We start from the raw sequence: 288358 nt of genomic DNA on the forward strand, positions 1-288358 counted from the left end.
TTTTTTTTTAATATTTATTTATTTTTGACAGAGAAAGAGACAGCGCGAGCTGGGTGGGATGGCAGAGCAGAGAGAGAGCAAGACAGAGGATCCCATCCGAAGCAGGCTCTCAGTGCAGAGCTCTGCGCTGAGAGCAGAGATGCAGACATAGGCCTGGAGCTCAGGGTGAGATGGTGACCTGAGCTGAAGTCAGACACTTAACTGACTGAGCCATTCAGGCGCCAGGAAGTCACTCTTTTGGAGAAATTTTGTTTTGAGGCTTTTTTGGTACCTGAATGTCCCTGATCTTTTACATAACAAAATTAATTAGCAAATTTAAATTCTATTTGATTGAAACCACTATTACCTACTATCAGATTTTCTGGAACATTGCTGATTGTTCCACCCTTCAGTGAGAGCCACTGGGGAAATTTATATCTCAGGACAAGAAAATTATGTAATTTTGATTCTGTTATTGATTAGAAAACTGAGCAATAAGAGAATTAGGAGAACACAGAACTGTCTACGGGGAATCGTAAGTCACTTGGTTTGTCTGAATTAACTGTTAACTTCAGACAAGCACGTTGTTTTGCTTCAGCCTGAGTTTACTTACTAAATTCAGTAGTTTCAAGCATTATTACTGCATATACAACATAGACAGCTAATTAGCCTCTGTTGAATATTTTAATATGTTCCTCTGTAATACAATTTTTAATGGTAGAGAATAAATTAAACTTGTGTTGCAGGAAGAAGGAGAATCCACAAACTGGTGCTTCTTAATTGTTACCAAAGGAAAAGTAACAACAACGCATGAATTCAGAGGGAGTATTAATAATTCAATCAACAGATGGTTAAGTGTACCTCTGAAAAACACAGACAAATTAATTCTCACTTGCTCTCATCTATTGGGAGATAGAAGCAGAATTATGACTTTCTATCTTAAAATATTTACATTACTCTATGCCAAAATATTTTAGTGAAATAATCTGATATAAGCAATAAGAGAGTATAAAATATTTTCTACAATTTCTGCAACAATTAATATCTTTATTGCCATTTGCTTCCAAGAACATTTGACACTATTAAACTTGAAGTTCAAGGTTACTCAAGTCTTTGTTTCATGAGCTTCTCTGTATTAGGTTTCAACAGACTGCTACGGTAACAAATCACCCCGTATTTCAACGGCTTACAACAATAAAGGTTTATTTTTCACTCACATTAGTTAATGTGTGTTGCAGCACTGCTGCACATGCTCACCGTTCCAATACCCACGTGGAAGCGGCAGCCTCTATCTCCTATGAGCTGCTTTTTTTTTAAATATGAAATGTATTGTCAAATTGGTTTCCATACAACAACCAGTGATCATCCCAACAGGTGCCCTCTCCTATGAGCCACTTTTAAAACTTTTGCTCAGAGGGGTTCCTGGTGGCTCAGTCAGTTGAGCGTCTGACTTCAGCTCAGGTCATGATCTCATGGTCTGTGGGTTCCAGTCCCGCTCTGAGCTGTCAGCACAGAGCATGGAGCCTGTTTCGAAATCTGTCTCCCTCTCTCTCTGCGCCTCCCCTGCTCACACTCTGTCTCTCTGTCTCTCAAAAATAAATAAACATAAAAAAAATTAAAAAAGCAAAAAACACTTGCTCAGAGGGATCACGTATTATCCATTCACCTTTAATCGGCAAAAGGAATTTACATGGCAAAGCCTGATGCCAGTGAGATTAAAAAATAAAATCTTCCTACCGGGGTAGTCCCTGCAAGAAGACGCAGCAAGAATTTTGTTGCTAATTCTATCAATCCCATAATTATTTTTCTAAAATCAACTTATAAAACTGATTTATAAATTTATAAAACAGTCCCAAAACCAAGTTCTTAAGACTTGCTGAAAGACTGTGAGTCCACATGACAGGAAAATGAGAAACTCTTACAACTAATTATAAAATATGCTGCAACATATTTGCATATTTTTTAATCTGGCTAAAAGTCAGAACATCCTGACATTATCACTCAAATATCTTCATGAAAGGATACGTATTTTTATTAGACTATTCTTCTGCTTATAGGTCTGATCTAAGACTCACATGCTGTATCAAAAGATTATAAAGGGAATCAGTTCACATTCTATTCTGAAATAATAATCAGTAACATGGATAAATGCATTGATAAATACATAAATAAATTTATGTATCATGTATCAATGGGATGGAAAGCTTGGAAGTAAGGTCAATAATATGGCTGGCCATTATTGTGCAAAAAGAGATAGTGATAAGAAATCTTTACATTAAACCCATATTTTAACCCTGAGAGTGGGCTCCTTTAGAATTACTGGCAATAGTTTCGGAACAGCTCACAGTTTACTAAATACCAAAGCAATGTTAGAGCCTAAAGATAGCGCTCCAACTATGAAGTCATCCATAGTGCTTACCTATTCATCACCCAAAGCAATCAAGCCAAAGAGCTGGGGTTGGACTGATTGTTTCTTAAGTCAGAATATGACCCCAGAAGCTAACTCCCAATGCCTGAGAGAAATGTTTTCTGACTCTGTAAACTCACAAGAAGAAGAATAAAATTTATTAGTGTTTTAACTGATATCACATCATATACAGCAAAATCATTTTAACATCCCAGTAAGTCTTGTTTGCCATATTATATCCTATCTCCATCTACTTTGTTTGTTGTCTCAGGATCCTAGACCTCAATCATCTCTATTCTCTAATCAAAAGCAGAAAGGAAGGAAAATACAGTAACTACACCTCAGAATATCTTCTCCTTTCAGGACCACATGTTATGCAAACTGAAAGGTAGAATTTACTAAGAATTGTATGGTACATTTTTGTATTAGTCTCTATTCTTTAAAAAAAAATCAAAACAAAAAGTGCCATTCATTACTTTAAAACATATTCCAATTAGATTTCTTACATTATTCTCTCTTCCATTAAGAAATTATTTGTCTAGTCTTCAGAGAGATTTAGAAGAAAGAATGCACACATGCAAGGGTGGAGTGCTAGAAAAAAAGTACCACTGAGGCAGTCCTGAACATATTTGCATTTTGCTTTATACTCTACATATGTAGTTTCCTAGATTGCATTTAATGAAACTTTTCAATCACTGGTGGGGGGGGATTGAAGACACTGTCACTCAGAAAACTTGAACAATAGTGGAAATGTAATTTTTTTAAGTTTATTTTTTTGGGAGAGAGGGTGGGGGAGGAGAGAGAGAGGGAAAGAGAGAGAATCGCAAGCAAGCTCCGCACATGAGCATGGAGTCTGGTACAGGGCTCGAACTCATGGAACCGTGAGGTCATGACTTGAGCCAAAACCACGAGTCAGATGCTTAACCGACTGAGCCACCCAGGCACCCCTGGAAATGTAATTTTTAAAAGAAGATGTGACATGAGAGCCAAGTTCAAGTTGAAGGTTTGCCCCCAAACCCCATTGCTTAAGAAGCTGTGTTGGGTACAGTAGGGATTCAGTAGGTGGGGTCCAAAGAGCACACCTCCAGCCTCCCTACACCTCCTGTACTGTTAGGCTCACCCAAGACAGAGCTTCAGCAGGAGGAGCTCTGGCATTTTTTGTTAATGTGTTTTGAATGTTGTGCTTCAAATATCACTTGAATCAAGTGTTTTCCTTCTTCTCCATTGGTGGGCTTCTTAGGTGTCGTTGGAACTGACAGTGAAACACCAATGGACTAAACTGTATGCAGGAGGAAATGAGAACAAAATAAATCAACACAAGTTTACACATAATCAAATAAGGGAGAGAGGAATGAGAACTCTGGCACAACATTTTAATAGCATTATAGAAATTATAGAAGATAAATGCTGCTTTGTATTTAGAACCCAACTTCTACTGATGTTAGTCTACGGTGACTTTTTAAATTAGCAGACATTGAGCATAAGGGCACCCAGGATTTCAGAGCAACCCAGTTCCTTAAATAAGTATGCTCTATAATAAATAAAGTTTTGTTTGTTTGTTTCTAGGCCTCAGTATTTTCACTGGAATATCCTTTGTTCTTTGAGAGGAAGGAGACTATATAATGTAATTCATGTAACCCCCAGAAACAGGAAGAAAATTTTATAAACAATAGTAGGGAGCTAATGCTATTTTAGTATTTGATCTCAGCAACCTTGTATAATGTGTCTAATGAAGAAGAGTTACTAATGTGGGCTTCATTCTGTAATTTAACATTACTTAAGTGGGAACTAAGTCAAAATAAGTAATTTTAAACAAAGTATGAAAAATGTTTAACTCTTATTAATTTTCTTTTTGTGACTTGCCTGAAAATGCTCCTTATCTTTCTTCAGCACATTTCTATTCCTTAGAACTTATTTGTTAAATCTGGAATGTTGTAAGAGGAAAATCATGTTAGAAAATGAAAATTAACTTTTCTAAGGCATTGTTATTTACCAAATTATTGTAAAGAACTTCAGGAAGACATTTCTGTCTTTCAGCAAGCCACTACCTTGTTTTTATATTGTATTCTTATGGCAACATTTATGCAAAATCAGCATTCTGAAGTTTTAAAGGTAAAATTAAAAGCTAAATTTTAAAGTGATGAGCATGTTCACATAAAATACCTCAAGAGAAAGATGAAGCACTATAAATTTATGAGTGATTCATTATTTTATATTTTTTACTGTTTAGAAAAAGCCTTATAAACCATTTGGGACTTCGCATGTCAGAGAAGATTCATTTGTAGGTTTTTGTTTGTTGTACATAGGTATTATATTATTTCTTTTCCACCCCAATTTTTATCAGATATAATGGACATATAAAATTGTATGAGTTTCAGTTGTACAACGTAATGGTTTGATACATGTATATATTGTGAAATGATTACCACAATAAGTTTAGTTAACATCCATCAATTCACATATTTACAAATTTGTTTCCTTGAGTTGAGAACTTTTAAGATCTACTTTCTTAGCAACTTTCAAATATACACAGTATCTATAACCATAGTCTCCATACTGTAAATTATATCCCCAGGACCTATTTACCTTATAACTGGAAGTTTGTGAATTTTGACCCCCTTTGCTCATTTCTCCCACCCCCTGGCCCCAGCCTCTGGCAAATACCACTCTTCTCTGTGTCTATGAGTTTATTTTTTTTTTCAATCCCACATGTAAATGAGATCATGCAATATTTGTCTTTCTTTTTCTGAGTTATTTCACTTGATGCTTTAAAAGTATGCTATTATTTCACAATAGTAATTGATGAGCAATAATCTTATATATGCACAGTTCCCTTTCACGAGAGCAATGATTCACCCAGAGATCGTATGATGATTTATAACTCCGATATTTGAGAAAGATACTAAATTGGCTGCTCTAGAAATCATTACGTTAACTGAACTGGCGTCTCATTGATGCCTCGACTGCAACTTTCCTGGCTGCAAACTGCAAGGAAAAACCAACTCATTTCATTGTAAAAGAAATTTGTGATTTAGAAAGGTAAAACAATGTACCCACAATGGTTTTCTGATGAGAATATACTTTTGACAAGAAATATTTAAAACTTTGAACTAGGGGCACCTAGATGGCTCAGTCTGTTGAGGTCAGGCTCTTGATTTTGGCTCAGGTCATGATCTCAGAGTCGTGGGATCCACCCCCACTTCGGGCTCCATGCTGAGCATGGAGCTTGCTTAAGATTCTCTCTCTCTCCCTCCCTCTACCCCTGTCCCCCGCTAGCACGCTCTCTCTCTCACTCTAAAAATAAATAAATAAATAAATAAATAAATAAATAAATAAATAAATAAATTTGAATTCATCACCTCAAGTCTAATGAAGAGTACTGACAGTGATATACCATAGTTGCCAATTTTGTATTCTAGATTACAAACCCCTAAGGTTGTCTACAGAGGATCCTGTCCTTGGAGGCTCATAATGATATTAGAAAGGTGTTTCAAATTTGTTTGCCCCTTCTGTGGAGTAAAGACCTTATACTTTCATACCAAGAATATTAAACGATTAGTTTGGTATTTTTTCTATTCACTTGACTAGAGGCCAGATCATATTCTACTAGTATGACAACGAAAACACCAGCCTCAGGATTAAAATAATTATGGCTGCTTACTCAAAGTTTGAAGAAAAATGATCTGCTTCATCCCCTTTATTGATGGACTTCTGATTATGTGTAGACATTTAATGTTCTAAGCACTTTGTGTAAATGAATCCATTTGCTCTTCACACCATAGTAGAAATTACTATCATCCTCATATACATAGAGGAATAACAAAGAAGAAGTAATAGCAGAAGCACATCGTTTCAGATTCAGCATCACAAGCAAAAAGACACGAGGGAAAAGATACAGATGTATAAGCCATGTTGTAGGAAAACATGGCAAGGGCACACCATGTTAAGAACCGTAGGCAAAAGTTAAGGTTTACTAACTAGGAGCGAGCTTTGACTAATATGCAATTTATTGGCATATTTAGTAGTAAAGTTGACTTGTAACTCAGAGGAGCCTGGGCTTAAATTCCAGTTTTACTCTCCATCAGTTATATGACTTTGTACAACACCTAGCCCTCAATTTCTGCATGTACAAGCAGGTAATAAAATTATGGTCGTTGTGAGACAAATGAAATCAACTAATTAAATGAAATAATGTACATTAAGTTGCTTAGCACATTTTAATGAACTTCTATATACATTACTCTTTATTTTTAGCTTGTTGATGTCATATTTTCTTTATTGCTTTTTTTTTTTCAACGTTTATTTATTTTTGGGACAGAGAGAGACAGACCATGAACGGGGAGGGGCAGAGAGAGAGGGAGACACAGAATCCGAAACAGGCTCCAAGCTCTGAGCCATCAGCCCAGAGCCTGACGCGGGGCTCAAACTCACGGACCGCGAGATCGTGACCTGGCTGAAGTCGGACGCTTAACCGACTGTGCCACCCAGGCGCCCCTCTTTATTGCTTTTTTAATATTGGTTCCTAATTTCCAGTAACATTAACTACTGCCAGATGCAAATTTCATCATTATTTTTAACATGACAATTTCTGGCTCAATGTTTCTCAGATGACTATAGTTTAATGCCAAAGATGATACTCTGGCATTTCACCCTTTCTGCATCATAATAAACTGGAAGAAAACATTCCAAATGGGGCTAATAAGTCTATTTAGAAAGAAACACTAACTCAACCAGTTATTAACTGTGACTTTGTCTCTTTGTCTCCATTTTCCTCTCAATAAAATGCAACAATCATTCTTAGTCAACCCCACAGGTGTGATATAACATTCAAATTAGCTAACTCATTTGAAGACTCTTTGAAAGCTGGAAAGGCTTATATACATATTAGGGAGTAGGAGGAGTAGAGTGAGCTTTCAAATCCAGTTCAAGTTCAGTTCAAGTCCTAGGACCTTATCTACCTGTGGCAATTAGGGCTCATTTACCCTATTTGATCCTCAGTATTTTTAACTAAATTTGGGAAGAATAATAGCTAATTTCAAAGGACTAAATCTTACTGCCAAATATTTTTTTTTTGACAGAAGTGTATCTTATCTATAAATCAAATTGTCCCTAGGACTAGGACACTGTTTTGTGACTTCCTCATATGCTCCAGGCTCTGCTATGACCAGCACAAGCCAACACATAGTAAACAAAAAACAGAAACAAACAAAACAAAATAAACATAGGTAGAATTGTGATCACTATTCTCCAACCTTTTTGTCAATATCTACCTTGAGTCTAATAAGTTCCTAATGTTGAAGGAAGGAAGTTCATTGGAGTCTGAAAATCAGAATGAAAAGAAGATTCTTTTGTAGTCCATGACAATTTAATTATGTAGCACAATTATGAAAAATGAAAATGTGTTTACCATGGCACAATTTCACTGCATTAAAGTTGTGTAGAGAATGGATGACAGCAAGGCCTAGACAGCTGTCATGAGCCCTGATGAAACGGGTGGACTGCCAGCACGGAGGGCAAGCATCAAATGCCGGCTTGGCCATGGGCTTCCGAGAAATAAAAAGAGCTGACAAGCCAGCCTGGTTTGAAGCAGGAAGACATTAGTTCACCACTTTAAACCAAAGGATTCAAAATGATGCTGAATATAAAAGGCAAGGTCACAAATGATGGTAGTAATGACTGTAATATGACAGATTGAAGAGTAATGCCTTACAATTGCATAGTAGAGAAACATCGAAGGATAAATTGCGTGAGAGTGTTACTTATATAACTATCACATTGGTGCATCTATTGCAATTATCTGGGAAGAGATTCATCTCAACTGTTAAACAAACTAAGTTACAAAGCAAATTGATATTAAATACAATTTCTTAGGTATGCTTTAATTTCATGCCTGTTAGAAATTTTGCAATGGGAATCGAGCGTTGGATAGTAAGTTTTCATTAAGGCTGTGAGGTTTGATAGCGCTGTCACTTATGTGAATAAAGCACTCAATGAATATTCAGTGAGTGTGTGGAAGAAACATGCTTTCATTGAGGGTTCCCAGTGCTCATTCCTCAAAAAAGATATATGTCAATAGCTGATTCATGAATTGCCTGCTTGTTACGTTTCTTGTAAGCCTAATACCATAAATCTGTGTTATCAAAACCTCCCCTGTATCTTCCAATGTTAAAAAAAAAATGTTACTTTGAGCAACTGAAGTTAAAGCTGGGATTAAATGGTCTGTTTTGCCCACATTTAACATAGCTTAGAGAGGGGGTACCTGGGTGGCTCAGTCGGTTAAGTGTCAGACTTCGGCTCAGGTCTCACAGTTTCTGAGTTTGAAGGCTGCATTGGGCTCTGTGCTGACAGCTGGGAGCCTGGAGCCTGCTTTGGATTCTGTGTCTCCCTCTATTTCTGCCCCTCCCCCGCTCATTCTCTGTCTCTGTCTCTGTCTCTGTCTGTCTCTATCTCTCTCTCTCTCTCTGTCTCTTTCTCTCCCTGTCTGAAAAATAAGTAATAAAAACATTAAAAATTATAAAATAGCTTAGAGAGGAGACCCATGAGCATCACCACAAGCCTTTGTGGTATTGAATGTGGCTTCTCTTCTTTCCTTCTTTGGAGCCCCTCTTGGTCCCTTGCCACAATGCACAGACCCTGGCCCTTTTCAGCTCCCAGACATGGGACTTGGCTGATGGCGAGGGCTTTGTTCCTATGCCTGCCTCTGTGAGAGGTAAGTCACTGCTTCAGTCGTCACTCTAGAGAGGCCTTCTTCAACCAACCCATCAGTAACTTCCTAGTCACATCACAGCCTTTTGGAACTAAAAGGACATTCAGCATGCTAACTGCAAAGTCATTCTCTTTAAATCTGTATTTATTAGAATATTTCCTCAAGTCTCAGTGATATCAAATTGTCAAAAATACTCAAAAAGACTCAATTTTGAAAAAGGTCACAATTTGCTTCATTTAAGTATGTATAAATTTGTGTCTGCATGTGCTATCAAAGAGTTGTAGTCATAAGATATCATATTTAGATTGTTAGGTTTACTACTTTTACTTCCTTTTTAAACTAATCTTTTTCATAATCTTGATTTTTGTAACAATTTTTATATTAGGGGAATTATTAAAGTGGTAATCTTAGGTTAATGAACACTGAAGTTAGTATTTTTGTAATTGTCTTTGAATTTGCCTCAAAATTCTCAATTCTCCCAAAAGTTACTAGGAAACATTGTAAGAGACAACATTTTAAACACTTTGACTTTTCTTTTTCAATGTTTGATAAGAGGCAAAATGTTTCTTACTTCAGGTTGCTCTGGGACACCCCATTCATTATTCTGTGTGTTGCCTTTGTTACAGAGTATTATTAATAAGACTATTATTAGTAATTTTATTAATTGGTTATTAATCTTGTTAATTATTAATAAGACTATTATTAAGAATAATAAGACTTTGTTATTGGCCTTTGTTCCTCATTAACAAAATATAGCTAAGATTTCTAGGGCCATAAAACGAAACCAAATTCTCTAATGAATACTTTCAAACTGTAGCAATCAGTTATTACTCTAAAATGTATTTGTGGTAGAATTCAATATTTAAGATTTATTTCATTTGTTTTGTAACATTAATGATAATTGCAACATTTATGCTCTGACAAAATTAAATGCTATTTTTTTGATTATCTCATATGATAATTGAGTCTACAAAAGATTTTTGCTAGTTATTAAATGCAGCACCTTTTAGGGGATATGAAATTTGCTTCAATGAAAACCTTGAACTATATCATATGAAATAATGAACGCTCTAGAGAAAATTTACAGAAAAAGCAGGGCACATAGAGTTATTTTATGCAGTTTTTCAGATTACTTAGAAAAAATAATATGGTTTAAAAAACAAAAATGTCAAGACAAACATGAATCATTTGATCACTCTTTTTCCTCACAGTTTTGACTGCCTTTTTTCTACAAACATAGCCATAAATGAATCCTATGACAATTTGAAAGGGGCCAGAAAAATTAAAATGGAAGATTGAAAGGATCAGAATTGGAAAGCAAAGGAACTTTGAGATAGCTTGACAACTTGTCAGAGGTAATTTATTCAGTAATTTTACCCAAATTATACTTCAGTCCTATTTCCCACAAACAGAAAAACATGCTGCATGTGGATAGCCTCTCATACTTTTTACTGGGGATGACACCAAAGTTTGTGAAAAAGTACAGTTCTAAAAACAAATGAACTAGCTTAAAAATACATAGATGAAAGAACAAAGTTGACATTAGTTCAGGGCAATAGCTTTCAAATACCAAGTATATCAACTAAGTCTAACCTAATTAGGCAATGTAGGAATTGCTGAAAAATATTGGCAACTTGCCTAAAATTTTCTTTAAAAGTCACCAACCGTATTATTTTGTTACTTTTGAAGATGCAATAGATTGTCAAAGTTCAAGAAGTTATTGATTATACTGGATATCCAGGAGACTGCATGTGGAACATACATGAGTACAAATAGAAATTTCTTTGAAAATACTGACATTATTCTCTGAAAGCAGAGCTATGCAGATTTTTAAGTATTTTGGAAAAGGGACAGTCTAGTCACCAGATGCAAGTTTCTTGAAGACAAAAATCACCTTGTTTGCTTAGTTCTTCCCAGTGCTGGATGCACAGAGCTGAGCAAATTAAAAACTGCATGCATCACCAAGACTCACAGGCTAATTTCCAGGGAGTAGTTATGCTTTCAATTTGATGTTCCATAAATATCTATTTATAAGTGCATTAAATGTAGAATGGCCAGGGATTGGGCCTTAATTTGTACAGAAAGCTGCCTATAAATTATAGATAATTGATTTTGCCACTTTAAAATCTGTTGAGCATTTCTTGGGCTCATTCTGTTCTTGATCTGAGGCTGTATAAATTAAGAAGATTTCAAATGCAAATGTACTTTTTTTTCTATGCTATAATACTGACAGCCCGAACCACCCTCTATCAGAGGGCATTATTACGTACTCACTGTCTAAAAACTTAAAAGAATAAAAACTTCTGGTTTTGATTCACCTCCAGATCCAGGTATCCCTGTATGCAGCATCTGCTATCGTAAGCTTTTTGCATGGGTTAGAAGAAATATTTTTAAGACATTAATGGTTTCCTGTTATATAGCACATGACTGACAGCCAAAGTTTCTTGATGGCAGTTTTCCAAAGCAAAAGAGGGCAGGTGAGTTTTTGTTTTGTTTTGTTGTTTTGTTTTGTTTTGTTGTTGTTGTTTTGTTTTCTTTTGTTTTTGTTTTTGTTTTCCATTTTCTATTTATCCAAATTTATTTCCCAAATGTATCAGGTTCCCATGAAGAGTCCATTTCATCATGTGACTTTCCGACTAGAATTACCCCAGTTTCAGTACATGATAGCTTTGTTTCCTTTTTACTTACAGCTGTAGAAGAATTAACCCATTTCTGGAGTAGGTTATGCTGCACTCATTGCCTTATTCATATTGCATTTCTAAAGAGATATTTCCCTAGATGTATCACTTTAGACTTCAAAGTCAGGTATATCGATAAAACTCTTTTTGGCGGCGCTCTGACCCAAGACCGTGTGAATAATGGAAGAGAAGGGTGACCCGAGTGAACAGATCGCTTGAGCAAAATGGAATCTTATTTTGAGCAACGTCTGCACCATACACAATGTGGTTTCAATTTGAAATCTGGAACTCAGCGACATTGCCAGAGAACTTAGTGCATTGTTGGTTATTTTATTTGGGCTAAAATGGCATACAGATTAAGATCCTAACTTTCTGCCAGAATACCAGGATGACTGTACTTTATACTTTGCAACCTGATTTGAGGGTTTGGTACATTGATTCATAAACTAATAAAACCAGAAGTATCCAAAATGGGCCACCTGGAAATTATCTGCCTTTATGCGTGCATTTTTTTTTAACTGTGCTTTTAAATATTCTGGGGGTCTTTTTGTTTTAATTACAGTTCTTCAGATATGGAGATTCTCTCACAAATGATTTCAGTGTATCTATCTTGAACATATCACACACTGCATGAGGGTATGAAGAGTCTGTCATTACTCAGCATATTCCATTATTATGGGCAAAGAGTCCTTAGCTTACCTATATGATGTGAGTTACACATTGGTCAGAATGCCTACATGAATCCTAATGTAATTATGAGTCTGCATATGCACCCTGCACAGTACATGAAAAGACTTCATCCAAGAGTTTTTATGGTAAATGGCAAAAGTATGACTTTAAGTCTTAATCCTAGTGCATCACACTTCACTTGAATTTGAAAAAAGTTGTATTAGTGTTGCAAAGATGAAGGCTAACTTCACTTACAACAAAGACTCAGTACGAGACATTTGGACAAGCCTTAGTTAACTTGAATTCAGACAGATTTATCATTGTGTCTTAGAGATATTTTATTTGCCATCACACTCCCCACCAATATAAGTCTTGTTTTATTTGAAAAATTTTTCTTGCAAATGAGCCACTTCACAAAAATAGAAGTCAGTTTTTAAAATTAAATTTTCTGGGATTCTAATCAGTAGATATCTCATACTTTGGATATGTTAAAGTCTCAGCAATAAGGAAGCAGACTGCCTTATTTTCAGACATCTTAACACACTTCCTGTGGATATGTCTACACATTTGGCTTCATCCCTGAGAATAGCATGAATCAATCAATGTTAGCATAGACATTTATCTCAGTTATACATGTCTCTCCTTTTGTCTTCTGGATCTTAGGCACCAGTGCATAATGAGGTCATACACACTTTCTCAGGATCTACTTTGCATTTAGAGAGGCTCTTATTTTGCCAGATAATGCACATATACAAAGATTTGGTTCAATGGTAACCTCTCTGGGTAAACTTTCTGGGACTGTTCTGAATTATTATTCTTATTTTTGATCGTTCATCCCTAAGATTTTTGTGGTGCAGCCTTTGCTGATGTGTAGACAAACATCTGGCCCTTGACTCTCTGGCTGCTCCTCTAACATGGAATGTTCTCCTATTCTGGGCTTCCCCATGCCATTGCCCCTACCTGCAGCAGCAATATCCATGAGAACCCATGACTTGCTCTTCTGCCTCATTCAGCTTTCTGCTCAAACGTCATCTTTCCAGAAAGGTTTTCCTTGATCAACCCGACTAAAATAGCCTACACATTCCCAAGTCAGTATCTAGCCCTTTGCCTGCTTCAGTTGACCTTCTAGCACTTGTTTTCACTAGATCCCACACTATAATTATTGCTGTATTTATGTATTGTCTCTCTCCTTTACTAGAATGTAAGTTCCATAGACGAAGATGCTTTGTCTGTTGTCTTCACTATTTTATCCCATGATTTAGAGGAGTGCCTGGCATGCAAAGGGCACTAATTACTACTTGTGATTAAATAGATTTTCCCAAGACCCTGACCTTTTATATCTCAATTAATTTCTCTGTTGAGGGAGAAATTCTGGTCTTTAGGCCAGAATATATTTATTTGCAATGATTATCATAGATACATAGATTATGTTAGGAGAGAATTACTGGTATTTATTCGTACACACCAAAATTTATTGGAACCTAATGCCTTTTCCCTCATTAACAATGAATGAAAATTTTAGGGGTGCTCACTCTGTTAAGCGTCTGCCTCTTTTTTTTTTAAATTTCTTTTTTAATGTGTAGTTATTTTTTAGAGACAGAATGCCAGAGGGGGAGGGTCAGAGAGAGAGGAAGATATAGAATCTGAAGCAGGCTCCAGTTTCTGAGCTCAGCACAGAGCCCGATACAGGGCTCGAACCCGCAGACAATGAAATCATGACCTGAGCTGAAGTCGGACACTTAACTGATTGAGCTGTCCGGGAGCCCCAAAGGTGTCTGACTCTTGATTTGGGCTCGGGTCATAAGCTCATGGTTTGTGAGTTTGAGCCCTGCATCAGTCTCTTCATTGACAGCTGCAGAGGCTGCTTAGGAGTCTCTGTCTCTCTCTCTGCCCCTCCGTACTCTCTCTCTCTCTTTCTCAAAATAAATAAATAAACTTAAAAATTTTTAATTAAAAAATAAATGAAAATATTGAACTCATGTATAACACTGGTGTATACCTTTTGGACTGATAAACTGTTAAAACTACTGGCTTGGCTCAGTAGTAGTTACCATATATATTAATGATGTGACATTTCACACAAAGTATCTTTAAGGAGTATTTACTAAATTAATTTAGACTTTTTATTTCACATTGAAAGCTCTAATAAATACATGCTAAAATATATTTTATCTCTAGTCTTGTTTTTCCTAGGGGAACGTAAATTCAGTCATCTTGAAATGTTAGTCCTTTTAAAATTAAATCTATAACAGGGGCACCTGGGTGGCTCAGTCGGTTAAGCATCTGACTTTGGCTCAGGTCATGATCTCACGGTTCGTGGGTTCCTGCCCCGCGTCGGGCTCTGTGCTGACAGCTCAGAGCCTGGAGCCTGCTTCAGATTCTGTATCTCCCTCTCTCTCTCTGCCCCTTCCCCACACAGGTTCTATCTCTCTCCGTCTCTCAAAACTAAATAAACATTAAAAAACTTTTTTTTTAATTAAATCTATAACATAAAATAGGGAAAAAGTGGATTGCTGCATTGCCGATTCAAAATTCTGAAGTCATTTTCACTTATTGTAGATTAATTTTACTATAATGTTGAATTCAAAAAAATAATAAAAGCATTTTAGTGAAAATAGTGCTTTATTCTTAGATGGAATGTTAAAATCACATGATGATATATTTTATTTTCCATTATAAATAAAATATTTAAAAGGGGCATAACTTTCAGTGGTTTAGGCCAGTTATATTTCTCATCAGCCTTGATGTTGGTAAACATTGTGACAATGACATGTAAGACAGAAGTTGTGCTCCAGGCCCTTTTGATCTTTCATTTCCTTAAAATGATTTTAATTGATCTGATAAACTATTGATGATATTAGCCAATTTAAAAATTTCCAGAAACAGCCTTGAAAACAACAGCAACAGCAAGAGCTAAGTGATCAGAGACCTGGGCCGTGTTGCCACTCTAAACCCATGGGTCTTGCGTGGTCACGTGCTTTTCCTGACATGGTGCTCATGGAGGCATTTTCAGTGTGCATTTCAGCACTGAAAGAAAGTGCTGTTCTCCACAACACAGTTGCAGGAAGAGACCCAAAAACAAAGACTGTATTCCAGGCCATTCAATAAACTATTGCAGGGGCTGAATAAAATTCTGAGGTCATGATTTTTACACGTGAACGTGCAGCTCACTACTCACCGTTAATTTTGGAGGGTGTTTACCTTGTCAGTTTGCCTATAATCCCTCCCCACATTCACCACAGTGCATGTTCTGTCACTTCTGTAGTTCAGTAAGGTATTAAACTCTATTTCAAGTGAGACTTTCATTCCATTCATTTCTGATTTGTTTTGCTCCAAGTATTGTTCTTGCTTCAGTGGAAAAGATTTTTAAGCGGAACCAAAGACTAGAAGTTTTCTTATAAAAATCCTATCTTATTCCAAAATTGGGATTGATTAATCAAAGGAATAATAATTCTCTATCTCACAAAGAACTCTTAGAGAATTAGAATACAGGATCTTGGCATCATGTTCGGAGGCCTTAACCCTTAGCTATAATGATGGTTATCATTTTTGCTTTTAGCTCTGTTCTCAATTATAGCATTTATATCCTTGAGGACATCTTAAGCTGCTTCAGAGTTTCTTGAGAAAAGAAAAGTATTCTGTTTTGAGTTACTCAAAACAATCAGCATATTCCCATATTTGGCACATAGTTGGTTCATAATACTAAAATTCATAAAAAAATACTAAAACATGTTGGCTCATCACAGGTGACAAAAAAAAAGAAAGAAAATTAGATTAGTGTCTTACGCTCAGTCTCTAAACTACACTGTAGGAATGTTATAATTTCGATTAAACCCACATTTTATTTCTTATTCTGAAACAAAAAAATAATCTCATCATTATTAAATGACAAAATAATTCTGGCATGTATCTCAATCTGTTGGTATTAATTTAAAAATACTGTACTTACTAAATCGTTTACGTATTTCATGCACTAAAAACTTTTACATATTGTTAAAATTTTCAATACAGCACAGCCAACGTTAGAGGATAATATTCTGAACAAATATTCGCTATGGTGCAGATATTTAATAGCAAAAAGTTCTGAGATTGTGAGGCAATTTGCAGAAATCCAATTATTTCAGATGCAACTCTTTGTACACAAATGAATCTTGTTCTGGACTAGTCCCTTCTGAATTGTTTCACTCTTGGTGACTATTTAAAAGTAGAGGTTTGTCTTGGCCAGGATAACATGTAAAAATGTGTTTAGAATTTATGCAACAGAGTGATCAATAAATTAAACACAGGTATGTGTAGCAGAGATATCAGTGTCATTTTTCCGACCCACCATCCGACCTAGAAAATTTGGGGCTGGGTCCTTGGAGAAAATGAGAGCCAGACATTTTTCCATAATTAGCTTTAATTCATTGCTGTTCCTAAACCTCTAAGCCTGGTCTAAAGCTAGCCTTGAGTGAGCATACTCTGCTGGGGATGTCCAAACATTTATTGCCTGAAGGCTTAAACCAGGTTCATAACAAACTTAATCCCCAAAGACCCAACCTCGTCTAGACTCATTAGGCTCTAGGGAATTTCAAGAACTCTGACAGGTAGGAATGTACTAACATGACCTTAAAATATCTGCTCTGGCAATTATCCATACTCAGGTTTTTTAAAAGAAAATGATGCTTCTCGTTTGTAGTTCAACTTGCAATACCCCTGTTGACAAGTAGAGATTATTCAAGTTGGGCGTAAAAGAGTAAAGAAAGATGAAAATACACTGTGAATGCAAAGTATTTTAAATAAATATTTTAATTCTATTGTTGGCATTTACAAGTAGAAAGCATACAGTATGTTACAAATATCAAAATGTGAAAAATACGAACGTTACATAAGTAACAAATGTAAAAAAAGTATTTTCTTACCTTCCCTGAAAGTAAGAAAACTTTTCAGCATAGGAAAATATCAGTATCAAAAACACAGCTTAGGTGTAAAAAAAAGTTTTTACACTGTATTAAAAAATGATCTACAAAATGACAGAAAGAAAGAAGAGGTGAAATTTGACTTTATATAAATTATAAAAACTGGGTACTTGGGGTAAACTTCAAATGGCTGAAAAGTCCAATCATAGGCTTTCTTTAGGTCGATTCTTTAAAATTTTAAAAGCATAGAACATTTTTCAATAAATAACTTCTAAAAGTGTCTCTGAGAAGAGCTGCTGAGAACATCATTCCACGGTAGGAAGGGAGCAGTGTTCTAAGGATAATAAGCAGTCATTTTGTTCCTATTGGAAGCCTGATGAAAGTCAGATGACCATAATTGTTCACAAAAAGAGAGAGAGAGAGAGAGAGAGAGAGAGCAAGAGAGAGAGAGAGAGATTCGGAAGTTTTAACACAATTTTGTAAGAAACTTCTAAAGTGCTGAACAAAATGACTTCGTTTTAGTACCCACTGTCATGTAAAACCTACTCAAATATCAGACATTTCTGAGCAACATCAAATATGGAATCTACAGCTCTGGAAAGTGTTAATACTTAGTCTTTCATTCAAGAAGAGGAAGGTCCTTTCTACACTTTACAAGGATTGGTTAAACCCCAAGGATCTTGCAATGCAAAACATAAGGATGATAACACAATGGAAACAATACACATACCCCACTGTGAAAGCACAAATTCATTTCTGCCATGGCAACGGTATTCATTTCAAAAATCACAAATCAAACATTGGTAAATAAGAAAAAAACTTTCCGAACGCTGCATGCCACATGACTAGTTACAAAATACGATGCATGCAGGAAAAGAAATTCAACCAAGCATATTTAAATTAAAGACTTGTTTGGAGTCTGTTTCAGCAGCATTGTGGTTATTATTTTTTAAAGTTTCCCTCCAACACCAGTCCATACTGGCCTCTTTCGCAAATGGAATACCCCTTCGTCGGCAACCTTATAACGGTTTGAGTGTTCCTTGTTTTTCTGTTTTTCCAATGCCAGTACATAAAGTTCACACATACTGCTCTGCTTCCCCATCTTTGGGGACGGGCTTAGCTGTCCCATTCTTGCCTTCTTCGTTTGCTGCTGCTTTTTCTGGGAGAGATGCCAAATCTTTAAAAACATCTACATAATGGCCAAAGCCAGGGCCCCAGTTCAAAAGGTTGTCCCAGTTGAAATTCCCTGCTTGCTGCCCAAGTTTCAAGGGCAGTGGGTTGTCAGCAACCCCTGGTGCTGCTGCCTGTGTGCCCCCAGGTCCTCCTTCAGCCCTTCGGCCATGGTATCTTCTAGGCTTCAGTCTGGCTCCATAATTATCTTCGTCATCTGCATCAGATTCATTGACTTGAGATAATTTGGGCATCCTGGAAGTATATACCATTGGCTTTTCCCTGTCATACTCCATCTCTGAGCAAGTGAAAGACTCATGTGAGTCACTATCAGAAGAAGATTCTGGAGCTGGAATGCCATCTGCTGGGTTCCTTGTTCTGGACAATGGCCTTCTGCAATCCTCTTCTGAAGAAGACCTTCCGTGATCTGCACTGCAGATACTTGGGTTTCTAGGGCGAGGGGTGTTTAGCCTCTCCACCTCTTCAATTGAGAGTCCTACTGGAGGGGAAGATTCCAAAGGAATCTGCCCAATTGGCTGCTTTAAGCGACTCCCTGGTCTAGAACCGTGAGAGGTCATGGCCTGAGGACTCTTACTTCTCCTTCCCAGCCTTGTGGCATAGTTGAAAATGCCAGGTTGGCAGGTATCAGCATGCATTTCCAAAGTATTTCCATCTCTTATAGGAAGATGCAATTCCCTGGCGGGACTGTTCCTATAGAAAGTAGAGGACTTTGAGAAAGGGGCTGGGCTGTGTCGAGACAGGGGGTTGGGGGTTGGGCAAGCTGAATGGCTCAGGGAGCTGGTTCTCAAACCCTGACCGTATGAAGGTTGGTAAGTCAAACTGCTTGCTCCTAAGGGCATGGGGGATTGCCTCGCAAAGCCTAGGGGACTATGCCTCTGGATAGAAAATTTAGGTGTGTGGCTGCGGAACTGCTTGTAGTGTTGGATGATGTCCGCGTCTGAAGGGGCGATGCTGCTGGCGTTGTCAATGTCGTAATGCTCTATCTCTTGCTCCGGCGAAGCCAAAGGGGCGCTGGGGATGGTTTCTGAGCTGTGGGGAATATCAGTCTCATCGTAGATGAGGTAGGGGTTTTCCCGCTCAATGATATCTGGCTTAGGGTTCCCCTCGGGCTGCTTCCTCACAGTCATATCGTCCCCGTAGGGGGGTATATTGTCTGGGTCATCAAAAGCAACGTTCTCGCTTCCCTTCTTCTTCTTCTCCTTCGGTTTCTTCTCCTCTTTAGGGTCTTTTGTCTTCTTCCCCCTGCACTGGTTACACAGAATCAGGCTCAGGACCAGGAGGGCCAGGACTGTCGCACAGCTGCCCACGATGGCAGGCACAGCCCACAGAGGCAGGGAGATCTCTTCGGGACCCTGACTCAGAACACAGACATGCCCTCCAGGGCTTCCAGCTTTGCACACTCTCCCCTGAGGACAGAGGACCCCAAGACAAGCCACCACCGTCTCACAGGTCCTCCCTGTGTGGGACTCTGGGCAACTACATGTGAAGCCAGAGTGCAGGCCTGGCTCGCAGCTGCCCCCATTCTGGCATGGGTGGGAGGCACAGTCTCCAGGGGGAACGCACTTGTAGGCATACCACTGATTAATGCACAGTAAGTCGCCCCAGCAGGGGTTGCTGGCACAGATGTTCGGGCCACGACAGCCAATCTTCACTGAGGGGTCCGTCTTAGAGATGGAGGCCAAGCTATGCTTCCCACTGAAAGGAAGACTTTCTCCACCATACAGCATAGAGGCAATGCAGCCATCAAAACCTGTAGGGGTGAGAAGGAGCAGTAAGGCATTTTAGAGAAAATGCTGCATTTAAAACACTGCACCATTGAACTATGGTAAAAAGAAGCCTCCCAATCACATCACAAGAGCTAAGAAACCACAGTCTCAGAGCCATCAGCCAGTCCAAAGTCAATAACTCTGTGTGTCTTACGACATAACTTAGTAAGATATATAAGATTTCCATGACAAAAGTATGAAGAGAATTGCTCAGATACTGCTCTTTCTGAAAATTTATAAATGACTCAGACAGGCTAGATTTTCTTTTACTCCCTCTTTTATTAATTTGATTATCTATTTGTCTTATTTTTATAGTATATATATATATCAAGAATTGCATACATAGAAATAAAATGTATTTAAAAAACTTATAAAGAACAAAAAAATAAGTTAATAGCTTTTTTCTCAATTTTTTAAAATTAAAAAATATTTTTAAAGGGAAAGAAAGACAGTGCAAGCAGAGGAGGGGCAGAGGCAGAGAGAGAGAGAGAATCCCAAATAGGCTCCATGCCCAATGCAGAGCCTGACATGGAGCTCGATCCCATGACCCTGAGATCATGACCTGAGCCAAAATCAAGAGTCAGTTGTTTAACCCACTGAGCTGCCCAGGTGCCCCTAGGCTAATAGTTGTAATCATTAGATCATGCATTCTCAATGGAGGTGATACTGCTCCCAAGGAGTTGAACATAAGTTCTTGAAGAGCAAAGGGAAAATCTTAGGTATTACAATGGTTTGCAGTCATCTAGAGGGCGGCTATAGAGTATAACTGTGGCATGAACGCTTCATGAGGTGGGACAAGCAGAGTTAGGAAAACATATCTTAAATGGCTCTTTAGAGGGTAGTAATTATTATTATTTCTTAAGGTTGAGAAACTCTTTGTTGAACTTGAGTGTGTTAATATTGCTAATGCCCCTGTCCCAGAGCCCAAGAATTGATTTTGACACTAACAAAAGAGTATGATCTACTTCGGCTTATTTCTTAAAACATCCAAATGAATTATCGTCCATATTCTAAAATAAGCTAAGTATATAAGAACAACTTGTGACCTGAACTTATACTTTTGTGCCTTAAGTCCATCACCCTCCCCTGCATTTTCCAATTTTCTTCGTATTTGATATATCCTTCCACCTTAGTGACATTTCCATCCCTGATACACTTTTTCCATAAGGTTCTGTAACATCTGCTTTTGTTCCTACTCTACAGATTGTTTTTCTATGACTTAGTCTCTTTCATGTTTCATTTTCCTCTCATCAACCACTGACTCCTAAAGTTGCTCAAGCTAAGGCTCCAGGCTTTCTTTTTAATCTACCCCTTCATGTTAGGTTATCACATCCATGACCAGTACATCAGTTACTTGCTTGACTCTGCTAACTCTTAGTATGTATTTCCAGCTGGTGTCCATTCCTGATTTTAGCCCATCTATCCAAAAGTCTTTCTCAAAGGTGGTGCAAATGCCAGGTGTCCCAAACCACCATTTTGATATTTCCCATAGACAGGCTTCTCTCTCCACTGCTCTGCAGTTTCCTCTTTCAATGGTGCTGCCCTTTTTCTAGTTGACAGGTCAGAAACCATCTTGAATTTCACCACGATCATCAACAGTTTGATTTACTCTAATTCCTAAAAAAATTTCTTCCCCATTTACTTCCCTCTAAACTCCTCTGCCACCACACTAGTCAGAACTCACATAATACCTTGCCTAGATCACTGCAGTATCATCCCAGCTAATTTATGCAAGCCCACTCTTGTCTCCACCAATGCATTCTCAATGTTGTAACCTGGAAGATCTTTAATATCGCTACCTGTCTAGTCTTGACACTCCTAACATAAATTTTTTATTGACTTCCCACTGTCCTGAGAGTAAACCCAAAAATGCAACATGGTCTAGGAGGCCCTGTTTCATTCTTCAACTTCCTTCATTACCTGATGACATCAGTCTCCAATGTGCTAATAGGTCAGGTTCTATGATTTTTATCTACTTTTTGTTAAGTTCCTATCAATGTAAATTAATCTTTCATACTCTCCCATCTTCATCTTCACAGTTCATTTTAAGTACCAATAGTCAATTTCCCATGGAAATTTCCCTTTCTCATTTTTTGGAAATCTCTTAGAATTCTATATTCCTTCTTCACATCCTTTTTCATATTTTAAAATAATACATCTAGTTGTATAATCGTTTGATCAATGTTGCCTTCCTTACTTGGCCATGTTTTGTATGAGGAGAGTAGCTTTATTTAGCCCACCATTGTACTCCCAATGCCAAGTACAGGGCTCAGTAATATCTGCCATGTGAATGGACACATGAATGAATGGATAAATAAATGTTTGATGGACAAGGGAAGAACCATGGGATGAATTATGAACTTGGTAGAACAAATGTAAATGACTAAAATAAAGTAAGTGATGACCAATAGTTTATTATAGACTTTTTTTCGTTTGTTTTATTTATTTTTGAGAGAAAGAGAGAGCGAAGGAGAGAGTGAGCATGGGAGGGACAGAGAGAGAGGGAGACACAGAATCTGAATACAGACTCCAGGCTGTGAGCTGTCAGCATAGAGCCTGACATGGGGCTTGAACCCACAAACTGCGAGATCATGACCTGAGCCGAAGTCGGACACTTAACCGACTGAGCCACCCAGGTGCCCCTATTATAGACTTCTTAAAGATAGTTATGAGAGACTTAGAATAGTCATAATGGATATTATCAGAAGTCCAACTACTTTTATAGGAATAATTTTACCTTTCCTTTGCTCAACGCAAGCATTTTTTACCTGTGTGGGAATCTCGATGGGCTTGATTGGGTGGAATTCCTCCAAGAGATATAGTGAGTACATCGAGGCCACCAAAATCTTGTGTAGGGTGGATGATATCTCTGTTATATATTCTGTCGATGGACAGTACTGTGGCTGTTCCATTTTTTCCGATTAGAAAAGTATGCCAGTGGCCATCTGCAACATAAACTTCAGGAATATTTCTCTCCACTTTCCCAGCAATTCCTGCATCTGATGTAAAATGTACTTTGCCATTTTTAATCTGTAAAATGTATTAAAATAATGCACAATTAAGCTATGATGTGCTTGAGTAAAAATAGAATAGAAATGAAATGAAACTTACAATATTGATCAACTGAAAGCTAACAGGCTAGCTGAAAAGTCTGGCTATATCAGAGCATACTTACCCATACTTCCTCTACAAATTTAGGTAACATATACCTTCATATTTAATAGTTTTAATAGTTTTCAAGTTGTTATTATATTTATACCTAATTTTTTAAGATGCCTAAAATTATTTTCTGGAACACAGCTGAGATAATAATGGAGTGAAAACCCATTTCAAGATAAGTAAAATATACCCTTTTGTAATTACTTATAATTTAATCACAACGACAAGTATAGAGAATCAATCAGTTTAGTAAATGGTCCACAGTGATTGAAAAATGTTAAAACTACTTGCAAAAAAAGAAGCATCAATGCTTAGGCAAAAATGAAACATAGTTGGAAAAACAGACAAAAAGAAATTCTTTTATATGTTATCTATTATGCACTGGAATTTTAGAAGAAAACATGCCTATTGTTTATATCATTTATTCAGATGAAAATTATGAGTGAATTCTTAATAATGAGGTGTCTGGGAAAGTCTTCACTTTGACTGCCTTTTACAATTTATCTAAGGGATATTTGGTTTCTCTGACTTTGCCCAGTAGAACATTGGGTAACAGGATGCTCCTACTCCAGTTTCCAGCTACCAAGTTTCCAGTATTCTGAGGAGACACTTTAGAAAATGAAATAATTTATGAGGCAACATGAACATTTGGTTCAGAGAGCATAATCCCATCATGCTGCCAGACAGAGCTGGTGCCTGGGCTGGGGGATGAAGTGGCACTGTGTATCAAATGACAGGAATGAATGGATGGATCAGTGATTTTGTCACTCGGATCAGATGCTATTTCTACATGCAACAAACACATCTGGTAGAACTAAAAGTCAGTTCATTTTTACTCTGTGGAAAATATGCCTAACACATTTACATACGTTACTCATACTGTAAGATTTTATTTAAAGAGTCTCTCTAGATGGTAATATAATTCAGTACCAAATTCAGATGGGAAAAGAAAAGAGAGTTGTGGTTAAATGACAATAACATTTCATCAAGTGAGCAATGTCTCATGAAACACACGTTGAAAATAGCAGCCCGTCATTGGTGATACCTAGAGTCCTTTTGGAAAGAAGCCGTGAGAAGAGCCCTCTCCCGGCACTGTGTTTCCCTCCTACCTGATCAAACCCTGGCATCCTTCTATTTGACCAAATCTGATGAGAGTCTTTAGAATACACCATAGAGTAGGGTGAACAAGAACCTAAGTGCCCATTGTAACATTCCTGATGTTCTGCTTCTCCCCACTAATACTCTACTCTTGCATCCTTCCTAACTTCAAAACATCATGCTCACTTTTTATGTTCATTTTTGCTTGGTTTTATTTATCCACATATTTATTTATTTATTTATTTATTTATTTATTTATTTATTTTTGATCTAGACCTCCGAATCCCTCATCCCAAGTCTGTACAATACATCTAGCCCCACTTAAAAATAAACACAAACAAACAACAACAACAACAACAAAAAACCCTACACATCAAGAAAACAGGATTGATTTGGAACAGAAATAGAGTCCGTAATCTTACATTATTACAGAACTCTAAATATGGAGATACACAAAATGCCATAAAAGAAGGGAGGTTGGCAGAACACTTTAAATATACCATCAGCACAGTTAGACATGAGTATGCTTCCTTCTGTTTTTCAATCTAATATTCTCTCTACCTAATGCCTTTTTTATCTGAACAGATTCTATCTATTCTACATATTCTCCTCTCTCTTCACATTGCTATTGCTACTCACTCTTGACACTCCCCCTCATTTACCCAACTCTCTTTTCTATGTTCAAAATGATCATCTTGATTCCTTTGTGTGTGTGTGAGAGAGAGAAGAAAGATGGATTGATGCAGAGAATGAAGAACAAAAGAAAGAAAGGAAGAAATAAAGGAAGGAAGGAAGGAAGGAAGGAAGGAAGGAAGGAAGGAAGGAAGAAACTGTCAGAAAGAAACTGTCAGAAAGTGAGCCAAAAGAAAGAAGGAAAAAAACCAGGGGCCTTACTCACCGATAAACTAAATGAAAAGTAACAGTTCTTTCTGACTAGCTTCCTAGCCTGTGCAAGTAGATCGTATTCCTGTCATCCAAATAATTTGCCTGCTTACTTACAATAGCCATTCTCTTTCCGTCTATTTTGTTCTCTTTATTCACTGGTTTTTTAATCTACTTACTTTACCTGCCAAGCTCCTTAATCTCTGAAAAGCTGCTTTTCAAAATATTCATAGAAAAGAAATGTGCATTTTGGTCTGCATTAGTCATTATTTTTATTCATTAGCATTTACTTTTCCTTCAGGAAAAAAATCTCTTTCAAAGTGCTTGCTACCAATGTAAGAATATCTGGAGAAGTTGAATGCTGCCGTCCTGTTGGAAATGCAAGATTTTATGGTGACAAAAATGGATCCTGACATTCAGCTTCTTCCTTAAGGAAAAAAAAAATATTCTTTCTCTGATTTCTTCAACCACATTGTATTTTGTATCTCTTGGCTTAAAGAGATAATGTACAGAAATATTTCATATGTCATTTAAATGGCACGAGGACTTGGAAGCAGCTTAACAGATAATGCACAGACCTCAATGTCAAAGCCTCTCAACGCATACAAAAAGTGTTTCTTGTAGACTGTGAAGCTTTACTTCTTTCTGTACTTCCACTTTCTTTGGTTCTGATACACTTTCCAATACAAATTATAAACACCAAATAAAATCATAATATAATGACATAGATGCTTTGTTTTGCAGTAGCTTTATTAATTTTGAACTGGGCTCCTTGGTTGAATATGGAGGTAAACTTATAACGGGAAGATGTTCTTTTGTACTAGATTAGAGCGGAGTTGTTCAACTTCGGCACTATTGACATTTTGGACTAGATTCCTTCTTTGTTTTGGGGTGCTGCGTTGTGCAATGTAGGATATTTAGTGACATATCTGATCTCTACTTACTAGATGCTGGTAGCACCCCCTCCCCATTGTGACAATAAAAAATGCCTCCAGACATTGTCAAATGTCTCCTGGGGGGAAGAGAGGGTAAAATCATCCACAGTTGGGAATGACTGGACTGTGAGGACTAAGATTTTTAAAAATATTTTTTGTACTACTTCCTAAAGATATGTGCATGCAGCATAACAACCAGAGTTGACTTGGATGGAGAGAAATTTTAAGAATAAAAAGGCTGAAGTTCAGAGGTGAATGCCTGTTTTATTTTTAAATATTATATGTGAGTTAAATGGAGTAATTCTCTATGCATATTGCTTTTTTTCTTCATGAACTAAGCTTTTAGTAATGTTCAAAATATTAATTTATAAGTGAAGAGAATACAGGATGTCTGAGTTTATTTTCTTCAGAATTTACCAAAATTCATGTAAAAATTATGAGTGGAATTATAATATCAAAATGATATTAATCAAAATCAGTCAAAAGAAACTGATGATTTAAAAGGTGAAGTCTTATTTGTGGGAAAGAAAGCAGACTAATATAATAGTCTTAGAATTAAGAAGCTAAAAGTTGAAGGAAAATGCATATCCTGGGAAATTATTCACTGGGTTAGCATATCATTTATAGTTTAAAATATTATGTAAAAGCCTAATGATAAATCAATACATTGTTCTCATAAAACAGAATGTTTAAAAACAATGTATTTAGAAATTATTTGGGGAAGTCAGGGGGAATTTAACTTACAATAATTCCAAAGATACTTAATTTCACAGGGTTTACCTAGATAGTTAATTGACTATATGCTCCAGAATAAAGCCAGATAACTTAAAAATGTTTTTTTCTTATTCTTGTCCCACCAATTAATGTAAACATATCAGTGTTTGGAATAATTTCTGGAACTTTTTTTTTCCACTTCAAAAGCACATTATCTTTTTGTTTTACTTTGTTTAAAAGTAGAGAAAGAAAAGCAATATAAATTTTTATTTGACAAAATAGATTGCAACAAATTCTTTCTATGCTGGCCTACCTAGCAGTGGTCTTTACTCTAAACCAAGACAAAAGTGTTTAGAAAGCAAACCATTCAGATCTTTGTTACTCTGGCCAATGCCTGGGGAATAGTTAAGATAGATGATATTGGAATAGTGCCCAGTATTAGTCGGAACTCTAATGGGTTGTAAAGAAAAGGACAGAAATTATGGGCGAAGTGATTTAAATCATGACACAGCAGGCGGTCTAATCAAATGAAGTCACCATTAGCTTTTATCTTACCTTCACAGTAGTGTAATTGCTGCTTTCTTGGATATGGATTAAAATGCCATTCTCGCTTCTTGTTCTGAATTTTATTTCCAGACTGTTCACACCAAAAGGCTCCAACATGGCACCTCGTATGCTCTGTCTTAACAAATATTCCCGCTTCTCATTCTGACTCATGTGGTAATCCAAGCGCCCTTTGCCTTCTAATGATAACGCAGTGTCAGGAGTAATAGCTGAAAGGCAACGAAGAAAGGGAAAAATGAATGCATCCATTTGGTTTCTGAAGAAGTTTTTATAAGTGACAAAAATTATAAAAAAGGACAATAAAATATCAGGTTTTGGGAATCCATATTCCCCAATCCTCCTCTTGGGGAAAAAAAAAATTCCATTTGTGAATTACTGTATAAAGTAATTTCAAATGCTTAAATCAAAATCAGAATCAATCATTTGGGTAATATTCAATAAAATATTTGGTATAGCAGGGGCGCCTGAGTGGCTCAGTTGGTTAAGGGTCCGACTTTGGCTCAGGTCATGATCTCAATAGTTCGTGAGTATGAGCCCCGCGACTGGCTCTGGGCTGACAGCTCAGAGCCTGGAGCACACTTCAGATTCTGTGTCTCCCTCTGTCTGCCCTTCTGCTGCTTTCACTCTCTCTCTCATTGTCTCAAAAATAAATAAACATTAAAAAAATTAAAAAAAATATTTGGTATAGCATATAAATCATGAATACTTATAGAGATACCACCTGTTAAAAACATGGAGTTGCAAATGTGTTTATAATAAGTGTTACTTTATTTCCAAAATTTATAAATGTGTTCAGAGTTGGATGATTTGTAATCATAAGTCTCTAGCATGTTAGAAATTTGGACAAAGAAGTGAACAAATATTTAATTTGTATTAATTTTATTATTAGCAATCATCATATAATCATGTTGAATTTAATTTATCATTATGTGTAACTGTACTGTATAATTATAATTTATCATAATTTGGTAAAATGTTCACACTACTGAACTTTAGAAGTTTGTTATCATAACAGTTAATATAGTTAAAGAAAAGACATAAAGCAAATGAGCTCAAAAGGGTTTCAGCACTGAATAGTATACTTTATAGAACTAAATTTTATAGTATGTGCATTATATCTCAATTTAAAAAAAAGAACCTCAGACATCTCTCAAGCCAATGACTCATTTCATGTTCCAGGCATAACTGGATTCCTACTTATAAATACTCATTACTTAATGAAAAAACTATCTGACAACATACTTTTTTGTTGTTTTGATGTTATCCTAACTAATTCAATATGATTATATCTTCTGCTAGTAAGACCTTTTTGACTACAGTATATCCTTAATGTGATCATGAATTTATATTCATTCTTATAATATAATTAGGACTCCTTGGGAAGTGGCCAAATAACTGCAATGATCTGAGTATTAACCATATACTTGAAAATAAGGCAAATTTTCTAGAAGAAACTCCATTAGGGTTAGTTAGTGGGATGTACAGCTTGAAATTAGAGAATGCCATGTTCTAATGATGGCTTGAGCGCCTCTAACGTCTTATTAAAAAATAGTAGTAGGGTTTAAAAAACAAATAGTTATACAAAGATTTAAAAAGTAAGACTCAAAACCAATTCTAATAATTGTAAATTAAAATGCAAATATCACCCTTAATTGTAATAGATTATACTGCCATTGTATGATGGTTTGAACTCAGTGTTTGGTCATTTATTATTTACATTTTTCTACCACATACAAAATATTTACTGGAGAAATATTCCTTAAAGGCAGATAATATTAGACCCAAACCTGAATATAGTCCTTGGCCTTGTATTTGTATAGCATTCCTATAAATTAGCTTTGCTAAATTCATAAATTCATAAAATGGAAATTAACAACTTAGTAAATAATTCTGAAAGAATATCACTCTTCCTCAGGTTAAAAAAATAAATGTAAAATGTCACTATAGTTTCTAATTGTTACCCATTTATTATTTTCAACATTTAGAATGAAAAAATTTCTTTGAATATAATTACATATTTAAGTGCATATATTTATATTTTTCATGATTACTATAATTTCCAGTGGAAGAGAAAACAGCTTGCATACATTTTTCACAGTATTTCCCAGTTAGTCCTTCTTTGCAATGACACTGCTGCCATGACCAGTAATCCGTACATGTGCCACCATGTTGGCAGGGGCTGTGAGTACAAGCACCTTCTAGTCTGGGACATCTAAAATGAAATAATAATAAAGACTCATAAGGCACAAAATAAAGTGTGGGGGATTTGTTAAAACTAGATGTAAGCTTTTATTAACTTGCTTAGTTTCATGCACTCACTTCTTGGAAACTCAAGTTACAACTATATTTGGGGCATCTAGTCAAACTAAGAGCTGTAACACAGGGCCTGCCTCATTCAAAAAGGAGAAAGTTAAACCAAATAACATCTTACACAATACAGAAAAAGAGGTGATAATTTCTTTTTTAAATTAATTCTTATTTGAGTAGGACATCTTTGGTTAATGTAATCTAAGGCCCCCACATTTATTTGCTTATACAACTCCACCAGACAACTCATCAACTGATGTCTATTAAATGTCTACCATATGCCAATTACAAGCATACTATTCTAAGCATGGGGGCAAAGTGTTGAAAAATCCACATGTCGTGGAGTATTTATTTTTCCTTGTGTAGGAGGGAGTCAAAAAAACCAAACCAAAACAAAAATTAGGTAAATATGTAATATGTTAGAACAAAGAAAGTTCTTTGGAAAATTAAGATAGACAAAGGCTATCGAGAGATTTTTTTTTAGGATGGAGGGTAGATTCATCAGTGAAGGAAGGACATATTTTTGTAAAGACCTAAACAAATTGAGAGAATGAAGAATATTTGGTAGAAGATCACTCCAGACAGAGGAAACAGCAAGTAAGAAAGTTAAATTGTACCTAATATGTTTGAGGAACACCGAGGGGCCCAGTATGGTTGGAGCAGAGTGAACAAGAAAAAGAAGCATATGTAAATACAGTGAGAAAATGGAGAAAGAGGCTAGATCATGAAGGCCTTGTAAGTCAGGGTTAGGATGAACATCTGTTTTTAAATGTCATTCTGGTTGTTGGTAGATTGGATGTGAAGTATGTCAGAAAGAGAAGAATCAAAGGTAAGTCTAAAAGTTTTGGCTGAACAGTTTTGGCTGATTGACTTATCATTATTTAAGACAGAGAGAACTGTGGAGGAAATAGATTTAGAAGGAATTGGGAAAGAAGGCCACAAATTCATTTTTAAACTTAAGTGTGAAATATTTGTTAGAAAGACACATAAGATATCGGGTAGTCCGTTGGCTAGAAGGGTCTAAAGTGCGTAAGAAAGGCCAAGTTGAAGATAACCATTTAAGAGTCACCAGTTTTAAAGTTAGTACTTAAAACCAAGGGCTATAAAACATGATTTAAAGAATGAATATATATACAAAAGAGAAGGGGTCAACCAGATGAGAAAAAGAATCAGAGTAGAAAACCAGGATTGTACCATATGCTGATAGAGGTATTTTTAGGGAAAGGAAGTAATGAACATTGGAATTCAAAGAAGATGAGAACTGACCATTGATTTTAGCAACACAAAAGTTATTGATCACTTTGACAAAGAACAATTTTTCAAAAAGAGAGAGGATGGTAATTAGAGAGTAAAATGGGATTAATAAAGTTTTTACAAAAATAAAATGGGAGAAATAGCAGCATGGATTTAAATGAGGAAAGACATGCCAAGGAGACAGCTGGACTATTGTTTTTAGAACATTGCAGGGGACTGAGCCTTTTACATAAAAAGGGGTTGGTCTTTATGGGAATAGGAGCAGTTCGTTCATAGTAATAGGATGCAATGTAGACCATGGGATGCACACGTGCATGGGCAAATGTGGAGGAATGAGCTTTTGGAAGTTTTCTTTTGATTGCTTCCATTTTCTGAGCAAGGTAGGAAGCAAATTCATTAGCTGGGAAAGATGGTACAGGAGTGATATTTGGGGTCTGTGAAAAGGGGAGGCTGGAAAGTAATTGAGAAAAGTGAGCAAATGATTAAACTGGGGAATAGAATATGTTGCCACGCAAAATCATGGCCGCATTAGAGATTAGTAATCACGAATTTGAAGACAATGAACTCCTCCAGAGCAAGAATCTGCCTTGTTCATTTATTTGTAACTAACCTCAGTCCAAGTGCCTAATTCAAGACTTAGCTTTGCTACTCACCAGCTTGTTGACTTTGAGAAAGTTTTTAAAACACTGAGTAGCTCAGAAATTAATATTATCTATCTCATAAAATGGTTGTAAAAGTTAAAATAGACTAAAAATATTAAGAATAGTATTAACCACAGGGCTTTTAATATATTAATAAAATTAGAAACAAGTGAAGTGTATAATAATAGTTAAAATAGGGCACATTCATATGATGGAACAGCAGGCAGTCATGAACCTCACAATGAGGTTAAGAGTGTTTGTCTCTGGGTGGTGCATAGGATACTTTATATTTTTCTGAATTTTCCAATTTTCATTATGAATAAGATTAACTTTTAAAATAAAGTGTGTTATTTTCACAATTCCAAAATCTTTCCTTAACCAATAAGCACATAGGAAAATAAAATGTTTTACAATTAATCAAATTATTGCTTGTTAAAGGTGTACTAAGGTATATTTTGAAAATATATGTTTGTATGTAAAGCTATTTAATATCAAATACAAAAATAATATTTTTTGTATACATTATTACTAACATTTATACATCATTATGTGGCAGATACTTTTCTATGTGATTCATCTACTTGTCATTATAATCTTCACAACTGTTTTGAAGCGTATATAGGCGTAAAAGCATACGTATATTTTTCTTACACTCCAGAAAATAAGAGTTAATTTTCTAAGTAAATATCACATTTTATACCAAACAGTAAATATTTAAATTTAATTTTAATAAGTTAATTAATTCAAATAATTTCTGTGTTAACTGTAAAAGTTAGCTGGTGGTAATTAAATTAAATAAGTAATTAAATGAAATGAATATTTAAAATTCAAAACAATGTAAAACATTTGATACTTTTAGAACTGTGGTCACAATAATTTCAGCTTTGGATGCTCACTTATCATGCATTTTGTTCATTTTTATTTAAAATAATAAAATTGTCATACTGATCTAGGATGCCTTGTGCTGCCAGAGCTTGGCTGGGTTCCAGAGGCCTTCCATTGACTGCAAACTCCATTATGCACCCAACAAAATCATGGCTTTCCACGTGTCCTCTCCTCTGAAGGATCGGATCTAGGGATCTGATACCTCCAACTGTGACTCGATTTGGCTGAACGTCAAGAGTCCTACATGAGAAAGCAAAGATAAGTATATTAGCGCCAACATGATAGATTTCAGTAGAATGTTTAGCTTTAAAAAGAGTGAATATAACTTTCTGGCATGTGTTATAGTGTGGTAAATTTGAATGGAAAATATTATCTATTGATGCATATTCCCTTACAGATTTCTACAGGATTATTAGGTTTTCAAGGCATGAAAAATAATAAAACTTATGGAAGTGACATTTTCAGCTAGCCAAATGGGATGTATAAAACAATGCTGAATTAGCAAGAAGCAGCATAACATCAGAGAGAAGATAAAGTGCAGCAGAAATAGTGATTATATTAATGTTAGATTAATGTTAGATAATATTAATGTTAGATTATACATTTTTCTTCCCCACAAGATGATAATAATGTCAATATGTTAATTAATATCATAGATGATATGTCAATATTTATTTTTCTCTGTTGTTATTTCTGTTAACATCACTTAGGTTTTAGATGGCATAATTCTGTGTCTCTTCCTGAGGTGCCATTGAAAAGTATCTGTGGATAATTGTGGTATACAACTTCCAAAGGAGGTAAAGACTGGGATCTTTAGTCTAGCCTTGCAGGACCCAGGTCATAGGCAACAATTTCATGATCTACTCAAAGAGCACAGGCCATGTTAGTCTTTCCTTCCTCTATTTGTCCTCATCTCTCCCATCTCGTGTCACACCATTTTTACATATTTTTTATACTCATTATTAACTTTTTATTTACAGAGTAAAAATTCCTTTGGAGAGCATAAAATATTGTAAACTCTCATAACACTTAGCATAATAAAATTATTTTTAAATGCAGAATTTCCTTTTTGAGGTCAAGTAATAATAAGATCAAATGAATAATTTTACTTACCAGTCATCTGAAACTGCCACATTACTGACAGTGCAATACCCTGGTTCTTGGTTCTCAGAACAAGAGTCCACAGTTAAGGAAGCTGCCTATAAAGTAGGAGAAGGAAACATTCATCCTGGGTTCTGCTGTCCCTATTGTCCTTTTCGGCCAACACTGCCCAGTACTTGTTTCTACGTGGACATGATTTTGAAGTTGTGATAACATTTTGGCTTAGTATATTATGACATAATACACCTATAATATCAAATTTTGGGCACATATTTCTTTTACATGTCTAAAACTGTGACATTATAAGAAGTGGGAAGTACTTTGAAAAATCTTCACCAGGCCCCTTGTGTATAAGTGAAAAACCGATAGGGCACCTGGGTGGCTCAGTGAATTGACAGTCCAGCTCTTGATTCTGGTCAGGTCACGATCTCACAGTTTGTGAGTTTGAGCCCCGTATCGGACTCCATGCTGACGGTGCAGACCTGCTTGGGATTCTCTCTCATCTAGTTGATATTTTCAACTAGAGAATATCACATAGATATTTATGAATGACTCAACTAGGAAAAAAAAAACACTTTAGATAGTGGCATAATATTTTGATAAATCTTAACATAATTTTCTGATTTTCTAAAAGCTTCATGATACAGAACGTCTGAGGGGAAGTTTTATTTGAATAACACCCTATGCAATTTAATCGTCAGAGTTAAATGTGCTTTCTCGTACTGTTGAATTTTTCTACCAGTACTGCTGTAAATTGACAGATTTGTATCCTGTCTATTCAGTGATTCAAAGCTGAGAAGTTAATGATTTTGCCAGTTTCTAACAAAATCCCTTTGAACTGTAGAAAATGACAGATTCAAAATCCAGTAGGGGCCTCCTTTTGGGTATTTTCTAAAATAGGAAGATACTTTTTTCCTCTGACTGAAGTACTAATGACAAAGGTATTTTTTTCCACATTTGGTATTATTTAAAACTTGATAGCCACATACTACAAATGAACTGAAAGAATTTTTTTTCTATCACTTTTGGCATACACATAGTACCTCTTTTTTTTTTTTTTTTTTTTTTTTTTTTTGCTTTCCCTCTTACTCCCAAGTCCTAAATTTAGGTAGAATTAAATGGTCATAAAATTTAAAGGGGCCTTGGAAGTCATCAGATAAAATCACCTATTCTACATAAATGGCTGTTGACAATATCTTAGCAATATAGTTATCTCCCACCTGCTATGCCCCATTAGGATGCTGTCATTATTAGGAAATCATTGTGGCTAATGTAAGCCCCAATATACAATATCGATACCAGACTCCATATGCTTGTTCTAATTCTGTCTGTTTCAATAATGCCAGAGTAAATGGATAATCAGGAATATTGGACTTTTCTAAATTTGTATTCTCCTAAAGGTCTTCCTCTGAGAATACTAGTTTGGTATTAGGCTGGTTTAAAAAAGCTCAGGCAGGAAGGTGCATACTAACTTATTACTAACCTAAAAAATTATTATTGCCAAGATTTGCTTGTTATACCCCTATTAGAATTCACTGAAGTCAGTATGATTTTTTAGGCACTACTCATAATTAAAATTTATTGAGATTAAAACATTTTTTCTAACCTCAAAAGGATGTATGGAGCCATGTTTTTGAAAACTCAGGATGACTAACATTCAACAAGCACCTATTTAATATCAAATATTTAAAAATATATAAAATATATAGATTTTTATAAAGGAAACTATATGTAAAATATATAACAATATATAAAATTTTAGATAGAATTTATATTAATCCTTTCAATAATACCAAAATGTGGAGATATTATTCCCATTTATAGACCACATTTTGATTTTCTGCCCAACCCCTTTTCAAAACACAACCCATCTTGAATTATTATCAAATACAGTCTCCAAATGAGTATTTTTCAAGTAGATTTTTTTAAAAAATTATTTTTAGAATATCAATGTTTTAAATTACTGTTACTAGGGGCACCTGGGTGGCTCAGTTGGTTAAGCTTCGGACTTCGGCTCAGGACATGATCTGGTGGTTTGTGGGTTCAAGGCCCAGGCTGGACTCCTCACTGACAACTCAGACCCTGGAGCCTGCTTCAGATTCTCTGCTTCAGATTCTGTGTCTCCCTCTCTCTCTGCCCCTCCCCCCTTATGTTCTCTCTCAAAAATAAATAAATAAACATTAAAAAAAAATAAGTTACTGTTACTAAATGTTATTCTCGTTTTGGTCTCATTTTCAGAATATTGGGGGTAATTTTTTAAGTAAACATTTTATAAATTAATATATGTTAGAATAAAGTTATAGTTACAGAATATTAATACCAAGTTCATAAGAAAATGGAAGACAATATATAAAGTAATATAATATATAATTTAAATGATTCATAAATTTTCACTAATACTTTTATTGTTTCCTCACTTATATTTTAATAAACTACAACTACTAGCCTTGTAAGACCCTGAATGTAACACAATGGATATGGAGATATCAGTGGATGAATATCTGAACATCTAACCTTGATGATGTTGATAAAATCATCTGATCATCTTTATATCCATCATCATTCCTTTTTTTTTTTTTGTCCTTTGTGTTTCTGTATTTAAAAAATTGTTTAAAATCTTCTTCTCTAAGTTATATTAGAGTGGAGGAGAGAAAAGCCATTGTATCTGATGCCATTAAACACACACACACACACACACACACAAAACAAACAAAACAAAACCCAAAAAAATCCCACATGGATTTAAAGTACTGCTAAAAACAAATAGGGAATTTGATCCTTTGATAAAGATTGTTTGTTATTTATATTTGTCAGAAAAAAAATCAATAAAATAAGATTCCTCCTGTCTTATGCCTTTATGAAATTTGTAATTAGGAAGGGCACAAAAGTTTTTCTTTTAAAACTGTGGATCACAGAAAAAATAGCAGAAATATTTTCTATGTTCTTTCTATAAGTTGCTTATATGTAGTCCAACAATATAAAGTGGTCCCAAAATTTAGTGTCCAAAAATTTCTATTGTCAGACAAATATATGATTCATTTGATCAGTTTCAAAACTATATAGCTCACTGTATTTTTTATATTTTTCTATATTGTCACAGAGCTGAGACATAAAACTATAATCATTTAGATCACATTTCTTCATTTAAAAAATGATTTCAGAGCATTTATTTTGTTCTTTTGGCTAATTTTTATTTTAAATATTTATTTATTTTTGAGAGAGAGTGCCTAAGCAGGGAAGGGGCAGAGAGAGAGAGGGAATACAGGATCCAAAGTGGGCTTTGGAGCAGAGGGGCTCCAATTTATGAACTACGAGATCATGACCTGAGATGAAGTCGGATGCTTAATCTACTGAGTCACCCAGGTGCCCCAAATGTTTATTTTAATACATGACTTCAACCTTTAACTCTATTTCTATGCAGGGTAGAATGTAAATTTTAAAGAGCAGTTATCATTTTAGAAGTTTGATGATAAAATCCAAAAATATTTTAAAATAGTTTTTGTTAGCATTTACTTTTTCAAAAACCCTTGATAGTTGTTGAAAATGGGGGTGGGGAACCATGAAGAGACAGTTGGTAAGTAAGTAAATATATGTGTGTGTGTGTTTGTGTGTGTGTGTGTGTGTGCGCGCGTGCGTCTTCCCATTCTAGATGTATTGCTTTGTATCAAATGGTTTCAAACACTTACAGGTAAAATACATCATGCATTTTCCTTTTTAAAGAAAAAAATACTTGTTTAATGAACACAAGTACTAAATAAATACATACCGTCTTGCTGTAACATGAGAGCCATATAATTAAGTGGAATATAATATGGAAATCTTGAATATTACTGAGTTTATAATTCTAAAAATACTTTAGCTAGTCAGCAAACAGAACTTCATTTTATCGCAGTCTCATGTGATAGACCTCACAGATGACAGCGTATTGAGGAGCTAAGTGCAGTAAGGACTACTCACGACTGTTTTGGAATATGTGTTAGCATCATCTTTTATCAGTAATTAATTTACAGAAAAGTTTTCTTCATTTGTTTTTAAATTGTTTCTTCAGTTAGGACAAGGATACTTACAAAAGTAGCCATTTTAAGTACAGTTCTGACATGGTCTTAAACATATATAGGAAATGTATAAAATGGAATATTTATGCACTAGGGTGTTTTATTTACTTTGCTTCCTTTTATTATTTTTGAGACAAGTTGTTTTTTGTGACAGGCATAGCTGTCATGAGCAAAAGAAAGATTATTACCTACTTGTGGCTATAGTTCATACCAAAACTGGTTAAATTTGAACCTTAATTCATGCTTTAACTTGAAGGCCTGATTGACTGGATGTACAACAATAAAACAAGTTTTAACGTAAAATGAAATGTCTTACCATTCCTGCTCTCCGGGCAATCACAGTGTGAAAATGTCCATCTGACACTTTCTTCATAGTGGTGAGTTTATATGTACCACTGCCTAAATTGTAAGAGAATCTTAATCTTTCTTCAGCAATTTCAAGGGCCAAAAACTCAGCCCGGTCCCCTGTCTGGTTGTCATAGTTGTAAAGCAGTAAAGCATGACTTTTAATAGTTGCAAATTTGACATAAATATAGTTGTTATTGGGGTCCAAGCTGGGAAATTCCATGTATGACAGCTCCTCAAATCCATAACTGTTCAACTCACAGTGCTTTCCAAAGACACCTGTAGATGAAAAAATTGACAAATTGACACATCAAATTCCAGTGAAGTTTTAGTAAATGATTTTGGTTAAAATATTTTTATGTTGCAATAATGAATCAGGCTTTACCAGCCTTATTTTGTATTATTCTCCAAAGAATATTGTCTAAATTAAATTGAAATAGAACAAATCAATGATCTTTAAGGCATATGAGAGATGATGAACTACTGTACTTGCTTCTCTTTGGCCAACTAAAAACCATACCTAAGTAGGTCCCATTTCTAAAAATTAGAATTAGTGGAATGGAGTATGTCTGAAGTTATTTCTTCCCTGGAAAACTTTCAAAATTAGTTTGTCACCATTTTAAAAGTTCTAATATGCTGTAATTTTCAGCTGAGATACTTCCCTTACAATACTTAATTCTTAAAAACAATTTTAATTCAATTGATGGTAAATTTTGTTTTGACCTTCAAAAAGAATTAATCACTATACTCATGGTATTTTCGAGAGCCACTAGATTAGGGAACTACTGCTTTTAGGAAAGGAAATAACTGTCTTAAGTTTTTTATCTCTGTCTTGCTTTATACCTTCTTTGGGTATGATTTACAACAGGCTACTTTAAAATAGCTTTCTGCTTTTTTTTTTTTTTTTTTTTGAAATCCAGTATCCCCACTTGTTTGTGCTGGTTCTTTTTCAAACTTGAAAAATGAGTTTTATTGATGTTACAGTGCTACGCCAAAATTCTTTTCCCACAAATATTAGTAGACTGTAGCAAATGATTGGAAAATTAACCCATGCCAATACATCATGATTCTTATTAACTGGCAAAGGTTCTATTCCTTAATTTTAGCTGTATATCTCTTGTAAATGCGTTAAATTTAGTCAGGGAATTGTTAAGCTAGAAGAAACTAATGCCATCATTTTACAGAATATTTAAAACTTGCCTGAGGTCACAAAACCATGGGAGACAGAGCCAGAATTTGAGGCCAGATCTACTGATTGTCTAGTTGTTTTAACTACATCACATTTTATATCCAAATGTTCTTTAAATTAAAATGGCCTAGAAGTTGCTGTAAAAGCCTGTGTTGTTTATCTTTTCCTTCTCTGTCAAGGCTGAGATAATAATCATAAATATGTAGGAAATATGCATATGAGTTATTTCTAAACATTAGCCGCATGAAGGAAAAAGCAAACATATAATACAAATTATATCTATTGTCAATATTTCATACATTTATTTGTATATCATAAATATATGATATATATCATATATTATTATATAATTAATAATGTGTATATATATAACATATATACACAAATTTTAAATTTTATTTATATTAAATGTTCATTTACTATATTACGTATATCTTGCTTATATATACAGGAAGAGTAATGAAAGTTAAAAGAAGAAGCAGAGATGGAGCATAGAAATGAAATAGACTATTGAATAAAAAAATTGTGCTGTGTGTTTTCTTAAGGCTCTTCTAATTAAAAATATGAACACGTGCTTAAAAATTGATTTATGCAAAAAGAATATACATACTGGACAGATGTCCTACATTTTTATTCAAATAGGCACTAGATACAAATTGATTCATGAAAATATTTGTTTATGGAATATTTTTCTTAGAGAAAGGTACATTCCTGTTTTTAAAATAAAATAAAATTCAATGAAGATTTTAACACAGCCCTCCAAATGAAATGTTGTGAAATAAATCTACATAAAGATCAGGTGAAATTATTAAAATTACTCTAATAAGGAATATTTTGTGTGTGGATAGTTATACATATATATACATACATAGGAAGTTATAATTATGCAGGCTTCCTTTATAAAATCGTAAGCACTTTATGCTTTTCTAAAACAAAATCCAAAAAAACAAAAATCTGAAAAAATTTTAAAAATCCAAACAACAAATCCTTCACTGATGAGAAAGTAAACAGTGCAAAATTTTTTCCCAATTTCAAAATTACAGTTAGGATGTTGTTTTATAGGATGCATGTGTAACTACCTCCAGCTATTTGTTTGAGGCATTCCATCTGTCATTTGTATTTGTATGGTTCACCCACATTCAATTTGAAAAGGAAAATACTTTATCCTTTAATTCTCTCTGGTCTCCAGTCATGTATTATTGTTTTAAGGTTTTCCGTTTTCTTTTCTTTTATAAATCTTCAATTGCCAACTGACAATGTCAAAGTTTACATAATGTTTGTTTGTTTGTTTGTTTGCCACTGGAAGAAACAGTGGGAGAAATCTGCTGCCAACTGTATGTGATCTGCCTCCAATTTACATTGTTGTGCTAGTCCGCTTTCCCTGGGGAACTCAGGTAGGGTGAAGGCAAGGTCCATTTGGACCCCAAACACTTTTGCCCAATAGGCAACGATTGTTGTATCAGCTACACTGCAGCAACGACTTGTTTCTATTTGGTATCAATTATCTTAAATCTTCATATTTGCAGCTGAAATGCAATGCAATCTCTAAAAATGTAAAAACCTTCTTCAGTCACTTGAAAATTCATGTTTTCCGCTTTGCATTCCAATCCCCTTATCTTTCATTCCAAATACAAGTTAAACCATGAAACCTGCTTGTGGTTATCTATAGAAAGCAGCACCCTTTAGGATTATAAGAGATTACTGAAAGAAGTTTTTAGAAGATCTAAAGTTGTGGTTATTTTGACCTTAATCTACTTTTCACTGCTTCAGAGGCATTGTTGGTGAGAATCTCAAAAAAATTTTTTAAAAAGCAGGGATCCTGTAAATGTCACTGAACTGAAAATAATATTGTGTTCTAGTTACTATATCATCTTGGGGTAGTTTTGTTTCATTTTTATTTTTTTGACTTTAGAGAAAGTCTTCAATTTCTGGACCTCAGAACCACTGCTAAATGCATGGCTCACAATTAGATACTTATATTCTGTTTTCCTTTATCATTCTACTGATGTTGTGCTTTGCGAAGATAAAACTAGATAGAGTCATGGAGTTATTTGAAAATGAATTAACACTACATTTTACTTTTACTAGAAATCTCAGATTCTGTTTTAAATTCTATTCTCCAATATATGTTGAGATTCACTTTTCAGAGTCCATACAGCACAATGATATGCTCATAAGACTACAAAATATCTTTCTCTTCTCTTGTTTATGGAGAGAGATTAGGGTCTTTAATTACTGTAGGACATCTGGGGATGAATACTATATTGTGGGGTAAGGTATCTCTTAAATAAATGGAATAATCACAAAGCGCTGAAACAACCCAGGTTAAAATAAAAGCTTGCTCCAAAGTTGTTTTCATAGTCCTTGGTGGTCTCAGTGCTGGATAACATTTGAGTGAGATCTGAAAGAAATCTTTTAGTTCATTCCAGTATGGTCAATAGACACTAATGTGTTAAAAAAAAAAATTGTAACAACTTTCTTTTTCAAAAAAGACATTATTAGTCTGAATTTTGATTAGTTATTTGTTAGTATCTACAAAAAGCCTGTCATGAAAATTGCATGTCTAGTTATTAAATCCTTCTATTAGAAGTGGATGAATTAATGTAAAAAAAAAAAAGCAAAACAAAACAAAAACCAATTCGATTAATTATCCTTAAAGATTTTAAGTAGGGAGTGATGTCATAGAGTGCTTTAAAAGATTTTTTCTTTGATATGTTCCAGGCTAAAAAGAAGTCATCCATAAATATTGAAGGGAAATGTCCTGAGGAGACAACATCAAATTCAATTATCTTGCATCAATTGCTTTTCTAGTAATAATCAAAGCAATATATTCAAGGGCATTCCATAACTAACTTTTTAAAAATTATCAAACCTTTGTACCTTCATTTTGCTAAAACCTCCTGTGTAAAACAACTAATATTTTCTTAATCACTCATGGCCACAATAAAATAAAATTGCTAAACTGTATGCCAAAATAGATTGATATTTTATATCAATAAATAAGCTGAACTCACCAAATGGACAATGGCAATAGTATGACTCCACACCACTTTGGCAGGAACCTCCATTAAAACAGGGGTTACATTCACAGTAATTGACTGAAGATTCACACAGTTTCCCTGAAAAGTATCAAATTCATTTTTAAAAATCTTATGCAAACATATTGATACCATTACTGCATCACCATATGTAAAAATCTGTTCTGAGAGATCATATCTTGGAGAAAAGAAATATAAGAACATTTTACTTGCCATGAGAAAATTGGAATACCTCAGAGTTCAAAATCCTATTTACTTGTCTCAGCGTAAAGATGTGCATTAAAATAGTTGGGAAATAATTTGTATAATCATCTTGGAAGGAACTACTGTTTTCAGGAAAATCACAAATGTGAACATATTTAAATGTTTTCACTGAACTTATTTTCTCTTGTCAGTGTTGCTTCTTTTTTCAATTTTATAATGAGATTTGAAAGTTCTATAGTATAATTCTCACTGTAGAGATTTCCTTGACTCAGATTTTTTTAAAGGTAAGAATCAATTTCGTTTAGCTTATTTGTCAAACTAAAATATTTTCCCTCTCCGAAATATCCCTTCACTTAAAAATTTCTGTTGTAAAACAGAATAAGAAATCCAGAAACACATCATATATTTCAAATACTTAAGATTTACTCTTGACTACAAGTTATGGATACCTTGTCTTTTTTCTAAAACATTCATACACAACCAGCACATCATTCAGTATCCAAGAACTCCTCATAGATCTTAAATCCATTAATATTAACTATTACTGGCCATCTTCTAAGATGGGGATATGGCAGTCAAAAAAAAAAGCAGATAAGTGTCAGAACATGGCATTTCCATTTTAATGGGGGAGATTAATCCAAACAATAGGAAACTTTTATATTTCACAGATGAAAAAGAAGAGGCTCTTGAAGTCTAATATTTTGCCTAAGAAATTGCAAGACTATGGCACAAGACCAATGTAGGTCTGCTCCCATATCTAGGTTTTGCAAAGCTGTGGGTGAATACTTAACCACTTGGTAGGCCAAATTTAGAGTTTATGGTCAGTCCTATCTGTTTTTGGTTGTTCTAATGTCACTTTTCTATAATTTTAAAATACTGTAATGACTTATTTGTTAGAATAGCTTCTAGTTTTCCAATTCCCAGAAAAAATAAGATGGTATAGAGTTCTTTGTTAATTTCCACTTAATGATATGAGGGTTTAGTTATTTAATTAAATAGAGTTTTTTTCCAGAAAATTATTTTCTACTTCCTAGTATAAGAACTAGAAATGTTTCTATGAGCATAGATAATCCATTTTATCATGATTACTATGCTTAAAACATAGTCAAAATTTTGTTTAATTTAGTTCTGTTTTTGTGGCTTGATTATGTAGCCACAATTGTTCCAGTTAAAATTATAAGCATGAGTCAGAATGCATGACATTGCTAACTAAACATGTTTCTCTACATCATAGGGTCATAAACAACATTTTTTCTTTATAAATAAAATTGGGAACCTCCTTAAAAGGTAAAACAGTAACAATTTTAGAATACCTTTCCATTCTAAAGGGAAATAATGAAAATAAACAAGTTACCAATCTACAGGCACAGAAATTGGGTTTTAAGCATTATAGCAATTAGTTACATTTGAGAAACAGGCAGAACTTTATTATAAGCCTGTACAATATCATAAGAGAGATGCTATGTCATAGAACTCTTTCCTGTGGCATTTTCCAATTGGATTTCTGACAGACCATTCTAGAGAAGTGAATTTTTTTCTTTAATAAAATATTAGTATTGCCCAATAAATAAGGTCTATGGGCTGTACTTTTAATTATTTATTTGCTATCAGGAAAGTCATATCCACTACTTGTATTTTTCTCCACTATAAGAACATACATAATTTTCACATGTGCTATGGAACTAAATAAGGTTTAATTTTCTTTTTTTTTTTTCCTTTTGAAAATTTCTTTTAGAATTATGTTAAAAGTAGCATGTATTGAGTACAGTTGTTCTTGAACAATACAGGGTTTTTAAGGAAGCCGACCCCCCCCAGTTGAAAATCCACATATAACTTTTGACTCCCCCAAGAATTAATTACTAACTGCCTGCTGTCGATCAGAAGCCTTGCCAATAACATAGTCAATTAACACGTTTTATATATGTATTAATACACTGTATTTTTATAATAAAGTAACCTTGAGAAAATAAAATGTTATTAAGAAAATGAAAAGGAAGGAGAAAATACGTTTATAATACTGTACTATATTTATCAAAAAAAATATATATATATACATGTGAGGTGGACCCTGCACAGTTCAAAAGTGTATTGTTTAAGGGTCATGTGTACATAGATTAACATACTGGACAAATGCAGTCAGTAGAACACTTATATTGTGAAAACAAGTTAGTGGGTTCCAAAATTACAGCTTTACTCTTTGATGACTGGAAACGGGGAGCAAAGAGTAACCAATTTAGGGAGCACGGGCATGAACGATACTCAAATATTTGGACTTAAATTTCCTCCAAGAAAAATATCTGTGTATAAAAGCCCAAGTCATTGATACTATAAATCTCAAATACATCCTCTTTAGAATCCTGTTGGGAAAGACTACCTTTTAAACTTGTGGTGTAAACAACAACAACAAAAGAAAATCAGGTGTTTTTTTTTTTTTGTAATTTATATAAATTAGCTATCTTATTTACCCCTCACAAAATTAGAATTTAATATAGACATCTGAATTTAATTTAAATATATACTATAGGCTATTTCAGTCCAAAATTAAAAATGGAAAAAAAAACCCAAATTAGGTAGACTTACTCATGTATTAAAACATATAGCAACTATGGAAATTGCAGAAGAAACTACAAACTAAGAAAATATTAGTTTGAGAATGAATTTCTTTTAAAAGTTAAAATAAATTCTCAATGGAATCTGATTCTTTGAGTATACAACAATTTAAATAGACAGTTGTAAGAGAAAAATTCAGTCTTTCATTTTACGTTTTAATTGAAACCAGAGTTTTATTTTCTTACTTTTCCCTAGTAGATAAATATTTTTAAAAATGTGAAAAGTGATTTTGGTAGGGGATAAATAAATGGATTTATTGTTGAGTTTGAGAAAAATAGTCTTAAATGTTGGTATTACAGTATGTAAATTATTTACCATTCAAAAATTTAGTTTGAGTACTCCATTTAATGAGGTTTTTTTAATAATTAGTGAATTTAAAAGAAGTTGCCATACTAGATACAAAGACATAGTTTAAAAAACTCAATGTTGAAATTTAAATTATTATTAAAAAGACTTGTGTAATGAAGGAAAGATGTCATAATTTTACGTAGAATCAAAAGAAAGCCTTCAGTTGCAAATTTCTTAGGTTTGGAAAGTTCATGCTCTATTATCCAGTTAGAAGTCAGCAGCAAGTTCTGTAAACATCTATCTACTTAAATACTCGTGTTAATGGCATAATGTTTATTAGAGAATGCAGCAGTTTGAATTACTCTAACATAGAAAATAATCTGATGTGTTGGAGAATCCATATAAAGCTAAATCTTGGGTCATTAACTTAATTAAAGCTGCAAGTCTATTAACAATATTTGCCATAGCCTTGAGGCTTTGAAGTATACTGATAAGGCTTGCACAAAGAAAAGGATCTCAAACTCAAGGATCTGGAACTCAAAAGGCCTTGTTCTATTAAGATATGTTAGTTGTGACAGCAATTGTTTACAAGCTTAAACTGGTCTAAGTCCTTTGACATCCATCAATTAATTGTGCTGATATAAATTATTTATCATAGATAGAAGGATGTGTGCTTCAAGAAGTATAAGCTCTTAGCACCTGGAATGCTGAACATAATGCATAATTGGAGGCCAGTGTATCTACAGACTTTCCAAGGTTATAGTTTAAACTTACAAAATAGATTTAGTATGTATCTTCACGTTTGGGGCAGAAGTTATGATGAATTCATAAACTGACCGTTCTGTGATCACCTATGGTCTTTTCAACAAGGATGCATATTCAAGAGTCATTCATTCCAACGGAACATTTCAGTGTTGATTATGTGGAGCAGCACACTTATTCTCATCTGCTAATTTGTCCAGCTATGAGAATATGATTTCTGATATCTGACAGTCCATGTAGGCTTCACTTTAATATCTTAGACTGTACGTAATATATTATATCACAACAAATATTATTTTTGCACCTCTTGTATTTGTACATAGGTAGAAAGGAGACTATGTGAAACTATTAAAGTCCATTTTATATCTAAATTGATTATACTATTAATAAATATAATTCTACAGGAATGCAAGCTGGTGCAGCCACTCTGGAAAACAGTGTGGAGGTTCCTCAAAAAACTAAAAATAGAACTACCCTACGACCCAGCAATTGCACTACTAGGCATTTATCCAAGGGATACAGGGGTGCTGTTTCGAAGGGACACATGCACCCCTGTGTTTATAACAGCACTATCAACAATAGCCAAAGTATGGAAAGAGCCCAAATGTCCATCAATGGATGAATGGATGAAGAAGAGGTGGTATATATATACAATGGAGTATTACTCGGCAATCAAAAAGAATGAAATCTTGCCATTTGCAACTACGTGGATGGAACTGGAGGGTATTATGCTAAGTAAAATTAGTCAGAGAGAGACAAAAATCATATGACTTCACTGATATGAAGAGACAAAACAAAAACACTGATATTTAAGAGACAAAACAGATGAACATAAGGGAAGGGAAACAAAAATAATATGAAAACAGGGAGGGGGACAAAACAGAAGAGACTCATAAATATGGAGAACAAACTGAGGGTTGCTGGAGGGGGTGTCGGAGGGGGAATGGGCTAAATCGGTAAGGGGCACTAAGGAATCTACTCCTGAAATCATTGTTGCATTATATGCTAACTAATTTAGATGTAAATTTAAAAAATAAATAAAGTAAATTAAAAATTAAAAAATAAATAAATCTAATTCTATGATATATATGTTATTTATTCTGAATATTTATGCTTATAAGCTTTTTTACTATTTTTGCAGAAAGTAGCTTTTATTCACACTATTAAATGTTTCCTATTATTGTGAAAAAAACTATGAAGATAGCTCATCTAAATATCCTAATCAAATAGTATTTTGTTTTATTACATCAAGAGAAAGCAAAAATATCATGTTTAAGAACTGCTAGAAAGAAAGACAAAGGGGAAAAATATTTTATTTTTGTATTTTAAAACATGTACAAATACAATTTCAATGAGGCTACAGATGATGATGTATAATCACATTCATAATATCCATGACAAGTTTACAAATACATGTTTGTTTTCTGCAGAAATAAGAAGCATTTAAGCTTCTGGAAACCTCTTATTAATGCTTTTGTAAGTTGCAAATCATATTTTAAAGTAAAGTAATCAAAACAAGAAATGAGCCACTCTTCCGTATCTCCCAGAAATTTTCATTTCCTATCTATTCGCTACATTTTGTTTATGTTCTATGGTTTTCTTGTCACATGATCATTGACAACATCCATGTATGACTGTTGTGATTTTGAAAGAATGACTCAGTTACAACTCCCATCTTCATGAAAGCAAATGTTTGCCAAGTTTTTCAGTAAAATTACTATGCACAACCTGTTTATAACTTTATATATGTCTGGAAAAAAATTCCTATTTATACTGTCAAATGTCATAAAAGTGATGAAGGGACATATCTCATCCTCTGAAATATCAGGACTTACTTGAGAGCATAGGAAAACTTCTCCATATGGTAATACACCCTGGCACGACTCCAAATACCACACCTAAAATGCATCCAGATGTGTGAAAGTGGATGGGAAAGGTTAAAGGGGCTATGAACTAATTCTGTTAAGAGAGACCCAGATTTGGGAATAAGCTCCATCTACCTGCTGCATTTTATAACACCATCCATTCCTATGTGAATGACTTAATGCAACATTGTGCTACAAACAGTGGAAGCCTAGAGCAGGAAGACAAATGATAAGTGGTTACTGACTCTAATTGTGCTTTCTAATTAGTCTTCTTAAATGCGAGAAATTTTCATTTGTATAAGAAAATAAATACTGGATTTGTAGTTGTTAATTTCCTCTGGAGGAGGAACTGAGGCATGTTATGAACTTCTGAGGTATGAATATATGAAAGATATTCTCTTTTGATTTACTGAGGTATATATCAACAATGATGTAATTTCTGGTATTGTTAAATCTTGCGAAAATCTAGAAATTAATTTTTCACATGTCCTATACTATTGATTCATTCTGTCGAATAACCTGTATTATAGTGAATCAAAGTTTCACTTAGTGATATAAAAATTAAATTATAGAACAGTTTTTTAATAATGAAACATGAAGTGATTGTTACTGAATATGAAGTCTCACTATTTTTTTTTTCAATTTCCTTTTGGTCATTTTTCTAGTAATTAGGAAAAAGAGATCAGAAAGACAAGTTATACAAGCAAATTCATTCCCTCTAAATCACTCATTCATTTTAAAAAAATCCTTATTTCATATGTATTATGTGATGCTATGATAACCAACTGGAAAATAAAATTTAAAATATATATATGGTATATATATATATCAGGACTATACTGGTGGCAATGTGGTTTAATCACTACATCCCTTCATATCTTTTTATTGTGTTTGTTCCATAATTTTCATTTTTATACTTATACCTCTAGAGGACGTTCACACAAAATCCTTGTTCAGCTAACACTTAATCACCCCCTGTAGGATTCTTAGGATAAAGTCTCTTGGTTTGTGTCAGTGCATAAGCCACTCACTCTTTCAATCTTCAGCACAGTTTCTAACTTCATATGAAATATGCAGTGGTTGTGTGTGTGTGTGTGTGTGTGTGAGAGAGAGAGAGAGAGAGAGAGAGAGAGAGAGATGGGGAAATATCTGAGGATTATTTTAAACATAAAGTTTAAGAAAATCTCACAGTTTCAATTTGTAATGCCACAGACTTTAAAAACCGTTAAAGGGGGGATGCCTGGGTGACTCAGTTGGTTAAGCATCCTACTTTGGCTCAGGTCATGATCTCACAGTTCATGAGTTCAAGCCCCACGTTGGGCTCTGTGCAGACAGCTGGGGGCCTGGAGCCTGCTTCAGATTTTGTGTCTCCCTATCTCTCTGCTCCTCCCCTGCTCACACTCTGTCTCTCTCTCAAAAATAAATAAATATTAAAAAAAATTAAAACCATTAAAGAAATACAGATTAAATTACAAAACAGTAATAAATAAAAAATATAGGTGATTGGAAATAGTTCTCATGATCTGATATTGATATACACAGGCTTTGGAGAAAGCTTTACTAAAGCATTAGTACTTAATTAATATTAACAAAACTAAAGCTGACTGCAATAAATATTTTTAAAAATTCATTCTATGAGGTACACATATGCTTAAGTATCAATCTTGTCTTATGGCTGATTAGCTCTTTAAGATGTTTTGATGCATTTGCTCCATCTTCCTTAAGTCAGGTTAGCTGGTAAAGACTACCTGGAAGGAATAACTGAAAATGATCTTTCAGGCATTACCTTTACAAAGAATTAAACAGATACAGACATTTGAACAATACATTCTTCATTTAGTGTATGGAATAACAATTTGTCACTATGTTTCCTATAAAACAAAACAAAACAAAACTATCAGACTTGAATGATCTGCTAGTTTTGCTGGATGGACTGTGCATGTAGAATTTAAAACAATGAATTACATGATTTCAAAAAATAAAAGATCCATATTAATCATTCGACTTTGTGTTTTTACATCATTCTTGATCAGTTGGATTATCTCCATGTATGCAAATGAAGACTAAAATGAGCTACAAAGAGGGACAGTATGTAAAATTACATAGTAATTGCAAACTATTTTTGTAACTTCAAATAACTTTCGTAACAGACAGAGGTTATGATCTAATCTTTGGAAGCTTTGGCTCTAGAGTCACCTGAGTGTAGGCTAAGTTTTCTACAACATAAAATAGGAGTAATAATAGTATCTTTCTATGCCAGATATTATCTCTTGACACTCAGCATCATTCCTATCCTTCTGAAGTACAGGGCCTGGGAGTCACAAAACTCTCTTTTCTAGACTCCTGTCCAGGAGGGCTCAGGTTTAGATTCTGCCAGGGGGTGAGTTGAATGATATCTGAAGAGTGAAAGCAAAGCAGGGGCTGTTTTGGGACTCTGCAGACTGCAGGTAGACAAGATGATCAGTTGCGGTTTCTTGCAGTATCTGCAACGTTCTTATTGCTGAAGTTAGTGGTGAATTTTCCTGACCTTCATTCTTAGGCAGTTTAACGATATTGTAAGCCATTTCCAAGTACTAAGTACCTTCCTACCTAGAAGTCTGGAAGTAATTTCAGTTCTTGACCAATCTCATTCCAATACACTATCTTATATGCTTTTTGTGAGGATCCAGTAGAAAAACGTTCAAAAAGTTCTCAAAAGATATCATGGACTTGCCATAATACTCTATAGCAAATACAAACAAATGTGTGATGAAGAATCACATATAGAAATCACATATAAGAAAAAAATATAAAAATTGTATACATATAAAAAAGTATGTGATGAAGAATCACATACATAAAACAAAATAGAAAGGAGCCAAGTTTATAGTCAAGACTCATTTAGACCATCTTCTGTTCCATGCAAGAGGCAAGTTATTTAATCTCTTTTAACTGATCTGAGACCCAATATCCCAATGTTTTTTCCCTTAAAATAAGAATAATAATAGTGATAATACAGTTTCATTGAATTTTTAGAACTAAATGAGTAACTAAGTGAATAATAATGTCTATGATGCAAAGACTTTAAGGTGCTTTTTTTTTTTTTTAAGTTTATTTATCTATATTGAGAGAGTAGGAGAGAGCACAAGCTGGGAAGGGACAGAGAGGGAGAGACAGAATCCCAACCAGGCTCTGTGCTATCAGCGGAGAGCCCAATGCAGGGCTTGAACTCATGAACTGAGAGATCATGACCTGAGCCAAGATCAAGAGTGGGATGGTTAATCAACTGAACCACCCAAGCTCCCCTAAAGCAGTGCTTTAAATAGCCACCTAATAAATGATATGCATATTTCATAATGAAAAGAAAGGTTTTCCTAAAAGTTTCAACTACTACATTTAGAAAAGTAGGCAATGTACATTTAAATCTAATGTAATGAAGAAAGAAAGAATTAATGTTAAAGAATTAGTTCTATGCCGAATCATGAAGGAACATTTATTCTGCAATCAGCATATGGTGATTTTGCTCATACCCACGGTACTTTCCCTGTTTCCTATCTACTACCAAATGCCTTCACACATTTTTCATTTTAGGACTAAGTATAAACTCATTTTAAATCTAAATGTGAATGAGCATATTATACTAAAATGGACAAAAATAATCCTTATTGTTGAATTTTCAACAGAGGAAGTAATTTTTGGGGTTGGAGTAGGAAAGATTGAGGAAGATTTTCTAGAAATTCTGAACTGATAACTTAGATGGAGCCAAATTACTCACGATGCTAAGAATACAACTGTAGTAGGATTCACAACTTGTGCATTGAGGCTTCTGTCTTTTTAGAAATTCTGTGCTGCCCCTCTCTAACACCACTACTAATACAACTAATTTACATTACTAGTTATTGAATGCTGGACACTCTGGTGGGCGTTTTACAAGCATTATCTTTATTCATTACCACAAGCCTGAAAGATAAGTAAATACGAGTAATCTCATTTTGCAGATGGAGAAATTGAAGGTCAGCAAGGTTAAATGACTTTCCAAAAGCTATAGTTAAATCAAATACTATCAAATTCTTGATTGTTTTCATTATACATTATTGTTGCACCTTTTCTTCATCTATACTTCAAGGATATTATTTTAATAGGCAAAGCTTGTATGTTAAACCTTGACTCATTCACACTTGCTTTATGTCACTATCAAGCAATTCAATTCTTCAAATATAAAGCCATTAGTATATACATGATGGGCACCTATTTGAAAACACAATATCTAAATGTATTTTTTTATAAAAACTTCTTTTGAAATATTATTCTGCAAGATATTTACCAAATTAAAGAAAAACAAAACTATGTCCTGGTTTTATCTATTTCGCTGGTACTTTAAATTGTGTTTATAAACCCTGCAAAGCAACCCATTGTAATATATATGGACTAACAATGTATAGTGTGCAAATGACAGCAGAGAATTTTTCTCTCCTCAGACTTATTAAAAGCATAATATTTACACACATTGAAGGTGCACCAACCACTGATCAGTTAGTAGATAGATGATAGAAGACAGCCAGCTAGTTAGCTGGATAATTAGAGACAGAAACTTATAGAGATATATGTATATTTGTACATCATACCCTGTTGAAATGCCAAAGACTAGTGAAACATATTTGCTGCTGTATGTTTTATTATGCTTCTAAAATGTCAAGGTAAATTGTGGTTCAGTTCTGTTGTGATTTTGCAGAGAAGTCAGGTATTATGCCTTCTACCTGACTAGTAGAAATACATGGCATTTTAATTTCAATCTTAACACATTGCTCTTGCTGCCCTCAAATATGGATCAAATTTCAGTAATAATGATAATGATTTTAAAAGATCATAAAAATGATGAAGATACACCAAAAAAAAAAAAAAGATGACGATAAAATAAAAGAATCAACAACCATTGTTGACATATTTAGGACATCAAATGGTCCAGGCCTTATGCCTTAGACTTGAGAACACTCTTATTTGAAGACATTATATGGTTTTTGCTCTTGTACAAGACATTTAGCAGATTGAGAGCTTAAACTCTGGAAATAACTGTGTAGGCTTACCACCTGACTCTATGACAAATCTAGGTCATCTTAGAAAACTGACTTACCTTCTCTCTCCTTCAGCTTCGCTATCTGTATAAACTGGAAAATATTTATCCCAACCTCATGGGTCTCTTGTGAAAAGTAAGTAAAATAAATACAGGTAAAGTCCTTAGAACAGTGTAGGCCAATAGTAAGTACTTAAAGCATTTGCTATGATTATGGAAAACCATTTAAAAATGACAAAACACACTGCTTTCTACTATACTTGACATGACTAAAGCCTTAGTGAAAAAGCCAAACATTGTCATACCTGTGTATCCAGTTTTGCAAACACAGTTGAAGCTTCCTGGAACATTTTGGCAGACAGCACCGTTCTTGCAGGGACCAGGCAGGCACTCATTGACATCTCTCTCACAGGCCCTGCCAGTGAAGCCATCTGGGCAGCTGCAGGAAAATCCTCCCACTAAATTGTGACAGGTCCCACCATTGTGGCAAGGGGATGGAAGGCATTCATCTATATCTATTTCACACCAGCTACCAGCATAACCTGGCAGACACTTGCATAAGAAAGGCCGCAGAGGTTCGTTTGCCACAATGATGACTGGGAGACTCTCGTGGCTCTTTAATACAGAGCTCACAGCCAGTCTTCTTATACAGCTCCCTCCATTCTGACATGGGCCGTGAACACATGAGTCATGATCCACAGATTCTACCTTTACTCCACTCTGCCGGAGAAGGATCTCTTTGATGCTTTCAAAGAAGGTGGCTACACCACTGGGATTCACATACTGATTATTGTTTCGTTTCACAGCTGCTAAAAGAAATGTTCTATTGTTCTCCTCGTATGCACCATAAAGTTGCACAGCAGTCCCTAAGCCTGTCAGTTGGGAACTGGCAATGCGTAGAAAATGAAGGTAGTGGTTAGTCAAGAAGTCCTTTACTGTTGGAATGCTGAGACGCAGTAGGATGCTGTTATCCACAGTAGCATTAGAAAATCCAGCAAAGAAAACTCGGATATTGCTCGTGACTGTGCTGTGAACTCCATCACTGCTAAGGACAGTGAGATCAAATGTGCCGTCTGTTGACCTTGGCTGTGAATTCAGATCACAAGTACCCCTTGGAATACTGAACAGGCTTGTAACTCCTGAAGTAAGGGAGCAGTGGAAGGTATCTAACACATCCGGATCCTGCGGCTTCACAGAGCCTAATATCCCACCAGGAAATAAATTGCCATAATAATTAACAAATATCTCCACAGTCCGAGACTGTGAAGGATTGTCATTTTGGTCTATAACTGTGATATGCACGGTTCCTGTGGAAGACATTTGAGGAACACCAGAATCCCTAGTAATCACAGACAGGTAGAAGTCTGCAATCTGTTCTCTGTCAATCTCTCTGGTTGTGCTCAGAACTCCAGCAGTATTCAGACTAAAATAATTGGTGGCAGGACCTGTGCTCAGCAAGTAATAGGTAAAAGGGCCTTGATTTGGAGGGAGATCAGGATCAGTGGACTGAAGGGTCATCACCAGAGTTCCTGGGCGTTTGTTTTCCATAACTTCACCTTCACTGATGGTCAACATAGGTCCATTATCATTTATATCTTCTAGGGTAACTAACAGGGAGGCACTTCCTGTAGCGGAGGGGGTCCCTGAATCAATAGCCAACACCGTGAGATTATAGACAGGTAGGGTTTCTCTGTCTAGTTCTGCTGTGACAGTGATCTGTCCCGTCTGTGGATTAATGGAAAAGGCACCATTTTCGTTCCCTGATCCAATGAAGTAAGAAAACCTGCTCCAGCTGGGGACAGAGTCTGAGTCAAAGGCACTGACAAATGTCACATGGGTTCCAGTTGGGACCCCTTCACTGATCTGAACACTGTAGATGTTTAAACTAAAAATGGGTGGGTCATTGGCATCAAGTACAGTGACGTTTACAGTGACCTCGTCTATATCGGCACCTCTAATGCTGCCAGAATTCTTGGCCAGTACCTTCAAAGATACCCTCTCTTCTTTTTCCCTATCGAGAAGGCCAGAAACATAAATCTGCCCAGTCTTCTTATTGATCTGGAAACCCTTCTTCCTACTGTTACCAAAAATCAAATAGTGTACCTCCCCATCGGTGCCCAAATCCCGGTCGCTGGCAAACACTTCTCCAACAATTGTGCCTTTGGGAGCTGCTTCTGAGATTTCAAAATAGTAAAGTTTGGAAACAAAGCGAGGCACGTACTCATTTGTCCCTTTTAATTGTATATTAACAGTGGCAAAACTGCACCTTTCTTCATCAGGGACATTGAAGGCTTTCACAGTCAGATGGTAGCTCTGCTTGGTTTCAAAATCCAAGAAGCCTTGAGTGGTGATGACTCCTGTGTTAGGGTCAATGACAAAGAGGTCACTGTCAGATGACTGGACGGTGTATGCAATCACAGCATTGGTTCCGGAATCAGCGTCTGTAGCATTTAGGTGGATGACTGTTGTTCCACTTGGGGCATTTTCCAAAACAGTAGGGAAATATTCATCAGGGAAGAATACTGGAGAATTGTCATTCACATCGATCACATTTACAGTCACGCTGCAGTAACCAGTTCTTGCAACCCATCCTCCATCTGTTGCAGTAATAGTCATCTCATGTTTCTGGCATAGCTCATAATCAAGAGCTTTGGCTAGTGTTAACATACCTGTGGAGGAATTGATTGCAAAAATGCCTTCTTCATTTCCTGAAGAAATACTGTACCTAATTAAGCCATTCATCGCTGCATCTCTGTCTCTTGCAGAAACGGTTCTGACAATGGCCCCGATATTATGGCTTTCAGGGATGGTTGCACTCATGTGACTTTGAGAGAATTCGGGCGTATGGTAGTTTTCCTCAGTGACAATTATTTGAACAGTTGTTTGGGATGAAAGCGGAGGGTTTCCTTTATCTCTCGCGGTGACAGTAATCACAAAGTTTTGATTTAAGTCAGAGATCAGGGAAGATGCTACTGAAATCCACCCTGTACTGTTGTCCAACTTGAATTTTCCCAAATGATTTTCATTAGAAATCAGATACTCCACTTCAGAATTCAGTCCAAAATCTCTATCATCTACTGCTGTAACTTTGATTAACTTCGTACCGACTTTAACATTTTTGGTGACCGGAGTAAAATATTTACCTTTAAGAAACTGTGGTGCATTGTCATTACTGTCCACTGTGTTGATGGTGACTGTTGTCTCACTGAGTAATGAAGGATTACCTCGATCTGAAGATGTCACTATAAAACTGTGTCTGTTGATGTTCACATTACTGGTGCCACTGACATTTTGGTATTTTAAGACCTGTTTATTGAAAATCTCTCCTGTGGTGGCGTTAATCCTGAAATACTCTGACTGAGATTTTATAAAATAAAAAACTTGCCCATTTGATCCCTCATCAGGATCTGTTGCAGATACCTGAGTCACTTTGGAGCCAATTTCAGTAAGTTCAGGACAATCTAAATAGTAAGAGGGTCTGCTAAATCTTGGAGCATTGTCATTGACATCTGTCACAAATATTGTGACATCTGTACTTACAGTCCACCCAGAATCATGTGCGGAAACTCGGATTCTGTAACGGTCCGTATCTTCTCTATTTAAAGGTCTGCTAATTACAATGTCCCCTGTGCTGGGATTAATTGTAAATGGAAGACTTGTGTCCGTTATAGAATATCTACTGATTGCATTTACACCAATGTCTTCATCAGAAGTTGTGACACGTGTAACTGTGTATCCTAAAGGGGAATTTTCAGGAACATAGGCACTAAATATTTGAGAGAACCTTGGGGCATTGTCATTTTCATCTAAAATGTTAATGATGACTTTTACTGAGGTACTCTGAGAAGGGGAGCCTTTGTCCGAGGACTTTATGGTGAGCACATACTGCGATATTTTTTCCCTGTCTAACGACCGAATGCTTCTAATTTCGCCAGTGGCGTGATTAATAGTGAAACTATGTTCTTTGTTGCCATTAACAATTTCATAATCTAACTGTCCATTGGGTCCACTATCCTTATCCATTGCTGAAACAGTAAGAATTTTTCGAGGGGAGAGGTTTTCCAATATTTCAGATACAAATGGATCTTCCTTAAAAACTGGGGAGTTATCATTGACATCTAATACTGTTAAGTCAAGTTTCTCATAAGAGGATAGAGGAGGGAAGCCTCCATCTCTGGCCTCTATCCATATAACATATTTTTGTATCTTTTCAAAATCTAGAGGTTGACTAATGGACACTTGCCCTGTTAACTGATCGATTTGGAATGTACTGCCGAGATTCCCACTTGCAATATAATAGGACAAAGGTTCTCCTCTCAAGGAGGACCCAGTAATGGTGGTGACAAGAGTGCCGACTGGCTGGTTTTCAGGGAACATGAAAGTCTGTTCCTTGGCTCTGACTTTAGGGAAATCTGCCTTGTTCACAAACCTAACAGTCACTGTGGTAGAATCTGTCTTTGGAAATGAGCCACCGTCTTTTACATGTACAGAAAATGTCACTTCTGAAGCCCCATTTAGTGGTCCAGCTGCCATAATAGCTCCCCTCAGTGGGTCAATGTGAAATTTTTCAGAGTTTCTGCCCGAAAGAGAATAATGCAGCTCAGAATTGGGTCCAATATCAGCATCTGTGACTGTAACCGCAAAGACGAAGGAACCTATAAAAGATGGAGCGTACAGTTACAATCACATGGAACCCAAACAAAACATTTGATAGTGGATTAATGTATACGAAGTATTATATTGCTCCCTAGTATAACTTAATTTTCTCATGATTACTGGGAAGAACAGTAACTCCTATATTATCTCTGAAGTTCCCAAGTCAAATCTACTTAATGGTAGTCTTTAGGGGCTGACCTGCCATTTTCTAACTAAAACCCATATGGTCTACTAGATTTAATACTTTTCAGTATGCCTTTGAGAAAAGCACAGTGAAGAGCAATGGCTAATCATTCAGAATTATAGTTCCTAGGAGAAAAATTGTACATAAGACAACTTTCAACAAACATGATACTATGTGAGTTCTGCTAAGAGCTACGTTTCTGCCCAATGAAAAAAGATAATTGCTCTCTTAGGTCTTAAAGTATCTTTGAATTAACATACATGTAATCAAGTCAACAATATTTTTAATACATTTTTTAAAATTACTGTGATTCTTTAATTCACCATTTTTTGGCAAAATGCTTTTATCTGTGATCTATTATCACATGGAGACAAAATATATATACATATATGAATACATATATTCATAAATCAATTAGAACAATTATAAAGTAGTATGAAATAAGAACTGAGGAAGAATGGAGTCAATTTGGATTCCAAAAGTTAGTGCTTGGGATGAATGCCAATGAAACAGATTGTAGCAGAAATACGCAGGAAAACTGCCATAAGGACATGTTTTTGATGTACTCATTCAAAAAACCTTTTCCAAACCTGTATTCATACCCTACAGTAAAGTTTGTGACAAAAGCGAAAAGTCTTTTATTAAGGCCAGTGATTCTTATTAATTACAATAAGTCTAATGAGGAAAAGATGCTTAAGCATTACATACTCCCTTTTTATAGGGGATGCTATATTGCATCACCACACATTGGATGTAATTAGAATCATGCCTGCCGGCATCATTTCAGCTACAGGCCTTCATCAGGGATATATGACTTTGATATTGACATTTCCTTTTGATAAAAGATTGGCACAGAAATTTATGCATTTTATACTTTGAATTGGTATCAATTTGACATTCTCAAGTGAATATGAGATCAAACACCACCGAGAGAAGAGATCCTGGATCCATTTGCTTTTTCTTCTAATTAAAAGTATTTTAAAGCAAAGCAGATCAAATTAATTTGGGCCTATATTTGTATATTTTCCTGTTTGGAAACACATCTCAAAGATTACAAATGGCAGATTATTTGTGCAGTTTTTTAGAGAGCTTGCCATTTTTTACAAACAAGCAAATGAAACCAAAGTAAATTTAAATGAAGGAAGATAAATGCATATAGTGTCATATGAAAGTGGTCACTAATGTCTTCATAAACTTACTAACAGAAAATCTTCATCCATCAAAACTGGAATAAAATATTAATAATAATAATTCTTTAGAATTATTCACTCACTAAATATTTTTGAAAACCTACCTATGAAGGATTAAAATAAAATCTTCATTTTCTACCCACAAATATAGTTGAATGCTTTCTACCTCTCAAATGTTTCAGGAAATAGCATATGGCAAAAAGAAAGGAAGAAAGAAAGAAAGAGAGAAAGAAAGAAAAAGAAGCAACGTCTCTCCTCCCATGGGATTTACAAACAAATTACATACATCTCTGGGCAGAACCCTTCTTGACTATGAAGTGACTATTTTAATCATTTGAAAATATTCAAATTATATTAAGAAACAGTACCAGGAAAGATGTAGCAACTATAAAATCTTAAACACAATTGGTCTAAAATTAAAAAAAAAATCATTTATGAAGATTCAACATTCCTTCAGTTTCGTTAGTCAAAACAAGTTGAATTTAGAGGATCTATGAAGCTAAGCTGTATCAGAAATATTCATATAAAAGTAACAAAAATATATTTATAGAAAAGGTCCAATGTATAGATTGCATTTATCCATGACCTCAGAGTTGGCTTGATTACCTGGAGGAGTAGGAGACGGGATGTGTGTGACATATGGGTGATGTTGAAATCTTGGTGGGTTGTCATTGACATCAGTCACAGTGACAAGCACATTGGCAGAACTGGAAAGAGGCTCCGGGGATCCAGCATCACTGGAGACCACAACTAAAGTGTAATTCTCTTTTGTTTCCCTGTCTAGCAATGCACTTGTGATGATTTGTCCTGTGGATGGGTTGATGGTGAACTGAGAGTTTCCACCAATGATTCTATAACTAAAGAGAACAGAGATGGGCATATTTTTTCTGGTGTTCATATTGTAGCATCTATTCACTACAATTTAGAAACTGAGGCAGAAATGTAAAAACAAATCATTAGAAGTACAATCACACAACAATTAAAGAATATGGCTAGAAGATAAATATTTCAGATTTTATGTATCCTATTTACAATCTTTACTGTGAGATGTCCAGTGAGCTCAAGCAGGTCCTCACAAGATCTCTGGATTTTTTGGATCATGCAAGTCCCCAAAATATACCCAGAGGACTATTGTGTTATAAATAAGTGAACCTGAAGGCATAAATCAGGGCCTCGCTCTAATATTGCGGTTAGTGGCCAGGATCACAAATGAACATCTGTTAAATGAATCTAAAAATTACTTTTCTGCTGTGTACCATAATAAACCAGAGAAGATCAGTTGACGATCTTATTTGTTAAGGACAAAACACTGTATTTGACATCCACCGCCTACCCAGAACAACTAAAGAACTGATTATTTATACAGAGACATTCCTGCTTACTAATTCTCTCATTTGTCATTCCTCATATGGCTATGCTTTCTTTCTTGTTGTCAGGAGAGGTATGACATTTTCATGGATATTCTGATGCTAACCAGATTGGTTAATAGGCGGGAGTTTCCTCTGAGAACACCTTCTCTCTTCTTTATGAAGAGAAAGCTATCTGTATATTCCTCAGAGATCAACTAGAAAAGAAGTAGCTAAGCTTGAAGGTTCAGAAACTGGCTATATGGTCCATTGTTTTTAGAGTTGGAGGGTGGCAAGGAAATGGATGTCTTTAAAAGTCTTCTCCTTTAGACTAACAAAGAAATGGCCTTGTTAGAATTAAATGCATGTTTCTATAGTTTGGTTTGTGCCCATGAAAACAAAGCAACAGCAAGTATATCTAACAGTAGAAAAAGGCCTACATTGCAGTAAGTGGAATGGGCATTCCTCCTATTGAGCTCACAGTTCAAAACTAACATTCAGCAATTTTATCCTTTTTAGAGAAATAATGAACTACTCGGGAGCTGATATTTTTAAAAAGGAGAAGTCCTATCGAATGATAACAAAATAGAAAAAAAAAAGGTACAGGGGGCGTTTGGCTGAGAAATGACTTCAGTATTTACAAAGTACTTGATATCACTCAGACTTTCAATACATTTTGGCATACTCACATGCCAGGATCAGCAGTAAATGAGAATAGCATTTCCTGGACCAGAAGTGACTCTTTATAAAGTATAATTACTGCCTTTATACAGTAGATATCTATTCCCTTTATCAAAATAAAAATATCACAGGTTTATAAGTGAATCAGGACTTATGAAATAATCAAATTATTTTACCCTTTCAATAAATTCTGTAAGAATCTGAATTATGAGAATTGTGTCATCTTATTCTGAGAAACCTTGTGTCTATCAGTAGATGTAGAAACTATCAAACAGGGAAAAAGAGCAATTCGTAACTCATAGCACCACAAACTTTTTTACAGCTTTATGACAGCAAAGTTCAGGGATTGATTAAATATTACCTCAATTATTCACAAATACAAATAAAGTTAAAATGATGAGAAATGCATGAAAATTTAGATTTGGATATTTGTCTATGACAAGACTGTGATGTATTAGGAAGAGCAACATGTTGAAAGGCAAATGATGTGAGTTCTGAAGTAGGCTCTAGGCTCTGAGCTATTTGTTAGCACAGAGCACGACGCGGGACTCGAACTCACAAACCACGATTCCATGACCTGAGCTGAAGTCGAATGCTCAACCGACTGAGACACCCAGGAGCCTCTCTATTTAAAAGTAATTAATATCTTTACTATTTTTAAACATTAAAAAATAAACTGTCACACTAGTATGTGATTTTTTTCCTAGACTTTACCTAATTCTGAAGTGTATCAAAAGTCTATTTAAATTTTTTAATGTTTATTTATTTGAGAGAGAGAGAGAGAGAGAGAGAGAGATTGGGAGGGGCAGAGAAGAGAGGGGACACAGAATCCAAAGCAGGCTCCAGGCTCTGATCTGTCAGCACAGGGCTCGATGCGTGACCTGTGAGACCATGACCCGAGTTGAAGTTGGATGCTTAACTTACTGAGCCACCCAGGAGCCTTCCAAAAAGTCTATTTTATATATGAAGTATTCTGTAAATGCCTCATCATATCTATAATATCAGTTTTATCTGATATATACTTGTAAGTTAAAAAACACACACATATAGAAGGGACACAAGTGGCTCTATAAGTGGATAGACATTCAAGATAATATGCCCAGGTTTGCCTTTCCTCTATCACTTGAATCCTGGTTTAGTTCTCATCCCTTCATGAAGATCTTTCCTCCTTCTCGGTCCAAAATTTCTTTTATGGGTATTAACGTTATCACATTGGGGTTTGTGCTGTCCTTTCACACCTGAACATCTATGCTGGGGTTTAAAACTCTGCAGCATCTTACCGTGTCCTTATTGTGTACTGAGCACAGGCTACAAGGCACTTTATATATGCTCTCGTTTAGGTTCAAAACAATCCTGACATTTCGGTTTTGTTTTGGATTTTTTATAGATAATGAATCTGAATTTAAGAGAGACTAATACACTTGCACAACAAAGCACACTATCTACAACAGGTCAATCTAGACTTTGAATTTGAAAATCTAGTCTTTAGGACTCAACACCCACTTGTTCTACCATACTACAGTATAAAGAAGGTAAAACTCAGCTGGAGTGAAGGCAAGAAATGCTGCACCTGCTTGCTAAGACTAAAAGGAACTAGTGCTCAAGGTGTGTGTCAATGTAGAATTGGTTTCCATTGATTTGGCTCGGTGCAAATCAACAAATATTTATTTGCAGATTCAAGAATAAGAAATTACTGTTTCAAATTATGGGCATAGACTGACACCATTGTTACCTAAAATCTAAATCACTTTTGCACTTTTAAAGCTAAAATATCACAATTTGATTTTTTAATCTTTTTTTTTTGCCTCTTCCTGACATCTACTAGGAGCATAAAGCACTATGCTGTATGTTGCAAGAATACAATAATTCAGTTTCTGTATTAAATTGTGTGCACTTTGAAACACAATTCACTTGGACATGAATTTTTACCTCACTTCTAACACTTCAATTCATAAAATTCCTTCTTTCTAAGCCTTTTCTCTCCATTTATAAAGTGTTGATCACATATACGTTCCTTTCACTTAGTACTTTGGAGCATTAAATGTAATTTCATATGAAATGCACTTGGTATTGTAATTGGTACATGATGAGGATTAAAAGTCCAGTGTTACACACATAACAGAGTATATACACATATTCAATTATAATAGTCTATCATATGTAATCTATTATAATCCATCTACATATTTAGTCAAATGGATAGGTGGACTAATTGATAGACACTTGGAGAAGTAGGTGAAAATCCTGTCCTCAAGCTTACATCCTGAATGGAAGAAAGAGATAAATACAAAACAAGGCAGTATATTCAAGTAGAAGTATTGCTCTAGTTATCCGAAAGACAGAGACCACTTTTGACTGGAGTGATTGATTAAAGGAAAGCTTTCTGTGAAGAAGGCTAAAGTTAAGCTGAGCTTTAAAGGAGCTACCCATCTTGCAATAGTGGTGAAAAGGGAGAAAGGTGGTCTAGGTCAGGAGTCAGCAAATTTTTTTCCTTAAAAGGCCATTGCTAGTCAATATGCCTCTGCAGGCCATAAGAGCTCTGTTGCAATACTCAGCTTGCTGTTGCAGGACAAAAGCAGCCGCAGACAATACATACATGAATGGGCATGGCTATATCCCAATACAACTTTACTTACAAATGCAGGTTTAGCCTACAGATTGCCATTTGCAGAACCTGGATCTAGGATACAGAAGAACTCGAACAAAGCCATAAAGCTTGGGGAAGCACAGATCCTTTTCCCAGGGGCAGAAAGTGATCCAGTGAGGCTGAAAGTTTGGCTATATGTTGAGGGTTTGTGCAGAATAAGCTCGGGAAGACGCTGGGGCCATTTATGGAGTGACTGGAATATGGAGCCTGGGCATTATGCCACAGGCAAACTGGAAGTTGAAGGATTTTGAGGAAGGGAGTATCACTGTTAAAGCTGAGCCACTGAACGCCCAAGCTGGTTCATATTACTGCCGTTGCTCTTTCATTCACTGACTCAGGCTTTGCTTCATCCAGACTACTTCCTACAGTACTGAGAGATCAATCATCATAAAATGTAAACTAGTGGTGTGATTGCCCAGCTCAAACACTTCAGTTGTTTCTCCCATTAGACACAGAAAGGTGTGTGACTTTTTTCATATGATACACAAAGCCCATTCCTAATCCACACTGACCATAACGAATCGCTTTGCTTCTCTGATATCATGCTTCTGCAGAGCCCTTTGCCTTTGTGGCTGTTGTTGTCTTTGCCTAGAAGGTCTGTCATCCCTTATTTTGTGATAAGCTACTTCTCAGTCTTTCCAGAAATCATCAAGTACTTGAAGCTTCTACTGATTTCTTCGAACAGCATCAAGTATGCTATTCTTTCCACCCATTCTGTGCTTAAACTATACTTGTTGCAAAGTACTATAATTTCAAGATTACAAAATTATCTCCTATACTGAACTGTTCTCCTTGCGGTGGCTGGAGGTCCTAACTCCTTGGAACTTAAAGTGCCCAGGACATAGTGAGGGCTTCAAAATTATACAGTACAGGGTAGTATAGAGATTAGAAACCAGAGTCAGGGAAGAAAGTTAATTTTTATTATAATAGTCCAGGCATGATGTAATTGTGGATTGAACTAGAATCTTGGCAGGAAAAATGCACAGAAGAGAATGGGTGCCAGAGGCCTTAGTAAGGAAGAAACATGAGAACTTGTCCACTGACTGAGTATAGGGGGAGAGGGTGACCCCTATCCAACATCGATGAAAAAAGCAAGACAACACCATTAAGAGAAAGCAGAATGCCAAGATGAGAAACAGGAAAGTTAGGAGCTTCTGATATGCTGTGCTCCTGCTGCCAGCAGATCCTCCAGGTAGAGATGTCACCTACAGAGTTAGAAATACAGGAAGGGGATCTCTGGGATGGAGTCGGAATCAATACCACAGATTTAGAGCCTTCTGCATAGTTTTCTGGGTGGTTGCAGCTGTGAAAATGAAATATTCTCCCTCTCCTTCTCTCTCTAGCTCACGCTCTCTCACTTTTCTTGCTCTCTCGCACTTTTGCTCTCACACACACACCAAAAAAGAAAAAAAAAAGGACTGAGAAAAATATGATGGGGAATATCTAAATACTTTGCAAAGAGAGAAAGAGGAGATTAGAAGGTAAATTAGAAAGTGTGGTCAGAGATGCAGAGTGAGAAATAAGAGATAACATTTCCATAGACACTGACGAGAAAAAGAAAGGTTAAAAAGAAAGGATGATCTGTGGTGCGAATATTGCAAAAGGTAAAGGAAAAGACTCAGAAAAAGTCACTGAACTTGGTAAATTTCAGCAGAATCTTTGGATAGATTATTTTTTCATAGATCAATGGAGGAGAAAAACCAGTTGGAAGATTTTTGGGAAAAAACGGCTGGAGAAAACTGTGAGATAATGACCCAGTCTGGGTCAAAAGTGTGATATAAAAAAAAAAGTGAGTGCAAACAGCAGTTCTAAGAATATTGGAATCATTCATTCAATGCATTTATTTAGGTGTCAGTCACGACTATGGTGCAGATGTTGTGAAAGGAAGACTATATTAGGAATAAAATGGATATAAGAAGATTAACAAAAAAAAACATTAATTTAACGAGTTTTGGGTCCTGATAATTGTATGAGAGACATTTATGCATATTAACTGATTACATATATACTACTTGGCACATAGTAGGTGATCAATATATATTTAACTCTCACAAATTATAAAATAACAATTCTTATCTCCACTTTTACTGATGGATACACTGAGCCTTAGAGACACGAACATGACTTTTCTAAGTCATGGTAGGTAAATAAAAAAACCAGCATTCAATACCAGATATTCTGAGGGTTTCCATAGGGATAAATACATGATTCAGGGAAGAGGGATGATTTGAAGATTTAAGAGAGAAATGCAAAACCTGTTAAATTAAAGATGTGGAGGAAGTTAAATGGGATGGCATTAAGAGCACAGAGTAAGGGACTTGCCTTTGAATGTTGACCCTGTCAATACAATTTTGTAAGTTTCCCCACTGCTATGACATAAAATTAGAAATAAGGTTTAAATGGAGATTTGGTCCAGTTGGGATAAAAAGGGATACATTTCCTTAAAAGCTAACTTTGGAATGAGTGTCTGTCTGGGAAGCAAATATGTAAACCAAAGACTAGGAATTAATGCAGTCTAGTTTACTAGAGGGGAAATATTAAAAGTGAAATAAAGGGTATAACTCACCATCCATACAAATCTATAGTTTTATCAAATGGGTAGAATGAAAAATATAAATAAGTATTGGTTGGGCGATTGCTGTGTGTAAGATTATGGTAGACTATAAGGGAAAAGTAACAATATATGACACATAACAGGTTGTGCTATTAGAGAGCCCACAAGTAGTTGGGTAAATGACTTACACTGTAATATTTAAATAAGCAACATAAAATTAATATAAAATAGCTCTGTTAACCAGGAGAATGGGTTTGCCCCAGATTCTATGCATAGCGAGGAGCAATGAACACCTAATATAAAAGTGTATTATATTCCATTAAAAAGATATGAAGCCAGAGTAAATAAGGTTTAGGTTGGCATCACTACTTATTTTACCTATGAAAGTATTTTAAATTTAAGCTGTAATAATTGTCTGTCCTAAGTTAATTTAAAAGTGAATTTAATAATTTTACAAAATAAAAATAGCTTCAATTTTTATATTATCTGACATGACAGTCAATGTAGTCATTTAAAGATTTTTGCATATGCATTTTATAGATTTCAGGGCATGTAAAAGTATAAAGTTAATTCTCTCATATTAAAGGAGGAAAAATATTCAACCAGTCAACCAAACAACCAAAAATCAAAACAATCATTTCAAAGCTACCAATACAACTGTGTAAAACACTCTGGAAATATTGACAGGATTTCCTAGACCGACTTTCCATTGATCACCATTGCCCACAAATGTAAGATCACATGTAGCAGTGAAACTTGGACATATGCTAGAAGAAAATAGCATACCATCATAGCATTTTATTCTAGCACTCATTGATTTTGTAAGCACACAGCTTCACAATTGTTGCAGCAATTGAAACATCTCAGATGGGAATAGTTATGCTACTGATTTGTCATACTCTATATTTTATCTTTAGAGAAGGACTCCTTGGCATGGCAGATAAATATTTATTAGACTATAACACTACAATGGATAGGACATCTCTTCCAAAATTGTCACAAACTTACTGAGCACTAACAGATGGCAAGAAAAGGGAAAAGTGCTTTGCATATATTGGGACAGTATGGGTTGATGGATATTGAGTAATTTTTGTTCTAACATTATTCTAAGCAGTTCACTTAGAACTGTTATTTTATTTGTCCTCACAACAATTCCATAAAGTCACTATTATTATGTAGTATACCTATTACATTGATAAGAAAAAAACTGATGCCCAGAAATGTTCAATAAACTGCCCCACAATTAAAAGGAGAGTCAGGATTCCATTCTACACAGCTTCATTCTCAAGGCTGTGCTCTTACCACAAAGCTAAAGACTTAGTTCTTAGGGTACAGATTCCATTATTCCTATGCTTTGGTGTAGGACAATTGAAGGAGGTTGTATTTACTGCCTTTTTGAGGTTCATGCCAGGAAGTAGTTAGGTTGTACCTGCCTTTCTCCAAGTGGTACTAAGCACAGTGAGCCAAAAGCATATAACTATGACCTTGGGCAGAAGTTTTCTCCATCCTTAATGATTTGACTGTATAAGCCTCTTAGAATTCAGCTCTTTGCCAGGAAGTAGGTCCCAGCTTCTGAAAGAAGTTCATGCATAGCCTTTCCTCTTATAGTGCATGTCAGTGTCCATTCTCTTCTGGATTTCCTTCTGTATATCTCTGGTCAGAACTGCTTAGCTCCCTAGGTGACTCTTCCTTCTAAACGTGCTTATCAACTGTTAGGAGAATTCCAGAAGACTCATTCCTGCCCCCCTTTTATTTCTCTATTCTCTCTCCTAAAGTGTTCTTATTCAGTGCCTTGGTTTTACATGTGCTGTGAGCATTGATGATTCTCAAATCTGTATCTACAGCCCTGATGCAAACCTAAGCTTCATACTCATAGTTTTAATGTCCCAACTGATAATCCCATGTGAATGACTAGTAGTCACTTCAAATTGGATTCAAGTAAGAACTCCTGGTTTCCCCCATGCCTGTTTCTCCTCCAATGCTACCCATAATGGTACCACCATCTGCCCAGGTGTTCAAGCCAAAAACTTAGTAGATGGCCATTCTGATTTCTCTCTTTTAGTTCCACTTACAATCTCAAATGTTTTTCCAAATACATTCATTCAATTTTAATTTTTCCACCTTAGTACAAGCACACTCCACCTTTTGTTTGAATCAGTATATTAATTAACACCTGAATGGTCTCACTGGTTTCTCTTCTAATAGCTTCTTTCTACAGTCCTGCCTCTAACCCAATCCAAACAGATCAGTTTATTTTGGCCCCTGTTTGAAATACTCCAATAGTTTATCACATAAATGATTTTAAGAATTTCAATAAATAAATAAATAAATAAATTAATTAATTAATTAATATCTCAATTTCTTACCATGACCTAGGAGCCCTTGCATGGGCTACATGATTTGGCCCCTGCCTACCTCTCTGAGCCTGTTCTCACTCTGGTCCACACTCACAAAACTTCCTAGTTAAATGCACCATGCTTGCTTACATTCCACAGCCTAGTTCTTCAGCCTAAAGGTCACTTCCATAAAGAAGTCACCCATATTAACCATACCTAATAGTCCCTTGTCACTCTCTTGTTATTTAAGCCTATTTTATTTTCAAGGCTGCATTCACCATATTAAGTAATCTTCTTTATTTCATATTAAATTGCCTATCTACCTCACAAAGCATGCCGGCTCGAAGAAAGTGGAAACTTTGTCTTGTTACCCATACTAAAAACTCAATGCATGTTTATTATATGAAAAATAGCTTGAGGTCTTCTATATACCTCAGTCACCTCTGTCAGCAGGAAGAGACTACTTAATAGCAGTTTCCCAAAGTGATTTTATAAATAGGAAATTAGTAACAAACAAAATAAATCACTAACCAAATCATCACAGAATCAACATTCACAGGCCTCCTTTTACTGATAACTCCTCAGAACACTCAGATTCTCTTTTCTGACCCATTACACAGCCATCTGACCTACTCTAATTTACCTTATATAAGCCTATAGAGGGTAGGGATGTTGTGTGGGTAAGAAATATTTATGTCTTTGAGACTCTTCTTTGGAAAACTTAGAAATCTTCATTTCTTACTGTTGATAATAGGAAGAAGTGAAGAAGGTGACACACAACTCGATCCACCAAATGTTACAACACAACCATTTTCACATCGTCTCTGAAAAAGGTACCATATTGTTTTCTCCATTTTAAATGGGTTTCAGTAGATTAACAGAAAGTTTTCAAACTTTGAAAACACAAATATTCTTATTGAGGCTAGTGGCTGGGTTAAAAATGGCCAAAATTCTTTGATATTCCTCTTCAAGTGGTGAGGTGCATTTCTCCTCCCAGTGAATCTAGGCAGGTCATGGCTGCTTTGACAAAGTATTATGGAAGTGATGCTACACCACTTCTAGGACTTTTCCTTAAGAGCACTGGCAGATTTCGCCTGAGGTTCTTGGACCCCAGAGCTACCATGTAGCCCATTTCAGCTACCTGCCAAAGAACCATATTGTGAAGCCCTGAGACCACAAGATCAGAGACAGGGGGCCAGCAGAGCCCAACCTTCCAATCATCCTTGCCGAAGTACCAGACGTTGAGTGAAGACATCTTGAACCTTCAAGACTGCCCAGTTACCAGGTAAATACCATTAAGTGATACCAGCCAATCACATGAAGCAGAAGAATCTCCCTGTGAACCCAGCCCTGTAAATGAACTACATGGACTACAAATTCATGAGATAGATAAAAATATAAATAAAACTAAGTAATTAAAATTTTAGAATGACAAGTAAAATCATTGTTTAAATCCTCATTTTAGCCATAGTTAGTTATTCAACAGTACATGGACATAATAAGGCTATGGGTTAATGTTACAGAATTTCTAGCAAAATTAAGCATTATATTCAGTTAGTCCAAAGACTAATGTTTAATGAAAAAATAATCAAAGTTTACAAAGGAAAATGTACTGACCTGATAACTGCATTTGTTGAGGCATCAGCATCTGAGGCATTTACCAATAAAACATCTGTTCCAGTGGGTGCATCTTCAGGAATTGTTGTGAAATACATTTTACTGGCAAAAGTAGGGACATTGTCATTGACGTCATCTACGATGACATTGATTGTTCCAGTTCCAGTCAGGGCAGGGGATCCTAGAAGGAGAAGAAAATCAAGTTTTTAATGTTTATAAATAACAAAGATAACAGCAAATTTAACCTTAATTAGTTACAGATAACACTACTGGAGACAATTTAGAAAACATCTCAAAGTGAAATTTCTAAATGCTGCAAGTGATTGAGTGTTTTTTTGATTTTGTTACAAGACAAGTATTTTCATTTATAAACTGGTATTTCAAATCTTTTCTGATGATATTGAACAAAAAGAGTATGTCAACCTCTTATTCTATTTGAAAGGTGCTGATTCGGCAATGAAAATCACAACAATATCATTTAAACACCACAAAAGAGGCACTGCTGGTTTCTCTGAAATTGCATTAAAATAGCTCACTCCAAATTTGGAGAATACCCATGGGCATTGAATATCTGGCCAACTGACAAAGCACGAAAACTAAATTCCTAGCTGTGACTATCAATGTTAATATCAAAAATTTGGGTTTCTGGGTCTTTAAATTCCCTATTCTCAACTAATCTTTGTTTGTAAAGGAAAAAAAAAAAATAAAGCTTCAAGTTATATCTCAAAACCACGATCTTCCACTTGGTGGAAATAACATGTGGATGAGCTGACTTGGAATTATTTTTGTTACGTTTATTTAATATGTAATATAAATGTGAAACAATTATTTTTTTTATTTCCTGTTCCAGCTCTGTTATCAGCATATAATGAAAAGCCAACATTGAAGAAAACCTTGGCATACACTGTCCGTACTACACAAAGTTAACAGACTCTTTGTGGTGAAGGTCAGAAGCCATATTTGGTTACATTCTGTGGGTTGTCCCAAAACTAAAAGTCAAATCAACTGTCTTTAGATGCATGTTCAAAATTAGTTTTCAAACTTTAATCTCTCTAAATAGAAACAATAGAGATCTGTTTAACTGTGTTTATCTAAAATAAAATAAAGCCCTGAATACTCTCTTTTTCTGTTTAAGATATTAAAACTTTCCATAAAATTATTCACCCTTATATGAAATTTAAATTCTACTTATTTCTAGCACTCAACACTTCTTAATAAAAGCCATCCATTCATTCACTCATTCATTTCTCTGTAAAATGTCTACGGTGTTCCCTTTTACTCCTTACAGAATGGTGTTGAGATTCACAACCTTCCAGTATTTTTTTTTTCTAGTAATCCTGTGATTTGCTGATATTTCCTTTACTACTATTTAAACCTATTCTATGTTCTTAGATTGTAACTACTGATGGCCTATAACCAATGAGCTTTATGCTCAAATATATAGGAACCAAAATCAGACTAGAACAAACAGACTAGAAAATTATGGAATGCAATGGATTTAGTGATGTTATATCTGTGCTCTATACAAGGAAGCTTGAATTCTACATGAGATGAAAATGCATATGACCAGTTGAGCTAGGCACTGTGATGAAGCATGACTGCTCCCATAAATCTATGCCATTAAATTTAGGCTACATGGTGATAATTATTGCCAAATATATCTTTCTCAGTAAAGTATTTTATATTAAACATTCCATTTCCATTAACATATTTTTAAATTCATGACTCCCAAAGTCTTACCTTTTATTTTTTTTAATTTTTATTTATTTTTGACAGAGAGACAGAGCATGAGTCAGGGAGGGGCAGAGAGAGAGGGAGACACAAAATCCAAAGCAGGCTCCAGGCTCTGAGCTGTCAGCAGAGTCCGACGCAGGGCTCAGACCCACAAATCGCAAGTTTATGACCTGAGCTGAAGTTGGACACAACTGACTGAGCCACCCAGGCACCCCAGAGTCTTACCTTTTAGATGTTTGATTTTGTATTAAAGGAAACAAAAATTAGTCTTTACTATTGCTTACAAGTATAATTAACTATAAACTTACTAAAAGAGTATAATTGCCTTTTCACTAGTCACTTGATGTTAATAATGGTAAAATGATGTCACAAATATTTCACACACAAAATAGATTTGGAAGTATTATAAACACTGGAGAAGCACATCAAAATAAGACTTTAAAAATCTCACTCAACATATTAATAATGATCATATCCTTAGGTAGGCAAGTACTGGTTTAAGAAGTTTACATAGACTACATTGTGTAATCCTCATCAGTTAGTACCCCTGCTATCCCCAATATATGTTTAAAAAAGCTGATAATTGGATTAAATGATTTTTCAAGGCCATAGACATAGTGAGAGAGCTGGAATTTAATCCATGGGACTTGGATGTGAAGCTGTTTGCCACTGGCAAAAAGCTGAAAGGTGTTGCTAGAGACTGAACGGGTGCCACTCAGCGAGATGTGCTGGGACTCTGAACAAGCTGGGCCCAGAGAACAACATAAGACACAAGTTGGAGAAAATCCCCAAGTCCATAGGTGATAGACCCTAGTTATTTGCCAGTTGAAGTTTGTGGGGCATTTGGAGACAGCACTCCTGCCAGAGACTTTCAATTTCTCATAAGGGTCATGTTAAAGCTAACTAAATACCTTCAGGGGTATCATTGATGATCAATGTTTGGACTAAATCTCTTATATATGTTTAATTATGTACAATTTGGTGAAATGGAAGTTAATTATCTGCATCATGTTGGTATCTCTTCCACTAGTTACATTTAAAAAAAAAACGGTAAGTAAAGGATAACTGTGTTTTCATGTGGGCAAAAGAGGATGCCATGGGAAGGACAGTGTGCACACTAGGATGTATTGAGAGAGGGAATAACTAAATCAAGTCCCTAGAAGCAAAGGATAGGAGGATATGGAGGGCTCTTTTATATAGTTTACTGACATTGAACTCTACTCACTAAATCTCAGTTTCCTTTTCTGTAAAATGGGAATAATAAGCATAGAACATACCCCAAAGAGGTACTGAGGGAAATGTAACATGCTAAGGATAGTGACTGGTATATAGTTAAAATGTATTCCTTGTTCTTGTACTTGCTTTAGACACAAGAAAAATGAAAACTTTACATTAGGAAGGTCCATTTTCTTAATATTAAAGATTTCAATTTTATAGTTCTCAGGATTTTTATTCTCCAACGAAACTTTTGACTCAGCTCTATGATAACATTATTCAGGAAAATATTTTGAGTCATCCTTTCTTCTTAATGATTCCCTTGTAGTGTAACAAAATGAGACACTTAGCTCTCAAACCTTTCATAGCTTTGTGGAGAACATGTTGATTGGAAATTTAAAGATGAAAAATTTGGTACTTTACAGTGAGAGTTTAAAGAAGACCTAAATATTTCTGGTATGCCCATTGCTCTCTAATCAACAATACTTAGACTTGTTAAGAAGTATCCCAGTAACTGCCAAGCAAAGGTTTTATCCTTGGTATTCTAAAGTGTCTGATGACACATATATGGAAAACCACATAAAATGATGACTAACTCATTTGGTCAGGAACATGTGATTTCTTTCTTTGTCTCTAAACTACATAAATATGGTTGCTGATGTGTTTTCTGAATTAGTAAGCAAAAAGAGAAAAACATTGTTTACCCAGGAAAATATTCAGCAAGTTCAATCTCAGTGTCTTCATACCAGAGAATACCTAATTTTCCAAAAGATTTTAAAAGCACACCAGTGACAATAAGATGGTCCCAGCTTGAGAAGTAGCCCCATAGGTGATCCCATATCCACATGGGAGCTCTTCTCAAGCAAAGGGTCCCCTTTGCTTCTCTTAGTAGCTGCCACAGCCCAGTTTATAAGCACTTAGGGTTTTTTTCCTATTTTCTTCAAGAATTGTCAGAATGAACCACAATTCTCCAGTGGCCTCCCCTTCTTGTTGCCCCAAAGGATGTGCATGCAGGTCTTATCTACTTTTTTCAATTTTATAAGGAAACCTTACAAACACATTGTTCTAAATTTCTAAGTCTTTTACTGAGATTTAATTAACCCTAAATTTGAATTCTGCTTCCAATATGTTTTACTTTTATTCTTGGGAATGGGACCTAACCGCCAAACAACCAGATCCCATCTCATCCTTGTCCACTAATAGCGTGAGCTCTGGAAGTCACTGCCTCTGAACTTTAGTCAGGAAAGTGAAATCAAAGGAGAAAAATGGAACGCCCCTGATTTCACATAAATTTTATTTCTACATCACTGGTCTCAGATGAAAGACATAAGTTCCCTAGTTGATGGCCCACATAAATTTTAGCACTTCCTCTCATCTGCTAATTGAATGATGAAGCCATGTTTTCATCGTTGCTTTTCTGTGTTTGGTTGTCTTTAAACTCTCTCCTTCTTAACTATGTGAGGAAATGGTCTAGGATCCTTATGTTCCTGTTTCCTAACAGTTTTTGTTATGTCCCTTGTGAAGTGCAGCACAATGCCTACTGTTACTTTATCTTTAGTCCACACCTCTCTGTTGGCTCTAGGCTGACACATGCGACTATCTGTTGTCTCTGCTTGCAAGTTACCAAAAAGCCTCAATATTAGTATGTGAAAAACTGAAATATTAATTATTCTGTGTAAATGTAGCCCATATATTTATCTATAAATTGAAATATAAATGTATATATACATATATATTTGTATATACATATTGTTGAACACTTACTTGAGATCATGTATATATATATATTTTTATATATGTATTACTCATTTAATATACAGATTCCATAAAATAGGTATTAATTTTTTTGATAAAGAATTTGAGACTCAAAGAATTTAAGCAATTTATTTATATTCAGTCATAGTGGAAAGAGAGAGCCAATTTTGAACTCAATGCCATTCTTACTATAGATGTTTTACTCTGTATTATTATTACTATCAGTGTACTCTGTCATATCCTCTATTAAGTTATAAGCTAATAGAGAGCAGGAGTAATTTTATTTAATTCATCTTTATGTCAACCCATAATGCATACCATTAGACTTTGTTCTCATTCTGCAGTCTTTTCCTCTGATTCTTTATATGGAAATCTGGTCTAGTGACTGGCTGAAAGTTCAAAGAACAGAATACTTCTAGAAATATACATCTGGGAATACAGGCCTTAGCCGGTAGTCTACTACTTAAAAAACAGAAGGTCCCAATTAATACTGATTCTCAGGAGAAGAATCAGAATACTAGGGACCAATGTTTAGTTTGAATAGGTCTGCTAATGATGAATTATATAGGCAGTGGCATAATAAAGCAAGATTGTTCAATTTCATCTTGGATTGATTTATGAAAAACAGACACAATCAGAAAGAAGAGGCAGGATGTAGTGACACAGACTCCTGACAGATGACAGTGAGCCAATGAAAAGGGTTGAAGGTACAAATAAAATAAAAGGTCAAGGCCTCAGAAATTTATAAATATAGAGGCCAGGAGGTGCGGTGGACATTTGAAATATACTTACAAGTTGGAAGATAAGAAGAACTTCAAATTTCATTTTGTATAATTTTATGTATTGTATACATTCATCTGTATACATGTATATATATACATATATATATAAGTGTAAAAATAAACATGAGTAAACTGGTAGAAACCTTCTGAAATTTTTAGAGCAAATATCAAACAATGCATATGATTCTGAAAAGCATTTTTAAAAGGGTGTGAAAATAAATCACACACACAGAGACTGTTTACAACTTAATCTTCTGATAATCCATTATACTATGGTAGTTTCATGCTCTGTGTGGGTCATATTTTATATTTTTGAATTTGGAAAATGATTAAGTGGATATTGGCTTTTAACACTGGTGGCTTAATATGCTCAAATATATCAACATAAAGTTCAAGCTAATTTAAAATGAGATTTAAAAAGAAAAAAGTTTTAAGCAACTGCTCTATCAGAAAATACATTTTTAGTAAGTGTAATAAATGAGTCTAAATGAGTAATTAAAGTTCAAACTGCAGGCAGATTACATTTTTTATGTTAACCCTTATAAATTAAACATACTTTCATGAAACATAAAAAACTATTCTGCAGAAATAAAATTTTTGCTTAACTAAAATCTGTTGCTTTGCAACAAAGCCGATTTCATTCTTGACATCAAACATTTGGTGAATAGGTCCTCTGGATGTGTGTTTGTTGTAGTAAAGTATTAGCTTCTTTTTTTTCTTTCCCAAGAAGTAAACACATTTTTCTCACAGTAAGCCATCCGCTGAAAATCTACTGAAATTTCAGCCGTTCTATATTAACATTAGACCTTGTGTGGTTAGATTTAAATTTGAATTCAGCAAATGTATAAAGCAAATAAGTACGGAACCTTTCGAATAAGAACAGAAACTGTGTATTTTAAAAATAACATTTATAATGTAATTTATTACTGCTAATTAGTTTTACAAATATATTTATATAAATTAGGTATATATACTCTTAGATAGCACTTGATTTTTAAATTATTGCTGTAGGAATCTTTACCAAAAACACCATATTTCCTTGATAAATTATTTTACTAAATAGAAGTGATAAGTAAAAAAGGGAAACTATTTAATAATGTTATGAAAATGACACTGAAAAGTCACACAACTATATGAATGTACTTAATGCTACTGAATTGTGCACTTAAAATAATTAAAATGGTAATTATGTTATATATATATATAGCCACAATTTAAAATTTTTATAAAGTAATATATAATGTTAACAAAATATTTTATCCCGCACAAAAAGCAGGTCTTGAGGAATTACTTTTTAGAGGACTTTAAAAGAAAATCCTCAATACATGTTGAAACTCTGAAACATTAAAGGCTACCTCAAATGCTAAACACAACTTGCCTCCTGCCTACTTAGTTAAAATATCTAATTATATATTTATGAAATAATGATCAAAACACACTACAAAATGATTATGCTTTATCAGGATAAAATGAAAAGACTTTTTGAAAAGGTAAAAAAAAATTCTCACAGTGAGGTCAGTTTTTACGACATTTAATGTTTATCTTTTAAGTCATATAAATATTTTCCTTAATATTGCAAATAGCTTGTATCCATTTCAAAGTTGGGTCCTTTGTCCACTCGTATTTATAGCTTACACGAATAAATAAAATCTACACTGAAATTATTTTATTAAATTTTAATTCTATGCAACATAATGACAATTCTAGCTTTTACTTAACAATTTTAGAAGCTAAATCATTTGTTTTTGTATTTGTATCTAGTGAATATACAAATGAAATTCTATGTAGGAAGAATTTTTCTTACTAAAGAGTACCTGGTTTTAAAAAAAAGTATTTAAGTAAATAATTTATAATAATATAATGTCACTAACATACATGGTACAAAGTCTTACTAGAAATAAGAGGAAGTAAAACAATTGTTATCAACTTTGGAAATAAAATTCTCATCCTAGGACAAGTATTTTGTTAAAGTAAGCATATTTGGCCCAAGATGGACCCATTCATGTTAAGCGTCACATCAGCAAACCAGAACTTAATTGTGCTCAGTTCTCCAGAAAGAGAGGTCAACCAACCAGTACCTGCCTCTTCAGCACAAATTACCTTAGCTCACTCCAAGTCTTCCTTATGCCTATAAGGAAAGTAACCTTGCTTTAACCAATCAGCAAATGCCCTGTATAATGTCCTCGCTCTTCCCATTGAAGTACTAACCAGGCCAGACCCTGCTTAGCTTCTGAGATAAGACAAGATCAGGTGTGTTCAGGGCTGTAGAGGGCTTATCTGGTCTACACAAATCTCTTGCCTTGTACAGCTCTGTGAAGGTTCTTTCTGTCTACTAGCTTGGATACTGTTTGATTCATGAATTGCTGAACAAAAGCCTATGAGATCAGTAACTTGTGGAAAAAATTTATTTCAGCAACTCTGATGGAAATAACCAAGACTGCCTTAGACGCAAATATACAACAAGTTAAATACAATTAATTTTTTTGTAATTGAAGATAATCCTGGCTCTATCTGACTTACGGAACCACTGGTGCCTTGTGGAAAGCTTTCAAGCAATTTTCATTATTAAAAATGTTCATCATAACACACAAGGCAAGCTCTTCTTCAACATTTTCCCACAAATAATGCTGACAAAATGCCATCTTTCTGGAACATTTAAAAAACAACCATCTTCCAATGTAAAATGTCATATTCCACATTTCTGACCTCTCTTTTGATTATAGAGCCATTTATATAATGCAATGACTGTCTCAGCTTAAACAATATGACAGATAGCATTCATTCAAATGTCATCATATCTTCACCAAGAAAATAAAGCATAGTTATTAGCCCTTTTAGCTTTTAGAATCAACTTTTGCAAAAGCATCATGTTTCCCCTCCATTAAAAAGTAATTTTCTATCCCTGCATAAGAATGAAGTTTAGGCCTTCTTTCAGTCATACGATAAATGTCCTTAATTAGAAATGCTAATAACTGAACTTTTCCCCTCAGACCTATTAGTTATGCTGACACATAGATGCTTCATAACTAAACTTTTTGGTCTAATCTATACACAGAATATCTCTATATCCCTTTGTATATTAGACCAAGAACAGATAAAGAATAATGTATTTAATTTGTGAACTGATTAATTTCCCACCTCCAAATTCAATGCCAACATACACACATAGCACAACTGATTCATTGCATGTGTACATATGTGTGTATCACACATATTGTATACTAGAAAAATATCTAACATTTGTTTTACACTTTATAAAACCCTTGGACATGCATTTCCTGATTTAAGAAGAATATCAATTCTTTGATTTCAAATTTATGAATATTCTTATTTTGCAAGCTGTTTTAATGGCTAAAAACCACTTGGTTTTTAAGCGTTTTTTTTTTAAATATAAAAATAACATTTAATCCAAAGAAAGGAAATTCTTATAAATGTGGTCTATGCAAAACATATCACAGTAGACAAGCTAATATGTGGAAGCAGTGAGTAATGGTTTAGAAATGTTTTCCCTGACAGCGTTACCAGTTTTAAATCCCATTTTCACTGAAAAACAGCTGCATGCTAAGCCAAGTTGCTTATCTTCTTGAATGCTTAGTTTTATTTTTTTTTTCTTTTAATTCATAAAATTGGAATAATAGTGTCTAATTTACAGTGCCATTATGAGATTAAATGAGATGATATAGTACAAATTCTGGCACATACAAGCCCTCAGAATTCACGGAATGGAAAGTTTATGACTTTTTCACGTTGTATCTACCCCAATGTATTCTCTAAGAACTAAACTTTTATATATATCTCCCTGACATCTCCACTGGATATCTCATATCTAAAATATACCATATCCAAAAATTAGTTCTTGATAATGTATCTTAAAATTCTCCTATCTCCCTGTCTCCAAATTTCTAAGGCAAATATTCTAGGACTCCTGTTTGATTTATCTGTTTTCCTAACTTCCTACGTCTCCTATTCGATCATCGAGTCCCACTAGCTCTATCTTCAAAATGGATAAGATATTTAGCTCGTTACGTCCACACCGTCACCTTATGCCAAATACTATTATCTCCTTCAGGGATTGCTGTCATGGTCTTTTAACCACCATCTGTATTTCTGCTCTTGCTCTTTACCACCACTTCTCCATGAAACCAGATCTTTCCAAAATCTCTCGGCACTCTCTGTCCAAAACCCTAACAAGGCTTCACCTCTTTGTTTGAACAAAATTAAAATTCTTTACCCTGCCCTAAAACATTTGTGTGATCTAGCTTCTGCTTCCTCCATCCTCCAAGACTGTCTTTTTCTCACCCTTGTCCAGCCATCCAGCACCTCTTGCAGTTCTCTGGGTGTGGTCAGCTCCATCCTTGCCTCAGGGCTGTTTCATCTGCCAGCAACACTGTTTCCCTAGATTTCTACATTTCACTTTCTTGACTATACTATCCTCCAGTTCCTCACTCTGTGCCACTTAACCTGCTTTATTTAACTTCATAACAACACAATATCAAGATGCTTGTTACACATTTATATAGCCTATAGAAGCGGAAGAATCTCATTGACTGTAATCAGAATTCACTTATAAGGTCTATTGAATTAGCTTCATGGGGGCGCTTGGGTGGCTCAGTCAGTTAAGCATCCAACCTTGGCTCAGGTCATGATCTCGTGGCTTGTGAGTTTGAGCCTTGTGCCGGGCTCTGTGCTGACAGTTCAGAGCCTGGAGCCTGCTTCACATTCTGTGTCTCCCTCTCTCTCTGCCCCTTCCCCATTCATGCTCTCTCTCTCTCTCTCTCTCTCTCTCTCTCTCTCACACACACACACACACATACACACACACACAGACACACAAACACAAATAAATACCTTAAAAAATTAGCTTCATGGTTTGATTTTAATAAATGCAAAATGACAGCTGGCAGGGATCATTGATAATATTCTCATCTTCTACCTGGAAATTCTAATGAATTTTTTTGTATCTTCTCCTACCTAGCAATTTAACTTGAACAATGGCTAAAATTAAGCCTATTTTCAAATGATCAATATTGAAATTACTGATTCTAATTAATTTGGCTTCACTTAAAAATATTTTGAACACTGATTCAATGTATTTGGAAAAATAAAAATAACAGTTAAATGTCTTATTCATTAGAGTACAATGAACAACATATAAGAAGAAAAGCTTTATTAAAATTGCATTTTTGGAAATCTGTGTTATTCAGAGACTCAGCAGATCCTAATTCATAAATACAGTATACATGAGCAAGAACTCAGTTGACAGGCAGAAATCCTTGATATTGTTCTTGACTCTGTCAGTCTCATTCTTCAAGCTCTGGCAAACTGCCTAATTATTCCAGGCCTCACTTTTCTTATCTCAAATATAAAGAAAATGGTCTGGTTCATCTCCAAGAAGTCCTCTGGCTATAAAATTATTATTTTAAGTCAAATTTTTCTAATTTGAAAGTGTTTTATATATAGTTCTCTTTCAAAATCCTTCCATATTACACACTGAAATACAACAAACATCCCTCTATTGTCATATCACCTTGTTTTAATGTTTTTTCACACACTAATTCAGTTCCCTGAAAGAGTAGTGGCAGACAGTAATGACTCACAGATTCTAAAATTTCTGGTGAGGGCAGAAAATAATCTTGCATTAAAAGAATGTATGTAGGGGAGCCTGGGTGGCGCAGTCGGTTAAGCGTCTGACTTCAACCAGGTCACGATCTCGCGGTCCGGGAGTTCGAGCCCCGCGTCAGGCTCTGGGCTGATGGCTCAGAGCCTGGAGCCTGTTTCCGATTCTGTGTCTCCCTCTCTCTCTGCCCCTCCCCCGTTCATGCTCTGTCTCTCTCTGTCCCAAAAATAAATAATAAACGTTGACAAATAAAATAAAATAAAAAATAAAAATAAAAAATAAAAAAAAATAGAAGAACGTATGTGTATACATATATATATATAAAACCTGAAAAAATTACTTGTATAAATGTATATCTATTGGAACGATTTATCTAAACACCAAAATTCCCATGACAAAAGTCAAAACAAGTGAAAAGTTTTCATATTACGTTTATATGAAGAGTCATAGGCCCTTATTATTAAGTCATGTGAAGCTAAATACCATACATGTGACATATTTCTATAGCTAAAAAGGTGCTGGGTATTTGAGTGATATGGAAGGCTCACACTTTTTTTTGTTTTGTTTTGGGAAGCCCATGTATTAAAGAATTGCTAAATGGTAACACTTCAAATGCACATAATTTCTTCTTATGCAGATTTTGAATTAGTGAATTAAATTAAGAAAAGGTAGGGGGCACAGCACAGAGTAGAACAAGACCTACCTAGAAACATCTAATAGATAACAGAATTGAATGAGATCCAGAAGGTTCAAGGGAAAGTCATGAGAACATAGCTCAAACAGTATTTTAAGTATCTGAAACTGAATTAAAGCCATAAAATGCTTCACTGGGTCCTTACATATGACTGCAATTTATCACATCACACTAAACACTCCAGAGCCTTAAACACTTGTGCTGTTTTTTCAAAGCAGAGGTCAATTTGAATGACCACAACCAATGTAGAAAAACTTCTGGAATTTCAGCCATGAGTTTACAAAGATTGGTGCTTTTCCTTTTGGTAGGACCTTTGAAAAATCTGCAAGTGATAAATATACAACAATAAACTAAAAGTCTGGTAAATAAAATATGAAATAACAGTTGCATATTAAAATAACAAGATGGTGATGATTGATTATCATGACTTTTTACCCATTAAATCATTTTATCATTTAACAAATGTTTAGTAAGCACCTGTTATGTCACAGGTTCTGTTCTGGGTGTTTCTGGCAATTCATTTTTTTTAAGTTTATTCATTGATTTTGAGCAAGACAGAGACAGCACGAGTGGGGGAGGAGCAGAGAGAGAATCCCAAGCAGGCTTCGCGCTGTCGGCCCAGAGCCTGACATGGGGCTCAAACTCACAAAACTATGAGATCATGACCTGAGCCAAAACCAAGAGTCAGATGCTTAACCTACTGAGCCACACAGGTGCCCCTCTGGCAATTCATTTGGCACAAGACTTAGGAAGTTTACATTCTATTGGAAGGATATCTATTGATAGAGTTTGATTACTCCACACACTCATGTATGATATTAGATTTTCAGATAATAATTGGTTTTAAGACAAAATCACAACAAGGCAAAGTGATAGTAAAACTGGAGAGAGGGGATTACATTAGATTGGTGGTCAGATAAGTCCTTTCTGAGGGGCGCCTGGGTGGCTCAGTCAGTTAGGTGTCCGACTTTGGCTCATGTCAAAATCTCACGGTTTGTGAGTTCGAGCCCCACGTTGGGCTTTGTGCTGACAGTTCAGAGCCTGGAACCTGCTTCGGATTCCGTGTCTCCCTCTCTCTCTCTACCCCACTCCTGCATGCACTTTGTCTCTCTCTCTTTCTTTCTCTCAAAAATAAGTAAACATTAAAAAAAAAAAGAAAAAAAAGATGTCTTTTATGAGAAGTTGACATCTCACCTAGATACAATGGCAGAATAACTAAAACATGAATGTGTCTGGCCTTAAAAAAAAAAAGAAAAAAAGAAAAAGAAAAAGCCAGCTACAGCGTAGAACACTTCAGACAGAGTGACGTACCTGAACACAGGGGCAAATGCAGGAGAGGTTGGCAATTTTTAAAGGCCAAATTATCTGACATTGTCAATTTGCAATAAAAGTGACGGCAACTACTCTCCAGAAGCAAGTCACCTGATTGGTGACATTTACTGGTTTCTGTGTGTCAAATGTTTCTACACTGGCTGATGTCAACCCATCAACATGATGACACTGAATGCAGAGCTGGAGGTGACAGTGGCTGAGCGTGCCAGCCACCTCGGGAGGGCAGGTGCCTGATAAAGGTGGCAGTGGGTGGGGAAAGACCAAGTCAGAGAGGTGGACAGAGGCCAGGTCACTGAATGCTATGTGTCATGGTGAGAAGTTCAGGCTTTATTCTCAGAAACCACTGGAGGGTTTTTAAGCAAGCGATAGGGCATGATGATCTAATTTATAGTTTCAAAGTTCATGAGATGCTTGAAGAATGTACTTTGGGAAGAAGAGTTAGGCAGTTAGGGAGCTATTATATTAGTCCTGGCTTAGACCAAGGTGTTGGTAGTGGGAATTAAGAAAAGTGGAAAAATTCAGGATATTTTTCAATATCTTTTTAAGGAAGAAATCTACTTGCCAATGCAGTTGTTGAATGTGGGATACAGAGAAAAGGGAACAAAGAAGGTAACAGCAATTGGGAAATTGTGGACAAAGAGAAATTTATGGAGGGTAGGGAGTACAAATTTTATCTGGGCTTACTGAGCTTGAGATGTTCAGCAAACAAGCTGACTAATATTAAACCTAAAAGTAAATCATTCTCATATTTATTTCTGCCAGTAGGCTTTTCATGTAGAAATTGGTATATTCATTTTATCAATATGAACATGAAGGTAACTTAACCAAGGTTATGTGGCTAAGAAATGGCAGAGGTGAGATTTGAACTTCAGTTTAACTACAAAGCTATGTATTTACCTCAGGATATACTTCCATTTTGTAACTGAATTCTCTGAATTAATTTTCTAAGTTATTGCTTTGGGCTCCCTGATAATTCACTGCAACTTACTACATTAAACTCATATTATTTTATTTATTGCATATATAAGACAATGGTAAGGAAGACTCTTATAAGGAAGGCTACTTGGGAAGAGAATGCTAAATCTTGTGAAGGGCATTGACTGCTTTATAGCCAACGCCCCTCTTAAAAGCAACCACATAGTGATGGGTTCTCTGTAGTACCTGCATTACTGTGCCAAGCTGAAGCTTTAGCCTTCTAGGAACTGGTACTTGGTACAAACTATTTCTATTTCTAGAAAAAATAACAGGAATACAGAATTAAGGGGAATATTTATATTTTTAATTATAAACAAAATATTATTCTGAGTTGAGTTATACTTTCAACCCATTACATTACCATTTAATAATTTAAGCCTATAGGAAAAAAATGAGGTCGAATTATCTTACTCTGTTCTGGTTTTGTTATTTAGCAATGTAACATTCAGCCCCACACACACGTGATAGTGTGGTTGTAGCTCATTTTAAGTAGTAGACAGGAGTAGAGAGTTTCCAGATGTGCTACTTTATACTCATGCAGTCAGTAAATAAAAATAAAATGAGAGTGCAATGCTAATATTTTCTCTCCCCAAAATATTCAAAGATTTAAAGGTTTTCTGATAAAAACAAAAACAAAAACAGCCGATTCAAGTATTGCCATATTGCCAAAGTTGACCTATCTCTGGGCTGCCACAGGTAAGAATTTTTAAAAAGCAATGGGAAAGTAATTTGTGGGCTAGAATAAAACTGTCAAACTTTTTTCTTGTTTAGAATGCTTTGATATTTCCTGGTCCTTAGAACATGGCAAATTTGAGAATAACATGGCATCTGGGATCTAAAGCTGCCATATTTTTCTGAGTTTTCTCATGTCACCTACCAATTTGACTTTTAAATCAAAGAAGTGAATCTGTATTTTAAATCTTGTGTCAGAAACTTCATGGTTGGAATACAAGATTAAACGGCAGATTCTTAAGCCTGATACCTCAAACTCAAGTTCTCTCACAAAAATGGTTTATTTGTGATACCCAAAGTATGCAAATTAATGGCATATAAAATCATTGTCACATATGAGTTTTAATGACTTTAAAATAATTCAGTCCAACTTCCCACACAACTTCTGATTGTTTTCTACATGATCCATATTAAGTGATCTTCAGATACCTAACTAAGTACTTTTTGTCTAGGGGCCTCAGACACATGAGCTTATATCAGGGCAACTCAAAAAAAAAAAAAAAAAAAAAACACTCTCATCAAAATCTGTGCTTTCGGACAAAGTTTAAGAAATCCTCAGGGCGCCTGGGTAGCTCAGTTGGTTAGGTGTCCAACTTCAGCTCAGGTCATGATCTCAGTTCTGTGAGCTCAAGTACCGCATCGGGCTCTGTGTTGATAGCTCGGAGACTGGAGCCTGCCTTGGATTCTGTGTCTCCCTCTCTCTCTGCCCCTTCCCTGCTCACGCTCCATCTCTCTCATTCTTAAAAATAAATAAACATAAAAAAAAATTTTTAAGAAATTCTCTAATTTCTAGGCTGCCAAAATGCTGAATCTCATTTACATCTCCCATCATGCTCCCTAACACCATATTTAAGGCACTAAATGACACACTTCCAAATACCTTAATGTTACTGATAATTTGAATTTCCATAACTTATTAATACTCCTCAGTATTTGGCAGAATCAATATATACATGGTCTTTCCATTTCTCATGTAGTGCCAATAATCCTTTCTAGAAATTAGAGTTATACTTCTATTATTTGTCCTGATATTAAGAATTTTAGATCCCCAATTTTCCTCAGACTCAAGGCTGATGGCATCAGTTTGACTCGCTGGAACCAGGGCTTGGTTCTTGCATAGTCTGCACATGTAGATCAATGTTTTATTGAATCTCCTCCTCATGAAAGTTACTCCTAACAGGCTCATTCACCCACGTCTATTAGAAGAAAACACTTTTAGCTCTATCATTTCAAGGTGTTTGTTTTTTTTTGTTTTTTTATTTTTTGTCTTTGTTTTTTGTTTTTGTTTTTTTCCCCAAATGAAATATCCCTTCCATATTGTCATTTTGATGGAGAAATAGCACTACGAGTGATGGTTAACTTTGCTGGTCAGTCCACAAACTCCTCTTTAACTGTATTTTAGTTGAACTATAGTTTTAAAAATCTGTGGTCTTCTTGAATAGTGAAACATTTACTATAAAATACATTCTTTGGAAGTTGAAAAGAAGTATCTGCTACAAACTAAAAATTTCTAAAGTAGTAAAGTATAAAATGAAACTTAATGTGAACTACGATTTTTAAAAAATGTTTATGAAACCAATACATCTATACATCTTTTAATAATAATACTTATGTAGTAAGGGACAGGGCAAATATTTCTAAGAATTTTACAGTATTTAAAGTGTATGAAGTACAATTCTTATTAAAATCATTACACTATGTTATAGGCATATTTAGCAATTTAACATAGGTTGTATCAATTAAACCTTATAATAAACTACTTTCTAGTTATTATTATCCCAATTGTACTGAAGAAGATAACTGAAATTGAGAGAGATAGTACACCTTGCCTGAATCACAAAGAAAATTATGACAGAACCAGAATTCAAACCAGATTCAAAATGAAAGTTTTTATCATTTTATTATACAGATTAATACTAAGTTTTGGTTTGCAAATAAAATAATTTTGGCAATCATATTATTCTTTTCAAATTTGACTTTGCTTACACACTAAAAATTCAGTATACTCTGAACTTGCAAGTAAGCTATGCTAAGGTCTGAATCATACTCTGCCACATAGCTGTGTGATCCTGAGCAAATTATTTAACCACACTGAGTTTGGGTTTACTGTAAGTAAAATCAAAATAACATGCAAGGTTTTGAGATGATAAAGAAAAGTGATGTATAAAAATGGGTTAATGTCTGTAAAATCTGTTATACTGCATGACACAGATTGATATAGATATAGATATAAAGATAGAGATAGATATGGATATATATATATGTAAATTTCCTTCTTCTTCACAATATCCCCCACCCCTTGACTACATAGACATACAAAAATAATTTAAATTCTCAGAATCCCCTGGTTGAAAACAAGCACTCTTGTCTACATGGTTACATTCTTTCTCTATCATGATTTTTGACTTAGAATATTCCAAAGTACAAATCCTCTGATGGAGAACTTGTGGGCTGTGCCTGCTCATCCCAGATCACCCTGCGCTGCAACCTAACTCTTGCAATCACATCCTGCTTCCCACCCAGGGATGACTTCTCTGTGACACACATTCTGTGCACAGGTTTTATAGTGACTGATGCCTTAGCCAACTAGATTTCTGGTCCTGGTTTCTCCTTCCCCACTTCACTTTTACAAAGGCTATGTTTTCACGCATGCATAGAACTGACCACACATTTCCAGTACTAACTGGAGAAGGAAGCTAAGACTGGGGTGTTTTAGTAATAAAACCTTGGTTGTAAATATCTGACTACCAGTGTCTACTCAATTTTTTTTTCTCTCTTCTATCCAAGTGACTGTTGAAATACTGGATTGATATGAGCAATGTAGTAATGATTGTATTTCTTACATAAGAATACTTACCCTTTGTGCCTACTGACCATGAAGCACATTACTGACTATGGACATAATAAAACATGTTTCAGATAAACTTGGTTTAAACTTTACATGGTTACCACACCATATTCTGTTCATTATTCCTCAGGATTTTATAGTTTGCAAAAATATAACATGGTCATTCACACATATTTTCAAAAAGGCAGAGACTGTGGTTTTCTCTGTAGGCAATAGTCTCAGATAATGACAATCCCAAGAGTAAATGGCAAATAATATATAAGAGCCACCTGAATTAATAATCATTGGCACTATCATCTGAATACTGAATATAAATCGATCATGACTTGTAATCTCAAAATCCCCTGCTCTTTTATTAGAAGTGGTGACTGGAAACAATATATTGTATACTCCAAAATTGGTCATATATAACAAAAACTTAATGCCATGTTCATCAAAAACCTTTCAACAGCAGTAAAACGAGCACAGTTGTAAATTCAAAATTGTTCTGTATCAGTATCCACAAATCTACATGAATATATACTATATTCATGAATACAAATTTATATACGTAGATATAGATATAATTTTAGTCCTTTGAGGTTCCAAAAAATCGCTTTGGCTTAAAGCGATTTCAACAAAATTTTAGAAACTATGTCAACATTATCAAATTCTTTAATCCTTAAATAATAAGTTGCGTGGCTATTTGTATAAATGAATGTCACATAAGGCAATGTTTCATGATTCATTAATGCCTCTGGAATTCAATGATCAATTCATTCATTCAATCATTTATTCAACAAATATTTAAGCAATACATACTTTCTTCAAGGCATAACATTCCTTTGACAAATTTTAAATTATTTCAATTTTGAATTAGAAGTCTCAGTATTTACAGAGTCAATATATGCAAAACAAAATGGTGGTAAATAGTAATATTATTTTTTAATAGATTGTATTTTGTACCACCTGCTATACAACTTTACATAATTACTGCTTACAGGCATTAAATCCTAGCATATACTGTTTTTCATTATTTCTATGGTAGTCCACTATGCTGCTAACTCAGTGAGGATGCCAGGTTCTCACTGATACTCCTTTTGGAGCTCTGTGGGGCTTCATCAAATGCCTGTTATGGTTACTTACAAAACCTAGACGACTAATGAAGAAGTCTGGACCCAATTTATTACCCACTATGGCCAGTTAGAACCATTGAATGTTTTAAAGCTGAAAGTGCTTGAAATGCCTCATGGCTCAATTGGTAGAGTATCAAATTACCCTCAAAAGTGATGGCTAAGTGGGCAGGGAAACATTTGGTCTTACAGGAATAGAGCCCTGTTTGTATTGTACTCAAGCCTTTATCATTTAGATATTTATACACAAATTTCACAAAGTGACATATCTGCTATAAATTATATAGATACAATTGGAGTGCCAAGAATTCATAAATTCTTCAATAAATGTTTAATTTCATGTAGACGAATATACTTTTATTTAATTACATTGTGAAGAAATTCTTCATAACCAGACAAAGCGTACCTGAATCTGTAGCTGTGATCATCAAGACAAAGTGTTCCTTTGTCTCGCGGTCCAAACTCTGTGTTACTCGAAGTTCTCCGCTAGCTGAGAGAGTAAAAGCATTGTCTTCATTACCACCAAATAGAACATATGAGAGTTTGCTATTAGGACCTTGATCATCATCTCTTGCCACCACCTGTAGGGGAGAATAATACATGCCAGGAATGTGAATAAATCTAACACAATGTCCACCACAAAATAAAATGTATCATTAAAAATAATGAGGTAGAGGCATCTGGGTAGTCAGTTAATTGTCTGACTCTCGATTTTGGTTCAGGTCATGATCTCACAGTAGTGGGATTGGGCCCTTCATCAGGCTCCCTGCTGACAGCTTGGAGCCTGCTTGGGATTCTCCCATTTCCTCTGTCTCTGCCCCTCCCCTGCTCACACACTTTCTCTCTCAAAATAAATAAATAAATTTAAATACAATGAGGTAAAGTCATATGTACCAATATTAAAAGGTTCCTGAGACACATCTTTAAGTTTCGAGTAAAAAGTAAAAATGGTACAGGGTAGTATGTATTATTTGTGTAAAACTATATATAAAATCAACTTATAGTATTTTTGGAAAGCTTCACAAAAATTTTTAACAAAAGTTCCATCCAGGTAAGGGGGCGAGGGAGTAGGATTTTTGTAACCAAGTTTTCAAACATTTACATCATTTTATTTTCTCACTATGTTTAGATATTACTGTTATAGTGAAACAATTCAAAATACACAAATACATAAAAGTGTGCAACATGAGTATTCACAAAAGAACATAATTGTAATGCAATATTTTAATCTATGAGGAGGAAATCAGTAAGTTCTTGGGTATAGTTTTCATAAACCTTTCCTTTTCGAGATTTCCTGTATCTGCAGGTAAGCATTTAAGGAGACAATGAGGAAGAGAGTGGGTGAAGCATGAACACTGTAGGAGAGGGTTGACATTTATTTATTTTTAAAAAAGTTTTCATGTTTATTTATTTTTGAGAGAGAGACAGGGCACAAGCAGGGGAGGAGCAGACAGAGAGGGAGACACAGAACCCAAAACAGCTGTGCTGTACAGTACAGAGCCCTACGTGGGGCTCAAACCCATGAACCACGAGATCACAACCTGAGCTCAAGCCAGACACTCACCTGACTGAGCCACCCAGGCGCCCCGAGTGTTGACTTTTAAATTAGATGTCTTATAGTGAACATAGTATTTATTTTATTTAAATACACTGACCTGAAGAATTGTTCTGGGCAGTGTCCCTAAATTCTCAGGGACATTTACAGAATATGGAGATAGCTCAAACATGGGAACAAAATCATTAATATCCAGTAGAACAATGCTGACAGTGCAGGTGTCAGTTCTGGGGTTACTTCCCCGATCTGTTGCCTGAACAGTTAGTGAGTAAGTAGGAGTTTTTTCTCTATCCAAAGGCTTAGCCACAGTGATGGCACCTGTGACAGAGTCGATGCGAAATTCCTGATTGGCATTACCATCAACAATGCCATAGCGAACCTGTCCATTTGTACCTTCATCTCCATCTGCTGCGTATACTTGTATTATATCTGTTCCAGTAAGTGTGTTCTCATTAATCTCCACTTTATACAAGGCCTGCACAAAAACAGGGTTGTTGTCATTGATATCAAGCACCATAACTACAACTTCTGTAGATGAAGAGAGAGCTGGTTGACCTTTGTCTGTAGCCACCACTGTTAGAGTGTAATTAGAAACCTCTTCTCTATCCAGTTCTCCAGTGAGCCTCACTTCACCATCAATGGTCCCAATACTGAACTTGTTTCCCAAAGGGTTCAGCAGGGTGTATTCAATATAGCTGTTTGGGCCACTGTCTGGGTCAGTTGCTTGAGCTTTGAAAACAATAGTATCAATAGGTGTGTTTTCTGGAATGTATGTCAATTTAGGGGAAAGAAATGTTGGTGGGTTATCATTTACATCCAACAAAATAATGGAGACATGGGCAGTGCTTGTGAATCTGGAGGCTGGAAGTTGTGGCAGGTCATGTGCTTGAACAACCAGGTTGTAGAAGGACTGACTTTCCCGATCCAAACTTTTAAGGACTTTCAGTACACCATTCTTGTCCACTGTAAACTGACCGAGGCTATCACCTGAAGCAATGCTATAAGCCAATTGGGAGTTGATGCCTGAAATGGAAGGGAAAACATTAAATTTTCTTGAATGTGTGCTGATTACAGACCAAGTTGTACCAAACATTCTGGCATAAAACTTTGCATATTTGATATATGATGCCCCAAACACAACTTTGGATGATTTAGCCACAGTTAATTGTTTTGTAAGTAATGCATACACATAATTCCTTGTCTGTCAACTTTTGTTCTGAAAAGATGTTTACAATCTGGTGAACAAATGATCTATATAATGCCTACAATTTACTACGATGTTGAAATGTTAAATTACAAAATTAGAAAGGAGAAAAATATTCCAGAGAGCGAATATTTTTCTATATACTTTCTTATTTCTATCAAATGGTTCCTGAGGGTTCAACATTAACAGTGCCACAGTCTATACTATTAGCCAAACATTTAGAACTTCAGTAATTTATTGAGGTTGACACCAATTTTCAGAGAAGGGTAATAAAATTTTCTGATGTATGGCATTAGTCATGTTTTAAGCCTACTTTTACATTTCTTGTCAGAACCAATAAATACTTTTTAATTCTTAGTAAGCATCTGGCTCATGCCCTTTGTGAAAATAATTCTCTCTCGGATTTTATTATGTACACTTAATGTGTTTTAAAAGTATTCTTTGAAGGAAATGTTAGCAGTAAAGTTACACATAAAAGGCTGCAAATATAAATGCTCACACTATATTATTGGGCTATATTTAGATACTATTTTATATATTTTTCTTACAACATGTGTCACTTCTTAATTATAAAAAATAATATATAATTTCCTATTTCAGAAAATGACTGCAGAGAATATTCTCACAAAAATGATGTGGGGAATGGATTGGCCAATTGTTTTTAGTAAATAATTTGAAAGTAAATAACAGAAAAGCAGTGAAAACAAAAAGAAATCAGATTTCTTGCCCCAGATTTATGTTTTCTTCACTTGCGCATAATGCTATGCACATTTTTATATCTCTTCCTAAAGATGTTGGGACACTGTAGGATATTCTAAGTATTGTTAAGAAACATTTCATGTATCTAGATAATTCATTCTCAACAAGGATTTTATACTCTCGGATTTTATGCTAGGGAAAATCTGTTGAGTTATGTTAACTGCTGACAAATAGTTCCTATTTTTCTGAAGTTAATTTAAAGTGTTTAGGCATCAGGGGTGCTTGGCTGGCTCATTCACTAGAGCATGTGACTCTTAATCTCAGGGTTGGTTCAAGCCCCATGTTGGGTTTAGAGATTACTTAAAAAAAAAAAACAAAAAACAAAAAACAAACTTTCAGGTGTCAGAAATGATATCTAGTCTGTCCCAAGAGTCTTCTAAAGCAATTTGATCACTCTTTTTCTCTTTTTTTTTCTTGAAAAATACTCTTTCTTAGAAGCCTATTACTACTTGAGTTAGCGCTTTTTTTTTTTTAACTTTTTTTCAATGTTTATTTATTTTTGAGAGACAGAGACAGAGTCTGAGCAGGGGAGGGGCAGAGAGAGAAAGAGACACAGAATCTGAAGCAGGATCCAGGCTCTGAGCTGTCAGCACAGAGCCCGATGTGGGACTTGAACTCGCAAACCATGAGATCATGACCTGAGCCAAGGTCAGACCCTTAACCGACTGAGCCACCCAGGCGCCCTTACTTAAGTTAGCATTTACCGTTTTTTGAAATTTGTCATGTTCCTTGTGAAGGCAAGTTTTAGTTGAGTAATGGTATTTTCTTTTCTACCAGCTAAGGATTGCCTGCTCTTTTAAAAAAAAAAAAAATGTTAGAATTACTCTTTCCCTGTGATTTTATGGTCTGTATCTAATGTCCTTTGTCTATATGTTGATATACAGAAGAAATTTTTATGAAAATAACTTTCAGACACTGACTTATTCATAAAAATCTCCAGGATTGAATAGATCTTTGAAAAGGTAGATTTTCCTCCTCATTGTGAGTTGTGGCTTTTAATATTTATAGTTTATTTAAAACTATTCAGAAGTGAACAACCAGTGTAAAGTTCAGAATAATTAGGACTCTGAAGATCTGGAAAAATATGAATAAATAAAGCTAATGGGAGTCAAAGGTCAATTTACCAGGAGGAGATAAAGAGAATTTTAAGATCTGGATTGAACAAGGTCAACAGTCTACTTCAACCTTTGACTTTAAATTCAAAGGATGGGGGAAGAAAAAGTTCCATCAACTGGTGCAAAAAATTTTCCATCAATTGGTTCAATATATAGATATTTTATATATATAATATTTTATATATTTCTTATTTCAGAAAATATATACACCTATATATCCCTAAAAAGACATTTAATTTAAAAGATGTATATTATATATTTTTAATATACTTGTAAATCATTTTTTACCAAGGAAATTTTCTGCATTTTTTATGGCTAAACCCATCAGTAAATATTGAATTCCTATTCTTTGAGGCACAAATTCAGACACAATTATTACTGAGAAAAAGTTATGAAAACATCTGGATAAAATAATACCAACAAGCAGAGATATAAAATTTAGCTCTGTGAAAGCATATAAAATCTTTCATGCCCAAGATCAAAAGAAATTAGAAAAACTGACAAAATTACACATGGCTACAAAGTGATGGCCTAGCATTTCTACATAAATCAATTGGAATTCAAGCAATTAAATCAAGGATCTGAACACTCTGGTCCACCATGTTTGCCACTTCCTTGAGTAAACAACTACATTTCAGAGGCAAAAAGAGAATGTGATACCAAGACTTTATAGCCTCCTTGTAAACAGCAGAACAGCCTCTTTTTTTTAAGGAAAAAAAGTATGGTGAGGCAGTTGGGTGGGGTAAGTAGTAAATATTAAACTTTAACAAGAATTACAAAAAAAGAAAAATTTGATTTTATATTCAGGTTCATAATGACAAATATTGATATTAGATAATAACATTAAGAGGAACTCATGATAACAATCATCTTTGAGAAAATACACATAAAAATACAACAACCTTTGCACAAAATACTGCACCACCATCTGAAAAACAGCTCTCATCTCAGGAACTTCATGAATCCTTCCCGTTGCAATTACAGGCCACTAGAGCCACCCATATATTACCTTACTATAAAGAAAAGGACTTTTCCTTTCTGACAATTCTAAATGACTTTGGGCATGTGTTCTACAGCTAGAAAATAGATGTGGATAGAGAGAAGCTCAAAATTCTCCCTAACGATTTGTAGTTTCCTAAGAAAAATACAGAGCTCATATCATTTGTCTCTCTCTGTCCTTTGCATCAAATACTCAAATCACGAAACGGTACATACATTATTTTAAAATTCTGTAATTTACCCATAAGCAATGGGACTTGAGTTTAGTGGGATTTTATAGCCCACCAGGTCTTTAAACTTAAAACTGTTCATATTTCTAGCCATTTGTGTTCAATGTTCTGAAAGTGGTTTAGGCGCATGATTCTTTCTGGCAGTTTTATTGTGCATGTGTGGTTGTATTGAGTCTTTGTTTCTGTTTTTGTTTTTTTCAGTCTCGAGAATTATTTAGTTCCAGGAAATATAGCACGTAACATAGGTGTATAGTTCTGTGATGAAATGTGTGTATTTATTCACAATCCCTAAGCATGATTTAATTAGGCTACAATGAACTACCATTTGTCAACTTATCATACAGCTGTAAGGCACAGAACTGTTTCAGATAGCATTCAGCTTTATGAAGCGATTTCGAAAAAAGTCATCAAGTCAATGGAATATGAAACTTCTTTAATTTGAATGCCTGCAATTGTACCAAGCATATACAGGTGAACTTATTCAGTAATAATTACCATTGCTCTATTCTCAAAACAGTCTATGACTCCTAATATTTTGAAAATCATATGCATTTATTTCTAGAATAACATAATAACTACCAAAGCCAGTTTATTTGCATTAAGTTCGGTTTATAACATTTTGCCTCAATATAATACTTTTTAAACTATACACAGGGAAGCCTTAAGATTAATACATATACTATTTGTATTGTAAAAATAGTAAAATATTTGACCTATTTTTACTAAATAATTCTGTAACCTAAAATTTTAGGTTAAACTCTGGAGAATCAGAAAATATTAACTTTATTTTTATATAAAATTTCCTCAAATGACAATACTCTCCCATCAGGAACCTTTTGATCACAGATTTAGATGAATTTGTTTTGTATTTTATTTTACTTTATTTTATTTTATTTTATTTTATTTTATTTTATTTTATTTTATTTTAAAGTTTATTTTGGGAAGAGAGAGAGAGAACAAGTGGAGGAGAGGCAAGGAGAGAGACAGAGGGAGAGAGAGAATCCCAAGAAGTCTCCATGCTCAGCATGGAGCCTCAGGTGGGCTTGAACTCACAAACAGCAAGACCATAACCTGAGTTAAATTCAGATGCTTAACTGAGTCACCCAGGTACCCGGAATTTGTTATTTTTTAAAAAAATGTCTAAATAATACTGCCTGTGAAATACTTTGAGAACTATTTAGTGTGATTGAGTTGGTAATTTTAAACAAAGAAGGTTACCCTGGTTCAGTCTTATCATTATCCTTGAAATTCAGAAAGAATAGGAACCATGTCCTATATTTTAAGCCAAAGTACAGGAAATTACAGTGATAAAAACATTCAAAACTAAAACAATGGAAAAATGTAGCTTGAAACTTTTACTCAACACAATTAAAGGAAAAGAAATGCATGAAGAGTAAGTTGAAGTCAATGGTTAATATATGGCTGTGAATAATATATTGCTTTAGGAATATTCCAACAGGCTTTCACAAAGAAAGTTTCTTATTTGCTATTGTTCAGTTCTCTGTATTTGAAGGTATGAGGAAAAATAAAATTTAATCCAGAGGAACACACAGTCCTGTGAAGCAACAGTCACTCTCTAGTGCATAATAAATAAATCACAAAGAAACATAGCAAAAAAATTCTTCACTACAGAAAAGCCAGGACCAGTCATAAGGACAAATAAGATATTGATATGCAGACAGCAGGTAAACTAATGAAAGTTATAATACAGACATCAACTTCCAAAATTGGGATTAAGCTCAATTGTATATAAATGCCAGTTGGAGCCAATCACAGAGCTGGGCTGGTGTAAATGAAATAGAGTGAGCAATGTTCTCAGGCCAAGACTAGTTACATGCTAAATATGCCACGAATATTGGTTATTATTAGCTATAGCAGTAGTACTAGAATTAGATACTTCTTTTTTAGATATATACCTGCGACCAATATTAACTGTGCTTGTATAAAAGGGGAAAACTTCAAAATGCACTTAATGGACTCTAAAGAAAGTATTTCCAATTTTGTGAATTGAAACATATATAAAATAATGTGCTTTTTGCCTGTCATATCTTTCTCAGTGACACTTCTAGACAATTCTGAAATGAAACTAAGTATAGAGGAGAATGTTGAGATACAATGGTATTCCAAAATTACATTAATCATCCAAGTCAGTAAGAACCAGGAAATTCTAAATTAAGGTTGATATGCCTATGTTGTTAGGCATATCCTCAGGCTCGAGACCTATTTCCTCTTGAAAGTTCTGTCCCTTGTTTTCTCAAGAGATAGGACATCTAACTCATCCAATAAAAGGGGAAACAAGGTATTAACTTTCCAAACATATCAGTTAAAGACTGATAATATGCACAATGTTATCTCTAGTGCTATATTATATAATATGTGTATTTACAAAACAGGTTTTAGAATAAAGACCAGGAGAGTTATATTTTAAAAGAAAGTTTGCCAAATGATTTTGCAATAAATAAAATTAAACACATGTAAAGTCTAGAGTTAAGGTGAAATCTCAACTTGATTATATAGCATAAGTTAAAGAGATCTGAATCATCTTTTCAGTCAAAGCATGAAAACTTGCTAAAATATTATTAGAAGCTTTCTGTTGGAAATATATAACTAATTATGCATTCTTAAGTATTTTTTTTAAATGTTCGTTTTCCTTTTGCTTCCAATTTTTATCCTTTATATGTTAAAGTTATAAATGTAGACAAATATTTTTACTAATCTGACAGAAGCCTAGTAAAAAATTGTTTTATGACTTCTACATTATTAAACTACAATACTGTAAAAAAGGAAGATAAAGAGTTTTTTTTTTCATGTTTATTTATTTTTGAGAGTGAGAGAGAGAGAGAGAGACAGAGCGTGAGCAAGGGAGGGGCAGAGAGAGAAGGAAACACAGAATCCGAAGCAGGCTCCAAGCTCCGAGCTGTCAGCACAGAGCCCAACGTGGAGTTCGAACTCACAAACTGCCAGATCATGACCTGAGCCTAAGTCGGATGCTTAACCAACCAAGCCACCCAGGTGCCCCAGAAGACAAAGTTTTTGAAATGATAACAATGCATGCTGTGTAACTGTTACAAGAATTTAACTTATAAAGTACTCAGATTTTTAATCCTCTATAATTAAATCATAAATCTATTCCTTTTTGGACCTATATTAAAAAAATTGTGACAGCTGAACACAGTAAATAAATATAATATAAATCTGAGGTCATATTTAGTAAAATTTTAAGTGTATAAAATAAAGTACATACCATCATCTGCGTCGGTAACATTAAACACAAGAACAGTAGATCCTAGAGGTAGATTCTCCATTAAAGATGTGCTATATGAATTTAAGCTGAAAATGGGTGGGTTATCATTTACGTCTAGTACATTAAAATACACCCTAATGGTAGTAAATTGTCCCCCACCATCTTCAGCTCGAACAGTGAGAATATAATATTGCTGTGCTTCATAATCTAATGCTCGAGTCAAATTAAAGACTCCAGTAACTGGATTCAGGAAAAATATGCCATCTTCATCATCTTCATTCACAATATATGTAATTTCTCCATTCACACCAGAGTCATCATCTGTAGCTAAAATAGCTGCTACCAATGAACCTATCAAAAAATAAATTAATGGTCTAAAATTAATGAGATAAGGTATTACTCAGAGAGTATATGCAGACACCAACAAATTTTATTATTACAGTAAAACATTTTAACCAGAGAATCACTATGAAAATAGAGTGAACTCAACATTCTGCAGATTTCTACATTAATACTGATACCAACCTTCCCAAATATTAATGAAATATATAGCATATTAAATACTCAGGAAATTCTATGTTGCAGTGTAAATGTTCTGGAGAAATAATACTACTTCTGACATTATTTTTCTGCTTGGCACTAACAATTCATGAACATATTGGTGACTGCAATGACTTCTATTGGGGCCCATTGCTAGTATCAGGAAGGTGTGGGTCCCAAGCAATAATTCAGACTTATGCCCAGGGGATATCACTTGATAGCTCATGGGGTCATTGCTGTAATTAAGGCAGAAATAAACGTGATGGTAATTTCATGAAGGACGTGCACAACTCATGTTGGGGAGGGAAGAGAAAACTGCAGTGAGAAGTAGTCTATAAATATTTAATTTCTTTGTCAAATGAGTTTCTGTAACATATGCCTTATTACGCAAAATCATTCCAAATGTAATTCAGAATAAAATTTCAATTTTAGATAAGAATTTCCAATAATTGAAATGAAGCGTACACACACTGAAAATATGGATATTTAGTACTCAAACTCAACAATCACAACATAATATGTTCAAAGAGGCAAGGCGACAATTCAGGATTGAGATTCCACTAACACTTATTGAGTACCTGCAATTTCCCAAGCCCCGTGTTAGCACACTATGATATATTCTCCAAATTAACCTTTACTCTAATTCCAACAGGAATTATTATTTCCATTTTATGGAACTTGAAATTAAGGCTAAGAGATATGAATTAACTTTCCCTGGGTCACACAGGTTTTAAGTGTTAGAGGCAGTATTCACAGGTTTTCATGTGTTTTTCTTTGTGCTTTGTACACATAGCACTATAAGTATATTAGGCACTTTTACAGTATCCATTTATTTTAATTTTTGTAATCAATTTAAAATATGTTAAAAATAAAGATGCAGTCCTGTCCTGCAAATGCATTTCTAAAGTACATTAATTCAGAATGGATGCAGGGGTAGCAAAGTACAACATATTAAATGACCAGTTTCTTAGAGGTCAGCATTTAGAAATATTAACACATAAAATGTTTAAGTGGGATGTAAAATATCACAGAGTATAAAGTGGAAAAATAGTATCAAAACGGTCATTGACAGAAAATTAACAACTCATCACAACTACTTTCAGAAACAGAAATATTTGTAATTAGTAATTAGATGAATTGCTAACTTCATTTGTTCTCCAAAGTCTAGGAATTCACTTGGGAACTATATCAAAGAAGGTTAATTAAAAGACTAAAATATCTAGCACATATATTTTTATACCTAGTAGTATACAATAAAAACTAGTTACTTAAGAGCAGTCATTACATATCCCATAATTTTAGTCAAAAGTGACTTTGGCAAAATACACTTAAGGGTGTGCCGCTTACCTGGGGTTGTGTCTTCTGGGATGTCAAAAGAGTACACAGGTCTGGAGAACTTGGGTGTGTGGTCATTCACATCACTGACAGTGATGTTAATTCTCATATCTGAGGACTGAAGGCCATCATCTGCCCGAACCAGCAAGGAATATTTGGAACGGCGTTCCCTGTCCAACCGCTTGGTTGCTATCAGATCTCCAGATTCGGGGTCAATGCGGAAACTGTCATCAGCTCCACTAATGATAGTGTACGTGACCAGAGCATTCGCACCCTAAGAAAAAGACCCATATCTGAACGTGTTAGAAGTAGAAAAGTAAGAGCACCATTCTTTATGTTGAATATGTATTTGACAAAGTGAGGCTTTGGGCTTTCCTTTATAAGATATTAAAAGATTTCAAAAGATAACCACCCAAAGTAGTATATTACATAGTCTTTCAACACCTATCCATTAAATAACAGAAAATATCAGCCATCAGTATAAGATATATATCTTTTAACTCATAAAATATACACATAAAAAAGGCAAATTGTCGCTACAGAAAATACAAATGACACCACTACTAATCGCATGACCAGAGGATCTGCTATAGGCTTGCTCTGTGCCAGGCACTGTGACAGCATTATGTATGCATTATCTCACTTCAGTTCATGACTCCATGAGGTGCCATTTCACAAATGAAGACAGTGGATTCTGAGATGCTAGGTAACTTACAGAGTCACACTGCATCAGTTAGCATGGATTTCAAATCCAACTCTGCCTGACTCTGAGTTCATGATCATTCTGATTCAGTATGAGAAGGTAATTAAATGAGGCAAGTACTAAATGGGGGAGGCTTTAAATAACCACTGTAAGAGCCAAGTTGATTTCTTTAAGGAAGATAATAATGGAGAATGTGTATGGACTGAACTGGGGTTTGTAGAATGGCTTCCTTCTTTTTGTTTGTTTGTTTGTTTGTTTGTTTGTTTTTGTAAGGCAAAGTCTAAGGGAATATTTGAGTTTAAGCAAAAGTGCAGAAGAAAGGAAAATGATGTGTTTGGCTTACTCATTGTTAAACAGTTTGTTAGAGGAAAGAGTTTAAATGAAAAATAGAAGAAGGTCAAACCAAACTCTTGGTTTGGTTATGGGTATATTTTGGAGAATCTCAACTGCAACACAAATTGGTTTGAATTTTATGGCCAAGAAAACACTAATCTTGGCTTAATTGGAAGCAATCTTTCAAGGCTGTTGATAATGTAGGAGGGACTAGAGTGGGAAGATGCCAGAGAAGGGAAAGAGTGAGGAGAGTTTGGACCCAAAGGACTGGGGCTTCATTTCCTCTAGGTGAAACCTTCTACAATCTATATGGTTTGAAGTTCCAAGTCCATGTTCTGTAAAATGAGAGCGGGTGATTTCTTGTGTTCTCTTAGACCTTTGAGCTGTGACCCTCAAAACATGAAATCTAAACTAGAAAGTTAGTAGGGGACATGAAAAGGTTGAGAAAAACGGTACATTCATTCAGTGTTCACTAAGTGCTAAACACTGCCCTAAGCTCATCACTTGATGGGCACTCACTGAGTTTAAAGGGCAGGTTTCAAGAAAGATTAGATATTAGCAAAGTCAAAAATAAAGAAGTTTAGAAGAATTAAAATTAAAGAACCCATGTGGACTTGATGATGGGGAATGCCGACCTCCTAGTATTTTAAAATATATTCTACATATATTATTTCAAAACATATTTGGTAATACAGTATTTTAAAACATATATTAAATATAAACTTGACAGTACAATGTTGAAATTATAAGCAGTTTGATTTAGATATTTCTTAATTATATTATAATTAAAATACTACATTGAATATTATATACTGCACTGGATGAGATTTGATGTTTTTGGGGTTGAATCTCTGCTCCACCTTGGTCCTTATACTTAGCCCCAATGAGCTGATGTTTCTTTACTTGGACAATCAGAATAATAACATTACCTGCCACATAGGGCTACTGTGAAGATTAAATGAGTTAATACATGTAAAACACCTAGAATGATCCTTCAGAAAGCAGGTAACAGTGATAGCTGTTATCTTTATTCCTGTTTTTATATAATGGATTAAGTTCATTTGATGACTGAGATTCCTGTAAATGAATACTTTAAATGAAAATACAACTGAGATGCTATATATTGCAGGGAAAAAATATGTTTTCTCATTTCCGATAACACATACATGTTAAGTTTTGACACTGACTTATAGTGTCGGAATTGTTGACTTCAAACAATTACTTTTTTACTTAAATATACTTACATAAAATAAATATCTTTTTTACAATTATTAAGCTCTAGAAATTTATTTATCAAAATATCCGGGATAAGAACTCCCAAGAAGGATATCGGGAAAACCTGAAATTTAGGATTTGTAGACTAGAAGTGTGGCATGCTGGGAGACCACAGCACCCACGGTTTCCATACATCTTTTCCTCCACAGATTAGATGTGTTTTATCCTTCATTACCAAACACATAAGGGTATGATTTCTATAAGCCAAAGACAAAAATACTCTTTCAAAATACATGTTCAGTGGGATTGGCTATATTTTTCTACTGCATTCTTCAAGCCAATCTTAAAATTTAGTAAAGCGAATGCCTCAAAGCACGTTTTAATTTGGTAACGGAATAGCTGAGTTTAACACAAAACCACATGTATCTTGTATATTCAGGTGTACATGGAGTATCTAACGTATTTATTATAATTATATGGTTTAACAAAAACATTCAAATAAGAATTTTAGACTTCTAATCTGACCACATTCTGTACTATTCATTCTGTTTCACTAAGAGTTCCATTATTCCAGTAAAGCAATCCAGGTATGAAAACAGCTACATTCAATTCTTACCTATTAAAATGGTAAGTGTTTGGAAATTAGAGGAAAGCAAAGAAAAAAAAAACAACTTAAAGCTATTACACAAATGGTTTGAAATTTAGATATGTCCTGTCTATATAGTGACAGTCATAATTAATACTCCTAAAGTTAAGATAATTCTTATGAACAGAAACAAAGGCATCAAAATATGTTGATACAACAATCTTTTTATATTCAAAATCAGCTGATGCAGTGAATTAATAGCTCTAGTGAATGTCTGAAAATGTCTGGCCAAGAGTAATGACTTAATTAGGTCTTTTGAAAAGTCTATTTATTTAATATCTAAAATATGCAGTATCAGCAATACCACAAGAAACAAATATCGTATTTCAGTTGCTGTGCAGTGGAAATAATGCTGGTTGAAAACATGCTACTCTCCTGAGGAACCACAGAGACAAAAGCACGTGGAAGGAATTCTAAAAGTAAATAGCTATAAATTGCAAATGCATTTTACAACCTTAAGTAGTATTTTCAAAAACAAGTATGGTACTCTGAAACAAAGCTTGAGTATCCTGGCCCATTACAAGCATAATAATTCTGTTTATAAAAGGAAACAAGAGACTGACAAAGTCATGTGCTTCTGAAAGATGTGTATCTTGGTCCAACATATGTTTCAAATGATATTTAAATTAAGTTCAACATGTACATGTTGCTTCCTAAAACTGATTCCTTTACCCAGGCATTATTCTCCAGTGCCCGACTAGAGTTTCTCTAACATACTAATACTTAGATGTTTGATTTAGTCATTAAGGAATTGTGTATAAATAATAATTTATTGACACATAGTTTGCTAATAGCTTACATAATATTAGTGTTTTAAATAATTCTATTGATCTTTTAAGACCAATCCACTGGATAATTGTGCAACAATTTAATGCTAACTGCAAAGCTAACTAAAAGAAATCCCTTGCATTCAATATTGAATTCTATTCATACTAGAGGAAGAAAAAAACAGCCATGATTTGGTGAGAGAAAACACTTCAAATATATATACATATATATTTTTTTTTTCAAATTCAACTAAGAGGTAAAAATCTGAGGATAGAGTAGAAAATAGAATGAAGGTTTATCTAAAAGCATTAATATTAATTTTTTGCAAGCCACTCAAAAAAGGAAACAACCAGATTCTGAATGCCATAGAAAGCTGAAGTATCCATTCCAGCTGGCATAGGGCCAAAGAAATGTTGATTCCTCATGTCATGAGTTGACAGAGTCAGCAATCATTTAAAGGCTCCTAAAAATTTTTAAGAAAAAACATATTCAAGAAGGAAAGCAACCTCATGAGCTTAATCCTTAAAAACATAGTAGTCCAAGAGCAGTTTTACAGAAATATCTTCCTTTCTTTTAAAGTTGTAGGTAAACCTCCTTCCTCCCTCCCATCTTCTCCTGCCTTTCCCTCCCCCCCCCCCCATCAAGAGATTTGATTACAAAGTACTTGGTGATTTTTATTGCCTTCAGGCATAAAACTCAACCTCCATTTCCCTTTTCTGTACAACCTTACACTTTCCTGTCCATTTAACTCCACACCTTGTCTCACCCCAAATGCACTTCTTACTTATCCTAGATATCATCATTTTACATTTCAGTAGCTTTTAATACTAGGATGTCTAAGTGATAACACCTACACAGTTACTTACATTTTTTTTTTTTACTTAAAAAATAAGCTCAATAGAAATAAAACAAAGTGCATTAAAATAATTTTGATATAAATACCTAAAGACATAAGGACCTTCCCAGCTTTCCTCAGATCTCACTGTAAATATAAACATCTCAAAAGATAAACTTGAAGGCAAGTATGCATGCACGTGCACACACAGCAAAGCTAGATGGAGAAAAATAAACAGGCAGGCAGCACTTTATTTGTAGTAAACCTTATTTGTCATAACTTGAAAAAACAGAGAGGCATATAAAATTATAATAATATAAACATCATAGTATTGTTGTCTCTTTCAAATAATTAGTTCTTAAGAGAATAGCATATCCCATTAGGATATTTTTTATCATAATTAACATGATTATTGCTTCACTCTTTGAATAAACCACTTAAAATACAGGAAGTTTGTTTATCTCATTCCTATTGAAAGAATAACCAATAAGAGTCATTACAGTTACAATTATTTAATGTGAATTGTCTTTAAAAAAATTCATTAATGTTTATTCACTTTTGAGAGAGAGAGACAGAGTGCGAGTCAGGGAGAGAGAGGGAGACATAGAATCTGAAGCAGGCTCCAGGCTCTGAACTGTCAGCACAGAGCAAGACGCAGAGCTCAAACCCACGAACCATGAGATCATGACCTGAGCCGAGGTCTGACATTTAACCTACTGAGACAACAGGCACCCCACGGGTGCTTTTTTTTAAATTTTTTTCTTTTTCTTTTTTATTTTGTTTGATTCTTCACATATTTTTTTTCTTTTTTGGTTTTTATTTAAATTCCAGTTAGTTAACATACAGTGTAGTATTAGTTTCAGGTGTACAATTCAGTGTTTCAACACTTCCACAGAATACCCAGTGCTTATCACAATACGTGCCTCCTAAATTCCCATCACCTGTTTAACCCATCCTCCCACCTACCTCCCCTCTGGTAGCCATCAGTTTGTTCTCTATAGTTAAGAGTCTGTTTCTTGGTTTTCCTTCCTCTTGTTTTTCCCTATGATTATTTTTTGTTTGTTTCTTAATTCCACATATAACTGAAATCATATGTTGTTTGTCTTTCTCTGACTGACTTATTTTGCTTAGTATAATACTCTCCTGCTCTACCTATGTCATTGCAAATGGCAAGGTTTCATTCTTTTTATGGCTGGGTAATATTCCATTGTGTATGTATGTACACACACACACACATCTTCTTTGTCCATTCATCAGTTGATGGACATTTGGGGTCTTTCCATAATTTGACTATTGTTGATAATGCTGCTATAAACATTGGGGGGCATGTATCCCTTTGAATTAGTCTTTTTGTATTCTTTGGGTAAATAGCTACTAGTGCAATTGCTGGATCATAGGTTTACTACTTTTCTAAATAAAAGTTAATCAAATTTTATGAATTGAGCTAGCCAAATATATATTATCAATGAAGAGTTTTAAGAAAATGAAGTATTTACTAAATAATAGCTGATATATCATAGCTATAAATAATAATATAGTCACATAACTTTTAAGGTAGCTGGAATTATGAAAGAAAAATTCTTAATTGTTAAAAAGGATATAGCAGGCCCAAATTAGAGTCCCTTGTGCTAAGCCTTATGTTAACAAACCAAGACTTAATACTTAATCTATTTGCAGTTTCAACTCCTTGAGGAATTTAACTTTTAACCAGTCAACATGGAATTACCTGGTCAGGGCTAGTGAGATAATCCACCCAATAGACCCTTTCTGCTCCCCTCAGGAAGGTGACCTTGCCTAAAACAATACATTTGCTAATAATTTCCTGGCCTTCTCTTGGCCACTCTGCAGTAACATCTGATTGCTGCTGGCATGTTAGGAGGCACATGTTTGTCTTGTTTTGTGTAGATAAAAGTTATTGTTAACAGGGATCTCAGAGGCCAAAAAGCTGCAAAAATTGGTGGGCATGGGTCAAGCACTTAAAAGCTATTGTATATGCTTACCACCTAAATCAAAGACTCGTCTGTTAGAATAAGTTGGTCATGGAATGAATGAGTTAGAAGGACACTAAACCATCTGCTAATCTCAAGCAAATTTCCATGCAATGAGGTACACTGCACAGTCACCAACCCAGAGCCACATCTCTTTTAGGTATTAGTTTGGCTCCGAGAGACCCAAAAGCTTAGCTGAAAAAAGTAATTATAATAAAGTGGGATGTCTAAAATCTAAAGAGTTTCTGCTACTTTCCGGCACACCTGTTTATTTTATGTCTAAGAACTATGATCCTGGAAGAAATAACCATCTACAAAAACAGCAAAATCTTCTTAAGCTTGTTTTGTGTTCTGAGAACTTGGCTTGGTATCTGTCACCCTGGGAGCCCCAAGATATGGTGGGGCAGATAAGTGGGTCACACCCAATTAGCCAGCTAGATATGGCTGGACAAAAAAATGTGGGTTAAACCCCCTTTGCAGCTAGGGTCCCGCCAAACTGCTGCCAGCCCTCAAAGTAATTATAACCTAGAATTACAGTGGCCATTATGAGGAATGTTCCAATTAGGTAAGATCATTTAAGAAGTGTGTTTAAAAGCTAAGACTCCCAAATCAAAGAAACAGAATGGAATACCTATTTAATTGGCATACAAAAAACCTCCAAAAGTCTCCAAATTCCAACATAGCTTCATTAAAAGATTTGTTGCAAAAGGTTAATGAAAAATTCAAGATACAAAAGGTACCTAAAAACAAAACAAAGCGACAACAACAAAAAATAAGGTTGATGTAAGTCTCACTGCTTCCCTCTATTCTCCTTTATTTGAGTACTCATTCTAGTAATCCTGTGTCTGAATTCCCTTAAGCAAAAGCAAAAGTATGCCAAGCGAATGACCCTAAAGACACCACATGTCTACTCTTGAAGGAGGGCTCTTTGCTAATGGGGATCTCCCAAAGTTGATGGAACTCTGAGGGATTTTCTGGTAAACTGCTGTTTTTCTCTTAAACAGCCAAGGGAAAACCTAAATTAAAATAATGAAAAACCTTGCCAAATTCTGGTAAAATGCTACAGATGGATCCTGGAAAAACTGGCGGAAGCCAGCTAAGGGTAAGAATTCTTGCCAGAGTCAGCTCTCCCAGATCTCTGTCTGTAGTGCCCAGCATAAGGAGGAAAACAAAATATCTTATACATCCTCTTCGGGGATGCCTCTTCATTCCCAGGGGTTATTCAATACTGCCAGAAATATTTACTGTTTGTTCCAGCTAAAAACTACAAAGTAGTTCTGTGGTCAGAAATTGGCCAAATTGTAGGGCCTGAAAGAACTTTTTTTAGGCCTTCTCCCCTACACTAAAATAAAACTATGAATCCAGAAGGAAAGAAAACCCTTCTAAAGCCCTTGTAAAAGAATTTATGGGTAAATCAACCTATGATGTCATTTAAGTTGCAATCCAATTCTTTGAAGAATTGAGAGCAACTGTCCTCATCTTACAAATCTTTGCAGAACTAAAAATGTAGCTCTAGAGACAGTTGAAGGTTCACTTACTCTTTTTTACCCATCCCAAAGAATCCCCTATTTATCTTAAACTCTCATTTTCACTGTGCCTTTGACATGTAAGTGTTAATGTATAAACTTTGGGGAGGTAATTCTTATCAGAATAAAAAAGGGGGAGAAGGTCATTTAGATTTTGAACTAATGGGAAATTTTAAGTATATAGAAGCTATAATGTGTCTTTTTTCTATATTTATATGAGTATATATGTATAATATATATTAAACTTAATTTTAATAATACCATCTGGGAGTAGAGAATTCCACCACCTTTACCTCCAGATAGTATTATTAAAATTAGTTTGTGAACAAAGCTATATTTATTTGACTTAAGCAAATATGTGCTTATACAAATTTAATATTCATAAAAAATTCAAAAATACAATGAAAACTGACTCAAATGCTTTTCAAATCCATGTGATCTAGGAAAATATTCAGTAATAAAGCTAATTCAAGTTTGTTGGTTAATTAAAATATACATGTCCTTAGACTTTTCAACATTGAATATAATACAGTCATGCAAATTTTATTTTACTTGGATTTATTAATCAAATAAGGTCATGTTATCTGTCTTATAAAATTTGTCAGCAATAAAAATAACTTGTGATGATGAAATTTTCATCAATCTAAATGTAATTGTTAAGAAACAGTAAATAAAATAGATATAATTAGTATAAAAAATTTTAGGTAATTTTTTTAGTTTCCTCAAATCTTTTTGGTAACCTGAAACCTTAAAGTTTTACTTGGTTAAGTTAAATGATGAGTCAAGTTATATTCATTGAATATCCAGATCATTTCCAAATAAGGCAAAATACTAAAACATTAGTTATTGAACATGAGCTTATCCACTTTCAGCTTCCTTTTACAGAGAAACTAAAGATAATTAGGTCTATTAGTGAACATGTTTATGCTGTGTTGAGAAATTTTCTATGAGGAAGTGCATGTTTCTAGAAATTATAAAAAGTGTAAATCTGCCAATCCATAGAATGCTAATGCAAAAGACAGTTTATAATTGCTTACTTCTTAGTTTTCATTAGAAATCAAAGGCTTCTAAGCATTATAAATTCTAATATATGTAACTAAAACTACTAAAAACAAGGGAAAGGAATTTCATGTGTGACCAACACTGGTTAAGATTGGAATGAATTTAATTAAGCAACTGAGTTCTAATATCAAAAGTAAGCTGGTGCAAAATTAGAATTTTGTTTTCTGGGGGCGCCTGGGTGACTCAGTTCGTTAAGCATCTAATTCTTGGTTTCAGCTCAGGTCATGATCTCACAGTTTCATGAGTTCAAGCTCCCTGTTGGGCTCACTGACAGTGAGGAGACGGCTTAGGATTCTCTATCTCCCTCTCTCTCTGCCCCATCCCCCACTTGTGCTGTATCTGTCTCTCAAAATAAATAAATAAACTTAAAAAAAAAGAATTTTGTTTCCTGTCTGTTAAAAAGACAAAATTTTCTTGGTCCAGTGGTCTATTCTTGATAAGTGATTATAAAAAGAATTTTCCTTACTGTTCAAATTAACATGCCTAAAAAAAACAAGAATTCTATGTTCTGTCAAAATAATTTCCCATGTTGTTTTTATCAAGTTTTTGGTTACTGAAACCTAGGACTCTCAATTAAAAGAATTAAATTTTTCTCAGAACCATGAGGTCTTCTATATTTGCTTATGAAGTCTTCAATTGTCACTGGTTAAATAAATAACTGAATATTATTTCATAGTGACATATAGTCTTAATTGCCCAAGTATCTTAAAACCTTTTTGATATTTTTTGACAAACTTCCCCGAAATAAAATTCTAAACCAAGTCTTTTTGACCTTGAATTACTTTGGGATTTTCAAGAGGGTCCCTGAAATATCTCAAAAGATATGATCTCTCTCCTTATAAAAAGATATTAAAGTAGTTAAGTTTAATTAATATATTAAATTATTGTCAAATAAGAAATAATACTAAAGAATTTTTAATGCTATATTTGTATAGATATATGTTATAAGTGTTCCAGAAATAATATAAAATTCCTGGAAACATAATATGTCTTGGAATGTTTTCAGTCATAATGCTAGTTATTATATTAAAATTACATTTAATATTTTACACATAGAAATAAGCATATTTCTTTGTGAATTACATTGTAGTGACCTCTCACCAGATTTTAATCACAGCCATTTTTAAGTCTTTTGTGATTTATAGACAGTTATTTCATTCTGATGCTTTGGCAAAAGTGTTTAATTTTTAAGAAGACTTGTGGAAAGTATTCTAAAATACTGATTTCTGATAAATTTAAAATAAAAAAAAATGGGCAAGAATTTCCAGAGCTAATGAAAAAAAAGCTGGATTCAATTAGAACAAGTATTAATTACATGGAACTAAATGAACTAAGGAGGATGATCATAATTCTTCATGACTTTTGTTTAAAACATTGCCAGTTCTTTAGTGTTTTGTTTTAATAGATATAAGAAAACTTTTTTCTTTTCTTTTGTTTTCTTATTTTGCTTTTCTTTTTTACTATGGCCTAGAGCAGATTGGTAAAGTATACCTTTGTAACTAAAGATGAAACGTCTGCTTTTTCTCCCTACCTGATCTCTCCAGAATTCAGAAACTATTTTTCTGGCAATATAATTGTTTCATGCAATATTGTTATTTGTTTGCATAAATTCAATGAGGATCCATTCTCTTTTAACAGGACATAATTGGAAATAGTCATAATTGGAAATAGTCTAGTCAAGGCTTTTACTAGAATGTCATATTTGAGAGAGATGTGTGTACATTCAGATATGATCAGTTTTAAGGAACTAGGTTGACTTTATGGAGTCAAGATATCCCCTTGGAAAATTGTCTTTGTACCTTGCTTCCAAGGTTTCAGCAAATTAATCTTAAAAAAGATCTTATATGGTCAGAGCACCTGTGTGGCTCAGTTGGTTAAGCATCTGACTCTTGATTTTGGCTTGGGTCATGATCTCATGGTTTGTGAGTTTGAGCCCTGCATTGGGCTCTGCGTTGACCTGCTTGGGATTATTTCTCTCTCTCTCTCTCTCTCTCTCTCTCTCTCTGCCCCTCCCCAACCTGTGTGAACTCTCTCTCTCTCTCAAAATAAATAAATAAATTTTAAAAAGAATAGCTTATAGGGGCAACCGCTATTTTGGTTGCACTTATGTAAATAATCATAAATAATGCACTTATGTAAATATGCAAACAAATTAGTTTTACTGCAATTATCTTTTAAAAATGGGAGTAACTGTAGAAAGAAAAGTATGTTTGTTTGCATTTTTGTAGATATTGGATTCTAGATTCTATTGGATTAGATTCTAGACTGTTAATTGTGTTTGAGGTTTTGTCATACACATGTAAATACTAGATCCTGCATTGTAGCTTCCTCAAATATCTGGCTACAATTTACCAACGTAACATTTCCAATTCTCTCTCATCTTTCTGATTTAGACTTGTTAAGAAATGAGACTTCCCTTCAAACTCCTTGGGAAAGACTGTATCAGGTCCTTCTCACTACCCAGATGGCAACCACACTCCAGGGACTTGCAGAAAAATAACTTACATTAAAGAAAACTCCACTTGACAACTGGTCTTGCACAAATGCAGGAGACCTCCAAAGTCAAATTGACTAGGAAGAGAAATAGCCAACATCAAGGTAGATGGCTTCTTCCCAAGATGCCAGATCAAGACTTCACATTCCAACTAAACATAAAACTCTCTCTTTTTTTCTTTCTTTCATTTAATATGACATCAGCCTAGAAAAATAATGCCATCATCAGTATTTCCCAGGCCATTGCTAAGGAAGGGAGACTTTGCCTCTTAGGCTGCTGGATTTGTCATTAAAAGCTCCTCTGTATCCATTATTGTCCATTAACAGTGTCACCTTATCAACAATGGTTTATGCCCCTATAATATCTGTCTTTTCTCTATGGTGGTTATCATTCTCCTTGGACCTATGAATGCCTAAGTACCTGGTGCATAGCCAGGCAATGACTCTTAGGTTATCTAACTGTGTTCCTAACTATCCACAAAGACACTTCACTGGTCGGCTCCCCTAGATTTATACTGTTGAGCTGGAAAGGAATTACCAGAAAGAATTAATGATTCAGGATTCACTTCTCTTTGCAGGGCCATACTTCCTTGGTTGGGAGTAAATATAAATGAGGCTGTGATTAGAAACCTTTCCTTGACTCTTGATAGTACTATACAGTCTGCAAAGACAATAGCTGCCCAACAAAAGTTCTTAGACTCTCTGAACAAAGTTGGTCCCTTGAATATTTTTTAGCTGAGCAAAGTCTGTGCTGTGGCTAATATCATCTGCTGCACACTTTTGGAGAAATGGAAACTCAGTTACATAAAATCACTGAGCAAGACACTTGCCTCTTAGAAAGGTGACTCCTTCAGCAGGGTCTTTCTTTTACTTATTTAATTTTGATTGGCTTGGTTTTGGGGACCAACCTATGAAGTAATTTCTAAACATTAGAAATTATCTTGCATGTAATAATCATAGTAATCTCCCTGGCATATTGTATTCTCTGAAGAGTTTTAAATGTATGTTTGGCACTGCTAGTAACCAAGCAAATGATCTCTCTAAGTAAGACTGGAACATCAGAAAAGGAATGAAGAGAATGAACAACTTAAAGTTATAACCTGAAGTCATGGGCTTCACAGAGATCAAGCAAAAAAAAAGTGTCATGACCTATGAATGCCACACAGAGGATTGACAAAAGCTGTAGGAACAACTGAGTGGGATCTGTGAGTGGTGCTGATGCCTTAAATTTTGATCATATTTTGCAGTTAACTGAGAGTGGAATCAAAAGAAAGGAATTGGTAGAAAGGAGACAGCTGTCCCAAAATGGAGTTGCTTATGCTAAATCTCATAGCAATGAACTGAGACTATAATACTTAATCTAACTGCAGTTTCAACTTCCCTAGAAATGTAACTTTTACCAAGTCCAAATGGAATTACCTGGTCAGCACTGGTGAGGTAATAGGAGCAATAGATCCCTCTGTTCCCTTTAGGAAGGTGACCTTGCTCAAAACAACGCATCCATTGCTAAGAATTTCCTTTTTCCACCCCATTCAGCCTTTAAAAACTTTTTCTTTTCTACAGCTTGTTGGAGTTCCTTTCTCTTGCTAGATGAGACACTGCCTGATTCATGAATCATTGAATGAAGCCAATTTAATTCTAATTTTACTTGTTGAGTTTTTGTTGTTTAACATTTTATAAAATTGAGTAGAATATACTGAACTTAAAACACCAAATCTTTTTAAATAGAAAACTACAATTATCTAAATATTTATGTGTTTTTTTGCTTACTTTTCCTTAGATTTTGGCAAAATTTATAAAAAAACTACATCATTACATTTCTGTATTAGCTGTTAAATTAGTCTGTTTTTTACTTATTAACCTTTTAAAGTTAAAGAAATAAATTTATGGAGATCTTACTCTTAGATCAAAAATCAAGTTTGAAGATACTTCTGAAGTTTAATTGAGGGCAAAAAAAATTGAGTCCTCTGGTTTGTGTTGGGGTTAGCTCAAGGTGAAAGGTGATACTGGTGTCTGGGAAGGTTATCTCTCTTTCCACAACACCATCACATTAATCAATTTCTTTACCTAGCAAGAAGGAGAAAGGAAGCAATGGGCTTTTTTCACAGGAAAAAGATAAATTACAAATTTTATAAGTTGTTATGCCATTTGGAGCTTGGTAATTAACTAGCTAAACTTGAAATATAAATATAGAAGACAGTAATCTAAATTGTGTTCCCAAATTTTACATTTACTACTAGATAAGAAATTTCTGTTTATTAACAGATTTGAAAAATCGTTAGCTTGCCTAGATAATTTCTTTAAAATGTATAAGGCTATTATTAAATCGTATATTTTGTTCTATAGATATATGCAAATTAAGTAAAACACTATATAATAGTGTTTTTAAAATATTTTAATTTTAAATAATCAGCTTTTTGCCAAATACAAATAAAAGTTCAATCCTTAGCTGCTAGGATAGCAAATTGGAATGATAAAGGCATAAAAAATATGGCTGTTTGATATTTTTACTATTTGTGAAATTAAAATAATTTGGCTAAGAAATCTAAAGTGCAACCAGCAACTAACTGAAAAATGAATTACTGATGAAAGGAAAATTACCTCCTGGTAGACTCTATCTTAGCCTTCTTATATCACATTTCAACAATTAATATTCTTTGAAAAAGAGTACACGATGCTTAACCTTAATTATTAGGCATTAAAAATGGTCAATAGGGGCGCCTGGGTGGCTCAGTCGGTTAAGTATCCGTCTTCGGCTCAGGTCATGATCTCACAGGTCGTGAGTTCGAGCCCCGTGTTGGGCTCTGTGCTGACAGCTCTCTGCCCCTCCTCTGCTCACGCTCTGTCTCTCTCTCTCAAAAATAAATAAACATTAAAAAAAACTTTTTAAAAAAGTGCTCAATATATGGTAGAAACTTGATAGGTCACTGGGATACTAGATTTCAAAACGAATTCAGGCTCTGAGTTACCTCATCAGCATCCATGGCTGTCAGTTGCATGATCTTAGAGCCATCTCCGATGTTCTCCTCCACAGTAAGGTCCAGCATGTCTGTTGGAAATACTGGTGGATTATCATTAATATCTTGAAGTGTTATTTCAACCTACAAGGAGAGAAATAAATAGCGCATGAAAGCCCCACATGTCTGCAAGGTGCTAATTAAAATGTATACTAAGAGCCCACTAGCTAGGTAGTCCTTCCAAAAAGAACAGAATTTTTATACAGAACATCCAAACAATGAAAATACCCTAGAGAAAGCTATGAAATCCTTATAAAAAAATATAAAATCCAAGTGAAACTCATTTCAAAGGGTTGCCTTGGAGTTTATACTAGAATAGGCCCACTGATCAACTGCTGATTTAATCCCGATTTGTGCACCACTGAAGAACTGCCCAGACTTTGGACCGTCTGCCATTCAACCATGAAATGTCGCCTGACACAAATGAGGTGTAGAATTTCTTCCTGAAATGTTTATATATTGGCAATGTCTGGGGGAAACAAGTTCACATTTTGTTTTAAGAAACCCTCAGCACTTTTCCCTTTAAAATCAACTCCCAACCTGTGGGGAAGAAAAATACACTCATCTTCTTTTCTCTCCCTTTCCACTACTGCCAGCACTTTTTAATGTGACTAAAGCTAAATAATCATTCCTTTCTGATGTCGTGTTTATGTAGATGGAAAATATTAACAGCTTTGTTTGAAAGATCCTAGTCAGAGTTATTTGTTTCCCTCTCTAGGAAAAAATTGTTTAGAAGCAAAGACTTGTGAAGTCTAAATAATAGCTTCAAACCATGTGTTTTCTCTTTTGAGCTAGGTGCTAAAAGCTGAATATCTGATAAGTAAGGGAAGACAGCTGCTAATAAAACTGCAAGTTTCCCCAGTTGGGTCACAAAATTAAGTCATGGAGAAAAATCCATCCATCCATTTAGCTCGGATATAACCAAGACATTTTTCTCATGGGATGAAATGTCATCTTTTATAGTTCCACGGTAAAAACTCCATCAGATCTAAGAGTGATGGAGACGAATATGAAGAGAGAGAAGAGAGCAAAAGAATTTTGATTTTTTTTTTCTGGGAAGAGGTAGAGATGGGGTAGAGGGAGACTGTCCTTATTCTCCGAAAAGGAATGAATGGGAAATAGAGCAGAGCTAGATGAATAAATGGGTGAGCAAATGGTAAAAATAACTCCTTCCCCAAGAAACAATATACAAATTAAGTACTAGAGAATTATTATGCCTCTAGTTGCACCTTTTAATAGGAGAGTTTTGATCATAACAAATGGCTCAAATTAGTAAAGGGTATTGTTGAAACAGGCAGTCTCAGTGGTTAGAAATGTGGCACTTCTAGTTTGGGCTCACATCATTCTCTATACCACTTCCTTTAAAGAAAAGGTCCACAGTATGTACAACTGCAGCCAAGGTCCAACTGCCTTGCACATTTGTAAATAACCTGGATTTTCAAATTAGAAAAACTGAAATTCAGATTCTGGCTCCCCAACTTATTAGTTAGTTGGATAAACCTGAGTGCTTAATTTGTCTGGGTTTCAGTCTCCTCATCTTAAAACTGAGATAATACTATATGTCTTAGAGCATTTTATGATGACTAGACTTCAATGAGGCCAGCAAAATGCTTAGCCAGAGGGAAGTGGTTAATAAGAAATTAATCTTGGGGCACCTGGGTGGCTCAGTTGGTTAAGCAAACAACTCACGGTTTCAGCTCAGGTCATGATCTCACAGTTCATGAATTTGAGTCCTGCATCCAGCTCCACACCAGCACTGTGGAGCCTGTTTAGGATTCTCTTTCTCCCCCTCTCTGCCCCTCCCCTGATGCAATGTGCTCTCGCTCTCTCTCTCTCTCTCTCTCAAAATAAATAAATCAAGCTTAAAAATATTTTTGAAAAAGTTATTCTTGGTTTTCAAGTTGTGACCACAGATCTCAGAGTTCTGTAGAGCTAGGGAGAGACTTTGAGAAAATGACTTAATAAATCAGAATTTCAGGTCCTAAAAGCCAAATTCAAAAAATACAAGTTACTGTTCATCTCTGAAACATATTGAATATGTACAAAGTTTTCATGTAGGAAGAGCTTTGACATACATATGCATATATGTATTTCAAAAGCCTGAAAATGTGAATTTAAGAATAAATGACCCAATGGTCATCCAAAAACATAATCATCAATGTTCTTTAGAAATTAATAATTATCTTCACATTATATGTGTGCACAGTACTCAAAATACTGTAGGAAAATAAATGAAGAATAAGAGGTAACTAACCAAAATACCTCATAACTTAACTCTGACTTTTTAGCTTAATAGAATTTTTTTCAATTCTAAATTGTCTTTCATCTATAATTTTATGACTGAATCTAATTGTAAACCAAGATGCCAACCTTGTGTATGATTGTGTGTGTGTATGAGAGAGAGAGAGAGAGAGAGAGAGAGAGAGAGAGAGAGAGAGAGAGAGGAGAGAGAGAGAGAGAGAGTTTTCTAAGTGTATTTGTGCGAGAATATGCATATATGAGTGTATGTTTATGTAAGTGTATATGAGTGTGTGTGTGTGTGTGTGTGTGTGTGTTTAGGGAAGAACACTAAACTAGGAGTGAGGATAATCCATATTGGCACCAATTAAATATGACATCAAAGATGCATCAGGAAACAGTACCATGCACTAGAAGCATGTTGGATATTCCAGAAAGTTACCTTACTCATTACACTCATTATAAATGGTGAATGCATAAATTGAACACCTTTGTATATTTTAATGGTTATTACAAAATAACTAACATATGTGCAAGACATAGTTTTAGATTATACATGTACACACACACACACACACACACACACACACACACACACATTTTTAAAAATCTTCGAAAGAGCCTTTGAGGAAAATACTACTATCTTCTCATTAGAGAAATTAGAGTTAAAGAGGTTAAATAATTACCCAATGACACAGAGCTAGCACATAAGTTTTCTCTACTGTTAGACAAACCTGTCTCTCTCATGTGTAGGTGTGTATGTTCAATAAACACAATGAATCATATTTGAAAATTATGTCACAGCTATACAAATACATTTTCATAAATGTGCATATTATTTATATCTGGAATCTGAATCACTTACATATGAACTAACTAGACATATAATCTTGGGTCAGCCAACAAATCTCTCTCTGTCAAATTTTAAGAAGAAATAAGACTGTACTACTACTGATCCCTATATACAGCTCTAGAAGTCTTTGATCATGCATGCTCTATGAAATTTTCTCCAACTCCATCATTTCATGTAAAGAAAGACCTTTCCCATTTTACTAGAAAGAATAAATTTAGTTCAATATTAATGAGTTCAAAATTAAACATTTCTGAATATATCTATAATCAGCCAGTTATAAAAACAGATCTAGAACATTTCATCATTGTATTCTGATATATGCAAAGGTTATTTTTTGGATATCACATAGCACCCATTTAATAAGTCAGGCTATCGTTTTTCCTAAAATCAGTGTCAGCTTGCCAACCAAAAAGGTAAGACCTCCATATTTCTTTCTCAGGCTGGGGGGTGGAAATATGGATATTTCTCTTAATTGTCCAGTATCTCTTTGCTATTCCACAATACCTTAGATATTCCTAAAAAGCTTTTGGCATGGTTTTTCTAAGCTCTCTCAATAGCCTGGGGTAATGATTTATGTAGAAAGAGAGGTATGAACTCCTTAGCTCAGGTAGGTCTTTTCCTGCAATCCGTTCACTTTTCCTGATCCCCCGCAGCATGTTTCTACCAAACAAGAATTTCAGGACTATGAACCCTGCTTGCCTATGAGACTGTCACTGATTCCAGTATTTATATCCATTCTATATTTTAAAATCTATCATATAACAGACATATGTTAGTCACTAGAAATACAGAAGAAAACAAGACAGATCACATCTCTTGCAGGGAAGAAGAAGAGTTTGATAATAGAAATATGTACAAATAGAAACATTTACAGTTATCCCTGGGAAAACACACTGTTGGTATCTTGATTCCAAAAGATTTATCTCCCGCACCTAGGATAATTCTTTGAGCTGTCTGCCATCTTGCCCTTGGCAGTTACCATCCTTCTGATGACTCCAAACTCTAACATGTGCTTGGCTCACTCTTGGGTCTGCCACCAACCTAAGAGTCTTACCTTCTTTGGACTAAGATTCAGTAAAATTTGTTTTGAAATGTTATTATACAAAACACAGGAATCAAAAATTGAAAGTTTACAGAAGATATTGGGAAACAAGATTGAAGACTTTATAATTTTTAAAAACTTCTTTCTGTGCAAACCAGATCACTTTAATAGTAGACAGTGACTATTAGTGGTTTATTTTATTTTAAAATTCTGAGATTTTAAAATATTGTTCCTAAGCTAAAAAAAAACATGCTTATATCTTTTTTCCCCAAAGTTTATTGTTTTGTTTTGAGAGAGAGAACACAGACAGAGAGGGACAGAGAGAGAGAGTGAGAGAGAGAATCCCAAGCAGACTCTGAGCTGTTACTGCAGAGCTCCAGCCAGGGCTTAATCTCATGAACTGTGAGATCAGGACCTGAGCTGAAATCAAGAGCTGGTCACTTGGAGCGCCTGGGTGGCTCAGTCAGTTAAGTGTCCAACTTTGGCTCAGGTCATGATCTTGCTGCTCACGGGTTTGAGCCCCACATCAGGCTTTGTGCTGACAGCTCGGAGCCTGGAGCCTGCTTCGGATTCTGTGTCTCCCTCTCTCTCTGTCCCTCCCCCACTCACACTCTGTCTCTCTATTTCAAAAATAAATCAACATTAAAAAAAAAATTTAAATAAAAAAAAAGAGTTGGTCGCTTAACCATCTGAGCCACCCAGGCACCCCAAAAACATGTGTATGTTAAAAAATACATTCCATTCTTTTAAAAGACAAACCAAGAACTACTGCACAGAAGCTAGCATTTGCCCCTTTAGTGTTTACATTTATCCTTACATTTGTTTAAGCCTGAAACAATCAAAATAATTGCATTAAATATTCATTTTGCAAAGATAAAATGAAGGAAAATAAAATAAAATAATAAAGTAAAATAAAATAAAATAAAATAAAATAAAAAGACCACATTTTGAACTCAGAAAATTCCCTTCACAAATAACTATATTTAAAATAAAAACAAAACAAAAACTTATAACAGCTTCGATAATTTAAGTCCAGGCGGTATGTTCAAGGCATGTATTCTGAAAGTTTGTGAAAATTTATCCTTAATGATTAAAGAAACATTACACCAGGAAGATAAGGCACTTGCATATTTTATGCCTGCCTATCAAATGCTGACCTTTGTGCTTAGATAGCTGGTGTTTCAGAAACATATGTGGTTTCACCTGCTACAATTACAAGGGCAGTTACTGTAACTTTGTGGTTGACTTCTTCATAACAAAACATCAGCTGCAGCTAATGGTTGAACCATAGGTATTGTCTTCTGACACCACCTCTGTTCAACCATTTAAAGTCCTTCAGAATAGTGACTTTCTTGGTTGAGACACTTGATCCCTAAGAGCGAAACCCTGGTAAATGGATGATTATATTCAGAAACAAAAACATGACTGAGATTAAGGGGGCTAATGACCAATTAATTTAAAAATAGCCTGCCTTTTGGTAGCTTAATAAAGTTAAAAGTTATATAAAAATATGGCTTTAAGTATTGTCACCAAACTTCTTTATGCTAAAGGAAGAGCCCTTGATAATTCAGCTCGCTGAATAAACAGGTACTTAAAAACAGACAAACAAAAAACTTACTGTGTAAAGAGCTGCTATGAAATGAGTACAATGCTTTCCTCTGATTTTTTTTCTGTAGTATGCAGGCTATAATTTTATTCTACAGTGCATCAAGAATAATATTATAACTTGGGGATTCATTTTTAAGTTTTTAAGTGAATAAATCAGCATACAACTACATAATCAATGAGCAATCATTAATTAGCAATATCAATTATCAAATCATTACATATGTGGGGATATAACTACAAAACATGGCATTTCACTGATTCAAAATGATATTATGAAGATAATATGTTACGGTCAAGGCTAAGGAATTGATTAAAATAGCAAGGTCCTTTATGAACTGATTCTCCAGTTAAATCAATAATTTCACTGAGGTCACTATATCAACAACAATTAAAATTTTTTTTCTTCAATTCATAACTTCTTGCAAGCTAAATAAAGTGGTTATTAATGAATCAGGATGAAAACATAAAACATTTTTTTAATTCAAAACCTTCCTTCAACCTACATAAAATGGTTCTTAGTAAATAAGAATGAAAAACAATCTTTTTTTTTTCCTTTTGGGAAGTTGTAGAGTTCATAGTTCACTAAAAGTTCAGAAATCCACTTATTTGCAAGTAGATGTATTAAAATTTTAGGAGGAATATTAAATATCATCATGGCTCTCTCCTTTATTTTATAGAGAATCAAAAGTAAGGCATTGAAATAGTAACTCATTTATCTAAGCAAAACAAGGTCAGCCTCCTAATTCTAGCCCAGTGATTCTTCCAGAGACCTGTGGAGAGAGCCAGAACCAGAATGCAGACTGAATATGCCTTAGACCAAAGCTTCTAATCTGTGCACGAAGACAGTGATCTTTCAAACAAAATATGCATTTGACAAATATCAATAAGAAAATGACTTTGAAGAAATTAATACATGATTGTCTACAAATACTATTTAATCCACATTTTTTTAATTTTTAAGTTTCTTCATATTTACAGTAAGGGAAAATATTCTGGGAAGGTTTGTTTTATCAATGCCACTGAAACTATTGATCATTGAGCAGAAAGATGGTGGATATATATTACAAGTAAAGAAACTAGCTAAATTCTCTATAGATATCAGCAAAAGTTACTGTTGTTAAAATGTCTACAAAGAATTTGTTTTTTTTCTTAAAAGATGCAATCATAAATATTCATTTCCAGAAATGACTAAAATCTAAACTATAAAATAGTAAAAGAAGATGTATCAAGGAAAATAGTACTTGATTAGTTGTTTTTTAGTGACAAAATATTTACATTATTGTCTTTTAATCTGTGTGGGACTGACACCCCAAAATTAAACTCCTCAAGTAATACTGTTACCTAGATAGCATAAACCCTGACAAAGCATTGCACCAAAAATAATACTTAGAGTTCACATATAAGACTTCCAAAGATATTATGATAATACCATAAAGACTGCATTTCAATACACCTTTTAATTAACAGTTCTGCCAAAAAATATTATTTTAATAATCGTACTTTGTTGCTCTGATTTCTTTAATAAATGTGTGTATTAAAGAAATAGGTCATTGAAAAATCTCTTCATGTTACCAAAGATCATTTATATTGCTCAGATTAGTGCCTTTTAAACTGAGCTTTTGGGAGCAAGAATTATCTTGCTCATTTTCCATTCTTACACCTTATCCATGCCTAACAATTATCTAAGTTATTTGTACATTTTTATTAGAGTACTCAGTTCAGCATATTTAATGAAATAGGTATACTACTGGCATATGAAAGTGTATTGATCAAAGTTGTCTTCTATCACAGTGATTTTTGGAACCAATCCAATCCTATTGATTTCCTTGTTCATTAACATTTTTTTTAATGTTTATTCATTTTTGAGAGAAAGAAACAGAGTATGAGCAGGGGAGGGGCAGAGAGAGAGGGAGACAAAGGATCCGAAGCAGGCTCCAGACTCTGAGCTGTCAACACAGAACCTGACATGGGGCTTGAACACACACACCATGAGATCATGACCTGAGCTGAAGTCGGAGGCTTAACCAACTGAGCCACCTAAGCATCCCCCAAATGATTTCCTAGTTCTTGTATGGCTGTCATGCCATTATGTGTGAATTTGATGATATGAAATCCTATGGCATGATAATTCAATAACTTCACATTCAGGATGATAAAATTAAAAGAGCCTCAGACAGACATCTTATGTATGTTTTGTTCAGAAAATCTCCCAGCTGGGAGGCTGGAATGTAAAATTTAATCAATGTTCATCACTACTTTAGAAATGCTACACTGAACACCACACAAGTCATAAGTAACCATGAAAGAGTAACTAAAAGCTCATTCAAATGTGCATTCCCCTTAATAGGTTATTATAATGTCACTCAAATAACACTTTACTAAATGATGTCCTAGTTTATATTATGTAGGTGCTACCTAAATTCACTGGGGAAAGAAGTCTAATCTTACACTCCAAACAATTTTTATTTCATCAGAGTGAAACAAGATGCTGAGACCTACCACTTAATTTTCTGTAGGCTCAAGTGAGGAGTTGAAGTTGAAAGCAAATTAACCAAGCTGAAATCCGCACCACGACCAGTACAGCCATCACGCCTGGCCTGTCACTTCCTTTGACCCTGAAAAGGAAAACTCCACCTTTCCTGCCTGAGATGAGGCTGTGTGTGGAGTAGGAATTTGCTCTCAGTGCAGTGACAGGCTCGGTGCTGAGGGACAACTTGCTGTCACCGCATCAGGGTGGTGTGTGGAAAGGAATACTCTGGGACTTGATATCAAACATGGGACTTGAGCACAGCATTCATTAGAGGAAAAACATCAGGATAAAAATATCAAAGACATGGCTCAAGTCAATAATCAAATATGTATTTTAAATGTTTGGCAATAGTTTCACATGTTCTGTCTTCAGTTGAAACCAAATACTACATGATTCATTTAATTCAGTGGGATTGACACATTTTGCATGCTGCACAGGCTTCCAATAACAAAGTTTTATTTAGTAAATTTATGACAAAGTCTATACTGAGATTATATAGCAGAAGTTCTAATTAAATTGCAGCAGAAAGTTTGACATTCTACATTCATTTTCTTGCTGAACTAACCACATAATTTCATTTGGTAGAACATATACCTACGCCTTTTTATTTTTTTAAATCTATTTATTTTGTGTGCCCGCGCACATGCACGAGCCGGGGAAGGACAGAGAAAGAATCTTAAGATGACTTTGCACTATCAGCGCAGGGCCCAACCTGGCACCTGCCCTCATGAACCATGAGATCATGACCTGAGCTGAAATTAAGAGTCAGACAGATTAACCAACTGAGCTACCCAGATGCCCCTATCTATGCCTACTTAAAATTTCAAGTTCAGAGCAAAATTCAGTAATCAGGAAAGAGAAAACTCAACATGCACTTGTAACTATCACTCATGGGGTTAAACTCTAAGTACTTTCATTTCTTAACAACAATAAAAAGCTGTATTGCCATGAAAGGATGGTGCCAGGTTTGTTTAGTTCCTTCAGTTTGATTCTTCATTTCTTTCCCTATTTTGGGGTGACCACTGGGAATTCTGCCACCATGAGCCTGGGTGAAAATGTCTCACTACATGCAGAACACTTCATCATGTTGCAGAGCCAAACTCTATTATGGTTTGCAACTGACTCATATTTTAGTTATGAGAAGGCCCTAGCAAAGAACAGTTTACGTTTAAAAGTCCTAAATGTCCGGAATGTAATGTTTGGACTATGTAGGTATGCAAGGTCTAATCATATTCTGTGAACAATGTTTTTAGGTAGTTATTTATTTATAACGCATAATCGACCAAATTCGAAACAGTCTGTGGGAGCTGTAACAATAGCATACTCTCTCATCTTGATGGTATTTCTGAACTTTGGAAACTGAAATCTGCAAGGAAAAGGGAGAAATCAAAGTTTGGAGAAAAGACCTATGATTCCCTGCCATGAAAGACTGGCAGGGGCTAGGTATGACCTTTTAGGGAAACCTGGCAAAGCCACCCCACCCCCCCCAGCATGTACAAGTGAACCACAAACTCTTGAGGACACAGGTCTGTTGCAGCCCCAAACTCTACTGAAGTTTCAGAAACCATCAGAAAGTAAATCTATGTATTTATGTATAGTTTCTCTTTAGAATGACAAAAAATTGAAAAAACTATTGCATTTACTAGAAGATAAAAATCATGTTACCTAATACATAGTAAAGACTGTTTTACTGTGTTGTTTTACAGAAAACACTTTAGTAAAACAAATGTGATGTAATGACAATATTTGAGGAAATGACACTTAATGTGTGAATTAAAAGACTCTTCTTTTTGGAATTGTAGGCCAGCAAATATTTTGTCGTTTTAAACTTTACACCTTAAATTTAAATTATGTGTATATTTAGATACTTGTGTGTTTATTTCACACAAATTAGTACTGTTTCTATTCCATGTTTTCTGGAATATGAGGAAAGAAAGACGCATGCACATTTTAGATTCTTTTTAGTTTACTTTTAAAAGCGAAGTAAAAATAAACATAATGAGTTTTAAAACAAAGCGTATTTCTCATATAAGCTACATGTATGTAACTGTGACCAATTCTATTTCTCAAACAAAAGCAATTACATTAATCTCCCATTGCTAAAACTCTTCTAGCAGTCAGCAGCATATGTTCCTGGGATTTCAATGCATTTCTAACTAGGAAAGAAATCTGTATGAGTAACAGGCAGGCTTGGAGAGTAGCCAGAAATGACAAGAATGGCTAGAAGTGCGGACAAGACATAGTTAACTCCACTCTTGAAACAAAATGCTTTCCATAACTCTATAAATGTGTGGTGACATAATAGAAAGCTAGTTTTGTTGTGCTTTCAATATTGTTCAAATTAGAACCAAATAAGGATTGCTTTTAAGGCAGAGGCAATCATGTGTAACCACTTCAACTTTTCCTGAAATCAATACCGCATAATTTCAGAATTTTAACAGATTCTTAAGAACGCCCCAAAGTAAATGCAGAATAAAAGATCAAGTTAAAATATGTGCGGTTGCATATGAAACTTATGGAAATTTTTATACTATCCTTCAAAACAAACACCCTACAAAAGCATCCTGTAGTACACTTTTCAATAGATGTGACTCTGAATGTGGTAGACATACATCAAAAGGGAAATGTCATATAAAACAAATAAAAATATTCCACCGTTTTTTTCTTAACTTTTGTTTTTTTCCCCAGTAGATAGATATCAGATCTTATAAAATATAAATCACGTCTGTTCAGACTGCTGAAAAACAGAAAAGTAGTTTGATTTATATTAATGATACAAGCCATGGTAGATTGAATCACTGATCCTGATTCTTCACCCCTCCCTATAAGCAACTTCACAGTCCCTTCCATTAAAGGTGGGCTTTCTCTCCCTGCCTCTTGGTTTTGAGATCATCCACGATGATCAATTGTTTTGGTCAATGGGATATTTAAAATTTGAAACATGTTTGCTGTCTTGTACCTCTGTCATGGTCACTAGAAAACAATATGTCCCTGCTAGTCCATGAGTACCAGAAGGAAAACAACATACATTGGGTTGAGAAGTCTCAGCTGAGAGACTTGGAGAGTCTGAAGCAGAGCTTCCCAGCTGAGCCCAGCCTAGATCAGCCCAACTGTAGCCAACCTTCAGGTGCACAAGAATAAATGTGTATTGCTGTAAGCCTTTGAGATTTTGTAGCTTCTTATTATGCAGCATTATTGTGTCAAAAGTTAACAAATACCTAAGTCAAAACCATGAATTCATTGGAGCGCCTGGGTGGCTCAGTTGATTATGCATCCAACTCTTGATTTGGGCTCAGGTAATTATCTTGTGGTCTGTGAGATCAAGCCCTGAGTCATGTCAGGCTCTGTACTAACAGCACAGAGCCTATTTGATATTCTCTCTCCCTCTCTCTCTCTCTGCCTCTCCCCAACCTGAGCATGTACGTGTTCTATCTCTCTCACTCTCAAAATAAATAAATAAACATGAAAAAGCCCAGTGTATTTATTAATTGAATATTTTATTTAATCTTCATGTTATAAATAATGGATTACTGTTTAAAAGGCAAAAAAAGAAAAAATAGATTATATACACTAATAACTGTCTGTGATATACCTTATATTATGAGATAATTTTATTGGTATAAACCTATTAATAATTTTTCTTATCCTGTAAAACTTCTCATTCTCACTTCACATGCCATACCCTCATCTTTTAGAAGGGCAACTTAGGGGTGCCTGGGTGGCTCAGTTGGCTAAGCATCTGACTTCAGCTCAGGTCATGATTTCACACTTCACAGGTTTGAGCCCCGCATCAGGCTCTGTGCTGACAGCTCAGAGCCTGGAGCCTGCATTGGATTCTGTCTCCCTCTCTCTCTGCCCCTCCCCTGCTTGTGCTCTTTCTCTCTCTCTCAAAAATAAATAGACATTTAAAAAAATTTTAGAAGGGCAACTCAAAACAAGATGTGACCTTCAAGTCTCCCCCACCTCCCAACCAAACCAAGGATTGGAGGAAAAGGTAGGAATACCTGAACCAAGAGGAGAAAATTATGACTGGGCTGAGTCAATCAGATTGCCTTTCTTAAGAGTAGAAAATTATCAAAAAATGGAAATACTATAGAGAACATAATAGTAGAATTACAATACGAGAATGCAACCCCCATGAATATATACACTCCATCTTTAGTGTCTTTCTAGTACCCACAGGAGACTTGACTACACTTTTTTTGAATGGAGTTACTGCAATGTCAAAATAATCCCTCTGTGCCATTTCGCCTTTGCACATTACCTTCACCCCGGAAGAAATTTCTATTACTTGACATAAATGACATAAAGTTTGGACTTATAGCCAATCTATTTTATTTTAGTTGCTTTTGAGTATATTTGTTATACTTCCTTACATATTTTAAACAGCTATTTCGGGGTGCCTAGGTGGCACAGTCGGTTAAGTGTCCGACTTCAGCCAGGTCACGATCTCGCGGTCCGTGAGTTCGAGCCCCGCGTCAGGCTCTGGACTGATGGCTCAGAGCCTGGAGCCTGTTTCTGATTCTGTGTCTCCCTCTCTCTCTGCCCCTCCCCCGTTCATGCTCTGTCTCTCTCTGTCCCAAAACTAAATTAAAAAAAAAAAAACGTTGAAAAAAAATTAAAAAAAATAAATAAACAGCTATTTCAAAGTATAAGATTAAAATCTCATTTTAGAGTTTTGTGTTCTTTTTACTTCAACACAATAACAAGTTTAATTTATTTGAAGCAGCATTAGCTCATCAAAAATAGGGATGAATATAGTTTTTGTTTGATAGGAAATGTGACACATGTTTTCTGAAGATATTGAACTCACTGTCAAAATAAAAAAAAAGCTTACAGTGCACTGTGCTTTAATTATATTTAAAAATCCTATTTCAATAAACTCAGAAGAAAGACCACTTCTCTTCTAAGTTTTGATGGAGTGTTTAGCTTCCACCACAGTATGTGTCATACAGGAGGCACTTAATATATGTTTATTCAATGACTTAAAAGCCAATATGCTCATTACCCTGACATCAAAACCAGATAAAGACACTGCTAAAAAAGAGAATCACAGGCCAATATCCCTAATGAACATAGATGCAAAACTCCTCAACAAAATCCAACAATACATTAAAAAAATCACCACAATCAAATGAGATTTATTCCTGGCCTGCAAGTGTGGTTCAATATTTTCAAATCCATCAACATGATACATCACATCAATAAGAGAAAGGATAAGAACCATATGATCATTTCAACACATTCAGAAAAAGCATTTGACAAAGTACAATATCGATCCATGATAAAAACCCTCAACAAAGTTGATCTGGAGGGAACATGCTTCAACATAATAAAGGCTGTATATGAAAACCCCACAGCCAACATCATCTTTAATGGAAAAAATTGGGGGGGCTTTTCTCCAAAGGTCAGGAATAAGACAAGGATGTGTACTCTCTTCACTTTTATTCAACATAATACTAGAAGTCCTAGCCACAGCACTCAGACAGCAAAAATAAATAAATGGGATCCAAATCAGTAAGGAAAAAGTCAAACGTTCACTATTTGCAGATGATATGATACTATATATAGAAAACCTGAAAGACTCCACCCAAAAATTGCTAGAAGTGATAAACGAATTCAGCCAAGTTACAGGATACAAAATCAATGTACAAAAATCCATTGCATTTCTATACGCCAATAATGAAGCAGTAGAAAAAGAAATTTTAAGAAAATCCCATTTACAAGTGCACCCAAACTAATAAGATACCTCAGAATATACCTAACCAAAGAGGTAAAAGACCTGTACTTTAAAAACTATAATACACTGATGAAAGAAATTGAGGATAACACAAAGAAATGGAAAAACAGCCCACGTTCATGGATTGGAAGAACAAATATTGTTAAAATGTCTATACTACCCAAAGCAATCTACACATTTAATGCATTCCCTATGAAAATACCAACAGCAACTTTTACAGAACTAGAACAAACAATCTTAAAATTGTATGAAACCACAAAAGAACCAAATAGCCAAGCAATCTTGAAAAAGAAAAGCCAAGCTGGAGGCATCACAATTCTGAATGGAATTCAGAACGGAATATATACTCTAGTATATATAAATAATGGAATATTATTTGGTTATAAAAAAGAATGAAATCTTGCCATTTGCGATGCATGGGTGGAGCTGGAGAGTATAATGCTAAATTAAATAAGTCAGTCAGAGAAAGACAAATACCATATGATTTCACTCATATATGGAATTTAAGAAACAAAGCAAATGATCATAGGGGGAAAAGAGAGAGAGAGAGAAATCAAGAAACAGACTCTTAATTATAGAGAGCAAATGGATGGTTACCAAAGGGGAGGGGGTAAAGAGGTGGATTAAACAGGTGATGAGGATTAAGGAGTGCACTTGTCATGATGAGCACTAGGTAGTGTATATGTGCTGAATCACTATATTATACACCTGACATTAACATAACACTGTGCGTTAACTAATTGCAATTTAAATAAAAACTTGAAAAAAAATTGAAATGTAAAAAAAAAAAATAGCCAATATACTCATTGCAGAAGGATATTTTGTTGTTACATACACACAAATGAAGAGAATGGTGCTTTATAAGCAAAATTAAGAGCAGAGGACATGAGCAGGGATGAATATCAAGTAATGAAAGTCTAAGAATTATCTCCTTACAATATTATCAAAATAATAACTAATTAGAAGGAAAACTTATTAAATGTCAAGAAAAAAATAAATGACAAATGAAAAAGATGTTTCAGTACGGAAGGCTATTTGTCTTCTATTTTTCATTGTCAAAGCCAAGTTCCCAAAGATTTTTAGCAAAATAGCAATATCAGAAGGAGCTTAGTAAGCTTTAAAAAATATTTCACTTTCAAGAAATCTTTAAGTTGCTACAGAAACGTATTCTTCCAATAGAAAGAAAAATCATGCAAAATACAAGAAAATGTCTGTTTACTTATGCAAGATATAAGACTCAAGGGTAATGAAAAAGACATGCCAATTACGAATACAAACTGACTACAACTATCTCCATGAAATACGTTTGATTATTTTGTTAGTACACTCTCACTCCTTCTCAATTCATGACATTACAACACTGAATAGGGTGGCATCAATGAATGTTTTGAGTTTATTTTTCAAACCAAAGTATATTCTCTTCACTGGAAAGAAAGGAAGGAAGGAAGCAAGGAAGGAAGGAAGGAAGGGAGGAAGGAAGAAAAATATTTTGTGTGATCTCCTACCACTGATTACTTTTCTCTGCACTATTATTTAAAAACCTAATCACTTTGTCAAAGATTAGTCGGCCACATAGTTGTGAGTCCATTTCTGGGTTTTCTATTCTGTTCCGTTGATCTATGTGTCTGTTTTTGTGCCAGTACCATACTGTCTTGATGATTACAGCTTCAAATTTAAATAAAAGCTTGAAACCTTAAAAAAAAAAGACTAATTGCATTTTTTAAATACCTGGTAAGTACTCAAAAATTAAACTATATCTGAGTAGGGGATTCACGGAAACCTGGTGGTACAGAATTGCAAGCATTTCAGAACTGTGAAAATAAGGAAGACAAAAGAAACATTGCATTTCTCTTGTTTAGACTAATAGAATTCTCACAATCTACTTATGTTAATAAAAGTTACATGAAATCTAGCCCTTTCCTCTAGTGATTGCATTTATATATTAGAATCTGTTATTATTTGCTCAGTTAATCAGAGACTAGTTTGTTTTTAAGTTTATTTATTTATTTGGAGAGAGTGTGTGTGTGTGAGCAATCATTTTTAATATTCTATGTATTACATGTGAAAAAGTATTGTGCAAATTTTCACATAAAATCCCCCTTAAACTACCAAAAACATCTGTATATTACATCGTATAGGTCCTTCTTTTCAAAAGTATTTTCTTACAAAACCTCAATATAGACTATTGTGACAAAAATGACCTGGATTTTGCAGGTTAATAGTGTTACTTTAAGTTGTTTACTCAAATTGCTTAAATTGCTTACTTAAATTATTTAATTTTTTAACTGTTACTTTAAACTGTCTCAGTAGTGTTTCAGCCAAAGTAGATCTCTTCCATTTATATATTTTAATAACCATCTTCATCACCTAACTTCCCTAAGAATAAATTCCATAAAAACATGGGAATTACAAGTTAGAAATTTGGTTATCTAATATATGAAATAAGTTCAAAATTTAAAGAGAAAGATTAAATACATCTAACTTATTTACTAGAAAATATCAACATTTCTTTTAGAGCTCTACAATCTATCACTTTGTTTTTCAAAAGTTAGTTTAGCATATTAATATATTCTATTCTCTCTGACAACATGTTTTTAATCATGCAAATAAAAGAAATATTGTTCCCTATTTTCAAAAAGAGTATTCTTTGTCAAAACTAAGGCACAAGCATTATGCTTCCAAATAACTGCAAATGCAAAGAAATTATAATGAGCTTCTAAACATTTTTTATACTTCATTTAATCCAAGATTTTTGGTGACGATTTTGGTAGATACATTCCTTATTCATAAGATTTTTTTTTTGTACAGAATGAGAATAAACTCTCAATACAACCAATGGAGTTCAAAAATCAAGCCATTTTGATAAGCATTTTATAATAGAGGATATAATTCCATAGCCAATGAAACTATCCCTTAGAAAAACTTAATCTTTTCTGTTCAGTTTGCTTCCTACATTTAAAGGTTTCATAATAGCAATTAAGAAAGTAATTTAAGTTACATTACAATGGTAAATATGGAGCATGGAAATTTTCTTAGTTTTTTGGATAGTGCTTTGAATGTTGTTAAATTTAGAGGACATGCTCATATTTTATTGAGAAATTCCACTACATATTTTGGCGAGCAGGAATGACAATACATATGTATTTAGTCATACAAGAAAATAAATTTGCAAAACTGAAAATTAGAAGATACGTATAAGATTCCTAGAGGCAAGAATTGATAATATCACAAAATATTATTTTGTTAAAAAGAATGGTTCAATTAATGATGGTCCAGTTTGGGACCTAATCTGAAATTGTTTATGAAATTTGAATTAGTATTATGATTCATCTGTGATACAGAAAAATGTTTCTGACCCACTACCCATCTCAGCAGATAATATTAAATGACAGCTTGTTTTTATATTAAAAATGGCTGATGTCAGGTATTGTTACCTTTCTGAGCAACAACTGTAATTATATTTCATTAATTTATCCAATAAAGACTTATTTAGGGCCTACTATGTACCGTTCTAAGTGGTAGATGTACAACAGCAAACAACACCAACCATAATTTCTGACCTCCTATCCCTTTCTTTTATTTATTTTTAAAAATTGTTTTAAATGTTTATTTATTTTGGAGAGAAAGAGAAAGAGAGAAAGAATGAGCAGGGGAGGGGCAGAGAGAGAGGGAGACACAGAATCCAAAGCAGGCTCCAGGCTTTGAGCTAAAGGCACAGGGCCCGACGTGGGGGTCCAAACTCAGGAACTGTGAGATAATAACCTGAGCCGAAGTAGGGTGCTCAACTGACTGAGCCACCCAGGTTCTCCTCCTATCCTTTACTTTCTAATGACATTCTGAAACCTATCCTTTATATTGGGCTCTCAAAATTACGTTTTTCTGCGAAGAGTTTAGACTTTATGAGACTATTCCTAAATCTATTTCTCTATACGTCCAATTCAATACAATACATGCAACCAGTAATGGTCTATTAGTGTGGGGTAGAGCTGGTATACTTCTTATTTGACAACAGCTTATTCTCATGTTTATGATTTTTTTTAATTGTGTTTGGTACAGGAGTGTCTTGCTGTGCAGGCATTGATAAGCTCTTCCAACCCAGTGTATGCCTGCAATATTCTTTTAGGTTTCATATAATTTACACTTACTTGCCTAATAGAGTAGTTGTATGAATAAATGAACAAGGTTTTCTCTACTTTAAAACCTCTAACTTATTTTTTATTTGCTAAGGTAATATGAAAATCAACTAAAATGTCCTAAGTTTGCTCTGGTTGGTGAAGCCTTGCCAAAATTTTTTAGTCTGTTTATTCACGGTTAGAGTAACTTTTTAATTCTTTGAAATCCAGTGCTCTGGAAAAGTAAGTTATCTATAAAAACCCGAAATTTAAAAAGTTTAATTGGGTTAATAACTCGTCTTTTTGAATGTGCACGATTACTCAAAACTATGTAACAGAAGAATAAATTACCACTCAAGTATGTATTCATCACTACTCATAAATAACATATTTAAGAATTTCTAGAGGCTTCTATTTAAGCAAATCTTAGCAAAACCAAAATTAATTTGCTTGGGTCTACTTTCAGAAATAATATTGGTAGGAAGGTAAGAAAACATAAGGGTAGGAAAGAGTAACATAGCCTGGAGTGGAAACAATACATACTTAAATATGTAAAGGTACAAACTTGGTAAAAATAAGAAAACAAAAAAACAAACAAACAAAAACTTGTAAATGTACAGTTCTTGGACAAATGAGAGGCCAATAAAATCGGCAAATTAAATGCATATCAAATAGAATTCAAATTAATAGCGATAACGGATTATGACAGGTGTTGTTTTGCTGAAAATAAGTTCTTCACGTCACTGTGATATTTGGCACAATCGCCTGTACATTACCTGGGTCCTATCTAGTCTTGACACCATTATCCCAACACTTGTCACCTTTTCTAAGCCTCAGTTTCCTCATATATTTAATGGGGCTCCCAAATGCAAAAATAATAATAATAATAATAATAATAATAAATTTTTGCATGATGTCAGGCAAAATATAAGGTAATCATAATAATAGTTTTGCTCAGATGACTATAAATCTAAATAATTACTTACTAAAGTGAAAAGCTTAGACAATTATCACACATTAAAATTTTTTTAGGGGCGTCTGAGTGACTCAGTCATTTAAGAGTCTGACTTCAGCTCAGGTCATGATCTCACAGTTTGTGGGTTCGAGCCCCACATCGGGCTCCGTGCTATCAGCACGGAATCTGCTTTGGATTCTCCGTCCCCCTCTCTCTCTGCCCCTCCCTGCCTGCACTTCTCTCTGTCTCTCTCAAAAATAAATAAATAAATAAACTTTAAAAAAAAAACCAAAAAAAATTTTTTTTAGAACATTTTTTGAGCAGTTAAAAGTAGGAATTAAACACTTCCTTAAAATGCTTTTATGGACAGCATCAAAAGTCAAGAAAATCTTTTGAGCCAAGTTATAAAAGACAGCTACTGGATAATGAAAACTACTAAACCCAGAGCAGAAACCTAAAAGATCTTACTTACTTTGAGTGCAGTGGTTTTTAACTAGGTTTATAAATTAGACTCATCAGACAGAGCTTTCAAAATACACATTTCCAGGCCTACACCTCAGGGAACCCCACTCATTAGGGCACCTAAGTAGGTTGCCAAGGCCAGAGCAAGTATATAAAGAATGGTCATTCAGTGAAATGAACACATACACAACGCTCATTGGAACTACAGGTGAAAAAGGATACTAAATAAAATCTTCAGTTTTTTTGTCATCTCTGTAGTAGTAACTACCTCAACCAAGCTTATGCATGAGCAATGATTAGTTGCTTTCCTAAATGTGTTATACCACTAAATTTTAAGACAAAAGAGATTGCCAGGGAAAACATTTTTTGCTATAGTTCCAATTTAGAATCACCAAGAAGGAACCTAAAATAATGATCAAATTTTCTTCTCATCAGTTTTATGAGTTGCTAAATCACTAAGGCCCATGGGAAAATTTCAGACATTGCCACTCAATGTTATGATGCTGTCTTCCTCAAGGAATAATCTACTTTATAAAAAATCCAAAATGTTAATTCATTTTGCTCTGAAGATGCCCAGATGTGTCCATGAATTTAAGTCCTTCATAAAAGTACTCAAGATGTATAATGGACAAATGTCATCCTTGACAACAACTACATTGTTTTTCTAGGTGCTAATATTGCAAGTAAACAGGTCCTTTTAATCATTTATTGGCATGCTTCTGGGGATCTATATCTTAATACATGATCATTCCTTGTGTTTTTACAAGTGATTTCATCCGGGTTTAGCTAGGATTATCTGGTTCTTTCTGCTATACCCCTGTAGTCATTAAGTGGTTTATTCAGCAAATATTGATAGAATGCCAGCACCGCACACTTTCTGTGATAGATGCTCTTGACAAACAAGAAAAAATAAGGAACAATATGGACAGTTCTGTGAATATACTAAAACCCACTCAATTGTACCCTTTAAAAGGGTGATCTTTATGGTATATGAATTATATCTTGCTAGAGCTCTTAAAAATAGGCAAGAGGACTTCTGAAATCAGTAAGTCTAAAGAATAAGGACGTGATGCTTATATCATATAAATTATCTTGAAGCCAGGAAAGATCCTTATAGATAGCATCTACTTTTGTGAGTTTTTCTATAGACTAATTTTGGTAATCTATTATGGAATATTGTCAAGTTACAGATTTACACCAATGTTTCATTGCTTTAAAAACAGGAGACTGTCACCAAACTCCTGGAATGCTACAAGAACTTCAAAGATAACAAAATGTGACTAAAGATTTACATTTTTTTCATTATGCCCAGTTTTACTTTCACAAGTAGGATGCAAGAAAAACATGGGGAGAAAACTGAAGCCATGACTACTCTTTACAACTCACAAACCATCAAGTGATACCATGAAAGGTGACAACAAAATTTTACAATTGGCAAAGAATTTAGAGATCACCTCCTCTGATTCCTGTGAATAAAGAATCTGTAGCCAAAGAGTTAAAAAGATATCCCAAATTTCAGGGTTAGTAGAGGTCTGTGACTAGGATGGAGGTTTTTCCCTAACATTTCACCCTATAACAAATATGCCATTTATTCTAATTTATTATAAGTGGAAATAGTCTAAAACTGAATGCATACGGTCCCCATTATTTTCTAATACATTTGTTATATTTTCATCTAGATGCTGTTCGAAATTAGATGTTAAACAAGGGTTGTCTCCTGCTCTCAACTAATGTCTAGAAGAAGAGATATGTACAATACTCCTATTGGTGGGTTTAAATCCTGGCATTGTCTCGCTCAAGCTCTGTCTCTCAAAAATAAATTAACATTAAAAAAAAAGTTTTTAAAGGGGACACCTGGGTGGCTCAGTAGGTTAAGTGACCAACTTCGCCCAAGGTCATGATTTCACAATTCATGAATTTGAGCTCCACATTAAGCTCTGAGCTGACAGCTTGGAGCCTGGATCCTGCTTCAGATTCTATGTCTCTGTCTCTCTTGGCCCCCCACCTGCTTGCACTCTCTCTCTCTCAATAATAAATAAACATTAAAAGTGTTTTAATTAAAAAAATAAATCCTGGCTTTGTCATGTTCACCTGCATGACATTAGAAAATGATTTAACCTGCATGTGTCCCTGTTTCTTCATTAGTAACCTTGATAATAATAAAAATACCTTGTTCACAGAGTTGTTGTGATTAAATGAGATAAAGGGTGTAAAGTACATGGAATACTGTATGGCACAAAGTGCTCACGAAAAGAGGACTGATATTAATACTAGTATTACTGAATTGTGTATTGCTGAAGTGTTTTTGTAAGCAACAGAACATAAATATTCAACATACACACCTATAGATTCTAGTTACAGAAATAAAGCCTCATTTATCAGAAGGAACATTTTTTAGGCACAGAATAATAAATGTAAAACTTTTTTTTTTAACTTATGACCTTTATTCTTACCTCTACAACTCTTTTTGGAAAAAAACATATTTTTGTTAGAACAATTAAGATAAAATCAAGATAGGGGCGCCTGGGTGGCTCAGTCAGTTAAGCTCCAACTCTTGATTTCGACTGAGGTTGTGATCTCAAGGTTCGTGGGATCGAGCCCCACGTTGGGCTGCGCTGACAGTGTGGAGCCCGCTTGGGATTCTGACTCCCTTTCTCTCTGCCACTTCCCTGCTCATGCTTGCTCTTTCTCAAAACTAAATAAATAAACATAAAAAAAAGATAAAATCAAGATAAAAAGGAAAGTATAGGGAAATATTCTTATGCTGATTTGCTTCATATATGTGAAACTGCATCCATGGCAATTCTGATTCAAACAATTCATTAAATTATCATCATTTCATGGGAATGCAAGCTGGTGCAGCCACTTTGGAAAACAGTATGGAGGTTCCTCAAAAACCTAAAACTAGAACTACCCTGTGACCCAGCAATTGCACTACTAGGCATTAATCCAATTGATATAGGTGTGCTATTTCGAAGGGACATATGCACCCCCATGTTTATAGCAGCACTATCAACAATAGCCAAAGTATGGAAAGAGTCCAAATGTCCATCAACGGATGAATAGATAAAGAAAATGTGGTATGTATATATATATATATATATATATATATATATATATATATATATATATACAATGGAGTATTACTCGGCAATCAAAAAGAATGAAATCTTGCCATTTGCAACTATGTGGATGGAACTGGAGAGTATCATGCTAGGTGAAATTAGTCAGTCAGAGAAAGACAAAAATCATATGACTTCACTCATATGAGGACTTTAAGATACAAAACAGATGAACATAAAGGAAGGGAAACAAAAATAATATAAAAACAGGGAGGGGGGACAAAACAGAAGAGACTCATAAATATGGAGAACAAACTGAGGGTTGCTGGAGGGGTTGTGGGAGGGGGGATGGGCTAAATGGGTAAAGGGCATTAAAGAATCTACTCCTGAAATCATTGTTTCACTATATGCTAACTAATTTGGATGTAAATTTAAAAAAATAAAAAATAAAATTAAAAAAAATATCATTTTATTATAATAAAACTAAATAATAGATTTAAATCCAGTCATTTTCAAGCTTCTATCCAAATTTAGTAACACATTTCATACATAATTTTTCAAGAAAAAAAGAAGTTCAATTATTCATACCAGATTATTAATGATGATCATTTTTGTTTTTTCTTTTGTGTATTTTCTAAATCTGTTCCAATAAAAAGCTAACATTTCATAAAAAGGAAAAACCAACATATATTATTTTTAAAAATAAAGATATTAGGTTTAGAACTTTTTAAGAAATATTTTGACCACATAAAGAAATCCACAAGAACATAAATTCCTATATGAAACGCTTGAGTTTTCCACCTGCTATAGTACATGACATTGATCAAGACAACTTTTTTCAACTTCTCTTTCTGTGCGTATAAACACAAATATGATAATGTTGTCTTTCTCACTGGACCACTGTAAGCATACAAGCATATATCAAAACACTTTGAAGTCAATCTACTTACTATTATGTAAATGAATGTGATTTGCATCTTATAAAATCTCCAAACTCAACCTAACAACACGATTAATCATGAATCATTGTGTCATATATGTAGGATGAGGACTGTTTGAGAAGCCCTGTTTCCCTTTTTAAACGTCAGCTCCTCCCTTCACTAGCTGCATAATCTAGTATCTCAAACTCATCAACTCGTCCTACTGCCTCAGGTAGTTCTAAAGACAAAATAAAATGATTTCTATTGAATTATTTTTAAAAGTGACTTACACTTATAAAGCATCATCACACTGTATTTTGATATCAGCGTCATCACTATATCACTTTTGTTAAGCCATCATTCTTTTTTTCCCCCCTTAATACAGTATTTATTTGTCTTCCCTCTGTCACATCCTGACCAATCACTCTCCGTAGCCTACCTGGAGAGGTGTGGAAAAGGATATGTGAGGCAGATGAGATATGGGAGGTGGAGGGAGCTCCTTCACATGGTAAAGACCTGTTTCCACTTCACTCTTCTTACATTCAACAGATATTTAGTGAATGCCTATCAAGTGCCAGGCTCTGGGCTAGGCACTGCAGATATACTAGCCAACATGGAAAACATGGTCCTCGCCCTCCTGGAGCAGACAGTTGAATGGTTGTCATTTCAGATGCCTCATCCTCAGAGAGGCATTTCCTAAATGGCCCTATCCAAATGGTATTCTCCATATACCTCCATCATGCCCCATTGCATCACTATGTTTAGTTTTATTCATAAAATATTTCACTATCAAAATTTTCCAACTTATATATTTGTCCAATTATCTTCCATCTCTCCCTAGAGATGATCTTCCCAAAAGAAATACATTATTCACCTTATTTAGTCTTACCTTCTCAGCCCCCCTTTTTCAGGATCATATAATATAATGCACACAACAGTAAAAGATGGAAGCAACTCAAGTGCCCATTGGACAAATGAATAGATAAATAAAATGTATATATGCATACAGTGAAGTATTACCCTTAAAAAGAAAGGAAATTCTGACACAGCTTTCATACACATGAACTTTAAAGACATTATGTTAAGTGAAAGAATCCAGTCACTAAAGACAAAAATTGTACGATTCTGTTTATTTTTTTTAATGTTTTTCAATGTTTACTTATTTTTGAGAGACACAGAGCATGAGCAGAGGAGAGGAAGAGAGAGAGAGGGAGACACAGAATCTGAAGCAGGTTCCAGGCTCTGAGCTATCAGTACAGAGCCCAAGGCAGGGATCGAACTCCTGAACCACAAGATCATGACCTGAGCCAAAGTCAGATGCTTAACCAACTGAGCCACCTAAGTGCTCCTGTACGATTCTGTTTATGTAAGACACCTAGAGTAATCAAATTCATAGAGACAGAAATCAGAATGGTGGATGTCAGGAGCTAGAGGTTGGGGGAAATGGAGAGTTTGTGTTCCATGGGTACAGAGTTTCAGTGTGGGAAGATGAACACTTCTGGAAGTGAATGGTGGCAAAAGACCTAAGCACTTAAAAATGGTTACATGGTAAATTTTATGTTATGTATAATTTATCAGAATTTTTAAAAACCCAATGCTATGGGCACATCTGTACCATCTATATTAAACAATAGAACGAATTAATTAATACAAAGGAGAGTGATAGTAATCTTCCAAATTGTTGCTGGAAAGGCAGTTTTCTTCTTGGCCATTTCTGACTATCGACAGTTGTCCCCTCTCCCTTAAAAGCTATGTTGATAGGATTTAAAACTTTCAGTTCAGATGAGAGTTCTGCTGATTTTACATTATTTACCTGAAATCATATCTGACTTCTGCCCTCCAACCATTGCATCTGCATATCAGGTATCTGGTGTCAATTTATTTTAATGGGAAAGCAAAAGGGTGATACAGATTGGTCTAACATAAGGAGACATACATATCATACATGAACAATATAACTCAAGCTAAAAAATATAACTCTCTTCTGGCATATTTATTCTCAAAGTCTCTAAGATTGTGTAGTGCCAAACACAATATATTTTTTTTGTCACCTCGCCAAAGTGAAACTTGGCCACTGAAGTCTAAAGGATGTACAACAACAAGGCACAAATTGATGAGACTTTAAATTCACTCAAGTAACATTTGGGGCCATGCAAGCATGGAGAACATGATTACCTTAAAAAGTACACTTTCCAGAAATTCTCATAAGAATTCCTCAGCAGGCATTTGGCTAGAATCCAACTTTCTTTTTTTCTCAAAAAAAAAAAAAAAGGGGGGGGGTGTTTGGATATTTTCCTATCTTGACATTTTAGAGAGGTCTAAGGCATTGCCAAGTGTCATGTATGCACTGGTATTTTTTTAATCATACTCAAAAAAACCTTAATTTGCATTCAGTTTTGAGTTTCAGAATCAGGAAAGTCTCCAATTCAATGGAAAGAGTTAACATTTTTTATCCAATACCATATATATATATATATATATATATATATATACATATATATACATATATATATATATCCTAACTAGAGAAATATCACAGACTTCCTGGCTTCCCTCCAAAGACTCTACCAGTCAGGCTTATTGGCTCAATTCCCATTCTACTCTAAAACGTCTTTTTAGTTTGCTTTTCTTTGTCTTTTTCATATTTCAGCTGCATAAATTGTTTACTACAAAATGCTACGGAGCTTCCCTCCAAGCAATTCCTATAAAACACACAACTATTTAATAATCACTAAGTCACACTGGAAAAACCAGCTTTCTCAATCATACACGTTATTTCCACAAACCCACACCACTCTCTACAAATCTGGATTTGCACTTGAATCTGCACAAGCTCATCTGCCACAGGGAAAGGCCATTTCAAGATTCTCTGTATTCTTTGCCAAAGTTTCTGTCTATAAATACTTAACACTTCATACTGGCTTCAGAAAAATAATTTCCAAACTAGTAACAAATACTAAATTGACTATTTAGAAAGTCTCATAAAACCTAAAACAGAATAGAAAAAGAACTGGACTGGCATATTTAGAGAGTTCCACACCATCAGGTAGGAAATTGCCTTTTTCCCTTTTTTTCATAGTATCTACCTACCTGAGACAGGGTGGGATTTACAAACACGCACACGCATGCCCACACGCACCCTTTACCCTTATTTTAAAACTATGGTAGATATGCTGGCAAAATCACCGAACCGAGTTTTGCATATACTAGTTTACATGCTACTTAAGGAAAGGTGAATGTTGTGTATGTCTGAGTATAAATGATAAGGGTCACTCTTAAATTTCAACCAACTCTCATTGAACTCAATTCAGTTTGAACAACCGGATAACTTCTTTTTTTATTTAAAAAATGTTTATTTATTTATTTTGAGAGAAAGAGTGCACGTGCACATGGAGGAGGGGAGAGAGAGAGGGGGGGAGAGAGAATCCCAAGAAGGTTCCACACTGTCAGTGAAGAGCCTGGTGCAGAACTTGAACTCACAAACCAAACCTTGAGATCATGACCTGAGCGCTTATCAAGAAGCAGACGCTTAACTGACCGAGCCACCCAAGTGCCGCATGAACAACTAAATAGCTTCTTAACTTTCTAGCATATGTGGCTCAAAACTAATTAGAGTATGTTCTTTTATACCCCAACCTGTTATTTAAGCTGTGAGTATGTATTGATTTGTGTATGTATGGGTTTTTATTTCAGTTTTACTGAGGTATAATAAACATAAAATTTTAAGATATGTTCAAAGTGTACATTGTGGAATTTGATATATGTGTACGTTGTGAAAGGAGTCTCCCCATCTAGTTAATTAACACGTCTATCACCTCACATATTTATTTTTCTCTTTCTTTCTTTTTTTGTTGAGAACATTTATGTTCTACTCTCTCAGCAAATTTCAGTTGTACAATACCATGTTACCAACTATAGTCACCATGTTTTACATTAGATCCTCAGATCTTATTCATCTTACAGTTGAGAGTTTGTACTATTTCACCAATTTTTTCCTACTTCCCCCACTACCAGTGGTCCCCCGGCACCACTTTTCTGCTTTCTGTTTCTATGAGTTTTTAAATATTACATGTATTTTAATGGATATTTAATGGATATTTTAAATATCATGTGCATTTAAATGTTAAGTCATGCATTTCTCATATACCCCATTGTTCTCCACACATTAATAAGTGCTTAAAATGTATGCAATCCCTTATTTTCCTGGATACAAATATAGTCTCTGGAAACAGAATATCTAGACTCAAATCTGTTTTTGTTGAAAACTTATGATCTAGGGATACATACACCATAACATTTCTGTTCTTCAATTTCCTTATTTGTTAGATGTAATAATATGTGTTCCATAGAATTTTTATAAATATTAAATGATTTAATATATATGAAATATTTGGAAAAAAGTGTCTGTGAAATACTTATTGCAAGCTATATTAAAATTTATTCCAAATCAATTCACCTGAATTATTATTGCTAGATAAGGCTTTGTAGAGGGGTGGGATAAAATACACTGATATCCTTTGATGCATATTCATTATGTAAAAAATGAAGGGGAAAAGTGTTCTAGTATGCACATATGTGGAGGTATTTATAATGTCCTCTCCCCAGCTACTAGTTTTAATTAAATATTCATTTTCCATTCCCTCTTTCCATATCCTATATATCTTAATCCAGCCATTTTCCTCTTTCCCCATAGCTAATACCCTTGTTCAAATAACAGTCATAATTTTCCTAGTTTACTGTAATAGTCCGTTAATCTCCTGACAACCAGTCTTGCTACCTTTAAATATGTAATAGTTCTGGTGATAAATAACAAGAACCTAATTAGACCACTAGAAATAGAAATGGCAGTATGAACAAGAAATAAAATAGATAGAGACCCAAACTGGTAAGACTCAACAATGGTTTACACATATGGAACAAGAAAGAGGAACAAGGAGTCAAAGCATAAAGTTGAAGTTTTGAGTTTGCCGTGATGTTGTTTAGTATCAAAAGAGAGCCCACTCTCCTTCGGATGACACATCTGCTCTCATGGTTCCTTTTACGAATACTAAAGTCCAGATTTAAATTTTAACCTAGACTGCTCATGTGGAACTCCAGATGCAAATATCCTCCACGTGCCTGATATTGCCACTGGATGTCTCAGAATAACCTCACATTTAACAGATTACATTCATCACCTTCCTGTTATTGTCTGTCCTCTAGTGGCTCCCTAACTCACCATTCATTTAGCTGTGTTCAAGGCAGAAACCTATCATCTTGCCACTTTCATCATCTTCCACATGTACGTCCAATTCATCACTAAGAACCAACCACTCAGCACCACCTCATCAACACATCTCAAATCAATGCCTGTATCTCTAACCTCACTGCCACCTCCTAATCAAGGACCCCATGTTCTCTATGTTCAACCACTAAAGTCTATCATGGCCCCAACCTCTAACTAGTCTGGCTCCATTCAGCTAGAAGTCTTTTTATCAAACACAAGTATGGTCAAATCAAGAATTTGATGAAAACTCTTCAATGGCTTCTCCATTTGGCATGAGGAATACCAAGCTTTTAACCTGATTCTGGACATCTTCACACTCCTACCCAGACTTACTCTTCCTACTCACCTGCCACTTCTCTCCTTTCCGCACTCCATGTGCCAGCTTGGTAGACTCCTCGTTTTCCAGTTTCTCAGAGTTGTATACTTTCCCACCTCAGGGCATTTAGGCATGCTATTCTTTCTTCTTGGAACACTGCCTCCTGACCATTGAACTTTGCCTAATTAATTTCAAGTGATCCTTCAAGCCGCAGTGTAAATATCATTTCTATAGTGATTCCTTTAGTGACCCACCAGCACATTTGTAAAGTGCCCAGTTTTTCTGTCATATACTCATCGTAATGTATTGAAATACTTTCTAACAATGTTTTTTTTCAACATACAGAGTAAACTTGATGAGGGTTGAGGGTTGCATTTCCAGGTAGAAATTTCCATCAAATAGTCAGAATGTGATGCTCTTGATGTAAAATGAAAGAGATAAAAAGTGGTCACCATAAATGTGACAGTTGATACTATGGGGATTGCTAAGGAGAAAAGAGAGAGAGAAGACGAGAAGCCCAAGGAAAGATCTTTGAGAGAAAGTCCATTTAATCTCTAGCAAGAGGAAGATTAAGAAAGAAGAGGATAGAGGGAGAAGGAGAAAGAGATTATAAATGAAAACACTCAGAGAAGTAACCAAAGAAGAAGCGAGTTTCAATTTAACTATATAAAGTGATATGATGACCTTAAAACTGAAGTGTAATTTTAGGATCCCACTCTTAGCACATAACTCTAAAACAAGAACAAGCAAGATATTATAGTCGAATGTGAATATTACAAAAGTGTTTAGATACGTGCTTCTATTTTATTCTCTTGAACCAGAGAGAGAGGGGGAATTTCTTAACAACTTGGTATCAGAAAACTGCAAATGTCCTTCAGTGAGAAAGTCTGATCCCAAAGTTCACCCATGGTTAGTCAGGAATAAGATAGAATGTAAAATTTCAAATAAACCGGGCAACATGCCACCCAGGCAGCTGAAGTTTGATTTGAACCAATAATCCTTTTCTCCCACTGTGTTTCATGGGCAACTAAAGCCCATGACCATGAGTCTGAGACTTGCACGTGAGGAGAAATGAATGGAGCTTCTGACTAATGTAGGACATAGATGGATGGAGCATTGGCAGTAATTACAGGGGAGAAAATGATCACTTTTCTTGCTTCCTATGAATCTCCCCTACTTCATTTCCCTCTTCTATGTCGCAAAACTCAGGTTAAATGTGACGTCCTTGTCAGATCCTGTTCTACCAACCGAGTGAGTAGCCTCTTCTCTATGTGGTTCACAATATCTCAAAGTTTGCAAAGGGGAGGGGCGGGGGGGGGGGGGAGACACAGAATCCGAAGCAGGCTCCAGGCTCTGACCCATCAACACAGAGCCTGACGCGGGGCTGGAACCCACGGAGTGTGAGATCATGACCCGAGCTGAAGTCGGACGCTCAACCGACTGAGCCACCCAGGGGCCCCTGCAAATATCACAACTTTAAAATAAATTGTTTGGCTGCCTGCCCTCCCTATTCGGGCAAATTTATGTCTTCTTTTATCATCTAACATAGTCCCTGTTCAAGGTAGCAAGTTTCAAATGAACATTTGTGAGCTCACCTGTCAGCATTACTGCCTGCACACCATCCTAGATTTAAAACAAATAGAATGACGCTATTTCCCGAACCTCTCACGGGCATGTGGGTCCCTGCTTCCATCACTATCAGAAATGCATCATCTTTTGTTTACCATGTCAAATGCCATCTCCCTCATGATTCCTTCCAGACTGCCACCACCTGATGGGTCACATTTCCTTTATTCCCACTGCAACTTGTTAGATTTCTTTCCTTTTACATGTTAGACTGAACCGCTTCATATGTATAACTGCTTTATATGCTTAGCTAATAATTGACCCAAATCCCAAAGAACAGAGACACTTTTTTTTTTTTACATTTGAATTCATTCCAACATCTATCACAGTACCTCTCTGAGAGAATTAAGATCTAATACATATTCATGGAAGCTAATTAAATTGAACTTTGCCCCACAGGGAAAAAATGCAATATTTAGCCATAAAGTAACTAGCAATTTGACACTGAATTTAACGAAGAGTACTTGAAACAATATGCATTAGTGTACTCATGTCCATAAATATTTATCCCAGAATTAAGTAAAACCATATTTTATATGTTTATGATTTTTACTTTAGTAAATTAAAACTTTAATGAAGTAAAGATGTCTATGCTTCCCATATTATGTCTGTAATCCATCCTCCTCCCTAAAGGTATGTTAAATTTTATAAGAAAATTCAAAGGGACAGCTACAATTAAGTGCATACATATTGAAGTTAAATGGAAATAGTATAGGTACATTACAATTATCCCTGATCTGTTCAGCTTCCCCTACCAGATTGTGAGCTCCTTGAGGACAGTACCTGTTTACTTGGGTCCTGGGACATAATAGGCTTGATTAAATAGTTCCTGAATTATTTTATTATGTAAGAAATATGACTTAACAGTGGGGTTGTACTGTGGGAGCAATAACAATAATAATAATAGCTAATATGAAATCCAGCACCCGGCTCTCTGCTAAGAACTTTGCATTATTACATAATTTTATCTTCCCTACAAGCCTAAGTGGGGAACGTTGTTATCCATGAAGAAGAAATGGAAGCTTAATGAAATTAACTGACTTGCTAAGTTAACTCACAAAGCAAGTAAACTATAAACACAGGATGTGAATCCAGACATTATGACTCCAGACCTCTTTACCGTTTTTGGAAAGAGGAAGGAGGGAATAATTCCCAGGTAGCGGGAAAGTTAGCACTACAAATGTGTGAGGAAGCAACACTGTGGAGGAACACGGGTGCTTCAGAATGTCAATGGGTTAACAGAGAATAAAAGATGAGCTGAGTTAGAGTGAAGAAACTGAGGGAAAGGTAATGACCGGAGGGGGAAAAGAGAGGAGGTTAAGATACTTCAACTTGGGTTACTGTTTTCCAAGAACCATCTATCTAGGGAATACAGGTGAGTGGACTCCAGTGGAGAGTCAGTAAGTAGTGTTTCTAGAGTAAGGTTAAGGAGGGTAAACTTTGGAATTATTTCTATCCAGAGATCCAGACTATAGCCTGTAAGTAAAAGAAAGATAAACAGGCAAAAAACTAAACATATAAATAAAATAAAAACTAAAAACAAAACACACACAAAAACAGGCAAAGCATAAGGGCATTCATACTAAATGCCGGTATTGCAGTATTGCTTCAGTGTTAATTTATATGCATGTATGATTTTCCTCTGGTGGTTCCTTTCCACTATTTCAGTTTTCTCTTCGAAGCTTCTATTTTCTTTTGGGTTACTAAACTCATACCAAGAAGAAGGTATATGTTTTTGGTTTAAAGGAAAATTAGACAGTAATAGGATTATAAATAATGATCTTCTCAATAATTATGTTTTCAAGAATGATAAATCTTATCCTACTAATCATTAGTCAATTTACTGAATGGCAGTATGCAAGCCACCATGAAATAAATTATTTGCATTTGAATATATAAGCAGTGTATTGTCTAACAATATCCCATTTGGCAAAGATGGATGAGCATAGTATTTGAGGGATATATTGTCATGTTCAGCATGTACGGCCAGTTTAGCATGCACATATAGTTAACTCACTTACTAGGAAAACAATAAGAGCCCCCAAATCAAAGATATTTAACAAATAACCTAATTCCCTACAGTAGGAAGATTTTTTCATTTGGCCTTAATGACCTTGGGTGAATTACCTCCACCTATCAATGACACTTTTCTCATGGAGAGAGTAGCGGTCCCTACCTCAGAGGACAGTTAGGGACATTAAATATGCACCTATACTGCGTCAACGTGCTAGGGCAAAACCTGGCAAAGGCTATGTAGCTGTTTGTGCTGCTGCTTCTTTCATTTGTTGAACACTTAGCTACTAAGCCTGATCATAACTTTAATAAAGGCAAATCAACAATGGTAATTATGACTCATGCACAGTTAACTACTTTCTAAATCAGCCATGGTAAAATACTCAATCATGCTTCATCTAGCAAACAAGATTCTATAATTTATACCTAGAATGTGGGTTCTAAAGAAAGTACAATGTAAATGGCTGTACTTTCCACTTCCAGTTTCATTCTTTCTTCTAACAGATATAATTTTTGGCTTCTAAATATATTGCCCCATACCAAATCCTCACAAAAGACTGAAAGTGTGGACATAAATGGTAATAAAAAATCATTTCATCTCACAACATAATAGGAAATTTGTCCATAATAAGTCCCAATTATTTCAAAAATAGAGACTTAAAATTAAACATGATTCTTTTAAAGAAAAAAATGGCTAATATCCATCACTGAAATTCCATTTAGTTTTTTTTCTAACTATACAGTCATAATAATAGTGCTCCCCCCACCCCCGCCCCTTGCTGGCTTCCTTAAAGGAACTCCAGTTGGATGTATGTATTTAAAGATTAAATAACTACAAAAGAAACTAATACCAAAGGGCAAAAGGAAATGATTTTCTAGCTCTATGAATTAGTTAGCTATTCCTTTCATAAGTGAAGGGGAAGGGATATATGGCCCAGTTCATTCATCTATAGGATTTGACAACGTTGAGAGGTTCTCAGAGGCTGTTCCCCACAATGCAAAAGAGTGTCTATGGCAAATGACAGCCCCCTAGGAAGAAGGTCTGAGCCCTTGATAAAAGCCCTTGATTCAAACATCCTTAGAGCACATGCCAGCAGTGTTCAACAATTTATGCCCTAGTTGTTACACTTTAAATCTAAGCTGCAGTGAGGAGAGAAAATATTTTGTTTCCCCTTGGTGAAAGGAGTAAAATCCACAAGAATGACCAGTAAAATAAAATTTCCTGTGTCTTTGTGTGAAAATCTAATACTACCAAATATAGATGGAATACTGAATATATTTTGTTCAGTTAATACTAGTGGGCATAGTAGTAAAATAATTTCTATTAAAATTACATTTGACTCATCTCTTTTTTTATTATTATTTAAATGTCTGGGTTAAAATATAAATATATCCTGGATCTTGTTTTATAGGTCTTTTTTGCTCTAAAGAATCTGCATCAATTTAAGTAAGCAAGTAACAGTGTTTATTACAGATGGAGAGACTGCATACTGGCCTAAATTCATCATAAAAACTGGAATCAAGAGTCTCTTATCCAGACATGTATCCACTAGAAATAAGTCAAGCATTTTACTCTAAGATCACTTGCGACACCTGAGACGTTTTAATGTTTCTTTTTATTTACAGATGCTTAGAAACACAGACTTTTACAATTGAACTTGCTGATGATCAATTATTCTATCTACTTGAATGTAGCTTCTTATTGCATTTTATATAACACATAGGATATGTTCACTTTTTATTTTATTCATTCATCATTACTGCCAGGAGCTCTGTATGATAGCGGGCAATGGGACATATTGGGGTAGGGGTGGTGGTGAGATTATAAAAGAGAAGAAATGCAAAGACATAGTGACACCCTCAGGGGATTTAATTTCCATAGTTTTAGATTCATGACTATTCAACATAGAACTACTGGAGGTTTAATGCAATGTCCCATCATCTATCTATTGATGAATGACTTTCATTTCTATGTGCATTGTACAAAACATTCTCTAACTCAACCATTCATCTGGTCTTTTCACTTGTATTATATAGTCATTTTTGAAAATAATTCTCTTATAGGACATTTCCAAATATGTAAATATGGCTCGTGAGTTATAAAATGGCAAAAAGTTAGACCTACAATTTTAGGGTAGAATATTATTAGTATAATAATCTCCTGCATGTATAGAAGACTTCTTTTCATATTTCCTTCATCAAATAAAAAAAGCCCCTCCAGATTGCATATATAAACACCAATCTGTTACATATTAGTTCAAGTATCTGTATAAAATAAATATTGATGCAGACATGCAATAAATCCACAAACAGCACTTCTCCACATTTACTTTGAAGACAAATTACCCAGGGAGGTAAAGATGTCATTCCCTTTATCACAGATCCAATTTTAAGACATGTCAAAGAATAAAAATGTATGACTCTTCGGCAACTTTGCTCGAGCTGAGGAATGCAAGCCAGGGTGTACTATTATTGTTAGACTACAAAGATAAGACCACCCTGAGTGGCTCGTGTGAACACTGTCACAGCTGCTTCTTTTCTCTTTGAAATCATTCAAAGTGATGCCTGAAGACGAGGCTGCTTTTATCGCCCTCCCACTCGGGGTCTGTTTAGCCCACTGAGGAAAATACTTGTGATACACTGCTGACAGAAAACAAAACATGATCCAAACAGCAGGGCTGCAACTCACAGGATATTATTATGTCAATCAAGGGATGCAGCTGTGATAGAGAAAATCTTCTAACACAAACATATTAGGGGGAGGGGGAGGAAGAGACTATTTGTGCTTCTATATGTCAGTGTTGGGCAAATTGGCAATGGCCCTGGAGCAGGATGATCTGTTGAAAAGAAAAAAGAAAAGAAAAAAGAAAAGAAAAGGAAAGGAAAGGAAAGGAAAGGAAAGGAAAGGAAAGGAAAGGAAAAGGAAGGGAAGGGAAGGGAAAGGAAAGGAAAGGAAAGGAAAGGAAAGGAAAGGAAAGGAAAGGAAAGGAAAGGAAAGGAAAGGAAAGGAAAGGAAAGGAAAAGAAAAGAAAAGAAAAGAAAAGAAAAGAAAGGATCCTAAAAATCACTTTCATCATCATTACCATTATTATCACAAAATTTTCTCTCCCCCACAAAACACCACCCATCTCAATTCACTTGGGTCCATTATGAATGGAGAACAAAACAAAAAGACTGAACCACCATTCCCACATCACCAGAAACAAATGAGATAAAGATGTAAGATACTTTACCTGTAATAACATACAAGGCATTGTTACATGTGCAATACACAAACTACATTCTTTAATATTTATAAAACCCTAAACGTAGGTATTTTCCCCATTTCACAGATAAGAAAATCAAACTTCACACAAGTTAAGTAACTTGACAAGAACAGAAAAATGTAAAAAGAGTTGAGATTCAAACCACATCTCTGATCATTTTTCCATCATATCACTACAACACTAGGATCATTTTTTTTTTCTTTCCATTTACCTAAATGTATTTGGAATCAGATCAGGACTTTATCCTTTAATGGATAGATTAATAAAATAATTTATTTTTGTTATATTTTGTTATATTAATATATGTAGAGGCTATTGATTTACTAGGAGTACCCTTTCAATATTCTGTTATAGTTAGTCAACTCTAATAGATATCTTAGAACCTATTTAATTTTACTGTAGAGAATTAAGTATGTTTTAGGTTCAAAGAAAATTAATACATGTATTAATAAATCATTTGCTTGGAAATAAACGTTTTTCTGAAAAGGTCTTTAACTCTCTTGTCAGTACTGATATAGCATATGAAAGTCCTCTAAAACTAAATGGGCTAAAAATATAAATCATTAATAATATGCAAGAATTTTTTTAGAAAAGCAAAGTATCAAAATTATTAGTAAGTAGAGACTATACTAAATTTCTTTATATGCATATCTGAATGCAAAAATATGTGGGTCATGGGAAAGGCCACCATGATATAAATTTATAGCGCTAAACTATTATGATTTTTCTCCAACATTCTTGAACCCCCCAAAATTACAAAGTCTCAGAAACAATTCTAAGAATACTTCTTTGAACAGTTCTTTTAGGATACCAAGTTTGATCGAAGATTCTGATCAAGTTAAAAACTAAACTGTGGATTGATTTTCCCTCATATTCAATAGTTCAACTTCTTTCATTGAAGTCTTCATGGCTAGTTCACTACTCGACCATCTACTAATCATTCTTTAATTTCTATTTTTCCGTTAGATTTGAGGCTTGACATTTATCCCAGTTAGAGCTTATGACCCTCTCAACTAGTTTAAATTTCTCTTCCTGAACTGGCTTCTTGGGACTAAGAAGGGTAAACTTCATCACTGTTTAAATTGGCCTGAGACTCTCTGTTCTTACTTAACATACACTATTTACATATGGTAGATAAGAAAAGGGGGGGGATCATTTGTTCAACATTCTACCAGCAAAGACATAATCAAAAATTCACTGATAGATGGCCATAATAAAAAGAGTCTATGTGTAGAATTTTGAAAGTTGAGTCTATCTACATGCTACCCCAAAGTATCTTAGTTATTTTTTTTCTCTGCATTTGGGTCAGAAACTCTATGGAAAGCAAATAAAATATACATTGAAGTTTACAAATAGAAATGTTCACTAAATTTAAAAAATCCTTTATGAATAAAAAGTTTCCATTAATTTTAGCAACACCTGATTTGAGACTTTAATTTATTATTTTGCTAGGTAATCTATGAAAAAACTGGGCAAAATCTTTCAAAACCACCTTAGTGGTTTGTAGAATTTTTCTAAAATATTGTAAAATGCAATGTCGTTTCTGACCTTTGTTTTGAAATAGACATAACCTTCTATTTTTTGATGTAGCATATTTTCAGTATTTACTTTGTACTTCATAAATTATGCTCACTTTGGAAATATGTGTTTAATAACAGCATATATATCTATCTTTCCATGATGATTAAAATCTAGTTCAGTCTGCAGAAAGGATGGTTGATTATATAACATTTCGGAGACCTTTAGATCAATTCTATAATGATGACTTTGCAAATTCTCACATACCACAGCATTCAACCAAAGCATATTTTACTTAGTGTTCACTTGGAATTTTTTAGCCGTTGAATACTTTACTTTAAGAATAAAAATTTGTACCAAATGTTCATTTAAAAGTAAAGTTGTGTGTAAGTAAGTCATATCACAAACCAGCAGACCTGTTTTATAACACAATACCATTACTGAGACTTTTTGCTTAGAGATATATATAATTTGACCCATGGTCCTTCCAAATCTATGTGACCACAAGCTTTGCTACAGCAGTATTTTATTCTAAATATAAATATTAATATATGTTTTTAAAGATAATTTCAAGTCTTAGACAAACTAATAGATTGACATAGAATAGTAAACATATTATGAAAATTGCTTACTTTAAGAAAATATTTATCTCACTTTGGGCCAACTCCAGTGGGTCAAAAGACAATTTTAAAGTAAAAAGAAAACAATGAAAATTTTAATTTACATCATACTCTTAAACAATATAAAAATGGACAAGTCAATAGTGGACAGATGTTGAGATGATGCCCAACAGGCAATGAATAGTTCCTTTGTTTGTGATGAAGTAATGTTTTGGTGAAATTTGTGTCGACTATCATCACTAAATACTGGCTGGTTTTCATTTTCAAGTTATTGTAAAACTGTTTGAATAAAGAAGTCTTTCTAACTGAATGCCAAACTTCCTATGGAGCCGAACATTTCTTGAAAAATAAGATCCGGTTTGGGTCATTTAAAATCTTTATTAGTTGTTAAGAATGCACCTTTTGTATCTTCTAAAATTTCAGAAAGATTTGAAAACATCTTCAAGTTAGAGTAGAGTTATATTTTAACATTACCATACAGAAGAAGAAGAATTATAATTAGAAACATATTCATCAAGGACCTATTACATGCAAAGTGCTCTGCTGGGGACAGAGGAATGTGGAAATGAATCATTTTCTAATATTACCACTGCATCCAATAGAATTTAGAATAGTCTTGTGGCCTATACAGTTGATGCTAGCTTTTTGTCCCTCTAAGGCCAAGATTGTAGTGTGCTGGAGAAGCATAGGAAAGCCACTGTTTCATTTCATCAAAGGACAACTTTTACGTGTTGAACTTGCAAAGGAGAAGACTGGCAGCATTCATTGAGGAAAGTGTCCCTATCATCAGTTACCCAGATGGGGAAGTGGTCTGAAGAACCACACCTTGAAATCAGGAACCTCAAAGTCCCACTATAAAAATACCCTTACTTTAGGGGCACCTGGGTGGCTCAGTCAGTTAAGCATCTGACTACATCTCAGGTCATGATCTCCCAGTTCATGGGTTCGAGCCCTGCATTGGGCTCTGAGCTGACATCTTGGGGCCTGGAGCCTGCTTCAGATTCTGTGTCTCCCTCTCTCTCTCTGCCCCTTCCTCCACTTGTGGTCTCTCTGTCTTAAAAATAAATAAATAAGCATTAAAGAAAATATCCATATTCTAGGGGTGCCTGGGTGGCACAGTATTTTAAGCGTCCAACTCTTGATCTCTGCTCAGGTCATAGTCTCACAGTTAGTGAGTTCAAGCCCTACATTGGGCTCTGTGATAATGGTGCCGAGCCTGCTTGGGATTCTGTCTCTCCTCTCTCTGACCCTCCCCCAGGTCTCTCAGAATAAAGAAACAAACATAAAAATAATAATCCTTACTCTAACATGTACAGTGTACTTGAAAATATTGACAGGCTCAAAAAGTAGCAATTAAAAATAACTAAGAGGAATAGTCAAGCATAGGAGACATTTCCCAAATCTGTTGGCAATCTACATGGCTGGTACGTTTTCAAAAAAAAAAAAAATGAAAAAGAAAAAAGAAAAAACTTAGTAATTACCTATTTTACTCAAACTTTTTTTTTAGTCTTGAAAAATTAATTGTTATATTAAAAGTAAATGTTAGGTGGAAAAAACACATTTGAAATAGTTAAACTTGGAACTACTCTGCTTGAAATATTGAAAAGGGGGAGAAATACTGGTGACAGTTTCTCCTGGCCCTTGAGGCCTCTTCAACCCTCGTTTGAAAAATCACTATATTAGGTGATCAAAAACCTTCCAGAATATTTTAATTGCCCTTCGTATAATCACTTAGAATTATACTGTATTTAAGCACTTCACTTCAATGTCTTAATATTCACAATATCTATTTTATATGTTGCAGAAATCATAAAAATTAAAATAACAATGATTTGCAACAACCTCAATTACTTTATAAAAATGTGTTTGTTGGGGGCCTGGGTGGCTCAGTTAGTTAAGCGGCCGACTTCGGCTCAGGTCATGATCTCGCGGTCCGTGAGTTCGAGCCCCGCGTCGGGCTCTGTGCTGACAGCTCAGAACCTGGAGCTTGTTTCAGATTATGTGTCTCCCTCTCTCTGACCCTCCCCTGTTCATGTTCTGTCTCCCTGTGTCAAAAATAAATTAAAAAAAAACGTTAAAAATTTAAAAAAAAATAAAATAAAAATGTGTTTGTTAAAGAAAATAAGAGTTATACTATAATAAAGCTAAAAGCTTAATATATCTACTTGTCTGTTGAAATTTCAGTATAAAATGCTTCAGTAGGGGGTATCTCTCTTTCTGAAGTGACTTGAATCACTTCACCAAGTCCTGTGCCTCAAGTAGGGTATCCCTCATAAGCAAGTTCAACCTGAGTTAGGAAGAGTCTAGAATTCTGTAGGTAGTGGGGGAATTCTGAAGAATTCATTTTTCTCAGAATGAAGCTTATCTCATGGTAGGAAGAATTGTGAATACAAAAACTTAGTCGCAGGTCATGATCAGGAGGAGACTTGTAGAAATGTTTGTAATGTTCATTGACAATTTTGAAAAGTTTTAACAAAATTCTGCTCCCTAGCTCATTATGCATTTATTTCCTAACTTTGTACGTAGTTTAGTTCCATACATCAGGCCAATAAATTTACCATCTGAAACAGCCAAAAAGTTGTGGTATGAACAGGAACTCTTGTGTATACAATGAAATTGAATTTATTCTGATAAAAAAAGAGAAATGATATGATTCACAGTATTGCAGACAAGCTGATACAAATAATATGATCATAAAAAATAGTTTCTTATAAGACAGCAGAGGAAAACAAAAGAAAAGGTATCATGTTATTCATGGTTTCTCAAAAATGTGAAACTCTGTTTTGCTCATTCATTTATGACTAATACTGCTGGAATTAAAATTGTAAAACTAAATTAAAAAAAAAAGTGCATTGACCAAAATCAACATGAATATGAAATTTGTCAAATGCTTCAAAGTCATCACTGTATCAGCAAAGGCTCTTGTGTTTTGTGTTTATATTTGAATTCCAAATTGGCTGCACCAAGCTTATGTTCATAAATACTTTAGTCCTAAAATTAGAAATTCATATGATTCATTGCCTTTGAATGTAAGTTCATTAAATAAAGATGAAATAAAACAGAACTACAAGAACAAAAAAACAAACTTTAGTCCAATCTGACCAGTCAAGTGCATCATATGACCATATGCAAGTCCACTAAGTGCTGGCTCTGGTTGAGGGCTGAATGGTGCAAGGCCAGGAATCAGTAGCCTTCTACTGAGAAACCTCAGTCACCATCCCCATGCCTCTAATCTGATAGTAAAAATAATAATTTAAAAGACTTTTCATGACCAATTGCCAGAATGGGAAATAGGATGAACCACCCTGCTTTAAAGAAGTGTCAGGCATTCTTCTTCAAATTTAATGGACTGCCTGACTAGGAAAAATGAATAGATACCTCAGAAATCTTTCTGCCTAGTGTCTGTCCCTAGTAACATTAAATGGCTTACTGCAGTGCAGGAGGGGCAAGAACTTTCAAGGAAATCAGCAGGAGTTCTATAAACTAGTTCTGTTTTCCTATGGATGACAGCCAGTACCCATTTCTCCAAACTTGCAAGGATCCAAGCCTTCCTGGAGGCCAGCCCTGGGGACAAAGGTGCTTCTCCAAAGCTGTTACAGATAGGGACATTTGGGCTGAATGCGAAGCACAGTAAACAAAAGCAAAAACTACTAACTTGAAACACTGGCTATACAACTCATACTTCCTTCCTAGTCTTTCACTCCTTACAAAGACCCAACTGGATTCTTTCTGTGGCATTCAAAAAACTAAGTAATTGAAACTGATTTTTAAAAAAAATAATCAATGTTAAGGAACAGGGCTTTGGAAGATCATCTAAATAAAGTAGGATGAGGTTTGACTTTTGTACTTGGAAAATAGTGATAAAATTACAGCAAATATAGGGAAAGCCCCCAAATGCATGATTTTTCTCAATTTCTTTGAATTTACATGGCCCAAGTAGAGAGAAAGTTTCAAATCTTTCTACTTGTTTGGAATAAAGAAAGAAAACACTGACTGTGACCAAAGATAAACACAATCAAGTTACTTCCACATTCAACTGTCTGTAAAGTGCATGGATTGCTGGAATCAAAATTTACTGTACCTTTGTGTTCCTTCAAGAAGCTGTCCTACCCAAGAGAAATCAATATAAATTATTCAGTCATTATGTGAAACATGCATTTTTGTGAAGTACTAAATAACCAAGCTTTACTGGAGAGAAATTTACTGAATCCAAATTTAATTGAAAGTAATGGATCCACACATGAAAACCTGACCACGGTTACAAAATAAATTTAATAGAATCAAAATTGTAAATTAGATATGCATGTCTGAAATTTCTCACTGAGGTTAGGGGCCTATGAAATCACTCTGAATTGTATTAAACCAGATTTTAATCAGTTTTTATTGTCCTTCACCTTTGTAAAAGTTAATCACGGTTATTTTTTTTATTTCAATAAGGCTTTGTGCATCTTTACGTAATTTGAAACTAGTTTGTGACATCTGAGTGTCAAGCAAAATGACAATATTATAAATAAATTCATTACTATATTTAAAAATGTACTACTGGTATATTTAAAAGTTTAAAAGTAGGCATTACATTAAATCATGCCATGGTATCTATCACATATATAAATCTACATGTGTTATTTGCCTGTGTCAAATAACAAATAATAATAGTAAGTCAAATAACAAATAATAAGTCCCTGTAAATCTTTCTAGGTATGACCTTTAACCTGAAATGCAATAATTTCAATGCATTAGATCCAATATTCCCTCTCAGACTATGGAAGCCCAGGGCCATCTGTGGAAGGGTGTGAAAAGCATTCACAAATTAATTTAAATGTCTTGCAAACTTTCAACCCACTTCATCTCTTGTGATATTGGTATAATTCAATCCGTAACACATGTGTTAATATAATATGTATAATAGAACACTGGATATTACATTATTTTCCCAAATACATCTCTTTCAAGCTACAAATGTTAGCCATTATCTTTAATATACTGGGAAATTCTGAAAATATGCCAGTTTCAGCAATATTTTATATTACTTTATAAGTTTCAACAAAAAATGCCTTCTTCATTTTCTCCCCTATACTTGGGAGCCCTAATTTTTACAATTTTTATTATGCTTTTCTAAACCTCTCTGGATAATTTATGTCCTCTTTTTACTTTCATTCTCAATTGCAACAACCAAAACTATATACAATATTCCTAGCACATAGATTATTTCTTATTTATTTATTTATTTGTTATTTTTAAGTAAGCTCCACACCCAGCATGGAGCTCACTGCTGGGCTGGAACTCATGACCCAAAGATCAAGACCTGAGCTAAGATCAAGAGTCAGAAGCTCAACTGACTGAGCCACTCAGGTGTCTCTATTTTAGTTTTTAGTCTTCTTCCCAGATGTGGCTGGCATTTTGGAAAATAACTATAGTTTTCCAAGAATTATCTACACAGAATTTCCAGATTCTTCCATATTCCTCAGCATCATAAGATATGTCTACAATTTTCTCTCCGATATGATAATTTTAATATAAGCTATCCTTAATTTTACAATAAACTTAGCACCCTGTCTTAGGGAAAGAAATGCCTTGTTTCAATCATAAGTAAAATATAGCATTGTCAACATCATTTTTTGCTGAGATTATCCAGGTAGCTAGCACTATATGGTTCCAGGTTTTAATATTTGCTTGGATTACTTATATGTGTTCTCCAGGATTATTACTTTATGTATTCATAGAGTTAAAAAGACCCTCTAGTGTGCAATGTAGGTTAAGTATAGTTTTCACATTAATTAATTTTCATCCAATCTAATCCTGTGGTGTTTATTCACTTTATTGCGAAATAATTATTGATTAAACTTCAGCTGTCAGACATTTGGTTCAACGCAGGAGATACAATGATGAATAGCACAAATGAGGACAGGAAGAATACCTCAGCTTTCCAAAGTGTACACCCAGACATAATGTTCTATTCTATTATAGATGTGAGCACTCTGATATTTTGTTGTGATGTTCTTTGGCCTTTGAAGTTCTTTTTATTGGACCATCTTATAATATCAAAGGATATGCTCAAGTTTATGTGATAAACAATTATCTCCTTAAGCATGTTCCTTACAATAAGGAAACTACTATATTAGATGCACTGCTGTATTAACTAATTAGGATGCACAGTAACGGAATAAGGTAGGTACTGACATAATTATTTTAGGATCAAAAAAAACAGGGCCAGAAATATTTAATAAGTTTCTCAGTATCACAGAGCTAGTTCAGGGGCTAAGGGATGCAAAATTTGAACACTGAGCCCCCTGACTCCAAAATTTATTATCTTTCTAGCTCTTTTTATATTATTGTGTTGTAATTCTTGTCAACTCTAAAACTCCCAAGTAGTAAATGCAAAGGTTTTTATGTATTAGTATGATTATTATGATAAAATTGTTAACTCTTAGCAACTGGTATATCCCATTTAAAAGGGCTAAGTGAATTGGTTATATATCCAAATCCAAAAGTCAATTAATTTTCTGTCATGCATCTCTCAGGTCTAATGAGTATAAAGTCTTAGGGCTTTTCCAAATGTTAAGAAATATACATTAACATTTTAAGTAAGCTATATTAATTTTTAAAAATAAATTTGATTATCAGGACGCTGGGTCGCTCAGTTGGTTAAGTGTCTGACTCTTGATTTAGGCTCCAGTCATGATGTCAAGGTTTGTAAGATCGAGCCCTAAGTGGGGTTTCCTGCTGACAGTGCAGAGTCTTCGTGGGATTCTCTCTCTCTCCCTCTCTGCTCTTCATCCACTTAAAATTTCTCTCAAAATAAATAAATAAGTATATTTTTAAATAAATAAATAAATAAATAAATTTGATTATTATTTTAATGTGGCAAATAGTGGATTCAAACCCCAATGAAAATATAACAAAGTGAGAATTCTTACAAATTATCTATTAATGTTATAGATTTTACACATATGTTCAAATTATATATCAAATGTACATCCAAACCTGCACATTAATTTTTCTTTTCCAAAATGAATGTTTTTGGTTACATGTTAGCAGTGAGTCACCTTTTTAAATATCAACAAAATGAAGCGTTCCTGTTAAAAGAGAGTAGTTGTGGAGAACTATTTTTCCACTGGAAGTATAATTAAAATTTGCTTTTATCTCCAAAAATATCTTTAAATGTTACTCTACTGTATTTATTTACCTTTCTTCTTTTATTTTTGTTGTATCATTTTTAGTTACTACTACTACTGGGCTGGTCTTTCTACCTATGTGTTTTTATCTCTACATATAAAATAAGTAATATAATTGAAATATATGTAGAGAGAGATAATATATATTATGTGTATTATAAATGTACATGACATAAACTATGTATTACATGCATAATTGGTAATATGTATTTACGATTCATTTCTGTTAATTAAAGCTATAGGAAAGTAAAGCATTTTTATCAGTTATTTTCATAAAATAACAATTCAAAGAAAGCCTCTGCCCTTTTATTCACTCTCAGAAGACCACTTCATTACAAATAAATATTAATTTTCATCATTGCACAATACACTTTATTACTCATTAAAAATGCAAAAAAGCTTTACATTCACTGTTAGCCACTAGTTTCTCCTTTACCTTGTCATAATTTATTGATGGTCTCACTTGTTAAACACAAGCATTTATTAAGTTCCTTGTGAATGAATGAATGTCATTGGTATTAGATGCTGCCCATACCCTAACATTTCTGTTGAGTTGCCATAAAATTAATTCATATAAAATATCCATGGATCAATTAATTAAATATAAAAAAATACCTTGTAAAAGTCACTGTCACTAGTTAAATGATGAGCTATATTTCCTATATTATTGAATACATAACACAAATATTTAAATTTATTAATTTGAGATTTAGAAATACAAAAAAAAATTCAATGCTACTAATTCATTTGATTTGGAAAAATGGACCTCTTAGTATTAATATGTTTATATACGTTTTGACTAGCACTGAGCCTACATCTCAGGCTCATGCTTTTTTATGGTATTTGCAAATTAATTGCTCCCACCTTATTTCTTTAAAGAGTGTATGTAAGTGCTTACACTCCTGAGAGACACTGGATTATAACGTAAACATTTTTCTTAGCACAGTCTAGACCTTATTTAGAGAAGGGTAACACTTTCACGAAGCATTACAGAGAAAAGTCAGTCAGCTTCAAGACACAAGGACTACTGTTTCTATTCACAGCTTTGTTTTAAATCTTCCCTTGTTTTTTCTCAACAAACCATGGCACAATGCTACTGCATGTTCCCCTCCCAAACTGTGGCTGTCAATACCAGGTTGTTCAGCCCCTGAATATGCGAGCAGGCTAGAGTCCGTCTTCCCATGAAAATCAAGTCAATGACCTGCCTCCTTGGCTTCTTGTGAACTAAAAGACAACCATAATTTTTCATCCTCTCCATTCTCACGTGTTGTAAATGTTCGCTCAAGTCCACAATCCAATACAAAATGCATTAATTCCTCCAAAGTGAGTTCACCATGCATGATTTAATTATAGCCAATGGATATACTTTTCCTTTACTTTTAAAAAAAAATCATTCAGGGATCTATCTCTAAGAAAATTTATATTCGATAGCTTTGCATTGCCCTTATCTAATCATGTGGAAGAATATGAGGTCTTGTCCTATTGGTTTATCAAAATATATATAAATATATATATAGATAGATAGCCTTAGAACTTTATCCACAAATTTTTTCTCCTCAAAGACTCAAGTTTAGCCAAGTGACACCTTTTTTATTTCCCACCACTTACTGTACCCCAACTTGAAAAACAAGAAAGAAGGAACACTGCCGCTGTTTTTATTCTAATCCCTCACATTTTGCAGTCAGCACTGGAGTCAGATACACAAAATTACACAGTTTTCCAAGATTTGCATTTAAAAGATTGTACACAAGCTTCAATACAGGTTGCTTTTCCGTGACCATAGAAACATCAGAAAAATTGGAAAATTCAGTCCACTGAACTTCAAATGACTTTATTAAAGTGTCACTAATCAGAGTTAAAAGACACAAAGTTTTAGTGTTTGGGTTAACAAAGTGAATAACTCTCAAAGTCTAATGACCTACTAAGAGCATTACTTAAAATTAAAAAAAAAAAGTCTAGTTGAAAGCAAATTAAATAAGAAAACTTTCATTGCCTTCTCCAAAAGATTGATCCTATGCGGATAAGGGCAGCTCAGCCTAACTGTGATAATAAATATTGTGCTCTGGCTGGCCAGCTGGGAAAATCTGCCTGTTAACATTTAAAGCACTATTTATACTATATTATATTATTATGTATAGATATACTTGAAATAAAAATGTTATATATATCTATAATTTATATACATAACATATATATATACTACCAACTATAAAATATAAATACAAGATATATATGTAAACTACAACCCTCTGGAACTGAGTGTACTCTAATTTAATTACAAGCCAATAAGAAATTCCAATGTGCAAAGGCAAATCAAAGTTCATTAATAATGCATGCCGGACAATATTTAGGAGAAAGAAAAATCATTAAGTGCTACTAAAAAAATCTATACAATTGCTATAGGTTTGAGAGATAAGACGTTTTCTTTTTTAATTATGCTTCTGCTACTAATAGGAAAGTGAAGGAAAAATAACACATAATTTAAGTATCATTTTTGTGATATTAAAGGCAGTCTCTAAGATTAGCTATATTTAAATCTGTATAATAACAATATGAAAAAAATGCCAGAGAAACAATTAAAGGAAAATCATTTACTAAAAGGAAATTTTTATTTATTTGTTTGTTTGTTTATGAGAGAGCACATATTTATGTGGGAGGGGCAGAGAGAGGCGGGCAGAGGATCCCAAGCAAGCTCTGCTGACAAGTTGACATCAGCTAGCCTGACACGGGGCTTGAACTCACGAACCACGAGATCATAACCTCAGCTGAAGTTGGATGCTCAACCAACTGGGCCACCCAGCTGCCCCTAAAATATTATATATTATTAGTACCCCTTTTCCCTTTCTTTTCCAGTGGTTCTTAAGAGATCCTTAGACATTTCTCTTTGCCTTAAGCAGAAGGTTAATAGTAGAAGAAACCTGAAGTTTACTGATATCACTTCAAACTCAGAATCTCCAAGTCAAAAACACAGAAAAGGCAGAGTTAGCACCTTCACTGTCCAATATTCCTCTTTTACAGTTTCTTTTCACTGCTTACTCCAATGTAAACAAAACACAGTGTGATTAGGCAGGACAATGACCTGCTCCATTCACTGTTTCCTCCAGGAGACATCTGGACATTCACCTTGTTCAACAAGCTCACAAACTTTTCAATCACCCATAATGTGTACAAGAGCGGCAACTCTAGGACATTGATTAGATCATGATGTTTGTTTCTTTTAGCAATTCAAATATGACCTAATCATAAAGGTACCTCCTAAAGGAGGTAAAATCATCTGAAAGCAACAGCTATGATAGCACCAAAGAAGCTAAACCAGGTTATTCATACAATTCATTTCAATGAATTCATTTTTTTCAACTTTTGTTGATCATTAATGTGCCAGGCACCACAATAGACACTGAAAATGTGCTGTTCAAAATCCATACTCAATATCTCTTGGATATACTCTGGTAAAAGTTACAGCCCTGGCTCATCATCCACCAGGAATTTTCTTTTACTGAATTATAATTGACATACAGTGTTATATTAGTTTCAGGTGTACAACATATCGATTCAACAATTCCACATATTACCTAATGTTCACCATGAGAAGTGTTGTCACCATCTGTCACCATACATTATTACAATATTACTGCTTATATTCCCAATGCTGTACTTTTCACCTTTGTGACTATCTTATAACTAGAAGTTCATACCTCTTAATCCCTTCTCCTATTTCACCCACATCCCCACCCAGAAGACAGTTTATTCTTTGCATTTAAGAATCCATTTTTGTTTGTTCGTTTGTTTAGATTCCACATATGTATGAATTCAAATGGAAATATATACCATGCTAATTTGTTAAAATGTCCATATTACCCAAAACAATCTACAGATTCAACGCAATCCTTATCAAAATACCAACAATATTTTTCAAAGAAGTAGAACAAACAATCCTAAAATTTGCATGGAACTACAAAAGACCTCGGATAGCCAAAGCAATTTTGAAAAAGAAGAACAAATCTGGAGGCATAACAATCCCAGATTTCAGTATATACTACAAAGCTGTAGTATAATTAAAATACTCTGGTACCGGCATAAAAAAAGACATAGATCAATGGAACAAGAACAAAAGCCCAGAAATAATCTCACTCATATATAGTCAACTAATCTGTGACAGAGGAACCAAGAATATACAATGGGGAAAAGATAGTCTTTTCAATAAATGGTGTTAGGAAAACTGGATAGTTACACGCAAAAGAATAATCACTTTTTTACACCATGCACAAAAATAAACTCAAAAAGAATAAAGACCTAAATGTGAGACATGAGGAACTTTTTTCATTGTACTAATTGAGTTATGAGAGGTCCCTGCAATTTAAAAATATATGTAATTGCTTAATAGGTCAAGAAAAATCTTTGTCCTAATGCACATCTCCAGCTCACATCCTGCAGCTTCCATCAAAACCCAAATCTGTATCAGTTCATCTATTAAAACACAACATGGTCTTGTGACCAGCTCACAAACTGTTCTTGATACTCATTTTACACAATCCTGGGTTGAAGTTGCCTTTGGAAGATGCCTGGTGTTTTCTCCCTCCCCCCTATATTTAGCAATTCACATAAGTCCAAGATCAAACTTCTCATCAGGAAGCACTTTCAAATTAACATACCTAATAATGTTAACTGATTGACTTTGTCTACTCTCACAAAGCTTTTGCTACATTCTTTTTTTTTTTTCTAGAGTGTGGCTTCTCAAATTTTCTATCAAAGAAGGGCCAATATTTCTTTTTTAATTTAATTCCTAAGCAGTGAAGGTCTTCCTATACTAGGTAGTCGCTATGCAAACTCAGATTTTTTTTTTAAATATGTTCAGAAGTCTGAGGTAAATAAAATCATTAAGAACTGCTATTCATACTATATTAAGAAATAAAATTAAATTTTCATCATTTTTTAACCAAATGGAATTCTAAATTAGGTAAAAGTTCTTGTTTGATTTAGGGGGTCCGTTAGGACAGCAAGTGCATGGTAACACGTACTGGTGTAAAAGTGGGAGGAGTCTGGTCCTGTGGCTGTGGATTCCAGCCCTGAAGCTGAAAAGCAACCAGCCCCATGAACTGAAGCTGCTTCGTTCATCATTGTTTTTAAACCAATGAAGATATAGTGCAACATTCCTGGAATTAAATACTGACTTGTTTCTGAAATATCTATACTGACTGAAGGACAGTAAACTATCAGTATGCAGAAGAGTAAATGTAGAGAATTTAAATATATACCTTAGCTTTTACAGAAAAATATAGTGCCCTTAATACAAGAACCACAGGTGTTTTTCAAAGGACTCACTGGATTGGATTTAAAACTGCAAAATGAGGGGTACCTGGGTGGCTCAGTCGGTTAAGTGTCCGACTTCAGCTCAAGTCATGATCTCAAGGCTCTTGAGTTCCAGTCCCACCTCGTACTCTGTGATGACAGCTCAGAGCCTGGCGCTTGTTTTGGGTTCTGTGTCTCCCTCTCTCTCTGCCCCTCTCTCGCTCATGCTCTGTCACTCTCTCTCAAAAATAAGTAAACATTAAAATTTATTTTTAAACCTGCAGAATAATCGATTCCTTTAAAAGCTTAAATAGCTTCTACAGGAAATTATGTTAAAATGCACCAGAACATTTACTATCTAGGAACTAAAGCACTCCTACAGTTAATATTAGCCACTGTAGTTCATTATAACCCAATGAATAACAGTTTTGAAATGATATAGCATTGATTTATTTGCTTTAGTTATTTATTCAAAAGAATTGTACATGGGTGAAACATTCTCTCTTTCAAAACTCTGATTTAATATAATAACTAAGAAATTAAAAAAGCAGTGAAATGAATGAACAAAATTTTACACAGTGGCATTTTTTATTTCATTTTAATTTTCTTAGCTAGGAGTAATATAACATTTTCTCTCTTCAACCAAGTGTTTTTATTATAAAGAATAAAATTATATGCTTACGATGACATTTACAAAATATTTAAGTACTAGCCATAATCACATTAAATTGTGACAAATACACTATTTTAGGAATTTTTAATATTTAAAAGTATATTCATAGTAAATAAGAAAATAAGAGAGAAAAATCTTTAAAAATTATCTTTCTAACTCAGAAGGCTAAATTAAAATAAAATGCAATGGCAAACACATGATTATTTGGTTTATAATATGAACTATGAACACAGAACTCACCAATATTCTTCAGATTAATGGATATATATGTATATGTATACATATATGTTATGAAACATAACAATATAGCTATTAAACTATATATAAAACAGTTATGAAACAATTTGACTAACAAATCTTGGCCACTGACCTTGTTCTTTGTAGTGGCAGCCTAAATAAATTTCTTAAGAAAAGAAATATTTTGCAAGTGTATTAAGATGATTTATAATACAGATTGAAATGTGCTGCCTGGTACAGAAAGTAGAAATCCAAAGAATATGGCCATCATTCAGTAATGATAATCTAAACAGTGAGACTGAGCAGACTGAGCAGTCAGGAATATAAAAGGAGCCCTAAAAAGTAAAAATATAAATATCTGAATTTTTAAATATAAAAACAAACTAGGAGAAACCTTTTGCACATTAAATAAAAAGTCATATGTTAAAAAAATACTCTTTTAAATACATATATCTCAAGCTCTCAATTTTAAAAATTCTATTTTTAGTTTGTTTTTTAAATATGAAATTCAACATACACTATAAAATTAAGTAAAATATATCATATAATAATTTAATTAATTGCCAAATATTATTTGGATTAGAAGTCTACCCTTAGAATACATTTACATTAGGTAAGAAACAAAAAACTATAAAAGTATATTTTAATTATTTACTTTAAAAATAATTTAGTTATTAATTTTTCTAAGTCAATGTATTCCTCATGCAAACACATAGTGAAAGAGATAACTCAGCAATTCTCACATAACCTTGTTTTAGAATGATAAATCAAGTAACTATAAAATTTCAAATCACTACAATTATACTTATTGGCAAACTTAATGAATCTCTTTTGTAGGATAAATTAGTTATTAATAATTTCAGACACTGTAAGACAGGCTTATGTACACAAAATTAGACATTTTTATGTGTTTTTTTAATTCAGAAAAATAAATGTCTGTAAGTGAAACAGTTCTGACCAGTCAATAAAGAGCTAGTTGATTAAATTTATTCATGTTCCAGTGAGTTTTCAGGTTTTCCCTCATGGTCCTAAAATTTGTTTTCCTATTTTTGTTGGTATAATGCTTTGCCCAACCCTGTATATATGTAAATATATAAAAAACATTTAATTTACTTGATTATGAAGATTTGTGTGTGTCCTGAACAAGAAACAACAAAAATCCGTCTCTTTGGTAACCACCCCACACGAACATCTTATATTAAATTGTCCACTGAAGAAGGAACTCGGATTCTTATTTTAACTGTAAATAATAAATATGTAACTTCAGTTACAGGATCTCAAGAAAAATTAAAAATAATATTCAAATTAGAATACCAAAAGCTACCATAACAACAGCAATTTCAATTTCATATTTTATAAAATAAAAGCTATTTGTTTAATACTTGAACTATAAGATCTAGAATTGAGTTTAATAAAAATTTTAGTCTCAAAAACATCTTTTTATACAGTATTTCATATTGGTACCATCTACGTGGTGCTTTATCAACATCAATTACCATGTTGAAAATTTAGAAGTTTATAGATGATAAGTTAGAATGATTTTATAGTACTATTTAATGTGCTTTGTATAAAACACTCATATGTAATATTAAGATAATCATGTCTTCATTCATTCATTCGACCACAGTTTAATAATGCCAAGATCATTATTTACTTCAAAAAAATTATACTTTGTTACCATTTGATGAACTTTTTAAACAAAATACTTCGGAATATTTCCTGTCACCTTTGTTCACAGAACCTCAAAGATTTAATTTTGCTTAACTTTATGTATTCATTTTATAAAATGAAAGAATGAAGGGACATTTAGGAAAGCATTAATCTTTTATATATGAGGGAAAGCCACACATAGTCTCAATAAATCAATGTCTTTGGAAGACACAAAAGATTTCTGGTTTAATTCAAAATCCTTTATTTAAAATGCCAAATGTCTCTATATTATGCAGAAGTGTTCCAGATGGCTAGGCACGTGTTTCAATTAAGCTAAATTACAATTTTTTCAACTGTTCTCTTACTCTATTATGTATAGAATGTGACATGTATAGCTACTGATTGTATCTTGGTTGCTGCAGGTAAAACTTCTTATTTGTGAATATAAATGCTTTTTAGATAAGGGTGAATATACATAAATTTAAAAACATTACACAACATATAAGTCAAAACTTTAAAAAGATCTTGACGGAATGATGGATCCTATTTTTTTAATAGTTCTATTAATGATTAATCAATTTTCTCATACCTGGACATTTCTATAGTTCCCATGATTTCACTTCTCAGAAAACTTCAGAAATAGGAAACACTTTAAGACTCCACACTGATAGCAAATGTATAACCATTGCACTAGAATATGAAAACTAAGAGGTCTTCCTCAGATATGTCAGTAAAGTCTGTAATACATCATTTATTATTAGATCTAATTAATGTAACTGTTTGTATAAAACCTAACCTAGTAAAGAATAACGGTATCTTATAATGAGGTCTGTGGCCATTTGCATCAGAATCACTTGCGGGACTTGTTAAAATGACAGGTTCCAAGGATCTCTCTTGAATCTTATGAAAAACAATCTACATTTCAAATAATTATCTACATAAGGGATTCTGATGTGCATTAAGTTTTGAAAAGTAATCAAACTAAAAGATGTCACTTTGTGAAAATTAAGTATTTTAAAAAGTTTAAATTTTGCTTCAGTTGAATATTTCCAAGTAGAAACAATAAAAGCTCTGAAAAACTATGTTGAAGAAAATGCTCTTTTTGTACATTCCCATATTTTGTATGAGTCAGTGACACCAGTGATATTTAAAAAAAATATATTTTCCAGATTATTTGCTTAAAGTCCTGCATCAACATTTGGACAATTTTTTAGCTTTATGACTCATTCCAAAAAAAAAGACTTAAAGTGTTAGCTTAAAAAGCATCTATGCAATTATATACATATGTATGTATGTAATTTACAAATAATATGCCATTACAATGAAAATATTAATGACTTTTTTTAAAAGTTCCCAAACTGATAAATTTGTTAACAACTTCAGCTGAATTGTGCTATTGGCTCGGATGAGTTCTGCAGTTCATGCCTGGGTTCCAGTCCCTGCTCTTTTTCTTTCTAATTGTATGACTCAAAGTGATCAAATTTGTCCTTCCAAAGCCCAAGTTTTCTCATCTGTAAAATGCTAATAGCAGCATCTATTTCATAGAATTATTTTGAGACTTGAATTAAAAAGCATAGGTAGCCATCAGTTCTCAAGAAATAGTTCATATTGTTTAAGGTGCAGTTGACATTATTGTTTAATAATTATTATTTAATAACCATGGTGTTATTGTTTAATAGCTATTAGCAGAGATGGAAATAATGTTGAAGACAGATGAATGAACATAGTTCCTGAGCAAGATGTACAAATGTGTCATCAAATGTCGCCATGTGCCGAGGCATTTAGGGCAAAGATGGATCTTACGGGCAGAGATGGGAGCAGCACACAATGGACCTGTGTCCTGCTGTAAGGAAGGAGCACACATGAGGACTGAGAAGCAGCCTTACATCAGCTACACTACAGTATCACTGGGATGAGGCCAATAGTGGGCATACCTTAAATCAAACTCCGTTCACTTACATAGGGATTTATAGACGTTTTCTCAGAATATGGACCATGAAAATAATTTTACTTCAAGTAGTTCAAATTATGCAGACAGCCTTAGAAAGCCAGTCACTGAATGCTTACGTAGGATAAATAATCTCAATTGTGTAAAAGCAGATGCTACAATTAACTGGTAAAACTTTTTTCATCATAGCAGCCTTTATGTTTTCGGATAATGGTTTAGGTGATCTTTGTCTTCCTACGATGCTGTTGTCTCTTGAAAATGTGCATCTGGAAAATGCAAATGTCAATGTCTAGTACTGAACAGTATGCCTGGCATATTGAATACTGGAATGGAAGTTGAGAACGGGAAGGCAATACAAAGACAAATACATTGTTTAAAATAAAAAATAAGAACAAGGTCATAACCAAAAAAAACAAACTTATGATTGCCAGAGGGCAGTTGGGGGGGGGGGGAATGGGTGAAACAGGTGACAGGGACTAAGGGGTGCACTTGCTGTGATGAGCACCCAGTGTTGAATGAAAGTGTTGAATCACTATATTGTAAACCTGAAACTAATATTATACTGTATGTTTACTAATTGGAATTTCAACACAAATTTTAAAAAATCATAACAATGTCCTAATTTAGAAGTCCTTGGTTATCGCCTAAGCGGCAATGTGCAGAAACAAGATTTAGCAAGGTGAACATAGACATTTGGGCAAATGACCAGGAAAAAGACTAATATCTCTTCATCCTATGTCTATCTTTCATCTTAGAAGAAAACTGGAAATCCTAAGTAGGTTGAATTCTCTACTGGGAAAAACTGCAAGAAAGCTCTCAAATTTGTTCTCATTTGAAGGCAAGAAGAAAAAGATGAGGTATCATTTATGCAGTTCTCAATGTTACATCTTTGAGATATCTTTGATATCTTGCCTGATCAAAGACAAAATTACCATCTATGTAAATGAAAAGGTGACCTAATACTTTGGGGGAATATCCTGTGTACATTTATTCATTTTATCTCTCTAAGCAGCTCTGTGAAATAGGTATCAAAGCATCAGTGTCCTTTTTTGTGAATCTGTGTCAGAAAGTTGTTTTGAGATGCTCCAAATATTGAGAAAATGACTTTAATATTTGAAACTCTTATCAGAACACAGTGTATAAATTGGATAATGTTCATCTGGCTCTGTATTATATTAAAACTTTAAGAAGAATCCTGCAATTTACTTAAATCGTAGGCAAACTTGAGATTTTGAAAACTATGTCACTTCCCTGTCATAGTTAATAATCTTTATTTCCTTAGTTATATATTTCAGCTCAGTAATCACTGTTACTTAAAAATTATTTTTCAACCTGATATATTATAATGAAGAAAATTACCACAGAGGTAATTTTTAATGCGCTTCCTTTAATAATTTTCCTAAAACTAGGAAATAGAACGTGTAAGTTTGGTTTTGTTTCCTGTCTGCATGGTATCATTAGAAATGTCATCACAATTCTCCTATAAACAGTAGCTATTTACATACCAGTAGCTGTTTACATTTTTTTTTTTTTTAATCATTGCCTTCTGGACCACACAAGGAGCAACTGAAGGCAGCATCAATAAAAGTAAACCAAAGTCTTAGGAAAGTCTGCACTGCTATGTGTACTGGATATTTTTGTCCCAACCCTTAATAAGTAAAGTGGTTAGAATTCCCTTCCTTTAACAGATGAAGACGCTGTAGCTCAGAGAAGTTTAGCTCTGCTTCAAGGTCACACAGCATGAAAGGGTAAAGCCAAGATTTGATCAAAATTATTCTGACTCCTAAATTTATGTTTATTTTTGTGTTTAACCATGCATGCACAACTGCACTCGATATTAAGAACAACACGGGACTCCCTCAGAAAGCAAAGTACATGTTAAATTCTTTAATCAAATTAGAAGAAAAATAAATTTAGAAAAACTTAAGTTATGAAAATAAAATTTAAATCATAGTTTTACTTCTTCAAATGTTTGCCTTGTGATTAAAACTTACACTGTTTACTAATATAATACATTTACTTAGGCCGTTTCTTTCAAATACTATGTGAGGTAGAAGGTAGAGACAAGCTAAGAAGTAAAATGTACAATGTGATTTATTTAAATTTAGGTAATGTGTAACAAACACTTCTCTCCCAGAAGATCTCCTGGAAATACTGTTCAATAGCAATACTGCTCCACTATATAATATTTACCACATCATTTTTTTAAACAAAAATGGATTCTTTGAATGTATTTTCTCTTAGTTGCTGAGCAACAAAATATTCTTCATCTCAGTATAAACACACTGATACACACAAAAAAAAAGTGCTGAGAAGAAATTACAATCATAGACACCTCTATCAGCTCCAGCCATCTGTGTTCAGTTTAACCCAAATTTTTGGCAAGCTTATGTTGTCCCTCCCATCCCAAACCATCTTGTCCCATAAAGAAAATTTTTACTCCTACTTCCTTCATTTTCCAGCAAGTCAGAGGTCAAGTGGTGTTCTAAATCTGCCAGGCTCAGACTTCAAATACTAAGGATTCATTGTAATTAACTTACTTGTAATTAATTACAACCTCAGTGGATAAACAAATAACTTTCCCTATTTTATTATGCAAAGTAATAAAATACTAAGTTGCCATTACAAGACGAGCAGTTGTGCCCTACTTAGTAATACACATGAAATAGTATTTTAATCTTCTTAGTGAAGAATGTAAGGTAGCATCTTAAAAACTAGCCTATGAATTAACTCTTTGCAGCAATTAAAGGACATAGGCTCTTGCTAATGAAAAATGCTACAATATAGCAATACAGTCAATTCAAATAACATTTAGTAACTGAATCTGTTTCTTAGAAATGATCTAAGGCACAGATTGCTAGATATGTGCCAAGTGTTTTAAAGAATTGCCTTAAATTTACCAATTATGCCTTTAAAAATACAAGTCTCCTCATACATTAAGCTAAAACTATACTGAAAACCCCTGTAAGTCAGGTTTTCCCTGTGATGTGCTGCAGATATGTTAATGTGAAAACCCCAACAGGAATGCTCTTTGTTTGACTATAAAATATTAACCTACCACATGAAATAAAGCCAAACATAAGCACTTTACCAATAGGGAATCTCTTCTGACCCAGACATAAATAATTTGTCAAGATCACACTTTTACAATTTGCCATAAACCCACAGTGAAAGACATTGCAATAAAGAGATGTTGAAAATCTGTCATTGTACTAGTGAGAGTACCACTGACAAAGAAAATAAGATCTCTTTTTAAGAATCTGTGAGACAAATTCCCCTTAGGTCCTGAGGTTTAGAAAAATCTATATACATTTTGTTTGTTAGTTTAAATCTATATATTTTTTTGTTAACACTTATGCATGTATGTGTTTGTTTAGTCTTACAACACTATGACTTACATACTTCATCTCATTTCTTTGATTTGGCCTTTAGAAAGCAAACATAAACTCAGTGGGCTACCTAAGCCATACATTTCTGTACACTAATCATATACTCCAGGATTCTTTAGCGATCGCTTATTTTTACTTCCTAGAGATTCATTAAATTATTTTTCTTTTATTGTAATCCGTTTCATGTCCTCTGTAGAATGAAGTGAATGCGTATATAAATGTAAACTCTAATTATTTTGACTAAAGCTCAAAGAGTTATATGCTATAGAACACTACTCCAAGCAAGAGGGAAGGCCATTGTCTCTGGGTATACGCTTATTTTGAAATTTTCAGTTAAGTAACAGAACAGTTTTCTTTTCAGGGAAATGTTTTAACTATGAATTAGATAACTCTCACTTAAGAAATTGCCAGAATTTTTGTGTTTGTAAAAATCAAGGTAATTTTGAAGAAAAGATAATTCTATCTTTGTTTGATGAAGACAATTGGACTTCCATTAAGAGAACTCATCAAGTAGTTGACAAAAAATATTTTCAAAATAAGTTCATGAATAAACACACAATTTTGTGTTAGTTGATATTTCACTACCATTACTGAAAACTGGAGAGATGAAAATGCCCCATGTAAATCAAAGACAAGGCTTCAAAATGATATGGACAGTGTCTCATAAGCATCTAAGCTTCTAAACAAAGTTTCTGGATTAATAAATTGCTCCACTTAAGGGACTATAACTATTATTGAATTATGTCAAAAACAATAAAATGGCACATGGATAAATAGCATTAATTTAACCACAGATTGGACAATGTGGTTTCATGTCAAGCACATTGACCAAAGGTCAGAAAGACCCAGATGTGGTCTAGATTTGTGACCACAGCAAAATCATAAAATTCCCTGTGCCTTGTCTTTAAAATGAAGAGAACACCTGACTTACCTCCTTACAGACTTGTTAGGGAAGTCAAGGGGAAAGGAGGATAGCGCTCCACAACACTTTAGAAATAGAAAGTATTCTTTAATGTTAATAGTTCTGTGCATATCTGTATTTTGGAAAAAAAGAGGAGGAATTTACAAATTTTACTGAGTACCTCTTTTTTTCCCCTTGCATTAAGCTATGAAATGGGTATTGTCATTCAAATTTTATACAGGAGGAACATGAGAGTAGCTGTGACAACCTTTGAATTGAGATTTTTCCAAATCAAAAGCATACATTCTGCCCACTATACCTCAGTCACGATGAATTACTAAGCAACATATTCTCTGCTGTATTTTATTAATCAGATTACTAACATTATTGATGTGAAATGTTGATCAAGGACAGTAAATTTGAAAAAAAAAAGAATGGCAATACCTAAATTTACTAATATTGAAAGTACTAATTAAAAAAAAAACAGTCTATGTATTCATCTTTCTGCTCAAGAGCTACATAATTTACGGCAAGTTAAGATTTGCTCTCTAAAGCAAAACTAGGTAAGTTCCAAGAAAATGAGAAGACCTGCTCATAGTGTAGCTATGTTGCAATATATATTTTAAAATGTTCCACCTCATCAAAATATCTATAAAATAAGAGTTAGTGATCTCACTGTACTTCAGACACTAATGATTTCTGGACTTTGGGTTACAAGGCTTCTTTTTTTTTTTTTTTAGCCAGTCTAGTTTTACAGCCTCTGTTATTGTATCCAGGAAAATCAATCCATGCCAATTAGCTAGCTTCACTAATTTCAGAAGAAGCTCCATAGCTTGGCTTGAGATATGAAAAATGACTCCTTTACTCCAGCATGCATCTCTGACTTGAGCTCCTGGCATTTAAGCAGCCTATTAGCCATGTGTTCAACAGTAATTCCTGAGTTTATCAAAGATTTACTGAATGTCTGAATAGGGCCAGCCCTATTGTAGGTGCTGGGAATTCAACAGTAATAAACAGATGAAAATTTTCCCCCGTATGGAACATATATTTTGGAGAGAAGACATGTCATAAACAAAATAAAGAAGTAACATATGTGTTATGGTGGGTGATGATAGAGTCTAAGGAGAAACAAAAAGAAGAAAACAGAAAAAGGAAGGTTGAGGGAAGGAGAACTTTTCAAGGTGACTTTGAGAAAAGATGTGAGATAAATTCAAGGCAAGCAGTCCAAGCAGAGGGCACAGCTAGCACTGAGGCTGGAGCACCGGAGGCTGGGGCCTGGAGCCCTCACTCTGGTTGCTGAGCAAGCTCAGTAAGAACAGCCAGGAGAAAAAAAAGCCAGAAAAGTAAACAACAAGGGCTGGTCACATAGGGCCTTATGAATTACTGTAAGGATTTGACTTTCATTATGAGTGAAATGGAAAGTCATGGGCTTTTGAGCAAATGAGTGAAATAATCTGACCTGCAACTTATTTTTTTTTATTTTTTAAAGTTTGTTGGTTTGTTTATTTATTTATTTATTTATTTATTTATTTATTTAGAGAGAAAGCATGGAATGCATGAGTGGGAGAGGGGCAGAAAGAGGGAGATAGAGAGTCCCAAGTGGGAATCTGATCTCATGAACAGTGAGATCATGACCTAAACCAAAATCAGGAGTCAGATGCTCAACTGACTGAGCCACCCAAACACCCCTGATCTACATTTGAAGGATCATTCTAACTGCTACACTCAACTAAAGTGTCAAGGACAGAAGTAGGAAGCTCATTTAACTCATTCATTCATTCACCCATTCATGTATTCATTCATTCATTCATTCATTCTACAAAAGTTTATTATGTGCCTACTATGTTCCAAGTAATTTTCTAGTCTCTTGACGTACATCAGTAAACATAGCAGATAAATATACCTGTCCTTGTGGAACTTCATTCTAGTGGGAAAAAAGACATAATCAAAATTATAGATCAGTAACTTATATCACACACACACTTAAGCATGTAGATAGATATATGGATGGACGGATAGATAGATAGATAGATAGATAGATAGATAGACAGATAGATAATTGAAAGTAATGAGATGGATTGACTTCTCATTGGAATAGTATAGATTAGAAAGGGAAACATTTCAAGAACTGATTCCAGGGGCATTCCAACATCTAGCATTTGGGAGATAAGAAGAAGTGGTTAGGGTAAATCCTATAGGGGAAGAATGTGAAAAACTACAGTGGAGAAGGCAGGATGAGGAGGTGGTTACAGTGATGTTAGTAAAGGAAGATTAATTCTCAGTTATAATGTGAGATATAAGCAAATACTGGAAGACAGGAAATTATCCAAATGAGAGGAAATTATCCAAATAGATATCTAGAGGAAAGAATGTTCTATGTGGAAGGAAGGGCCAGGAGCAAAGGCTCCAAGGCAGACGTGTACCTAGAAAGTCCTGGGAATAACAAGACACCAGTGTGGGTAAAGCAGATAAGCAAGGGAAGAGAATAGTAGGAAAGGATTTTGGAAATTAATGAGAAAATGTCTTCAATAATCTAATAAAAGGATGATAGGGTCTTAGACCAAGGTAGTAAATGGTAGAAGGGCTGAGAAATGATCCAGTTTCTGGACATATTTTTAAAAGATCCAAGATTAGTTAAACAGATGGTACGTAAGGTGGTGAGGAGTCAAAGATGATTCCAAGATTTTTGGCCTGAACAATTAGAAGATGGCAATTGCCATTAATTGAGAAGGAGATGGCTAAGAGTAAAGCAGACTTTTACTGGGGAAGATATCAGGAGGTCAGATTTGGAAATCTTAATTTAAAATAGCTAATAAGAAACCAATCAAACATGATGAATAAGTGGTTGGTTATATAAAAAATGGGATTCAGGAGAAATGCATAAGGTAGAAACAAAATTTTGGAGTCATCAATGTATATATGTTATTTGAAACCATAAGACTGAGATCCTCAAGGAAATAAGTGTACATTGAAATGAGAAGAGTTTCAAGAACTGATTCCAGGGATATTACAACATTTAGAATTTAAGAACATAGAGAGAAGCTGGTAAAGAAAATTGAGAAGAAATTGGTCAAAGAAATAGGATTAAAAATACACAGTATGATTATTTAGAAGTATGTATACAATAAGCACTGGGAACTGACTATTGGATGTAGAAATGTGGCTATCAGGGTGGCCTTGGTAAGAACAATTTTCATTGGAGTGGCAGCAGGGAAGCCTGATGAGGTGAATTTAGAGATAGTAAGAAGAGAGAAGGCAGGTATAGGCAACTTTTTGAAATTTTGCTGAAAAGGGAAGAAAATAATAAATGAGGCAGTAACTGGAAGAATGGGAAATCAAAATGAAGAACGTACAGATTATAGGTCCATTTGTTCAAGCCTAACTGAAATAAAGATTAATAGGGAGCTAAAGTAATCCTACCACTAGATCATTACTTAAATTTAAATTTACCCTGTATTTCTTCAGCCACTGGTATGAAGAAATATCAAAATATAAAAACAACTTTTTACACAGTAAATATTGTATGCAGATGAGACTACAGAAAGTATCAACCACTCTTACAATACATAGTGTTCATCAGTGCTGTGGAGTCAGACTGCTGGGCTCAAATCCTGCTTCCAGTGTAAACCAGATACATAAACTGAACCTCCACTAGCCTCAGAATTGTCATTTGTCAAGTGATGAGACGTTGTCATATGAGTCTCCAACAGTATTGTGAAGGCAAGACAATGCCCAGTGCTTACCACTGTCTGACATAATGTAAGCACTTTACATATGTTAAAATCTATAAATGACAAAACATTTCAGAAAAATATCAAATAATCTGAAACAAATAATCAGTAATAACCCCATTGGTTCCCAACTGCCAGTTGTCAAACAGGGTTTGTAAATGTTCCTCAATTAGTGTTCTTTAATTGTTCCTTAAAGTCTAACTTTTACTCACTGATTGTTTCTTAAATATGGATATCTGTCTGGAAATTGAAAAAGACTGTGTGCCTATAGTCAATTCTTGATTACCACATATTTATTATTGGCCAATTAGATTATATTTCTTCCTTATGACTTTATTGTCCCATTTTGTCTCAGGATCTTAACACAAGGGAAAATCCAACAGTCTTTGCATAATGGTTGCATACATACTCACATATATTATATATGGTAATATATAATATATTACATGTGTGTACTTCATAAAGAATATTTGTCTAATAGAATTTTTTCATTTGTCTCCATTCCTTATACTCTCTCCTTCTTATTTAATCTACTAAAACAGGCCACTGGTGTCACAGACTGCTTAAAGCCTGAAAGCATTAGAAGGTATTTACCATAGTTTATATCGAGGACACTTTAAGGGACTTTTAAACTCATCTTGGCCCAAATCATTTGCCAGTTATTTTTTCCTATATCTACTCACAAGCTCCTAATTCTAAATACTACCTACTTTCATGGTTATTATAAAAAGCTCAACTTTAGATTTATTAATTCTTGGAATAGGGGACCCACCTTGGCGCCTGTGGAATCCTTTATAGTCACTAATTCAACAGTCCCTCACAGCTAATGAGGCTCCTAGGTAGTTTTTCATTGTAATGATGACAAAGTGCAAGCTGTAGACAATACAATGAAAAATTGATTCCACAAAACGCTAAGTACATAAATACTTTTCCAAAATATTCTTAGACAAGTCGTCTCAAAATCTATTGGAACAAAATGGAATTAAAATGATTAGGGTTTTAATAAAGGCACAAAAAAAGACATTATAAATTAATCAGAAGATAAATTATGTCTATGGAAATCTATTACCAAAACAGAGAGACCAAATCAAGCTTCCTGAAGCCATGTATAAATATGGAGCATGAGCTTAATTGGCCATCAGTACTCCTGTTTGTAATACACATTTGCCCATGTCTTGAAAATTTAATCACAATATCTTGTTTAAAAACATATCAATAAGAAAAAAATAAAATCGGAAAAAAATCACAGGTTGTTTTTTTAAAAGAACACTCTGGAGACCAAAAGCAGAAAAGCAATAAAATGTTTTCTTCCTTTTAATATAAGCCTCACAGTCCATCCATTCCAACATCATCATATTCTGTGGAGTGTAAGATTTGTCATCTGTTAATCCAAAAACGGATTCTCCACCTTAGTAAATCACAGCAACTACTTCCAAACTGTACAGTACTGTGGATTAGGAGAGGCACTACCAATACCTGTGCCCTTCATTTGTCTCCAGGTCCCCTCTCCTGTTCTGACCCTTCCTGCCTGCTCCAGAGACACCTCCACATGTCCCGATTTGGGCTTGCTACCACCACTAACTGACCCATAACGATGTACAGAGTCTGCTGATGGCCATGACTAAAGCAGGCGAAAACCAGGTTTCCCTTAGTTCAGACAATATATACTACTACTTTTCAAAGACTGTTTAACAATAAATAAGGGCATGAAAACAAGATTACTAAAAACATTATATATACATATGTATATACATATGTGTATATATACACATATGTATATATATATGTACATATGTATATATATATACTCAAATCTACAGAGTAAAACGCCCTTCTTTTAACTAAACCCAGATTGCCCTGGCTTTACAGAATAGTAGGTGTGCGTACAAATAATGGACTTAGCAAGTCCGGATGTGATTTTCCTTTCTATCTATCTGAATTAAAGCAAATTATTTAACTTTTCTGAGACTGTTTCCACAGCTGTGAAGTGGGAATGATATTACCAGTGTTACGAGGCTCAAATAATACATTTGCAAAGCACTTAGCACAATGACTGAACATAGCAATACTTAATACATGTTATTATAATTTACTATTGTTATTACTTTAATATTATTATTTACCCAGTTCTGTTGCTTACATTTTCCCTGTAAGGGATGATACACAAGATATATAGATATTTAATCTAAGGGTCACTAACTCTGTTTCTAAAGCCTCTAGAAGACAACCATTTCTTTTTTTATTTTTTAAGCTTATTTATTTACTTTGAGAGACAGTGAGAGAGAGAGATTGTGAACAGGGGCAGTGCTGTCTCTACATAAGGAGAGAGAGAGAATCCCAAGCAGGGTTCTCACTATCAGCAGGAGCCGGACGTGGGGCTGGATCTCACAAACCGGAAGATCATGACCTGAGCCAAAATCAAGTCAGACACTTAACCAACGGAGCCACCCCTGTGACCTGAAGACAATCATTTCTAAACTTGGGTCTTCAGCACTAATCTTACATATATCCCATCATTCCTCTTAGAAATCTCGATGGTGTTCATTGTGAAAATAAATTAATTTATCCAATAATAAATAAATTAAATAAAAAATAAATTAAGTATCCAATTGCTGAAACTCATTTCTGATTGGTAATGTCATAATCCGTTCACCTAATATCCTAAACACGCTCTTAATAGACTATTTCTGGTGGCCTTTGTTAAATGGAAATGTAAAAATCTCATTACCTAGGCCAATGGTTCTCCCTTGGTGCAAATGGGGCTTAAGGCATACCCGAAACCCATTAGAGAGGCCTGGGAAGTCAAAACTGTCTTTGTAATAATGCCAAACAGTGCTCGCCTTTTTCTCTGTATTGACATGTATACTAGAGATGCAAAAGCAACGATGGGCAAAACCGCTGGTGCCTTGGCGCAAATTAAAGCAGTAGCTCTAGAGTATTCCAGCAGCGATTGTATTCTTCACTGCGAGGCACTGACAGAAAAAATGCAGTGCCAGTTTCACCTAGAAACCGAAGAAAAATTTTTGAAGAAGTATCAAAATTATTAAATGTATTAAATCTAGGCCCTCAAAACTCCATGTTTTCAACATTTTGTATGACAAATAGTAGAATGTGCACAAAGAATCATGAATCTGTACCTCAGTACTGGAGTTGTCTCAAAGAAAAGTAGGTGTATGATGCACTGCAAGCTAAGCGAGCTGCTTTATTTATGGAATACAGTTTTTACTTGAGAACAAATGACAGGGAAACTATACCTGGATATGTGTGGCAGACATTTGTTCATTAGCGGATGAACGAAGGGAACCCAACACCTCATGGAAAACAAGAATATAAGTTGCTGATAAAGAAAATTTGAGCTTTCAAGTAAAAATTCAAATTCTGAAAAACTTCTAAGCATTGTCAGGATGTTGAGAGTCCATATACAAAGATCTTCTTGATAAGATTCTTACCGGTTATACCAATATTTTCCAAATGATCAATTCCTGATATTTCTAAGTCATACATAGGTAATAAAAGATCCATTCAAAATGCAAGGTCAGACAGGTATTTTTATGCAACCAAGTATGAAAAGTTCACTAAGAGGGTTTCAAATTCCATGCTGTAAGTAAGTTTTAGGAAGCTGCCACTTGTGGACTTCTGGTGTAGTATCAAAAGAAAATTGACAATCATCTGAAAATAACGTATGTCTCCCTTATCCAACTTCATAGACCTGAGTGAGATGGGTTCTTTTCATATACTTTAATCAGAACAATGTAATACAATGGAATGAATGAGAAGAATTGAGAATCCAGCTGTGTTCTCTTAAGCCAGATATTAAAGGGATTTCTGAAAATGTAAAACAAAAAAATAATGTCCCTTTTTCCATTATCTTTTAAGTTTGCGGAAACATTTTCAATAAAATAAGACTATGTGTTTAACATGGTTTTTAAACAAACTAATAAATATTAAAAAATTTTCTCAGTCTTAATGTTCAAAATGACAAAGATCAGTAGATAAGACACACCTAAACAAAAGCCCTATGAAGTCCTTGACAATTACTAAGAGCATAAAGGGGTCTTGAGACTAACAAATTTGATAACTTTGAGCTGGACACATACACAGTCTCTCCTTCCATTTAAACCCTTATTCCATGTGACACCACCCACCTAAGTTTCCCTTTCCTCTTTGAGTGTTCTGACAATGCTCAATACGCTAGTAGAACAGAGATGATTGGCACGTCCTTATGTTCTCAGTTCAATTCATTGTCAAGATCGAGTTTACTAACTTCCTCCATTTCCCCAGCTTCTCTCTGTCAAGTTATTCTTGAGGCAAAAGAAAACATATTCTGGTCTTAATTCTTCTATAATCTCATTTAACAACCATGTACTGAGCACCTATTACACCTCAGGTATATACTACACTCTGAGATAATAAAGATCAATGAAACAAAACCTCTGACATGGTTGAGGTCCAACCAAGTCCATAAGTTCTATATTTTCATACAATATGTATTTAAAAAGAAATGTTCATTGAAGTACTACATCCCTATTTTTTGTTGAACCTAGAAAAACAATACAACCTTTATATCAGTTGTTCTAACATAATCAAGATTTTCTAAGAATACTAAGACCCAAAAGTATAATAAACCTTGTATCTGTGACTCAGAAGCCAGTCTTTAAAGACTCCTATTTATATCAAAGTTTTAGATGTGAAAAGTAGAGTAAGTGAAGGTTTACAACTGGACAGAAATCTGGAATGAACAAAATCAGAGCCAGAGTCCCCTGCCTCTCTCCACAAGTGTCAGAGATTAAAAAAAAGAATGTAGATTAAATCATTTCTCTTTTACCCACTGACCCTCTGCTTGCCAATGGAATGTGATCAGCCATGACTCTAGCCAGAAACCTGAGTAAGCAACCCAGGCTCCTATCAGTGCACATGAATCTTTTTTTTTTTTTTTAATGTATTAGAGCAAAGTTTGCACTTGAGAACAACTGAAAAATCATCTCTGACAACCAGAGGTAACTTATAACTTATCTCTGCACAATCATGGTAAATTAATTGAGCAGAAGGGAAAAAGAACTTTATTATATATACTTGAATGATACAACCAACAATAATATGAAACTCTAGCTTCCAACTACTGCTTTCAATATTCTTTGGAGAAACACATTTGCTTTTAATTATAGGAGTGGTTGGAGCTTTGGAAACTCAAACTTGGTTTACAATTTCAGCACTTTAGGTCACCAGAAAATACCCTGAAAGTTTTCTTTTTTCTTCTAAAAAATCACCATAATGAGTTACCTCAGATTTTTAAATAAATAGGGTGCAGTTAATATGAACAACTTTTTATATTGGTGTTATTTGATATTAAAAAAGTAACAGACATACTATTCCCTATTACTAGCAAAATGACTTATAATTATTACTTTTTAATTCTCATACCTATTGCAGAGACAGTAGTATTTAATAAACTTAAGCTAAGTCATTCTTTGCATATTTAATGAATAAATAACAAGACAAAATAAATCTAATGATACCAGTGAGCATTTAGTCTCATTCTCCATGTTGTTCTAATAAACTGTAATGCATTGAACGAAACAACAACAGCCAGTAACATAATTTGTTTTACAGTTTAATAAATTCATCTAAAGTCTAAAATGACTTAATTGCCCATCTTGAATAAATATTTCAGTTTTCAAACTACTTAAATCTCCTTACCTAGTAAATAATCCCTGAGAAGGAAGGTGGAAATAGAGGGTCAGTTAATGTGAGGGATGACCTGAAATTAATATAAAATTACATGTAAATCATGGGCTAAGTTACATCAAATAGTTCACCATATAAGCCATGTGTTAAGATCTTTAAAAAGCTAATTAGGTAAAAGAGGACATTTGGGTTACAAGTCCCTTCAGGGCTATGTATGTAAGATAAAACTGAATTGCACTTAGAATTATATCTCTAAGAATTATATCTCTATTAAGAATTATATCTCTAATTATATCTCTAATATCCTCTAGGACATGAAGATGCTGCTCTATGTGCAGAATAGATACAGCTAGCTATTACAAAAAAAAAATCACAAGGGATTAAAAAGATAGTAATAATAAAAGAACATTTTAAATGAAGAAAACCCCTCACCTCTTCCCCACCCCCCAAGAAAGAAAGCAAGAAAACAAATACGTAAGCCTCAATTTTACTAGTATATTGTGTCTGGGTTACTGCCAAGTATCACAAACCACACTTGATATTTTGTGTTTTTGGCTGAGTGACACTAGAATGTCTTTGAGGGGAGTGGAGGAAAAGAAGAAACTTAGAAAACAGCGAACAAGAGCTTTCCAGAGGATAGCTGTGTGATTTCTAGTTGATTATCAAAACAACTTTGGAAGTAATTTAATTAAAATACAAATCAGTAATACATAGAGGTAGTAGCCTAAAATACACCCCAGGGAAGACCAGGCTTCGAATTCTCTTGGCATATGCCAGAGAACCAAACTTCTTACCCATCAGCAGACAGAACAACATGTGCCTATAGCATAGTGCTGAACACATATTTGTATCAAGAAGCACCTTCTAATCTCTGATAATTCACAGCACGTTACACGCTTTCATTCAAGAGGGAAGAGAAAGGATTACCCTAAGTCAGAAGATAGTGCCTCCAGTGTAAAAGCAGATGAAATCAGGAATCTCCCCAAACTTGGCTCAGCACATTAAAATTAGTCACTGTCTATAAAGAAGCTGCCAAGACTGCTGAGGATGTGAAAGTTAATACTGTCCTGATGTAAACCGCCAGTATGTACTGTGTTTGCGTTACACCCCTCCCAAAAAACTATGCTTATAATGCTGATTTCTACCAAACTTCTTCAGTTTGGAATAGAAATTTAAGCCTGAAATTGCCCATTCTCTACTAGACTTCCTTACTGAGAGGTGTCTAATTAGTGCACTGATTTAATTTAGATACATGTTTTCTGTTTTGTTTTTTTTGTTTGTTTGTTTCTTTGTTTTGCACTTATGAAATGGCTAGATTTCTCCTTGGCCTTATACATATGATTGCAATGAGGTGAAGTATAAGATAAAAACTGCTCACTGTTTGGTTTTGACCAAGATTAAAGCTAAATTTTATGTGATTCTTGTTAGTTTTTGTAACAGAACACTTTATATGCTCCTGCCAGTATTATTAACAGTAAACATTGAAGGTAAATAATTGTAGGAAGCAAACAGAAAGAGAACAATCTTTCTAAAAAGCACATCAATAAATAGTTCATAAATGACTACAAAATCATTACCTCTGCTCTCTGTGTTCTGGGAAAAGCAGTTGACTTTTCTATGGCATAAACATCCACCAGGTAAAGACATGCTCCTTGCTCCCGGTCCAGAATGGCTGCAGTCTGAATGATGCCAGTTTGTCGTCCAATAGTAAAGAGACGTCCAACAGTTTTTTCTTCACAACGAACTGAAACAATATAATACTCCACTGGGGCTTCAGATCCTCTAGGGCTAGCTGCTTCTATTGATATTACATTGGTACCAATGGGCTCACCTTCCTTCAAAATAGTTATATATTTGGGTTGAGTAAAAACAGGTCCATCAAGGCCTTGAAGAATGATGGTCAATTCAGTGGTTGATTTCCTCCTTTCCGGGCCAAGGTCTGTTGCTGAAACTATGAGGTTATAGATCAGCTGTGAAGGCACCAGTGCTGAAGCCACTCTCAAGTCTCCACTGTAACGATCCACAATGAAGGTGTCTGTGTCCCCATTGATGATCTCATACTCCACTTCTCCATTAGCCCCTTCATCTGGGTCCGCAGCCATTATTGTTGTCAGGACGGAACCAATCACAGCTGAAGGGTCTGCAGCAAGGGCATTTTGTGATATAAACATTGGAACGTTGTCATTGAGGTCTGTGACCAAAATGGTCACGTTTTTCAAAGCATACCGTCTAGTTTCTATAGGCACAGCTTGATCATTGGCTTTTACAGTTAACTCAAAGAGATTAGCAAATTCCCGATCTATTTCAGCATTAGTATATATAGTGCCTTTGACTTCATCTATGCCAAAGTGGTTGCCCCTGGGCATCTGTTGAATGATCGTATACGATAGTTGCCCATTAATGTCTGCATCAGGGTCATGTGCAGTCACTGAAATGACAGACGTTCCAATGGGAATGTTCTCAACAATAGACTTGAAAATATCCCCAGGAGGAAAGCTAGGAGGATTGTCATTAAAGTCCCTCACATGTATAACCACTGACATTGTAGATGAACGAGGAGGCCTTCCTTGGTCTTTTGCTGTTATATTTAATTTGTACAAAGACTGTGTTTCAAAGTCCAATTTTTTGGCAAGAAAAATACTGCCAGTGTTTGGGCTTATGCTAAAAGTTCCGTGGTTGTTAGTTCCAGTAATACTATAATGTAAATCAGCATTGTCACCTGAATCTGAGTCAGTTGCAGTAACAGAAGACACGAGTTCACCAATTCTCATGTTTTCCAAAACATCAACAAACAGCGTTGATTTAGGGAAAGAGGGGGTATTGTCATTTTCATCTAAAATATCAATATTTAAGGTACAGGTTGAATTGAGGGAGATTGCACCTGAATCCACTGCTTGAATTACAAGGGAATAGGCAGGTGTTGCTTCATAGTCTAATTTGCCAATTAGCGTCACCTGACCAGAGGTACTGTCTATAGCAAATTGTCTTTCTTCATTTCCTTTCATTACAGAGTAATGAATAAGTCCATTATTACCTTCATCAACGTCTGAGGCAGATACTCTTAAAACTTGTGTCAGGTTGGCTGCTGACTCTGATATTGTAGCTTGGTAAAAGTCTTTTAAAAACTTGGGAGCATTATCATTTATATCCTTCATGTAAACATGTACTGTAGCCTGATCCTTGAGAGGCTGAGGGAGCCCCTGATCTGTTGCAATGACTGTAAAGCTGAACACTGCAGTCCCTCTCTGCCTCATGAGAGACTCCCTGTCAAACTGACGAGTATTAGTAATTTCCCCACTAATAGCATGCAACTCAAAATCTGGCTGCACCATTTCAAAAGAATACCTTACTTCTCCATTTGGCCCAAAGTCTTTATCTATAGCATTTACTTTGCCCACAAATGACCCGGCTCTCTGTTCCTCTTCAAAGTAAAATGTGTAATTCGTACTGTTAAAAAGAGGTCTGTTATCATTTACATCTTCTAAAATTACAGTAACATTCACAGTAGCACTAAGGGGTTCCACTGCTCTGTCAGAAGCAACAACCAGTAAAACATATCTGTCTTGAAGTTCACGGTCCAGTTCACTCTTTATATACAATTGACCATCTGGGAATATGCCAAAAGCATCCCCTGTATTTCCTTCAGCAATGCTGTAGGCAATTTCACCATTCGCTCCTGAATCCTTATCAAAAGCTTGCACTTTAAAGAATCGAGAATTCACAGGTTCTGACTCAGAAAGGGTGACCTCATAAGAGAGTTGGTCAAACACGGGTGGGTTGTCATTTACATCATGAACATAAACCGTTAAGATGAAACTAGAGGAGAGCTGTGGGACACCCATATCAGATGCCACGATCTCTATTTGGTAGGAACCAGCATGAACATCCAGGGGACCTAGCAGACTAATATTACCATTCTTTTCATTGATAGTAAACAGGTTCTTGGGGTTCTGCTTCAGGCTATAGAGTACCATGCCATTGACACCTTCATCAGGGTCCACAGCTTTGGCTTGGAAAATGCTGTGACCTGCCTGCCAATTCTCCACCACGTTTACACTCTCTACTGCCTGGAGGAAATGGGGAGAGTTGTCATTCAAATCCTTAACTGTTATATTAACCATAGTGTCTCCAGTCACTGTGCCCCCACTGGCCACTACTTTCAGCTGATAAAAGGATTGCTCTTCTCTGTCAATCACACTTGCCGTGGTAAGCTGCCCAGTGACCTGGTTGATAGCAAACATACCTTTCTGATCCCCAGTAGTAATGACATAACTGATGTTGGCATTGAGATCCATGGTAGATGCAGACACACTACCCACATGATATCCCAGAGCCACATTCTCAAAGACCACGAAGCTGTAGGCAGCCTGGCTGAATACAGGCGGGTTGTCTTGAGTGTCCAGTACAGTGATGGTTACTATTGCCTGGTTGGGAGACTGCAAATTGCCACCATCAGTAGCCACTATTTGCAACTGGTAAGCTGTTTTTTCTTCTCTGTCTAGGGCCATTCTTGTAGAAATAACCCCACTCTGAGCGTTGACTTGAAACCGAGACCTGTCCCCGGCTGATATACTATATTTGACAGTTCCATTGAGACCCAAGTCTGGGTCAGTGGCAGACACTGTAGTGATGTAACTTCCTCCAGGCTCATTCTCCTGGATATGAGCAAAGTACTGGACTGGGTAAAACACAGGGCTGTTGTCATTCATATCCAGGAGACTCACGTTTATTCGAGCCATTGAGGACTGGGGAGGGGAGCCCAGATCCGTGGCCAGGACCAATAGGGAGTAGAAAGCTTGCTCCTCTCTGTCTAAGGAGGCGACAGTGCTCAACCTCCCAGACACAGGATCCAGGCGGAAGGATCTCTGGTCAGTCTCGGCCTCTTGCAGGGAGAAGCGCACTGTCCCATTGTCACCCAGGTCCCTATCAGTTGCCCTGAGCACCAGTAGCTCTGTCCCTGTTGGGGCATTCTCAACCACAGACACATCATACCCTTCTGGCTGGCTAAATACTGGCTTTTCATCATTCACATCCAGGAGAGTCACTACAAGTTGGGCATAGGAAAACTTGGGGTGAACCCCCTGGTCCCGAGCACTGATATTGAGTACAATCTGGGAAGCGAGTTCACGGTCCAAGCCCCCAGCAACCCCAGTGGTCACCAGGCCACTATGTTCACTGATATGGAACCAACCTAGTCCATTGCCAGAGACGATGCTGTAACGAAGATTAGCATTGAGACCAGAGTCGCCATCAGTGGCAGATACTCCACTCACATAGCTTCCCGGGGGCGCCTCCTCGCTCAGGTTCACTCTGTACACCTGCTGCGCAAAGACAGGAGGGTGGTCATTGATGTCATTTACGAAAATCACCAGGCTTGCCACAGAAGAACGCGCCTGGACCGCTGCGCCAGGGGGCGCCCCGTAGTTATCTGAGACCGAAACTGTCAGGTTGTAAGAAGGAATGCGCTCTCGGTCTAGGGCGCTGGCCACTTTGATGAGGCTCAGGTTCGGCACTTTGCTGCTCTGCACCTCAAAGTGGCGCTGCTCATTGCCCCCTAGAATCTGCACGGAAATGTTCCCGTTGGCCGCGGGCGAGTCTGCGTCCGTCACGGTGAGCAGAGCCACCACAGTGCCCACTTGAGCGTTCTCATCTACCGAGGCGTAGCGCGAGGTGGCGGGGAAGTAGCGGAATTTCACCACCGGGTCATTGTCGTTGACATCCAGCAGCTGAATGAGCGCCTCGGCACGCCCAGTGAGGGAAGGCACGCCTCGGTCCATAGCTTGCACGGTAAGCGAGTACTGGCGCCTGGCCTCGAAGTCCAGGGGCTCCCGCACCGTGATAAGCCCCGTTTCGGGGTCCATTTGGAAGGGAGTTCCCTCGTCCTGCAGCCGATAGCGGATGTCCGCATTGGTGCCCTCGTCCGCGTCCGCCGCCGCCACCTGGAGGACGCTGGAGCCTACGGCCGCGTCCTCAGGCACCCCCGCCTGGTAGTGGGAACTGCCAAAAACTGGGGGGTTGTCATTTATGTCTTGCACAGTCACGTTTACCTGGAGGTAGCCCCGTCGCTTCGGCTCGCCCTTGTCCTCCACTTCCACCAATAGCTGGTACTGCGGTGTGACCTCGCGGTCCAGCCCGCCCTTGGACACGAGATGCAGAAACGCACCCTCGCCGCTCGGGTTCAGGGTGATGTCCAGGCGGAAGCGCCCCGCCTCGTTGCCCTGGATGATGCGGTAAGAGCGATGGTCCACACCGTTGGAGCCGATGTCCGAGTCGGTGGCCGTATCCAAGATGACTTGGCGCCCGCTGCTACTGTCCTCCTTGAAAGTGACCACGATGGAGGGGTCGGGGAAGACGGGGGCGTTGTCGTTGAGGTCCCGCACCAGCACTCGCACTTCGGTGGGGTAGGTGGGAGAGCTGGAAAGGACCACCAGGTTGATCACGTCGCTGGGCAAGCTCTCGCGGTCGATGGTGGCGGTGGTGTAGAGGGCCCCGGTGCTACTGTTTATGGCAAACAGGGCGTGGCTTTCGCTGAGCCGGTAGGTGAAGCCGGGGCGCGTCTGGATGGTGCCCACCAGCGTGCCGGGAGGCTGCTCCTCCAGCACTTGGAACACCTGGCGCTGCTCGGCCCCGCTGACCCGGGCCGGCCCGGGGAGCTGTGAGAGCAGCCAAAAGACCCGGAGGAGCTGAAATACCGACAGAGTGGGCAGCTGGAGCCACGGGCGTCCAGGAGCCCCGTCTGCTGCCAAGTCCATGGTCCTGGCTCCCTGGAACGGTGTGATGAAGAGAAGGAAGAAACGAAGCGAAAAGAATAAGAGCAGGGATTAGGTAGCCCCAGCAAATACTGAGGCTGATAGCTCTGCGAGCTCTATTTCAAAGACCCTCCAGCCCAGCAAAAGCAAATCGCGTCAGAGAAAGGCTCCAGGTAGCCATCTGGACTTGTAGGACGAGAGAGATGCCCGGACGAAAAAGCGTCCAGGCATTCCACGGGACACTCCAGTGCGCTGATGAATTCCCAGAAAAGTTTCTCAACCCCCCTACATTCTTCCCCGCCTTTCACTTTGTTTTAGAATCCAGACAGTCTGAGCGTTTTCGCCCGGGTATGGACGTGGATCGGGAGAGGTTGCTTGTATTCAAGGTATATGAGGAATCATTGCAAACAATTGTCTTCAGAAACTTTAGAACTTACCCGGGGCGACGAAACCGAAGAGGCAAGGAAGAACAAACGTCGGTAGCGGTAGCGACGTGTGGAAAGAACAATTGCGCACGGGGGAGGGGGATGGTGGGGCACCAGGAGATTATCGAATTCCTTTCCCCAAAGCTGGAGACGAGGGGTTTCCTCGAGTCCCCACTCCTCAACAGCAGGGCTGCAAGGCCCCTCCAACAGGGCTGCACAAGTGGCCGCTGCGAGCCCCGGCGCCGGCGTCGGCGCTCCTGCAGCCGGAGATTGCGTTCGGAGCGCTGGCGTTGGAGCTAGGGCTCCGGTACCCGGGAGCGCTCAGCTCCGTCCCTTCGCCTCCAGCCGCCGCCGCCGCCGCCCCTGCTGCGGCTTCGAGCCGGTGGTCGCGCGCAGGCAACATCCACTGCTCCCCACCATTTTTTTTTTTTTTTTACCTCTGCCGAGGTGCCTGCCGACTCATTATTTGTAAATCCAAATCGAGTGCAGGTTCGTCCCCCTTTCTTCTGGGCCTCGCAGGGGTCGGGCAGGAGCAGCGCGCGGCCCCCGGGTCCCCTCCCCTCACCATGCCAGGGGGATCGGTTCTCCGGCGGCCCGGGTCAGACGCCCACTCTAGCGCGCCTCGACCCTGCACGCGTTATCTTTGCTTTTATTGTCCCGTGTCAGTTTCACTTTGTAATCCACGAGCCTTTTTGTTTGGGGCGGGGGGGAGGGGGGTGGCTGGTCCCTCTTTCTCCTTCACCGCTGGCGGTGGAGGCGGGGAAGTCGGCGCTGGGCTGTGGCGGCGCCCGTGGCAGCTCCGGACGGCGCCTGTCAGCGCTCTCCTTCTCGCCCGCCCGGGATGAAGGTGGAACCGCTGTGGAGCTGGAGCTCAGCGAGCCGCTCGCCACCTCCGGCTGGTCCCTCACGCTCTCCCCGCCTCTTCCCCGCTGCGCGCACACAACCGCGCGCGCACACACACACACACACACACACACACGCACGCAGCGACCGTCGCTGAAACACAAACAGAGGGGGAGGGCAGACCGCGAGCTGGAGCAGCACTCCGAAACTTTGCTCGCCGCTCATTGATCCCCGCACTTTAGTTAGCCCTGACTCCCCCTAGCTCCGGGTCCTGTCACCTACTGCCCCTCCCTCACCCCAGCCCCATTGGGCCGGAGCTCAGGCAGCCCCGCCTGGAACTCCTACCGCGAGCGCTCGCCGGCTCTTTGGGCCTCCGACTGGCTTCTCAGGATGCTAATCACTCCAGCCTCCCGGAGGACTGTAGGCGGTCGGGGGTGGGAGCCCGGCGAGTCGGAGGCGCTGAGAAGGGGGATGATTTTTTTTTTTTCCTTTTTTTTTTTTTTTCTTCCTTTCTTTTTGGTCAAATCTTGGCCGGCGTCAGAGCAATAACAGCAAAAAGCTGCCGCAGGATAGATGGGGGTGGGGTCAGGTTTGCAGATAAATAACTTTAGTGGCGGGGTCTGAGGGAAGACCGTTAGGTTGTTATGCTAGTAATAACTCAGGGGTAAGGGGGTCGAGAGAAATAAAAGAAAGGCGGGGGGTGAGGGTCTGTTAGAGCGGGGAGGAAGGATTAAGCAAAGCCTGTCTGGGAATGCACAGTGCAGATTTGCTTTAACCATTTCCTGCCTCCTCTCTTTCGATGGGAGGGGAGAGAGCTGCTGCGCAACGTGACCCTACAGAAGCCAAACCAAGTCGTCCCCGTTTTTCCTCTGTCTACAGAACGAACTCCCTGAAGTCCAGGGCTAGCCAGACCCTAACCCTGCACCCACTGGCCCCCTCCCTCCCTTCCAGGTGACGAGGGGCATCAAGGCCTTAGTACCAATGGCACTTTGGACTTCCTATAGGAAAAGCCAAGGGAACTCAGTGTTTGTTTTGTTTCCCTTCCCAAATGGATCCCAGGTGCCAGTAGCTAAACCTTGCAGTTTCAACAATAACAATGATAGCCCTTTGGAAAGATGGAGATCTTTTCCTGTTGCAAAGTTTGGAATTTTGATCTCTGTTGGAGTATTTCCCCCTTGACATTTTGTAACCAAAGGAATCCTGATGAAGTTTTGTTTCCTTTCGTGTTTTTTTTTCTTTTTGTCTGGGGAAAGGATAGATATGAGAAAAATAGAAATAAATAGAATGAAATCAAACTTTAAGAATGCCCATGTGCCACGTACTGCACTCCAATTAATTCCTATGCTATCTACTGTGGCTAATTTTTGTAGTGGCATGAATTGCTTCATTAAAAAAGAAAAGTGACTGTTCATCAGGTGAGTATTCTTTCCCCTTTAAGGGAAACCATATAAAAAATACGAATTTAAGCCAAGGAATGCAAATATAGGGCATATGTCATACATTTCTGCCACAGTGACCCCACCAAATTTAAAACTTTTCTGAGCCCTGACATGATTCAGCTATGAGTAAATACTGCCCTCTGCTGTTCTCTGTCAGCCTGACAACCTTAGTCTCCTGGTTTCTTGCTGAAAATTAAATGCAGAGGCTAGAGAGATCTAGTTACAAGGCTAATTCCTCCTTCTTGCCTAGGGATAGTGGCAAAGAAAAAAAGACCTTTAGGAATCTCCTAATGCCTTTCCTTATTTAAGGGGAAAAATAAGGTTAAGAGCAATAGAGCAGACAGAAAATTCAGGTCTTCTGATGTAGACAGAAGAAAACTGTAAGACTAATGGAAATCTGAATACTAACAATGCTTTGAGCGATTCCTTTGTTTAGGTTAGAACATTCACTTTTGCATATACATATATGTATAATGACATATACAGAGTATATAACGAGTGAATTGGAAACAAAGTTAAATTTCAACATTTCTGTATTTTTAGGACTTGAAAACTTTTAAAAACTTTTTAAAACATTGGAAGGTTTTATTTTATTTTATTTTACTTTACTTTTTAAGTTTATTTATCTTGAGAGAGAGAGAGAGAGAGCGCACACATGTGTGCAGGCACTTAAGGGGCAGAGAAAGAGAGGAAGTGAGAGAATTTCAAGAAGGCTTTGTGCTGTCAGCATAAAGCCAGACACTGGGCTCCTTCTCACAAACCATGAAATCATGACCTGAGCTGAAACTAAGAGTCAAGAGTCAGATACTTAACTGACTGAGCAACCCAAGTACCCCGGAAAGCTTTTATTTTGAAAGAGAGACATTTTTAAGTCTTTTCTCAAACTCATACCTCTGCCAACAAGTTACAATGTTAATAACATTATTTTGGTGTAATTTAGCCAACAAACATTTGTAAATTAACTTCAGTGGAACTAAAACTTTTTTATCCTTTTTTTAAGTTTAAGTATAATTAGCATACAGTGTTATATTAGTTTCAGGTATACAATAAAATGCTTCAACAGTTCTGTACATTACTCAGTGTTCATCATGATAAGTGTACTCTTAATCCCCTTCACCTATTTCATCCGTCCCTCAGTCACCTGCCTTCTGGTAACCATCTGTTTGTTCTCTATAGTTAAGAGCCTAGTTCATTGTTTGTCTCTTTTTTTCTTTGTGAAACCAAAACATTTGACAAACCATGGCTATGATGTATAATTTTAAATAATATGAGGGGGTTTTATTTGTTGTTGTTTTTGCTCGTGCACAGTTCAATAACTCAGATAGGCATGAATGGAAACATTTAGATATTTGTTGTAAGAGATCAGGTACTTTTGTTTGTTTCCTTGTTTGTTTAGAAAACCTGGGGAGTAATCTTCATATTCCATCTCTGTAGTATTAAATTTGTATCATTTATAAATGGATTTGATTTGGGAAAACAGGTGAAAATCATTCATTTTGTGGGATGAGGTGTTAATTTTGTATAATATATATTGTTCGAATTTTAAAAAAAATGAGATATGGTAAAATTAAGTAATACACAAAATGTGTATATATTCAGTACATAAAATAACTTTTTGAGCAATTTTGAAAGAGGATTATCAAAAATGATTTATACTATGGCAGGGTTATTTGAATAGCTTTCCATGATAGTTACTTTCAAGTAACACATTCATTTATAGACAAACACTATGCATAAAATTACAATCTATGTATACATAATTTATGATGTAAAGAAAGGTTTTACAAAAAGACAAGGGATGAAACCTTTATTATATTTTATTTTTTCTCTTGGGTTTCAAAATTGTGATAATACAATAAAATGTGATTTTCAAAATTGTGATAAAATGTAAGGATTTCCCCCTAAAAGTTAAGTAAAAGAAAATAAAGACATATAGAGATTATATGCCTAAAAAAACAAAGTTTACTTTATCTCTGCTGTTCCACCAAAAGCTTAATTATTTTAAGAAAAGGATTACTTAATGAAAGCTTTCAAGAAAGATGAAAATAGATGCTCCTAAGAGAGAAAATATTTATCAATTTTTTAAAAGTGTTTATTTATTTTTGAGACAGAGAGCAGGGAAGGGGCAGGGAGAGGGGAACAGAGGATCTGAAACAGGATCTCTCCACGCTGAGAGCAGAAAATCCTATGCGGGACTTGAACTCACAAACTGTGAGAACTCACAAACTGTGACCTGAGCTGAAGTCAGACACTTAACCAACTGAGTCACTCAGGTATATGTTCATTACTTTTAATAGACTGTAGGGGAAATTGCATGTTTATGTCCAGGCATGAAAAAAACTAGAGAATACAGCTCATTTGAGCTTTGGACTGTACATTAAAACAAATAGCTTAAGGGGCACCTGGGTGGTTCAGTCGATTAAGCATCTGACTTCAGCTCAGGTCATGATCTCACAGTTCATGGTTCGATCCCCGCATTGGGCTCTGTGCTGACAGCTCAGAGCCTGGAGCCTGCTTTGGATTCTGTGTCTTCCTCTCTTTCTGCCCCTCTCTTGCTCTCATTCTGTCTCTCTTTCTCTCTCTAAAAAAAAAAAAAATGAATAAACATTAAAAAAATAGCTTTGTAAAAATTTGTTACTCTGATCTGTACACATTTGCCATCATTACTTCATTAAGTGTCTGAAGTTATTTGTTTTTTCATGTTTTAGACCCCAGTTGAAGAAGCTAAGGTTAATCATACCCTGTCCAGAAAAGGATTCTCCTTCCTACTTCATTTTCTTCCCTCTTCTCCCCTCTCTCCCTCACTCTTCTCTCCCTATTTTCCTCTTTCCCTTCTTTCCCTCTCTTCCTTCTGCTCCTCTCCTTTCTTTTCTCTTCCCTTCCAATTCCCTCTCCTCTCTTCCTGTCTCTCCTCTAGCTTTTTCTGTTCTCCCCTCCTCTCCCTTCCTATCCCTTTTGCTTCCTTCCCTTTACTCTCCAACTATACTTGGCTCACTTTATTTTACTCTATTCTACCTTACTCTCATCTCCTTATCATATTTCACTACCATTACAGGACTCAGAGGCAAACATTCTCATGAGTGGAACGTGTATCTTTTTGTTTCCATGTTTTTGTGAAATATGTATTATATAGTTTTCCTGTATTTTTAACTGAAATAAATGATTTGGGTTATATTGTGTATGTGTCTCATCCTATTTATTATCTTTTTGTTTTTTTTTTCTTTACCAAGCACTATGTTTTAAAGACTTATACATGTTGCTATGTGTACATCTAGAGTATTGTTTCTGACTTTTGCCTTTTACTGCAAAGAATGTATCCATTATTCTTAACCCATATCTACTTACACAGTTGTAGACATCCAGTTTGCTTCCAATTCCCTGACATCACAAAATTAGTATGCAATGAATACCCTTGTAATTGTCCCCATATGGAAATGAATGTCTTTGGGATATATAATGTCAAAGGAAGAGGTCTCGACTCCATACCTGAAATGAACAGCTGATTGCTTGCTAAACAAGAAAGAGCTGTGTTTATAGGACACAGTATTTCTGAGCAAAGAAGAGAACTGATCTTATGTTTGGGGAAGCATGGCCATCAGAGATGGCAAACTTTCAGAAATGTGAGGAGTTAGAGACTGGTTAACTTTTAGCTGTGGAATTGAATCTACTAGACTATAATTTTTGCAGATAGGCTGAATTTCAGATATGTGGGTACTGTTGCGAATTTAACATTAATCTGGGATAGGTTTAACACTGGGTCTTATAAACAGGTTCTTGATACATTGAAACAAGTGGATAGAATTTTTGTCCTTACCTATGTTATTTCTCACTCATTTCTTTGTTTGGTTCTGTTGTCTTCCAACTTTTTGCGCTAAATATTTAATTCAGTATTTTAGATTTTTTTATTTCCTAGTAAAAATAGTTAAAGCTATAAACTTCCTCAAAGTACTAGATTAGCCTTACTCCACACAAAAAAAGTTTAATTATAAAATATTATGTGTAGTGATTTCATTATCTTTCACCTTTAAATATTCAGTAGTTTATTTTATGGCTTCCTCTGTAGCACAAGATTATTTATTATTTATAATTTATAAATTATATAAGTATATATAAATTATATTTATAAATTATTTATAATTTAAAAATATGTGAAAACTAATCAAGAGGTCTCTCCTTCAGCAAACACTGCTGCTTTTCACCATCTTCTGTGGTACACAGAATCTATATTCGTTTGTTATTATTTAGTCACTATGTTATATTCAAAGACAATAGACTGTGATAGAAAGAAATCTTTAGTTTCTCTCCTCTCATCTTTTCTTAACCTACTCCAAAGCAATCTACTGAAATGTTTCATATCAGGGTAGCAGTTGAATGGCACCTCTTTCTCCCTTATTAACTTTTCTCATCTGCCTTCCAGAACTCCATTTCTGCCTCATGGACCACTACTTTTCAGACTCAGGTATTTTACTAGTTAGCACCCCAGAATTGAAGAAACAAACTGTTCCCTTCTCTTTCTTATGTTCTCAATTCCTTGGTAATTTCATCCTGTCTCAAAACTTCAAATAAGCTGATAACACTCCGAAAAGATTGTGAATTCTATGGTTCTTGGGTGCAGGGTTCTATCCAAAACCATTTAGTTTATTAATTATGCTATTCAAATCTTATTTACCATTACTGATTTTCTTTTGGTTTCATGTATTGATACTAAAAAAGGCATATTAAATCTGCTTTATGATTGCTGATTTAAATCTCTTTATGGTTACACAGGCATTCTTATTTTGTATTTCAAGACATTATATAAATATGCATAACTTATAGATATATATATTATATAGCATTTTAGAAACTTTATATAATTTTTATATGTTTTCATCAATTAAATGTTTTCTAATTAAGATGTGACTCTCTTTATTCCAAATACTGTACTTTCCTTTAAAGTCAAGTTTTGTCTAATATATGCACAGGTAACCAGTATTCTTTGGTATTATCATGGTAAATTATTTTCTATTCTTTCACCTCCTATTCTGTACTCTAATGTTTTAAAAGTGTCTTTTGACACAGCATCATTTTTGAAAATGCGTTCATTGTTTTTTTAAAACAACATTCTACTTATTGTCTCTTAACTGGAGCTTTTTGACTAGTTATACTTAATGCAATTGCTCTCATATTCCTATCTTCTTATTTTGTGTTTTGCTTTTTTTTTTTCTCTAGTTTTACGGTTTTGTTTATTTCTATGTTTCTTACCTGCTTTAATTTGTTAGATATTTCTTTCACTTTCTCCTACTCCTTTAGATGAAATATGCTCTGTTTGGGCCATTTTAGTTTTATCTCTAGAAATCACAAAATGTGTTCTTCTCAAAGTTTATAATAATTTAATACCTTAAGGAAAAAAGAGGCTTCTTCTTGAACAATACATTTTATATACATTCATTTACTTTCCAACTTACATCTTAATTTGGTGTTGTTTCTTAATTCTTTATTTTATTTTAAGCTTGCACATATTTTTGTTTTTAATTTTTGCTTTTAAAAAGTCAAAAATGTATTTCACAGCTTTTTTTTTTGCTTTTCAATCTGTCTTCTAACACAAGCATTCTATCCTGAATTACTTGCATTTCTGCTTGAAATATATTTTTTTTGAATTTCCTTTACAATAACAGCTGCTGGTAGAAATACTTTGTAGTGTCCCTGTTCCTGAAAGTTTTTTTCTTTAAAAATAAAATTCAAAATTCAAAATTATTTTAGAGTCACTTTGATATAGACTTTTTGTCATATGCCATTTTAGTGCAAATATGAATAAAACAATAAAGAGTATTTCTAATACTTCATATTGATAGTTCATTTCACATGAATCTTTTTTTCTCAAAATCATCATTATTCATATATAACAGCACAGTTTAGTTACACAAAAGTTTGACTTTCATTTTGCTGTCAATCTAGTTCTAATTTCCTTTTATCTCTTGCATCAGAGATACTTACACATACTATTGTTAAAATAACACTTTATTTTTGATATTTTGCAGTTTTGTTTTGGTATATGTATAGATGTAAAGGTGATTTGTAATTCTGCTTAGAAATTGAAGTCTTCATGATATAAATTATTCTTTCATCATTTCTGGGAACTTGCATTATTTCTGCCATTATATTTTCAGATACTACTCTTTCACCTTGCTTTTCCTCCTTTAACTCTAATTATATATATATATATATATATATATATATATATATATATATATTAGTAATTCTCATATCTTCTATGTCTTGTAATATCACTTCAATATTTTTCTTTCATTTTCTCTATGCTTAATTCTGAAAAATTTTTCTGACTTGTCTTCTAGTTCACTAATTCTCTTTTCAGCTGTGTCTAACCTACTTCTAAACTCATCCATTTATTTTTCAGTGTAATTACTGAATTCTCATACCTTCATATCCTACTGTGTTTTGTAGTCAACTATATCCCACAGATATTTTCCAGCTTGTTTTCCATTTATTTAAACAGGTTAAACATAGTTTTGATATTGTTTTGAATGTGTGTCTGACAATTCTAATATCAGAAATATGTAATCATCTGTTTCTGCCTTCCATTGTTATTGGTAGTTTTTGTTCATAGTAAATTGTTTCTTTGTTTAACTAGTTAAGTTTAAAACTTAACTGTTAATTTTAATTAGCAAATTATTTGTGATGTTCTATGAGGCTTAGGATGGGTGTTCTGTGAGGATCTTATTATGTGTCAGTTAGGTACATGTAGGTTACATAGTCTGCAACCACTAGTGTTTTCACTGAAGCTAAGGTACAAAGAATAAAACATTAAAAACAATAAAAAGCAATAGTATTTTATAAATCACTAAGTAATGTTGCCGAGTAAACCACAAAAAAATGCTTTCTCATAACTAGATTTTTATTTAAAGACTTCTTTTAAACTAATTTAGATCGTTGTTATGTGTCATTCTTTTGTATGTATAAAAAGGAAGCTATAAGCCAGATAAATTGGACAAAGTACACTTAAGATTTTTCACATTGAAAACCCAGCTCAAAGTGGTATAGTATTTATTGGAAAAGTGCTTCATCACCCTGTATTTTATTTTATTTTTTCCTAACATACTGTATATTTGATGTTCATGTACAGTCAATGATAATTAAGTCACAATTGCTGCTGGGCCTTTAGCAAATATAATACATATCCTGACTGCTGCGTGTTAAATGAGAACCCCCTCCTCAAAGAAAAAGTGAATCTTGGAACAAAGAAACATGGTTAATTCACAACTTGAGCTTTGTTTTGTTGGTTTGTTGGTTTGTTTGGTTGGTTGGTTTGTTGGTTTTTGTCCTACACTACCTCACTAACATGATTTTGAGAGCTGCCTTGTGGCTTCAACTTCTTAGGGATGGGTTGCCCTTTCTCCATTGCTAGTCTAATCAGTGCCAAGGTAACTTTATTTTCAGTGTTTTGGAGAAAGCAGGATGACTAGGTATATATACAGTTATCTTAACCGAGAACTTGTGATTTGGGGCCTGTATCTTTAATAGGAGAGGTTATCAATTAGTCTCTACCCTCTCAGAGAAGTCTGAGCTTTTTCTTAGTTTTCACACCCTACCATACCTTAAAAGTCAAAATTTGTATTTATAAATTTTTGCAAATGTCCTCACGACAAGAGCTACTTTAATTTTGACATTAGCTCTGTGGGTTTTCATCTTTTTCTAAACTGTATATGGTAATTCCTGACTATCCTATAATGTCAGTGTTTTAAAATTTGATAATTTTAGTAGTTTTTAGTGGTAAATAATAGCCTGGCATATTACTAGAATTAAAAAAAAAACTCCTTTATTTTTTGAAATATTTTTCTCTTTCCAGTTTTTTTTTTCCTCCTTTGGGAAATCTTATTTTTTGGTACTTATCTGTAAGCCTGTTATCTTTAGCTTTTCTTGATGTCTTCTGGGAAATTCCTTAATCTGATGTTCCAACTCACTAATTCACTGTTCAAATATATCCATCTAATCTACCATCGATTAACCTTTTGTTCTCTTTATATCAACTCATACTTTTTCATACCTAATATGTTGACTTCATTTTAAATACATTTTTATTCTTGTCTTATATTGACAATATCTACCATCCATCAATCAACTTTCTATCTTTAACATACTTATTTTAGATTCTTGCTCCATCTGTCAAAATTCTCTCCTTATTATGACCCATTGTCCAGTTTGACTTTCTCTGAGGTACTGCTTTTCTTATAGTTTAGTTATTTCTGCTTAGGAGCTCTTGCTCTGGTGGGTGTTGACTGTGCTGGCAATGTGTAATGTGTGCCAAGAAGGCATCAAAAGCCATACCTCAGTCTGTGAGTTAAGAGCAGGGGTTGGCAAAAGTTTTCTAAAGGCAAGATAGTTAATATTTCAGGTGTTGAGGGCCAGACAGTTTCTGTCACACCACTTATTAACCTTGCCCTTGTAATGTAAAAGCAGCTGTAGATAATATAGAAAGTATTGGGTATGGCTGTGTTCCAATAAAACTTTATTTATAAAAACAAGAGGCAGGCCCAATTTGCCCTGCAGGCTCTCATTTGCTGACCACTGTTTTAGAGCATGGAACATTAGAATTGCACTGAAAACTCTACTAGATGACAGCTGTTGATTGTTCCCATTTGTAATCTTTTTTTATACATATATGTGTGTGTGTATGTATGTGTATGTATATATATATGTATATATATAGTCAATATTTTAAATATGATTCAAAATTTCTATGTCTGTTTTATATCAACTGCACTTTTTTCTTTTTAACTTCTGACCTTTTGTAGTCTTGAATTTTAAGCTGTGAGGTGTAGTATGATTGGGAAGAGACAATCTCCCTAAACTACAATCCACAGCACTGTGGATTTTTAGAGACAGGAGAGGATATTCAGTGCCTACAGGCAAGTGGTCAATCTGTACTTATTTCATGAGGACCCTGATGCCTAGGCTGTTGCTGCCAATTTCTGTAGAGAAATAGGCAGTAATTGTCTCTAGGCAACACAGGGTAAAGACAAAAGTTATTTTTTTCCTAAACATTTATCCTCTTTAGTCTTTTATAAAACTTTTTTGGCCCGTATTATTTGGTACTTAGGTTTCTTTTTCCATTATCTGTATGTCGTTAATTTACACACACGTGTGCGCACACACACACACATATATAATATATATGTTTATTCATCATTTTTTTTTATTCTGGCCAGTGTTCAATTTCCAAAGATTATGTGGAACCACCGTGTATGTAAATAAATCTGAAACTACATGATGGAAACTAAAATCATATTTTTTAACATCACACTTATGGGAGAAACAAAATGAAGGGTTAGCTTTAAAATCCTTCATAATATAGTACATGTGAGTTTGTGAGCAAACCCGCTGGAATGGAAATTGCTTATACTAAATGTGAGACTAGGTTTCTCAATATTGTGGCATTTGCCACAAACTAGTAATTACATACCATAATTTGGAGAAACCAGTCAGTCCAACAACTGCTTGTGACAATTTACCCTTCTGTTGAAATATATAATATGTCAAGTGTTGGTCATATTTTACCTTCACAGGTATAAATATCAATTTATCTCAAACTAAAAATATATGAATATGGGCAATAATCAAAACATTGTATCAATACTTAAATGAATCTGGCATTGAATTTCATGCTAGAATATAATGAGAATAAAGAGAATGGATGTCTTTAACTTATATATAATTTATATATTTGTCATGCCAAAGAAATGTTAAGTGGAATGATATGATAATCACTCTAGGTCTAGATTTTTAACGTATGAAATATTTTGAAAATACTAAACAACACTGAATTAACAGGTGAATGGAGAATTAGGAGAGTCCCTTCAGAAGAGCAGATTCTTTTTTTTTAATTTTTAATTGTTTTTATATATTAATTTTGAGAGAGAGGAAGAGACAGAGCATGAGCTGGGGAGGGGCAGAGAGAGAGGGAGACACAGAGTCCGAAGCAGGCTCCGGGCTCTGAGCTGTCAGCACGTTGCCCGACGCAGGGCCCAAACCCACAAACCACAAGATCATGACTTGAGTCGAAGTCCCACGCTCAACCTATTGAGCCACCCAAGCACCCCCGGAAGACCTGATTCTAAGAACACAAGTAACCTTGAACCACAGCTAACATATTAGCATATTTTCTATTTTAAATTGATTTGTGGGGTGCCTGGGTGGCTCAGCCATTAAGCATGGGACTCTTGATACCAACTCAGGTTATGATCTCGTGGTTTGTGTGATTGAGCTCTGGGTAGGGCTCATTGCTAACAGTACGGAGCCTGCTGGGGATTCTTTCTCTCCCTCTCTCTGCCCCTCTCCCACTTGTGCTCAAGCTCTCTCTCTCTCTCTCTCAAAATAAATAAATAAATTAAAAAATTATTTGAGAAAATGAAATGTCAACTACTATAAGACTACTTTATGTTATATGATTGCTTGATGAGCATTTCCTTGCCATTATAATAATTTTATACACATATTATTTTATTGGATGAATAACATTTTGCCATATGAATAGGCCAGAAATTATTAGTTGTTCCTTTAATATTGATATTCAGGGTATTTTAGGTTATTTTGCTATTAAAATTTATGCTTTGATAATTGTCATTCATTCATCCAGAAAAATTTATTGAAAAATAACTGTATGTCAAATACTTCATGAGCTATAGAGAATGCAGAGGTGAGTAAAATAGATACAACTTCTACCATGTTTAGTCAAATTAAAGAAATTTTAAAAGAATCTAAACTTATTACTTATTGCCAAGTTGCTTTCCAAAATGATGTACCAGTTTTTAATCAAAACCAAAGTATATCAGAATTCTCCTTCCACCAAACAAGAAACAAATACATTTGAATATAACACACCTTAAATCCTGATCCATTTAAGGGGTAAAAAGGGGTGTTTTCCTGTAACATGTATTTTATTACATTTTATTTTATTATTTTTTAAATGTTTTAATGTTTATTTATTTTTGAGAGAGAGACAGACAGAGCGCAAGCGGGAGACGGGCAGAGACAGACACAAAATCTGAAGCAGGCTCCAGGCTCTGAACCGTCAGCATAGAGCCCAACATGGGGCTCAATCCCACGGACCTGAACTGAAGTTGGACGCTTAACCAACTGAGCCACCCAGGCACTGCTATTAAATTTTAAATATTAGCTATTTGTTTCCCTTTTGTTGAAATTATTCATGTTTGTTGCATTAATCAACAAGGGTCTCATTTTTTTTTTTGGTTGTTACTGCTATAGTTGTTTAATCTATTTATTTTTCTTTATAAACACCTACCTTTCTTTTAAATTTGTAATTCTTTCCTTTAAGCAGAGACTAAATAAGTGCTCATAAAACTTTAATTCTAGTTTCTTCTTTCTGCTCTTCCTTCTACATCTGTGTCTTCATTATGTTGTATCAATTGGAATAATACCGAAGGGCCAGGGAAAATAAATAATTTTGTTTTCTCTGAATCTAGCACGATGCCTAGAATTCATATCGTATCCAACGAATGTCTGTTCTGTTAAATTCCATCCCATGTAGGATGCCTAAAAGTTAAAATAAATAAAATTTCAAAAAGCAATAATAAATTGTTTTAATGTTACAGTCTAAAATGTTGTTTTCTAAAATGTGGTAAAGGGTGGTATTCACAGATAAACCCAGGGGTCTCAGAAGAGGATATTGATCAGTATGACAAATAAGAAAAAACAAAAACTCAAAACTCTATGATGGGTGTTATAACTTGACATTCACCTTCCATTCAAACTGTCCAGCCTACCTTTAGTATGCATTTCCAGAAGCCTTTTTTCAGATACTGTCTTACCCATGGTTCTTCACACAGTGTTCCTCTATTTAAATACATACACATGGAATTTGTTAGGTAAACATATACAACAGCCATCTTCATTTTGCTTTAGCTCTTTCTTTGCCAGCCAGCACAGCCATAGATGCATATCCACACTGGTATGCCAGTGTCTAATTTGTGTGTATTGAGAAGCAACACTCATATCATTTGTAGCTGCCACTAATTCCTAACCCCTGAATCACATGTACTTTGGTGTTCTGGTGAAATTAATTGTTCCACATGGCTAAATCCACATGGCTAATTGTTCCACATTGCTAATTCATGTGGCAGAAGTCATAATGCCTATGGTGGGACATTTCTGTTTCTATCACCATCACAATAATTCTGAAAGGAACTCATTCTTTAAATGTCTTTCTTGAAACAGCTAGACTGCCTAACAGTTCCTACAACTGGGACTTGACTGATACAATCACAGGTGATGATAACTATTTCACTTTCATTTCTTTTCAAAATAAAAGAAAAATTCTATGGTATCAGAATATTTACCTCCTATTTAACATCACATATCTTCCTTTTGAATGAAGAGTGGTCTACGTGAATAGTTGTAACTAAAGACAAGCATAACTAATTCATCAAGATTTGATTAACATGATATTGTTTAAACACAACAAAGATTCTCTTTAATAAAGAAGATTCAAATCTCATGAGTCAGAAGTAGTGAACACAATACACATTGGAATAGAGAAAAAACTCAGAACTTGGCATAAACTAGAAGACAAAAGAAGCATAATGCAGTAATACTTAAGCATTTTGATATTTTATGGTACTCAAAGCTCTTATTAAAAGAAACAGTGCATTATCTGTACTATTGAGTTGGAATATTCCAGATGTCTCTAGTCTTTATAAACATATCACAACATCTTAATTCTTTGTTTATTTGAACTGCTCCTTAGTCATGTCTCCTTTTCATTCCATTCTTAATCACTGAGTCTGTGATTAAAAATGGCAAACATGTGTTTTGAGAAGAAACTAAGCTATGATTTTGATTGTGGGTAGTAATTTTGGAATGGAAGAACATATTAACCTCTTCCTTTCCACCCCACCCATGAACTCACAACAAGACACAAGGAAACAGTAAATACAAAGTAAGGAAAGCATGGAAAGTAAACTACTTCTCAGTTCTAATACTTACATATGGTTATACTAAGGAAAGGTTTCTGAAAAAGCAAACAAAGAAAAAGTGAGAGTTTAATATTTATAAAACAATGTTAAGCCAAAATGGTATAAATAATCACAAATAAGATATTGTTGTAGCTAAGACTCTGAACTTTTGCTTTTAAGTAAAGGTGAATTTTAAGAATCTCACAATCTTTGGACCTAATCTTGACTCTGTTTCCTACTGTCTATAGGGTTAAGTGTCAGTCATTTAAATGTTCCACAACTGACTTCTTTATTTTTAAAATAACAGAAATCAGCTCATGTGGTAACTGTAAGTTGATTACCATCTGCCCAGAGTATGAGATATACTTCAATTTAATTAGAAAAGCTTCTAGATAAAAATTAAATACTGTTAAACCTTCCTATAAAAGGGAAAAGTTGAAAATATAATTCCAATTTTTATAGAATGGGGAACAGTTTCATTCATTTAAAAACAGCACCACATATTTTCACAAGTAGAATTTCAAAATTTATAGTAAATTTCCATAAAAATTGGAGCAAAACAAGAAAAAATAATATAAAATAAATACATTGAAATATTTACAGGTAAACAAATTCAAACACCATAATATGGTTGTGTGAAATGAAATATTAATGACATATCTTTTTAAATAAATTTGAATAAATCCCAATGAGGTAGATTCAGACAGGATAACATATTAATAAAATTTAGTTCCAAGGAAACAATAAACCATGTACAGTTGAACAGAAGCCTATGTATGTAGTCATAGCAAAGCATAAGCAAATATTCGGAAAAATTAAAAGTTGTATTGTCTCCAAATAAAAAAAATACATTTGAAGAAATTCTAACGTTAACACTTTCAGTAAAAGCAAATAAGTCACTGAATATTAATATATTGCAAGCAACCAAAATACTACTCTACAGTTTTATCACCAGGTTCTTTGGGTAATCTAATATTAAATTATTAGATATTATTAAATATGAATAATATTTTATGAAAATGTTTTGTTGCCTTTTAGTCTGGAGATAGATAGCAATAAGTTTGTATCAAATATATTAAAGGGATGGTCCAAACTCTCTGATCCACAGTATGTCTGTCATGTGTTGATTTTTTCTTTCTTTTTTAAAGGATTTTCCTAAAAGAACACTGATTTGAAATAAGTATCTTTGCTTCAATAACTTGTGCTTCACCTTTTCCTCTTGCTGGATGCATTATTACCTTATTGTAGACTAAGTCATGCAAATGGTAAAATCTGTCTCTTTGTTTTTCATCCCTTTTTGTTGATTACATTTATCATATAATTTCATAACTGAAGATATCAAATTGATGCTATTAAGAAGGCTGAATGAGGGGCACCTGGGTGGCTCAGTTAGTTAAGCATCTGACTTTGGCTCAGGTCTTGATCTCGCGGTTGGTGGGTTTGAACTCTGTGTTGCGCTATGTGGTGACAGACCAGAGCCTGGAGCCTGCTTCGGATTCTATGTCTCCCTCTCTCGCTGCCTCTCGCCCATTCGCGCTCTGTCTCTCTCCCTCTCAAAAATGAATAAATGTTAAAAAAAATTTAACAAAAATAAAAAGAACATAAAACTCAGTGTGTTATTTATCCACTGCTGTTTAATAATAGTGCTGAAAACTTAGTGGCTTAAAATAGCACACATGTATTACCTCACAGTTTCTCTGGATCCGGAGTCTGGGCACGGCTTAGCTTAGGGTCTCACAAAGCTACAGTTGAAGTGTCAGCCAGTGGTGATTTCATCTGAGGCTCGACTGTGAGAGGACCAACTTCTAACTTACAGTATCGTTGGTAGAATTCAGTCCCTTCTAGTTTGCCAGATGGGGGCCAGAGGCCACGTTCAGCTTCTTGCCACGTGTCCTCCACATGGCAGCTCACAGTATGGTTGCTTGCTTCAAATGCAGCAAGAGAGAATCTCCTAGTAAAATGGGTTAGAGTATTTGTAATATATACACCCAGGCTAGTAAGTACGTCATGTCACCTTTGCCACATTCTATTAATGAAAAACAATTCCAAAGTCCCACCCACACTAGAGGGAAACGTATCAGACAAAACACCAGGGATCATGGATAATGAGGGCCACCCTAGAGTCTGCCAACAACATTCCATAAGAACAAAACTCACAAAGCAGTAGCTGTATTTCATTGTTTAAACTCATGAATATCTTTTTTCTCTGTTTTTTGCAATGAGGACTATTTTTTTTCTAATTAAAACATTTGAGAAAGAAAAAAGCTCTGTTGTAAGTTTTTTAAGTACTAAAGCATTGGAAGGGGATAATATCCTGGGTTTGCATGGCACTTTAGAGTTAACGGTACAGTAATATTTATGAGTATTATTATTTCAGGCTAGAAAGCAGAGAGTAGAAGTAATATCAATTTCAATATTGTAACACAGTCTTTAGGCTCCAAGTAAAGACTTAATTACAACATCCTGCTGCATATTTGTTGATGAATTCAATACGTCCTTCCCTCAACTTTGTTCATTTTTTAAAATAATTTTGTTAATTAAAAGTAATTCATATCAAATGGGATGGCAGTAGAAAGTGGGTGGAAACCAAGCCTGCCCCGCAGCCAAACAAGCTGTTAGGCCAGGATAGTCCAGTGCCAACATCTCTGTATTAACGGCATCAAGATGAGGTGTACCATAGGTCAACTGGAAAAACGGATGCTAAGGATGAATGAAATTGGTGACACAGATCATTTAATTTCTTTGTTGGAAATACATGTTTTGAACTATTTTCTGGAGCTTGTCTACAAGTTCTGTGTGCAAATGATCTGGCAGTCAAGAGAATATCGTAACAGAGGACATGAAAACCAGAACTCCACACACAGCTCCAAAAATAGAGCTGCCCTCTATTCTCAAAATTGCTTGCCTTGTAACGAAGACTGGATCTTTGCTCTAGCAATAAACAAATGTCACACATACTTCTTACAGACACTTCTATCTGGAATACTCTCTTTTTGCAGAGACGTTACCTGGCATCTATGTGTAGCCATTTTGTAGCTCTTCGTTAATGTGGTTTGGAATAACATTCATATGGACTTTATCAAAATGGCATATTTCAGTTTACATGTAGAGTGATAATTACCCATCTGGGATAATGTTCATGACGGGGTTTGATATTTCTGTCTTTCACCAACAATTGGTTGATTTCAACTCAGGTCAACTAGATATGTATAGAACATTTGCAAAATGCAGATGGAACCATAAACATAGTTGTTAAGTATTTATTTATCCATGGAGAGTTGAAACAGCACAGCTCCTAAACCTAGAGGCTACAGTACTATATGAAAAGATATTCAGCTTTTTGAAATTAAAATGCTTCACAGTAATGGGATGTGCACTCTCGTTTGTTTGACAAACTTAAATTAGAAGACCCTATGCAGTCAGCTTTTCTCCATGGAAACCTTCTATATGTGATAAACTCATAGAGAAGATGCTGTCTTGTAAAAAGAAGAGTGATGAGCACCATAGTAAATGCATTGCTGCTACAGAATTCCAGTGTAAACTCCAATGTATAAAGAGCTTGTAAGTTGTCAGTCCTGTGACTACAAGAAAAGGGAGAACAGACTGAAAATCAATGACTTTTATCGGATGCATCAGAGACTAAGATTACAAGGAGACTTAAGTCTCCAGACTGAAATCTGGAGACTGGCAAATCTAGAGCCACATCCAAATTCTGTTTACCTGTAGCAGAAGCTGCAGAAGCCTTAAACTACTAAGGATGCTTAACTGGTAATTATGAAGAATCGCTTGAGGCTGAGTGAGGACCAGTGCGAGAGTAAGAAGCTCTGGGAGGCTGCAGTCTTAGATGACCTCCATATTTTCACAGGTTTTATTTCCAGGTTCTTGCAGGGAACATATAAGATCTCTGACCTTGTGACTTTGGCTAGAAGGGGGGAAGAGAAATCACTGTGAAATCTTCCTAGATTATTCTCCATAACAAAGGCCTGCTTTTCAAGAGGAAAAGATTTTACCCAAAGCCTTATTCCAGATAGAGGAAGGGAATTTTTCCAACTCCAGCAAACTCTTGCCTTCCTGTCTAACCTAAGGTGATGGGGGGATGCTAAACAACTATAGAAAAAACATTAAGGTCTTATCCCAGAATTAGAGGCTCACTAAAAGATCAAGATTTAATCATAAGATGATAAGATCGTTCCCCTGTCTCACATCTTATCACCACCCACCAGATTCCAGTATAATGACAGCAGAATATAGTTGAAAGAGCTATAAGATGCAGAGGTAACCTAAAGAAGGAGTACTTAGGAAAGCCCAAAGTGAAGAAGGGGGACAAAAATAATAACATCAGAGGAATTTAAAGCCACTGGCACCTATAGCCACAGCAGACATTAATCACTTCCCAACTTCTACCCAGATTAGCATACATGCTCACACTAAAGACCTATTTAACTCAGTTTCTATTCCCCAATGCAAGATGACTCACATTCAACACAAAACTACAAGGCATGCCAAAAGTCAAGAAAAAAATACAAAGAGATAAAGCAAGCATCAATACCAGACTCAGGTATGACACAAATTTTGGAATTATCAGAAAGAGAATATAAGGTAACTATGAACTACACACTAAGTGATCAAATTGAAAAATATGTCCATATTAAAGAAGAGATAATTAAAGTAAACAGACAGGTGGAAATTCTAAGAAAGTTCAAAAGTAAATGCCAGAAATAAAAAGCATTGTAACACAAATGAAGAATATCTTTAAAGCTCTCATCAGTATGGACACAATTTGAGGAGAATTCAGTGAGCTTAAACATAGGTCAATAGAAACCTCCCAAACTTAAATGCAAAGCATAAAAAGGAAAAAAAAGAACAGAAACTCCAAGAACTTGGCACATTCTAAAAATTAATATGTATGTATTAGGAATACCAGAAGAAGTGAGACAATGTGGAATAGAAGAAATAATTTGAAGTAATAATGGACAAAACATCTTCAAAATTAATACCAGACACCAGACTACAGATCCAGGAATCTCAGAGAATAACACAGGATAAACACAAAACAAACAAATCAACAAACTAAAACCATACCTACACATATATTCACACTATAGAAAACCAAAGAAAATGAAGCAAATCTTTAAAGAAGCCAAAGGGAGGAAGGAGAAATAACTCATCTATTAAGGGGGGAAAAAAAGAATTACTATGGACTTCACATCAGAAATCACAAAAACAAGAGGAGGAGAGTGAAGTACTAAAATTATTTAAAGAAAGAAAGAAAGAAACAAAGAAAGAAAGAAAGAAAGAAACAAAGAAGCATGTAGAATTCTATACCCAGTGAAATTATTCTTCAGAAGGATATCCTTAAAAAGAGCATAAACACTTTCCATTTCTCTGTCTCTCTTATGTATATACACCACACACACACACACACACACACACACACACACCCCACAACTGAAGAAATTCACCCCCAACAGGCCTGCCCTGCAGGAAATATTAAAAGAAGTTCTTTAAGGAGAGAGAAAATAATGTAAGTCAGGAACACAGATCTACATAGAGAAAAATGTTGGAGAAGGAAAGAGTGAATGAAAATAAAACATTTTATTTTTCTTATTTAATAGATCTAAATATAACTGTTTATGGTAATAATACTAACAATTTATTCGGTGATTATAGCGTATAGATAATGAAATGAGTGACAGAAATGTCACAAGGGAAGGAGGGAGAAACTGTGAACACCCATGTTACACATAGAGTGGTATAGTATTACTTGGAAGTACTTAGATTAATTTAAAATATATATTTCAAACTCTAAGGAAATTTAAACATGTTTCAAAGTGGTACAGTCAATATGCTAAGAAAGGAGAGAAAACTCAAATAATTAACATATTCAATAAAATCCAGGGAAAGCAGAAAAAAGAGGGGGGAAATAAACAAAGAACAAATGTAAGGAATATTAAAAAGTTACATACCTGGTAGATATTACTCCAACTATATCAGTAATCACTTTAAGTGATAATGGTCTAAATGTGCCAATTAAGAGACATAGGTTGCCACAGTGAATAAAATGATATGCTGTGTACAGGAAACCCATTCTAAATATAAAAACTCAGAAGGATTAAAGTTAAAGGATGGGGAAAAAGTATATACTATGTTAACACTGATTATAAGAAAACCAGAATACCTATATTATTCCAGAAAGAGCAGACCTCAGAACAAGGAAAATTAGTAGGGATGATGACAAGCACAACCCAAGGAGATATCACAGTCTTAAACATGTGTGTACTTAACAACAAAACATCAAACTCTGTGAAGCAACAACTAATATAACTGAAGGCGACAACAGACGAACAAATATTGTGGTTGGTGTCTTCACCACTCCTCTCTGAGTGATTGGTAGATCCCAGAAGCATAAAAACATGAATGATGTAGTTTACCTGGACAGCATTATCAGTCAATGTCATCAAATTGACATTTACAGAATCCTCCATCCAATGACGGTTGAAAAACCTCAAGCTCACATGGCATTTGCTAAAGTATACCATACTCTTGGTCATAAAGCACCTCTTAACAAATTTAAAAGAATAGAAGTCATACAAAATATGCTATCAGACCACAGTGCAATTAAATGAGAAATCAAAAACCAAAAGTTTGCTAGAAAACCATCAAATATTTGGAATTAAACAACACACTTTGAAATAAGACATTGGTCAAAGAAATGTCTCAAGAAAATTTTAAAATATTTTGATATGAGGTGCCTGGGTGGCTCAATTGGTTAAGCATCTGATGTTGGCTCAGGTCATGATCATATGGTTCATGAACTCCAGCCCCACTTTGGGTGAGCCCACTTTCTCTCTCTCTCTCTCTCTCTCTCTCTCTCTCTCTCTCTCTCTTTCTCTCTCTCCCTCCCAATCTATCTACCCCTCATGGGATTCTCTCTTTTTCCCTCTCTCTTGCTGCCCCTTGTTCATTTGTGCCCTAAATAAATAAAATATTTTGATATGAATGTAAGTGAAAATATAATATCAAAATATGTGGAACTCAATACAATCAGTGCTTAGAGGAAAATTTATATTGTGTTATATAACAAATAATTTAACATTAAATTCATGTACTAGAAAAGAATACACAAAGTCAATAACCTAAATTTCCACTTTAAGAAACTAGGGAAAGAATAACAGTTGAAGACTAAAAGAGACAGAAGAAAAATAATAAAATTTGATACAGACATCAGTAAACCTGAAAAGAAAAAGACAGTAGAGAATATCAACATAACCAAAAGCTGTTTCTCTGAAAAAAATTAATGAAATTGATAAATACCAGGCTGAAGCAATTACCAATATAAGAAATGAAATAGGAGTTATCTATCACTACTGGTTTTGTGAAATGCCAAAAAAATAATGAAATACCATATAACTTTATGTCCGTTAATTTATTAGCTAGCTACAATGGACCAACTCTTTGAAAGATACAAATTACCAGAATTCATACAGAGAAATAATCTAAATTGGCCTATATCTATTAAAGAAATGGAATCAATAATTAATAACCTTCCATAAAAGAAAACCCCAGAGCCCTATGCTTTCACTGGTGAATTCTGTCAAATATTTAAGGAAGAAATGATACTAATTCTACAAAGTGTCTTCCAAAAATAAAAGCAGATGGAACACTTTCTAGCACATCCTAGGAGGACAGCATTACCCTAACAGCTATCCAGTAAAGAGTTAACTCAGCAGGCCAACGTAGCTCAAACCCTGCATATTCCAAAAAAAAAAAAAAAAAGCTTGTCTCCAGGAGGACTGGTTGTTGCCCAGCTACTGGGAGATAACCTCTGAGAGCTTATGATACCCTATCTGATAATAGTGATTTTGTATGCTTGAAGTCTTGGACCACACTGTATCAGTTTGATCAGATAGTTTATGCTAACAATGCGATTTATTGTGAGAGCCTGTTTTTGCATGCCTGAAGTCATGTGTCATGCTCTATCAGGTTGCCCTCTGGGGGACGGCAGACTAACTAAGGTTAGTTATGCAGGTGTTTCATGCCGGCTTGACTTACCTCCCAATAAAATCCTTGGACATCAAGGATCAGGTGAGCTTCCCCAATTGACAATATTTCACACATGTTGTCACACATCATTCCTGGGAGAATTCAATATTGACTTCATCGGGAGGGGATACATGGAAGCTTGTACCTGGTTTCTCCCAGACTTCACTTATGCACATTGTTCCTTTGCTGATTTTAATCTTTATTATTTTTTTTTATGGAAGTTTGGAACTCTGAGCTAAAGATTCTCCCCTAGTCAGCTCCTAATGACAGCTACCTTCTATGTCTACACATGGCCTATTTTTGGTGTGTGTACACACACACACACACATACACACACACACACACACACACACACACACACATAGAGTGCACTCTTACTCTTAAGGCAGCAATTCTGTTAGATGAGACTCTATCCTTATGACCCCACTTAACCTTAATTACTTTCTAAAATCCCATTGGGGATTACAGCTTCAACATAGGAATGGGGGGGGGGACAAAATTCAGTTCATAGCATTGTCCCTGGCTTTCTAAAATTCATGTCTTTATCACATATAAAGTATATTCATTCCATTTCAGCAGCCCGGAAAGTCTTAACTCATTCCAGCATCAACAACAGAGACTAAACTCCAATGTCTCATGCCATCTAGTCTAAATATCATCTAAATCAGGCATGGCTGAGACTTGAGGTATAATTTATCCCGAATCTATGTTTTCAAAATACAATAGTAGGACAGGCACAGGGTAGACATTCCCACCCAAAAGAGAGAAAAATGGGGCTCCTGGATGACTCGGTCCATTAAGCACCCGACTCTTGGTTTCAGCTCAGGTCATAATCTCATGATACATGGGTTTGAACCTTACATTGGACTCTCCATTGACAGCACAGAACATGTTTGGGATTTTCTCTCTTTCTCCCCCTTTCTTCACCTCCCGTGCACATGTTCTCTCTCTCTCAAAATAAGTGAATAAACATTTTTTTTAAAAGGGGAGAAATATGAATTAAAGGGGTGACTGGTACCAAGCAACTTTAACACCTAGCAAGACAAATTTCATTAGATATTAAGGATTGAAAATAATCCTCTTTGGTTTGATGCTCTGCACTCCAGGCCCACTGGGATGGCAGTATTATCCTCATGGCTTTAAGAGACAGTTCTGCCCCTGCAGCTCTGCCAGGCCATCCTGACCCCAAGACTCCAGGCAATTCCATCCCCATGTTTCTTCCAGACAGTCGCACCCCCAAGTATCTGTAGAGTGGTGCCATTACCAAGGTTTCAGGTGGAGGCCATCTGGCTTTTTGAAATCAAGGTGGTTTTCCTGATGATCTTTCCTGGTGATCCCGATTCTTTCAGGGTCCTCTTCCTTCTTCTTGAAGAACAGAGAGCACTTTCTCAACCAAATAATCCTATCATACGATCCTTTCAAATCTAAGAAGTTTAACAGGTTTGCTTCATTTTGTCCTGTCTCCATCTCCTTCAGTTCAAACTGGCAGTACTTCTGTGGTATAACACCATTCTTTACAGAGTGATAGTCCAGCCATACTCTTGGTGTTCTTTTCAAAACATGCTTTTTCATTTTTTTGCAATATAAGTAGACTGTGAAGTTTCCAAATCTTCAAGTTCTCATTCCTTTTTGCCTTCCATTTTCTTTTTTAAGTTCCCTCTTTCTTCTTCCATTTTACTATAAATAGTCATGAGGAACCAGGTCACCCCTTCAATACTTAGACTTGCCCTCAGCTAAATATCCAATTTCATTGCTCCCAAATTCTACCTGTTACAAAATGCTAGGACCAGAACATAAATCATCCAAGTTCTTTGTCACTCAAAAAGAATCACCTTTCCTTTCCTCAGTTTCCAATAACATGTTCTTCATTTTTGTCTGACACCTCATAATGACCTTTAATATCCATATCATCACCAACATTCTATTATAGTTATCACAGAATAAGAATATGTAAGCTTTCTCTCCAGCTCTCCTCTTTTCTTTCTGAGCCCTTACTGGAATCTCTCAGTGTCTATATTTGTAGCATATGCCTCAAAACTCTTCCAGCCTTCATTCATTACCCTGTTCCAGAGCCACCTCCACATATTAGGTATTTGTTACAGCAGCACCCCACTTCTTGGTACTAAAAGCTATCTTAATCTGCTCAGGCTACCAAAACAAAATACCATATACTGGGTGGCTTAAGTAACAGAAATTTATTTCTCTTAGTTCTAGAGGCTAAGAAACCCAAGATCGGAGTGCAGGCTGATTTGGTATCTGGTGAGAATTCTTTTTCTTTTTCTTTTTTAATTTTTTAATTTTATTTTTGAGAGAGACAGAGCCTGAGTAGGGGAGTAGCAGAGAGAGAGAGAGGAAGACACAGAATCTGAAGCAGTCTCCTGGCTCCAAGCTGTGAGCTGTCAGCACAGAGCCTGAGGTGGAGCTCGAACCCACGAGCTGTGAGATCATGACCTGAGTCAAAGTCTGCTGCTTAACCAACTAAGCCACCAGCCACCCAGAGGGTTCTTTTTCTATCTTGCAAATGGCTGTCTTTTGTTGTCTTCCCATGTCCGTTCCTTGGTGCATGCACATGGAGAGAGAGCTCTCTCTTTCCTCCTCTACTCATAAAACCAACAATCCTATGGAATTAGAACCCATCTTAGTCTGTTAAGAGTGCTACAACAAAAATACCATAGATTGGAAGGCTTCTAAACAGAAATTTATTTCTCACAGTCTGGAGGTTGGAAAGTTCAAGATGTGTGTGTTCACATGGCAGAAGGTGGAAAGGAACTCCCTGGGGCCTCTTTTATAAGGGCATTAATCTCATTGATGAGGACTCCATCCTCATGCTCTAATCACCTCCCAAAAGCCCTACCTCTAAGTCCCCCAAATGGGGATTAGGTTTCCATGTATGAATTTTGGGAGGATACAAGTATTCAGCTTATAGTAGGACCTAACCCATAGGGCCTCATTTAACCTAATTACCTTCTCAATGTTTATTTATTTTTGGGACAGAGAGAGACAGAGCATGAACACGGGAGGGGCAGAGAGAGAGGGAGACACAGAATCCGAAACAGGCTCCAGGCTCTGAGCCATCAGCCCAGAGCCTGACGCGGGGCTCGAACTCACGGACCGCGAGATCGTGACCTGGCTGAAGTCGGACGCTTAACCGACTGCGCCACCTAGGCGCCCCTAACCTAATTACCTTCTAAAAGTCTTATCTCCAAATATAATGACATTGGAGATTAGGGCTTCAACATATGAATTTTAGGAGAACCCCATTAAATTCGTTACAGATAGTTAGAAAGGGCTGGAGTTGAGTATGTCCTCATTCCTGTTCAGTTAGGCTATGAAAAAAACACAGTGGTTAGGCTCTGGTAAAATAGTTTATCTTGAGGGCAGGCCTTGTTAAGAGGAACCAAATGCTCTGGTGTATTTTAAAAAATGGTTACTTTTCCACTCTCCCGGCCAAAATAGAAAAGAGATTTTTCTCCAGTATTCACTGTGAGAACCAGGTCAAGCCCTGAAGGTAAAATTCATAAGTGGGTGGGGACCTCCCTATGACGGGGAATCCCTGGAGTTTTTAACTCTCAAACTTGTCCACACTAAGCCTCTGGCAATTCCTCAATTAGTTTAGGTATTTTTATCCTGGCACTGGCTCCCATGGAAATTTCTGCTCCTTAGTGTCTGCCCAGGTAAAGTCTGATTCTCTGTATCTGCAAGCCTTTCTGTCTCTCCAATTTTGAGGACACTTATTTGTCCCATGGCCTCAAATCTCTGATGGATCTAAGCGGAGTTGTTGCCTTTTCAGTTTGTTCATCTTCTTTTTGTTGTTGTTACAATGAAGTGGCAACTTCCAAGCTCCTTACATGCTTAGACTAAACCAGGAGTCTCAAGTTACTGACTATATAGAGACTAGACCACTTGTCTTTTGTGATTTTTCTGATGTGTTTATTGTCATGTTGATGTTGTTAGCCATTTCTCTATGTCTTTATTTTACCTACACTGGAAATAGGTTAAATGCTTCATTAATTTCAGATTGTTTCATCATATCGCATCATGGTAGGAGGCACATAATATCTGATATTTCTCAGTATTAATCATGCTAAATTTGGTTACTTAGTTAAGGTGTTGACCACCAGATTCCTCCTTATAAAGGTTAGTTATAAAAACAAGTTAATTGTCTTTTTGAATTAGCATGTAATATTTGAAGTAATGTTTTGGAAATATTTCAGCATCCATAGATGATCCTTGCCTAAACTGATTATTTCACTGAGTGCTGGTAGAAGTGATTTTTTTCTAAATCTATTGCTCCTTTCACATTTATTATTGAGAATACTTCTAGAAGAAACACTTTCCTTCACCAACTTGATATGTGCTACATTTTCTCCAAAAGGCAGAATAAGTGTTAGTCCTTAATCATTAATTAAGAATTTTTATATTAAGGTATTGTAATTACCCCGTTAGGTGGTGGAAAAATAGATTTCTCTTTCCTCCTCTCCCCTCCTCTTCTCTCCTCTTCTTTCCTATCCTCCCCCACTTTCTCCTATGTCTACAAGTATCATTATGAACATATGCATTTAATTAGTAGAATATTTTACTACCAAATACACTTACTATTCTTTTCTATGCTTAAAATGTCCCAAATTTGGTCAGGGGGAGCCCATTAAACTGGTTTCTTTGTCCTTTTGACATTCTTCCTTTAGTGCTTTCTTAGTTTCTGGCACAGAATGTCAGGGCTCACCTTAAACTCTCCCTGCTGATGCCCCAAATCAGCTATTTCCCCATTGACCTCTGGATCCCTTTAATGTGATAGTGTATTTAGAAATTAATGTCTCCATGTACATATGCTCATTGTTTCTGAGTGTTACTGTCCCCAGGTTCTTTCCAAGGTCAGATTCAGGATCTGTATTTTAAAAAATAAAATGAATCAAAATTTTTTTTCTCAAACACAAAGAACTTTGTTTATAAGCAAAAGTAGGAAACCGTATATATATTATCAAATTTTAAATAAAATTTTTAGTAAATTTAAGTTAATGTTAAAGAGTTCAATTTTGGACATTATCTTCAATCTTACAGAGATTTCAATTCTGCTCTTACTCTCCATAAAATGAGTACATGCTAGAATTATTCAATTTTAGCTTGCAGAATACATTTTGCATAATTGTTAATTGAAGTTTTAAAGCATACACAAAAATATAGATAATATTACCTGATGCTCAGCTTAAGAAATCGTCAAAATTTTTCTAATCTTATTTAAACTATCTCTCTTCAAAAAAAATTTTGTTAAGTTTTGTCAGGTAGAAGTGTCAAGTATATCATTTCACCCATAAGATTCAATACACAAACATCTCTGCTCTTTTTTTTTTCAAAGTTTATTTATTTATTTTTGAGAGAGACAGAGGGTACTCACGTGTGAGTGGTGGAAGGGCAGAGAGAAAGGGAGAGAAAATCCCAAGCAGGCTCCACCCTGATAGCGTGGCTCAATCTCATGACCCTGAGATCTTGACCTAAGCTGAAATCAAGAGTAGGATGCTTAACCAACTGAGCCACCCCAGGAACCCCAACATCTCTAACTCTTAAAGGCTAATTGAATTTTACATATCCAGGATGTCATCACCACACCCAACAAAATTACAAATCATTCTTTAATATCTTCAAATACCCAATACCCAATAATGACCTAATACTATTTCTGCACTTACTTTGTGCGGGACAGTATATCGATCACTTTACTTAGATCATGCCACTTAATCCTTACTTAAGATTTATGGAATACTGATATTTTCTTCATTTATTGGTGAGAATACCAAGAGAGTAGTCAGAGAGATTAAGTAGCCTTTATATACTTAACATGGCTCATAGGTTTGTTTGCTTCTAAAATCCATGTTCTTATTAATTCTCCTGTGTTCTTCTTATTATTAATTATTATTCTTATTAATCTTATTATTCTTATTAATCTTATTAATCTTATTATTAATCTTATTAAGATTAATCTTATTATTCCATGTTCTTATTAATTCTCCTGTGTTATCTCTAGACTGTGAAGTCCTTAAGGGCAAGAGTCACCTAACAATATTGAGTAGATATTCTATAAATATTATTTTGATGAATATTCAATGGTATAGACAGAGACAAAGTGTTTCTTCATATTATTGCTAAATGCCTCTGAAAATAAATGTCAGAGATAAAAAGAATAGTAGAGTTTATGTTGTTCAATTCTGTGCTCTCCACAACACTATACATGGACTATCTTTATCAGAATCACTTGGAATTCTTTGTTAAAATACAAATTTCTATACCTGATGGAAACAGGAACTCAGAAGTTAGAGTCCAAATCTTCACCTTTAACAAGTGCACATAAAAGATTTAACTTTCTAATTCTTTCTGGCTTAATGCTCTTCTCTCAAATTCTTGTATGACTCACTCACTCTTTCTTACATTTAAGCCTCTAACTAGGTACTCCTTACTCAGAAATCCCTATATAATCTCTATAATTAATGTTGCCTTCCAACAGCCACTCACTATTAGTGCTGGCTTAGTATTCTTTAATGGACTTGTCACTACCTGAAGTTATGTTATTTTTTTTTTATTTGTTGGCCATCTGTCTGCTCCACTAGAATGTAAATTTCATGTGGATCAGAACCTTGACAAAATGAAGTTCTCTCCCTAGTACTTAGAATTATCAATACTAACAGAAAGTCAATATTTAGCAAACATATGTCAAATGAATAAATACAAAGTATATTATTACTAGTTCTATGTTCTCCACCTGAATTGTGGAAAGATTCCGTTACCTGCAATGTAAGCACCTCTCAAGATCGTTTTCCATGATGGTTGTAGACAGTTATAGAAGATTGTAGTATAAATTGAATACTACAACGATGGATCTTTTAATACAACAAAGTGCAACAACAATGGATCTTTTAATATAAAAAAGTGAGGGTAGTTGATGGCTCTAGTGTCGAATCAACTTAAATCCTGAGTATAACAAATATAACAGCATTGTACATTAAGTTTTAGAGCACAGGCTTAAAAATGTGGAAGATCAAATCAGAACATAAAGTCTGAAATTTGGTGATTATTCGTTGTGACTTATAAAAACAAAGTACTCAAATTTCCCAGAAGGAAGAGAAGAAAAAAAGGAAAAGCATTTGAAATAGTACATTATCTTTTCTTTGACTGTTCCTTTACCTAAATTATGCAATAATTGAAATGATTTTAAAATAAAAACAAAGCACATATAATTAGATCTTGTAGAAATAGAATTTTCAATTATGTGATTCTATGAAATGTAAGGAACCATTGTGGTTCATGGGTTAGGTAATTCTCAGAATAAGAAATAGGCAACGTCATCTTACAAAATTTATTCTCAGGTCCAAAATATAAATCTTAACAATTAGCAACAATCCTTAATTAAGGTAGATCACTGTAGATTTCTATTATATCAAATTATTGAAATTACATACTGAAAAGAATTTCTTACTTTAGTAGGAAGTTCACAAAACAAGCATAGTATATGTATTTATCGATACCACGCTCATATGGTATATGGGTGTTATGTTATTAGCTTTGTTGTGGTTTTAGCGTAATGTGAAAAAAACTTTGATACTAATTCTTTTTTAAAATATTTATTTATTATTTTTTGGAAGAGTACAAATGGGGAAGGGCAGAGAGGAGGACAGACCATCTGAAGCGGGCTCTGTGCTGACAGGCTGACAGCTGCAAGCCTGATGTGGGCTCCAACTCACACACCGCGAGATCACGACATGAGCCTAAGTCGGAAGCTCAACCTACCGAGCCGTCCAGATGCCCCAATACTGATCCTTAATAAGATGATAATATTTGTCCTCCCACTATTAATACTATACCATTCTAAAAATAGTACTTCTACTAATTTTATGTCAACCTAGTAAGAAAGTAAAGCTTAGATATTTTGGTTATTTGACAAGTATATTTAATATACTAAAAAATGCCTGGAAACTTAAAGACATGGAGAGGAAAAAAGGTTAGGCCCTGATATATCTAGTTCCAGTGTGACACAGAAGTGAGTTAAAGTCCAGTTCTGCCATGCAGTAGTCATGTGATGCTACAGATAACAGTTTGTTGACATTAGAAAGCAAGTTGGAATCTAAAGATCCCTGTCTAGGAACTGTCAGTACTTGATGAGGGATGCAGGAAATACGACTGGCAAACCACAGACAAGTCATAGGTATTACCTCAAAAGCTGAATAGCAAGCAACAAATCATGCTTTGCACAGTAATAATGTTATCACAAACAGGTTCTCTACATGTATTAAATTAGGTTAACAATGATGGAAGCTCACAGTGTATGTTGCACATTGGAACATGTGCTGTCTTCCCTTCCAAACCTGAATATGTGAAGAAAAAGAACTTCTAAAAATGTTTTCCAAAGTAGCCACATGGTGGCAGACTTTAACCAGAAAGGGGCTGTTTCTAAAAAGCCATTTACAATACCATCTTTTCCTTTAGATGATTTGTAAAAGTCAGAAGTTTATAAAATTAAACCCAGAACAGGCACTATATCTTTAATCATATTTATAGTTTAGAACCGTGAAAAGTGAATTTCGGGTATTGAGGAGAATTCTGTTTTGGTATCATATGGGGTGGGAAAGGGGTTCTTTCTCATGTCTCAGAGATGTTGCTCTGTAGGGTAGAAGATGTGCATTTCCTTTCACTGTATAGTTTTTCTCCTCCGAACCTTTTTTTTTGTTCACCAGGTAGAGATAAGTTCTGTCTAATAGAAAAAAAAATTGTATTAGAAGAGTTTAAGAGCATGAATATTAGAATCAAAATCACAAAAGTTAGTAAGTCTTTATTCTGGCTTCACTCGGTACATTTTCCAGTCACCTCCCGCAAGTTTCTTAATGTTTCTTGCCTCAATTTTCTTATCTGTAAAATGGGAGTAATAAAGACAATTGCCTCAAAGGTTTGTTGTGAGAGCTGACTGCATGTGGAGCACTGGGAAGAGGACTTGCACAAAGCAAACGCACCATGCATGCTGTTAATAACATTAATATTAGTTATCATTTACAAAAGGAAGGAAAGGAATGAGGGGCTATTAAGCTCATCATCCAACTGAAAATTAGAAAAATGTCACAGAGTGAATTTGCTTTGCAGAATTGTGGAATAGCTTAATGTCTGGAAACCTTACACCAGCACATATTCCCTTTTCCTTCCCTAGTATCCTTCTGCTTTTCTATTCCAGGTTCATGCCACCCTCCACCCCCACCCCCGGCAGTGACTCTCCCCAGGGACGCGCAGACACGCATGAGCACACACACCAGCTTAAAGAAGAGTGATGCAAGGTATTGCATCTGGAAACATCAAAGAATGAGGATGCTGTGGTAAGAATTTAAAAACAAAGGCAGTTGTCGCAAAAGTGATACTGAATAAAAGAGGGTTGAAAAAATGCCACTAGAGCAAATCCCCTTTTCTCAACTTTTACTCAGTGCTCAGGCGAGGGAGAGACATAGAGGAATATGTAAATATGGAACCAAGAATTTTCTGTTTTTCTTAGAATTCACTCTATCTGGTAAAATCAGATAGTTGTTGGGTCCAGAAGTTATGGTAAGAAAAACCACAAAAAGAATGGCCATTAAGGAACAGAGAGAATGCCGATTGAAATTATAAAATTTTTTCGATATTTCTTATCCTCCTTGAGAAGGACATGAACAAAGTTCCAAGAATTTAAATGAGAATGGCCTTTAGCTTATGGAGAGAGTTAAATACAAAAAAAATATTGTTCATTTCTTCCTTCATTCATTCATTTACTCATCCGTCTGGTTATACAAAAAACATTTATGAGACCCTGTCATGACTTAGAAGGTAGTGGGTGCTCTGAGTGTACGTCTGTGTGCATCGTTTGAGTAAACGTGAACGTGATGGTTTAGTGATGGGAAAGCTACGGGAAAAGATGGGAAAACTGAAAGCTGGGATAGGAGAGTTAACTAAGCACAATGTATATGTCAATTACAAAACAATAAAACAAAATTTACAAATTCCTATAATGGAAACAATTTTATAAAATAAGAAAACATTTTCTACCATGGAAAACTTACAAACTGATTATGTGGCACAAGTATTAAGTTGCATTTATAAGGACCATAGCATTCTCTATTGTTCCAGCATTTAATAAGTGATCACAAAAAAAAAACTAGAAAAAATTCTCCAGAGTATAAAATATTTACCTTCTTTCCCTTCATGCATTTTATTAAAAACTCACTGTTATCTATTTAAAAATGTCTTCTTTTTATTAAATTTTTCTTCAAATGCTCAACTCACATGACTCTGTTATCACAATATATTAGTAGTCTGCCACTAGTCTAGAGTTTACCTTTTTCTGCATCAAAGTAATTTTCCCTACTGTTGATTCTTCCTTTCATATGTATCCTCCTTTTAGAGCACATAAATCAAGTTCTCCCTCTGGCTTAACCTAAGGTGAAAAGGCATACCACCCTTCTCTCCACAGTGGAGACAGTTGTGTACTGGGAAAGGCATGACAAATGAACTTTTCAAAATACAACTTCCAGGGGCGCCTGGGTGGCTCATTTGGTTGAGTGTCTGACTCTTGGTTTTGACTCAGGTGGTAATCCCAGGTTCATGGGATCGAGCCCCATATCAGGCTCCACATTCAGCTTAAGATTCTCTCTCTTTCTCCCTTTGCCCCTCTCCCTTGCTCATGCTCTCTTTCTCTTAAAAAAGAAGAAGAAGAAGAAGAAGAAGAAGAAGAAGAAGAAGAAGAAAATCAACTTCAGATCTTCAAATCTAATTTTACTCTTCTCTTCTGTAGGCTGGGTATGGGTGATAGGCTGATGCTGACAGAAATAAATTCACAATGTTCTGAGTAGGTGGTCTATTACCTCACTTTAGAATATGAAGGTTTTTGAGAGTTTATTATATTGACCTCATCATTTGGAACTTTTGCACAACTATAATACAATGGAAATTTCATATTTAAATCTTATGCTATACATATTTGGATTTTATTAAACTGAAAAGGTGTGCAATAAAAATTTTTTAGACAGCATTTAGTAGTTAACATAGGAGCTTGATAGTCGGTTTAGGTTTGAATGCAGGGTGAGATTATTATTAGCTGTGTAGACTTGGGCAAGTTTCTTAACTTCAGAGTCTCATTCTCTTTATGTTTAAGAGGGAATAATAAAAAAAATTGTTATTGTATTGAATTAAATGATATAATGCATAAAATGCTTAACAGTTTCTATCATATGAAACTCATTTAATAAATGGTAGGTTTTAAGGGGCGCCTGGGTGGCTCAGTTGGTTAAGCGTCCAACTTCAGCTCAGGTCATGATTTCACGGTTTGTGGGTTCGAGTGCCACGTCAGGCTCTGTGCTGACAGCTCAGAGCCTGGAGCCTGCTTCGGATCCTGTGTCTCCTTCTCTCTCTAACCCTTCCCTGTTTGTGCTCTCTCTCTCTCTGTCTCTCTCTCTCTTTAAAAAATAAAAAAATAAAAATAAAATAAACATTTCAAAAAAAATGTTTAATAAATAAATGGTAGCTTTTAAGACATCTACATTTCATTGTTCTTCTGCAACCATGCTTTCACTCCTCAAATTGCTCCTGTACACTACTATCAAATTGATGTTCTAAATATCCCACATCCATCACATGCTTAATTAATTTACGGATGAACAACGCTTCCTTGGCTGAAATCAAATGTAAATGTTTTAACCTGACAGTCAATCCTGTCTGACCTCTTCACCAAACCCTCTGTGGAGTCGTATCTTTACTCCCAATTTTCTCTCTACCTTATTCAGTCTGTTTATAATGTTCCATGTGAATTCTTTACTTTCCTACTTTGTTTATAGTGTTTTCCCTGTCAGAACATTTCCCCTTTTTAAAAATTACCAAATTTTACCCATTCCAAAGCTTACAAGTTTTCCATGACCTTTCAAGCCTGTTCTATTCTCAAACTTATTTCATAAATTTCTTTTTTTTTTCTCTTAATTGGCATGCGATCCAATCTGAGTTGCTCTTTCTTGCAGAGGGGGTTGACATCTAGGGGCTTGGGATACTGGGAACTAAACAGACTTTCAGGGACCCCATTATGGAAGCCAGAAATGTGAGGCGTTGGCTCCCCGTGGAGTAAACCTTCACTGGTGGGAAATATGTGATAAATTCCATTCCCTTTCTCTCTCCTGTGGACCCCTCCGAGAGTAATCCCCCCTCAGTCATTGTGTAAACATGGCTGCCAGTGACCTGCTATATCTCAGAGATTATCTTAAAGAAGTAGCCAGTACTGTCATATCTCTTATCACACATATAGCATTTCAGCTTTCTAAGCTTTGTTCTGTTTTCTTTCCTTATTTTTCCATCATCCTAGTCTGACTTTATATCTCTCAGATAAAGGGTTAATACTTAATCTAAAAATCAGGGTCTGTTCTCTAAAGGACCGAGACCAAGACAACTGTGAAAAGTCCTTTTCTCAATGCCTAAAATTATGTATCTACGATATACATTGAGCACTTAATAATTTTCTCTTCTGTAATTTCGTATGCATTATTATTTCCCTTTTTTTATGCTAACATCAACCAGCCAGATTATGCCTTCTTTATGAGAAGAGTTCATACTGTTTTATTTTCCTTTAGCACACTGTTCAGTAACTTTATGTCCTCCAAAGAAGCTTGCTATCTATTTTTATAAGAAATATGTTACTAGTAGAAGCTATTTATAGCTACTCAGTTATACCAATTACACCAGTATTTTCTATTAGAAATAGAAATTTTTATAGAAAATTCACTGCACTGAAAAGGATTTATTTCTATGTGTTTATAGACCCAAAATATTTACAGATTTTTAAGGTTAAAATATTTTTAAAGACAAAGGCAAACCATCTTCACTTAAACCACACTTTGTAGTTCTCTAATTCTTACTTAACTTCAGACCCCCAAATGAACCAATATTTTAAAAGCAATATTTAGCAGGTAGTGATAGTAAACCAGGAATAGAGTGCAGAGGATTTGTCTATAATAAAATGGAAAAGTGAGACTCTTCACAAGACAAATAAAGACAAACAGACAAGCCAAGGAAGAAAATTGCTCCATTAAAAAGCATTTTAAAAGTTTCTCTGGCATTGTTTCTACATTGCCTTAGGCCAAATTTGTTAATTCTGGAACGTTACAGAAGACAAAAAAAAAATGACTTTTGTAAGAACTTCGGGATAATTAAACCTAGTGAATATGCATCATTATGTTGGGTTGATGGTATTTTGACATAGTTCGAAGATTAGTATCTAGAAATGTCAATTCTCTTGAGCTGGAATAGCTGAGCATTAGCATTGAGAAGAACTTTGGAAATAACCTATTCCAATCCAACACATGAAGGACCTCAGACAGAAGAAGGTAAAATGATGCACCTGAACTATACAGCTAGGAAATGGAAGAACCAGTTTTAGAATTCATACATCCTGAGGGTTGGTACAGTGCCCTGTAAAGTAAATTGTTATTTCTCAATTGTTTAATTAAAATAAAATAAGTCAAAGTGCTCTATTATGACTATTATATCATTTAGAACTAGAGCTATCTTTAAAAAGCATATAACCGAACCTTGGAGTTGGTGATGTAAAATTTTAGAAATGACACCTGGAAAACTTAAACAAAAACCTCCTTGGAGGTTGTTTTAAAGAAATAAGAAGATCTAAGTGGTGCCTGGGTGGCTCAGTTGGTTAAACATCAGACTTTGGCTCAGGTCATGATCTCGTAGTTTGTGGGTTCAAGCCCCGCGTCAGGCTCTGTACTGACAACTCAGAGCCTGGAGCCTACTTCAGAGTCTGTCTCCATCTCTCTCTGTGCTTCCCCTTTCCACTCTGTCTGTCTGTCTTTCTCTCTCTCTCTCTCTCTCTCTCTCAAAAATAAATAAGCATTAAAAAAAATAAGAGCTTTGGATAACTGCATTGTACTAGTGAAAATTTATTTTTAAATCTAATATTTTAAAATGTAGTTTGTAAAGTAAGGCTATCACAATATAGAATACATGTGGGTATTAACTTATAATTCAGTATCAAGCAATGGAACTAGTGATCACATTGTATATATCAGTGTCTTATAAACTCAATCAATAGTTAATAAATATCGACTGTTTAAATTACCAGGCTATATACAACATCGATTAAAAAAATTGGAAAAAGTATGGAGAAAATTGATTGATTCTACATATAAGACTCCTATCAATATTCTAAAAGGCTGTATCAGAGGCTTAGAATGAATTCTAGTTTCCTGGAATGGGAAATGAAGAAATGAAAATAAAAGAACAAATAGGGAATAATTTTTAGAGCAGAGTCACTATTTGAATCTAAAATAAAGATACTTCTGTTGATGGCTTCCTAGTAGTCTCTCTCTCTCTCTCTCTCTCTCTCTCTCAATGAATAAAAAGAGCAGTTTTAGGTTGCCAACAAAATTGAGAGAAAAGTGCAGAGATATACCTTCCACCTCCATACGAGTGCAACCTCCTTCATAATCAACATTCCACACCGCAGTGGTATATTTGTTACAATTGATGAACCTACATTGATAAATCATAATCACTCAAAGTCTGTAGTTTGCATTAAGGTTTACTATTGGTTTTATACACTTTATGGGCTTGGGCAAATACATAATGACATGCATCTATCATTGGAGTGTCATACACAATAGTTTGGTCACCTGTGCTCTGCCTATTCATCTCGCCCTCCCTCATAACTAACCCCTGGCAATCATAGGTCTTTTTACTGTCTCCATAATTTTGTCTTTTCCAGAATGCCATATAGTTAGAATCATATACTATGTAGCCTTTCTGGATTGGCTTCTTTCATTTAGTAATATGTTTTTAAGATACTTCATGTCTTTCCATGGCTTGATAGCTCATTTCTTTTAATGCTGAATAATATTCCATTGTCTGGATGTACTACAGTTTCTTTATCCACTTGCCTACTGAAGGACCTCTTGGTTGCTTCTAAGTTTTGGCAATTATGAATAAAACTGCTATCAACAGCTGTGAAAAGAATTTTGGGTGAACATAAGTTTTCCAATTGTTTAGGTAAATTATACCAAGAAGTGCAAATGCTGAATCACATACTAAAAATATGTTAAGCTTTGTAAGAAACTGCCAAACTCTCTACCAAAATGCATGTATCATTTCATATTTCCAACAGCAATGATTGAGAGTTTCTGTTACTCTCTACCTTTGCTAGCATTTAGTATTATCAGTATTTTGGATTTTGTCCATTCAAATAGTATCTTATTGTTGTTTTAATTTGTTATTTCCTAGTGAGATAAGATGATGAACATCTTTTTATATGCTTACTCACTATCTGTATATCTTCTTTGGGAAAATGTCTGTGCAGGTCTTTGGCCCATTTTTTAATTAAGTATTCATTTTCTTATTATCAGATTTAAAATATTTCTATATTTAATTACAGTCATTTAGCAAACATGTCTTTTGCAAATATTTTTTCCCAGTCTGTGGTTTGTCTTCTCACTCTTTTGACATTGTCTTTCACAGAACAGAAGCTTTTCATTTTAACAAGGTATAGCTTATCAACTATTTCTTTCATTGACCATAACTTTGGTGTTGTATCTAAAAAGTAACTACCATACTCAAGATCATTTGGATGTTCTCCTACATTATCTGCAAGAGTTTTATAATTTAGCATTTACTTTTAGGTATATGATCCATTTTGAGTTAGTTTTTGTGAAGAGTATAAGATCTGTGTCTAGATTCATTTTTCCCCCCATGTGGATATCTAGTTTTTTCAGCACTATTTTTTGAAAAGACTATCTTTGTTCCATTGTATTGCCTTATTTTGTTGTTAAAAATCAGTTGATTATATTTGGATGGGTGTATTTCTAGATTCTTTATTCTGTTCTATTGACCAATTTGTCTATTTATTTATTGTTATGCCACCCTCTCTTGATTACTTTTAGTAAATCATCTTTTAGTAAATCATCTAGTTGGGGAGTGTTAGTCCTTCAACTTGGTTTTTATCCTTCAACAATGAGTTGGATGTTCTGGGTCTTTTTCCTCTCCATATAAACTTTAGAGTATTACATCTTCCTACTCATACACATGGAATTATCTCTCCGTTCATTTGGTTCTTCATTGATATCTGTCATCAGGGTTTTGTCGTTTTCCTCAAAGTTCTTGTACACATTTTATTAGTTTTATATCAAAATATTTCATTCTTGTGGGGCTATTGTAAATTGTAATGTGTTTCAAATTCCAGTGTTCATTAATGTTATATAGGAAGCCATTGGCGTTTGTATATTAACCTTGTATCCTACAACCTTGCTATAATCACTTATTAGTTCTAAGATTTTTGTTGTTGATTCTTTTGGATTTCCTACTTAGATTATTATGTCATCTGTGAGCAAAGCTAATTTTATTTCTTCCTTCCCAATCAGGATGCCATTTGTTTCTTTTTCTTGTTTTATTGCATTGGCTGGAACTTCCATTATGAGATTGAAAAGCAGAGGTGAGAGGGAAAAATTCTTACCTTGTTCCTTGTTTGAAGCAGGAAAGCTTCAAGTTTGTCACCATTAAGTATGATATTAGTTATAAGTATTTTTTTTGTAGATTCTTCTTATCATGTTGAGGAAGTCTTCTATTCTTAGTTCTGAGAGTTGTTATCATGAAAAGGTGTTGGCTTTTATTAAATATTTTTTCTTCACCTATTAATATAATCATTTGATATTTCTTCTTTAGACTATGTGTAGGATTACATTAATTAGTTTCATACAATAACATCTTCATTATTCTTAAATTTCTACATTGTTGAAATGTCTGTCATTTGTTGTATACAATTTTGTACATAGCTTCTTATGTAGCACACATCTGCCATATGGAGGAGTCATTCTTTTATTCAATATTTGTTGAACATCTACTTGGTGTCAATCATCATTCTCATGACTAGGCCTATAGCAATAAAGAAAACAGAATAGGTTTAGGTAGCTATAAATATTGTGTATTGCCACTCCTCCACTAAAATTTATGTATCTATCTAATATTTATTTTATATGTAAGCACATAGTATATAGAGTATATTATATGCTGATAAAGATTGAGTAGAAAAAAAGCAGCAAATGTAGGGGTTACAATTAGATCAGTTTTTGGTTAGTCTCTTGGAATATTAAATAGAAGAATCAGGGAGGGCCTTACTATAAAAGTGGTATTTGAATAAAAACCTACAGTAGAGAGTTTCTACTGTAAGCATCTAGTAGACAATCAGATACCGGATCCATGAATACCTGGTGGAGGTGGTCCTGAAGCAATAGTATGTCTGGCATATTCAAGGAACGAGAAAGCCAACGCGGCTGTAGTGAAACAAATGAGAAAAAAAGAGAGACAGAGAGCTAACAGGGTGGTAGGGGATGAATCATGTAGGGACTTTGAATTTAATCTTCATTTTAATCTTTTGTATTGATTTTCTTCAAATTAAATTAATTAAATAATATATTACATTTCTTGAGATAAACAGAACCAGAATGTGTGTGTGTGTGTGTATATATGTGCACATATGTATATAATGTATAATTATATGTATATATTATATGTATATATATTAAAAGGAATTGGCTTAGGCAGTTATGTAGGCTGGCAAGTCCAAAGATTTTCTGTCAGCAAACTGGAGACCCAGAAGACCAGATTTATCAGTTTAAATGCAAAGGCAGGAAAAGCCAAGTCAGGCTCTAAGACAGTCAGGCAAAAGTAATTCACTTTTACTCAGTCTTTTGTTCTCCATTGGATGAGGTCTACCTAAATTAGGGTGAACATTCTGCTTTATTCAGTCCACTGATTCATATGTTATCCTCATTCAGAAATACCCTCAAAGACACACCCAGAATAATATTTGACCTAATGTATTGCCCAGTCAAGTCAACACACAAAATTCATCATCACGAGTGTTATTCCTTATGAATATTTCTATAACTAAATTACTATTTAGAAGAAATTAGGTACCGATTTTGCCACCTCATAAGTGACTTCTGGATAAAGGCATTCTATATTCCATGTATAATATTAACAATAATATGTCAATTATCTTGAAAATTTTACCAGGATTCCAAAATTCATGACTCTTCCTATACCATTTTAAAGATTCAAGCAATTATACCTTTAAGTAGTCCACATGACAGTCAACATTTCTTTTCTTCCCTAACCTTCTCATTCACTGTCTAAATGGAGCCTTTAAATGTTCATTATGGAGAAACTAGGCAACATTCTTCAGAGCTTTATAAGCAATAGCCTAAGAAGTCAGAGGTTTGAAAACTGCTCTTCAAATGATATGGTGTCCATGTGCTCACTGCTTAATACTCTGACTCAATGTGCATTGTGTTACCTCAAAAAAAACCCACTTGTTATGGGTGCCTGGGTAACTCGGTTGAGTGTCCAATTTTGACTCAGGCCCTGATCTCATGGATCGTGGGTTCCAGCATTGCATTGGGCTCTCTGCTGTCAGCACAGAGCCCACTTCAGATCTTCTGTCTCCCTCTCTCTGTCCCTTCCCTGCTTATGTGTATTCTCTCTCTCTCTCTCTCTCTCTCAAAAATAAATAAACATTAAAAAATTAAAAAATAACCCACTTCTTAAAACTACTTATAGGTAATTATGTTGACTTTTCAAATAGATGCAATTATATTCAATAATTATAGCTACTTATTTGTCTTCAAAAAACTCTGGTCTAAAAATTATATTTGTATATTAAAAATGCAATGAACTTAATTAGAATAATCTTGCTTGTATTTGTTTGCTTTGTTTTACTCATATTTTTATTTCTTCTTTAATGAAAACATCTAAAACATTATAGTTCAGACATTTGTATTTCTGTTTTAAAATTAACTTTATCATCTTGGGGTTATTGAATTATCCTCCAAAGGGTCACCAGAGCCAGCTTGCACTGAGTTTTAAGAGCAATTATAGGCCCTTTTGGAATATGGCGGTATAGGAGGACGCTGGGCTCACCACATCCTGCAGATCACTTAGATTCCACCCACACCTGCCTAAATAACCCAGAAAACCGCCAGAAGACTAGCAGAATGGATTCTCCAGAGCCAAGCATAGACAAGAGGCCCACAGAAGAGGGTAGGAAGGGCAAAGAGGCAGTGCGCACTACACAGACTGGCGGGAGGGAGCCCAGGGAAGAGGAGCAGCGCACGGGCAAAGCAAAGCAGAACCCCCAAGTCTGGCTTGCAAAAGCAGAGGCGCCGGAGGGAGTGTGTTCTGACAGCAAGCAGGACTTAACATCTGGAAGGTTATAAGTTAACAGCTCTGCTCAGAGAGCAGGAGGGCTGGAGGACAACGGGAGGGAGAGAATTTGAGCCCCTGACAACAGCGCTCATGTGGCCAGGAACAAAGGCGCTCGCCAGCTCCATCTCCCTCGCCCATTCCCCCAGCCAAATTCCCAAAGGGAATCAGTTCCTGTCAGGGAACTTGCTTGCACTGCGCAAACACCCAACACTGTGCTTCTGCGGATCTATCCCTCCAGCGGCAGGTCTGACTCCCTCCCAGTGCTGCAGGGCCCCTCCTGAAGCAGATCACCAAAGGATAAGAGAGCTGAGACTGCCCCTCCCACCCCTGTGCAGCTTGCCGAACCACCCCAGCTAATACACAAGATCCCCAGCACCACAAGCCTGGCAGTGTGCAAGTAGCCCAGACGGGCCACGCCACCCCACAGTGAATCCTGCCCTTAGGAGAGGGGAAGAGAAGGCACACACCAGTCTGACTGTGGCCCCAGTGGTGGGCTGGGGGCAGACATCAGGTCTGACTGTGGCCCCGCCTACCAACGCAAGTTATTCCAGACAGTACAGCGGAAGTGCCCTGCAGTTTCGCACCACTAGAGGGACTATCCAAAATGACGAAACGGAAGAATTTCCCTCAAAAAAACCTCCAAGAAACAACGACAGCTAACAAACTGATCAAAAAACGATTTAAACAATATAACAGAAAGTGAATGTAGAATAATAGTCATAAAATTAATCGCTGGGCTTGAAAACAGTATAGAGGACAGCAGAGAATCTCTTGCTACAGAGATCAGGGGACTAAGGAACAACCAGGAGGAGCTAACAAATGCTATTAATGAGCTACAAAATAAAATGGAGACGACCACAACTCGGATTGAAGAGGCAGAGGACAGAATAGTTGAACTAGAAGATAAAATTATGGAAAAAGAAGAAGCTGAGAAAAAGAGAGATAAAAAAATCCAGGAGTATGAAGGGAAAATTAGAACTACGTGATGCACTAAAGAGAAATAATCTATGCATAATTGGTATTCCAGAGGAGGAAGAGAGAGGGAAAGGTGCTGAAGGTGAACTTGAAGAAATCATAGCTGAGAACTTCCCTGATCTGGAGAAGGAAAAAGGCATGAAATCCAAGAAGCACAAAGAACTCCCTTCAGACGTAACTTGAATCGATCTTCTGCACAACGTATCATAGTGAAACTGGCAAAATACAAGGATAAAAAGAAAATTCTGAGGGCAGCTAGGCATAAACGTGCTGTAACATATAAAGGGTATATACAACCGATAAGACTTGTGACAGATCTCTCTACTGAAACCTGGCAGGCCAGAAAGGAATGGCAGGAAATCTTCAATGTGATTAACAGAAAAAATATGCAGCTGAGAAACCTTTATCCAGCAAATCTGTCGTTTAGAATAGAAGGAGAGATAAAGGTCTTTCCAAACAAACAAAAACTGAAGGAATTCGTCACCACTAAACCAGCCCTACAAGAGATCTTAAGGGGGATCTTGTGAGACAAAGTACAAGACCTCGCTACAAGCATGAAACCTACAGACATCACAATGACTCTAAACCCATATCTTTCTATAATAACACTGAATGTAAATGGACTAACTGCGCCAACCAAAAGACATAGGGTATCAGAATAGATAAAAAATCAAGACCCATCTATTTGCTGTCTGCAAGAGACTCATTTTAGACCTGAAGACACCTTCAGATTGAAAGTGAGGGGATGGAGAACTATTTATCATGCTACAGGAAGTCAAAAGAAAGCTGGAGTAGCCATACTTATATCAGACAAACTAGACTTTAAATTAAAGGTTGTAACAAGAGATGAATAAGGGCATTATATAATAATGACAGGGTCTATCCATCAAGAAGAACTAACAATTATAAATGTCTATGCGCCGAATATGGGAGCCCCCAAATTTATAAAACAATTACTCACAAACATAAGCAACCTTACTGACAAGAATGTGGTAATTGCAGGGGACTTTAACACTCCACTTACAACAATGGATAGATCATCTAGACACACGGTCAATAGAGAAAAAAGGGCCCTGAATGATACATTGGATCAGATGGACTTGACAGATATATTTAGAACTCTGCATCCCAAAGCAACAGAATATACTTTCTTCTCGAGTGCACATGGAACATTCTCCAAGATAGATCACATACTGGGTCACAAAAGAGCCCTTCATAAGTATACAAGAATTGAGATCATACCATGCATACTTTCGGACCACAATGCTATGAAGCTTGAAATCAACCACAGGAAAAGTCTGGGAAACCTCCAAAAGCATGGAGGTTAAAGAACACCATACTAAAGAATGAATGGGTCAACCAGGCAATTAGAGAAGAAATTAAAAAAAATATATGGAAACAAACGAAATGAAAATACAACAATCCAAATGCTTTGGGATGCAGTGAAGGAAGTCCTGAGAGGAAAATACATTGCAATCCAGGCCTATATCAAGAAACAAGAAAAATCCCAAATACAAAATCTAACAGCACACCTAAAGGAAATAGAAGCAGAACAGCAAAGACACCCCAAACCGAGCAGAAGAAGAGAAATAATAAAGATCAGAGCAGAAATAAACAATATAGAATCTAAAAAACTGTAGAGCAGATCAATGAAAACAAGAGTTTTTTTTGAAAAAATAAACAAAATTGATAAACCTCTAGCCAGGCTTCTCAAAAAGAAAAGGGAGATGACCCAAATTGATAAAATCATGAATGAAAATGGAATTATTACAACTAATCCCTCAGAAATACAAGCAGTTATCTGGGAATACTATGAAAAATTATATGCCAACAAACTGGACAACCTGGAAGAAATGGACAAATTCCTAAACACCCACACACTTCCAAAACTCAACCAGGGGGCAATAGAAAGCTTGAAGAGACCCATAACCAGCGAAGAAATTGAATCGGTTATCACAAATCTCCCAACAAATAAGAGTCCAGGACCAGATGGCTTCCCTGGGGAATTCTACCAGACATTTAAAGCAGAGATAATACCTATCCTTCTTAAGCTATTCCAAAAAATAGAAAGGGAAGGAAAACTTCCAGACTCATTCTATGAAGTCGGTATTACTTTGATTCCTAAACCAGACGCAGACCCAGTAAAAAAAGAGAACTACAGGCCAATATCCCTGATGAATATGGATGCAAAAATTCTCAATAAGATACTAGCAAATCGAATTCAACAGCATATAAAAAGAATTACTCACCATGATCAAGTGGGATTCATTCCTGGGATGCAGGGCTGGTTCAACATTCGCAAATCAATCAACGTGATACATCATATTAATAAAAGAAAAGATAAGAACCATATGATCCTGTCAATCGATGCAGAAACGGCCTTTGACAAAATTCAGCACCCTTTCTTAATAAAAACCCTTGAGAAAGTCGGAATAGAAGGAACATACTTAAATATCATAAAAGCCATTTATGAAAAGCCCACAGCTAACATCATCCTCAATGGGGAAAAACTGAGAGCTTTTTCCCTGAGATCAGGAACACGACAGGGATGCCCACTCTCACTGCTGTTGTTTAACATAGTGTTGGAAGTTCTAGCATCAGCAATCAGACAACTAAAGGAAATCAAAGGCATCAAAATTGGCAAAGATGAAGTCAAGCTTTCACTTTTTGCAGATGACATGATATTATACATGGAAAATCCAACAGACTCCACCAAAAGTCTGCTAGAACTGATACATGAATTCAGCAAAGTTGCAGGATACAAAATCAATGTACAGAAATCAGTTGCATTCTTATACATAATAATGAAGCAACAGAAAGACAAATAAAGAAACTGATCCCATTCACAATTGCACCAAGAAGCATAAAATACCTAGGAATAAACCTAACCAAAGATGTAAAAGATCTGTATGCTGAAAACTATAGAAAGCTTATGAAGGAAATTGAAGAAGATATAAAGAAATAGAAAAACATTCCGTGCTCATGGATTGGAAGAATAAATATTGTTAAAATGTCAATACTACCCAAAACTATCTACACACTCAATGCAATCCCAATCAGAACTGCACCAGCATTTTTCTCGAAGCTAGAACAAGCGATCCTAAAATTCATATGGAACCACAAAAGGCCCCAAATAGCCAAAGTAATTTTGAAGAAGACCAAAGCAGGAGACATCACAATCCCAGACTTTAGCCTCTACTACAAAGCTGTAATCATCAAGACAGCATGGTATTGGCACAAAAACAGACACATAGACCAGTGGAATAGAATAGAAACCCCAGAACTAGACCCACGAAAGTATGGCCAACTAATCTTTGACAAAGCAGGAAAGAATATCCAATGGAAAAAAGACAGTCTCTTTAACAAATGGTGCTGGGAGAACTGGACAGCAACATGCAGAAGAATGAAACTAGACCACTTTCTTACACCATTCACAAAAATAAACTCAAAATGGATAAAGGACCTGAATGTGAGACAAGAAACCATCAAAACCCTAGAAGAGAAAGCAGGAAAAGACCTCTCTGACCTCAGCTGTAGCAATTTCTTACTTGACACATCACCAAAGGCAAGGGAATTAAAAGCAGAAATGAACTATGGGACCTCATGAAGATAAAAAGCTTCTGCACAGCAAAGAAAACAATCAACAAAACTAAAAGGCAACCAACGGAATGGGAAAAGATATTTGCAAATGACATATTGGACAAACGGCTAGTATCCAAAATCTATAAAGAACTCAGCAAACTCCACACCTGAAAAACAATCCAGTAGTGAAGAAATGGGCAGAAAACATGAATAGACACTTCTGTAAAGAAGACATCCGGATGGCCAACAGGCACATGAAAAGATGCTCAAATCGCTCCTCATCAGGGAAATACAAATCAAAACCACACTCAGATATCACCTCACGCCAGTCAGAGTGGCCAAAATGAACAAATCAGGAAACTATGTGGAGAAACGGGAGAGGATGTGGAGAAACGGGAACCCTCTTGCACTGTTGGTGGGAATGCAAACTGGTGCAGTCACTCTGGAAAACAGTGTGGAAGTTCCTCAAAAAATTAAAAATAGAGCTACCCTATGACCCAGCAATAGCACTGCTAGGAATTTACACAAGTGGTACAGGAGTACTGATGCATAGGGGCACTTGTACCCCAATGTTTATAGCAGCACTCTCAACAATAGCCAAATTATGGAAAGAGCCTAAATGTCCATCAACTGATGAATGGATAAAGAAATTGTGGTTATATACACAATGGAGTACTACGTGGCAATGAGAAAGAATGAAATATAGCCCTTTGTAGCAACGTGGATGGAAATGGAGAGTGTTATGCTAAGTGAAATAAGCCATACAGAGAAAGACAGATAACATATGTTTTCACTCTTATGTGGATCCTGAGAAACTTATCAGAAACTCATGGGGGAGGGGAAGGAAAAAAAAAAAGAGGTTAGAGTGGGAGAGAGCCAAAGCATAAGAGACTCTTAAAAACTGAGAACAAACTGAGGGTTGATGGGGGTGGGAGGGAGGGGAGGGTTGGTGGTGGGTATTGAGGAGGGCACCTTTTGGGATGAGCACTGGGTGTTGTATGGAAACCAATTTGATAATAAATTTCATATATTAAAAAATTTAAAAAAATAAATAAATTTAAAAACTGAAACAAATAAGAGCAATTATATATATGTATATATACATATATGTATATATATGTATATATACATATATGTATATATATGTATATATATATATATTCATTGCTACCCCAAGTTCAGGTTGTCATGTTGGAATAGCTTGAAATCAACAATGATGAGAGTATGTATAGTATATAAATGGACAAAAACAACCTATCACACATCCTCCCATCCCACATCCTACAAGCTGGTTGTTGAACATTACCACTTATTAGTCTTATTGACGGATATTTTTTGAATGAATATACAGATGACAATTCATTACATTTAAAACACTGATTCTCTTTTTAATGAAACCTAAAATAATTAACAAATTTTATAATGTTATGTAGTCAAAATGGAAATCTTTGCCATTTTTGAGCTGCTAAGTTTTTGGTCACCTTTTAAATATTCAGAGTAGAAAGTGTATTAAATTAAATAAATGTAATAAATGTAAATAATATTACCTATTCCAAATAATTTTATTAAATATTGAATAATTATGCAAATACTTATTTCAATATCTGCCATATATTAAGTGGTTAATATATGTTTTTGCTAATACTAGCAGGATTAGAAATAATCACATTTATAGTAAAAGAATATGATGCAACTGTCTCCTCCCCCCATGCACCCCATCCCCATATATTCCAACTGATCAAAGAAAATTTATGGAATTGCATGTGAAGACATTGATTTGTATGTATAAAACAATATCAGAATTTACACTAGAATAGCATAAACTTCTAGTCATCTCTTACATAAACTTACATGCAAACATGCATCCTATGCACACAAATATAAATGTACTTATTTTTAATGGGATTATGCCATGCTTTTAAATTTTTTATTATGTTTTATTATCATTTAAATGTTTGCTTTATTTTTGAGAGACAGAGAGAAAGAGAGAAAGATAGAGAGCAGGAGCAGGGATGGGAAGAAATAGAGAGGGACAGAGGATCCAAAGCAGGCTCTGTGCTGACAGCAGTGAGCCCGATGTGGGGTTTGAACTTACTAACTGTGAGATCACGACTTGAGCCGAAGTCAGCCACTCTACCGACTGAGCCACCCAGGTACCCCTTAAAATGTTTTGAAAACCTAATATAACATGGAATATTTCCAGCCTAGTGCATTGATGTAACTTAGCATATATTTATAAGTCCATACTCCCTTACTGCAAACTCTTGGGTCTAGATGTGTGTTGAAATACAGTTTGATTGTTTTTTAATTTTGGAAAGGTAATAGGACATGCATACTGTATGCTATTATAGCACTTCCAGTTATGTCTTGAATGGCATCCCAAAATCATACACATTAATATTTCTGTAGGGACCTGAATACATAGTCACACTAAATAGGATAAATAAAGTTTAGGAATAACTTCATGTCTAGTCAGGTTAGGTTTTATCTCCAAAAAGGTCATGCTAGGTTTACAGAAGAGATTATGGATCTTTATAATTCTCTGCCTTTTCAAAAGATTGTTAGTAAGCAATATATCTTTAAAAATGCACTGAGAAATGATGGTCTGGATGAAGCACAGGGGAAGTCAGTTCAAAAGGCCAGAGAGTTCTCTGGAACCCCTGTGTTCTCAGAAGCGGCAGGATGCTCCAGACAAGTAAAAGATCTGCAGCATGATGGTTTCGCCCAATGTCTTTTCTGACCATAAAATACAAACCAGGCGCAGAGCCATATTCAGCTTCTTAGTCAAATCCTGACACGTGTGCTCCACAGGCACGTGCTCTGTACAGTCTGGGAAGGGGCTGGTGTGCAGAGAGCTTTACTCATGAGCTGAAAGCTTACTGAGCTATCTGAAGAAAACCAGCGTGGGCAAATTTTATCTGGCCAAGAAGCAGGAAGGAAGAACTGGTTAATGAATACGCTGTAGTGTGTTCCCACAGGCAGACACAGGCAGTCATATCTGCTGCTCACACACTTTCAGGAATATTATGAAATAGGGAAATGTTTCATCCTTGGATTGATTTTGACCTCTTTGAATGAATTCAAAGAAGTGATTATGATTAATGTGTATTAGTCATGAAGTACAGCAACATTTTTTTGCAATTTCATGCTGCATACAATAAAATATATTCTCATTGAAAAATCAAATCCATCTACTTCTGTCCACATTATCACTGAATACTACGTGGGCAGACCACTACCCAAGACATCATGTTCTGCTCTGGAGGGCTCTGCCATTGTTTTTGATTTCCAGTGAAAATGGCTGTAAGTAAAAAAAAAAAAAAATGAGAAAGCATAATCACAGTCATACATTTGTCTATTATCTATTTATACATTATAATGTAATTTTAACTGTTTCACATTCATTGTTCACTCTCAGTTGACTAGTCTATTTAGTGTTCAACATGGTTTTATGTTTTTTACAATACTTTTTAGCCACAGCACAAAAAAATCAAAGTGAATTAGATAAGGGGTCATCAGTTAAAATTGACATGATGAAATAGAGATATTGATTTAAAACCAGAAAACTTGATTTTATTCCTGATTCTGCCACATTTGAGCCTTATTCCCTTTTAAAAGCTGCTTAACTTCTTTGAAATGATACCGCCCTTATCAAAGAATTATATTTATTGTTGGATGCTATGTCTTGTACAATGACTGTGAAAATATTTTTATAGAAATTTAAAGCACTATTGTTTTGTATTCGTGCATTTACCACATATTTCTTGAGTCTGTTAAAGGCCGGCATTGCTAACTCCTGGAATATATAAGATGTAAAACAGGCATTGTGAGAAGGCAGAGAGTGAAGGAAAGGTGGGGTACGAAGTAGAGTATGTAGCACACATATTGTACTTCACAGTCTGTAGCAAGATGTACGTGAAACAGGGAGAAGATTTTAGTGTAGAGAAATAAATGTGGGATTATTAGCTCCAAACTAGAGTAGGTAAAAATGCTCACAGAGGTAAAACATTGAGGAAGCAAAAAGGGAACATCAAAAGTTTAATTGTACTTGGAAGAAGACTGATCCCCAATGAAACTAAAATAAAAAGGAGAGAAGTATGAGGGGAAAGAGAAAAACAGATTAATATGTATTATTATTAATTTTACAGTTGACTGACAATAGCATCAAAAGAATGGTAATCCAGGAAATAAAAATAAATGAAGTGAGGTAACAATTAGATGTTGGAAATGATTAGAAGAAAGTTCTTTGTAACATAATTACAACAAGTGACCTTTTATGCTTTACACCTCCTGAGTCACCTCTTTGAAATTGTCTGCTGGGTATCAGGATTATTTATCAAATTTTGTGAATATAAATCCTAGTGTAGCAGATTCACCATGGGAAATATCAGTATAGAAATTAAGGTGGAGATCACTTGGAACACTCAGGAAATTGATCTACAGACTGGCAGAAAGATCTCCATGGTTGGAAGGAGACAGTGTGACAGAAGTGAGACTTATTTTAACAAACAAATCAAAGCGCACCTATTTAAAGTTCTAAACACTCCCCACTGCACACAAGGAGGAGCTTTGCAGAGCACTGACCAGTGGGAAAGAGCAGCCAAAATGTAACAGGAGAGTGCACACAGCATATGTTAGAAACACTTCCTTAAGTGCCAGGTTATGGACAGTGTAGGACCCTTTTTTAATACAGCATTACTCTCAGGTGCAGCAAACATAGCAAGCTTTCAAGATATGCAAAAACAGAAACTTAGACAAAATGGAAAAACAGAAGAATTCTCCCCAAAAGAAGGGTCAAGAAGAAATTACAGCCAGGGACATGCTCAAAATAGATATAAGCTAGGGGCGCCTGGGTGGCGCAGTCAGTTAAGCGTCCGACTTCAGCCAGGTCACGATCTCGCGGTCCGGGAGTTTGAGCCCTGCGTCAGGCTCTGGGCTGATGGCTCAGAGCCTGGAGCCTGTTTCCGATTCTGTGTCTCCCTCTCTCTCTCTCCCCCGTTCATGTCTCCACCGTTCATGCTCTGTCTCTCTCTGTCCCAAAAATAAATAAACATTGAAAAAAAATAAAAAAAAATAGATATAAGCAATATATCTGAACAAGAATTTAGAACAACAGTCAAAGGACTACTATCTGGGCTTTGAAAAAAGCATAGAAGACACCAGAGAAACCCTTGCTGCAAAGATAGAAGATTTAAAAACTATAAAAATATTTTTTAAATGCCATAACTAAGATGTAAAACCAACTGAATACAGTCACAATGAAGATTGAGGAAACAAAGTAGAGAATAGTTGATATAGAAGATAAAATTATGGAAAACAATGAAGCTGAAAGGAAGAGGGAAAGAAAACTATTAGATCACGAGGGGAGATTTTGGGAACTCAATGATTTCATAAAGCAAAACCATCCGTATCATAGCACACCCAGAAAACGAAGAGCAGGAAAAAGAGGAAGAACGTTTATTTGAATAAATTTTAGCTGAGAGCTTTCCTAATCGTTCCTAATCTGGCATTCAAGTCCAAGAAGCACAGAGAACTCCCTGAAAACCAACAAAAGCAGGTCAACACCATGACATTAGCATAGTGAAACTTGCACAATATAAAGATAAAGAAAGAATTTTTACAGTGGCTAGGTACAAAAGGTCCTTAACCTACAAGGGTAGACACATAAGGTTAGCAGCAGACCTGTCTGCAGAAACTTGTCAGGGCAGAAGGGAGTGGCATAAAATATTCAACATGCTGAATAGGAATAATATGCAGCCAAGAATTCTTTACCCAGCAAGGCTGTCATTCGGAGAGATTAAGAGTTTCCCAGACAAACAAAATCTAAAGGAGTTCATGACCACTAAACCAGTCCTGCAAGAAATTTTAAGGGTACTGTTTGAGTGGAGAAAAAAAAAAAAACAAAAAACAAAAAACAAAGCAACAAAGATTAGAAAGAACAAGAGAACATCACCGAAAACACCTACTCTAAAGGTAACACAATGGTACTAATTTCATACCTTTCAATAAACACTCTGAATGTAAGTGGACAAAATGCTTTACTCAAAAGATATAGGGTATCTGAATGAATGAACAAACAAATCCATCTATATGCTGCCTACAAGAGACTCATTTTAGACCTAGAGACAGATGCAGATTGACAGTGAGGAGATGGAGAACTATTTATCATGCTAATGAACATCAATAGAAAGCCATAGTGGCCATACTTATATTAAACACACTAGGTTGTTTTTTTTTTTAATTTTTTTAAGTTTATTTAAAAAAGAATCCAAAGCGGGCTCCAAGCTCTGAGCTGTCAGCACAGACCCCGACGTGGGGCTCAAACTCACAGAATGTGAGATCATGACCTGAGTCGAAGTCAGAAACCTAACTGACTGAGCCACCCAGGAGCACCCAGACAAACTAGATTTTAAAACAAACACTGTAACAAGATATGAAGTAGGGCATTGTATCATAATTAAAGGGTCTATCCACTAAGAAGATCTAACAATTATAAATACTTATGCCCCCAACTTGAAATAACCAAACATATAAATCAATTAATAACAAACATAAAGAAACTCATTGATAATAATACAATAATAGTGAGGGTTTTAACACCCCACCATTAGCAATGAACAGATCATCTAAGCAGAAAATCAACAAGGAAACGATGGCTTTGAACGACACAATGGACCAGATGGACTTAACAGATATATTCAGAACATTTCATCCTAAAGCAGGAGAATATTCTTCTCAAGTGCACATGGAATGTTTTCCAGAATAGATCACATACTGGGTCACAAATCAAATCTCAGTCCTCAACATATACAAAAAGATTGAGATCATGCCATACATATTTTTGGATCACAATGCTACAAAACTTAAAGTTGACCACAAGAAAAAATTTGGAAATCCCTCAAATACATGGAGGTTAATGAACATTCTACTAAAGAATGAATGAGTTAACCAGGAACTTAAAGAAGAAATAAAAAAAAAAAATACATGAAAGCAAATGAAAATGAAAACACAATAGTCCAGGTACACCTGGGAGGCTCAGTCAGTTAAGTATCTGACTTTGGCTCAGGTCATGATCTCATGGTCATTCGTTTGAGCCTCCCATCTGTGCTGTCAGCAGACAGCCTGCTTCAGATCCTCTGTATCCACCCCCCTTTCTCTCCCTCCTCTGTTCAGGCTCTCTCTCTCTCTCTCTTTCTCTCTAAAAAATAAATAAACATCGGGGCGCCTGGGTGGCGCAGTCAGTTAAGCGTCCGACTTCAGCCAGGTCACGATCTCGCAGTCCGTGAGTTCGAGCCCCGCGTCCGGCTCTGGGCTGATGGCTCAGAGCCTGGAACCTGTTTCCGATTCTGTGTCTCCCTCTCTCTCTGCCCCTCCCCCGTTCATGCTCTGTCTCTCTCTGTCCCAAAAATGAACAAACGTTGAAAAAAAAAATTAAAAAAAAAAATAAATAAACACCAAAAAATTTTTAAAAAGGAAGGGAAAGAAAGGAAAGAGAAAAGAAAAGAAAAGAAAAGAAAAGAAAAGAAAAGAAAAGAAAAGAAAAGAAAAGAAAAGATGGTAGTCCAAACCCTTTGGGATGCAGCAAAGATAGTCCCAGGGGGAAAGTATATTGGAATCCAGGCCTATCTCAAGAACCAGGAAAGATCCCAAATACACAATCTAACCTTACACCTAAAAAAGCTAGAAAAGGAACAGCAAATAAAGCCTAAAGCCAGAATAAGAAGAGAAATAATAAAGATAAGAGCAGAAACAAACAAACAAAATCCAACAGAACAGATCAACAAAAGTAATAGCTGGTTCTTTGAAAGACTAAACAAAATTGATAAACCCCTAGCCAGACTGATAAAGAAAAGAGAGAGGAAAACCGAATAGATAGAATCATGAATGAAAGAGCAGAGATAATAACCAACACCACAGAAATACAAACAATTATAAAGAGAATACTATGAAAAATTATATGCCAACAAACTGGGAAATCTGGAAGAAATGGACAAATTCCTAGAGACTCATAAACTACCAAAACTGAAATAGGAAGAAATAGAAAATGTGAACAGGCCCATAACCAGCAAAGAAATTGAATCCGTGATCAAAAATCTCTCAGATGGCTTCCCAGAGGAATTTTATCAGATGTTTAAAGAAGAGTTAATACCTGTGCTTCTCAAACTTTTCCAAAAAATAAAAATGGAAGGAAAACTTCCAAACTCATTCTACAAGGCTAGCATTACCTTAATTCCAAAACCAGACAAAGACCCCGCTAAAAAGGAGAATCACAGGCCACCATCCCTGATGAACATGGATGCAAAAACTCTCAACAAAATACTGGCAAGTCGAATTCAACAGTACATTAAAGGATTATCCACTATAACCAAGTGAAATTTATTCCTGGGCTGCAGGGCTGGCTCAATATTACCAAATCAATCAACATGATACATCATTTTAATTAAAAAAGGGGTAAGAATCATATAATCTTGTCAATAGATGCAGAAAAAGTATCTGACAAAACACAGCACCCATTCTTGATCAAAATCCTCCCCAAAGTAGGGATAGATGGAATATATCTCAACATAAGAAATTAAGGTGGTCTATGTAGTTACCAAAGTTGGGCTAAATATTTTTCTGGTGAAACCATGAGAAATAGAAACATATTAACCCATATGTTTTTAAAATTTTGAGTTACATTATTTCTGAAAGCAATTTAGAATTGAAGAAGTGAATCTTCTGTCATCCAGTAATTTCACTTCTAGAAATCTGGTTTATAAAAACAAAAGTTCCAGTCTTTTTTTGCATAGGTTAGAGGATATTTATTGCAACATTCTTTATACAAAACTACAAACCATTAACTAAAACCCTTGGGGCCAGATGTGTTTAAGAAGTCTGATGTTTTGGTATTCTTAAAACAATAATATTAAGCTTACCCCATATATTATTAATACCACTAGGGGGCCTGGGGCAGCACCACATAATCAAACACATTCACATATCTGCAGCAAAATGTATGAGTATTCAAATTAAGTATGTTAAATAAAGATTATACATAACCTCACACAGCTTCAGGTCAGTATTTCCATTTGAATTAGAAAAAAAATTTAATTTTGAAATTGCAAATAAGATATTACAGACCTGTAATTAAATTATTTTTAAAAAAGGAATAATCAGAATGTCCACAGAAAATGTTATACTTCCATTTAAAATATTAGGTTAGCTTTATAAATGTTGACCTGGAAGAATGACTGTGATAAATTGGGAAATGGGAAAAAATAATACTTCAGATTAAGGTGGATGATGTAATACATTTCTATAAAAAATACACATCTCTGTTTTTACTTGTATTTTCTTATAGGCATGAGGAAAAGTATTGAATTATATTTGCACAGAAAATGACTATGCAGTGTACTTTTTAAACAAAACAATATACTAGAAAAACTAAAACACAAAGCAGGAACTACTGAGTGTATCATAAAATGACCTCATATTCTTGGCTTATAGCAACTTGGCTATTTATAGTTTGCAGCGATATGTATAAATAGTGTTGCTTTAAATTGTCTGGTGAGGTAAATAAATAAATAGATTAATTAATTAATTAATAAAATCTGGTGAGGCAAGCAAATCACCAATGTCTGGTTAACATTAAGATGCAAAAATGTACTAACTCAATTAACATTGCAAAGAAAGCAATTAAAATGTATAAGAAATATGCATCTATTTTTCCTGACAAGATCAGTTCTCTTCACTAATTAGGGAAATGATATTTAGATCAAGGAAATTGTAGCCTATAAAGAATCAATCCTCCTCTAAAATCATTAAAATCACAGTGTATAGTAGTGTATTAAAATTATCAAATATTAATTATATATAATATATAATAGCATAGAGTGGAATAAATTAAACTAAATACATTATTTAGTATAAGACCCCAATTTTGTTAAGTGACTGATGAATTTTAAAAATTAGCAATTTTGAGGGGTGCCTGGGTGGCTCAGTTAAGCAACTGACTCTTGGTTTCAGCTCAGGTCATGATCTCACAGTTCATGAGTTCAAGGCCTGCCTTGGGGCTCTGTGCTGACATCGGGGAGCCTGCTTGGGATTTTCCTTCTCTCGCTCTCTCTCTGTTCCTCCCCACTCACACTGTTTCTGTCTCTCTCAACATAAATAAATAAGCTTAAAAATATCAGTAATTTTGAGAAGCGCCTGGGTGGCTCAGTCAGTTAAACATTCCACTAGTGATTTCAGTTCATGTCATGATTTCACATTTCCTGAGATTGAGCCCCGCATCGGGCTCTGTGCTGAGGGTGGAGTCTACTTGGGATTCTCTTTCTCCCTCTCCCTCTGCCCCTCCCCTGCTTGCTCTTCTTTTCTTTCTAAACTTAAAAAAAATTAGTAATTTTGCTAAATGCCTTGTTTTTGAGTTATGAATTTATTTTTTTAGCATTTACGAGCATGTAAACTTCTAGAGATTATAAAATTGTTTTGGAAGCTCAATTATATGCAATTGACTGAAGTTGACTATACTTTAATAAATATTATAGAATAGGAGCTCCAACCTCTTTTGTTTAGGAGTTCATACATTGTACATATCCCTATTCAGCCTAGTAGGGCTGGTGTTCACCTTATTTGTATGGACAGGCTCTATTAGGTAATTGACTGGTGACTCTTAACAGTTGGTAAGACTCTGACTTACTCATCCTTAAATATTTTGAGTATTCTTTCACCAAGGATTTTGAAAAATAATATCCTTTCCAAGGAGTTGTTATTAGAATTAAATAAAATGAATTATATAAAGTTTAAATTATTGTAGTAGTTTTCATATTCATCTTTCTGGTTATACCACTGTCCTAAAGTAAGTTTTTCTAAAGTTATTCTGTTAAAAGAGAAGTCAAATAATGACTTTCTTTGGCTCAAAACCCTCCAATGGTTTACTATAAAAATGAAAGGATTCTCAATAACCCTATGTGACCTGGCTGTCATCTAATTCACTAGTCTCATTTCCTCATGTTCCCACTTCTCTAGTCATACTGACTTCCTTGCTGTTTCAGGATCATATATGGCCCACTCTTGACTCAGAATGTTTGCACTAAGTATTTCTTCCAACTGGAACTTCTTTTTCCTATGAAGTTACATGCTCCAATCTTTCACATCTTTCAAGTCTTTACTAAGTTGTTACCTTCTTGGTGAAGATTTCCATGGTATCTGATTTCAAATTTCAAATTGTACCCATAGCACACTTTCTCTCCCACCCTTGTTAACTTTTCAACATACTACTGGTAACATTATAAAATACTATATAGTTTGCAATTTTATTTTGTTTATTGTCTGACTTTTTCAACTAGTATGTATGCTCTATGAGACCAGGATTTTTGGTCTACTTTGTTCACTGTTGTAGCTCCAGCACATAGATGACTTTAAAATTTTGTTGACTGAGCAACACGAAGGAGTGAGTTGATTTTAAATGAAATGGGATAGGCTAAAAAAGGAGTAGATCTTAAAGGTGAGAGGCATCAGCAGATGAATTTTTGATGTTACAAATGAGACATCTAACCAAGTGAAGATACTGACTAAGCAATTGGATACATGAGCCTGGAGTTCAGGGCACCATTACACTTAGAAGATACAGGGTTGGGAGTTGGGAGTTGGGAGCCATTATATTAGAAAAGAGGATGAGATTGTGAAGGAGTTGAGTGTAGATAGAAGAGAGAAGAGGCCTAAGATGGAGGCATGAACAATTTCAACATTAACAGGTAAGGGAGAGAAGTTATTCATTGAAGAGAATAAACACAGCCAGAGATGAAAGGAAATTCATGAGGGGGTTATGTCCTGGAAATGAAGAGAGGAAAGTGTTTCAAAGGAGGAGATAGTGACCAACTCTGTTTAATCCTGCTGACAGATCAAGGAAGATAAGGGTGAGAACTGACAGGTGGATTGGCAGTGTGAAGGGTTACTCAAGGCTTTCATGTAAGACAGGTAATGGTAAAAGTCTGGCTCAAGTGTTTCAAGAAGAAGGGGAGGTGAAGAACTGGAAATGATGAACATAGACAATGGTTTCAAATAATTTTATGAAAAGCAATGAGAGAATTGAAGCGGTATTTGAAGAGGGAAAGGAAGTTAAGGGGATATGTTTTTGTGTTGTTTAGTTTTCTCCTTTTAAAGATAGAAGGAATTATGACATATTATGGAGAAATTCAAGACAGAAGGAAAATCTCATAATGTAGGAGGAAGTGTGATTTTCAGAATCAGTGTCCTTGAATGGTGAGAGTTAATGGAACAGAATTTACATGAGAAGGTTTTGCTATAAACTGGAACATCAGTAGACAATATACAGCAACAAGAGAAATGGCAAGTGTATGTGGCTGGGTGTGGGTAGGTGAAAAGAGTGGATGGTTGTAGTTCTCTTCTGAGGATTCGGATAGTTTCAACAAAACCAGGGTCATTTGGTGAAAATGAGATATGGGGAGTAAATATGAAATGCTTGTTTAAGGGAGCAGAAAAGTAAGTTTATTTGGAAAACTTAATTTGATTACCATATTGTTAGGAAACAATCTGAGTTAGTGATCATAAATTTGAAGTGGGACTGGTCAGCATATTTGTGTGTTTCCTTTATCCCATACACCATAGGTATAGGTATGGAGTAAACTGAGCATGAATTTGGGGTGTATCTAAGATAGTGGTTGTAATGCCTGATCATGAGCCTTAAATTGGGGAAAGGAGTACATAAGAGCATGAAAAGGAAGAGAAACAGGGAAAGATGGCCCTGTCAAAGCCCCAGGGAGGCTAAAAATTATTGGAATCAGGAGACCATGGAAAATGAGCTGAAGTTTGGGTTGAAGTTTAGGATACTTGAAATTGTGGCTAAGGAGAGGTTCCAGCTACTAAAAATGACACAATCTAGGTCATAACTAAGGGTGTATGTGACTGAGATGGGAGAGCAAGGTCGTTAGTGGACAAAAGACGGTAACTCAGAGATCAAGCATTGAGGGATTACCCACCTGGATTATGAGTGTGGAATGTAGAAGGAAACAAAACACTAAATCTCTAAGGAAAGAGGGAGAATGGACCAGGAGTTGGTAGATGACTACAAAGAGAAAGGACATTGTATTCATTGTTACACTAATCCTATATCATAAAATTCTCAGGTGATTGTTCTCAGGGGAGAATAAAAGAGAAGGGTCTGGAAGCATCAATGAGAACCAAGAAGGATGCCTTCAACACCATACCAGTGGAAAGGTTTGGATGGGATTAAAATAACCCTTACATGCAAAGACTTCAGTGGAAATACATACTCAAGGGAGAGCCTGGTTGCAATTAGATCAAGAAGAGGAAAGGCATATTCAGAGAAAGGTTTGAGATAATTTTTCAGGTAACATACATTGGTTAAACCAGAAGGTATTGAGGGAGGGTTGAGAGTTTGGGAGGCTTGGGAAATTAGGCCAGAAATGTGATTTATAGGGCCTTATAGGTAGTAAGACCTATAATTTATTATCAAAACCTAAAAGAGGCCCCAATAATAATTACACCAAGATAAAAAAGCATACACTGGGACTGTCCCAGGCAAATTCTGTTAAATGGTCATCCTACCCATCAGACTTGCAAATTATGAGATTAATTGTAACAATAACAGGAGAAAAGTGAATAAAGATGTTGGTCTTGATGGTTCCAAGATAGACTGCCTGAAAGCAGAGAGTTGTAATTGTAGTGGCAATAGGGATAGGTAAAGGGCCAAATTTTCTCTGCAGGAATATATAGTGTTTTCAACTATTACTTGAATCCATTTTTATAGCGCTGTGGCTATTAACACTGGAACTGTATTATTTCCAGCTAATGGTGAATCTAAAACTTTTGTCACACTGTACTCAATGGATGTAGTTCTCTTTTTTTTTTTTTCCATTGTTTAACAGTTTCATCCCTGGTATTTGTTATCTTCGCCTGGAGTTTTCTCTCTTCAACTACATGGTGGTATGCAAATACTACTGTTTTCCTAGGCAGGCTGAAATATCATGGCCTTCATGAACCTGTTCTTGACTCTTTCATCTGGGCATTAGCTGTCCCTCCTCTCAATTCTCCCAGCATTTTATCAATACTTCTATTGATTTATTTATTAGTTTTTGCCTTTTTCAGTACTAAATTACTTATGTATCTTACCTTTCCTTTTAATTTTTTTTTAATGTTTATTCATTTTCGAAAGAGAGAGAGAGAGAGCGCGCGAGCAAGGGAGGGGCAGAAAGAGAGGGAGACACAGAATCCGAAGCAGGCTCCAGGCTCTGAGCTGCCAGCACAGAGCCGGATGCAGGGCTGAAACCCACAACCCTCGAGATCAGGACTGAGCCGAAGTCCCACGCTTAACCAACTAAGCCACCCAGGCACCCAACCTTTCCTTTTCAATGAGTAAGTTCCTTGGGCACAGGGTTTATATATGCAAACCTCCATTATCCTACCACTATGTGTTATAAGATAGGCTTTCAATAAGTGTATAGATAAATAATGGAATACATGAATTTTGAAGAGAATCCACAACAGTATTTATATCTGTTAAATACTGGAAAATAAGAAGAGCTTCTCAGAAATCAAGCTGGCATACAGCAAAGAATAAAATATTAGAAATCAAGAGAGCCGCACAAACAGTAAGATACTATATAAATAACAATAGTTACAACTCCACAAACTTGATGTTTGCTGTGAAATATACAAATGCTATTCTGCATTATATTTCCCTGGAGTTTTAAGCAAGTATGATTTTAATAACCTTAAAAAATTACTAAAGTTTATTTTTTTTTAAATCAAGCTATGTATACATATTGATTTGCTATATTCTGTAAAGAAACTAAATGCAACTTGTATGTTAGCATATCGTGTCTAAATTGCAGACTTGGAGAAACTGAAGCAAAATATTCCCTCTTGCTTTCTCGTTGTATTGATGTGTAAAATAATAGATTGTTCACTTTTTAATAGGTAAGGATTCATATGCAGATATGATTTTTAAAAATCATTGTTAGTTATTTTTCTTAGGTATTAAAAAAATGTGCTTCCTGGAGATTAGAGCAAAAGGTTATAACAATTCTTGAGACAATAGTTTATGAATAATGACTAAACATTTGCTTGTTCAGGTTTTCAGACAAAACATGTCTTAATAAAACACTGAGTCAAATCAGACCATGTTTCGAAATTATGAACGTGTGTATGCATATGTATATTTTTGCCTACTCTAAATTCTTTTAGATTAGTTATTAGGTATTTAAAAAGGTTAATACCTGAAGAAACTGTAAAGTGGCTGTAGAATTCTCGAGAGTATCTTTTAGGAAGAAGGTTACTTTGCTATCACACTAGATTTGCTCAGTTAAAAGAAGGAATATATAGGCCTTAACTTTTTTAAGAATATTCTTTTCATAACATTTTTATTCCAGACATACTTCAAATGAATCAGTGGACATTTCCTCCAAAATTTTAAACTAATTTTTATATAAAAATTTTTAAAAATGCAGCAGATCAAGCATCTCAAAATACCCAATAAAGTGAGGATTATTAGATATTAATTAGTAGATGTTAACCATGGGTATTTATGTCACACATTACCCTATTCAATTATTCATTTGTTCAGGTTTATAAACAAGTCATGCCAAAACATTTCATTTTGTTTGTCTTCGCTGTAGTTTGTCCAGAACCATTCCAATAATTGAGAAATTTTAGTTTTTCCTAAGAAATCTGAGATGTTGACTATAAAATATACTCCCTTTATATTTTTATATATAAAAGAAAATCCCTTTAATATCCTCCATATAATTATATTTTTATATTAATAAAAAGAATGCTTATATAAAAAATTATGTAGGGAATTTTATGGGTAATTTAAGAATAAAAATGTATGATTGAGAGAAATTAGAAAAGTTGTGATTGACCAAATCATACACTAAATGTTGGATACAAATGTAAAGGGTGAATGCAAGTTCCCTCTGATATAGAAAATCCCCTGGGCTGTTGTTCAAATTTAGTGCCTGGGCTTGTTTGTCTTTGGGAAGTTGTAGTTTTGAAACTCAGAATTAGATACTATAAGTCAGTGAGAATAATAAGGTAAGGATTCTGCACACAATTCTGATGTGTAGAGAGGGGGTTCCCACACCACCAAGCAATCCTCCAGTCCCCAGCTGGCTATCCTACAATTTAATTCAATTCTGACACTATCTACCTGGATATAGTTTCAGATCCCACAGGTTAAGGGTTCAGTCCCACAAGTCTGCTCCCCACGCCCACCCCCTGACCCCTGCCACACACACTTCAGATACCAATGTCAAGCCCAGTTTTTTATTGTGTACTTCTGGCCATCTGGCTGTAAATCAGAGGTTCCCACAAAACTCTCCTTGGGTTTAATTAATCTGCTAGAGTGGCTCACACAACTCGGAAATATTTTACTTACTAGATCACTGGTTTATTATAAAAGATATATCTAAGAAATAGCCAGATTGAAGAAATGCATAGGGCAAGGTATGGGGAAAGGTTTCCATGCCCTCTCTAAGTGCACTCTTCTCACCAAATTTTCACATGTTCACCAACCTGGAAGCTCTTAAAACCTCATTCTTCTGTGTTCGAATGGATGCTTCATTACAAAGGTATGATTGACTAGATCATTGGCCATTGACCATGGATACAACTCCAGCCCGGCTACCCAATCCCACGGGTGGAACTAAAAGTTCTAACCCTCTAATCACAGGTTGGTTCTCGGGGCAATCAGCTTCCTCTCCTTAAGGGCAGCCCAAAGTCAGTCATTAACATAACAAAAGACAGCTTTCTGTTCTCATCATAGGAATTTAATGGTTTAGGAGCTCTGTTCCAGGAACAGATTTCTAAGAAATTTACTAAGTAACTTTGTCAATCTTGATTCTTTTTTTTGTTATTCCTGGCTGTTAGGTATCTTTACATTTGCTTTTATATTGCTCCTATCTATTTTGCCTTGATGACTTGTACACATACTACTCATTGTATTGCTCAAGCATATGGAAAAATGGTTGACTTAATAATACTGTGTTGACCATTGTCTTTGTTTAAGGAAACAGAATAAATCATTGTTAAGAGACATAAAAGCATCCTCTTTTAAGGTCAAATTTCTATTTAAGTATCTTGTTTAGTCCTTTCTTTTAGCCCCTTTGGGACTATAAGTCTCAGAAAAAGTTAAGTATTAAGTTTTCTTTGAGAACAAAATTACCCCAGCTTAGTTAAATCTTACGAGGTCAGATTTCTATTTATGTCTATCAGGCATTCTTTTACCTTATTGAAACTACTGCTGTCAGAAAAGTGTAAATGCTACTCTTCTTAAGTAAATAAAATTCCCAGCTCAGTGGAAGGCTTGGTTTGGTCCGGATTAGTAGGCTATTAAAGTTTAGCTAACAACAGGGCTCCTGCAATAGTAAAATTAGCCTAGTTTTCACCTGGCTTTGTTCACCATTCTTGAAGATTCAGTATTCAGGTACCAGTCCTTTGGGGATTCTTCCCTAACTTCTCCTCCAAATCTGAGTTAGGGTCCAATTTACAGCATCCTTCCTAAGCCCCAACAGTATAATGCACTTAATTAGTTGTTCTCAAAGTGTCTTCCTAAGAACAGCAAAATCAACATTACACAAGAACCTGCTAGTAATATAAAAAAAGGTTATGGGTCCTCTTCCCTCACTTCTTGGAGCAGACATTCTGGGGTTGGTGCTCAGCAGTCTGTATGTTCAAGCATTCTAGGTGATTGAAATCCACTGGATTTCATATTCCATTTAATCTTTTATTTACCTATTTAGCTCCTAGCCTAGTAAGGGCCCTTAGAATGTGTCCAATAAATGTCTATTATATTAATTTTAAAAATGAAATTCAGGCTATGTAATAAACCTCTAAGGTCTGGCTAGAGGGCAAATTCAGTCAATTTCACTTTGCTGTTTTAAAAGATGAAGAGTGACAAAAAATGGAAGAGTTACTTTTTGAAAAAACAGTGAGTGGGAAAATTTGGAACACATAAAAGGAAAGTGCAAAATATTAATGAGCCTAATTTATTGTTTAATCTAATTATTTTCTAAGAAATTGTAGATACATGTTCCCTTTGATCTTTTTCTCATAATCTTATTGATAATCATAGCTAATATTTTTGTAGCCTGATTCTTTTATGAACTCTTCTAATCCCCATTATTTCTACGCTCGTTTTACAGATGGAAAATGTGAGGCAAAAGAGGTAAGATAACAAAATTATCACCTGCTAGAGCAATGACTCGAAATCAGACAGTCTGGGTTCAGAGTCCATCTCCCAGGTAGTACTAATCACTTTGCTTATATTGCCTTTTTTTTTTTAAAGCTATATGATGATTGTTATATCTCCAGAAATCCTTTCTATTCCATAAAAATTTCTCTGACTATTCAAAGATTACAGTATCCTTCAACTTTAACCTTGAATTTCATAGAGTTCCTGTCTAGTAATTCATATTACTTTTTAGGGTAACATTCTGTGATGGTTATTTGTACTTATTCATAGAAAGTTATTTAGCTTTTCATTACTGCATTGGCGGTTTTGATTTCTTTAAGTTAAAAAGTCCAATTTCCTTCTTAGGTAAGAATTGATTTCCCTCTCCAAAAAGTAAATTAGACTTTTTCGTTTTTAATTCTGAAGATTAAACAGATTCCCATCTTGCTTCAAATTTTTTGATAAATTAAGGCCACAAAACAATTGGATTAAATGTTTGAAAGTCAGAATTCACATATCTGATAGCTAAGAATAAGAACTTTGATTTGCTAACTCAGTATAGGGATGAAGGAAGAAAATAGAAGGTTTAAAGACAAAAACATTCATAAAAGTTAAAAACATGAAATGACCTATTCATGAGAATTTTAATTAATATTGGATACAACCACAAATAGAAATATATGAAGACAGAAAGTGAAGAATTAGCCAACAAAATGGAAGAATTGGTTTTTGAAACAACAATGAATGGAAATTCAATTTAGGAATAGATAATAAAAAATTTAATTTATAATACTGATTTATTGTTTAATCGAATTATTGTTTTGGTAGTTGTTGAGTAGGTATACGTCAAATATTTATTCTCTTCTATAAGATTTTATTTATTTTTTTCATTTAGAAACTCTCCAGCTGAAGGACTGGATGTTGACTTCAGCTATTTTATAGGATAATTCTTCAAAAACTTGGAAGTTTTTTTCTAACTGTCACAATTTATAGCTATATGAAATCGTTGTACCCATGTGGGGTTATGTATACATATGATATATGTCAATACTTATACAGTATACAGTATGTAAACATTTGATTCTTATTTGTATACATGCATGATGCATGTATGTATAAACACCTATGATAAAATCATAATACATTTTTTTGATTCTAAAATCTATTTAAACATTTAATTTAGTTAATGATTGGATCTCCAGGACATCGTTTTTTTTTTTAACAAGTATAACAGATTGGAGTTTAGGTGAGTTTCCAAATCCTAGTGTGATACTAATAATTACAAGCAAGTTTTAAATCACTGCTTTTCAAATATGTTTGATAAATAAATTAGTATTCCTGTGATTATGTATGATTTGCCTATGAATCTACAATACCTTATAAACAGTAGAAGTGAAGATGCCGGTTTCTATTTCAGTTAGAAAGTCTGTATGCTGCTTTATCAGCGTGTACAGAGGCGTTTTTGGAGGGAGAGGACTTTCTGTGAACTGTATTAATCCTTCATCAATTAGATGAAACATTTCAGTAAATCATTTAAATTTATTTTCCTTTGAATGGCTTCGATTTCCATCCCGTTATTTTAGTGTCTGCGTCACTAGAGGCCACTGTTGCTTTTTCGATATATTTCATAACTCGAAGCCTTGAAGTAGTATGTCTGAATAATCTCAAAAGCTATCAATTTTAGAAATAGAAGAAAACTTGTATTATCTTTTGTGCAGCCAGCCTACTTGAAATATTAAAAAGAAAAGACTTTCTGTACTTTCAAAGCAAAATGTGAAATTTCATTTAAAAATCGAGTCACTTCATTTATATTTAAGTATACATGTTATATGTAAATATAGATGTTACTTCTCATATGGCATGTATTTGCCCCACATTCTGTGTTCCTCGGTGGTTATAGAAGCATCAGAAACCTACTTTCAGTGAAATATCTTTGTAAAATCATTGACTCTAAAAGACACTAATAGAAATCAAAGGTAAAGTAGAATGGCTAAAGTTATTGAATGCCAAACATTATCCTAAGAATGTTATGTTCATTACACCAGTTAATTCTTATAACAGTCTTGTGAGTTCTCTACCAATGCTATGCTCAAAGTATAGTTGAGGAAACTAGGGGACAGAGAATTTTAAAAAATGGCCCAAGATTGTATGCTATGAACAGTATGTTATAAGGACTACCAAACAGAAAAGTAGATATGGAATATAGATGTACGTGTGTGTGTGAATCTATGTGAAGTTATATCTATAAAATTATGCATTATATCTGTATATATACATGCACACACACATGCACACACTTACAATTTTGATAGTGATGCCATTGTTTAGAGCCATGCCCTGTCTGAGATTTTTCTCTACTTACTAGAAAATTAGCCTATTACTGTTTTATAGACGCTGACAGAAAATACAAAACTCCTAGGTCGGAGACAAAGGACTTGATTACTCACAACTAAAACAGTAGCCAGAGCTTCATATTTATGCCTGTTCACCTATGGCTTCCAGATCTCAAAGATGCCTGCACATGTAGTAGATTGCATTACAGCAGAGGGTCACTTGACTTGGGGATTTGCTGATTTTATAGCAAGAAAAGCTTGCTCCCTGTCCAGAGAGAGATGCTAACTCATCTCTCAGGGTTGCTCACTTCAGTCACAACCTTGAGAAACTGCTCAGGTAAAAAGCTATCAGAGTTTTGAATTCTTAGAATATCCAATGAGAACATGCAAAGACACATGGCTGATTTCCTCTCCAAATGGCCACCATCATATCTCTCATCTTATCTAATCTTATCTTGTCTTACTTATCTTATGCTTTCTCTGTGTGTGGCTCACTCCATGATTTTCAAAGGACAGAGGAATGGGTGATATATGTAATGCAGCATTGTACTAGCAAGACAAAGACAAATTTATTGCCCTCAATTGCATTTTTGTCCCTTTCTTGTAGTTTGTATTAATTTCTCTGGGCAGTTCCATCTTATTCTCTCCCCCCCCCCCCCATTCTGTCCTGTTACATTCTCATTCATTCATTAAACACTTATTCAATCCTTATTTTGTATAGATAATATTGCTGTATGAAAACATGTTCATACCCTGAAAACACAAATTGAATTTGATATAATTACTTAAGGCTGTGGTAGTCTTTTTAAAAGTCTAATATATGAGAAAGTAATGATATTTTTTAACATTATATCAAATACCATGTATCAAAGACAAACTGCATTTACCAACTCTTGATTATGTGGATATCGACAGCTAAAATTTTTATTTTGTAAAATATCTACAATTTTTGTACCTATCTATTTGTTGAAATTGAGTAACATTTTATTAAAACAACTTTATTCTCAATACTTTAAAAAGTGTTTTTCAATATAAAATAACTTGAAATCATTATAATAATTTTTAAAAGAAAGAATGTTTTATACATTACCCTTTCTTATATTCTGCTTTGGTATTTATAACATCATTCTTTACTGAAAATCACAGAATAAGAAAACTGACATCACAAATGGATTTCTAAGTGTTCTCTAAATGCAAAAGTCAGACTATAATTAAAAAATAAATTTTGGATTGTGGCAGCTTAACATTGGAATTGATAACATACATACAATATCTAAATCCATACTAATTTACCATTCTTTCTAGTGAGAATGTATGCTAGGATCTAATTTCAAATTTCAAATATAACACATACTGGTAAAGAGAATATTTTCTTTATTATGAAAATTTTATCAGTACACACTTGTCCAAAGAAAGAGTTTGTGGTTTTAATCAAAATTCCAATATTACACTTTTTGAATTATTGAATGTCAACTTTCAAGCTTGATTTTTTGAGAAACTATAGAATTTCATAATTGGCGGGAGCCTTGAAAATGTGCTATTTCACTTGTCCCATCACTCAGAGAGGAAGATGTACCTGCAAATACACTTATGAGGTAGCTGTCCACCCTTTGCATGAACATGGTCTATATACTGACTCAAATATATGCAGCCACATTTATTTTTCATATAATACAAGTAGACTGATACTTGCTCATTTGAAATGTTTTTAAACATTTTTTGAAGTTTAATTTGGTAGGGAAAAATCTGTTATAAGATGGCCAACAGGACTGGCAGGGTAATTCCAGTCCCTGTCTGAAGATTCGCCTTCTGGGCTCTTATTCCCACCCGGCTTGCTGCTCCATCAAGTTACTACTAATGAGAAATGCGTAAGTAACGGATTATAAATTGTCCCCTCTCCTTATGCTCAGAACTCAAACCTCTGGAGAATGATATTTTCTGAGCCCACCAGTGCTTTCCAAGATCCCCAAGTGCCACTTGGTTCTTCTGCCGGGTGATACAGACCAGTTTCCGTAGCAATTTATTTATTTTAAAAGAGAGAGAAAGAGACAGTGTGGGGAGGGGCAGAGAGAGAGAGAGAGAGAGAGAGAGAGAGAGATCAAGAGGGAGAGAGAGAGAGTATATCCCAAGCAGGCTCTGCACTGTTATCACAGACACCCACATGGGGCTCGATTCCATAAGCCGTGAGATCATGACCTGAGTCAAAATCAAGAGACGGACACTTAACTGACTGAGCCACCGAGATGCCCCACTCATTTGAAATTAAAAAACAATAATAATAATAACAATAATATTTCTTTATTCTTGAGAGAGAGAGACAGACAGACAGAGCATGAGGGGTGGGGGGCAGAGAGAGAGACAGAGAGAGAAAGACAGAATCTGAAACAGGCTCCAGGCTCTGAGCTGTCAGCACAGAGACCTACACGGGGCTTGAACTCATGAATTGTGAGATCATGACCTGAGCTGAAGTTGGACGCTTAACCAACTGAGCCACCCAGGCACCCCATTTGAAATTTTTTAATTAGAGTAACACAATGCTATGGAAAAAAGAATATGGCTTTTAGAATTAGACAAGTTGTAACATTAGCTGTGCCATTCGCTAACCAAAAATATTGTTATTTATTCTTTCTGAATCTCAATTCTCTAAATTTCTCTCATTCTTAAAATGTCAGAGTGAAGGTGTATGACAGATAAAATTGTCTTCATCACGTGAAACAACACTGGTTAAGAACCTAGAAGTCAGCCTAGAAATCAGTCCATGAGACCTACGTTTTTGTTTTTTTGCTATCCCCCTATATCAATTGCTATGCCTTTATAGCCCAGTATAATTAAATAGCATTCTTATACACTATCTTCTGCACAGAGAGCACATAGACCCTTAAGTAATACAATTAATAGCAGTACTCTAAGTGATGAAAGAAATAAATATAACCATATTAAGTTATTCTAAAATATTTGTGAAAAGCTAATTTATTTTTGTTAGTAAACATAATTCAAAAATATATCACCAGATATTTTTCTTTGAAAGAACAGAGGGTCAACTGTAGATCTATTATTTTTCAGGCATGGATTTTTCACCTGTTACTTAATGATTATGAAAGTATAATTATTTTTGTCCCATGAAGTTTTTTATCAATTGCATACCAATAGGAAATAAGATTAAATAATGCTAGACATGTACATTCATTTGAAAACAAAGGGGGGATTCATTTTTCCTTGTATACTTTTTACTAAAAAATGTTACTTTAAAATTGAATAGGAAGTTGACGGAACACCCGGGAGGTTTTATCAGTGCTATGCAAATAGCTAATTACTAGGAGAAGGAAGAAGAATTTACTTTACTTGATAGACTTCCTGGGAATGTAAGGAGATTTTGAGTGTAGTTCATAAAAGGGCTATTTCCTGACAATCATATTTTACAACTAGAATCTACAGGGTCCAATTAACATGAGCAAATGTATTCAACCAAAAGTATTTGAATACATCCTCAAGTAGTTTTTTTATCTTTATAGGTAAGACACCTCAAAGCCTTTGGGAGTTTATTTATTTATTTATTTATTTATTTATGTTAAGTATTTATTCATTACACAAGGTCAGCATGGAGCCCCATTCAGGGCTCAAACTCACAAACCCTGAGATCATGACCTGAGTCGAAACCAAGTGTTGGACACTTAACTGAACAACCCAGGCACCCCACCATTGTGAATTTTAAGAGAAATGAATTCTTCTAAAGTGTTCTACTGATACACTAACCTTATTGAATATTTCTCTAGCACACTTAATACAGATATGCCCCATTTTTCAAAAGTTTGAGTTACACCACTTATTTAGTACTTGTTTTTGCTAACTAAGAGAAATCTAGAAGATTTTTACTTTTATGAAAAATGGTAAGAAGTGAAAATAAGAACTCAACATTTGTTTTGCAATGAGCTGTTATAGAGAGGCAGCACAAACCTGGACCAGCAAGAGTGGCGCCACCAAGCTCCTTCCCTAAGAACTACACTCAGTATCCCAGCTTCAAGCCGCCATTGCTTTGCCCTGTGTCTGTGCTTTATCTCAAGTGATTTGTGCCACCATTAGCAGGATGTATCTTAAGGTATCAGAAAAGCCTGATAGGTTATTTTTGGCATCTGGGAACACTCAAAATATTTTCCATGTAAATTAATGGTAATTCCTTCTTTGCTTTAAGCCATTTGGCTAATAAAAGATTTCATAGGAATGCTCTACTTATGGATATCATGGAGAAAATTGTACAATGATCATAATAAGTAGGAGTTATCATGTCAGTAATGGTTTGTGTCTGTACCTGAATGGAAGAATTATAAAATTTGTGAAGATACATCACAGATTTATGTAGGATTGATGACATGGCGGTGTATTTGGGAGAGAATTACAAGCAATTTAATGCAGCAATAATTGCATTGAATAAAGGCTCTTGAACAAACCAGTTCAATTAACAAAATTTCAGTTAACAAAACCTGTGAATTCCTTTTGCTTTCACACATGCAGATTGTATTTTTTTTTAATTTTTTTAATGTTTACTCATTTTTGAAAGACAGAGAGAGAGCATAAGAAGGGGTGGGGTGGAGAGAGAGGGGGACACAGAATCCGAAGCAGGCTCCAGGCTCTGAGCTGTCAGCACAGAGCCCAACGCAGGGCTCAAACTCATGAACTTCGAGATCATGATCTGAGCCGAAGTCGGACCCTCAACCGACTGAGCCACCCCAGCTCCCCTGTGCAGATGGTATTTTAAACAGCTGACTAAAACAAGCAGTTACTGTTATTCAATTACTGATATGAACACATAGACTGGATGTCAGCAAGCTTTTTCTGTAAGGACTAGAAAGCAACCATTTTCAGCTTCGTGGGTCAAAAGATTTCTATACCAAGTAGTCAGCTCTGCCACTGTAGCACATAAACTGTCAGAGACAATATGGGCATGGCTGTGTTTCAATAATTTAGTTACTTACCAAAAACCAGTTAACAGGTTGTATTTGGAATGTGAGCTGTAGTTCGCAAATTAATCACAACATTTTAGCTTATGAATTAGACCAATCACAATATTTTAGCTTAAGCTCGCCAACTGAAGTGTCATGAGGACAGAGACCTCATCTGTCCTGCTTACCCATTGAACTTCAGAGCTTTGTGTAGCATCTGGAAGACAAGAGGAGTTAATAAAATGTGTTTAATTAAAAGTAAATGTGTATATACTATACAATAATTTCTAATAATTCAATAAGTGATTACTTTATCCCAAACTTGACTTGTATCAATTAGCTATGCTTTAGAAACATACTAATACATTTTAGTGAATTTTATTATCGTTCTCAGAAGGATACAGGTCCTAACATTCGACATGATTTCTAGGTTATTATAGCAGTATACACCTTAGATCATCCTGTCTTTCTCATAAACAATTTTAAGGAATTTCTAAGATAGGAGACTACAGCAATGCTTCTAAATTATGTGCTACCCACCAAAGAAAGGTCTTTGATGGACAAGAGAATTCTCCTCAGTGTAATTACACTCCAACCGGTCTTAAGAGTTAACTTCTTCAAGCTTATTCACTCCTTCCTTGCTGGCCTAAGCCCCTTGATCTTTAGCTGAATTCACCTCCTTTCCTTGAGATTTGCAGACCACTAGCTTTGAGGAATGAAGGACCAGACTTTCACATAAGATAAGTCCTGAGTACATTGGAAAACAGCTGCTGCTGATGCCAGCAAGTCTGTTCAGGGTTATGTTGACATTCCACGAACCGTCTGGGCACCAGCTTCTCCTGCACATAAGCCTTCTCCCCCTCGCCCCTATTTTCCCCTTTAAAACCCTCTGGCTTCGCCTGGAAGGGGAAGATGGTCTTTGGAAGATTAGTCCACCACCTTCCTGGGTTCCTGGTTTCCTGAATAAAGCAACCTTCCTTTCCCACCATTGCTTGTGTCTCAAGTACTCATTTTCAAGCTTCTAAAAGCCGAACCTGAGTTCAGAACTGATTCTCTGTCCAATAACATCAGTACATAAGCCATGGGGAATGTTCATGTACATTCTGCTTGTCTATTTTCTTAAAACACAACATATGTAACAAGGATAGTCCAAAATGTTAACTTGAAAAATGTGACCATATATGCAGATGATCAGAGTCAAATAGTCGCCTCATTTCAAAGGAAGATGAGAACATAGATGACAGTTACACAGGGAGGAAATAGCAATATAGGATGATAGGAGCCAAAGATTATAACTGTTGGAAATAAATCACAAGGAAATAGAAGTAAAAACTATATGAATAATTTCATGATTAGGATCAAGAGTAAGTTGAGTTGCTGAACAAATCAAATGCATTTGTGAGGTATAATACTTAATAGAATAAGAAAGTGTTATGGAAACTGGTCTGGATCACCCAGCAGAAGAACCAAGCGGCACTGGGAGATCTTGGAAAGAAGGAGGTGTATTTTACACTGGTGGGGCCCAGAGATCTGAGCCCAGAGTATCAACAGAGGGGACAATATATAGTCTGTAACTTCTTCATTCCTCATTAGTGGTAATTGGGCACCTGAGGCAAGCAGGGTGGGAACAAGAACCCAGAAGGGAAGTCTTCAGGCAGGGACTGAAATTCCCTTATCAGTCCTGTGGCAATCATATAACAGATTTTTCCCTAACATTCCCCCCTTTGATGCTCCTTTAAACAGACCTACTCTGTATTAGAGGGCATCATCTTCATTTGTTATGGGCTGGTTCTTTTTCTTAGTTCCCTGACTTTGGTTGTGACTATTCCTGACTGGTTTACAAAGTAACAACAGCATTTTTCAAGGAAGATGCAGGTGCCCCCTTTCTGGGCCGTGAGGAGTTCAAGTGCCCATCTGTTCTAGAGGGCAACTCCTGCCAGGGAACTTATTTGGCTCTGTAAGCACACTAGGGAGTCAGCCAGTTGTTAGTCCCACAGAAGAGCCTATGTCTCCTAGGCCAGTATTTTCCCCATGGCTATTCCTGCCCCAGGCGAATGGGTAGTAACACTGCTCATTTAGCCTAGGCCTTAAGGCTGAAGGTTATTCTAAGCATCAACTTTTATCATGAGAATTATTTAATCTCCTTTTCCTGAGGCACACATATAAGTGTAAACCCTTCCCCAAAATGGCCCTGGCAGCCTCCTTACTGGCAAGCAAACTAGCAGACCAAAAGAGGTTACAACACATTTATGCTTTTAAACCCCCCAGAGTCTTCCACTTAAAGTGCCCCACACTTACAAAGGGGGCCCAGATTAGAGGAAATCAATACCAACAAAATGTCCTATCCATAAGAGGAAGGTGAGAGTTAACAGGAACCTCTCGCTGTTTCCCCAGCTTTCTGGGGCAGCCTCTGCCAACCTGATGACAAGGAGTAAAGACAGTCTATTTTATCAGACTGGCAATTCCTTAGGCTTCTGCCATGTGTAGACCAGCCTGCTTCCAGGGTGTGGCTGGAGCAGGGCTAAAGATCGGACTTGGGTCAGCCTTCCAAGTCTGGGGCTCCTCAGGCTTGGCCCTCTTGACTGTGGAGTGGTGGACCCATGGAATGAGACCTGTATGAGGGGCCCTGTCCACTGTGGTTTGAGAGGGTCTTTTTCCAGTCTTTGATCTCGAACAAGTCCCCTGGTGAGAGGGGATATAGACATGCAGGCAGCCCCACAGCACAAAGTGCAGGCTTATAACCTGGTCTCCTTGGCGGGTGATGATGGTGCCAGTTTTGGCATGATGGGGCAAGACCTGGCGGTTCAGGAGGGAGTGGTCACTGGTTCCCCTGTAGGTCCAGGTAGTGGGGCCCCAGTGAGGTCAGGTTGCTGGCCAAGAGTCTCCCTTGGCTCCTTGATAGCTGAGGCGCTGACCACCCACTTGGAGCCACACACGGGGCTGGTGTGGCCCAGGAGGCCAGGGCCAGGGAAGAAGCACAGGGGCTGGATCTCATGGCTGATGGTCACACTGCAGCCTCACCATGATGATCTGTACCACCCGTACCAAGCTCTCGGGGTACTTGGTGAACATGGTCGAGAAGTCCTCCACTGGCAGCTGCAGCACTGTGGAGTCTTGGGCCACCCAGGCAGACACACTGCTCCTGGGGGTGCTGGTGGCTGGTGATGACATCCAAGATGCTCAGGAGGCTGTTGACACTGTTCCCAAGGACCACTTCCTTCACCACACATTTCTTCCCCTCAGATCCTGGCAGACAGAGCTCCAGCAGCCCATCCTGCACCACACAGATACTGGCATCCGGCTGGCCTGGCCGGAAGAGAGTCAACCTGGCTGTGCTGCTGGAAGACCATGTGTCGGCAGAGCTCCAGGAAGAGTGGCTTCTTGAAATGGCCCAGTACCCGGACATTCTTGAGCACGTAGAGCACCTTGGAGGGCAGGTGGGAGTTACCAAGGTCATCCTCATCAAGTCAGCTTCAAGCACTGTGGGCAGGGGCTCCTTCCATTGTAGTGTTGGTGCCTCTTTCTGGATGCATGGGATCTTCAATGCCTGGGGCCATCTGGGCCTGGAGTTTTCTGTACTCAGTCCTAGTCTGCATGCTTGTAGGAGGATGAATACGGCTGTGACCAGCACTGCGACTCCAGCCCTAATCATTATGCCCAGCACCCCCTTATTAGCTGCTATCTTGGCTGCTTTGTCAGCTAGACGATTTCCTCATGCTGTAGGGTTATAAGCCAGACAGCCTCGAGGAGCTTTCTTCCCTGCTGCGGTGAGGCCCCTCTCTTTGTAGATTGCCCCCGTATACTTGTACAGTAGCAAAGGTGTACTGGGAGTCGTTGGCTTGCTTGTCCTTGCGAATGGTGAGGGCTCGGATTAAGGCATGTCACTACATACCCTGCCTTTCAAATGCCTTCTGTGATGAAACTGCTACCATCACTGAACAAGGTGAGGTCTAAGTTCTGTCCAGCCTGGTCACACAGATCTGGGCAACTTGCAAATGCTTTATCAGTCACCTTATAACAGTCATGATCTGGTTTCCCTTCCTCAGAAGGTAGGAAAGTTGCAGGGTTCAGCATTTGCACTGCTTTAAGAGTGACCAGTGGATTCTCACAGAGGAGCCCCTGGTGTTGTGCTAGCTGAGAGTTGGAGAGGCAGGAAAGTTTCTTCTCATGCACAAAGAGATTCCACAGTGAAACAGTCTGTGGCCAGCCAAAACCTGCTGGAAGGGACCCTCAAGGATGCACAGTGATACATCAACCTTATCACTTGGAATCCAAGAGAAGTAAGCCCCCCATCAACCTAGCTGAGGTTCTAGCTGAGGAGGGTGTACGGGTTCAGGACCACTGAGTGCCAGGCTTGAATTGGTTGGTACTGTCCTCCTGGCTTCTTGACTGGCAAGAGCAGGGTGTTACAGGGTGACTGGCATTCAACAAGAATGCCTGATTTCTTGGATGCCTGCCCTTGCCTCTTGTGGGAGGGGGCATTTCTGCCTGCGGTTGAACCCCTGGGATTAACTCTACAATGACAGGTTGTGGGCAAGTCTGGGGAGGGGCGGGTTGTCCTCAGTCCATACAGTGGGGAAGGCAGTCCTGAATTGGGGCAGGCCGCTTGGTTGGGCCTGGGGACAGAATAGCCTCCATTTGGATCTGATCAGAGATTGGTGCACCCCCTTGGCTCAAAGGTTATTTGGGCCCCGAGCTTTGAGAGTATACTTGGGCCAAGTAGAGGGATAGGGCACTCAGGTAGATAGAGGAATTCATGCCATACCAGTGGCCTCTGAATTCACATAAAAGTCATAGTTTGGCCCCCTACTTTTATTTTGACTGTGGGCTCATGGGGGCCAAGAAGAAGTGAGCCTGGTCCCCCTCAATCTGAATCTATTCCTGCTTTAATGTCTTTTCTCTTGGCATCAGGCACATTGTTCTTTTGCTAGGAGGTTTTGGGCCTCCCCCTTTTGGGGGGCTGGACCTTCCCCATCCTTTTGTTGTGGCTCTCTTTTGCCTCGGGTCAAGCAGGGTGTAAGCCTCACATAGTTTCTCATAATAATCCCTGGGGGATTCCCCTTGGACTGGGCATATTCATGGCTTTATTTGCCCCTGCTCAAATACCCCAAGAGGAGAGCCTCTTGGTACCGGTGGCTGTGGACCGGCATCTGGAGAGCACCTGCACCTGGTGTGGAGGGCCCAATCTGGCCACTGGTCCAGGGGAGAGAGAATCTGCCAAGCCCCGGGGTGGTGGGGAGACCGGAGGTGGCAGAGTATCAGGAACTGGGAGGTTCATACAGCAGGGGAAAGATTGGTTCTTCCTCCAGTTCACCAGTGAGAATTTGTGGAGGTCGGGACTTACACAGGAACTGATCAGGGTAACCTGGGTCTCTGGCGACAACATACCAGATGCAGCGGACCATTGGGACATCTAAGGTTGCCTCTGAGAGCCCTCCTACACTAAAAATGGGTCATTGTAACTCACATAGGGTCCTTAACTTGCCAGGGGTTATCTTAATTCCATAGTCTCCCAAAAACCCCTTCTTTGCTTTGTCCTGACTCCATAATGTTCCCATGAGGCGGAGTCACAAAGACAGACAGAGGGATGGGGTGCCCCCTCTAAAGAGGAGACCAGTCAGATGCCCGTCTGGCCATGTCCTGAAGGAATTTAGGTGATGCTTAGCTGTAGTGGTCTCAGCTTTGTGCCTTACAATTGGAAAGTATTCTGATGCCGCCATAGACTGTATGTCATTCACAATCGGGCCCACTCAGACTCTGCGAGCTTTTGGGGACCTTAAGGGTGCCCACCCATGGAGCCACAGTATTGAACTTGGCAGGCAAGTCAGACCGAGTTGTGCATTCACACTCACATACACATCAGAGGTTATTACATTCCCTCCCACAGAATGTCTACAGATGAGACCACTAAGGTCTCCGGGGAGTGATCAGGTCCCCCCTTCCACCACTACAGGTAGGCTGATGGGGCACCGTAACAGATTTCCTGTCAGTGGGACCACTGAGGTCTCCAGGGAGTGATCAGGTCACCCTTCCACCACTACGGGTGGGCAGGACAGGACAGAATTATTTCCCAGGCCTTACAGATATCTGATGTCATGTCCAAATCCTCCACTGCCAAGTCTCCTCGAGTCTGGCAGGAACGGCGGAGCAGGGCTGGCCCAAGGTGACCAAGCAGGAGACTGCCAAAATCCAGGCAGGGCGCACCTTCTCCGTTGTGATTCCTTGTTCCCTCACCGTCTCGCCATTTTCCCAAACCAGTGGCAACAATGGGCCAGTGCGGTTGGGTTTCCAGGTCAGGGAACCAAATGTTACAGAAACTGGTCTGGATCACCCAGCAGAAGAACCAAGCGACACTGGGAAATCTTGGAAAGAAGGAGGTGTATTTTATACTGGTGGGACCCAGAGATCTGAGTCCAGAGTATCAACAGAGGGGACAATTTATAGGCTGATACTTCCACATTCCTCATTAGTAGTAAATTTGGCGCCTGAGGCAAGCAGGGTGGGAATAAGAACCCAGAAGGGAAGTCTTCAGGCAGGGACTGAAATTCCCTTATCAGTCCTGTTGGCCATCATATAACAGATTTTTCCCTAACAAAAGTACTAGATAACTGAAAGTGTAACAAATTATGGGACAATTTGTTCCTCAAGGAAACAGGTATAGTATTGGGCACACATGTAAATAAAATAGCAATTCTCTTACTGAAATTCTTGGGTAAGATAATTAGAAATTTTAACATGATATTGAATGAAAGAAAAATACAAGAAATAATAGAAGAGCAACTAACAGAAAAAGACAGGAAAAATTCTAGAGAGATAAAAAGCTACTAACTCAGGGCAGCTGGGTGGCTCAGTCAGTTAAGTGGCTAATTTCGGCTCAGCCGAAGCAACTTAGGCTCCTGATTCTTTGTTCCTCTAAATCTAACCGTGTAAAAAAAAAAATTTTTTTTACTCTTGAAAAAAAAAAAAAATTACTTTGCCTTTAAAGCAAGGGGCTCCCAGAATAGTAGAGTTTGGGAGTCTAGATTCAGTGAGGTTTGTGAATGATTCTTATTCTGCGTATTCTTACTGTACTTGTATCTGGTAGGTAGATAGTTGAAGAAAGTCTGCATAATTAGAAAATACTCATTTAGCTAAAGTGGAAAACTTGCTTGGAGAGGTGAAGGTGCAGAGGTACCAGCTAATATTGGTATATAATTAGCACCAGGCATGTGTAGAATGGGGGTGTGGAGTGAAAGCACAAGGAAAGCATGTAAGTAATGTCCATACGTGCGTGGAAATGGTAATGATAATGGCATGGAAATCTCTGTGTAACAAAAGAAGGACAGAGAAAGGAGCTGCAGATCTCTTCCCCTAACAGCACAGGGCACATATTGAACAAAAGCAAAGCCATATGTATGCAGATATCTTTGCAGCAATGTTTTCATTTAAACTCATGGCTATTTAAAAATTTCAAAAGATGTGATGTTTTAAGTTCTATTGATTATTTTAAGCATGTTTAATGTATTTTATAACAATAAATCTTTAGTACAACACACATATCACATATACAGGTGGACAGAGATGAGCAGTCCTCAACACTAACCTAATTCTTGAAAAATTATTGACAAGAATTCCTACTATACTACAAGAGTGCAGTAAATACTTTCTTCTTCCTTTTTCTTGTTTACCATGACTTTTCATCTTTTTATGTGGCTAGGATTATATGTGTCATATAATTGTTCCTTTTTCAAAAGTTTTACTAATATTCAAAGAGTGATACTTAAAGGGATGCACTAGGGGCTCCTGGGGGCCTCAGTCAGTTGAGTGTCCGACTTTGGCTCAGGTCATGATCTCATGGTTCATGGGTTCGAGCCCTGTGTCGGGTTTTGCACTAACAGTGCGGAGTCCACTTCAGTGTGGAATCTGCTCCTTTCCTGCTCATGCTCTCTCTCTCAAAAATAAATAAACACTAAAAAAATAAAGGGATGCCACTAAAATTATGGGAAAAAATTACATTAAAAAATGGTCTTGCATTGTATCCAGGTCCCTTTTATATATGGCTTTCTAACTTATTCCAGATCAGTTCATAAAAACCATGCTTATTATATAGGTTTCATGTTGTAATGCAGTCTCGATCTTATTTATGTTGTGAACAGGAATATTGATTGAGTTTCTTAGCAAGCAAACATGTATTAGTTTCAATCTTGTAATTCCTCTATCAGTTGTCTGTTTCAGCATAGTCATTCTGAAGAGAAAAAAAAATTATAGCTACCATACTTATTCGACTACTAGAAATTCCTAGATGCTATCAAGCGGTATCAGCAGACAGGAGTCTGGCTTGGCTTGCTGAAACCTTAGAGCCCACCTGGGTCATGGCTACTTTTGTAGCACTTAAACTTGAATCCTCTCCAGCACTGCAATGCATGATCTGGCAATAATCTGGAATCAGTCACTTTTGTGTTTTTTTGTGGTGAGATTGTTTCTCAACCAAGTTGATGCCTAGCAGCTGTGAATATCAAATTTTGCATGAGCTTCTGAAAACAAAAGAAATTATTGTAGCACATGCTTCTAAAACCATAGAGTCAGTCGGCAGGAGTTCCCATCATATAGTTACAGATACTTTTAGGTCAAATTGATAAGGTCTGTTTGCTAGATTATCAACAGCTAACATTGCACTCTTAAAAGGATAGACGTTGCAGTCCTCCAGCTATCCATTTGGTGGGGAGTGTGTGTGAAACACTGAGCTACACAAAAAAGTAGAATGAACAAAGCAGTTAGTTAGGATCAATCCTAAAGATAGTGCTTGTTAAATTACAAACGTGGAAAATTGTTTAAATCAAACTAATATAGAAAGATGTTTATTAGCTGCCTTCCATGATCTTAAATACTTTGTATTACTATGCCAAACAGCAAAGAAAGCAACAACACAAACTCAAGCGTGCACCTTCAGGAGGGGTTTTGACCTGTGTTCCTGGTGCCCTCCCTGAAGCTCATCAGAGAAGCACTGAATAGGGTGCTGGTGTGTGTGATCACAATATCCTAGGCTCTAATGCCCTGCCACTTCACAAGGCCAGACCATCAGCTTTGTGAGTGTGCACAATGGTGCATTATTTGTTCAAGACGCTGACATGTGACACTCAGAGATGGAAGCAGGGGAAGGGCAGAGGCTGCTTGTTCAGCCATCCCATCTGAACCCCCTCCTCTCTCTACCCGCTGGCACAGCACAGAGCTGACTCCGCTCGGAGATGGAAAATGGATCCCTGAGCTTTCAGTAAAAGTAGTTGGAAGGGAAATGCTCCACAAAGTGTGTAAATACTCTGTCAGAGCAACACTGGGTTTGGTTTGATTTTGTTTTAGTATTCATTTAACAACCACCCTAGGAGATTGTATAAATTTTCATAAATAATATCTGACCCATAAATAAGTGAAGGTTTTTCTGTGTTTGTATATGTTAGTTTCACAAAACAAAAACAATATTTTTGTTTGGGAAAATTCACATATAAACATAATAAAATGTCCATGGAAACATCGTAAAACCCAAGATTATGGTCTAACTTCATTTTAATTCCTATTTTTTTTTTTAGTAAAAACTAGAATCCTATTTTTTCAAAGATCAGTGTGATTCCTAAAAACAATAAAAATATTTTTTCATCATGAGTAATGTGCATTAGCATTTTTTCAGTAAAGCTCTGAACTATTTTGATAAGTAGGCTGCTTAAGCATGAAAAGATGCTGAATTGAATTTGAACAATGTGAGGGAGGAAGAAAGGATGTGAATCTAAAGCAAGCACCACCTGAACATTATGTCCTTGAACAAAGGAAGAAATAGGATTTCTTATAATCATTCAACCAAAAATAAAAAGTACAAAATGTTCACAGCACAACAGCAACAGGAAAAACAAAAGCCATTAGAGGTGCATCTTCCTTAACTTTTTGCAGTAATTTGCATTATATCTCTCTAAAATTTCCTGCTAATTGATACAGTTAGCATTGAACTATCCATGTTGTAGGACCCTGTAATAAAAGAGAGGAAACTCTCTTTTTAATGATCCCAACTGATTAACTATCACTTCAAACATGTGACTAAATCTTTCAGACTTTCACAACAAAAAGATAATTGATCTTTCGAAGCCTTTTTTAACGGTATGGTCATTACTTTTATGTTAATTACCCATCATTTTGCGAAGCTTACTCTTAGTAGGTAATTTTTTTATCATGCAAACTAAATATGTGAAAAGCTACTACTTTCCTTTCACAACATAGTGATTCCTACTCGTATATAATTGTTGCGAACTCACCGCTAATTTAAATTAAAATGCTGTATAAATCAATCCTTTGAAAACATGAATAGTATTTTTTGATAAAGTTCCGTAATCACTACTTCTAACTTTTATTCATGTACATGTAGATTTTTGTCCATGAGATTAACTGAAATCAAGTTATTTTGGCATATGCCTTAAGGTAGGATGAAGCACTTAAACTAAATCCTTATATTTTGGACTCAGTTACAAAAAATGTTTAAAAGTTATTAAATGGTTGACATGGGTTGCCAATCACTGCCAATTGGGCATTTTAGGGACAGATATATACTACCAAGTCTATCACTTCCCTGGCCACCCTATTTATAATGACACATCCTTTATTCTGTCATTGTCTATCCCTGGTTTAACACATGACAAATTGATCTGCCTTATGCAAGTCCACAGGACAAAGCCTTTGTCTCATTCCCCATTGTATGCTAGTCTCTAGAACTAGAAGGACATCTCTGGAAGGATGTAGTAGCTGCCCCATAAATGATCTGGAGAGCACGGCTTTGTAGTCCAAATACTGTGAGTTATGTTACTTCTCTCTGACTTGTAAGTGCAAAGTGAAGGTAATAACATCTGAAGATTTACATCAACTAATTTCTTGTTAAATACTTACTCTGTGCGAGGGCCTGTTCTAAAAACTGAGGATAAAACAGCAAAAAACACAGAAGAGAGCCCAGTGAAATGGAAAAGACAAGTTATCGAAAAGAAATTCCTGCCTTATCAAGGTAGCATGAAACCATGTTAAATCATTAAACAGTCACTTGCTGCTATCATTAACATTCTTATTCCAAGATTTGGAGGTTTATTAGGAGTTCACAGGGGCTTAGTAGTTCGAACTCCAGAGTTCGAAACCAAGACAGCCGACATTGCTAGAGTTAGGCTGTGGGTCAAAGAAACGTGGGAGAAAGATGACATCAAAATGCCAACAGGTGTGTCAAGGAGAAAATCATCTAGAGAGGAGATTAAAGACAAATACATTTAGGATTTAAAGTCCAGATTTGGGGAAAGGAAGAATGGGCTAAAGCAAACTGGGATGAAATCAGTTGGGAAGGTAGGAAGGATTACTGAGAGATACTATAGGCAGGCCTGAGCATATTTAGGAGGAATAAGTAGGCTTTAAGGACCATGAGGAGGAATAGACAGGAGTTGTCCAGGGACTTAGCATGTTTTTAAAAACATTTTTTAATGTTTATTTATTTTCTGAAAAAGAGAAAGATGGGGGAGGGGCAGAGAGAGAGGGAGACGCAGAATCTGAAGCAGGTTCCAGGCTCTGAGCTGTCAGCACAGAGCCCAACATGGGACTCGAACTCACGAACCACAAAATCATGACCTGAGTTGAAGTTGGACACGTAACCAACTGAGCCACCCAGGCACCCCAGGACTTAGCTTATTTTTGACATCATTCTGATACAATGATTTTCCATATTAACACAATATACTATTTGTTTAAAAAAAACACAGGTTTGGGACTTGGAAGATGTATGTTACAGTTTATTTAGTTTCTGATCTTTCACAAATCATGCAGCTTATTTAGATCTTAGGTCCCTTATTTTAAAATGAAGTATTATAATGTTTTATGGGAACCTATCTCTTATTCTAGAAGTCATCCCCTTATCCTTATAATGACCTTATACTCTTCATTTTGAAAATAAATGATTTCACATAATTTAAAATGTATTTTGAATAAAATCTTGCATTTATGAAATCACAAAATACACTTAACTTTTATAGCTGATACATTTTTGTATATGGCAACAAAAGCACTCTTGATAAAACTATATCTGTTTATTTAGGGGGAAAAGGAGTAGAGAAAGGCACATGTGGTCAGTAAATTTATTTTTTGGATTTTACAGAGTACACAGATTTTTTTGGCATGAAAGTGTGATCATAGAGCACGTCTAATTTTTTTTAAGTTTATTTATTTTGTGAGAGAATGAGAGTGGAGAAGGGGCAGAGAGAAGGAAAGGAAAAGAATCCCAAGCAGATTCTGCAATGTCAGCAAAGACCCCAATGCAGAGCTCTATCTTATGAACCAGGAGATCCTGACCTCTTCACCGACTGAGCCACCTATGCACCTCAGGAATGTTTAATTTTTATGGTAAAATTATTTCCACTCACCTCAGCAAAAGCTAAGTGAATGTTATAACATATAACACTAACTTTCACGCAGCATGGATGTCAGTCCTGGTCACATTACAATTCAATCAGTTTACATAGCCTGTTTTCTTCCATTCGACATCAGTGCCTGGTGTTTCCTGGATGTGTTAAAAACCAAATCTTAATGCTCTCAGATACCCCATATCTTGTTTTTGATTCTCTGTTTTCTTATATTAATGACAATTTTATAGATCTTTTGACGACTCAGGGGAAGAGAGTTATTTCCTTCAAGAATATGATTTTCAACTTGGGCTAAATGGAATCATTCATCAAAGAGTAACTCTTTAATTAAAATCTCTTTTTTCTATTGTGGAAGCAATAACAATAACCAAAAAAACCCAAAAAGCGAAAGAGTATACTTCTACATGAAATTACATCCTCTTCCTTGGTGGTTGGTGATGAGTAGAGAATTTTCATGTCAGGAGAGTAATCTGAAACTTCTAGGTCCAGCTCTTAATTGTCAAAGCCTAGCCTCCATGTGGCTGCCGCCACCCTAGTGCTTCCCTCCAGTACGATCAGAGACATAAATGATACAAGAGTAATGAGTAGTAGGATTACCTACCCAAAAAATGAACATAGAACAGAACGTATAATTAGATTATTAGAGCCCCACGCTGGGCTAGAACTCATGGAGTGCAAGATCACGACCTGAGCCAAAGTTGGATGCTCAACCGACTGAGCCACCTAGGGGCTCCATAAACTTGGCTTCTCCTATAGGATACCATTCTGCTCAGCTCACCCTTCTGCTCAGCTAGTCACCCTTGAATAGTAAAAAGTCTTAGCAGACATTTAGAACCTAGCCATTTCCTCAAAGTCTAGAAACAAGAGAAAGAGTCTCAGGAAGACAAAGAGGGTCCCTTCACCACGTGGATAAGACCTGAATTGGATGTTTCAATATCCTATCATAACATTTGACATGAGTTGCTTGACATTAGGAATAAACCTCTTCAGGGTAGACCTTACCCTATAGCCAAGGGATGGAGCCCTGCTCCATTTGCGATGTCAAAACAATTTACGATGAATGTAATATCCATCCAAGAGAGACATATGGAATGGGGTAGAGGGTAATGTTTTTTGTATTCCTAATAAGATTTAATTCTTGAAAAAACAATATTGCAAAATTTAGGCCAGTGGAAATAATTGTGAAAGCTGAAGCTGGTATTTAAAAGTATTTTAAGAAATGAAACTATAAGTGATGCCTAGCTACACTTACCATTTTACAGCACTTTAATTTGATTTCCACTTGAATGATCCTTTGGAAGGAAAACTCTAATGTCTTCTTGTTTTAATTATGTGTTTGTTGTCTAAGAATACTGTTTAACTTATCGTGCTAAACCACTAAAATAATGCCCTAGTCTTCCACTTCGTAATGATGATAATAATATTCTATTTTTGCCATGAGTAGTTTTCCTGTTATGTGTTTATATCTCAGTTTTAATCTTTCATTTTCTACTCATTTGAAAGTATTCAATATTAATTGGATTGTTTAGTTCCTTTACATTCAATATAATAACGTAATAATTCATGTCTTTCACCTTACAATTTGTTTTCACTTTGTTCCTTGTTTCTTTATTTCACCTGTCTTGACTTATTTTGGAGTAATCAGTATTTTTAGTCTATTATTTCCCTTGAATTAGTCTTTTAATAATCAATTTTATATTATTCTTTTATATTATTCTTTTACATCTACCTTATGTAAATATTTTCACCATTCTCCGTAAAATGTAAGACATCTGGCATGATTTAATTTAATGCATTGTCTCTTGTCCTTTTTGATGTTATTGCCATTTATTTTATTGCTGCATAAGTTAATTTCACAGGACATTGTGCTATTGTATTTTTTATTGAATGATAAAATACATAATGGTGCATGAAATACTCTGATCTTAGGTTTCCACCTTGATTTTATACACACAAACACACATGTACATACACACACACATACACTCACGAACACACACACACACACACACACACATACACACAGGTGCTATTGTATTCGTCAGTAGTTCACTCTTTGTAATTGCTGTATACTGTTCCATTGTATAGATATACCTCAATTTTTATCCATTATTTTGTTGATGAACTTTCAGGCTGTCTGTTATAATTGACCACCTTTATACACATGTCCTTTTGTGAACATATTTCATCATTTTTCATTGATATATGCTCAGAAATAAAATCGCTAACTCATAAGATGGGTGTACTTTAACTCTAGGAGAGAAAAAAGACAAAGTAGTACATACATTATTTTTATGGTCATACCAGCAATGGGATAGTTTTAGTTCCACATTCTTGCTGGAACATGGTTTTAGTCAAATTGTTAAATCCAATATCTGGATTACTCCTGGAACTCCTTCTATTTTTTTCTTTTAATTATCAGCCATTTTTTCCTGGGTATTCTCCTTTCCACAAATTTTCGTTAAGAATACGAGAACTATAGAGCTTCAGATGACATTGCAATTTATTTCCTAAAATAGCTCTTTTTGCTGTCAAGCCTCTGTCTCTATCTTTCTTGTACATGAAAAAGATAGGCTAAAAATCATAAAAAGTTCACTGAGTTAAATGAATAAACTCACAATTACAATGTACAAAATCCATAGCTCTGTCGATGTTAGAGTCATTTTGCTTTTTAAAACTTCTGGGGCGCCTGGGTGGCTCAGTCAGTTAGGTGTCTGACTTTGATTCGAGTCATGATTTTGGAGTTCATGAGTTTGAGCCCCGCATCGGGCTCTGTGCTGATAGCTCAGAGCCTGGAGCCTACTTCGGATTCTCTGTCTTATTCTCTGTCTGCCCCTCCCCTGCTTGTACTCTCTCTCTCAAAAATAAATAAACATTAAACAAAAATTAAAACTTCTGAAGAAAATCAGGACAGAAGGAACTTCAAAACTCTAATCATGAGGAGATTTATAGATATAAAATTGAGATTCTCATTTTTCAGACTCCTCTAGGATAATAAAATAGTAGACACTTAGGAAGGATCTTATAACAAAAGTTATTACATATCTGGGAACATTATTAATGAGTTAGCTTGTTAACTACAAAAATGTAATTAACATTTGTGTAGAAGATCATAAATCCAGACCTCCCATACTTCTCAGTTCTCATCCTTCCCATTTATAAGGATGCAATAATCAAATAAGTTTCTCTGTCATCTTCTTTTTCATTAATCATTTTTAAATACTGAATATTTTAAACATTGTTCCTGTTTACAAATTTGCTTTCTTACTCAAGTCACTGATCTTTAACATGTCTTAGCTTCCTTATCTGTGAAATGAAAAAACAAACAGTCAAACTATAACATTTTAGGTCTTTGGCTTAGAGAATATGTTATTTCTAATGATGTGTCAAAATGGGATATATGATACCACTGAGGCTTAAATCTAAAGTCACCCACAGCTTACTCTACTTGATAACTTTGAATATGATACTATTTTTGATTGTTAGTTGGTATCCAGTGGTTAGTGGTATAGAGTCCTATGGGTAAATTTCATTTTTATGGTGGCGGATCACATTCCAAGTGAGTGTAGCTTTTCATTGCTCTGAGAATTTCTGCATTCTTGAACACACACCTAAAACCAAAACTGAATCCCAGGATGCTTTTAGTTTTCAAATATATTTCAAATGCTGTATTTCTAATTTTTGAGTCAAAGCAACACCCTTTAAATATACTCCTTTTACTTTTATGCTATATTTCCTAACAACAAATCGCTTGCAACACTGCTGTTGTGTTTCTTGTTAAATAACTTATGGCTTCGCTCAGCCTTAAGGCCATTAACTGTACAAGTGTTCTTGTAATAAGGTATTATTTGTACTACATTGGAGTGAGTTATAAGGAAAGATCATATATCTCTCCTCTCCCCTTGAATTTGGCAACAGGTTGGCTCTTTGGAGCAAGTTTGACTTTGATGCTTCGTGTTAGCTGGGTCACCTGAGAGTGGTAAATCTCCATGATGGTCATGCGAAAAGGGATTATATGTATGAACTTATTACACAAATCTAGAGCTTTTCCTCATATATACTAATGTGAATTTTGTCTTTCCACCTTTGGCTCTTCACTCTACTACCCACCCATTTTTCCCTAAGAGAAAGTCTGTTCTTGCCAGCCTCTGTTCCAAGCTTTTGGTGACAGAAAGTAGAAAATGTAAGCATGAAAAGATAAGATCAAAGAAAGAGTTGAAAAGACTATAGTAGTGTTATTTGTTGGAATATTTCCCAGGCCATCTTAATTGCTGAAAACGGGAATAGAAATCAAAGAAAAGAGAAAGTAAAGTTTTATTCCTTCAAAACGAAGAATAGAGAACGTAAATGAAACCAAACAACGACAAAAAAGCCAACAAAAACCCAGCAATTGTTAATTTTATCTATTAAAGTAAAAAAAGAACCAAGACAGAGAGGATCTGCAAGTGAGCAGCCTAAGCAAAGATTTTGAGGATGTGAGAAAGTTCAGGTGTGTGAGAGAGTACAGAGAGAAAATGGGATTATAAGAACTTTCATTTTAGATTGGGTTTGGACATCCTTTAATATTTTTATATAAATACACTTCAAGATTTTTAATCAAGTACTATTGTTAACTCAATTGTGTTTTTAATTGGATCACTAAAATGAGCCTAAGCCACGTGGGAGTCCTCTGGAGTCCTCTATGACTTGAACGCATCGCCACCGATTTGCCTGTTGCCAAATTCAGTGGTTTGTTTCTCTTTCTGCCCTCATATTTCTTGATCTCCTGACAGAATTTGGCAGGAGTCACTCCACGCTCCTTCTGGAACACTGGTCTCTCCCACTTCCTATAACACCATTTTCTCCTGGGTTTTTTGTTTTGTTTTTTTTCCCCCCAACTCTGGCCTCTCTGAGCACTTTCCTTTCTCCAGTGGTGCCTCGAGATCAGTACTAGGTCTCTTCTCTGCCTCCATACTCCTTCTCTTAATTCTTGGTTTTAGAGACCGACCATCTGTACTTTGATGGTTCCCAAATTTATATCTGTAGTCCAGAATCAGATAATCATACACATGAAAATTTCCTTGGATATCAGCTAGAGTCTTGATATTAAAATTCAAAAGCTAAATTTCTGCTTTTACCCTTAAAGTCTCATCTACTGTATTTTAGCAAATGGCGCTACCATTCAATCAGTTCCAAAATCTAAAAATTCTTTTTTATTTGTTTTAACTTTGATCCCCACACACAATCCATTAAGTTCTGTCAATTCTCCCTCCAAAGTATATCTCACATCTGCACCCTTCTTTCTGTCTTTCCCCACATGCCCCTGGTAACCTCTTAGTGTCTCTACATTCTTCCTCTATCACTTTCATTCAACTCCATTCCAAACAATTATGGAATAATATTTTTTTTTAAAAAAAGCATAGATTGGTCCATATGGTATCCTAGTACAATTTCTCAATGGCTTCTTTTTTTTTAAGTTTATTTATTTAGGGGTGCCTGGGTGGTTCAGTTGGTTAAGCACCTGGCTTGGGCTCAGGTCATGATCTCACAGCTTGTGAGTTGATCCCCACATGGGGCCTTGCTGACAGCTCAGAGCCTGGATCCTGCTTCAGATTCTGTGTCTCCCTTTCTCTCTGCTCCTCTCCAACTCGTGCTCTGTCTCTATCCCAAAAATAAACATTTGGGGCACCTGGGTGGCTCAGTCGGTTGAGCGTCCAACCTCAGCTCAGATCATGATCTCACAGTGTGAGTTCGAGCCCCGCATCGGGCTCTGTGCTGACAGCTCAGAGCCTGGAGCCTGCTTCAGATTCTGTGTCTCCCTCTCTCTCTGCCCCTCCTCCACTCATGCTCTGCTCTCTCCCTCTCTCTCTGTCAAAAATAAACATTAAAAAAATAGCTTCAAAAAAATTAAACATTAAAAAATAAATAAACAAATAAATAAATAAATAAATAAATAAATAAATAAATAAAGTTTATTTTTTAGTTTTGAGAGAGAGAGCAAGTGAGGGAGGGGCAGAGAGAGAGGGGGAGAGAGAGAGAATCCCAAGCAAGCTCAGCACACTCAGCACAGAGCCTGATGTGGGGCTCAGTCTCACGAACTATGAGATCATGACCTGAACGGAGATTGAGTTAGACGCTTAATCGACTGAGCCACCCAGGGGCCCCTCAGTGGATTCTTGTTTTCATTTAGAGGAAATCTGAATTTCTACTATTGGCATACAGGACCCTAAATTGTCTCCCTCATCTTAACTTGCTCAGTCTCATATCATGTTCCCTCTTTCCACATTCCACCTACCTTGACATTGTTTACTTCTTAAAATGTGCTATTTCTCTTGTTAGAGCATTTGAAAAATATAGGTTGTGCTCTCATAAAGCTTCCATTTTGATTAACTATTGTTAAAGAACTGTCAAATAACTGGACAAAAGTGAAATATCACCTTTGATCTTCCTTGATCAATCTTAGTAAAAATGACTTCCTTCTATTATTCTTTCAGGGAAATCTATGTACTTCATAGCATTTAGGCATTTATAACTGATATGTTGGTTACTTACTGTCTTGTTCCTGATGGAATGGTAAGTTCCGAAAGAGAAGGGAGTTTGTTTAATTTACTGGGCACACTGCTTGGCACAAAGAAATCATGCAATAAATATTAGATAGATTAAAAAAAACTTTTTAAAAATGAATTTGTTTCCTCTGGTCTACATTAGAGGGTGTTTGATAGGTCTTCAACACATAGGTTTTTAAAATAGATATGTTTTAGGAGCACAGTCTTTTTCAGAACTAATTAATTACTCCTAAAACCACTGCAACCAATTATATAGTATAAATTCTCTTCTAGTCACTGCATGAAGGTCTTTTAGATGCTCTATGCCATTAACTAGTATTGTTTCTATCTCCATTTAATGGAAACATAAATTAAAGCTTAGAAAAGTTAAATTAAGCCTTCTGGATTTGAGGGGCACCTGGGTGGCTCAGTCGGTTGAGCATCCAACTTCGGCTCAGGTCATGATCTCAAGTTCCTGAGCTTGAGCCCTGCATCAGGCTCTATGCTGACAGCTCAGAACCTGAAGCCTGCTTCAAATTCTGTGTCTCCCTCTCTTTCTGCCCCTTCCCCATTCATGCTCTGTTTCTACATCTCTCTCAAAGATAAATAAACATTAAAAAATTAAAATTGAAAAAGAAATTAAAAACCTTCTGGATTTGAATCAGGAAAATAGAGTTCTATGATGCCATAAAATCTCATAGTATTTGCCCTTTTAATCTTTGAGGCAAGCCACTACATCAAGCAAATATCCAGGGAACATAATGACTGAATTTTTCCATTTTTCTTGGTGGACTTCCATGGTGTTCAGCTGTAGGGCTCATCACTCCCTACCATAACAGTCCACATCCAAGGATCAAGAGGATGTAGATACAGTCTCCAATGTCCAACTTTTCTTTTTTTTCTTTTTTAAACTTTTTTTAATGTTTATTGTTTTTGAATATTTTTAATGTTTATTTTTTTTTGAGAGAGAGAGAGAGAGAGAGAGAGACAGAGAGAGAGATCATGTGAGAGAGGAAGGGGCAGAGAGAAAGGGGGACATATAATCTGAAGCAGGCTCCAGGCTCTGAGCTGTCAACACAGAGCCTGATGCGGGGCTCAAACTCAGGAACCACAAGATCATGACCTGAGCTGAAGTCAGACACTTAACTGATCCACCCAGGCACCCTCCAATCTCCAAATTTTCTACCTTTCATAACTAACATATGAATTGAGGTTGACTTGCTTATCATTTAAGTCTCTTTGATAACTTTTGATTTCCTGATTGGGAAAATTTTTAAAGGACTAATTCTACCATTTAATCTGGTACTCCAAACTTTAAGTTGATATTCTTACTTCACAATGATTAATGTGCCTAGTGAGCCAGTCAACATTTTCTGTTCAACACATTTTGATTATGTGGAAACATTGTTTTCTCATTTTAGAAAAGAGAATAGCCAACTCGGAGGGATTGTCCCATTGTTTGGCAGTCTTGCATTTTTGTCTCATCTGATCAACAGAGAAAAACAATTTAATCTGAAGTGAGTTTAGTTTTTTCTAAAAAAGTCAGTTGTTAGTCCAGAAATCCTGGAAAGAGAAGATCTGTGTTAACATACCTATCTTTTGTTGTGCTAAGTAACACATGATTGAACTTAGCAGCTGCCTACTCTAACAGTGAGATAAAGTTCATGATCACTAAAGTAAACCTAAAGCATTCTTGTAAAATAAACAGTGTATGTAGACACATCAACACATTAACTAAATTAAAATTATTATTTAGCCAACTTTTTAAATTTAAAAATTAAAAAAAATGCACCATTTATTTTTTTTTAATGGAGTCCAACTAAATCCTTCAGATAGGATTTGAAACTGAGTTCTTCCTTGCTTTCAGTGAATCACCTCATTTTCTTTTGCACAATTTTTCATTGACCAAATAGGAATAAGTAATGTTTCTTTTAAATGAGCCAAATTGGGCGTTATGAAAGTAATTAAGATATTTTGAGTTTCTTCATAGATCGTAAGGGTCAGATTTTAGTTTTATTCATATTCCATATAGCAGCTAATCTTCAGAGATGGGCCATACTTTTCTGGTGCGTATTCCCTTGTGTGCTCTCCCCTACTAAGGTCTGGGTTGACTATGTAACTTTTTTGTTTTTAACCAAAACAATAGGGGGAAAATGATACTGTGTGATTTTCAAGGCCAAGACACAAGAAACCGTGAATCTTCTGCCTCGGTTTCTTAGAATACTCCCTTTGGGAGAATTTAGCTGATGACATGGAATAATCTTTACCATTCTGAAACTGTCGTGTCATGAAGAAGGTCATTTTAGCTATCTGGAGATGTCACTTAGAAAGAGAATACCCGGCCAGTCCTCAATTCTTCCAGCTATCCCAGCTCTGATCTAGATATTTGAGTGAAGAAGACAACTTAGATGTTTAGTGCACCACAACCTTCAAATAGCTCCAGCCACACCCTCCACCTGCATGTAACGCCATGAGCCACCTTCCTGTGAGCACCAGCTGAGCCCAGCCAACCCTCCAAACCTGAAAGACAATAATAAATTGCTGTGTATACTTCTACATTTGAGGTGATTTATTACAAAAAAAAATAGATAACTAGGACACTCTGTTACTAAATGTGAAAGTGACAATAGTTTTTCAGAAACTACTTGTTGCAAATAGGCATTAAGTAAATAAATAGCAATTGGAAATGTGTCTCATCATATCTCTAAACTTGCACACATTTTTGGTTCTTGGTAATAAAGATAGAACGCACACACATGGTCCTGGGAGGAACATGGACATAAAATTAAATCATATGTCATGCATAATTCAAAGCAAAATCAACAAAAATACTCAGATTTAGAAGTTAGAAAAGAAAAGCTACTGGATTTTTCACTCTGCTTGGCTGCTAGAGGAAGAAACATTTTCTTATGCTTTCTTTTTTCTACTTTAAAGTTTGTGAGAGGCTATTGGATTTACAGTTAGGAGATATAATTAAATAAGTGTGCTCAAATATCAAGCATGAGCAGATTCCTTTTAACATTCACTGTTTCTAAGATCACAAGTAACTATGGTAGCACAAGAGTAGATGACACATTCCTCTGTGGAGGCATTGCACCACATAGTCTTAAAAGAAAATTGTCTTCTGTTCAGGAGCAATTTTCTGTCACAAAATCAGAAGTGACAGAAGGGAATTCAAGGCCCATAATATAATGTTACATTTTCTCCTGATGAATTATAATTGTGCATGGAAATTTCAGCATAAATAAAAAATTAAGTATATGTGATATAATCAGTTTTAAGACATATTTTATTGAATTCAACTTTAAAAACACTTTAAGAACAGGTAATCTATTTTTATATGTAAGATAAACCTACTTGTACCCCAAAGATATATAACTTCTATGTTAGCAATATTAACTATAAAATTATTTTAATGTCTGAGTCCATATTGCTAGATTTATAGCAGCTGTTAACATATTAATATTGAAAGTGGTGGGTTGGCTTAAAATTGAAGACATATTCCAAATTCCAACGAGTGTTTCAATATGCAACAAATATTTTCTTAGAATTTTGGCTGATGGGTTGAGAAAATTCTGATTCTGAAATCAAGCATAATTTGTTGATTTTCAACAGTTGTTTCCTTTACTCGATTTGGCTTTCTGCTTCTAACACGGAACAGATGTTGTGGATATAAAATGATTTTTTTCAGAAGTAAAAGTTTTACAAATTCATTTTTAAAGGTATGTTCAGAATCTTTCACCTGACTATAGTTTCCAAATAGCACTCCCAAAATGATGAACAATATTTCTTCATAGCCACTGTTAAGAATTAACTTCAGAATAAGATTTGCCTCCAAGAGAAATGTTTTATTGTTACAATTAATACTTCAAACTAAACATACTTAAAACTCTGTGGTTTGTAAATAACTGCAAACCAAAACAAACCAAACAACAAACAACTAACCAGAGCCCCCCCCCCCCCCGCCACACACACACACACACACACACACACACACACAAAAGAGAGTGAGAGAGAGCTCTAGTTGTGAATCCTTGTACTGGTATAGTGATATGTGTTCTAGCTTAGCTAAGCAAGCAAACTCTTTAAACATTTACAAAGCCATTTCTTTGTTATAAGTGATGGATATGTAAATCAAATAACTATACTTTCAGAATTTGCCCCCGACTTAAGAGAAGAAGTAGTTCTTGCATGAACAGTGAAGGGGCAGAGAGAGAGAGGGAGAGAGAGAATCCCTGTCAGCATGGAGCCGGACATGGGCCTCAATCCAACAAACCAAGAGATCATGACCTGGGCCAAAATCAAGAGTCAGACACTTAACTGACTGAGCCACCTAGACATCCCCAAAGTACTTCTTTTGTAAAAAATACAGCACACATAATCAGAAGCCATTACTAGTATCCTCAGATATGTTTCTAAGGGTTTTATATGTATCCATTCGATCTGAAAATACCCTGTTGCATAGGGACTGACTCAAGTTTACTCTGATTTTCTATTACAAATGTTTTGTATCCCCACCTACAACTGTAAAATTCATCTTTATGCAACTCAAAATTCCAGTAAAAGCTACTCCTGCAATAACAATGAAAAAAAGTAAGAGATGCAGCCATGCCCTGATGAATCTTTGTTTTCTAGATGTTCTTGACTCGGCATGAATGGGAACCATGTGTAACATTGTGATGTGAACAACAAAAGAGAATCCATCTCTCTAGGTCCTGAATGGAAGGACAAGAAGCCTTGCTGATGGGCTGTTTCATGTAGACTATAACCTTTGCAATTTCACAGTTCGTACAGAAGAGGTTGGATAACCTTTGTGAAGGTTTGAATAAGATTCATGTTCATAAATTTCTCAAGCTCCATCGGGGCAGATAAAGATCCACTTTAAGACATTGAAAGGTATTGCAAATGACCACCCCCCATGTTTTTTACTGTTTGTATTAGAGGTTCTTTAAGTCGCATTGAGAAAGCTATTATCATGAAGAGTTCCCTCCCCTTAGAATACCGCCCCCTGAAAAGAGGAGTCAAGAGAGTTTTGAAGCCTCAGAATTGCTGAAAGAGATGGTACACTGCAGTCGTGAATATGTTGTCAATATGTGGCCCAGCGAATCGGAGTTCCTTACTGCCTATTAGCTTTGTGTGTAGACACACTCACCGCTTACGACTCTGATGTTGTGTATCTGGAAACAGTTATGTCACAAACTTTAGGAACAGATTACAAAAAAAAGTCAGCTCAGGGATGTCTACCAAAATTGCTTAGAAACCTCTTGACTCCCATGAAAATATCAAAGAATCAGCGTGTATATAGTTCACTTTTTTATACGACATTGTTTTTATGAGGTAAGCCATCAATGCCTTGACAATTTCTAGCATCTGGTGGGTAACCAGAGTCTCCTCCAACAATTTAAATTGAAGCAATGGTGGTAACAAGCAGCCATTCGATCTTCTTACTATTTTCCTTTACAGTAACAACTATGATACAGGATACTTTGCTCTTCAGGGGAATTAAACACAGTATTCTTCTGGTCAGTGTGAAGAAAAGTCTCATTCTCTCATGAAACAAACAAGACTAAAACCTGGAAGAAAAAATATGGAACAACTTACAATAAATTAGAAATTTGCAAATGTACCACAATAAAGCCTCTCAATGCTCCAATTTCTTTGGACAGACAAAATAATTTAATCATATTGTGGGTCTTTTGAAGGTGCATTTATGACCAATAAATTTAGTCTTTGTTCTAATTGCAAATTTACAAGTATAATGAGAGGACATTTATTCTGTTACAGAGTTATACCATCTGTTTCAACATTACAATTTCTGTAACTATGTAGATAATTAAGTCTTTCATGAGAATGTACTTTATTGTTCTAAAACTTTATTAGGTTAAACCTATTCAAACTCCGTGCACTAGCACTAAAGAGGACAGTGGATAAGAGCACAGCCTCTGGCAAAGACAACTGTGTTTCAAGCCTGAGTTCTGCCATTTTCTACCTGTGTCTTCTTGGGAAATCGCTGAACATCTCTAAATTTCAGTTTTCTCATTTTTAGAACAGGTGTAACA

At 35.6% G+C, this 288358-nt stretch overlaps 1 protein-coding gene across 1 annotated transcript; it reads right to left on the minus strand.

The window, feature by feature from the left end:
* Positions 1–17211: 17211 nt before the first annotated feature.
* On the minus strand, positions 17212–190834 carry FAT4 (FAT atypical cadherin 4). The gene is made up of 17 exons (XM_027064111.2): positions 185217–190834; positions 114767–114898; positions 100241–100502; positions 98354–98704; positions 90903–91825; positions 89654–89828; positions 70452–70632; positions 59877–60127; positions 53546–57895; positions 42438–42542; positions 38206–38513; positions 33847–33932; positions 32794–32973; positions 29734–29858; positions 27638–27855; positions 23063–23324; positions 17212–20278 (listed from the first exon to the last, which is right to left on the minus strand). The coding sequence occupies exons 1-17, from the start codon at positions 190389–190391 to the stop codon at positions 18414–18416; spliced, it is 14949 nt and encodes a 4982-aa protein (XP_026919912.1). The 5' UTR covers positions 190392–190834; the 3' UTR covers positions 17212–18413.
* Positions 190835–288358: the final 97524 nt, after the last annotated feature.

The sequence above is a fragment of the Acinonyx jubatus genome, chromosome B1, assembly GCF_027475565.1.
Source record: "Acinonyx jubatus isolate Ajub_Pintada_27869175 chromosome B1, VMU_Ajub_asm_v1.0, whole genome shotgun sequence".
In the NCBI taxonomy this organism is placed as follows: domain Eukaryota; kingdom Metazoa; phylum Chordata; class Mammalia; order Carnivora; family Felidae; genus Acinonyx; species Acinonyx jubatus.

What these genes read in the sequence shown, in the direction of transcription:
- FAT4 (XM_027064111.2), bottom strand. Translation starts at nt 190,391, where the DNA reads ATGGACTTGGCAGCAGACGGGGCTCCTGGACGCCCGTGGCTCCAGCTG. An exon ending in TGCCCAGAACAATTCTTCAG is followed by an intron (nt 89,829 to 90,902) that starts GTCAGTGTATTT and finishes TCTCCCCTACAG; the next exon opens with GTGGTGGCAAGAGATGATGA. An exon ending in TTGCAAAACTGGATACACAG is followed by an intron (nt 42,543 to 53,545) that starts GTATGACAATGT and finishes GATACTTTTCAG; the next exon opens with GGAAACTGTGTGAATCTTCA.